At 42.8% G+C, this 288358-nt stretch overlaps 4 protein-coding genes across 7 annotated transcripts; 2 read left to right on the plus strand and 2 right to left on the minus strand.

Annotated features, from left to right (window-relative positions):
* Positions 1-945: 945 nt before the first annotated feature.
* ppm1da (protein phosphatase, Mg2+/Mn2+ dependent, 1Da) lies at positions 946-8342 on the minus strand. The gene is made up of 6 exons (XM_083914656.1): positions 7747-8342; positions 6614-6842; positions 5417-5541; positions 3232-3413; positions 2758-2982; positions 946-1770 (listed from the first exon to the last, which is right to left on the minus strand). The coding sequence occupies exons 1-6, from the start codon at positions 8261-8263 to the stop codon at positions 1381-1383; spliced, it is 1668 nt and encodes a 555-aa protein (XP_083770782.1). The 5' UTR covers positions 8264-8342; the 3' UTR covers positions 946-1380.
* A 1192-nt stretch (positions 8343-9534) lies between these two features.
* On the plus strand, positions 9535-54603 carry appbp2 (amyloid beta precursor protein (cytoplasmic tail) binding protein 2). Of its 2 annotated transcripts, none has more exons than XM_083913855.1 (13): positions 9535-9665; positions 14435-14523; positions 26385-26536; positions 26757-26880; positions 29303-29471; positions 29634-29723; positions 29883-29950; positions 30043-30148; positions 32574-32698; positions 33171-33256; positions 47977-48167; positions 48590-48755; positions 51120-54603. In XM_083913855.1, the coding sequence occupies exons 1-13, from the start codon at positions 9660-9662 to the stop codon at positions 51380-51382; spliced, it is 1635 nt and encodes a 544-aa protein (XP_083769981.1). In that variant the 5' UTR covers positions 9535-9659; the 3' UTR covers positions 51383-54603. The 2 variants fall into 2 exon arrangements, with proteins under 2 accessions (XP_083769981.1, XP_083769980.1); XM_083913854.1 differs by lacking the exon at positions 9535-9665 and adding an exon at positions 9777-10144.
* Positions 54604-112845: 58242 nt separating this feature from the next.
* On the minus strand, positions 112846-121536 carry LOC310947178 (uncharacterized protein). Of its 3 annotated transcripts, none has more exons than XM_083913896.1 (8): positions 121505-121536; positions 120774-121017; positions 120333-120428; positions 116599-116711; positions 116171-116294; positions 115900-116072; positions 113097-114935; positions 112846-112984 (listed from the first exon to the last, which is right to left on the minus strand). In XM_083913896.1, exons 2-7 carry the CDS (start codon positions 120811-120813, stop codon positions 114870-114872), a joined length of 612 nt encoding a protein of 203 aa, XP_083770022.1. In that variant the 5' UTR covers positions 120814-121017; positions 121505-121536; the 3' UTR covers positions 112846-112984; positions 113097-114869. The 3 variants fall into 3 exon arrangements, with proteins under 3 accessions (XP_083770022.1, XP_083770023.1, XP_083770024.1); XM_083913897.1 differs by having other exon boundaries at positions 120774-120882; positions 121505-121532; XM_083913898.1 differs by lacking the exon at positions 120333-120428.
* Positions 121537-121919: 383 nt separating this feature from the next.
* On the plus strand, positions 121920-233546 carry usp32 (ubiquitin specific peptidase 32). The gene is made up of 34 exons (XM_083913803.1): positions 121920-122054; positions 146547-146674; positions 152538-152643; positions 172048-172166; positions 182137-182296; positions 188856-188987; positions 189195-189302; positions 189652-189767; positions 191053-191115; positions 191893-191976; positions 192112-192173; positions 192269-192371; positions 197823-198009; positions 200484-200665; positions 203359-203499; positions 204521-204638; positions 210000-210157; positions 210314-210395; positions 210567-210641; positions 211551-211689; positions 211776-211881; positions 212163-212336; positions 213348-213522; positions 213622-213773; positions 218410-218521; positions 218626-218825; positions 218949-219133; positions 220309-220395; positions 220681-220801; positions 227302-227493; positions 227639-227864; positions 228036-228493; positions 228595-228687; positions 230211-233546. The coding sequence occupies exons 1-34, from the start codon at positions 121997-121999 to the stop codon at positions 230382-230384; spliced, it is 4776 nt and encodes a 1591-aa protein (XP_083769929.1). The 5' UTR covers positions 121920-121996; the 3' UTR covers positions 230385-233546.
* Positions 233547-288358: the final 54812 nt, after the last annotated feature.

The following is a 288358-nucleotide window of genomic DNA, read 5'->3' on the forward strand; positions in this document are numbered from 1 at the left end:
AGAGCAACATGCTTGAGATGGAGCATTTTTCTGTTCCCACAGATGTATGGTCAAACAGACAATGTGACATCAGTGCAGCCACAATGGAAGTCCAGCAACACAAAATAATCAAAAAGATTGATTGTAAACATCAGGAAGTCTCCATTTTACAGCCACCTGGGCATAGCAAACATAGAGGGAGATATCCATCACTGTAGAGACAGACATACATACTTCTGCACAAGCTTTAGCACTGCACAGGACTGCTGAAAGGCATTCTCAGAAACATCGAAAATCACCACCCGATGATGACACAATTGGTGGAGGTGGCTCAGGGTTAGTGATGATGACAATAATGCTCCATTACAAATAACAGTTTAAAAGAGTGGATGTATTCCTTAAGGGGCGGCAGTAGCTCAGTCCATAGGTGACTTGGCTGGTTCAAGTCCCTGTGTGGACCATGAATGGAGCGTGGACTGGTGGCTGGAGAGGTGCCAATTCATCTCCTGGGCACTGCCGAGGTGCTGTTGAGCAAGGCACCGAACCCCCAACTGCTCGGGCGCCGGTCACTGGCAGCCTCCTCGCTCTAACATCTCTCCACTAGTTGCATGTATATAGGTCCTGTCTGTATATGTGTGTGTATTTCGGGCCTGTGTGTGTGTAAAATGAAAATATAGTGTGAAAATTGAATTTCCCCATTGCGGGATGAATAAAGGAAATCTTCTTCTTAAGATGCAATTAAAAACAACTTCCATTATTTGGGGCAGATTTGTTACAGGTATACTCTCAAAGAAAATAAAACAGCTACCCACACTTATTACATATTTATATATCAATATACACAATGTAGTAGCTTACTGGTTTGTGACTGTAGCAGCACCTTCAGTTTATCTTTCAAGAAAAATACCCAGTGATTAAATAAAATTATGAGAATAAAATACATAAATATGTATTAACACAGGGTCTTCACACAACAGTCTATAGAGAGTGAGAAAGGAGATGAAAGGGGTAGTGGAGCTCATCTAAATGTTCATGTTTTATCATTGAACAATTAAAGAATGTATAAAAAAATATATATTTGTTTTAAATGAACAGTTAAACTTACTCAGTACTCAACTACAAAATGCAGATTGAAACAATTATCATTACACCTGTTAGCAGAAAGAGGTGGGTGTAAGACACATTTCATCAGTATTTCATGAACAGCCTGCCCTTTTAGTTGAAAATGAGCACTCCTTAAGTTTTCAAACGAGTATTGTACTGATGCTAGGCAAGAGAATAAATCTTACCACAACCTCTACAGAAGAGCTGGTTTGCACTGTGAGAATGTGCAGGACAACTGCAAACACAAGGAACAGAAATGCCACTGGGGACAAGATTGCCAGTGGGAGGCAGCACGTGTCAGCACACACACACTGTGGTCTTGTTATACTGCTGGAGAAGTAGGGAGACACTATCGGTGTCCTTCTGGTTTTTTTCTGCATTGTGTTGGACCAGCGGCTGCCTGTTTGTAGTCCTGCGTCTGGTTTTCATAGCCGACTGGCCCGATGATGGCGATGATGATTCGTCAATAGTTCGTTTTTTGTTGGGTGTCCTGAAGCTAACTGTCCTGTCAGTGGGACTTGACTGACTGGGCATCTCAGCACTACTGTTTGGACACAATGGAGTCAGGGTGAACGGGTCAGACAAATTCATGTGATACAGGCTGTTGCTTCCTGACAGTCCGTCCCTTCGCTCCAAGGCAGGGAGGAGCTCACACATGGCAGTCGGAGAGTCTTCCTCTAGAGGCCGCTGCAGGAGACCATGTTAAAAAAACAGTGAGGACAGCACTCATAAATGTAGATACATTTTTTGAGCTCTTCAAAACTCACAATACCACAAGACAATTGTCTACTTAAAGGCCGACTCCATCTGTGTTCTTTTCCAAGTCTTTAAAATTGAAACACCCACTCAAAAATCAAAAGCAAAAAGCAGTAATGCAGACTTATCAATAAGTTTATCAAAAATGTGAACACTAGCACTAGCTGAGTTAACTTTAGCTGTGGCAAGCTTGGAAATTACAAGACAGAAGCTAATCAATGTAATGTGAGGGATGGGGACTATATTTAGACAGCGGTAACTTTAAACCAGCAATACCTATCTTCTGCAAGATAAAATGACTGTTTTTATTAAAGGAATTTGGTGGCTTCAAAGAAAGTGATATAACCGCTTAATTTTCCTGTCGGAACGGGCTGTCTGACGGCAAGGTAAAGCTGTGGAAATATTCTTAATATAGAATACACTTAAACTGAAACTGGCCATGCAAGGGACCGGTGCTTCCAGTAGCCGAGAGCCTACAGTTTGCCTCATTTTCCGTAACGAGTGTACCATTAACTCACTATGGAATAAGCAAGCTTATTAACTAACTAGTTAGTCACCTGCTTAATGAGTGAAATGTTACAGTGTAATGTGAAAGCACACTGCTGTCTCCTGATGAGTGACAACTTTATTCTGCACATTTTCTGTAATAAATGAAGCATGAAAGTATGGTGGAATGGGCATGTGAAAAACACATTAATTTTCGCAGCTGTCGCAGTGATCGGATATCCATTTGATTTAGGACCACGTATGAAAATGACCCAGAACTGATTGGGGGGGAAAACAGATTTTTGTGTATACATTACTCTGTGCCACATCTGTGTCACATGAGGGCATAAAACCCCACATTTGCTTGTAATGTAAACATATTCATAGTGACATTGTGTTTTTTCAGTGCATTTGTTGTCATCCTGCCCTCACCTGAAGCAGAGGAGTGTCAGCACGGGATATGGAGGTGGGAGGACACTGTGACACCTTGGCTAGGTCCAGCAGCACCTCCTCATGGTGCAGCATGTCCTGGGGGATCCCAGGCTCCTGTAGGGCAATTACAATGGCACTGGTGTTGTCCGCACGCAACATGCGCTGGCGCCACCGCAGCAGAGCATGACTGACCAGCTGCCGGGCACTTGATACCCCACATGGTGTCTGCAGCATGGAGGAGGTTTTTACACTGACATGGTCTGATATGAGGTGGGCATTACTGTTCGATTATTATTCAAATATCCTTTTGATCATCACCAATTATAGTTTTCTAGCCTTTAGTCAACAACAGATCACAATCCAGGCATGTAGGAAAGGAAGGCATCCATCTATAATGATCCAAAAATGATAACAGCTAAATAGTAACCTACGCTTTACAGAAACAAGTCTTTGCTGATGTAGCTCTCCACTCACCATTTCCTCATCGTTGTTCTGACACATGGAGACAGCCTCTTGAGGTGGCACCATGTTCCACAGACCATCACTGCCCAGGATGATGTAGCGGTGTTTTCTGAGGTCAAGGGTCACCACACTAGTGTCTGGCTCTGGAGAAACCACAAACTCTCCACTGTAGAAGTCATAGCTCCACAGATCACCTGTTGCAGTATGCAGAGAAGAGAAACTTGGATGAAAGCACCACTGGTCTTAACAAACACTCTCCATGATGAGTCTGAGTTTGGCGAAACCCTTTAAACTCTCTCAATCTCTGATAACTTATATATATACAGTATATATATATATATATATATATATATATATATACTGTATATATAAATTATCAGAGATTGAGAGAGTTTAAAGGGTTTCGCCAAACGTATACTTACAAAGTTATATGGGGAGTATATGGGGAGTAACGGATTACTTGTAAAGGCGTTACGCCTTTAAAATACAAAATATGACTAACTGTATTCCGTTATAGTTGCAGTTTAAATTGGTGTATTCAGAATACAGTTATTTTCTTAAAAAAGATGACGTTACAGATAACTTTACTGCACCATGCAGGTAGGACCGTTGAAGCGAGCCGCTACAGAGGTGGTGTGTGTGTGTGTGTGTGTGCGTGTGTTTGTGTGTGTGCATAAACTGCAACCGCCCCCTGTAAAGCTAACTGCTCCGGACAGGAACAGATCTACTTCTCCGGTCCGCACTTATGAGTCAAGCAGCAAATCCGACCGCAGCCTCAGACTTGCATCTGCCCCGGTACTGTAATCAGTGTGAGCTGGTGTTACCCTCCTGTGGTTTCCCTGTTTCCCTTCTCAAACAGCAGCAGCTGTGGTCAGACTCTCTCGTCACATTCACAAACATCATACCAATGATTTTCAGGCCACATCTCATACCTACTCTGGCAGATATGATTGTATAAGTGTGCACTACATTACTGCCACCTTTGAAAATTACATTTGGTAGTAGGGGAGACCAGTGTAACAGGGGACGGTTGTAACACCTTAGATTGCTCCAATCAGAAAACAAGCTACAGTGACATCACTCATCCTTGCTATGAAAAGGAGCCACATCAGGATCTCACACTGTAGGTTATCAACAAAAAGTGTGTTTTTGGATACTGTCCTGATATTAAATATCATAAAAATATACAGAAACATATATTTTTAGAATCACTGTTTTCTAAGCTAGAAATAAAAATGTCTAACATCTGCCAAAGTAGCAGTTAAGCTAGGCCACATGAGGTCAAAACATGGCTGAAGGTCCAGGGACTGTTGTAACACCCTGTCAATCCGGAAGGCTTGGATGAATGGATAGATAGATAGATATAGGTAGATATATGGATGAATGGAGGGATAGATGCTAGATAAACATATTTATGTATGGATGGATGTATGTATGGATGGATGGATGGATGGATATAAAAATATTATTGTTAAATGTAATGAGCAGTAGCTGCTGGTTAGTCACCTGTAATGTGTTTGACTGCAGGATGCCAGATATCAGAATGAGAAAAACAGACAGAGAGCTGGGTTTTATCTCCTTGTTGGGGGGAAGGCTTTTCTCTTTTATGTTTATTGTTGAGGATGTCCACCTCACACCCATGATAAATAGATTTTATAACATTTGATGATGTGTGTTCCACCCATTAAAAAAGATGTCATTATATCGTTGTCACTAAACTAACTTGCATCATGTAATGTGAATAAAAGATAATTATTTGAAAAAAGAAAAGAAATGAATGGTCATAATAATGTGACTGCTACATTTTCTTTTTCATTTGGAGTATTTAAGTGATTATTTATGTTTATTTTAAACATGTTACAACCGTCCTTGTTCCCTAATTTCTGAGCTGTGGAAATGAATGAAGGTAAACCAAATTGAAGAACGTGGACTCTTGGATACCATTTTTCTTTAAATAGTATCAGTTGCAGGACAAAATGTACCACATTTGTATTTTGCATAACCTTTTCTCTGAAGACAGGAAGAACATTGCATTCTCTAATGCAAGTGTGAACTAAAATCAGTGTCCCAGATAAACACGTTCATCTAGAGCATTTTGAAGTAAGCGAAAAGTAATCCAAAAGTATTTGGAATACATTACATTAGTGTCTTGGAAGAGGTTATTTGCTGATATAACTGTGATGGTTACTTCTCCTACCTAGAGCTCGGGCTACTGCCAAGAATGGTATCTGGTCAATGACAGTGCTCCGACGGACTGGGCCATTGTGACTCAGCCTTGGCCTCTTCCAGACAACCCGGTTCACTCCAGATTTCTTGATAACACTGTTAGCAGATAGAAGAGGGGAGAGAAGAGAGAGGCTGTCACTGGCTTCAGACAAAGTATCCACACATTTCAGAAAGCCAGTTTTGGGCAGGCTGCAACAGCAAGGATTACACTAAACTGCCAGTTTATTACGTACACACAGCTAAAGCTGATGCAGTTTAATACATCATACCTACAGTAAATCCTGCCTTCATGAAGGTTACAATGTTCAATTTTGGTTGAAATTGTTTTAGAGAGGCGTTGGTTCAACTTTATAGTTAATCCTGAAGAAAAATCAATTCTGGTTGGTGCAACTCACCCCAAGACATTTTTGATGTTGTGCAAATTGACAATTGACTAATACAAAATATGGAAAAAACATTCTTCAGTTTTAATACATCTTAATATGATTAATGCAGGAAAATGGACAGGGAAGCAGAAAAAAACAGAAGTAGAGATGGGATTACACCAAATCTGAACAGGGGCGTGAAAGGAGATGGGGGGGGGTTCAATGGCCCGTTTCCTTCTTCCCATCGTCCTCCTTCCGGAACCCTTGCTCAGACCAAACACAGTTTTGAACTATGACTTTATTCTGATTTCAATTACACACCTGTAAAGTTTTATGACATGCCAGACATTACAGAGAACATTATTTCTTATATATACAATTTCAATCAGCTATTGTGAAAAAAGAGACGTTTGGTTACAATTGCTTATTTGTTATCGTGACGGTTGTGATAATGAATAAGCTGTTACTAAACTAGCATTTGTCTTGGTCCAAGGAATATCCTCACAATCACCCAGAATTTCAACCATCTCTATCAGTTTGTTTACTTACAACATCAATTTAATGGAAAATTATCATTAGTTTGATTTAATGAGGACCACTGTGGCAGCTAAATCATTTCAAGTTTTGACAGGATTGTCCAGCTGAGAAGTTCTCTCATTTATGCATTTTTCTGAGGCATGATGTGCTGGCCAGGTGGAACAAATACTCTTTTCAATGCAGGAAGAACACTTTGTCAGAGACAACAATTAAAGTTACATGTATTTTTAAACATGAGGCAGGGTGTTTTGTGGTATACGCCTTACCTCCCTCCCAGACCTTCAATACGCTCCCTCTCTCTGGGTAGCTCAGGTTTGTGGTCTTGTGTGACTTCCACAGCTCTGATGTACGGTACTGAGGGGTCATCCTGAACCCCAAGAACCACTGCAGAGTCCCCAACGTGGGCCACATACATGCGGTTTCCTCGGATGACCACTACGCTGGCTGTGGTGCCTGATGTGCTCGGAAGGCCTGTGAGTGTCTTTGGCCATTCCGCTAAAAAGATTAAAGAGAGCAAATTAATATATTTACTGAGCTCTAACATGTTATGCATATAAATTACTGCAAAAGTACCTGCACCGTATTGCTGTGTTACTGATTTAACAGCACAGAAACTAAATGCTCCCAAAACCCACTGTTTATCCATTTCTAATCTCCATCAAAGATGAATTGATGTATTGAGCCTTGTGACAACACGGTGACCTTTAGATTAGTTTATTGAACGCAGTCTGTTCAGGGGCAAGTCTTTCCAACGCAATCAGCGTCAGACGCGTGTGTAGACACTGTGTGAGCAGCTGTGAAACAGCTGACATGCCCAGACATATCTTGGCAGATATGTTCTGGATCTGTACGAGACACGCTGGCTAATTCGCGATTCAATAGGTTTTGTCATGGGTAATAATGAATTATGTAATAGTAACAAGATATGCAAAACATAAACATGAGTCCCACAGAACAATAGCATAAATGACGACCAGATCTCTGAATTGGTAACTGGTTGTCTTTGTTTGGAGTGAACCCGGTGGCTACCGCTAACTTCGTTAGCTTTGTTGCCCTTGGTTGCTAAAACCGTTAGCCCATAAATCATTTCATATTTAAAAGCATAAGTAAGACTAAAGAAAGTGCTAATTGATTTGGTTGTTTTTTTTTTTTTAATGTAGCTAACGTTATATTACAAGCTAACTCCTCAGCCAAAAGAGAATGACTCTTCTGAGTCCATAGTACCTTCTGGTAAATTCGGCTTCACCGTCTCCGAACAAGTGCAAGTGTTGGGATGTGACGCCAGACCACGGTGTTGTTGAGCAGTTTAAACGTGATGTTTAAGCTACTCAAACCGGGAAAGACCGCCTATGGACAGCTAATAACGTGTTATGGCATGGTTGGGTGATGGCAAACTTACGTAGCTTTTTCCACATAGCGTGGTGGCAGGCTACAAATCCTTTTCGTATGGCAGAGCAGACCTCCCGGTCACAGTCTGACCAGAACCCCCGCTGCTTCTTCATGAACTCCCACAAATACTCTCTTGCAAACTGCGCCGCCTCGCGACCCCCATGCCCGTCAAACACAGCGAAGAACGCTACAGAGCGGCGGGAAGGACTGGCGGGGCTAGGCTGAGCTCGCAGCGGGCTCTGACCTCCCGGTATAGATGTTTCCGCTCGTTCTCCCGTTGGCACAGGTTCACACGATGCATCTGGAACCTGCGGAGACACAACAGTTTCACCAGCCCGGCTTGGATGCGTGTCCGCAGCCAAAGAATTGACCGTACAATGTCCCCCACTGTTTTCTTGTGGCTCAACCGAGATAGGCGCATCTTCTCCCGGCTCCGGCTCTACTATGACCTCGGTGACATCTTCCATGTATTTCCTGCCCCCTTGGTCGGTAAACACACTCACACGCATCAATAATGCGTTGTCCATGGCTCCAGAAATAGGTCTCTTTCCAATTGCCCGGTACTGTTAGCATATAAAATACCGGGAGAGTAGAGTTTATTGCGGTGAAGCGTCCTGCCTTTGTTTATGTTCGAGCGTATTAGGCGTGCTCAAGCGCGATGACGTCAACATTTGTCTTCTTCTAGCAAGTGGACGTAGGGCAGCGTCAATGCAGCTGCTGCCCCCTAGAGGCTGGTCCCCGACCCCAAACGGCTGGTCGGGGATACTGGAAATGTGCAGCACAAATGTGTCATATCGAAATTGCCAGAATCTCTCTCCCGGTCTAGATAATTTCCTATCTCAATAACGATAGTATATCACGATATATCACGTGTGAATTTAATGTGAAATATATTGAATATTTTCACATTTTATTAAGAACTCAAGTGCAGTCTACATGTTTAACAAAGTCGTAGATAATGTATTTTTTAAATGTATTCATAACAGCATTAATTTGAATACTACCATAAAAGATATTCCTCATATTTTGGAAAACGATGGTTTGAAAGAAAGCAGGTGATGTATTGCATCATGTTTTATTTGTCTCTGGCTAAAATTGAAACAATTGCATACTAATAACTCAGTATAAATTACAGAATCATGTTGGATTTACATTTTTTATTTGTTCGATAAAATAACAGAGCAAAGGTAAGAGAGTTAATGTGCTTTTTATGAAAAGAAAATGTACATTAGTATAATATATTCTTATGGAGCCTTCGCGTCCTATGGAAAATTGGTAAATGCAAGAATCTACTTTATGACGACAACAACAACAACAACAACACTGTTTTTGAGCTGGTAGGGAAGATTATGTGGTTCAGATAAGGGCAGACCAAGCGAATGTAGCTAAAACAGAAATATTAGCTATCTCTTGTGTCCTTCTATTCATGATCTCTAAAAAATACAGTATTTTTTTTACCGTTTGTGTTTTTATAAGTCCTCTTTTGCTGTAGCTGATGAATTAGGCAGTTTAAAATGGTTTTCCCCACGTAACAGATCAGGATTTGTGGGTCCGCCATGTGTTATTTAACTACGGCAACAAACACACTTGAACACAACGCACTGGTAATTTTCAGTTTACAAGTGGGAAAGACCTTTTTTTCCATAGCCCGTGAAGGCAGCATCGGTTAACCTGTAGCCTATCATACTTTTGGTCTTACCCTCCCCATAGCCTATTAAATTAGCCCACACGAATGTCCTGAAGGGAACTTACAAGTTTAAGAAACAAAATGGGCTAAGTGAACAATTTATATCAAGTCATACATTCAAATTAAGTAACGCTGAACCTCAAAGAAAAACTGAAAATGGTTTTATTTTGTATGCCTTTCTCCTTGTATGTTTATGTTTGTTTTCATCGTGCACAATCCTACTAAATCTTACAAAAATGACTGTGAGTATAAAGTATAAAGTATATATAGTATAGAGTATAAAAGGCCTTTTTGCATCTGCTTCACGATTACGTCATTGCGTCAACGCCACTATTTGCGTCGGCACGGGGGCACGGAACTGCTGTAGGGTCGACGAATAACTGGAGATGACGGAGAAAGATGATCATTAAACAGCGGTTTTAGAATTGTAGCGGTATATCGGCTACAATACATTTATTTGTAGCCAATGGATGATATATGAGGACCCGCGGAGGAAGTGCTTTATTCGCAGTAAGGTATTGAATGTAGGGAGAGTTGTGGAGGGCTGTAGCTGCTCGGGTTTTTTTTGGAGAGGGAAAACAACATGGCTGCGGTGGAGCTCGAATGGATCCCAGAATCACTGTACAACACAGCTATCTCGGCTGTGGTGGACAACTACAGTCGGTCAAGAAGGGACATACGATCGCTCCCAGAAAATATACAGTTCGATGTCTATTATAAGGTACGTTAAGATAACCAGTCAAGAGCTTCGGGTATATCTGACAGCCACCAGACTGCATTAGTTTGTATAGTCAGCCGCTAACATTTCTGCTAACGTCAGCTAACGTAACTTTACGATAACCTTAAATTAGATTTTTTTTTTAGAAGACAATTGTTTTTTGCTTTTTTAAAGGGGGGGGGGGTCTAGCTCACTTACCGTTAGCTGACACCACCTTACATATTCTTAAATACAAGATAGCAAGCTAGGCTATGTGTATGTATAACGTAAATGAACGTTTGTTGACAATGAAGCTATGAATGGCATTGATCCTGATGTTGATTACATCAGTGACCGTGTTCCACGGTCTGTAGCCAGGTTGTCACGTTTTGGTGGATTTGTTGTCTGTTTTGACTTGAAGTTACATTAGCCTTTCTCATTATCAAACATCCTTGTTACGACATATATGAGCTTAAGTTGTTGTCTACGCGCTCGTAGACAACAACCAACGCAAAACGGCACTAAATTATAGCATTGGGGAAAATAAACATTTTGATCCCTATGACATTTAATTAAATGCCATGTTGAAATTAGATGCCAAATCAGTGCGGATTTCTAGTCATAATAAAGACCATAGTATTGAGATGTGGCATGTGTTTCTTTAACCACATGATCACTATACCGGCCTATAAACGCTCGTAATATGTTCATTTATGATGTATAGGTCTACTGGCGCCTAGGGATGTAACAAAACATTGAACTAACAATTCAATACAAATCCCGCCGTTGGGTTCACAATACGATTTTCTTAGCGTTTTTTCATTAGATTGAAGAAGATCCCTTAATTTCTCTGACAAATCTACAAATATGATTTTTCTTTTTTATTTCAGAGGTAGGGTATAAGCTTTGCAAAACAGTGCATATTTTCTTACCTTTTGTTAAAGTGAAACTGAAAATATATTTTGTCTTAAATAACTCAATTGCATTTGAGAAATAATCCTAAATTTAAATAATACAAATAAATAAAATATCTTAAATAAACAATAAGAACAAGTTCCTAGCCTAGTTAGTTAACACAGAGTCAATGGTACAATGAAATGTGTTGAACAAGAGCACAGGTCATCTCAGCAATGAATGTAACAAATCTAGAGTAAATAGTCCTAGCATGTACATTTTTTTTAAAGAATATCAGCATATCTACATTTTAGGGAAAAGCTGAGATCTCTGGACATTTACACTGTCCCCAGCTGTTGAAAAAAACCTTTCACTAGAGGTGGCTGGTATGCAGAGGTATGCTTTTGCTAGGGTGGAAAGCAGTGGATACAGCTGAGCATTTTTTTTCCATCACTTGAGTGCACAGCTTGTGAGGGACATGGATGTTTCACTTATAGAATAGAATAGAATAGACTTTATTGATCCCACAGCGGGGAAATTCACGTGAGCAGTAGCTTACACACACACAGACAGCACAGACCCTCAGTTTACATAAGGTAAACAAAGATAATTAAAAATAAAATAGAAGATAAAAATAAAAAATAAGAATAGAAAATATACTATATACAATATACAACAATTTACACTATGTGTCATAAATATGAAGTGGAAAAACTACAGTGGATGGAAATACTAAGTACAGATGTTACAAATATGCATTACAAAAGTGACTTGTGATGATGTGGAAGTGTAATTGCACATGGGTGGATTGACAAAATAAACATAACAATCATTACAACTTATTATTGTGCAGTCTGACTGCGGTCGGGATGAACGACCTGCGGAAGCGTTCTTTTTTGCATCTCGGATGCAGCAGTCTGTGGCTGAAGGAGCTGCTTAAGGCTCCCACAGTGTCATGGAGTGTTATGTACTTAACCCAATCAGTGTGTTTACATGCAGTTTAAACACCCGATTATATTCGGGTTAAGGGCATACCCAGGTTTTGTAAACCGCATACCCCCGGTAAAAATTGGGAGTTCTCATACGCGGGTTAACACACCTAGATAACTCCTTCAGTTCCCTGATTACCCGCGCATGTAAACATCGTTCTGGGCTTACTATCGTGTTTCTTGTCTGCGCATGCTCCCCAATCTGTGGCAGTGGCTTTTGACCTGGAAATAGAATAAACCAGAAAGCAACGGCTCAGAAAACAACGTGGGAAAAAAAACAATAATTAAATAAGTATTGTACTATTGACCGCACTGACTGATGGATAGTGCTGCTGCTGGTTAAGGGATACTTCCAATGCAGTCTTTTTTTGGAGGAGGTTGTTCCAGCTCAGCTCCGTAAACCTTTGTCTTTTTGGTCACAAGGCTGTTCTATTGCAGCTGTGGGGCCACTGGTACCTGCTCCCTCCTCATCCAGGGTGTCCTTGCATCCTTATAACGTCTTAAAGTCTTAAATTCATGTATCTCAAATTAAGGCCTTAAAATATTTTAAATTCATTAGAAATGCTACATGGTGGTCTTAAATATGTCGGGCAGAAGTATTTAATGGCATATATACTTTTCTTTTTTCTCAATTTTCAAGAAGGAGATGTAAAGAGGCTACTTTCTTACTAGTTGCTGATATAAATGGTTATCTGCATTCTTGCTAGCTAGTTTGCGACAATAAGTAAGTGCAAATTTATTGAGAGTTGGCTGGACTACGTTGGTTTTTGAAGTTGTCTTATGTCTGTTGCCAACCGAGACCCGGCCAGATGCATTCTGTGCAAAACGACCCTCAAGCTCAGGACCATGGGGGAGTATGTATGGGGCACCACGCAGTGCCAAAAGCACAAAACTGCTGCCAGGAGCCATAAACAAGCGCCAGACATTTTACAGTGGTCTGCGCTGCTAGCACCTGAGACCTGAGAGTAGCATTTGGTGCGAGACCAACACTGAAATCGGAGGTTTTGTGGATTTTAAACACAGTGGTCAAGCTCCAAGCTTACAACTCCAATGAGGGGATAGGAGTTCTCTTACGATTGATGTTCCCAACTCACAAATTGCGAGCACGTTTACTTCTCGAAAGGATAAGACTGCCTATATAACTTGTTTTGTACTAGCACCTTTCATCTGAAGCGAGCTAATCTGCAGCATCAACAAGTCTTTTTTATTAATGAACAGACAAAACATAAATTTCAACGAGTCTCATTGATTGACACACATGCAATACAGCAGGATCCCCCACCCATCGCCTATATTTATACTGTTTACGGTCTTGAGTTATATTAAATGTGGCATTAACAAGGTCTTAAAAAGTCTTACATTTGACCTGCTGCAACCTGCAGATACCCTGTCATCTAATTTCTCCACAGTGAAATGGGTCTGTAAATGGCAGGGATAGAAAAAACTAAGGGGCCGTCCACTCCAAGATGTGTTTTTGGCCCATTATCCAGATGGATGTAACATTTTGAGAGTCTGAAAAGCTATCTTCTGAAACTGGGTCCGAGAGTGGATAAATCTCAGTCAATTCAATCTCAATCTCAGTCTCAGTCTGTCAATCTGTGTCAGATTTCTTTATATGACTAGCTAGCTACTGCAGTGTCTACATTTTCCATGCTAATGGCATATAAAACTCTAATCATGGTTGGTTAAGTTGTTAATTTCCCCCTAGTTTTGGATTTCATTCCTGCTGGAACATGTCCAGTTGTGTATTGTTTGGATTAGAAGCCTTTATTTGATTTTTGACAGTATCAAGTGTGAGAATGTGTAGTTGAATGTCTGCTGAGCACCGCAACATTCAGAGGTGCAGCACAGTGCAAGCCTGGCTCTTTGCTATGCTAGCCTTACCTGTGAACATTGAACTCTGATTTTCCAGCTTTTACAGCAGACCTCATTTGAACAACATCAATTTGTCAAGGATAACATGTTATGATCATATCATTGTAACGTGTTGCTACTGAAAGGTTGAAAAAGTAATTATCCAGCTCTAAAGGAGCAGTAAGTGACAACACATCCTCAAGACAATAGTGGCATGTGATACGTCTATACAAAATGAAAAATTAACTATTTACTAATAACACAGGACAAAAACAAAAAATAGTACTAGCAGATGGTTCACCCTCCCAGATACGCTCGTCATTGGCAGTTTAAATGACCATCACAAAAGTAAGTAAAAGTTTGCCATGTCTAATGTTTACCATTTTCATCATCCAGAAAATTAGACGGGTCTCCAGCATAATTGATTTCCTTTTTTAACAAAAGGCAACATTTGGATTTCTGTACCCTCTGTTATTTCCTATAGACTCATCATTGTGCTCCTAATGGAAGAATTCACATCTGTTTTATTGTCGGTGAGTCTCCATGCTCACCTCATCCTTCCCTTTGTGTCTCTCAGCTTTATCAGCAGGGCCGGCTCTGCCAGCTGGGGGGAGAGTTCTGTGAGCTGGAGGTGTTTGCTAAAGTACTGCGGGCTTCAGACAAAAGGTAAGAATATAATGAGACTAAGCTGTGCCTGAAACCTCAAACCATCCACATTGACCCATCAGTTGTCAAAATGGTTTTGGAGATTGGTCCCCTACACAAACTTATCAGAAGAGTTTATGCTCTATGTGCTGAAAACTATAGACTAATCCGGCGAGCCGTTTTTGGGTTTCTCCATCTAGCGGCGCCACCATTACTGCAGTGGCGTCTCCCTCAAGTATGTGTGCGTTTAAATGGGAGCTGTCATAAGTGAGACTTTTCTACTTTTACCTGTACATTTTATGCAGCATTACTTTTGACAACAATGTTAGGAAGTCAGGAAGAACCTGTGCAATTCTCGGCTGCTCCAACAGCAGTGGGAAACTTCAACTTTGGTAAAAAACTGAATGCGAACTTCCCAAACCTTTACCTCATGAAGAGTGCCCCCATCTGAAGCCGCTCGGTCTACATCGATTCCCTGAGCGTGCAGATGTTCTCCAGAAGTGGATCAAGAATATTGACAAAGGGGACTTTGTTCCCAACAGCAACAGACGCTCAGTTTTGGTTCACACTCTTCAATTCAGCTAATACAGCTAGCTCACAGTAGACGCCTCTATCAATGCTGCTGTGGTCGAACAGAGTAAATTAACTGTGCGTGGGTGTGTGTATGAGAGAGAAGGACAAACAAAAACAAAACCCTCCCAAAAACAGTCATTACAATAAACTAAACATATTTAAAGAAAACTGTACAAAGTGAAAAGTAAAGGGTCAAATTTGTTTATTGCCTCAAGGACCCCAAGCTCTACCAGAATATCAACCTTTGGTAAATGCATCCAGACATAATTTCGGATTCGGAATCAATAAAAGGAAAATTATATATTTAGGAATGTTGTATTTAGCAACAAGGGTATGATCCAAAAATGCCATTAATGTAATCACCTATATATATATATATATATATATATATATATATATATATATATATATATATATATCACCTATGTTGCAAATGCCTTTCTGTTTCCAGAGGAGGAGAACGCTATCAGTCAGACCTGGCAAGAAAAATGTTTTTCACATTTTGGAGTGTCTAAGCAGGTTTTTGGAACCTCCAATGTAATGTTTTATCTGCTTCCAGATTCTTATGGTGTTACCAATTACAAACCTGTCATTAAAGTATGTCTTAACAAGTATGTTAACAGCAGTGGGACTGTTAAGGAGAGCGGATAATGAAGTTTTTTTGCAAAGCATCCTTTCTGTACACAACAACGCAGGGCAGGGCTTTGCCACAGAAGGAGGGCCCCTTTTTCACCATGAAAGAGGGGCTAACTGCGCAGCCAAATAATATAACCTAAAATTTGGTAAAGCCACACCTCCCATATCCATTTGCTTTGATAGGTGTTTTTTAGAGATTCTAACAGTTTTATAACTCTAAATGAAAGGTATAATAATCAAGTCTATTTGAAGTATGCACCTCCTAGTGATGTTTTCTCACTGTCTATATCAATATCTTAGCGATTATACAGTGTACAAACGGGATCCATATATTGAGAGACAGCAGACTCCCCTGTTCCATATCCTTTTTACTGCAAGCACATAGGTCACTCACACGGCCAATTAGAAGACAGGAAAGAGCACTCGTGACCAGATTAATTTGCCTCTCAGTGTGTGGTTGCTGGACCGTGGTGTCTGTTACCATTTTCTGTCTAACTAACCAATAGACAGAAAATCACTAAAGACCCACCCACTACCATCAGCAGGTTAGTCTGATCTTTTTACTGCATCCTGACGCTGGCAGCAGAACACAACAGTGGAAAATACAAGCACCGTCCTGGAACTGATTTTGCCAAGCCGCGACGAGGATTACGGTGTTTCTGGGCCAGAGGGTTGATTCCTCCAACCAAGAGAAACAATAGAGATCCATCTGAAGATTAGTAAGTGTTTTTTACTTCACACAAACAAAGCATAATTGTGACCAGATTGGCCAAAGTGTGCTTCTGTGCGCAATGCATAAATTGGTCTGTGTATCAATAGTCATGAAGTTTGTTTGACAAAATTGACTGTCCATTATGAAAGTATTACTCTGTAATTGTTTAGTTTTGTATTATTGATTAGTGAGCTTCACTTACTAATAGTCTAGATCAGGGGTCAAGGTGATTTTTAAAAAATATAGTGTGAAACTAAAATATGCGTGTATGGCTCAGCGCCTTTCCCTGCAGGTGGCTAATCATGAGTTTCTGACGGTGGAACTGGGGGAAAATGGCTCTTTTGATAGTAAAGGGTTCAGACCCTTGGTCTAGATGAATGGATATGTTTAGCCGCTATTTCAGCACACTGTTCTGTGCAGATGAAATTGTCTGTCATATAATTGCATTTCTTTATTTGTATGTGATTTTTATACTGAATGTAACAATAAAATCCTTTTCTCTCTGCCACCAGGAACACATCATCCTGCACCACAGCCATCACCATCTCACCAGCACATGGCACAGCTGAATATATGAAGGAAAAAAAACATACACATTATGTAAATATTGTAAATTGTGTATTTTTTGTATATAATAAATACTTGGTTTGGAAGAGAAACAGTTGTAATGCTATTTTTCTTAATTTGCACACATCCCATGAACCTAGATATGTAGTATGAAGTCCCATTTCATCTCATGGTGAAAATGGTGAGAGACGACACTTTTTTCTCAAAACGCAATATTGACAAAATCCCAATACAGACATTCATTTTACATTTATCTACTATTTTATTCATTTATTACACTACTTCTGTGAACCTAAAGACTTTTGTAAACTAATTTCAAGCACAAAAACAGTACGTCCACACGAGTAAATGCGTGTTTTCATAAGAGATATGAAAAATTTGAAAAAGTGGAATTCAGTTTTCAGCATTTGGGCCACATAATCTCTTTACACATCGCTCTAGGACAAATTTGGGCCTCACTCTACATAAAGCTGAGTTTGTTCTGAACATTTCCATATAAAACACTTGGGTATTTTCTTATATGCAAGTACCCTTAAAAGGGGAATTTACAAAAGTATGTCAAATCGAGGAAAAAATTGCCTTTGAACTTAGAGGGTTAATGAGAGCCAGAGGAGGAGATATTGATACTTGCGGTTGGGAAATGTACAGGAGAATGTTGTCCGCATATAGCGAAAGATAGTGTTTATAGGCAAACATGTTAATGGGGGATATTAAAGAGCTCTGTCTGATACTACGAGCGGCTTGATGATAGTCACGAACAAACATGGGGAGACGCGGCAACCTTGAGGGGTCCCACGGTGTACTGAAAATGTAGGGAAGATATTTTGATTAGTAATAACTGATGCAGTCGGTCGTGTATACATTATTTCAATCTATTTTATCAAGGAGGGTCCAAATCCAAACTTTTTAAACACGGACAAGGCCACTCTACTTGATTGAACCCGTGCTGTGCATTAAGTAAAATGACTGCCTCTCCTGAATGCTTGACATACAATATGTTGAAACGTTTTTTTGCAGATTGAAATACATATTTCGATCAGGTATAAAGCCAGTTTGAGCTGGATGTATGATGGATTTCTTAAGTCTAATGGCCAGAATTTTTCCAAGAATTTTGGTTTTGATGGGTAAAAACAAAATCGGGCGATATGATGACACTATCTGAGGGTCATAGCCTGGCTTTAGAATTAGCGAAATATTCGCTTTGTATAAGGTAGGCGGTAAACCAGAGGTCAGCATCGTATGGTTGAACATCCGTAAGAGCAAAGGGGATAACTGAGACACAAATTTTTAAAACCATCTGGACCTGGTGCCTTGTTATTTGGGAAGAAAGAGATAACCTGCGTGATCTTATCCAAATTGATATCTTTATCTAGCATATCAACCAAGTCCAATGTTAATTTGGTTAGGTTTAAATTCTCAAAAAGTTTAGCAAAAGCTTAAGTCGCCCTGTGACCTGTAAACATTAGCATAGAAATCCTCAAAACATTAATTGATCTTCATCGGGTCTGTGTGCAAAGTACCTCCCTCAGATTTGATGCAATGTATGGCTCTGGAAGCCTTCATTTGCCTCAGCTGACGGGCCAATAGCATATTCGGTTCGTCGCCAAGCTCAAAATATCTCTGTGTGACTCTGTCTAGTAATTTAATACATTTTTTTACAGTATAGAATTATGTTCATGCTGTAGAGCAATTATATTTAGTAAGTACTTCTATTTTACATTCAGTTTAATATGAAGCTTCTAGCTTGTCCAATTGATCATCAATTTCAGTTAATCTTTGCTTCGATTTTTTTTTTTCCTCTGCTATCTCATACAATATTATATGGCCCCTAGAGAGTGCTCTATTTAACAGAAAGATTGGTACAAAATTCTTCATCTTTTAATAGTGCATTACCCAGATGCCAGCTATGTTCACCTCTTGTGGTTCAAGTCGAGACTTGAAGAGACAGGAGCATGATCTGATATTAGTATATTTTGGTGGGTGTCGACTACTGAGTGTAGCAGCTTAGAATCCATCGTGAACGGCATTTTGTTGTTCCTGTCATAGTTACTCCACAGAAAGTCTGACTCAAACTGCTCTAATACAGTGCTCAGCACAGTTTGCTTATGTGTTGGAAATTGTAGTGCCAAAGAAAAAGGCTGTCTGATGGCATGGTAGAGCAGTGAAAATATTCTATTAAAGTGTACTTCAATTGATATTGTTTATTTTAGGTGGGCTTTTTTTAAAGTAACTAAAGTACATTTTGCTGCAGCTGCTGCCCCCGTCTAGAGCAGCTTCTCCTGTCTGTGTCTCCAAACTGATGTGCTCATGCAAAATACTGTAGGTAACACACTGACTATTGATAATACCTCATAAATGAATTGCAATTAATTAGGTTTTGAACCCGTAATTCCCTGCCAGTCGACGTGAGGGTGTGATTGACGCCAGACGTACTTGACACACACGCGGGAACACAAGCAAAGCAGGGCTCTTACGACAACAACAAAACAAACCAGAAGCGGCACATTGACAGGATGAAGAGGGCAAAACGGAGCGCAGTATGGAACCACTTTAAGGTGATTAATGACGACAAATATGCACAATATGTGGAGGTAAGTACAACTCCACAACTCTGTTGAATCACCACCTAGTGACGAGTGACGTCATCCACACCGTCGTCGCGGGCCTTCAGACACGGCACCCAGACGCATTCATTGCAATATCTGGGGACTTCAACCACATCACTCTGGCTGCAACACTGCCCACTTTCAAGCAGTTTGTGGACTTTCCCACCAGGGAAAACAAGACACTGGACCTGCTGTGTGCTAATGTTAAGGAGGCCTACAGCTCCACTGCCCTTCCTCCTCTTGGGAGATCGGACCACAACCTCATTCACCTGCAGCCCCTGTATAAGCCCCAAGTCCAGCGGCTTCCTGTGACCACCAGGACTGTGAGGAGATGGTCACAGGAGACCGATGAAGCTTTACAGGGCTGCTTTGACCTTACAGACTGGGATTTGCTCTGTGATTCACATGGAGAGGACCTTGATGATCTCACAGACTGCATAACAGGGTACATCAATTTCTGTGTGGACAGCGTGGTTCCCACAGTGACTGTACGCTGTTTCCCCAACAACAAGCCGTGGGTCACCAGAGACATCAAGGTCCTGCTGAATGAGAAGAAGAGGGCCTTCGGAGATGGGGACAGAGAGCAGATGAGGCAGGTCCAGAGGGAGCTTAAGGAGAGGATCCAACAGGGCAAAGACACCTACAGGAGGAAGCTGGAGCACAAACTCCAGCAGAACAATTTAAGGGACGTGTGGAGCGGCATGAGGAGCATCACTGGCTACAAACCATCTGGTAGCCAGACAGTAGGTGGTGGTACTGAACGTGCCAATGACCTGAATCTGTTCTTCAACAGATTTGATGAAGGGGCTCTGGACCACCACCCGACGGCTCCTCCACAACCATCCACCTCCAAACCTCCAGCCCTGTTGAGCCCCCCCACTGGACTCCTTGGTGGCGGTGTCTGAGAGGAGGATGCTGTCTAAACTGCACAGCATCCTGGACAACAACTCTCACCCTCTCCACCAGCTGCTGACCTCCAGCAGAAGCACCTTCAGTCATAGACTAATTCTCCCCCGGTGTAACACTGAACGCCGGAGGAAGTCTTTCCTTCCTGTGGCCATCAAACTGTATAATTCATCTCCCCCCGGTCAGGTAAGGAACAGTGGAGACACTGTGTCCTGAGAAAATGTCACTTTGTCACTTTATATCATCACTACATCACTTTATTTAGTTGTACTGTCACTTACTTCAGTAAGAAATGCTGCTACACTTCTCTGTACTTTACTGTAACTAACTTACTTCAGCAAGAAATGCTGCTACACTTCACTGTACTTTACTGTGACTAACTTACTTCAGTAAGAAAGGCTGCTACACTTCACTGTACTTTACTGTAACTAACTTACTTCAGTAAGAAAGGCTGCTACACTTCACTGCACTTTACTGTAACTTAGTTCTGTCAGAAATGCTGCTACATTTTTAACACTGTTTCAATTATCGCTCCTTATCACTTATTTAGTTTGTACCTATTTTATTTCAACATGATGCTAAACTGCGCAGTGCGTATTGGTGTATATTGTATATACCTACGCTTAACCACAATGTCTGTTGCACTCTGTCACACTTAGTTATTACTTCACTAAAGGAAAAAGGTTTGGGAAAGTAGTAGTAGCTCTTTTTCTGATATAAGAGCTCTGTGCAAGAGAACGCACAGTGCTCAATAAAGTACCCTTTGAGGCAACTTCCGTCATGGCGTCATTAGGTCGATGGTCGTCTCGCCCCTCTGTAAAATTCTGATGAATTTCCTACAATAAACTAAACCATCAAACATCGAGAGTAAGTCGAAGAGTTTCTAAAAACCTTGATGGCAGCTAAAGGTCATAGCAAATCTTCACAGCCTAAGATAGAGTTTACTCCGGCAAAACTGAGTGGTGCGGCTTCAGCTGATGCCAGCCCAATGGCAAAGAAGAATGCTAATGTTATCATCGCTGAAGAAGCTACTACCCAGCCAATTCTTGAAGCTATCAGGGACTTAAAAACGGACTTTTGCAGCAGGTTTGATAGAGTCCTGGCAGCAATTGAAGGTGTGAGAAAAGAAGTTGGTGAGTGCTTGGAACGTGTTAAGAGCGCAGAGACTTGCATCTCAGAGACAGAGGATACTGTTAGAAGCCTAGTGACCAGGGTCCGCAGCCTCGAAAAATAAAAACAAAGACATGGAAGAGAAGGTTTACAACCTAGAAGCACGGTCTAGAAGATCTGACCTAAGAATGGTCAACCTCCCAGAGGGTGCAGAGGGCAGTGATGCCTGCTCTTTTCTCGAGACCTCGATCCTGGAGACCCTGGGCTTAACTTCACCTAATACAAAACTAGTCTTGGAGAGAGCCCAACGTGTGGGACAGAGGAACGACCCGTCCGCACCCTCAAGAACACTGATTATGAAGTTTGTGAACGACAGAGACAAGGTGAAAGTTCTGAATGCGGCCCAAACCAAAGAGCAGATCTTCTACAAAGATAGAGCAGTTCGGTTTTACCCTGACCTAGCGGCTGAGATGCACAAGAAACACACCAAAAAAAGTGGTGAAATATGTACTGCTGTGTGTACATTTAATTGACTAATAACGCTAGAAAGCCTTCATCTTTCTAGATCTTTCTATTTACCTTGATCTAACATGCCAGAGGCTGTTCACCTTGGAGACCTGCTGCGGATATGGGTACGGCCTGGCGCGAGATTTACACCTTCTCACCCGGATTTTCAACTTCCTTTTCATTCATCCCCACAGCACCACAGCGCTTTACACAGTCTTAGCTTCTACTGACTTCAATGGGGAAGCGTAGAGCGGGTTGTTCCACTGCTGTGAAACTAGACGGTCATTGGATGAATGCTGGGCTTTGTCCCGCCCATCGGACGCTCAGCGTCTCTGGGGGTCTATGAAACAGTGGGCTGGCCCGGACGCTCGGCTTCTGCATGATGATTGGGTGAGCTGTCTGAGGCGGAATCCTTTTTTGACTGACACCTAAATGAGCGAATCAGCGATCTTGAAGAATAAACAGCCACCGGAGCATTTTCCAAGTTTTTCATTCTCTTAGTCTGAACTGATCTGGAGACTTTACCGATCCCCAGCGACTTTGTCTTTGTTAAAAACAACTAGCGTTGTGTTTTGTGACTCTGTTCTATCACTCTGTGTTGTCTTTCCCCAATGAGCAGCGGCAGCTGCGGAGCTTCTCCCCCTGTCACTCACACCCACACTCGCACTCACAGGCGGTCACACTTCACAGTAGCCTGGCGTAGCAGCTCCAACTGGGCCAAGGCCGTTTAAGCAGCCTAGCTCTGCTGCCATTGAGAGGACACTGGTCAAGTGACATCTGGAGGGATAGAAACCCCAGTGTGGTAGTGTATTCTTCCTTCTCAAAAACTCAACATACATATTCACGTATTGACTACTTTCTAGTCTCAGCTAGTTTAATAGGTAAAGTCAAGGACTGTAATTATGACAGCATTCTAATTTCAGACCACGCCACAAATAACATGGTTTATGTGGATCCAGCACAGCTACGTGATCCCCCCAAATTGACAATTCAACACAAATGGCTCCAGGATCCAGATCTTATCATTTTTCTGGGAAAACAAATAGATGAATATTTCATGATAAATACATACAAGACATCAGCATGCATTACATGGGAGGCTTTCAAACCCTTCCTCAGAGGCCAGATAATACATTTTACTAGCTCTAAATCTCAAAAAGCCAAACAAAAGACTGCTTAATTAGAGGCAAAAATCTAAATTTTGGAGGATATTTACTTTAAAACCCCCTGCTCAACGATTCATCAAGACCTTTTATTACTAAGAGCTCAGTATAATGAAATGTCAGCATCCAAGGCTGCTGCTAACCTTTTAAAACTAAAACGAAGTATCTTTGATCAATGAGAAAAAGCAGGCAAGGTTTTATTTGGCACTTAAAACAACTCCAAGTTGAAAGATCTATTACTAATCTTAAAAATGAGAAGGGGGAGTTCATCACAGACTTGGTGGCCATTAATGATAAATCTAGGGACTTTTTTGAAAGACTTGACAGCTCTGAAGTAAGTGTGGGGGGGGGGGGTCCAGCATTGGGGGCGAGCTTGACAGAGGAACAAATCTCGGCAGCAATAAAATGCTTGAATTCTGGAAAAGTAGCCGTCCCGGATGCCGTGCCCATAGATATTTACAAAAAAATGTAATCAAACACGACAACTCCCCTCTTGTAAATGTTTTTAGAATCCCTTCAAAATGGGGTGCTTCCTTCCTCCCTGAGAGGTGCTCTGATTATTCTTCTCCCGAAACTGGGTAAAGCTAAGGATAGGTGTGAAAATATGAGACCGATCAGCCTTCTGAATTCAGACTTGAAAATTCTATGTAAAATTCTGGCAAAAGACTAGAACCTATTCTACCAGCTCTAATAATGGCAGATCAAAATGGATTTATTATCGGACATCACGGTTTTCATAATGTGAGGAGGGTCTTGAACATCTTACACATCATGAGGGGAGCATCAGACAGGGCTCTCTTAGCTTTAGATGCTGAGAAGGCCTTTGACAGGGTAGAGTGTGCTTATTTATTTGACTTTTTTGGACGCTTTGGCCTGGGGGAGGGCTTTTGTACAATGATCCCTATTCAGAGATTATTACAAACAACAACATTTCTAAACTGATAAAAAAATAAAAATAGGCTATAGACAAGGTTGCCCACTGTCCCCCCTTATTTTTCATAATTGCAATCGAACCGTTTGTCACTGCTGTGAGAGGACGTAGTGCAATCACGGGTATAGGCGTCAGAGATTTTGACCAACAAATAGCTTAAGCATAACTGGGAATTCAGATTGTCCCTAAAATGGAAAATTTAGTGAAAGCTAACTACAGCCCAATGGTGGCAACTACTATATATCCCAATCAATCGCGGGATGGTCCGGTCTTCCTATCTCTCTGATGGTAGAATTAATATACTTAAAATGAACATTCTCCTCAAAATTTTATATTTATTTCAGAATATCCCCCTGCTGCCTCCTTGAGACTTTTTCCCCAGAATGAAAAAAATTTCAATAACTTTATATGGAATAATAAACCTCCATCTGTTTCTTTTATATTTACCCTACGTCAGAGGAGGGTTACAATGCCCTAATTTGCTGTGGTATTTTTTGGCAATACAGCCAAGAATGTTTATGTTTTACTTCACCACAGACTGACCCCTTACATGGAAGGACATTGAATTACATTTCCTAAATCTCCCATTCCCCACTCATCTATACTCAGATGAACCTAAAAAACTCACCATATTCTGCTCCAATCCTATAGTTAAAATATGATTGGAGTCTGGCAAGAAGTTAGGAAATACTTAAATGACCCCCCCCCCCCTCCCTCCCTCCCTTTCATACTTACCTTTTACAACCTTTTCAGAAAAGGGAGAGTCAATGCAGGTTTCAAACTGTGGGCAGATAGAGGGGTAAAACCAGTAAAATATATTTATGGTAGTGATGGGAATATATATTTTTAGAAATACCTCCAGCTAAGGAATTTTATTAAAACCAACAAAACACTTAATATGCTTGTCCCCCACTAACAATACTGGAGAAAATATTTACAAAAAATCCTTTTGGAAAGGGCATCATCTCTAAATGTATGATTTACTGAAAGACTTCTCTCCGGACTCTCTGGAAAACGGATCTACAGGGGGAACTATCATTGGAACATTGGCGCAAAGCATGTAAAACAGCCCAGACAGGGTCAGGTAATAAACGCCTAAGATCTTACAATATAATATGCTAATGAGGGTGTCTATCACTCCAGCTAAATTAAACAAATTTAATTTGAATATCCCAGACATCTGTAATAAATGTGGGGTAAACAAGGGCACTTGATTTCACTGCCTTTGGCAGTGTCCAAGAGTAAGGGAGTTTTGGGAGGAGGTTAGACTGTCTGTACAAGAGATCCTTTCCATTAGATTGGATCTGGAACCTAGGATCTTTTTGCTCTGTCTCTACCAGGAGAGAGTGACAGAATAAATCGTGAAAAAATGTTTATAAACTTGTGCTCTCTACAAGCAAAAAAGACAATAGCCTTATCTTGGAAATACTTTGGTAAACCTGCTACAGCTGTGTTGTTTATTGAACTAACTTCTTGTTTACCCCTTGAAAAAAATTTCTTACACTTAATAACAGGCAGGAGGTATTTCAAAATGTATGGGGTCGTTTAATCAATTATATGAAGGACAATGATTTGGCGCACCTGATGGATGGGCCTGGAACAGTATAAGCACGCCTTTTTCATGACCCAATTTCCTCTTCTCCTACCTTCTGGACTTTATGTTGCTGTATCTTCTTTGGACTCATGACTATGTGCCTTCATTGGGAAGGCCCCGCAGACCGCCATGTTTTTGTTTCAGCTTGTTTGTACGGATATATGGAACAGATGTGTATAATGTGGAAAATTTGCTTCGGACGGTGTTTGTTTGTACACTTCTGTACCATTTACACACTTCTCTGCTGTTATTTGTTCTTGTATTGTTTTTTTGAAAGATATTCTACAGATAAAGTACCCTTTGGGTTAAGGTACATTGACATTCTTTCCACAATGTTATCTGTGGTGTGTGTGTGGTGTTGTTGTTGTTGTTCTCAACCTTCATTGATGGGGTAAATTAGAATACAGTAGCCATCAGCATTGGTATTCAGTTATCAAGATGTTTTGTGATGTCTGATCACTAATGTCTATTTTATTAGTAAAGGCTTTATTTTTACAAACAGTTTGTTAATTATTACCTTATTATGCTGTTATGCCTTCCACTGACACAGTCCACTCCTTTATCTTACCCTCTGCAGACACCTTCTGCACCACTGCTTTCAAGCATTAATGGACCACGGTGTAAAAGTGGCCTCAGTACTGGCAAACTCCTTCAGCCGCCGCTGCTCCTACATCGCAGAGTCTGACGCCCACGTCAAAGAGAAGGCCATCCAGTTCGGCTTTGTGCTGGGTAAATGCTGGGGTGGGGGGAAAAAGGTTTCACACAGACACCCTGTCTTTCACTGTATCTCTGTCTATCACTATCTCAAAGAATGAGTGAACAATCAATCATTCTATGATGATATTACAGATATCCACACATAGTTTGCACTGTAACATTTGTTTTTAATAGAGCATTTGGATACTATTTTTGGAAACAGTTGGATGAATCTGATGTCTTCTGATTCTAGGTGGCTTCCTGTCTGATGCAGGCTGGTATGGAGATGCAGAGAAAGTGTTTCTGTCGTGCCTACAGCTGTGCACGCTCCACAGTGAGGTCCTCCACTGCTATCGGGCTGTGGAATGCTGTGTCAGGTCAGTCTCCAAACCAGTGCTCATATTAACTAAGAATTCTTTGACCCAAGACCCTTTGTGTAGAATATGTGTATAAGTTCATACAGTGTCTTCAACGTTTGGAAAATGCTTAATTTTAAACGTTATGTTTTTCAAGGATAGGAATATGCTAGAATTTAAATATTCTCCTCGATAAATCAATCAATCAATCAGTCAGACTTTATTCATCTCTGAGGGGAAATTATTTTTTACAAAAGAGGGTATGAAGGGGGTACGTCACGTGAGGGTGAGGGGGGTGGGGGGAGGATAAAAAAGGCACTCCCCACACTGTGCTCCTGTGGGAAGCACAGTGCGGGATTTGGAAAAAAAACCTGGCACATAAAACAGAAAACTCCAAACAGTTTGCATATGATTTTCACATCTACACAATCACTGATGTTAATCTATAAAAGGTAATATTTGAAATGAAACAATTCCCAGGTGTGATGAAGACTTTGAGATTCTGGAAGTTTTTGGCTTAGGTACCTTGAAATTAGAGAGTAGCAAACGTACATAACTATATGTCTGTGGGTATAGCAAAGATATGTCTTTTTTTAAACTTCAATGTTTCTTGGAACTGAATAATCACGATCCCATTTGAAGTTTGTAGCGTGATGGGGCTGACATTTCAGTGATTAAGACATCTATTAGGCTATACTTGTATATATTTAGGTGGGTCACATTAGAGCCAGCCAGTCCCTTTGATCTGCAGAAATACCTTTTTATTTGACTGAAATATCTTTTTGGCACCATGACGGAAATGACAGACCTTTTCTTTTGCTTTATTATCGTGTTTGTTTGGACAATCTTTAACCAGGTGCCTGACAACAGTAACCGTAACAACGATAACAATACTGCAGCTGAACCAGAAGGCTGTTATTAAACACAGTTTAAGGAGACTGATCAGTAGGGATGGAAGGATACACTGACTCAACTCACCATTGGATTCCATTCACGATACGAACAAAAAGTGATAAAATCTACAAAATATAAAGGCATTCTAAAGGCTCTTCTCTTTTCTTTTTCAAATGAAAATGATTATTTCTCAGGTATGAACTGCAAAACAGTGCACATTTCCTTTTCTTTGTGAAAGTTAAACTGAACATACACTGTATATTCTTTTAAAAAACAAAAGCAATAATATAATTAAAAAAACAAAGGAACTAAGGCTTGGCCTGTGTTCTCCCGTGCACATGATGAATACCATTCTGTTAGCAGAGGCACTGTTTACAGTAACAAACCAGCATCAGGAAATCTGAAACATTGACTAAAACGTAACAACTTAACAGCTAATTTCTTCTCTGCTCCGACCATCAGCAGCTCCAGATGTCTTGTCTGAGTTGATTCTCTGTCTCTCTTCACCGGCACACACACACACACACACACACACACACACACACACACACGAACACACAGACTAGCCTCTGTAGCGTACTGAGCTATTCTTGAAATAACTTGCTCCGCACCGCTGCCAGTCTGTGTCACAAACAGCTCATAGGACAGGAAACCAGTGGATGAGGATACACAGCTCCTTTCACTTCCAAAAGACAAAACTAAGTTGGAACCTTAGATAAAACAGAGCGGAGCGACCTGCTGCGCTGGCCGCCATCTTTGCACAGATGTTAACAAGGTCAAAAGTAGATAGAGCAATGCTATTCATTTTTAATTTGAATAGATTTGAACTGTCGTTACATCCCTAGCTCAGATTTAAGCACCAACCAGAAGTTAGAGCGAAACTGTGTGCACACACACTGCAGACCGTCAACACACAAGCAGGCTGCAGTGAGGTGCACATCTGTGTGTGTGTGTACGAGAATGACAGGGAGAAAGAGTGCTATGCGGAGATGAATAAACAAAACAATATTTCAAAAGTGCGTTGAAAAATAGCAAAAAACCCAGAATCAATTTGTGGAACTCGGTTAATTGAGTGGCGCAGCGCCACACATTGGTCTGTACGGAAAACACTGCAGTAAATAGCCAAACTACATAGCGAACAGATGCACAACCTACGGAGGAAGGGCAGAGCAAGTTAATGCAGTTGGTTCTATAGGGTTTGGAATCTGCTGCCTCACGTTGCCCTCTGCTACAATGGGATATGCATCCTAATCATTTCAGTAATTTAGAGGGCCGCAGAGAGAGAATAATAGACAAGCTAGGTAAACAAAGCTGAGCTGTGCAGGCCAATGCAGGTGTGTGCAGCTCCCGTGGCCCATGCAGCAGATATAATGGTGTCACTCTTCGGGCATCCCATGCCAGTCGCCTAGTATTTATCAAACAAAACAACAACCAATGTATGATTGATCCTTTAATAGGCTCTCAGTTCCAGTGCAATTCTTATTACATTCTTATTACGTGTGCGTGTGCGTGTGTGTGTGTTTAAGTTTTGCTCTGTTTGTCTGCACAGGCTGCTTCATGTCCGCAATGGTAACTGTAAGTACCACCTGGGGGAGGAGACCTTCAAGCTCGCTCAGTCTTACATGGACAAACTAGCCAAACATGGCCACCAGGCCAACAAGGCAGCGCTGTACGGCGAGCTTTGTGCCTTGCTCTTCGCCAAAAGCCACTATGATGAGGTATATATTTTTGACCCGCAGTGGCTTGTAAAATTATATTTATTATGTTTTATAGACAATAAAGGCAAGTGCTTTTAGTTATAATTATTTGAATTAGTGAGAGATACTCAAGACTGACATGGATTGAGTTTGGGATTCATATCTTTTTCCTGCATTTTCCAGGCATACCGGTGGTGTATAGAGGCTATGAGGGAAATTACTCCAGGGCTGCCTGTCAAAGTAGTTGTTGATGTCCTCCGGCAAGCCTCCAAGGTTAGCAATGTCTACATAACAAACATTATTACAAACATATTATTGGGGGTACAGTTTCCTTGCAGAATGTATCTACAGAACAGAAATCTGGTTTGTCTTATAAGGAAATCCCTTGTTCAGACATAATTGTATGAAATTAAACCTGTCTTTCCGCTACAGGCCTGCGTGGTGAAAAGAGAGTTCAGAAAAGCAGAGCAACTGATCAAACATGCAGTGTTTCTAGCAAGGTAGCCTGATGTGTCTTATAAAGACTCAACATTAGCCTTATTCCTTTTGTTGTCACAGATTCTGATTCAATATTTATTTTTATTTTTTACAGAGAACATTTTGGACATAAGCATCCCAAGTACTCCGACACGCTGCTAGATTATGGATTTTACTTACTAAATGTAGACAACATCTGTCAATCAGTTGCTATTTACCAGGTAAGTAGAGTGGTTTGCAACAGAAGGGTGTACATGTTTTCTCTCCCTGCATTTTCATTAAAAACCTGTGGCATGACTTCCGATTTGGCTGAGATGGAGTAGACACGGGTCATGTCTTTTGATAATGTTAAGTTTTAGGACCCCGAAAGTCACTACAAATAGTAATATTAGTCTTGTTAGACGGCTACACAACCGATATATGCCGTATGCATCCAGACAGACTGTAAAAGACCAGGGGGCGAAGGTTAGCACCGCAGACGAGACAGGCAGCAAGATTAGCATGGCGGCTATTGCTAACCTCTGAGCAGAGCACCGTATACCCTCTCAGCCGAGTTCAAAGCCCTCTCTGCCGATCTCAAAGCCTCCATTTCAACGCTCGAATCAAAGCTGGACCATGTCCACGCCAGTGTCCGACCACGCTCAGAAGATAGGCTCTCTCAAGGTAAATGCAAATCTATAAGACGAGCGTCTGCTTACGCTGGAGGTGCCAAGCTAACAGACAGCAAAGCTCAAATGCTGGCTAAAGTCAGCGACCTGGAATCCCCCAACCGGTGACATTCTCCGTGTAATTGGACTACCTGAATTAGTGGGGGGCTGCGGCCGACAGCCTTCTGCCCATGTAGGTTTTCGGCGAAGGCTTCCTGGACTCACCACCAGAATGTGACCAGGCTCACCGCACGCTAGCTGAGAAGCCGAAGCCAGAGACCACGGCGGGTCATTATCAGGCTGCACAGATACCAGGTGAAGGAGTAAATCATGCTGCAGTACAGAGGCTCCCCCATTGCTATATAGGAGGATTATGCACTGGAGGTGGTTGCGAAGCGCCAAAAATACGAGAGGTGATGTTGGAGCTTTACAACCTGGGCTTCAGACCTGCGCTGCTGTTCCCTGCCAGGCTGGTCATCACGATGAAGGACGGAGGGAGGAAGAGACTCTCTTCGGTCACCGAGGCGAAAACCTTCATGAAATCCGCTCTTACATAGTTTAATGACACCCCTGAGATCAGCAGTGGCACTCTATGGGAAGTGCTTACAGCTACTATTCGGGGACAAATGATATGCTATGTATGTCTCTCTCTCTCTAAGGTGGAATGTTTTCTTTCATGTTACCTGTACAAAGGTTGACGTGACTCACACGGGCCACTTTAATTCAAACTACAACTATTCTGTTTTTCTCACTTTAGAACGGTGTGCCGCTCTATCACTGATCAGCTTATCACCGACCCTACATTCCACATATGGTCAGATAAGGGCCTAAAATCTCCTTATGACCTGTATGACGAAGGTGTTTTTGCGTCCTTTGCATCTATGTCGGACAAATGCAGCCTGCCTAATAGTTACTTTTTTCCTTACCTTCAAATGAGACATTTTATCCAAAAGCAATTCCCACATTTTCCGTACCGCCCCCTGAAGCTGAGATGGACACAAAATACTGATATCTCTCATTTATAATAAGATTGCTCTTCTGAGCCCAGTCCCCACTGTCTAACCTAAAAGTGCATGGGAAAAGGATTTGGGGGTAGACAATACTGAGGTCCAGTGAAGGGACATTCTGAAACCGGTCCACTCATCCTCAATTTGTGCCAGACACGGCCTATTACAGTGGAAGGTGCTTCAAATAGCCCATTTCACCAACGCTAAACTGGTTAAGATATACCCTAGTCACAGTGACGCTTGTAACCGCTGTAAGCTGTCCCCAGCCGACCATGCATAAATGTTCTGAACGTGCCTGAAGATTGCTGAATTTTGGTCCAATATATTTCAAACCCTCAAACAGGCTCTTAACACAAACCTGGAACCAAATACCCTGACTGCTCTTTTTGGGCTCCTTCCGTCTAAAAATCTGCCCGTTACTACACAACGCGTCGTGACCTTCACCACCCTGCTCGCCAGACGTAACATTCTCCTTAAATGGAAACATGTTCCTCCACCGACATATAATAGTTGGATACTTGAAATTTTACAATGTCTAAGGTTAGAGAAGTTAAGCTTCACTGAGGGGATCTTTGACAGCATTCCACCAAACCTGGGACCCACTGCTGGCTCTTATTAGTAAACGTCTTATTGTTATTCCTGATGATGCTGAGGACACTTCCTAGTTTTAAAAAAAAATGTATTTATTTATTTTTGTTGTTTTTTTCTGTCTTGACTTACTTTATTTTTTTTAACCTACCTAATTATGTTCCATGTTATTCAGTTAATTGGTTGGTTATTTTGACCGTGTCTGACGTGGGTTGTTGGGAGGGATAACGGGATTCATGTTGGGGATTTTCTGTTTGTCTTTTTTTGTTTTTCACCTTAAAGCAGATGGACTGTACAACTGTTGTGTACTTGTCTGCATGATTCAATGAACAAATTAAAAAAAAAAACTAAAAAAAAACAGTGGCATATAACTAAATGTCCTTTCTTTCTTGTACAAATTGTAGACAGCGCTGGACATCCGACAGTCTGTGTTCGGGGGAAAGAACATCCACGTTGCCACAGCCCATGAAGACCTAGCCTACTCCTCATATGTGCACCAGTATAGCTCTGGGAAATTTGACAACGCTCTGTGAGTATAATGAATCTTATAAAGTAGGGACTGTTTTTAGACCAGCCAGCTAATTACATTAGACCTGAGCTCTCTTGTAGATATAGCACAAGACCATGACTCATACTGTGCCAGTCTGTTCTGTTACTCACTGCACTGGGATTTATGTTATGTGACTGCATGTTTACCACGAGTGCCAATTAATATATTAAAAAGCATTGCTCATTAAGCCACAGTGATATATGATGGCAAGACTGAAGTGTTTCTTTGTGTTTTGATTTACTCCAGTGACACCCATTGACTATACAAAGGGCCTGATTTAAAATTGGGTAATGCTTTGACCTCTCTAACCTTGATGATGTGAGCTTCAAAACAACTTTCCTCAAGGGAAACACTTGACTTTCTCAGAAGTGTTTATCCTGAGTGTTTATCCTGCAGTTTCCAGTCAGAGTTGCATGACATTTTTTGGACAGCTGCTGTGTTTGTCTCTTAGATTCCATGCAGAACGTGCCATAGACATCATAACTCACATTCTGCCTGAGGACCATCTACTGCTGGCCTCCTCCAAGAGGGTCAAAGGTAAGGCATGCTTATTGGAGATGCTGGGCTTCTGCCCACTGTGTGGAGGGTACAGTGGGGAATATTAGGTGCGCATTTCTTAAAACAATGAAGTTGGGACGTTGTTGGAGCATCCAGCTTCCATCCACCTGCCTGGCCTACTAGCATTCAATTCAATTTTATTTATAGTGCCAAATCATAACAAAAGTTATCTCAGGACACTTTACAGACGAGGTATAGACCACACTCTATGACTTAACAATTCCCCCGTAGAGTACGGTGGCAACGAAAATCTTCCCTATTACAGTCAGGAACGTGGAACAGACCCAGCTCTGTGGAGGACTGCCATCTGTCTTGACCGGTTGGGGAGGAAGAAAAGTAGAGAGAACGAGAGAAAAGACGGACATATGGATAGACACAAAGACAGACAGACTTCCAGAGATGCAAGCAACCAAAAAAACAGTAACTATAATAATATCTATAGTAATGGGAATATGACTTATATGTTATGGCCATTAATACAGCAGAATAGTAGAAACAAGCACAGCTAAGGTTATAGATTATAATAGTAGCAGGAAGCGTCATGCAGGACCACGGCAGCAGGCACCACCATGATCAGCAGAGACCTGCGAGACGACAAAGCACAAACAACTCCGGGGAAGAAGTGAATTAGTAGCATGCATTAATGAGACATGAATGATACAGACAGAGAGGAGAGAAGCTCAGAGTATCAGGAAAAGTATTATCCCCCGGTAAACTAGGCCTATAGTAGCATCATTAAGCAGAACAAAATAATTTTAAAAAATAACAACATTGTTAAGGGATTGTAAGCCCTAGCTGTAAGCTTTATCAAAAAGGAAAGTTTTAAGTTTACTCTTAAATATGGGGACAGTGTCTGTCTTCCGAATAACACTTGGGAGTTGGTTCCACGGGAGAGGAGCTTGGTAGCTGATGGCTCTGCCTAACATTCTATTTTGGAGACTCTAGGAACGACAAGTAGCCCTGCATTCTAAGAGCGCAGCGATCTAGTCAGGTAATACGGTACTATGAGCTCTTTAAGATACGACGGAGCCTGACCAATAACAGCTTTGTAGGTAAGGAGAAGGATTTTAAATTCTATTCTAGATTTTACAGGTAGCCAGTGCAAAGAAGCTAATACAGGAGAAATATGTTCTCTTCGATTTGTTATAGTTAGTACACGAGCTGCAGCATTTTGGACCAACTGGAGACTCTTAACAGACTTATTGGAGCAGCCTGATAATAAGGAGTTGCAGTAGTCCAGCCTAGAAGTAACAAATGCATGGACTAGTTTTTCTGCATCTTTTTGAGACACAATGTTCCTAATTTTTTGCAATATTCCGCAGGTGAAAATATGCATTCCTTGTTGTTAGTTTTATGTGAGAAACGAGGGACATATCCTGATTAAAAAAAAAAACCCAGATTCCCTACTGTGGGGCTGGAGGAGAACACAACATCATCCAGAGTAACAATATCTTTAGCTATTGAGTTTCGGAGGTCTTCGGGGCCAAGTACAATGACTTCAGTTTTATCTGAGTTTAACATCAGAAAATTGCAGGTCCTCCAGCTTTTTATTTCCTTAATGCACATTTGAAGTTCAGCTAACTGATCGGTTTCTTCTGGTTTGATCGACAAATACAATTGTGTATCATCAGCATAACAAAGAAAATTTATGGAGTGCTTCCTTATAATATTTCCTAAGGGAAGCATATATAAGGTGAATAGAATCGGACAGAACCCTGTGGAACTCCGTGACTAACTTTAGTGTGCATGGAGGATTTGTCGTTAACATGTACAAACTGAGATCTATCTGATAAATATGACTTAAACCAGCTTAATTTGGTTCCTTTAATGCCAATTAGATGCTCCAGTCTCTGTAGCAGGATGCGATTGTCAATAGTGTCGAAGGCAGCACTAAGATAGTAGTAAAACAAGTACAGAGACATGTCCTTTGTCTGAAGCTATTAGAAGGTCGTTAGTAATTTTTACCAGTGCTGTCTCAGTGCTATGATTCATTCTAAATCCTGACTGGAAGTCCTCAAATAACTCATTATTTTTTTTTTTTTTTTTTTTTTTTTATAACTTAAATTTTTATTGATTTTTCACATTTATATACACAAAAACAATACAACAAACAGGTTGCAAGTAAACATAACAATAATAAACTAACAAGCTGTCTGGAGATATCACTATTCAGTCCACTTATCTATTCGGAATTCGTTCAGATGGTGTCATGTCTCATATAAATGTTCCATTTTTCCCAGTTCTTTTCAAATACATTCCCCCTGAGTCTCAAGAGATATGTCAGTTTTTCCATAACTAGGATTTCCTGAACAATTTCCAGCCACTGCTCCTGATTTGGAGCGTTCACATTGAGCCAGTTTCTCGTGACCACTTTCTTGCTTGCTGCGAGTAAGACTTTAGTCAAGTACAGATCTTCTTTCATGACAACCTTCTCAATATTCCCAAGATACATCACTGGGCAAGTATTAGGGATTTCATATCCCAACACATTTTTTATAACTGCGTTAACATTTTGCCAATATATCCTTATTTTTGTACAATTCCAGAAGACATGTGCATGATCTGCCTCAACACTCCCACATAATCTCCAGCAGTCTTGTTGTATAGCGAGTTGCCTAGATTTTATCTTTGGTGTTATAAAATAGCGAGTTAGGTTCTTCCAGCAGAACTCCCTCCATATTAATGAATTTGTTGATGTACATTGTGTCTCACACATGTAGTGCCACTCCTCCTCTTGTATTTGGATTTTTAGTTCTGCTTCCCATTTTGCTTTTATATAAAGTGTTGATTCCTTCCTGCTCTCTCCCAAAGCCCGGTAGAAAGCAGAGATGGGCCGAGACTCCTTCTGTTTGTATGATTCGATAATAACTCCAATCACCTTATTTATTGTTTCATTTGACCTTATCTCTTTTGTAAAATAGTCTCTTAACTGCAAGTATCTATAAAAGTCTTTGTTTTCGAGGTTGTATTTTGTCTTCAGATCTTGGAAACTTAGAAAACGTCCACCTTCTGATACTGTGCATATTGCTGTCGCACCCTTTTGCGTCCATTCTTTGAATGCTGGGTCGTACGTCCCTGGCTTAAACGTTGAATCATACGCAAACCACCTCAGTGTGCCTATATCCCTCTTAAGTTTGTATTTTCTTACAACGGTGCTCCAAATTTCAAGTGTTAATGCTACTATTGGGTTCACAGTAAGTCTCAAAGCATCTATCAAATTTTTATCCCCCACCAATATCTGGGTTTGAAAGCCCTGAACTTTTCTTTCTATTTCTTTCCATTTAGACTCATAGTCAGGTCTACACCAACAGGCCAGATACCGAAGTTGTGCTGCATAAAAATATTCTGATAGGTTGGGTACAGCCATCCCCCCCTTGCTTTTAGGTAGTTGAAGTGTCGTGAATTTTATTCTTGGTTTTTTACTGTTCCAAATGAATCTAGAAATCATCTTGTCCCAGGTTATGAATTTGTTTTGGGGGATCATGATTGGAAGAGCTTGAAATAGATATAACAATTTAGGTAAAATATTCATTTTGACTGCCCGTATTCTAGCACTGAAGTCTAATGGGAGGGTAGACCACCTTTCAAAATCTTTTAGGATATTTATTTCAATTTCACTATAATTGTTTTCAAACATGTCAGAAGGGGCTCTACTCAGAGTTACACCAAGATACTTCATTGTTTTAGAGTTCCATTTCAAATTATATGCATCTCTTATTTGTCGGGATGGAGAATAGTTTAACGGGAGAATTTGTGTTTTTGATATATTCAGTTTATACCCTGAGTAGTATTCATACTTTTTCAGAAGAGACATTAGGTTTGGGAAACATATATCTGGTTGTTCAAGGAAAATAATGACATCATCTGCGAAAAGACCAATGCGATGTTCAGTCTCCCCTACAGTGACACCCTGCAGCTCCCCACTCTGTCTTATTGCTTGTGCTAAAGGCTCGACATATAAAGCAAAAAGAGTAGGAGACAAACAACAACCTTGTCTTGTCCCCCTCTCCAACTGAATCGAATTAGACAGGCTACCGTTTACTCTGATCCTAGCTGTGGGCTCTTGATACATAGTTTTAATACACTGGATTACCTTTTCGTTGAAGCCAAATCTCTTTAGTACCTCATACAAGAATAACCAACTAACACTATCAAATGCTTTTTCTGCATCTAAACTAATCAGAATTGTACTTTTACCACATTTTTGGGCATTGTCTAGAATATGGAGGGTTCTTCTAATATTATCGTGTGTTTGACGTCCTTTAATAAAACCCGTTTGATCTTCATCGATCAAATCTGGTATGAAGGCCTCGAGTCTTTTACAGATAATAGATGTAAATAATTTGTAGTCTACATTTAATAGGGAAATCGGCCTATAGTTTTTGCAGTCTTCTTTATCTTTGCCTTCTTTAGGTAGAACTGTGATGATCGCTTCCTTCCACGATGGGGGGCCACCACCCTTTTCAAGGATCCAATTAAAACAGGACAAAAGCAAAGGTGTTAGCTCCTTCTGAAAGGCCTTATACCATTCTGAGGGGTACCCATCGCTACCTGGTGATTTGCTAGTCTTTAGCCTACTAATTGCAGCTTCCAGCTCCTTGGCTGTGAATTGTGACGTAATAGTGTCATTCTGTGTCTCACCAATAGATGGCAGGTCAAGTGTGTCAAGAAAACTTCTTACTGTTTTTTCATCAGCTGATAATGGTTTAGAATAGAGTTTCTTGTAGTATTCTTCAAATATTCTTTCTATTTTGTCCGGTTCGTGTGATAGTTGGTTGGTTTGAGGGTTCCTTATTTTATGGATTGTGTTAATGGCCTGCTGTTTCCGCAATCGTCTAGCTAAGAGCCTTGTTGCTTTTGGGCCTGCTTCGTAGTATGTTTGCTTTACAAATCTTGCCCTCTTTTCTATATCTGTCCTGAGTAACTCATTTATTTCTTCCCTTGCTGTCTTTATTTGTTGTAAAACAGACTGATTTTCTGAATTCTTATGTTTCTTTTCCAATTCTTGCAAATTTTCTACTTTGTGTTTATATATAGCTATCCGAGCCTTTTTTTGTGATGTTGTCAGAGCAATTAATTTCCCTCGAATGACTGCCTTCATACCGTCCCACAGAATTGCAGGGTTTACTTCCCCATTATCGTTCTCTACTATATACCTTTTTATTTCTTCTCTTATCTGTTCCACATTAGTCTGGTTGTTCAAAATGCCCACATTTAGCCTCCATACAGTATTTATTTTCCTATTATTCAAGTGTATTGTCAAGCTAATCCCACAGTGATCTGATATATCTGCCACCCCGATTTTACATTCTGTGACCCTATGAATTTCACCTGCGTTAATCAAAAAGTAATCAATTCTAGAGTAGACAGAGTGAGGCACCGAGTAGTGTGTATAGTCCCTTTCTAGTGGGTGGAGTTCTCTCCACACATCAATTAGTCCCATTTCCTGCACTGATGTATTAATAAACTTGGTTAGATGCTTCTTGCTTCTTTTGGGGCTTGTTGTATCCAGGTTATAGTTCATGACCACATTATAGTCTCCCCCACATATCAAAATACCTTCAGTTTCCATAGCAATAGTATCAAACAGTGTTTTGAAAAAACATTTAGTGCTTTCTGGTGGGGCATAAACATTGATCATCGTCACCATTGTGTGTTCTAGCTTTCCTTTGATTAACACAAATCTCCCTTCTTTGTCCCTAACTTCTTTAAAACATTCAAATTGAACTGCATTTGTGATAAGGATAGCCACTCCCCTCTTCTGACTGGGTCTGTAGCTGCTGTAAAATGTATTCCTATAACCAAAGCGTTTTAACTTTTCATGCTCTTGTTGAGGCAGGTGGGTTTCCTGCAAAAATAGTACTTGAGCTTTTTCTTTTTTCAATTTAGCCAGGACCTTGCTCCTCTTGACTGGATTATTCATCCCATTTACATTAAGTGACACCAGTTTTATATTATTATGTGACATTAATATGATATAATCTCGTGATACATTCTTTGACCTCCAGACAACTTAAAACTGCACAGACCTGAACATCTGGACAACGTGTGCTAACTGAAAAAAACAAAGGAAAAACATTTAACTCCCAAGTTGGGGTGATTCTTCGCCACCCTGGGTCCCCGTTGGTAGGGTGAGGGGAGAGCCTCCTCCTGGAGGGCCCCTCACTAGAAGTGAAACGCGCAATTTCACACATCCTAGCAGTCCAACGTCATCCGATAGCTTGCATTTTGTATTTCACATGAAGTCTTTAACATTAGTCTTATTTTGGCCCCATACACCAGCGTTGAAGAGAAAATATATATATATATATACATACATACACATATACACATATATATATATATATATATGTATGTATATATATACACACATATATATACATCATGCTTATATATATTTGGAAACATCGTAAAATAATAAATCGGCTGCCCTACCAAACCATCCTATTGAATGAAAAGAAGATATCCCTTAAAATTAAAACAATCTCGTGTTGGTTGTCTGTCTCTACTTATAATATGGGTGGATTAGTAATAATAAAAACATATAATAATAAAGAATGACGTGCGGATATATTTTCCCCTTAAAAGTTTAGGGCTCACACTACGGGCAGACGTGATATATCCATCAAAACATTAACTTCTCCCCGCTGGTTCTATAAGGGGCCAACCCAGTTTTACATACCGTGACAAGGTAAGGAACCAAGATTAGTTAGAAGGAGTCCGCTCAAACTCCTGTAATCTTTCCCTGGCACGGCGCTCAGTGTCTGTGCTCCTCTGCCCGGCTCGATGCCACGTCGGGTCCCGAAGGAGCCGCTCCATCTCCCGGCTCGGGTCCGCGGCGCTGCTGCCTGGTATTTCCACTGTGTAACCTCTCTTCTTCAGCTCCTGAGCGGCGTCTGATGCACTCTCGTAAGTACGTGTTCCCGAGTCCCAGTGAATGCGCATCTTGTCCAGGGGAGTCTGGAAACGGATTCCTTTCTCTTTCAGGAGCCTCTTTATCCCCGTGTATGTCTTGCGCTTCTGAACAACTTCCGTGGCATAATCGTGATCAAATGACAGGCGTCGCCCTTCAAGCAGTGTTTTCTTTCCCCAGGCTTTTTTCAATAATGCTTCTTTGGTATTAAACTCCAGAAAATTTACCACGATAGATCTGGGTGGTTGGTTTTCCTCTGGTTTACGAGCTAAAGCTCTATGTGCGCGCTGAATGTGCAGGTCGATGTCCGCTGTCAAAAGTTCCCTTTTCAGAAGTTGCGCCACAAAATCAGGCACGGAGTTGCCTTCTTTTCCTTCGGGTACGCCGTAAATGCGAATGTTATTCCGCCTTGACCTTCCCTCTATATCTGTCAACTTTTCCTGCATTGTTTTCTGTCTTTGCATGGATTTAATGAGCGCCTCCTTCATGGCCATGTTAGCCGACTCGGTCTCATTGATCCGTGCCTCCGCTTCATTCAGCCTAGTTTCGTTAGCCTGGATCTGAGCGGAGTTAGCAGAAAGTTTTTGGTAAATTTCCTGTTTGAGATCCTTGAGTTCATTTTTCATGTCTTCCTTAAGTTCTTCTTTGAGAGTGTGTATATCCACTTTATGCTCCGTTCTAAAGTCGCGTATTTCCTTACTGATACTTTGAAGCACCGAGCACATGTCTTCCACGGGGTTATCGTTAGCATGTTGAGCGTCGTCCATCTCCGCTGTATTTTCCCCTTCTTTAATGTCACGGTTCTTTTGACTTCTAGTTATTACTCCCCTATTCATTCCAAAGTGAAATTATGTATGAATTACTCAACATTCGAGTATTTGAGGGGGCTAATTCTGACTTGCTATCGGGAGCTCAAGCTCATGCAGCCATCTTGTAGTCTTGCTCCACCGGAAGTCAAATAACTCATTATTATGTAAAAAGTCACACAGCTGATTGGCGATTCATTTCTTGAGGATCTTAGAGAGAAAAGGAAGGTTAGATATAGGTCTATAGTTGGCTAGAACCTCTGGATCAAGACTGGGCTTTTTAAGAAGAGGTTTAATTACAGCTACTTTAAAAGACTGTGGTACATAACCTGCTGATAAAGACATGTTAATCATATCTAATATAGAAGTGCTAACTAAAGGTAACACTTCTTTATGTAACCTGGTTGGAATGGAGTCTAGGAGACAAGAAGAAGGCTTTGATGCCGAAATAGTAGAGGTTAATTTGTTATGGTCAACAGTAGAAAAGCAGTCCAAGAATATATCAGGAAGCCGGTCGTACAGCTTAGAAACAACTGTACGACCAGCTAACATCCAGCTTCCGTCCACCTGCCTGGCCTGCTAGCGTCCAGCCTTCTTCCACCTGTCTGGCCTACTAGCATCTACAGTAGCATTAACTGACCTCCACCAGCCCTGTCTTCTGGCGTAATCATGCGCCTTCTCAGTAAATCCCCATTTGCCCTCTGGATTTTACATTTCATCATTCTGCTGCTCACTCAGGCTCATTCCACTGGGCCTACCAGTGTGCACTCAGTCAAGCCTGCTATTCTGCGTCAGGGTAGCTGCCCATTGGACTTCCATCTGTTATCCAGGGATGACCCTTCCTATTGGATTGCTAAATTTGTTGGCCTTTCTAATATGCAGTTTAATCGTACTCATGCTTTTCATCTCTGGCAATGTGCATCCTAATCCAGGACCTTCTGTTGTTATAGCTAATCGTACTAAGGGTGACCCCCAAATAGTCGACTATTCGACGATTCACTCTGAGGAGCCTGATTCGACTGCAAATCGTCGCAAAATGTGGTTATGAAACAATGGATTATTCCCTTCTGGCTCTGGGGGTGCTGAATTTCTGATTTTACATATAGACCCTTGGTTTCTCCCAATAAACCATGATAAATAGCCTATTTGGGTATAAATATAAGCCTATTAATAAATACTGTTGCTAAAAATGTGAAAATAACTTGTGTGCTTTTAATTTATCTCCTTAGTGTGCAGGAACAACCCCCTCCCCCTCGTAGACTAAGTTGTTCTATCCAGGATCAGGTTCGGTCAGAGCGCATCTTGGCTGGGTTTTAAATCAATCTGGGCGCCAGAAATACAACGTCTGCTACTGTTTAATTATCAGCATCATTTCATTTGAATATTAGCCAATTTGTTTTTTTCATTATAGACGTTCAATCTTACAGTCTGACACAGTGCTGTGAAAGTGAAACTACAGTTCTAAATATACTAATATGCTCACGCTTCTCCCTCACTGTTGCTGTCTGCTACAGAAAACCTGATGCCGCAGCTGACACACTAACAACGTTTAGTCAGCTTTTGGTCCCATTAATCTCCTCTGAATTCAGTCTCATGGTTGATTTGAACTGGAATTTGCCAAATCCCTCTGCTGCTGTTATTCAACAATTTGATGCTTTAAACTTTACCCAACTTATAAATGAAATCACTCGACACAACCCTAGATCTCCTTCATCCTGTAGATTGATCGACATCCTAACCAATAATACTTCCAACTACCGTTCTGGACTCTTCAGCAATAGCCTGGCCGACCATTGTGCTATTGCCTGTGTTCGTTTGGGTTTTTCAGTCAAACGCCCCCCAGTACTCGTAACCAAGCGCTGTGGGAAGAAGCTTGACATGCAGGCCTTTTTTAGTGACACTGCTGCCGCAGACCGGGAGCGACTCAACTTGTTCATCTCTATTGAGGATGCTTGGTCTTACTTTAAGCATACTTTCAGCCTTATTATTTATAAACACGCCCCAGATACCTGATTTAAAATCGCCTTATTCCTGATTTTTCTCATTGTCGTCGGACAAATTATCGCTGGCGAGAAGCTCGAACCTCTAAGTCTCTTGGCTTGCCTTCTGGCAAAGCAGGAACAAATCCACCCAGGCCATCGGGTCAGCCAAAATATCTTACTACAAGGAGAAGCTTACAACGTGTGGTACTGATGCAAGGAAATTTTTGAACACAGTCAAGTCAATGGAAAACATTGTCTTCTCCAAGTTTACCTGCATCCATGGTTTTTGATAAGGCTGTAATTGCCGACAAATCTTCCATGGCTTCTCTTATTAATAAATATTTTGTATACTATATATTTTTCTATCTTTACTCCTGCTGAGATTTCTCGGACCAGATCGATATTGTAAATAAGAAACTGCTCTTAATGTTTTATTTCAAAATATACAGGTTAAATAAAATATTCCTGATGATGCTGAGGACACTTCCTAATATTTGGGAATTACTTTATTTATTTTTACTATTATTTACAATTTTTTACTTTATTTTGTCTCATTGTACCTTAATTATCTACTTATGTTATATGTTGTTTAACTACCTATTTGTTTACTATGACTATGCCTGACATGGGTTGTAGGGAGGGATAGTCAGATTGATGTAAGGGTTTTTCTTTTTCACTGACGCAGTATGCAGCTGTTGGATGTTTCTTTACCTGTCTGCAAGAATTCAATTTAAAAAATTGGTGAAAAACACCTGTTTGGAACATTCCACAGGTGAACAGGTTCATTGGAAATAGGTAAGTGTCATGATTGGGTATAAAGGGAGCACCCGTTAAGTGCTCAGTCATTTAGGGCGCACTCACACTGTCCATCCGTACCGTGCCCCGTGCTTTAGGGTACTTGCCCCCCCCTCTCCCCCCGCGGGCCAGGCCCGTTTATACTCACACTACCTGGGCCTCGGCGGAATGCTTCTTGCCTGCCTATGACATCATCACACCGTAACACATCACACGAATTGATTGACGTCATCGCGATGCATTGCTTTGTTTACAAATCTTTCCATAGACCTCAGAGTTTTTGTGCGTCTTGTCCGACTGTTTTTGAATATTTTCATCGACCAAATCTGCAGTAAACACTCCACCTCTGCATCACACCAACGCAAACCTTTCGGCGCCATTGTTTTCAATGTCCGCGCATGGTCCATCCTTCCTTTTTTCTATGTACGAACAGGCGCACTTAAAATGACGTCAGAACCGCCGTAGGGCTCGTGCTCGTACACATGCGCACACTCGTGTTCGTACATGTGCAAACGTGCTTTACAAAAGCGGGACTGCACCGAGAGCGGTAAGCGGAAAGGAGGGGGGCTTGCCGTTCTAGTAAACAGCAGATGGTGTAACCCTGGTCATATCACCATTAAAGAACAGCTCTGTAGCCTGGATGTTGAACTGCTGGCCGTACCATCTGCCTAGAGAGATCCCACATTGCATCACCGTTGTTCTGTACATCCCTCCCTCTGCAAACCCAACATCTGCCTGCAGCATCATACACACCACCATCTCCAGACTCCAGACTTAACACCCCAGTGCCCTCATCATCATGTTGGGAGACTTAAACCACGTCACTTTGGATAGAGTTCTGCCGACCTTCCAACAGTACGTGAGCTGTCCTACCAGAGAGGAGAGGACTCTGGACCTGATGTATGCTAACATTAAGGATGCATACATCTCCTCTTCTCTCCCCCCTCTGGGCAGGTCAGATCATAACCTCGTTCACCTCAAACCCTGCTATGTGTTTCTGGTGAAGAGGAAGCCTACGCCCACAAGGACTGTGAGAAGGTGGTCGGAGGAGGCTTATGAGACACTGCAGGGCTGCTTTGAAGTGACTGACTGGCCTGCACTTTGTGAGCCGCACAGGGAATACATCTATGGGCTCACTGAGTGCATCAAAGACTACATCAATTTTTGTCTTGACTGCAATGTCCCAGCTTTGACTGAAACCTGCTACGCCAAAATAATAATAATTATCCAAATAATAATAATAATCCTTGGATCACCAAGGACATTAAGGCCATCCTGAATTAAAAGAAGAGAGCATTCAGAGATGGCAATCCTGATGAGGTGAGGGGAGTTGCAGGGGGTACTGAAACTGAAAATCAGGGAGGCTAAAGCGAGGGGAGAAAGCTGGAGAATAAACTCCAGCGTAACAACATGAGGAATGTGTGGAGTGGCATGAGAACCACCAGAAGACTGGTAGCACAGGGTTGGAGGACTGTGTGGACCAGGCCAATGAACTGAACCTATTTTTCAATAGGTTTGATACTGCGGCCCATCCCCCACATGACTCTGCTGCTGGCTGCCCTTCAACTACTGCCACTTTACCTCCCCCTACTCCTCCTCCTTACAGACCCCTTACCCTCCCCTCACCTCCTCACTTCACACCTACCTATTCCACCCCTCCCCCTTGCTCTACATCATGTCCTCCACAACCTGACGACCTCAGCCCTCACCCAACGGACACCTCTACACTGTCCTTCACGTCTGACCTGGTAAGAAGACAGTTGACAAGACTCCTCTCTGGCAAAGCTGCAGGCCCTGTATTTCCCAGCGTGCTTAAAGCCTGTGCCCCCCAGCTGCGTGGAGTACTGAGTCAAGTCTTCAACCTGAGTCTGCACTTCCAGAGGGTCCCTGTGCTGTGGAAGACGTCCTGCCTTGTGCCTTTGCCAAAGACGCCGCGTCCCAGTGGCCCTCAGGACTACAGACCGGTGGCCCTGACGTCCCACATCATGAAGACCATGGGGAGACTTGTCCTGGAGCAGCTAAGGCCTATGGTCAGGCCCTTCACTGATCCACTACATTTCGCTTACCAGCCCCGCCTTAGGGTTGAGGACTGCATCACCTATCTGCTGAACAGAGGCTACAGTCATCTGAACAAGCCTGCGAGCACTGTGAGAGTCATGTTCTTTGACTTCTCCAGTGCATTCAACACCATCCGTCCGGCTCTACTGGGTGAGAAGATGGCTGCGATGCAGGTGGAGGCCCCCATCGTGTCCTGGATTGTGGATTACCTGATGGAGGCTGGGGCTGTCTTCTCTTCGCCCTCTTCACCTCAGACTTCAACTATTGAGTCCTGCCACCTTCAGAAGTTTTCTGATGACTCGGCAATAGTTGGCTGCATTGGAAAGTGGGATAAAAGTGAATACAGGACTGTTGTGGGCAACTTTTTCACTTGGAGTGAGCTGAATTATCTGCAGCTCAACGTGACTAAAACAAAGGAGCTCAAAGTGGATCTGAGGAGGGTAAAAACACCTGTGACCCCTGTCTCTATCCAGAGGGTCCCTGTGGACACTGTAGAGGAGTACAAGTACCTGGGGGTGTACTTCAATAAAAAGTTGAACTGGACTGGAAACGCAGAGGCTGTCTACAAAAAGGGCCAAAGTCGACTCTTCTTCCTGAGGAGGCTGAAGTCCTTTAACATCTGCCAGATGATGCTGAGGATGTTTTTTGAGTCTGTTGTGTCGAGTGTGACCTCCGCTGTCACACGCTGGGGCAGTGGGCTGAAGGTCGCAGACACCTACAGACTGAACAAACTGATCAGGAGGGCCGGTGATGTTGTGGGGGAGGAGCTGGACACCCTGACGATCGTGGCAGAGAGGAGGATGCTGTCCAGGCTCCGGTCTATCCTGGACAATGTCTCCCACCCTCTCTACCACACGCTGGCCCAGCAGAGGAGCACCTTCGGCAGGAAATCTTTCCTGCCTGTGGTCATTAAACCATACAGTGCATCCCTTGGAGAGTCTGTCACCCCCTCTCTGTAATATGGACTTACTCATAAACAATCTGTTCTTTGCACATTTTGACGGTACTTTGCACGTTATTACAGTACTTTTTATATGTATATATTACCATTGCAATTTTTATATTTTATATATATAACTATATACTGTTTTATATTGTTGTTGTTGTTGTTAAATATGAAACAAATTCGATTTCTGATTCTGATTTCATCATCTACAGTCCATAATATCATCAAAAGATTAAGAGAATGTGGAGAAATCTCTGCACATAAGCAGCAAGGCTTAAAACAACATTGAATGACTGTGACTTTTGATCCCTCAGGCTGCACTGCATTTAAAACTTGCTTTAATATACCCAACCAGGACACACACCCTTCTAATTCACTTGTTCACATGTGGAATGTTCCAAACAGGCTTTTTTTTTGTCGCTTTCCTCAACTTTCCCAGTCTTTTTAGAGCAATAAAGTTTATCATTTTGAACATTAGATATCTTGTCTTTGTAGTGTATAAAATTGAATATAGCTTGAAAAGGATTTTACAAATCAATGTATTCAAGGCTGTTTCTTGAATGAGATACAGCACTGAATGTCAGGTTAAGAAGATGCATAGTAGTAAATACGCTTTGAGGTGGCCATGAGTCTGTCATTAGCTGTCTTTCCACTACCATGCCACTGAGAGCTAGGGTTATTTTTGATTGCTAGTCGGTGTTGTTGGCCCTGATCCGCCATCTGGGAGCATGAACACCATTCGCCCTTCTATTATCGAGCTGACAACACTGCCCATAACATACCGCCTGCTGTAAACAACACCCATTAATCCTACACAAACACTCCTTAAACTTAAAACAGCCAGACTTGTTACAGTTAACGCCATATAACAACCTATAACACAAGTAAAGTTAAGCTAGCGTTAAGATGTGTTCTGGTGATTCACTTTGACTGTTTAACTAGCGAAATACGTGAATGCCAAAAAACTCACCAACTCTGCTGATATGTTATATAAGTCTGGACAGTTTCGATGTAAACTGCGTCTCGACTGATCAGAGGAGGCATACGTTGCCTATCTACTGAAAATATGTGGCCTCTTTAAGGGATTAAGAAGGTAACAGTGAAGTGATGGTTAATCCTGGTAAATGGAACACTCCAGTGTAAATTAAATCCTTGGCAGAAGTCTTAATATGTGCTTCATCATCCTTTATTTCCTTCAGCTCTGATTTTGGAGGAAATCGCCATCGACTGTCACAATAAGGAGACAGAGGAGCGCCTTCTTCAGGAGGCTCATGACCTTCACCTCTCCTCCCTGCAGCTGGCCAAGAAGGCCTTCGGCGAGTTCAACGTCCAGACAGCCAAACACTATGGCAACCTAGGACGACTCTACCAGTCCATGAGGAAGTTCAAGGTGTGTGTGTGTGTGTGTGTGTGTGTGTGTGTGTGTGTGTGTGTGTGTGTGTGTGTGTGTGTGTGTGTGTGTGTGTGTGTGTGTGTGTGTGTGTGTGTGTGTGTGTGTGTGTGTGTGTGTGTGTGTGTGTGTGTGTGTGTGTGTGTGTGTGTGTGTGTGTGTGTGTGTGTGTGTGTGTGTGTGTGTGTGTGTGTGTGTGTGTGAAGTCGCGTGCGTGCGCTGCTGAGAGATGGCTCTCACCCCATGACCTCCAAGCCCCAAAAATCCTCCTGTCACCTAGACTTATGACTTAACTCAGCAGCTCTGTCTGAACAAGAAAAGAATGATATTGCAATTACCTCACCTTGCAAATAAAAACACACACAACCACAGGTAAAAAATTCCCTTTTTCTTCTTTGTTGTATTTGTGTCCATGTAATCAGGAGGCAGAGGAGATGCACATCAAAGCCATTCAGATTAAGGAGCAGCTCCTGGGCCATGAGGACTACGAGGTGGCTTTGTCTGTGGGTCACCTGGCCTCCCTCTACAACTACGACATGAACCAGTATGACGATGCAGAGAGGCTATACCTGCGTTCCATCGCTATCGGTCAGACACATGTTTGGGATGGATGACTTATGCTGCAGCGTTTTCCACAGGTTTACAGCGTTGTGGGGATGGGGGGGCAAAGACAAAAAAACTTAAAGGTTATTTTATTGGCGTGCCAGCCGGTGTTTAATCAAACAATTTAATGATGAGGTTCGTAATTAAGGTCAATCCCCACATGGATAAATGAATCAGCGTTAACACATCCATGAACACACTTAAACACAAAATCGCTAGGATCACAATTATACAAGCAATAATCAGAGCCACAATGTAAACTCAGTCAAATAATGTTCTCCAACAGAAACAGTCCAAAGTTAAACAAAAACAAAATCACTTTTCGGTTTCAAGCACAACAAAACAAAGAATTTCAGTTTGTGTTAATTCTGTTTTAGTTAAGTTTTTTTTGTAGGAGTGAACCCTCTTCTCAAACTAAATAATAAAGGATCTCTGATAAGTTTTAGTTTCGTTTTCCCCGTTTAACAAACGATCTTTGAACAAGTGAATATCCAAAGCTGTGAATTTTCTGAGAATTGTAAACACGCAGCCATGTTGAGACAGAATTTACATGCTGTCGTACAATAAGATCAATAACATAAGGCTGTTTAGTTTGTTTACTAAAAGGACAAGGTATAGAGCTGTTCTATAGGAAAGAGAGATTCTTAAATTACTTCTGTTGGGATCTGACGCTATTCAGAAAATACAATTAAGTAAAATTAACTTGACTTTCAAGGGGGGCGGGAGGTGCCGATGCGGTGGACGGGGCACCCCCCTGATATAATGGTAGGGTGTTATCTTTGTCTGTTTTTCAACAAAGGAAAAACAGTTCTTACTTTATTGTTAATGGACTACTTTAAATTTAAATTGTACTGTAGAAATGATGGATTAGTTTTTCCAGTGAGTTGCTGAAAAAGCAAGTTTGTAACATGTTGTGATCTGATCCTATGGACTAAACCTGATTCAGACCAGGTTGGCCATTCACTACTACTACCGTTACTGTGTAAGCCTCCTTCTAGATAGCACGACGCCTGGGTTAAACTCATGGATAGCTGGATAGCCCTTTAATCTTGCTTTGTAATACAGGCCTGTGTCTTTTTGACACTAGCCTCTAATGCTTAAAACTAAAGTCAGTAACTTTCTATGAAACATGTGTTGTTGGTTTTTTTCATATTTGCTCAAACTGTCACTATATCATGACAGCACAATGATCTGTGAAAATGTCAAACTATCTGCCTCCATCTCCCAGAGTCCTCTGTTTGCTCGTAATGACATCAGCCAGATTCCACTTCGCCTGACTGACATCAACCACTCAGGGCAGTGGAGATTCCTCTCTGATGCAGTGTCAAAGACTGATCTGAACTCTGATCAAACTGGATAACTAGGCAGGGCTGATCAAATATGAATCAATATTATCTTACTGTATTGCCTGGTTCTAGCTGTAAAATGAATGTCGGGCAGAGAGAGGTAGAGATACTATACTTTTTCACAGATCATTCTTATTATTATTATTCTTTTTCTCCTTCTTCTTCTTCTTCTTCATCATCTATCTTGTGCTGTAGGATATAAAAATGTTTTTTACAGAAGGTAACGACTTCAGCTTTAATGTATGTCCAAGGCTTAATAACCCATGGTGGGGCATTGATTTAGCCATTAGCAGTATAATAAGCTTATAATTAATATGGAGGGCAGCATTAAACACTTTTTTTCATTATTGATTATAAGCCTATACCGGTACATATCTTGATTATTGTTTGATCTCTAAACATCAGAAAACTGTGGAAATGCCTATAAACCTTGCAGGGGTGCACACTGGCAAAAAGAAATGTCAGTTTAAATCCAAAATAGGTCATTTGTGTGAGCCAATTATTTTTTACACCCACATGTCCCCCCCTTTTAGAGACATGCCCAGTTTATGCGAATGCAATGCAGCCTATTGATATATTTCAATATTTCTGAATACAGGAGTACTGTATATCCTAAACAGTCCTGGAGTTGCATAAATTGTGTATGTGGGGTGGAGGGGGCTGAGCAGAAGTCCAGTCACTGAAATATCTAAGGTTTTTCTAACCCTGACCCAACTTTGTCTCCCCTGATGAGTTTGCGCCCCTGAACTGTCTTAGCCTACTAACAGTTCAAACCACAAAGACATCCATTTACTATAATATAAGACATGGAAAGCAGTACATTCTCACATTTGACATGTTGAAACACTGAAATGTTGATTGAAAATGAACTAAAATGATGAATTTATTATCAGAATAGTTGGCAATTAATTTCTGGTTGATAAACCTAACAATTAATGGACTAAAACCTGCAGCTCTAGAATAATTCCAAACATGGTTTGTGACATTTCCGGTGTCTTCCCAGGTAAGAAGCTGTTTGGCGAGGGTTACAGTGGGCTGGAGTACGACTACAGAGGCCTGATCAAACTCTACAACTCAGTGGGGAACTACGAGAAGGTGTTTGAATACCACAATGTACTGTCCAACTGGAACCGGCTGAGGGACCGGCAGTTTGCCGTTGCAGATGCCCTGGAGGACGTCAACACTACGCCCCAGCAGACCCAGGAGGTGGTACAAGCTTTCCTATTGGCTCAGAGTATGGGCTTTACCCGCCCATGTCTCGGCTGATTTTATGAGGGAAGAGGAAAAAAAGACAAGTGGGCTTTAGCCTGGTGAGGACACATGCTGAGCCCAAATGTGATGCTTCAGTTGCACACAGTTAATTAGTAATGCACAGTAAATTCAAGCATCAGTGGCAGTCATTTGGCTTTAAAGTCGCTGCAGCTGCCAGTACATATAAACACACATACACACACATTTAGTTGTGGAATAAAAAAAGTAGAGAAGACACCATTATCAAACCTCATTGACATTCACAGAAACCACCAAGATGCAACTCCAGACTGGACGCAGCCTCACCCCACAGAGCAGACTGTTGCATTTCTCCAAGAGAAAGAGGACACGACTGAGGGGGTGAAGCTCAAAAAAGAAACCTCAACCATAAGGATGACAAATGACCTCTCCTCGTCTTGCTCACCTTTTTCTTTTCAGTTGGGAATGGGAGGGGATTTATGCTTCTTGTATTTGAACCAGTGTAGCTCTGAATGCCATGAGACTCATCACAGATCCAAACCATGTTCTCCAGGGCTATATACACGACAGTGTCTGGACCCCATACATCTGTGAAAAAACTTCTTACCCACATCCATCAACATCATCACTTGGTGGATCAGAGATGGAAAATGTCAGATATTTTTGACACTTGTACAGTAAAGTTATACAGCAGATTGTACACTTCAGTGGATTGGATGAAACTGGACCCTCAGAGAGCTCCGGTTTTGAACTGCTTGTTGGAGAGAGATTACAAACAGTGGAATGTGTTCAACCAGTGGGTATATTGTTACACACAACAGGCTTCACAGGTCTTATTTTCAACATATTTGATCTTTTTTTCCCAGCTTAGTACTGACAATACTTAAAATGCCAATAATTTATATGCAAGTGTATGTTAATGTAGCCCTTGTGTATGCTTTTCTTACTGAGTGAGCCGAGAATTCTGAAGAAATCGCTCAACATTATTACTTTAAAACAAGGGACTTGAAACGGAGTGAAAAGAGAAAGATGCTATATGTACAGAGGCTTAAAGCTGCCCTTTATTTGTCCATCTTAAAGTGTGGCCTCATGTATGAGTGTGTAAGTGTGTTATTATACACAGATAGAACTCTGGGTGCCCAAGTGCTCCGCTGATTTCAGCCTTACACCAGCTTGCAGTTATCTGTCTGTAGACGGACCCATACTTCTAAGTGCTAAATAAACTATTATACCCTTAAGGGCACTACAATGGGGACCAATGTTGTATATTTGTGTGAGTGTATGCAAGCCTGGTTACCTGTGCATCTGCCCTTTCCTCTCCGCTCCTTGTTTGTTTTTGTCAGATATTGTCGATGCAAAATTCCAGATATTTGTTTTTACTGGACCATGTTTTTCCAACGGCCACCACCACACTGACTGTTAATGTCCAAATACCATAAATTCTTTGACCATAGAGCTTAACTCTTGCTTGCCATGGTGCTGGGCTTTAATCATGAAGAACCACTAGGAAAAATAATCCTTAACACATTCAATATTATCTGTTGATCACTTTGTTATAACTCATGTCAGTGAAAATGAATGTCTATCTGGTCTACATGCAGCACTTTTAAAGGATCACATCACTGAAGTTACCCAAAAAGAAGTGTCACGTCCCTGTAGTGCTTCCCAACCGTGTTTGCTTTTGCCTACAGCCTAACCAATAATCAACTTTTAAGGCTGAAACCAATTTTGACATTTGGATTATGGTTTTTGAATATTGATCCAGACCCACAGGTTGGGCATCACTTCTGTTGTGGTATCTGTCTTTGCAGATAGTTTTGGTTGAGTCATTCCACTGGAACTGAACAAAAATGTCCCTAGAAAAACTGAGGTAACGGACACTTTGAAGGAAATGTTACTGTTGTGTTGCTGTGTCATTTGTGAATGCTACAAATGAATCACATTCACTTCCATTATTTTGGAATGCCAGAGATGTCATCTGTGAACCTGGCTAAATCAAACCAAAACTATCCGCATGGCTAAATACGATTGAAAGTAAGTGAGAAATAAAAGTTCTCCTAATTTGGGTGAACTGACCCTTTACAGTAGAGCAGACTGAGTAGTCAGAGTTGTTTGTTGGATAAATTGAGACAAATGTGACATTTGTAGGTCTGTGAAATAACTGATTTTCCCACTGATGGAAAATTAAAATTGTTCAGCTTCAAAGTGAATTTAGTTCTTAATATGTGCAACATTAATGAAAATGTGATGCCTTCAATCAGTACCCCACTGTTGTTTTTTAAGTGAATGAAGAAAATGAGCTTTGCCTTGCTGTTTCAGTGCCGTTGGACGTCTCCCTCTCTAGCTGAGGAGGTCCAGCCTTAGCCCCTTAAAAGGACGCTCAGCTACTCCACCCAACACACCCTCTCTCTGGGAGAGAGAGAGAGAGAGAGAGAGAGAGAGAGAGAGAGAGAGAGTTACTTTCCAGAGCAGGGGGGGGGGGGTGAATGTTGGTCAATTAGCAGAAAACTGTATGTTACAGTAAAGTTGGGCTTGTGACAAATGGTCAATACATAGCTGAGCAAACTTCAAAGTAAAAAATTACAAAAATGAAATGGAAAAAATGATGTTAGATATCATCCTGGTTAAACCATCCCAGGGTTGATTTTCTTCTCTCTTCCAGCTACACTGACTGCTTTTAATCAAAGTTCCCATGTCCACCTGTTGCTGAATTGCATTCTGGTCTATTGAGGCTAGTGTTTTGGAGCCATTAGCAAGTGACTTCCGCATTTTTTGCGATGATTTATTTTGTCTACCAACTGTTATCTACTCCCCCCATTGAGTTCCACACAAACCATTTTCTGTCCAAACTCCAGCTGAGCTGTCAGTATTTTGTCATGATGTCATACTGTGTTTGGCCAATAGAAAATGAAAAAATAGACTCATTAATGTGCTTCTATAAACAGTCATGAAGTGTTTAAGGGTGTTTTCCCTTCATCGGTAACCCTGAGAAACCAGCTGTTTAGTGGAATGTAAGAAACAATGTTTGACTTGACAATACCTACTGGTCATCATTGGGATTTACTGATACCTGAAAGGGAATCCCATAGTTTTGGAGGTGGAGGGTCAGAGGATGTGGGCTTGCTGGGACAGATGGACAAAGTTAAAGATGTTCAATAAAGCTGTGAGCCCTGTTTCTATCTACAAGTCCAGATGACTGACACCAAATGTGATGAGGGGATGTTTCATTGTTGTCCTGTTACTGCTTCACTGTGAGCTGCAAAAACATTAAAACGTATACCATTGCTCACAAAAGCCACATGCATTTTTCTCTTGTGTCCACGTCTTAAACTAGAATTTATTCACATCCCAGTGAAATGAAACAACAGAACAGTTGATGGTACTAAATGTATTTTATATTCCACAGCCCATTCAGTTTCCTTCCGTGAATAATGGATCTTTAGTGACCAAGCTGTGAGTGCAAAGTCTTGTGAATACGACTCAAATTTCTACGAGTACAAAGTCTTCACTGTGAATACGACTCAAATTTCTACGAGTACAAAGTCTTCACTGTGACTACCACTCAAATGCTCTGATCAGAGTAGCACAAAGAAGTTCAAGAGAAGCTATGCGGGGCATTTTTCTTATACGTTGTGAAAGAAATTCTCTGGAGTCCTCAGTGTTTCTCAAATCATGTCTTTACTATATACTGTATGCATCCAGGAGAGAACTGCCTCAAACAGGTTTCAAAACGATCTCTCCCTTTCTCCAAGTCACTTCAGCAGATATACACTCACATCAAACCACCTTACAAACACAAGGACATCAAAGTAACAAAAACACTACCAATGTTTATGACCCCAGTGGATGTTATCAGTGTTTTACGACCACCAAATGTCACCATTTGCAAACCATGTGACTTCTTTCCACAATCCCCCAGCACTCATTCACAGCTTGACTGTTATGTTAATCAACATACAGAAACCAAGGATTTACATCATAGACTAATAAACACTTACAAAGAAAGAAGGAAATCTCTGGTTATTTCCCACAAAGTAAATGCATATTATTTAAAAAGTATGATTTTATTAAATAAATAATGGACATACACTCCAGTTGGGATGAGGCTTTGGGGAAGACCCAGGACCAGGTGGAGAGATTATATCTCCACACTGGCCTGGGAACGCCTCGGGATCCCCCAGTTAGAGCTGGTTAATGTGGCCTGGGAAAAGAAAGTTTGGGGTCCCCTGCTGGAGCTGCTGCCCCTGCAACCCGACCCGGACAAGTGGGTGAAGATGAGTGAGTGAGTGAGTGAGTAAGTGATATACAGTGGGTACGGAAAGTATTCAGACCCCCTTAAATTTTTTACTCTTTGTTAAATTGCAGCCATGTGCTAAAATCATTTAAGTTCATTTTTTTTCCTTTTAATGTACACACAGCACCCCATATTGACAGAAAAACATAGAATTGTAGACATTTTTACAGATTTATTAAAAAAGAAAAACTGAAATATCACATGGACATAAGTATTCAGACCCTTTGCTGTGACACTTGTATATTTACCTCAGGTACTGTCCATTTCTTCTGATCATCCATGAGATGGTTCTACACCTTCATTGGAGTCCAGCTGTGTTTAATTCTAATGATTGGACTTGATTAAGGAAGCCACACACCTGTCTATATAAGACCTTACAGCTCACAGTGCATGTCAGAGCAGATGAGAATCATGAGGTCGAAGGAACTGCCTGAAGAGCTCAGAGACAGAATTGTGGCAAGGCACAGATCTGGCCATGGATACAAAAAAATTTCTGCTGCACTTAAAGTTCCCAAGAGCACAGTGGCCTCCATAATCCTTAAATGGAAGACGTATGGGATGACAAGAACTCTTCCAAGAGCTGGCCGTCCAACCAAACTGAGCAATCGGGGGAGAAGAGCCTTGGTGAGAGAGGTAAAGAAGAACCCAAAGATCACAGTGGCTGAACTCCAGAGATGCAGTGAGGAGATGGGAGAAAGTTCAAGAAAGTCAACCATCACTGCAGCCCTCCACCAGTCAGGGCTTTATGGCAGAGTGGCCCGACGGAAGCCTCTCCTCAGAGTAAGACACATGAAAGCCCGCATAGAATTTGCCAAAAAACACATGAAGGACTCCCAGACTATGATAAATAAGATTCTCTGGTCTGATGAGACAAAGATAGAACTTTTTGGCCTTAATTCTAAGCGGTATGTGTGGAGAAAACCAGGCACCGCTCATCACCTGCCCAACACCATCCCTACAGTCAAGTGTGGTGGTGGGAGCATCATGCTGTGGGGGTGTTTTGCAGCTGCAGGGACAGGACGACTGGTTGCAATTGAAGGAAAGATGAATGCGGCCAAGTACAGAGATATCCTGGACGAAAACCTTTTCCAGAGTGCTATGGACCTCAGACTGGGCCGACGGTTCACCTTCCAACAAGACAATGACCCTAAGCACACAGCTAAAATGACGAAGGAGTGGCTTCGGAACAACTCTGTGACTGTTCTTGAATGGCCCAGCCAGAGCCCTGACTTGAACCCAACTGAGCATCTCTGGAGAGACCTCAAAATGGCTGTCCACCAACGTTCACCATCCAACCTGACAGAACTGGAGAGGATCTGCAAGGAGGAATGGCAGAGGATCCCCAAATCCAGGTGTGAAAAACTAGTTGCATCATTCCCAAGAAGACTCACGGCTGTATTAGCTCAAAAGGGTGCTTCCACTCAATACTGAGCAAAGGGTCTGAATACTTATGTCCATGTGATATTTCAGTTTTTCTTTTTTAATAAATCTGTAAAAATGTCTACAATTGTGTTTTTCTGTCAATATGGGGTGCTGTGTGTACATTAATGAGGAAAAAAATGAACTTAAATGATTTTAGCACATGGCTGCAATTTAACAAAGAGTAAAAAATTTAAGGGGGTCTGAATACTTTCCGTACCCACTGTACATACGTTATTGACTTCACCTGTGAAGTTTCTCCGGTTGGCCGTTTCCCTCCATGTTTGTCTCTGGGGCAGAGGTGGCAAAAGTTCTCATATTCTGTACAGATACATGTGTAAAAAAATACTCTGGTTAAAGTAGGAGTACTGATTCAACTCCTTTACTCAAGTAGAAGTAAGAAAGTACAGGCTCTGAAATGTACCTTCAAAGTAAAAGTAAAAATGCTGTTAATGAAACACAATACATCCTTAAACAATTTTGTCAACTGACCAGAGGTCCTGCATTAACATCTGGCTGTTTTCTTTTTCCACTGCAGCACAAAAAAACTGTGATCAGTAATAGTTATGACCAGTCAGTCAGCCATATTGGATGTTTACACTCTTAATAACAAAAGACCAATGTTATCTTCTACCTTTTTTTTCTCTGTACTGAAAGCGTACTGAACCCCAAAACACACATATGTAACAGGATCAAGCATTACACGCAAAAGGCAATGAACGCATCCAAAGTGGATTTTGACTTTAAAGTCAACAATATTTTTAGTTTAACATGTGACCGATTAATAGGGTTCTCCTGCTCTGCTTTTCACAATAAAACAAATCAACTGCTTCTGTGACATAGCTCTACAACAGATGTTACCATGGTATAAATATGAACCCATGGAACGTATTACACTGTTATCACGCTGTGAAATGTCAGCTTTATATATAAACAAGTGTACATACTGAGCCATGAATTACTTTGGACAGAATGTGTATCTTCTACTACAGATTGTAAGACTAGCAGTTTGATGCCTTACTTTACAGCAATATGCAAACCCAGATTTCCATTTCAGCAACAGAACTTGAAACATTATAATCATGGAAACTTCAAGTCTAATCAAGTCTACTTCTCTTTTGGGAGAAATTCACTCATCTCTACAACACTATCGAAATCTTTTATTTAGCCTCAGTAGAAGCTGAGGTTCTCAGAGTTCTTTAAATCAAGGTGTGCCTTTTTGGGTCTGAAAATCAGCCCTGTAGTGCCTCTCGCGTGCTGCTGAGGCAGGAGGGGGTGTGTTGAGTTTCCAGGACCCATGGTACCATCTGAGCATGCCAGGGAGGAATCTCACTGCTTGGAGTTTTCTTGAACATTTCCCTGTTTGATGGGGAAAAAGAAGTCATCCTCCTCTGAAGAATGGGAAGTGTCCCCTGGATGCACCATAGGTCCCTCCTTTACATGGCTTCTGATGAAGTCCAGGCCTATGGAGCACAAAAACACAGAGGATGTTTTTCATTTTACATGTGGTTAGTCTGACAGAATCATGGTTGTTATATAAATGTTTAACTTTGTCTTTTGTGGGGAGTATTGTGTGTGAAAGACTGACATGCACAGACGTTTTGCTTCAGAACATCAACTGCCTTTTTTTTACTTCAGCCTCATGTCTACATCAATACTTCCTTGTTTATTGTTTTCACATGCTTCACGCCTAACGTAACATCCCATAATACTGACAGTCTCTTAAAGGTCCCTTAACCCCTATTTAGCAACATACAGCAAACCCCATGTATCACAGTGTGACCATGTTATTATAACATTTTCCCTCCCCGCACAAAGAACAAACAGCATACCCCCACAACTGACAACCAACCAAAACATTACTGTTCTGAAGGCTGCATGACAGAGCAGGCGATTTAGCCAGATCCAGCCAATAGGGCCGCTAACGCACTCTAATAATAATAATAATTCATTTATTTTGTATAGCGCTTTTCAGAGACCCAAAGTCGCTTACAGAGTAGGACAGGTAATACATAGACGATAAACAACAGAAGACAAGGATGACAAGGATGACAGGGAAACAAGGCGAAGGGGGCATGGGGTAATGGTGATACAGACAAACAGGCAGAAACAGGTACAACAATAGAGGTGGGGGGATGGATTGAAGAGCAGTGGGGGGGTGGTGGGGGGGGGGGTCAGGGGGAGGGGCTGAATGGGTGAGGAGAGCAGAAGGAGGGGGGGGGGGGTCAGGGGGAGAGGCCAGGAGTGCATGTGGTTATGGTTAGGGGAGGTTGTAGGCTTGTGAGAAAAGGAAGGTTTTTAGACGGGATTTAAATGTTGTGAGTGATGGAGAGTCACGGATGGGCTGGGGGAGAGAGTTCCAGAGTCGGAGTGCAGTTCTAGATGTGGCGGCGCGAGGAGATGATTTTTTAGTTTACAGTAAGGTGTTTAGAATGTCAAATAATTGTTGCCAGACAACGCCACCCTGGGAGTTTCACCCAGGGACTTTAAGTGAACTAACTTGAAATGGGAAGGCATTCAGGTCCGTAACAAAATGAGGCAGAGACAGTAGTTCACCGATACAAAAATATTATTTTATTATTATTCTGTTATTTAAAAGGGTTAAACGAAATCATTCACTATGGGGAAATTAAATTAAACCAATCAGGGCTGAGACCAAAAATCCGCTGCATCAACCGCTGGAAGGTGCTGGGAGCGTTGCAAAGCCCGAAGGGCATGCGGTTCCACTCAAACAGACCAAAGGGGGTACAAAAGGCTGTCTTGGAACGATCAGACTCTCACAGGGACCTGGTTGTACCCGCTAGCCAGCTCCATGGTCGGAAACCAACGAGCGCCGGTTAGGGCATCTAACGACTCGTCAATGCGAGGCAATGGAAAAGCATCCTTCCTGGTTTTACTATTCAGGAGCCGATAGTCAACACACATACGAATACTGCCATCCTTCTTTTTGACCAGGACAATTGGAGAGGCATATGGACTGCTGCTCTCTCTAATGACCTGAGCACCAAGCAACTGATGTATGTGGTCTTTAACGACCTCATACTCAGATGGAGGAATTCGGCGGTAGCGCTGCCTCACAGGGACGTCATCCAAGAGCGGGATCTCGTGGGAGATCAGGTCAGTACAACCTAAATCCCCCTCATGGGCTGAGAAGATGGACCTGAACTGACCCAAAAGAGCTCTCACCTTACCCTGGGCTTCTGCAGGCAAATGACCCAACTCCAAAGCTGCTATCGAATCCTGCACTGGCACTGAAACAGACTGAGAAGACACGGTAGCCACCACAGGTGGCACCTCTGTGACACCAGCAGGCAAACTAACAACACGTACCTCGTCCAAAGTCCCAACAATGGCATGGGGATAAAGCAACACATTTGAAGAACCTACATTTACGATGGGAATATAGGCGGTGCCCCGTACCACTGACACCAAGGCAGGCGAGGCAAGCAGACCGGCAGGCAGCCCAGACTCTGGCGGCTCAAACAGTGCAGTTGTGCCAGCGTACTGCTCTGAGCATGTGGCTGCAATGATCTTCATCACACCACCTGGGATATGACAAGCCTTTTTACCACGTAATTTGACTTTCCCAGCTCCCTGATTAACTGAAACACTGGCTTCATGGCACTTCTGGAGGGCCTGCGTGACAAGCTTGGGGGCCTCAGATACCACTGGCAGGTCAAACAAGGCCAAGCCATGCTGCCCGAAGAGTTCCCCATAGCACCTGCGGATAATATTCATCCCCAGAACACCAGGGACCTGTGACGATACACCACCGGGGGGGTCCTTGACCACCAAAACCCCACAGGCTGGCAACAACTTTCCACAGAGCTCCACATCCAACTCCAGGTAGCCAATATAAGGAATGGCAAGACCATTAGCTGCTCTGAGCTGCAACCAGTGACAAGATTTGAGCCGCTCTTGGCCCCAGGGCTCAAACTGCTGGCGGAAAAGAGACTCGGTGATGGTCGACACCATAGACCCGGTATCTACCAGGCAAGAGACCACGACCCCTCCCATGGTCACACTTAAATGAGGACAAGATGACATGAGCTTGGACACTTCCACGTCACCTGGACCTGAACCCGAGCCAGGAACTGCCCCCTCCGAACTGTGGCTCTGCAGTCCGGCGGGTGCTAGTTTCCCGGCAACTGGGTGGAGTGGGCCGGCCTACTTGACTGCGAGGCTGGCAAAGAAGCCTGAGTGCGGCCAGGGACGCGGACTCCATCACACTCCCTGGCGATGTGACCTGGTTGCTGACATCTCATACAGATAATGGGACCACGAAAAGCTGTTCGGCTAGGTTGCTGAGGGCCCTGCAGACGAGAAATGCTCTGGGTCAGTTGGTTCAACTGTTCCTGCTGCAACCTCAACATTTCCCTCATCTCCCGCAGCTCAGAGGATTGCGGGGAACCAACATTTACCTGACGACTGCCCTGGACCACACACTGAGCACCGAAGACAGAAGGGACAGAATGACTACGACCCCTACTACCTCCAGGTAAGCCCTCTCGTTCCCACCTGATCGCTTCACTCCTAGCCTCCAGTAAGGTAGCAGTGGGCTGCCTGCGCACAAACTGCTTCAGCTCACGACGAAGTGACCCATCCAGCACGTGCTCCACAAACTGGTCGCGTAGCAAAACCTCTGCATTGGGTATGCCACTGGGTGCACGCTGCTTCACAGATGTCATGAGGCCCATCAACGCCAGTGAAAACTCTAGCAGAGTCTCTCCCTCATGCTGCCGCCGGGAGAAAAAGGCCTCTTGTAAAGCTACATATGACTCTGCACACCCATATAGCTCCTGTAGTACCTCAATGATCTTTTCTGGGTCTAAACGTTCCTCACCGGGGCCGTACTTAATTTCCTCACGTGCCTCCCCCTCTAGGTGGTCAAATAAAAAGAATGCCTGATCGGATGTAGACAAGTGGCGTGCTCTTATATAAGCTTGCACCTCCTCCAGCCACTCAGCTAACCCTATACCTGACTTCCCCCTAAATGTGGGACACTTTCTGTCTCGGGGCACAAAAATCAGCCTCTCCGTTGAAGGAGTACTGACAGTGGAGGACGCAGCGGGAGGAAGTTATACTAAGGGGGCTGTACTAGGGCCAGGCACGGCCGCAACCTGTTCCTGTCTCAGCATATCGTTATCCGCTCTTAGCTGAGCAACTAAATCCCTGAGTTCTTGCATTTCTGCCTCCATCGCTAAGCCTCAACAGCTATGACTGTGCCTACCGTGAGGATGAGACCAGGAAAAGGGGAAGTGGGTTTGCTACAGGTCCACAAAACCGGCTGCTGCTTTGCCTCGGAAGAAAGAAAAGAAACACAGGTCAGACACAACAGAAATAACACAGCCACGACATGTATATTTTTCAGAAAAAGAGAAAACAAACCAAAACAGAACACACGTCTCTGCTCTCAAATCGAATCCTGCCGACAACGCCAGATTGTGGCGGCGCGAGGAGATGATTTCTAGTTTACAGTAAGGTGTTTAGAATGTCAAATAATTGTTGCCAGACAACGCCACCCTGGGAGTTTCACCCAGGGACTTTAAGTGAACTAACTTGAAATGGGAAGGCATTCAGGTCCGTAACAAAATGAGGCAGAGACAGTAGTTCACCGATACAAAAATATTATTTTATTATTATTCTGTTATTTAAAAGGGTTAAACGAAATCATTCACTATGGGGAAATTAAATTAAACCAATCAGGGCTGAGACCTACTAGTGAAAGATTGGGTCAACAAAACGGGGATACCAGGAACACCACACGTGCAGCAAAAATAAGGATAAAGTGAATACTCAGCCAGTGAAGACAACACAAAAAAAGGGAAGGGCACCACCACCAGACACCAATCCACCACCGTAGGCTCAGCACCTGAAAGGGGGGGACACCAGAGAAACAGTTTAGGGACAAAGAAAACAATATAATAGCTATTAAGAAAAGAAATGAATAAACTTGGATTTACAATATATACACACACAATAATTAGGCACAATAGCAAATCAAATTGCTTACCCAAAATATACAAAATCACAACCCTCAAAAAGAAATAATGACTAACCAAATCTATGGGTTGCAAAAGAAAAGAAAATTATAATAATGAACATACAGCAAACAACTACTAAACAAACACAAGATAACAGAAACCACCATAAACATTCCCACACTGTTCTCTCATGCACGCACACACACACACACACACACACATACGTTAAGACGTGGCAGAATAAATGAAGCGACAGTGTTGCTGAACCACAGGTACGCCCAGGCAGCGACGGGCAGCACCGAAGACACCCAGCCAGCCCAACAGTCAAAGCCTAACAGAGCAGGCGGGGGCCGAGACGGCCGATGCGGCAATGGGAGCTCGAGCACAGCAGCAAAAGGTGGTACAGCAAGCGATCGATCTGCAGCAATAAGCGGTGTCTAAACGCCAGCAAGGCAAAGCAGCTCCAGCGATGCAAGCAGCTCCAGCCAGGCACACAGCTCAAACCAGGCAAAGCAGCAGTGGTTTAGTGGTCAGATTAGCCGGCGCTAAGCCGCTACATAGACATCTTTAGCCTACAATAATAAACAAACATGAGAAACTTACAAGTGGCTGAAGGAGGAAGCTACTGTCACTCTACTACATACCGGTCAGGCAGTCGCGGACAATGCAGCGTGTAATTCCTACTGTAATTCTTACTATTACTAATGATCAAAAGTATAACTGGCCACTACTATGATTGGGGCATAGAAAGTGGTTTTATGGGAACTGATGCTTGCTTGTTCACACACTAGCTCACCTGTTTCTTCCTCACCACTGGCTCCTGGCTCTGCCTCTGACTCTAAATCATAAAAATGTTCATAAATCTCGTCACAAATCTCCCCTTTTTCAAGTAAAAAATTCAAGTCAGTTTCATTATTGTAGTGCTGAATCCTCTATCATCATCAATTGCAATCTGGGTCCAATCAGCTCTCGTTTACATCTTCATGCAGTTTGGTTTGTTTACAGCCTGCGTGCAACGTGATTCCCGGCCAAACGTTAGCGATTGGTTATGGCAGATCCAGAGTGGCACTGGGCAGATCCAATAGTTTTAAATTTCAACAGACACCTGCCTTCCAAGTTAGTGAAAGTCTATCAATTGAGTAGGTCCAGACTCTCTGTGCAAATGAAATGAAGTACGAGTCTGGTAGGACCAGGCTAGGTCTACACCATACTCTTCATTATATTAATTCTAATAATATTCACTTAATGAGCAATCCTACCTGCACACTCTGGACCTGTGGGCTGATGGCTGGTGCTTGGTGATGCATCTTGTATCTGAGGGGCTACAAATCAAAGTTTGTGGCCAGTTATGTGGCGTTGCATCATAATAATATTTAAATTATGTAACGTTAGGTTAGACAGGCTATAAGAAAATCATTATGGCAATTATTAGTAACATTCAGGGTTGCCGCGGTATGCGGTATTACCAGTGGTTGAGGCCAACACCGAGTTATTTTGTATTATTTTTTTCCAGTAATAAAAAAAAAATCCGGTCTTGTGTGGAACGCGGAAGACCGGTTCCACACAGCAACGCCGGTAAACAAACCCCGCGAAGACCAATCCCTACGAGAGCTCCTCGTGCTACGGCCATCCGGAGGCGCACAGAGCTTTTGGCCGTGATATTATATATAAAATTAAGTTATACTATTATATGATCGTTATAAGACGCTGTCACCAAGTGTGAGAGGAGAGTTGGCTGCGTCTGTCTCCAGGGCTTTTCCCTTTTTAATCCTCGCTTTTTCTGCGCCACCCTTGCTCTTTTGATTTTCCATTATGGGTTATTATTTTCCTTGTACATCTGTGGTTGGAGCTGGGCAAACATCACTGAAGTGTGCGGACTAGTGCACGACACGTACGTTACATCAGGCTGTGTCTGCGTCTGTTTCTTGTCGGTGGGCGCGCCCTTAACCTGCGTCCGCGTCCCAGTTTCATTGGCATGATCTAACAGACCGCCAGCTCCCCGATATGACCAGCGACAGCGGTAACAGCATACACGTGATACCCACTCCACTCAGTGCCATGACTGAACACCGGCACAAAATAAATAAAAATAATAATTGAACACCGGCCCTCGCGGCCCAAAAGTCAGACCGGCCCACCGGGAATTGTCCCGGTCCTCCCGATTAGCCACTCCGGGCCTGGCAGTGCCCTCAAAACCCGACTGGCGCAGCCTTTCGAGGAGGATGGAATGGTTGATAGTATCGAAGGCTGCGCTGAGGTCGAGTAGTAGCAGGATGTTGAGGGCACCGGAGTCTGCAGAGGTGAGGAGGTCATTGACAACTTTGACAAGGGCAGTTTCGGTGCTGTGAAGTGGGCGGAAACCGGATTGGAGGGGTTCATAGAGGTTGTTTGACTGGAGGTGGGTGTGAAGTTGGGCGGCGACAATGCGTTCCAGAGTTTTGGAGAAGAACGGCAGGTTGGAGATAGGACGGTAGTTGGAGAGGTTAGCTGGATCAAGGGTGGGCTTTTTAAGGATGGGGGTGATGGAGGCAAGTTTGTAGGTGGAGGGAACGAGACCAAGGGACAGAGACTGGTTGAAGAGGGTGGTGAGGTGGGGGATGAGGACGGGGAGGCAGGCCTTGGTTAGAGCTGTTGGTAGGGGGTCGAGGGAGCAGGTGGTTGTTTTGGACGCAGAGATGATGTCCAAGATGTAGGAGGGGTCGATGGGGGAGAAGGCAGTGAGAGAAGGGGGGGGCGGGTGGTCAGGGAGGGGGGAGGGGACTGTGATGGTTTTGGTGGAGGAGTTGCCAACAGTGGCAGTCAGGGAGCTGTTGATTTGGGAGATTTTATTGTTAAAGGCGAGGAGGAAAGAGTTGCAGATGTCAGGTGACGAGGGAGGGTTATGGTCTGGCGGCCGGAGCAGTTTGTTGACGTGGAGAACAGGATGCGGGGGTTCCTGTTGGTGCTGTTGATGAGGGTGGAGAAGTGGGCGGATTTGGCAGCTTGGAGAGCATCACGGTAGGAGGAGATGTGGTGTTTGTAGGCTTCAGCGTGAACGGTGAGGTGGGTTCGTTTGAGGAGTCGTTCGATTTGTCGGCCGGTCTGTTTCTCTACTGGGCAGAGTGCCGCTGCTTGAGAGAGAAGAAGAGATTGACGGCAGTGAGACCAGTGTATGACTGGCAGAAGTTGTGTTCGCTACTTTTTATCGGTCAACTTGCCGTTCGTGGTTCAGTGTGCGTCCAGAGAAATGTGAGTTATATTGTTTATTTACTGGATGCATTTCATTGCTGTATATTTTATTTGTTTCATATGTCTGTTAGTTGAAGTTATACTTTGTGCTACAATGTATATTCTAGCAGTGTCAGCTAATGCTTCTGGTGGTTTAAATGGTAATTTATGTTACATTTATGGCACTGACCGTTCTCTCAGTTAATATGGGATATTATGTATATTCCTTTGGTATGTGATGTATATATGTTTCATGCTAATAATAATTATAGTATTATTTCAGATTGTGTGCTATGATCAATCATATTGTGACCTGTTTTATTGATGGCTATTATTGTTCTTGGTTTATTCCAGAACCACACACACAAACACACCACAACTGTGTACACTGCTAATATTGGATTAAAGCACCATAAAGGGATTGACTGTCTCCTGCTTCCTCATTCACTTAAGTCTTGGGGGAACTTTATATAGTGCGTTCTAACCAATGCACACTTTGCGATTACAAATCAGAGTAGCCAGTCTGCATTCTGTAAGACTTCATCACAATTACTTAAGAGACTGAATGTCCAATCAAGATGGCAACAACGTACTACGAAAACCACTAGACTACGCATGGTAATTTGTGACATAGTCCTGCAAGGTAACAGGCCGAGCTCTAGCCCGCACCGGCCTCAGGTTCGGCACCACAGCCTCCTGGCACGGCGCAGGGGAGAGTGGGACAGGGGCGGGGTGTGTCACTGGGGCTGGGGGCGGACCTGGATTAGTGGCCATGTTGTAGGGGAATGGTGATGGCGCTCTTGCCGTGGCCGAGTGCTCAGAGAGGGGTGCTGGGACTTTCCTCAGCCTACTAGCATGCCATCGTCAAGCAGAAATGTGGCGGGGCCAAGAAGGCGACTGATCTGTCTAGGTTGGGACCGGAACGAGGCCATCTTGTTGTGTCTCTGCGGCAGGCGAGCCCTGACCCAGTCGGAGACCTGAAAGAACAGTGGCCTTGCCCTGCGCTTCGTGTCAACCCTGTCCTTTGTGTCCCGCTGCCGTGCAGCAACAGTCTCCCGGACTTGAGTCAGGGAGGGTGTGGGGAAGTCACCATTTGGTGCTCGGAGCCTGTGTAATGGCAGCCCCAATTCTCGTCCAAGCAGCAGAAACGCTGTTGATACCAGTGTGGTGGAGTGATGGCTTGCTCTGTAATGCAGCAAGGTCTGGCTGAGTGCCTCCTCGAATGCGCAGCCTTGGACCAGGTGTGCACGAATTCCATTCTTCAGTGTTGCATTAAAACGCTCTACTCCCCCATTGGCCTGTGGGTGGTAAAAAGCAGTTTGGATGTGCCTGACACCCCTGCTGGCAAGAAAGTCAGAGAACTCCGCAGTTGCCATCTGTGGGCCATTATCTGTCGTCCGGCCATCCAGTATCCGGATCATGACGTGTGATGTCACCGTCCCCACTGGCACAACCTCTGGCCACTTAGAATGGAGGTCATAAACGACCACCAGGAAGCGCTGGTGGTGGGGAACACCACGGCTGTGGATCTCCCCACAGATGTCCAGCTGTACATGTTCCCAGGGGCGGGATGGCCAAGGGAGCGGTTGTAGGGGAGGGGTTGATGGGGGTCCGGTTTTCCCACTGAGGAGGCCCGCTGAGCAGTCTTGGACCAGATGCTCAATATCGCGGTCGATGGCTGGCTACCACACCAATTCCCGGCAGCGCTGCTTCAGTTTCACGATTCCCAGGTGACCCTCATGTGCCATTGACAGGACACGCGCACGCAAAGTGTTTGGGATGACGGTGTCTGCCCAGCAGGAAAGCTCATCTTTCACCCGAGCAAACGGTTTCAACTCTTCTGGGATGCATGGCAGCCAGCCGTTTCTGATGTAAGTGCACAGCTTGGATAGTATCAGGTCTCTTCCTGAATCAGTGTTCAGTTCCTCCAGTGTAACTACTGGCTGTAACGGTCTATAGAGTGCTTGGATGAGAGCCGGTTCTCCGTCATGTGATAGTACAGAGGGCTTTGAGGCTGAGATGGAGCGAGAAAGGAGATCTGCCACTACATTCTCCCTGCCTGGCGTGAAGACAAGGTCATAGTGGTACTGGCGGAGGCGTTCCGCCCAACGATGGAGTTGCAGAGGCTTGTGTCCCGAACCTGACGTGGAGAGCACTGTTGTGAGGGCCTGGTGATCGGTCCTGATGGTGAAATGACGGCAATAGACATATATGTGCCACCGCTCACATGTCCACACACAGGCCAATGCTTCACGTTCACCAACGGAGTACCGCTGCTCAGTGGGTGTCAGGTCCCGAGATGCAAAGGCGATTGCCGCCCCACGGATATATGCAACTGTTGGAATAAATGTGCATAAAGTAATCTCATATTTACTCAAATTGCCTTTACATTTTAACTAACATTACTTGGTGTGTGTGTATAGCCAAGTTGTGCAGAGGTGCTTTGCAGGTCAAGGAAATCAGATAAGCGTGACTGTTGATGAGTCACCAAAAGGGGGTCTGTGAAAACCTGCTCAGACCCTGCTCAACTGATTAATGACAGGACATGTTTTAAAGCTTCTTTAGAGTTGTAAAGTCATAAAGACAATGAATTGTCCATATGTCTTGAGTTGCAGCTATGTGACCCTCACCTTAAGAATGGTAATTCATTGTAAACTTTGTAACCACGAAAAGCCAATAAAACAGGCAGCTCGGCAGTGTGTGCTTCAGATTGGTAGGAGATTTGTAACTGAGCAGAACTCTGTCCGTTCTCCTTGCAAGTAAAATAACTCTTGTCTTTCTCTCTTTTGTTAAGTTTTGGGTGTTTTAGGTTGCTTAAACCTGACAGCAACTCCCGAAATACAATAGTTGCACCCAATAGTTGACCGCATCGGATCACCCACATACAATCTATCAAAAGCACTAGTAGAAATCATCGAACCTATGCTCGGAAAAACAAAACACCACTGCAAGAACTCACAACAACTGGCCAAAGAAATCAAGAACATAACTGTGGAGAAGGATGAAATGTTTATATCACATGACGTAATATCATTATTCACAAAAACACCCGTAGACGTCACTTTACACATAGTTACAGAAAGACTAAAACAGGACAAAACACTGAAGACACGTACAAACCTGACAGTCAAAGACATCACCACCCTACTACAGTTTGTCACCAAATCTACTTATTTCCAATTCAATACATTCATTTACAGACAGAAGGAAGGTTTTGCCATGGGAGACCCGTTGTCCGCTATCATGAGTGGGTTTTTTATGGAGGACCTAGAAATGAAAGCCATTTAGACTGCACTCCTACAAATCAAACTTACACTCTGGAAACGGTATGTAGATGACAAATTAAGACTGGCCACTCACAAGAACTCACAGCCCACTTAAATACGATGACTGCACCGGCAATATACAGTTCACACAAAAAGAAGAAACCAACCGGACCATACCATTCCTGGACATCACACAGAAGACGGCAGCATCAAAATCACAACTTACAGGAAACCCACTCATACAGACCAGTACCTCCTATGGACTTCAGAACATCCCACCGCACACAAACCGTCAGTCGTCAGAACACTATACAACCAAAACAGCATCATAACGGACAATAAAGACAGACAGAAGGAGGAAAAACACATACGACAAGCCCTCACACGCTGCCAATACCTCGGCTGGGCCATAAACAAAGGAAAGAGGCAAGCCAAACAACACGAGCATAAGAAAAAAGAAAAGAAAACGAAACAAAAACAGGAAACCGAAAATAAAAATTGGGACATAATAACACGACCGTACGTCAGAGAAACAAAACAGAATTCAAACAACGTGCCATGAAAAAACAAAAAACTCTGACAACAACTTGTACACCCAAAAGACAAAATAACACTGGACAAGAAATGTGACGTCATCTATGAGATTCCATGCAAATCGTGCAATAAAACATGCATCGGAGAAACCGGACGAGCTTTCAGTACAAGAAAAAAAGAACATCAGACGGAATGTGAGTAAGAGACAGAAGGAACACAGCAGAACAAGAAAACTAAAAAATCAGCCAGAACAGACCATTGCAGAAGAAACAACCACATCATGGACTTGGACAGGGGGAAAATCATCACATCAGAAATAAACAGATACAGAAGATAGATAAAGGAGGCCGTAGAAATAAGGAGGAGTGAGGGCAACACCATGAACAGGGACGAGGGGGCATACTTGCTCCCACACACCTGGGACACCATTCTCTGCCAGCGGCACCAGGGCGAGGAACGAACACAACCGGGTCCGGGAACTTTATGTTGTGATGTGGGGTGTGGTGGGGTGGGGAATGATGTGGAGGTTCATGGTCATACATTAGCTACATAGAGTAAAAATGGGCTGAGAATCAGCAAGTCTAAATTAAACATTACCAGAGTGTTGGCAGAGCAGCACCTTACAGCGGCTACTCGCTACAGTTTTCACAGCACCGACCGAACTTGGAGAGAAAACAAGAAACAAGACACATTCTGCTGCTTCTCATGGCAATCACTGCAACCAGATTCAGCTGCGTGCAGGCCTTTTATTAACCACACCCACTTAACAGGTGTCACAAATTAAATCATCATCAATGGAAACAAAATAAACAATCAATAATTGAGAGCACCATTCAACCCCCACTTGCTCTCACATTATAACAAACAAAAAAACATTACATTTACATTCAGTCAAATATCACCATTCCAGTTTTTTTTTTTTGTTTAATTATCTCCAAACATAAACTTAGCTAATTTTGCCAACTTAAATTTTGTTGCAGGTTTGGTCATCAAATCTGCTACCATCTGGTCAGTTGGACAATACTCCAATAAAACCTTCCCATCCTTCACAATGGACCGAATGAAGTGGTATTTTATATCCACATGTTTACACCTCTGTCTGCTGACAGGATTCTTGGCTAAAGCAATTGTGCCTTGGTTGTCCTCATACAGCCTAGGTAGTGCATATAGATCTTTATCAATACCATCTAAAAGTTGTGTGAGGTACAGACAGTCTTGGATAGTTGCAGCCAGAGCAATATACTCTGCTTCACAAGTGGACAATGCTAAAGTGGGTTGCTTCTTGGTCTTCCATGACACTAAAGGTCCGCTCTTCGTTAGACTTACACAGTACCCACTTGTACTTCTTAAATCACCAACCTCACCAGCCCAATTCACATCACTGTAAGCTTGTATACCCAGGTTCTCATCACATTTCTTGTAACACAGCTTCTTATCCCTTGTGCCTTTTAGATATCTCAACACATGTTTAACTGTACCAAAATGCTGTTCAGTAGGTTCAGTAAAATACTGTGACAGTTTGCTTACAACAAAACTCAAATCTGGTCTTGTACAGACAGTCAAATAAATCAGACTACCCACTGCCTCTCTGTATCTTGAAACATCACTCAACAATACAGCATCATCAGTGTAGTTCCGACCTAGGTTTACAATATTGCATGTTGAACCTTTCCAGGATTTTCCTAACATATTTTGCTCGTAACATTGTCACACAGTCATCACTCTGGTTAAAATCAATGCCAAGAAAATGTTTTAGTTTCCCCAAGTCCTTCATTTTAAACCTTGCTGTAAGCATGTCCTTCGTAACTCTCAGAGCATTCATCACTCGCTGCAATTATTAAATCATCAACCCAAATTACTATGATCACCTTTTCATGTTCTCTTTGCTTTGTGTAAACACAATGGTCGGCCTGGTTTTGTAGAAACTTGTTTTGTGTCAGATACTCATGTAACAATTTGTTCCAATTTCTGCCCAATTGTTTTAGCCCATATAATGACCTCTCAAGCTTGCACACCAACTCTCCGTCTGTGTGAGGTTTCAACTTGTACCCTTCTGGCTGTTCCATGTAAATCTCACAGTCTATGGGTACATTTAAATAGGCAGTTTTCCCATCCATTTGGTGTAAAATCAAATTTTCCTGTGCTGCTTTCTGCATCAAAACCCTGACACTAGTCAGGTTAGCTGTAGGAGAAAATGTGTCCTCATGATCCACACCCATCTTTTGACTGTACCCCTTTGCAACATATCGGGCTTTGTACTTCTCAGAACCATCAACATTGGTTTTAATTGCATGCACCCATCTACCCCCCACTGCTTTCTTACCCTCAGGCAAGTTGGTCAGGGTAAATGTGTTATTTTACCTAAGTGAATGCATTTCCTCATCCATTGCTTTGACCTACTTTCTTGATTAATCTGAGGTTACAGCTTCTGTAAATGAAACCCGTATGTTACACATCACTCGATAACAGTAATCTGTGTTACTCTGGACTTGATCAGTCTCCTCCTCAGACACATATTTAGACACTTGGCAATCTGTGTATCTGTCTGGCCTCCTCCTCTCTCTAGAAGGGTATCTACTAGACTCAGGCTCACACTTTACCACAACTGTTTGTGGTTGGTGGTGGCCCAGTTCAGGTTTTTGTTCTACTTTAACACAGTGATCTGGACATCTGGACCTGTGCCGTGTGAAGTCATCATCCTCAGGTGTAAAATCAGTCTGTGTCTGTTGTTCTACACCTGATTTAGCAACAAACATTACCAGTCTGTGCTTCTGCACTTTCTTACCCTCAGGAAAGTAGACAATGTATGCAGGACTGTTTTTGTCGTACCCGATAAAAACACACTTTTCACACCTTGGATCAAGTTTTCTCTTGTCTTGTTTATAAGCAAAACACTCTGATCCAAACTTTTGCATTCTAGACAAGTTGGGGCGTCTTCCTGTCAACATCTGGATTGATGACTGCTCTGTGCGTTTATTAAAACACCTATTTCTAACCACAGCAGCAGTCTGGACTGCATAAGTCCACAGTTGTTTTGGCAAACCACTTTCTATTAGCATGCACCTTGCCATGTCAAAAAGTGTACGCCAATTGCGCTCAGCAGTCCCATTTTGGTGAGGAGAGTAAGGTGCTGATGTTTAATGTCTGATACCATTTTTAAGTAGTAAAGTCTGGCACGCTTTTCCTGTGAATTCAGTACCATTATCAGATCTGAAGCATTTCACCTTGCCGTATGGTGCTGTATCAGGTAGAAACTTCTCTGTAGCTAGGACTGTGTCACTTTTATTCTTTAAAAAATACACAAACACTGTACTGGAAAAATCATCAGTAAATGAGAGTGCATATCTCTACCCATCTCTAGACTCTGGGTGGATTGGTCCTGCCAGGTCTGTGTGTACTAGCTCTAGAGGGGTTTTAGCCCTCACATCAGGCTCTCTATTTCTCGTCTAATAAAACTTTCCCTGAGTGTACACTTCGCAATGTAGGGGTTTGTTTGTTGAACCTTTAATTTTCATACCGTCCACAACATTGTGTAACCTCATCAGTGCCACTGCCTAATAGCAGCGAGAGGACATACAGGGGCCCAGCACCATCGATCCCTATGTTCACGCGGGGTGACCCCAGAGAGTTCTCCAGACTGAAGCTTGCACTTGACAATATTCTTCCTACCGACGCGACAGAGATGTTCAAGTATCAAGTGCTCTGTGACCGCCTCAAGTTTGAAGAGGCTCTCCTGATAGCTGATTCCTATAGCAACTCCTTATTCCCCTACTCTGACACTATGGCTTCTTTGACCAAACACTATGGTCAACTTCACCAGCTGTCCCTACAGCGCATTGCAGAGCTCATGGAGGAGCCTGCTATCCGAGCTGGCGACACTGCAGCATTCAGGAGGTTTGCTCAAAGGGTCCGAGCTCTAGTCGGGATGTTGGAGCAACTGGGTAAAGATGGGCGCATAGAGCTAAAGTGTGGGTCTCATGTGGCCAGATTGATGAGGAAGCTTCCCCAGGATCTTCGTGCCACCTTCCGACATTATATTCATTCCTGGAAGGCCGGAACCCCGTCTTTGATGGACTTGACTACGAGTTGGAGATCCAGGAGGATGGAGACCGGTTCGACAAGATAGAGGATGTCCAGAGAGGGAGAAGCGGGTGGAGGAAGGAATGTGACAAGGATAAGAGAGCCACTAAGAAAACTATGAACGTGCTGCATGGTACCACCCTTGACGCAATTCTGCAAGCAGGTCAAGCTGAAGTCTCAGATCACCAAGAGGCTCCGGATAAGCCCAAAGCCTACTGCAGCAATACGCAGCACTTCCTGGACCAGTGCTTGAACTTCAAGCAACTAACAAATGAGCAGAAGACGACCTGGGTGAAATCCAACAATCGCTGTTGGCGTTGTGGAAGGCACCATCAGGCCGCCGAGTGCCGGTTGAGAGTCCTATGCAAGACATGCCAGGGGAAGCACCTTGAAGCCTTGCATGAAGTGAACCTCCGACCAGGCAGGAATGAGCGTGCCGCTTGAAATGGCACTGGTGCAGAGGTGAAGTCAACCACAGTTGCAATCAGGTCCTCTTGAAGGTCAGTAAGGTGCTCCTGCGTAATGGCAATAACACCTTGGAGACATATGCCATATTAGATGACGGCTCTAAAAGAACAATCCTTCTACAGGAGGCTGTTCAGAAGCTGCAGCTTCAGGGAACTCCAGAGAGCCTCACCCTGAGAACAGTTCGGCAGGACGCAAGAACACTACATGGTTCATCTGTGATGTTCAAAATTTCTCCAGCTAGTCAGCCAACAAAGACATTCACGATTGAGAGAGCCTTCAGTGCAGACGGACTAGGTCTTGCGGAACACTCTTACCCAGTGAAGGGACTTCAGCGCAAATACAAGCACCTTAAGACGCTCCCCCTACAGCAGTTCACAGACATCCATCCACTTCTTTTGATAGGCTCTGACTGTCCGCACCTGGTGACGCCGATTGAACCTGTACGTCTAGGCCCACCTGGGGGCCCAGCTGCGGTGAAGACCAGGCTTGGCTGGACACTGCAAGGGCAAGTCCAGTCTCTTCAACAGTGTAACCGCCCACAACAGTGTCTGTTCATGTCCACCACCTCCCCTGCAACTGAACTCTTTAATCAAGTCGAGAAGCTCTGGCAATTGGACATCCTGCCGTACAGGAATGAGAAGCTGGTGACTCAGTCACGAAGAGACCAAGAGGCCATAAACCTCCTAGACGTTCCTAGGCCCAACAAATACAGTGCACAAAAAAATAATTGTCATGAGTGAACCATGAATTTGTCATTAAAAGTATGCATGTTTGTTTTCATCCTTTTTTATTTGTTTGGTCTTGAAGGTAAACTTTGACAACTATAAAGCTGTTCTGTCATTTGTGATCAACAACAACCACTGGAGATTGCTGGTTTGTAATTCTTTTGGTTATGTTTTTTATTTCATACTTTTGTATTCTGTTTTATTTGTCTTTTAATGCACACCACTTAATTATTAATGTAAAAAAGATAATTTGTGATTAATAGTAATAGTTCCTCTTTGTTCTGTTACAGTACATTAAGGCAGAAACCAGCACAGTATTTCGGATGGATCCAGCATGATTGTCATAAGAGCTTGAGGGCTCTAAACATGCTGCTAAAAGAATACAGTAAATCATCATTTAAGCTAGTTTTGAAAATTTTAATACAAATGCCTCTTATGTTTAAAGTGAATAACAGTCATTTACATTATTATTCACAAACAACACTGACCTCTACTGTAATTAGAATATGGTAATTGTAGTGTAGAGGTCAGTATTCAGTCATTAACATTTATGATTGATTTGGTCCAGTCCATCAAACATTGGTTATTGACTGGTGGTACCACATGTAACAAAATCACTATTTAAAGTGTATTAAAATTAACCATATTTTGGGAATACTTAAGGATGAGGAGCACACTCCATGGCAAAGCAGACTGGGTGGATATTAGGTGGAAAGGGGGAGTTATGAGCCATCCAATTCAACAGGATGGAAGTAGCTGCGGTGTCATTGTTGTCAAGGTACGCGAAGGAGATTTTGTATTCATGTAAAAAATGTCATGTGTGAAAGATCATCACATTTCAGAACATTTATGCCATTGTAACAGTTGTCTGCGTTGTGTTGTTTATTTGCAAGAAGGACCGACACTCTCTTAGCTTCAGGACCGGACTTTTATTACCTGGACAATGATACAAAAAATGACTGGTCAGCTCACGGTCAAACACAGTACTCGTTCGGCACAGCTTCATGGAGGAAAATTAGCAAGTTAGCTTAGCCTTCAAGCTAAGGTCACTAGTTATAAACATTAAACAAAATAAACCCTCTGTAACACATTCAGTTACATGTAAAACTGTCGCCAGCTTCCTGAATATAATATCATGATAACTGCATTATTACATTACATTGTTTAGACAGTTTCAGTAGGCTATAACGCTGTGCTTAGTGTAACAAACCAACTATGGGCTCAATCCTCGCATACTGGCACTGTGTTTCGTCACAGCCCATATTTATGTGCTGAGGAGAGCCCTGCTAACCAGTGAGCATCCGTGATACATGAATAAAGGTGAATATGATTGGGTGTCACTGTGAAAGTGGATCAACAGCAAAACTCTGTTACACTCCCCCCAGCTGAATCCCACTGACACACAATATTACCCAAAACAAAAAACAAAAGCGAGGAGAAAGAAAATAAACAAACAAACAAACATCTGACCAGGTGAGCGACACATCAGGCACCAAACATAGGCCAGCCCAGAACAACAAAACAACAGAGAACAAAACAAAAACACTATGTGAAAACTACCACAGTAAGGAGAGGGAAAGAAAATGTATGTCAGAGTGAGCACCTCCATGGAGTCACATGCAGCCCAGTCAGGAGACTATTCCTTAAAAGAATTAGAGGAAAAAGAGGCTGGCCAAACCCTGTAAACCACCTCATGTAAACATGCCTGTTACATGTCAATACACAATGTGACCCCACAGACCCACAGCAAAAAAATCCCCAAAACATATATATATGCCGTGGGACACAATCATGGAAAAAAAACTGTCCCATCTTGACTCCACACCTGGGAACCAATCGCAGCCACACAGGAGTGAGTAATAAAGAAATAATAATTAAAAAAAACCTCACATCTCAAGTGAAAAATTTGTCATACGATCAATATATCTAACAACAAGAAAGGCACATCACCCTTTCAATTCATCCAATAGAACAAAATCCATTAACACATAACAGAAAATACATATAAACCCCAGCACACCTCTGTAAATCCAATGGAGCCATCTATCAGTTTGCCTTTATTTTCTGGTCCATCATCTCAATAAGCCTAACCACAGGCCTAAGCAACCTCCCCGTTCTAGACCTAAGACCACCTGATGGTTCCACTGGCGGAACTGGAACATTAGCATTGCTTAGCGTGGGAACATGATCACTTGGCTCAACAACATCAGCCAACGCTGTGCACATAACTCAGAGACTGACGTCTGGGGGTTCTGAGACCGAAGTCCCACTGACACAGGTGAATCATCCTGACAACGAGGCTGGTCAAAGCCATCATCGTGTGACCGAGCCTGAGATGGTTCAACATGTGTAGTGTGCAGTGCATCCTGACAATGGCTATCACCCCTACAACTCTGGTCACTAGATACCTCAGATGGCAACTGAGAAACCCAGACTTTAGTCCTGTATTCCACTGCACCTGTTGACATGGTAAATGGACTTGTACTCATATAGCGCCTTTCTAGTCATCTGACTACTCAAGGCGCTTCACAGTGTCTGTCACATTCACCCATTCACACAGACATTCACACTGATGGCAGTGGACATCTACATACCATCTAATCTGATCTAACCGTTCACACCACATTTACACACCCATGCGCAGCACGGGGAGCAATTCAGGGTTCAGTGTCTTGCCCAAGGACACTTCGACATGTGGACCGGGGGGAGATGGGGATCGAACCACCAATCTCTCGAACAGAGGACGACCCACTCTGCCACCAAGCCACAGCCGCCCGACATGTCATCATCCGTAACAACATCACCCCTCATTGCATGTGGATGGTCAGAAGCAGGAGAGACAGACAACTCCTGATCGTCTTCAGAAACTGTGACAGGTAGGGGCAGAAAGTTGACCGGTGTTATCAGATTGCGATGAAATGTTCTCACATTACCAGTTACATTATGCTGAACCTTAAAGGTGTGACTGTCAACATTCACCCCAATGACAAGGTAAATGGCATCCTCCCAACAGTCAGCAAGCTTGCGCTTACCACGTTCCCCCTTGTTGGCCAACAATACACGATCTCTGACCTCAACTGGAGCTCCCCGGACTCTCCAGTTGTACAGTTCAGCATGTCTCTTTAACTGTTTCGAAGCCGAAGCTTGTGCAACTCCCATAGCTTCCTTCAGAACCTGCTTCAGAAACTGAACATACTCATCATAGCTCACGACCTCAGGGACGTTCAGGACAGAGCTGAAAGCTAGGTCAATGGGCAGCCTAGGTGTCCTCCCAAACATCAAAAGAAACAGAGCGTACCCTGTGGTCTCGTGGATGGTGCAGTTGTAGGAAAATGTGAGAGATTTCAGCGCATGAGGCCATCTGTGCTTTGACCTTGAGGGCAAGGCCTGAATCATGTTCCCTAACGTCCTGTTCATTCTCTCCCATTGCCCATCGGATGATATGGCGTTGTGTTGGATTTCTGAACAACAGCAATCCTCAAAAGATCAGCAATAAGGGCACTCTCGAAGTAAGCCCCCCTATCTGAATGAATGCGCTTCAGAAACCAATAAACACAAAAGAAGTTGTGCCACAGCTGGTGGGCTACAGCTTTGGCAGATTGGTTAGGGCACAGAAAAGCAGTAGCCATTTTTGTAAAATGGTCTGTGACTACGAGCACATCCACTGACCGGTTCTTAGCTTCCTCCGCACACCAAAAATCAGTTTGAGAGGTTCTGACGTCACAATGTTCTCCAGCGGTGCCCTTGCTTCCGGTTTTTGGAATTTTGCTTAGCACACAGTACTTACAGAGTTTTACATGCTCTCTGACGTCCTTCTCAAGGCCCACCCAGAAGAATCATTGTCTAGTAAGGTACAAGGTCAGTTGTTGGCCCTGGTGACCAGCTTCATCATGGACCTCTTCCAACACGATGGCTTTCAGAGAAGAAGGTACCACATACAGGTAACACTTGGTCTTTGTAACAGGACTCTTTAACACACGATACAGCATGTCCTTCTGCATGCAAAGCTTATCCCAACCCCTGAGCAGATGTAAAACACCAGCTGGTTCCACAGCACGCTCCCTCCTAGATGGTCTTTGCCCCCTTTCCACAAAGAGGTTCACTCTGTTTAGTACTGTGTCGGCTCTCTGCTTATCCATCAGCTGGTCATAAGACAGCACGTTAGTTCCAACCAGTTTCTACGGTAACACTGCCTGTGGAAGTTGTGGCAGCAGCAATTCATGGGACGTCACTGAACCTTCCTGCAATTTGTGTGACTGCAGTACAGCTGCCACTTCCTGACCAGACAGAGTTCCAGGCCGGACGACAACAGCACACTGGCCCTTCAACAGAGGTCTTCTCAAATTGTGAGTGAGTAGACCACCCAAAGACATCTTGCACCTGGTCATAATAGCATCAGCTTCGGCCAACAATGTCTTATAGGGCACTCTCGTCAAGCGGTGGAGCGCACTTGAATGAACAAAGGGCTCCCTGCTCAGGGAGTCAATGACAATGTTCTTGGGACCCGGGAGGTATTTGATGCTAAATTGGTATGGCGCCAGCTTGGCGACCCACCTCTGTTCGCACGCATCAAATTTAGCTTTGGACAGGATATATGTTAACGGATTATTATCCGTCCATACAGTAAACTGGTATCCCCTCACCCAATGATGGAATTTATCGCAGACTGCCCATTTCATCGTAAAGAACTCTAGCCTGTGTGCCGGGTAGCTTGATTGTGCATGCGAGAGTGAATTGCTAGCAAAGGCAATCGGCCGTGCTACTGTGTCCCCTTCTGCCACCTGCGACAGGACTGCTCCAAGGCCGTTGCTAGATGCATCCACTGAAAGGAGGAAAGGTTCCCCGAAATTTGGGTGAGCCAAGACAACTTGATCCAGCAGAGCTTGCTTCAACAGACGAAAGGCCTGTCTGCACTCTTCTGCCCAATCAGCAGCAACCAGCGTCTGCTGCAGAGGGCGACACTTCCTTCTCTTTTTATGAGGAGCCTTAGGTCCAGATGTTAGACTAAACAGTGGTTTAGCTATTGAGAAGAAACCCTCAATGAACTGTTGGTAGAAAACCACCATTCCCAGAAAAGATCGTATCTTCCGCTGCGAAGGGACCCCTGTCCCGTCTTCCATGAGGTTCTCTCCAGATAGGGCAGTAATGGGCCGCACCTTTTCGGGATCCGTAGCGATGCCCTCCGCACTCACAATATGGCCAAGGAACCTTACAGATTTTCGCAAAAAATGACATTTCTTTGGGGCAAGTTTCAAGTTAGGCTCCTGAAGACAGGCAAAGATAATTTCTAAATGCTCTAAGGCCAGATCCTCGGTTGGAGCAAACACTAGAACATCATCCAAGTAGCAAAGGAGAAAATTCTGGTCCCCAAAGATAGACAGCATCATCTGTATGAAAGTTGCAGGGCTATTGCACAGACCCCTTTGGTAGGCGGTTATATTCATATAACCCGAATGGTGATGTAAAAGCCGTGTATCTCTTATCATCTTCATGAACCTCAACATTGTAGTAACCAGATGTGAGGTCCATGGTAGAGAAAAAGGCATTGTCACCCAGGTCTACCAGAGCATTAGCCTGATGGGGTAACGGATGAACGTCCTTGATGGTGCGGGCATTGATCCATCAAAAATCAGTCTCAAGTCCCCTGATTTTTTCCAAACAACGAAAACATCGCTACCGGACTTTCTTATGATCTCTCGTCCCTCCATCTCGTTCAACACTTGCCTGAGTTTCTCGTACTGGTTCGGTGCAACGCGTCGGTATGGCAACCGAAGGGGTCTGTCACCACTGAGTCTGATCCGGTGAACTCAGCCCTTAGCCTTTCCACAGTCCAATCTTTGTCTGGAAAAGATGGACTGGTACTGAGCTGACAGCTGGACAGGTTTCTCTTTGCAAGCAGGAGACACATCACAAGAATCTACATCAATATCAGCAAACCCCAGGTCATGTAAAATTGAGTTTGGTCCATCATGAGGTCCGCTGGGACCTCCATCCCCGCCATGACATCCTGGGAGGCTTGAATCATCAGACGTGAGGCGAGAGTCTTTCGCATCGTCAGTCACAGTATCATCTGGGTCGTGCACCTGTTGCTGGACAACACACCGTGCACTGTCAAACATATCCGAGCGGCCAAAGTCTCCCAACTCTACACAAGGATAAACATTGGCAAGCTTAGCATTTCGTTTCAGTAACACAGGCTTAACAGAAGGATTTATCACTTTTAGGGGGAGCCAACCATCACCATGAAGCAATGCCACGGTCCTCCCGACCAACACAGACTGTGGACGTGACCTGGCAGTAGTAGGCTCCATGATGACAGTGCTGCCGACTGAGATGTTGTCATGTCATGTTGACAGTCGGAAGTCAAGCCCAAACCAAATGCTCACTTAAAGAATCAAGAGTCACAGACTTCTTTATCTTTACTGTTTACTGACCAAACCTCCACATTAGCCAACAGGCAAACTGCGTTGCTCATCTTCACTGTGGTCAGATGCAAGTGTGCGGCTTAAAACATCCTTTGATGACTTCAAACGTCCAATCAGGTATTTCAGAAGATTACTCCCCACAATGAGATCTTCATTTTGCGTGATCCACCACAACCAACCAAGACCACATCTGTGGGCGCCAGAGAGGGGCTCTTCATCACTCCCTCGTCGTCGCAATACTCTGGAACTCAAGCTGCATGCCATTGAACCACTGTCGAGCATTGCATCCACCTCCACTTTTTTACCAATCAGAACTTTAGCATGAAAGAGTCCGTCGTGAGGGGCGACCCCGTGTGTTCTGTAATATGACTTTACTCTTTAATTTTAGCTCCTCACATAAACTCTCATACACAGATTCCAAATCACCACTTGTCGTGCTAAGGGGTTTGATTACTGGACAGTAACTGTAGACAGTACAGTAAGTAGACTGGGGATGTATCTTGTGCAAAAAAAAATGTTTTGTTGAAACATAAAGTGTTCAATACTGTGGGGAAAAACAACAACTTGAAAGGGCACATGTGAACAACGCCTGCAGTTAGTGAATAGACGAAGCATAAAATAGCATAAAAGTGGTGTGTCTTATTTGATCACTGTAGTAATACAATGTAAGACGGGTTTGGAGTCACTGGGTCACATGATGTGGAAGCTATTGAAAACATAAGATAATTTCTGCATATTAATATTGATAAAAAATAGAAAAAGCACTGAATAGCATAAAAAGTGGTGTGTCTTATTTGATCATTGTAGTAATACAATGTGAGACTGGTTTGAAATCACTGGGTCACATGATGTGGAAGCTATTGAAAAAATAAGATAATTTCTGCATATTAATTGTTAGAGCCATGCATAACATTAGGCTTATGTTTACATTCTGTGCCTAGTTAGTAAATATATATTTTGCGTTAATTTATTTTGGCTAATCATAAGTAGGGATGCTCGATATTGGCTTTTCTGCCGATATCCGATATTCCGATATTGTCCAACCCTTAATTTCCGATACCGATATCACCCGATACCGATATATGCAGCCTTTTTACACCAAAATTCATCACATATCACCTATTATGGAATTAACACACTATGCCTAATTTTATTGTGATGCCCTACTGGATGCATACATAAATGCAACACGGCTTTTCAAATGTAAACACAGTCTGTACAAAATAAGTTATTGAAAAAAGTGCCATTCATTTATTTGTTTGTGTTTTTAGAGAGAATATTTTGCCTCAAACACACTACAGACAACATCACAACAAGGAAGATGCATAGCTTCAGTCCAGAGTAGTAAACAAACATAGTCCTCTTTTTCCAGACTGAGTAACCGGCTGTAACTTGGCAAATAATACAATCAATAAATTAGCAGTTAAGCTCAACATGCTAACCTGTATTGGATCTAACGGATACAGCACCAGAAATTACCTTCTCGACGTGACTGTAAACAATGCTGTACAGTTCAGGTAAGCACTGGTCTGAGAAATACTTGTGACTGGGCGTTATACAGACATAACGTGGCTCGAGGAACTCCACACGTTTGGTGAATCCGGCATCCTGAACAATAGAAAAAGTTTTTTTCTCGGTGTCGGCTGTTGCTTCTTTCCATCACTGTGCTGCACAGATGTAGCGTATCACTCCCCATGAATCTTCTTGAGGTGGGTAATCAAATTTGATGTTCTAAAGGAAGATGCCTTGTTTCCTCCTCTCATAACTAACGCCTTGCAGTCATTGCAAAGCGCACATTCACTGTTAGTAGGTGACACTTGGAAATACTTCCAAACCACGGACATCTCATGCACCGGGAGAGCTGAAGCTTGTTAGCCACGGTTAGCAACCTACGAGTGAAGCGTGTTGTTGTTGTTATACGTCATCAAGCACGCGCCTGTAAACGGCCCGTGTTGCATTCAGGTACACTCGGAAATGCTGAAGCCTACAGAACTAACATCGGTTGTAAAAAACCCGATACCGATAATTCCCGATATTACATTTTTAACTCAATATCGGCCGATAATATCGGTGGGCCGATATTATCGGACATCCCTAATCATAAGTGATATTTTTGTTTTATTTTTATGTAATTAATGTAATGGGGTAGTTATGATTTTATTACGCTCTTATTTTGGCTTGCTGTTGAGATCTGTAGTAAAATTTGCCATATGGGCGCTGGTCGGGGTTGTTATTAAGTGATCAGGGCAGGACGGGAGCTACACTTTTCTGACCGTAGCTAACGTAATTTTAGGCCTAAGAAACTCTTTTCTGTCAATTAGTTTGAGGTGACAGACTGGATGTTGCTTTTGTTAAACGTGGATTATATGTGCATAATAAACCGAAGCATTTTTTCCCTTTTTACATCGGCTTCGATCGTGTCCTTCTTGGATCTGTTTTGGAGTTCATTGCCTTATGACAAGCACGAGTACAGAAACTTTTATGTCCTGCAAAAGTGTCAGGTAGGCTGCCACTACATAAGTCAGAAAAATCGCTCCGCAAGAAGAGGGATTATTAAGCTAACCACGACGCATGATAATGATTTTGTGTGCGCGGCAGGGATACAAAATGGGATTCAACGGATTCAACACAGAATAACGGAATCCCCACGGATTTTGGACGGCCAATCATATCGAACGTAAGAATCACTTGTATTGAAGGGATGTGCGTGCTTTCTAGAAGAAGGAAAATACTCTGAACATGTCAGTTAAGTGATTGAAGAGCTATTGGAGCGGCTTAGATCATAAGGATTAATTGCATTGAAGAGTTTGTGGCAAAGCAGTTAATATGGAGCCGGTTGAAACTAAGAGGGTATCAAAACCAACTGCCAAAGCGTTTGAAAAGAAGATTAAACAGCTTAAAGGAACAAGGAAAGCTATGTTGACCAAGCTAACTAAAACTATTAAAGAAATTGATGCTCTATTGGAGGACGATGGCAATTTTAAAGAAGTGAATGTGACAATAGCAGCTGATTTCACAGATAAGTACTATGAGTTCTGTGACGCCAATGATGCAGTTAAAAACTATTTGAACGACAAGGAGGTTCTTCATGATCAGACACAGTGGTATGAGCCAAAAGCCCTTGCCTTGAAGAATTTTGTGGAGAAAGTGGAAGGTTGGCTAGAAAGAGTGAAACATCAAGACAATGAGGCTAAGAGAGTTGATGCTGAAATTGAGCCTGAAGACAGTGCCTCAGTAACATCAGGCAGGAAAAAGCAAGCTAGTCGATCTGTTTCGGTTGTGTCTTCTACAGCATCTTCTACCAGGCTAGAAGTAGAAGTAGAAGCTGAACGGGCAGCTCTGTTAGCATATGCAGAGTCACTAAAGCAGTTGCAGCAATTTGAGAGAGAGGAGGCTCTGCTTAAAGCAAAAAAACACGAATTCGAGTTGAGAACAGCCATCACTGCTGCAAGTGCAAAACTGGAGATGCTAACTGTAAACGGGCCACCTCATAACACTTCTGCTGAACCTAAAGATGGCATGGCTGCCTACTTTTATGCTGCAGGGGAGGGTAGTGAGGGCGGCTTTATAGCCGTGCAGTCAGACGTATGTAACAAGTGTATCAGATGATGCGGCACAGAGAACAAGGTTTCCAGTCAACTCACAAAGTAGCCGACTCCATCAGCCAAATGCTAATGTCAGCACCCAGCCCAGCACAGGGTAGAGCAGGTCAACCAATATTCAAGATTTGCTGAGAGTCATGCAGCAACAAAATAAAATAACAGAGCTTTTGGTGAAGCAACAAAAGGTGTCCACACTCCCACAGATGGATATACCAGTTTTCAATGGAGATTCCTTGGAATTTGGGTTTTTCATGAAAGTTTGAGCATGGGATCGAGGATAGGACAGATAGCAACAGGGATAGGCTGTATTTCCTTCAGCAGTTTACCCGTGGCAGACCAAGGGTCCTGGTGCGCAGCTGTTCACATATGCATCCTGACATAGGCTATGTAGAAGCCAAGAAGCTTTTGAACAAACACTTTGGTAATGAGTATAATATCGCTTCCGCCTACATGGAAAAGGCACTGAAATGGCCTATATAGGTCAGATGATGGAGAAGCACTCACAGAGTTTGCTGTGTTCCTCACCGCTTGCTGCAATACAGTTAACAGCATGGAGTACATTGAAGAAATGGATAGCCCTACTAATATGAGGATTGTCATTTCTAAGCTTCCCTTCAAGTTAAGAGAAAGGTGGCGGGGAGTTGCTTGTGACATGCAGGAAAAGACAAGCATGAGAGCAAGGTTCACTGATTTAGTCAGCTTTGTGGACAAGCAGGCAAGGATCGCTTCTCACCCTTTATCTGGCAATTTACAAAAGTCCATGTCATCAAGCCACGGAAACAAGCTAAACGCAGGAGAAAAAGGTCCTCAAAGATTCAAGGAAAGGAAAGACACTTTTGCAACAGATGTAACCCCTGTACCAAGGCACACAGAACAAGGAAATAAGGATAAGGAAAATATTGCTTACCAAACTGGAAAACTATTTATTTTGTGTCACAAAGCTGGATATAACCTGATTCCGATTCTGATAACCTGGAGTTTTGTAAGCTCATCAAACAGAAGCCTCACAAGGAAAAGTTGGATTTCCTTAAATCCAAAGGTGTGTGCTTCGGATGCCTTTCACAGGGTCACTTAAGCAAAGGCTGTCAAAAGACTTACCTGTCAAACATGTTCTCAGAAACACCCCACTATCCTGCACTTCAACAAAGGTGAGTCAGCTCCGTATGCTGGCGAAAGCAGTAATGCTGAGGCATGAGTCTCCAATGCCTCCCCCACAACAGATAGTGAAACATGTGGTTGCACTGGGGCCGGGGAATCGGCCTGTTCACTCTCAATCGTTCCAGTGAAGTCAGATGTTTGAGGAGCAACAGAACAGTTGAGTCATACGCATTCTTAGACCCAGGCAGTATTGGAACTTTCTGCTCAGAGGAGTTGATGAGGGACCTAAAGGTAACAGGGAAAATGGTCAACATTTTGCTCCGCACCATGGGAAAAGAGGAGACAATCAGTACACATATTGTCATGGGGCTTGAGGTCAGCGGTTTGGATGAGCACAACTTTTTGAAGCTTCCACAAGTCTTCTCACAAGCTGAGATTCCTGTAAAAAAAGAGAACATTCCACAACAGAGCGATGTGGACAAGTGGCCTCATTTGCAAGAGGTTCAGCTCAAGCAGGTTGACATAGCAATTGTTTTTTTTAATAGGAACAAACATACCAAAAGCGCTTGAGCCTTGGAAGGTTATCCACAGTGAGGACGGCGGTCCTTATGCTGTAAAAAACTGCTTTAGGCTGGACAATCAATGGTCCTGGAAATACCAGCAAAGATGACACTGAGTGGCCACAGGTAACAGTAAATAGGATCTCAGTGGATAAGCTGGAAGAGCTCACTCAGCAGCAAATGAAGTTTGACTTCCCTGAGCATCAGCTGACTGAGAAGTTGGAAATGTCTAGTGAAGACAGACAGTTCATGGACTCTGTATCACAATCAGTGAAGCTGGATGAAGGCCATTACAGCATCAGTCTTCCCTTAAAGAAAAAGGATGTGACATTCCCAAACAATTGTGCTATTGCAGTGCAGAGGGCGGAGAGCCTAAAACGAAAATTATCAAGAAATCAGGAGTTTTATCAGGATTACACAAAGTTCATGAGAGAAACATTTGAGAAAGGCTATGCTAATGAAGTTCCCATAGAAGAAATGCAAAGGTTGAAGTTGGACAAACAAATGAAAAGCATAAAAGCTTCACTTCCCTTTGTCCCCCTTTCTGTAAGCTATGTTGCAAGGGCAGAGTTGGAAGTAGTACGCTTCAGTCAAAGAGAAAGATTTTGTAGGGGCATGGCCATGCTTCAGGAAGGAAAAGCAGTGCCAAAGGGAAGCCCTTTTTATCGACTATCACCAATCATACAAGATGGCATACTAAGACTTCCGGTGTAGCGACTAATGGAGTAGGCCGTGTCTCTCTGAGCTACTGCAACAACCTTCACAAATTATATTTTTAGGCACACTTTTTGTATCTTTTCCTGTCTTTTCTTTGGTGTGTTTAACGCAAACCTCTTACGGATCAAAATGCCTCCAAAACAAGCTTAACCAGCTATACAACCACCGCGGCCAACTCCGCCCACTGCATCCCCGCCTCGTAGTGGCCCCCCCTGCTACTTTGACGGAGCGCCAGGCGGCACTCCTTGCCCAGACTTTAAGGCCGAGCTGCTCTTGTCTCTTCGCACCGAGATGGCGACTATTTTCAAGACATAGCTTCAAGCGGCCTTGACCGAGAATTTGTCTAACATCAAGACTGAGCTACAGGCAGTGAAGTCTGAGTAATCTGACAGTATTGCAAATATCCAATCAGAGGTGTGCGCTCTGAAGGGCACCGTACGTGAAATGGAAACATCGCTAACCTCTTGCACTGACGACATTACTACCTTACAGGCTAAAGCGGAACATTTGTCAACAGAGCTGATGAGACTGGACAATAAATGCGAGGATTTGGAAGCGAGATCTCGGTGCATAACATACGGTTAGTGGGAATTCCTGAGGATTTTGCCACCTCTTCTACTGCTACAGTTATTTCGTCTCTGCTCAAGGAGGCACTTCAGCTCGAGAAGGAGCTGCTCGTGGACCGCCCCCGCCCCATAGTTGCTCGACTACATTATCATGTGGACTGTGTGGACATATTACGCCGAGCCAGGGCCCATCAACGGATCAAGATTGGAGACATGAGTTTCTTTATCTTCCCCGACCACACTCCGAGGACGGCTTGTGTGCGAGCCGCCTTTAATGATGTCCGACGCCAGCTTCGTGAGATACCGGGGATACGTTTTGGGAATGCGTAACGTAACTAAGATACACAACACTGATGTAGTGACTCGTCACAGTTAATATTGACAGTTACTTTACAATTCACATGGATGTGTCTCACATCTGCACAGGTTGGCCTTCATTTATCAAACGAACGTACGGCAGAAAAACGTGCGTACGACCATTTCCAGGGAAACTTCGGCATTTATCAATTTGGACGTGAGCGGGAGCTACGATCAAATCTCACGTCTGGTCTGAGATCGTGTACGCAAATTTGAGCCTGTGCATTTGCGGTGCAGCACAGCAAAATCTGGCTGAAAAGAATTAACAAACCTCAGCTGTCATTAAGCATAAGCAGTCACATATAAAGAACAGATCAAAACGGATTCTTAAAACGAATAAAAAAAATAAAAATTGTGGTTGGAGCAATTGATTGTACTCATGTGCGTCTGAAGGCACCATCCATGAATGATTACGCATTCATCAATCGCCAAAACTACCACTCGATAAATGTACAGGTGATATGTGATGCCAAGCTATCGCTTTTTAACACTATTCTTTTATATTTCAAAACAGCTCGGCTCCAGCCCCCATACAGGGACAAGCGGTTGAAGATAAATTAATTAATTAATGTGTTGGCGTGCGGCTGCAGGAATGTGCACTGCAGAGCCAAAGTCATCTCCTCGGTTAGTGGCTACCCTCGATAAATTGCATTAATTCAAACAAGGTATCAGATGATTAACATCTTGGTATGGTTCTTCTAGGTGACAACGGTATACCTAATAACTCTGCTGGCAAACCCCGCTACAGAGCAGGAGCGCAGGTTCAGCAGTGCGCACACACGCACATGGGTCACAGTGGAGCGCTGCTTCGGATTGACTGCCTCCGTTGTTCTTTTCCATACAGCGTTTTTATGGGCCCCTTTTATTCCACTCTTAAGACTGCCAAAAAGTACATCTTTATTTTGCTCCATCTCGGATGTCAGGATGCCGATCTCTGTGTCGGAAAAGTTTCTTTTTGTACCAGTGTTTCTTCTCTTCATGTTTGACCCTAGTGGGCGAGGCCTCCGAACCAGGAATATTTAAGTGCGTAACATGTTAATGACGATCGAATTCAGCCGTCGCATTTATCAAGGCCCGCTCATTCGTAGGCTGAGATTGGTCGGATATGAATGTTTCATAAATCACACGTGGGTCCTGTCCTACGACCAATTCTGCGCTCAGATCTGTGCCTGTTTTCACGCAAGATTGATAAATGAGGCCCGTTATGTTTTGTTCTCTTTTTTCCTTTTATTCTTCACTGGTTCTTAGTTTAACTTGGACCTGATTTGTGCCTTGTTGTCAAATGTTGCTGGGGTTCTGCAAGTGTTTTGTGTCCTTTTTTAAAAATTGTATTTATTTATTTATTTTTTCATTTTCTTTTGTTTCTCTTTATCTCCTTTTTCCCTTTTTCTCTCTTTCTTTTTTTCTTTTTTCTTCCTCCTGCGGGGTCCACATTCAGTCTATTTCGCCTAAGAACTTAAGAAATGGCCAATAATCCTACCACTTCTGATATCCCAGGTATTGGGTAGTCTGTGAGATTTTTGAGCTGGAATATTAAAGCACCGATTCTTGAGAGTCGGGACAAAATATGTCCTACATAGAAATGTCAAATTCATATAAAAAATTAACAAATTCATCATGATTTACATACTTACAAAGTTAAATCCAAAGGAATTGTTTATACCGATGTGATTTTTAGAATATACTTGTTTATCTTATTGGGGAAAATGTGTGTAAATGTTTGGTCTGTCCTGAAGGTCCATGTTATTGCACTTGTCCTCAGCAAGAGGTCACAATATTGACCATCCCAAAAAACTTTAAAAAAGCTCTACAATTATGAAAACATATATATGAAATAAAAAAGAAGGGGCATAAATATAAAAAACAATGCATGAAGTAGACATCAAACAATATTTAACATAAAAACTGCGTATGAAAGTTGTGTCCTCAGTTTCTGTCAACTGCGTCAGATTTTTTTACAAGACTCATTAAATCAGGAAATATCATGGTCAGCTATATCCCTGAGGACCCCTTTTCATCTCCCTACCTGTGGTGAATGCATAACTACCACACATGCTCTGGTAAGTTTTACATTTTTTGATATTTTAGACAAACAATGTCAATATTCCGATGGTCACAGCTGGAGCATGTTAACACCATCTTTCTGTCATGGTACTCTTTTAAAACCATAGTGGATTGAATTTAAGCATTTTAGTGAGTGTATTGGGACAGCTAGCAACTGAGGAAAAACTACAGTGCAGTGTACAATACATGCTTTGGCGGGAAAACATGCCCTTACGTCAACTCCGTCAGGTTCTATGTCTGACGGAGTTGACCTGTCAGCTGACGGAGTTGATAATCCACCAATAACCTCTTAATGTGCTAATATTATATTATTTGTGAATATAGTAAAGGGTTAAAATGTTATTTCAGGGGTTTATTTACACATAAATGTACATACATAGTATGCATTACATTATTTAACCATACACATCTGACTTGTAGAGAATGGGCAGGCAGTGGTCTGCTTATTATTGTGTAATGTGTAACTTTCCCAGCACTTCTCACTCACACACACACACATTTATATGTATATATATACACATATATATGTGTATATATATATATATATATATATATATATATATATATATATATATATATATATATATATTAGGGGTGGAACGGTTTATTAAAAAAATCCGTCCTGTTCTGTTCAGGACACGTGTGTACCGTTCGGTTTATGAGGTGAAACGTAACGTAAGCCTTCATGACTGCTGTCCTTTCTCGTGTCCATCTTAGCGCTACCGTCTCAGCGCTACGTCTCAGCGCGTCAAATCCCGGCGCGCTGGGTGACTTGCGGCGACAACGCTACGCACGCTCCCGCTACGCTCTTCTTCGTGGGTTTTTTATTCCTCTTGGCAACAGCTCGCTAAACTCCGCTCTGTTTGTTCGTGTCTGTCTGGTCAAATCCGTGGTTAAATCACCACATCAATGTCTCTTTCTACTCTGAAAAAAAGAAAGGTTGACACAGAAAATTTCACCAGAGAACGGACAGAGAAGTTTTAGTTTCTGTCACTGTGAAGCCTGTGTTTACTCTGCAGCCATATCTGAGTGTAATGAGCTTAAGTTGATAAGGCATTTTCAGAAAAATCATGCTACTCTGCATTTATGTTACGTTCATTTGTGTCAGTCCAGTTTTTGATGAATACACTAATGTTTCATATGTGCTTGTCAGCCTGGTAAAGTAACTAGTAACTGAAGTAATCAGATAAATGTAGTGGAGTAAAAAGTAGAATATTTCCACTGATTTGTAGTGGAGTAGAAGTATAAAGTAGCATGTAAAGAAAATACTCAAGTAAAGTAAAAGAGCCTCAAACTTTACTTTAGTCCAATAATTGAGTGAAAACCTCTGGTTAACAGGTTTGTTCATTCAACAAGTATTGTTTTTGACAAGCTTGTTGCACTTTGAGGCCTATGACATCCTGACACTTACTTTTCTTTTACACTTTATTCTTGTGTTAGGTTAAAATGTTTTTTGTATAATTGCACTGTCGTGATTTGCTGCTCTGTGTGCCTTGAATTGCCCCCCGGGGACAAATAAAGTTTTTTGAATTGAATTGAATTGAATATGACTACAATTTATATTGATAAAATAAAGACAATATACTGTATGTACTCCTATGTCGCTGCATTGTTTTACAATATCCATTAATGTGATGCTCATATTTTTCCGGCCCCTCATTTTGGATCATTTTCGTCAACCGGCCTCAATTCCAAATTACTTGAATAACCGTAGCCTTTATTCAGTCAGTTCAGTGATTGCTGTTTGTGCATATTTTAGTGAAAGAAAACCTATTTTCTTCATTTTTTCTAAGATTTGATAATGTAAAAGTGTTTGTATCCTTACCTAGAAGGCAAACAATTGTTTACCTTTTTGCCAACTAAATATATAAACCTATAAATGCAGCAATGTGTACTGTTTTAAAATCTCACTTCACTTTCATTTAAGATTGTTACAGTAATGCCTAAACAAGCTGCCTTATTATTTCAGTTTTTGCATGATTGCATGACATGTCCTTAAAAATATCAGATTTTTTTTTTAATTATTAGGCCACAGATCTGATACATGGTATTTTTAGGATCTAAAAGAAATAGAAAAAAACAATCGAACCGAGCCGAAAAAGCGTGACCCCAAAACCGTGATATGAACCGAACAGTGGATTTTGTGAACCGTTCCACCCCTAATATATATATATATATATATATATATATATATATATATATATATATATAATAAGCAGTGGTCTGCTTATTATCGTTTAATGTGTAACTTTCCCAGCACTTCTCACACACACACACACACACACATATATATATATATATACAATTAAGAAAACGCGAGATCTACAGCATTGCCCCTGATGTGATAGACTTCATAGAGCGTGAGCATGTCCGACACCTGCTGCTCAAAGCACAAACTCAGATTAGACTCAAGTTAGAAATGAAATCTTAAGGAAGCTAATTGAAATGATTCTCAGCTACATTGTTGTTAAGGAATTTTAATTTTAAATCCCACCCAGTATGAAATGAGCAATGCAAGGAAATCACCCACCCACCCACACACACGCATGCACACACACACACACACACGCGCCACTTTAAAAATTAGATGACTACTGACAATGGAGGAAAGTAAGAGGAGAAGAAATGGATGAGAAAGAGGAGAGCAGGAAGTGGTGTAGGGGAGGTAGATGAAAACATAGAGGGAGGAGGGCCCCTGGTTTCCCTTGTTTTTTTCATAGTTGGAAACGGTGTAATTTATAAATTTTTTGTCAACACCGTCAATTTTTGTCAACACCGTAAGTTCTTCATCAACACTGTCACATGTATGTTTTTGTATATTTTTTTTGGGGGGGGGGGGATCTTCCTTCAGTTTTGTTGTTTTTTGTAATAAAGGACCATCTGATCTACATCTTCGCATGTCTTATTTATTTAAGGAATTTGTTTTTACAATATTGAAATTAAATGTGAAAATACAAATATTTAGAAATCTGGGTTTTCAGAATAGTGTAAAAACACAACTTAAATTTATATATTGTATTTTATTACAAATCAGAGTGACTAAATACTATTAAAACATACTTCAGAACTTTAGATTCTTGTTGGATTGGAATAATTAAAATTGTATACTTTTTAGTGTGTCTGACGGAGTTGACACAAATTCAGTTCTGAAGGGAAACATGTTAATTTGTTAAAAATGTGTTTTTATTTAGAACCTGTTCCTGTACATAGTTAAATAGCTAAGACCTTTCTCTGCAGTAATATATAACTCTACTAAATATAGTGTTGATTTTTCAAAAAAGTTTTTTAAAACGTGTTTTGTCCTGACTCTCAAGAATCAGTGAAAGGCATGGGGAGCCCAATTAAGAGATCTAGGATATTTGCCCACTTGAAACGTCTTAAAGCTGACCTAGTGTTCCTACAGCAGGGATGTCAAAGTCGAATACATCAGAGGGCCAAAAAAACAAATTTGCTACAAGCCGAAGGCCGGACTGGTTCAATGTTTATTAAAACATATTAAAATGATTGCATATAACCTATTGAACCAAGACCAAACACAGTGTACTGTATTTTATTTAATGATTAAATGAATTATCCAATATTTTTGTATGGCTCTGTCAGTAATTTCAAGTGAAAACATTTTTCAACAGACTCACAGACAAAAACAAACTTCCTTCAAAGAGAAAACATATGTCCTGTACATTAAATGAATAATGCAATATTTTCTTATGACTTTAGTTATTTCAAGGAAAATATTTTCTACAGGCAAACAGCAAAAAAGAAAATGTCCTTCAAAAATAAAATGTGTTCCTTAATATCAAGATAAAGACACACAGCTTTGTGAACATGCACTCTGCCTCCCACCGAGCTTCAAACACCCCGTGCTCATCATCCACCTTCGGTTTAGCCATTATTGGGGAGGGGGGGTGCTGAAAGTTGAGGCGGCCCACTTGCTGCGCTGCAGTGAGTTCGCGGGCTACCGTTGCAATGTGGGTAATGTAGTTTTGGTGCGTGAAAAACACCAGCAGGCGGCTGTGGCGTGCGGGCCGGTTCTAATACTAATAATTCATCCGTGGGCCGGATCTGGCCCGCGGGCCTTGACTTTGACACCCATGTCCTACAGGAAACCCACATGCACACCAAAGACCAGATCAGACTTAAATGTCCTTGGGTCTCGGAGGTGTTTCACTCGAACTTCAATTTTAAGCCAGGGCGGTTGCTAATTTAATCCGAAAGTCAATTCAGTTTTCAGCTTCTACGGTTATATCAGACAAAAATGGCAGATACTTAATTATTACAGGTACACTATTCCACGTTCCCATTTTATTAGTTAACATACACGCCCCCAATTTCGATGATCCGCATTTTATGAATAAGCTTTTTGAATGTCCCTCATTGAATAACAATCTTCTTATAATTGGAGGGGGCATGAATTGTGTAATTGATCCCAATTTAGATCGCACTAACCCACAAACTCTGACCCCATCATTAATGTCGAGGTCTCTTTCCGATTTCATGTCCAAAAATGGTTGCATTGACCCTTGGAGATTTTACAACCCTCATGCCAAGGAATATTCCTTTTTTTCACACATACATCGGTCTTTCTCTCGGAATGGTTACTATTTTATTGACGCTAAACTAATTCCTAAAGTACTTACTGTTTATTACCACCCTATTGTCATTTCTGATCATGCCCCTCTCTCTTTGGATATTCAGTTTTCCTCACAACCCCGTTATTCAACACCTTGGAGGTTTAATACATTACTTCTTTCAGATGATAAGTTTAGTACATTTATTGCAGCTAAAATTGACGATTTTATTGCCATAAATAAAAATGACATGGACCCAGTCTCGTGCTCACTGCTCTGGGAATCGTTAAAAGCATACCTACACTTCCGGTGGAGCAAGACTACAAGATGGCTGCATGAGCTTGAGCTCCCGATAGCAAGTCAGAATTAGCCCCCTCAAATACTCGAATGTTGAGTAATTCATACATAATTTCACTTTGGAATGAATAGGGGAGTAATAACTAGAAGTCAAAAGAATCGTGACATTAAAGAAGGGGAAAATACAGCGGAGATGGACGACGCTCAACATGCTAACGATAACCCCGTGGAAGACATGTGCTCGGTGCTTCAAAGTATCAGTAAGGAAATACGCGACTTTAGAACGGAGCATAAAGTGGATATACACACTCTCAAAGAAGAACTTAAGGAAGACATGAAAAATGAACTCAAGGATCTCAAACAGGAAATTTACCAAAAACTTTCTGCTAACTCCGCTCAGATCCAGGCTAACGAAACTAGGCTGAATGAAGCGGAGGCACGGATCAATGAGACCGAGTCGGCTAACATGGCCATGAAGGAGGCGCTCATTAAATCCATACAAAGACAGAAAACAATGCAGGAAAAGTTGACAGATATAGAGGGAAGGTCAAGGCGGAATAACATTCGCATTTACGACGTACCCGAAGGAAAAGAAGGCAACTCCGTGCCTGATTTTGTGGCGCAACTTCTGAAAAGGGAACTTCTGACAGCGGACATCGACCTGCACATTCAGCGCGCACATAGAGCTTTAGCTCGTAAACCAGAGGAGAACCAACCACCCAGATCTATCGTGGTAAATTTTCTGGAGTTTAATACCAAGGAAGCATTATTGAAAAAAGCCTGGGGAAAGAAAATACTGATTGAAGGGCGACGACTGTCATTTGATCACGATTATGCCACGGAAGTTGTTCAGAAGCGCAAGACATACACGGGGATAAAGAGGCTCCTGAAAGAGAAAGGAATCCGTTTCCAGACTCCCCTGGACAAGATGCGCATTCACTGGGACTCGGGAACACGTACTTACGAGAGTGCATCAGACGCAGCTCAGGAGCTGAAGAAGAGAGGTTACACAGTGGAAATACCAGGCAGCAGCGCCGCGGACCCGAGCCGGGAGATGGAGCGGCTCCTTCGGGACCCGACGTGGCATCGAGCCGGGAAGAGGAGCACAGACACTGAGCGCCGTGCCAGGGAAAGATTACAGGAGTTTGAGCGGACTCCTTCTAACTAATCTTGGTTCCTTACCTTGTCACGGTATGTAAAACTAGGTTGGCCCCTTATAGAACTAGCGGGGAGAAGTTAATGTTTTGATGGATATATCACGTCTGCCCGTAGTATGAGCCCTAAACTTTTAAGGGGGAAAATATATCCGCACGTCATTCTTTATTATTATATGTTTTTATTATTATTATTCCACCCATATTATAAGTAGAGACAGACAATCAACACGAGATTGTTTTAATTTTAAGGGATATCTTCTTTTCATTCAATAGGATGGTTTGGTAGGGCAGCTGCTTTATTATTTTTTACGATGTTTCCAAATATATATAAACATAATATATATATATATATATATATATATTTTCTCTTCAACGCTGGTATATGGGGCCAAAATAAGACTAATGTTAAAGACTTCATGTGAAATACAAAATGCAAGCTATCGGATGACGTTGGACTGCTAGGATGTGTGAAATTGCGCGTTTCACTTCTAGTGAGGGGCCCTCCAGGAGGAGGCTCTCCCCTCACCCTACCAACGGGGACCCAGGGTGGCGAAGAATCACCCCAACTTGGGAGTTAAATGTTTTTCCTTTGTTTTTTTCAGTTAGCACACGTTGTCCAGATGTTCAGGTCTGTGCAGTTTTAAGTTGTCTGGAGGTCAAAGAATGTATCACGAGATTATATCATATTAATGTCACATAATAATATAAAACTGGTGTCACTTAATGTAAATGGGATGAATAATCCAGTCAAGAGGAGCAAGGTCCTGGCTAAATTGAAAAAAGAAAAAGCTCAAGTACTATTTTTGCAGGAAACTCACCTGCCTCAACAAGAGCATGAAAAGTTAAAACGCTTTGGTTTTAGGAATACATTTTACAGCAGCTACAGACCCAGTCAGAAGAGGGGAGTGGCTATCCTTATCACAAATGCAGTTAAATTTGAATGTTTTAAAGAAGTTAGGGACAAAGAAGGGAGATTTGTGTTAATCAAAGGAAAGCTAGAACACACAATGGTGACGATGATCAATGTTTATGCCCCACCAGAAAGCACTAAATGTTTTTTCAAAACACTGTTTGATACTATTGCTATGGAAACTGAAGGTATTTTGATATGTGGGGGAGACTATAATGTGGTCATGAACTATAACCTGGATACAACAAGCCCCAAAAGAAGCAAGAAGCATCTAACCAAGTTTATTAATACATCAGTGCAGGAAATGGGACTAATTGATGTGTGGAGAGAACTCCACCCACTAGAAAGGGACTATACACACTACTCGGTGCCTCACTCTGTCTACTCTAGAATTGATTACTTTTTGACTAACGCAGGTGAAATTCATAGGGTAACAGAATGTAAAATCGGGGTGGCAGATATATCAGATCACTGTGGGATCAGCTTGACAATACACTTGAATAATAGGAAAATAAATACTGTATGGAGGCTAAATGTGGGCATTTTGAACAACCAGACTAATGTGGAACAGATAAGAGAAGAAATAAAAAGGTATATAGTAGAGAACGATAATGGGGAAGTAAACCCTGCAATTCTGTGGGACGGTATGAAGGCAGTCATTCGAGGGAAATTAATTGCTCTGACAACATCACAAAAAAAGGCTCGGATAGCTATATATAAACACAAAGTAGAAAATTTGCAAGAATTGGAAAAGAAACATAAGAATTCAGAAAATCAGTCTGTTTTACAACAAATAAAGACAGCAAGGGAAGAAATAAATGAGTTACTCAGGACAGATATAGAAAAGAGGGCAAGATTTGTAAAGCAAACATACTATGAAGCAGGCCCAAAAGCAACAAGGCTCTTAGCTAGACCATTGCGGAAACAGCAGGCCATTAACACAATCCATAAAATAAGGAACCCTCAAACCAACCAACTATCACACGAACCGGACAAAATAGAAAGAATATTTGAAGAATACTACAAGAAACTCTATTCTAAACCATTATCAGCTGATGAAAAAACAGTAAGAAGTTTTCTTGACACACTTGACCTGCCATCTATTGGTGAGACACAGAATGACACTATTACGTCACAATTCACAGCTAAGGAGCTGGAAGCTGCAATTAGTAGGCTAAAGACTAGCAAATCACCAGGTAGCGATGGGTACCCCTCAGAATGGTATAAGGCCTTTCAGAAGGAGCTAACACCTTTGCTTTTGTCCTGTTTTAATTGGATCCTTGAAAAGGGTGGTGGCCCCCCATCGTGGAAGGAAGCGATCATCACAGTTCTACCTAAAGAAGGCAAAGATAAAGAAGACTGCAAAAACTATAGGCCGATTTCCCTATTAAATGTAGACTACAAATTATTTACATCTATTATCTGTAAAAGACTCGAGGCCTTCATACCAGATTTGATCGATGAAGATCAAACGGGTTTTATTAAACAACGTCAAACACACGATAATATTAGAAGAACCCTCCATATTCTAGACAATGCCCAAAAATGTGGTAAAAGTACAATTCTGATTAGTTTAGATGCAGAAAAAGCATTTGATAGTGTTAGTTGGTTATTCTTCAACAAAAAGGTAATCCAGTGCATTAAAACTATGTATCAAGAGCCCACAGCTAGGATCAGAGTAAACGGAAGCCTGTCTAATTCGATTCAGTTGGAGAGGGGGACAAGACAAGGTTGTTGTTTGTCTCCTACTCTTTTTGCTTTATATGTCGAGCCTTTAGCACAGGCAATAAGACAGAGTGGGGAGCTGCAGGATGTCACTGTAGGGGAGACTGAACATCGCATTGGTCTTTTCGCAGATGATGTCATTATTTTCCTTGAACAACCAGATATATGTTTCCCAAACCTAATGTCTCTTCTGGAAAAGTATGAATACTACTCAGGGTATAAACGGAATATATCAAAAACACAAATTCTCCCGTTAAACTATTCTCCATCCCGACAAATAAGAGATGCATATAATTTGAAATGGAATTCTAAAACAATGAAGTATCTTGGTGTAACTCTGAGTAGAGCCCCTTCTGACATGTTTGAAAACAATTATAGTGAAATTGAAATAAATATCCTAAAAGATTTTGAAAGGTGGTCTACCCTCCCATTAGACTTCAGTGCTAGAATACGGGCAGTCAAAATGAATATTTTACCTAAATTGTTATATCTATTTCAAGCTCTTCCAATCATGATCCCCCAAAACAAATTCATAACCTGGGACAAGATGATTTCTAGATTCATTTGGAACAGTAAAAAACCAAGAATAAAATTCACGACACTTCAACTACCTAAAAGCAAGGGGGGGATGGCTGTACCCAACCTATCAGAATATTTTTATGCAGCACAACTTCGGTATCTGGCCTGTTGGTGTAGACCTGACTATGAGTCTAAATGGAAAGAAATAGAAAGAAAAGTTCAGGGCTTTCAAACCCAGATATTGGTGGGGGATAAAAATTTGATAGATGCTTTGAGACTTACTGTGAACCCAATAGTAGCATTAACACTTGAAATTTGGAGCACCGTTGTAAGAAAATACAAACTTAAGAGGGATATAGGCACACTGAGGTGGTTTGCGTATGATTCAACGTTTAAGCCAGGGACGTACGACCCAGCATTCAAAGAATGGACGCAAAAGGGTGCGACAGCAATATGCACAGTATCAGAAGGTGGACGTTTTCTAAGTCTCCAAGATCTGAAGACAAAATACAACCTTGAAAACAAAGACTTTTATAGATACTTGCAGTTAAGAGACTATTTTACAAAAGAGATAAGGTCAAATGAAACAATAAATAAGGTGATTGGAGTTATTATCGAATCATACAAACAGAAGGGGTCTCGGCCCATCTCTGCTTTCTACCGGGCTTTGGGAGAGAGCAGGAAGGAATCAACACTCTATATAAAAGCAAAATGGGAAGCAGAACTAAAAATCCAAATACAAGAGGAGGAGTGGTACTACATGTGTGAGACACAATGTACATCAACAAATTCATTAATATGGAGGGAGTTCTGCTGGAAGAACCTAACTCGCTATTTTATAACACTAAAGATAAAATCTAGGCAACTCGCTATACAACAAGACTGCTGGAGATTATGTGAGAGTGTTGAGGCAGATCACGCACATGTCTTCTGGAATTGTACAAAAATAAGGATATATTGGCAAAATGTTAACGCAGTTATAAAAAATGTGTTGGGATATGAAATCCCTAATACTTGCCCAGTGATGTATCTTGGGAATATTGAGAAGGTCGTCATGAAAGAAGATCTGTACTTGACTAAAGTCTTACTCGCAGCAAGCAAGAAAGTGGTCACAAGAAACTGGCTCAATGTGAACGCTCCAAATCAGGAGCAGTGGCTGGAAATTGTTCAGGAAATCCTAGTTATGGAAAAACTGACATATCTCTTGAGACTCAGGGGGAATGTATTTGAAAAGAACTGGGAAAAATGGAACATTTATATGAGACATGACACCAACTGAACGAATGCCGAATAGATAAGTGGACTGAATAGTGATATCTCCAGACAGCTTGTTAGTTTTATTATTGTTATGTTTACTTGCAACCTGTTTGTTGTATTGTTTTTGTGTATATAAATGTGAAAAATCAATAAAAATTTAAGTTATAAAAAAATAAATAAAAGCATATCTATGTGGACAAATAATCTCCTACTCAGCCCATTTGAACAAGTCCCGTAAAGCCAAATTGCAAGAACTCTCAATTAATATCACTAAATTAGACCAACGACACCCGTCTCCAAGTTTACTTAAACAACGTGTTGACCTACAGAGTGAATTTGATTTTCTCACCACTAATGATGCAGAGCGACTTCTCTTACAGTCACACGCCACATATTACGAACTGAATCTCCACCTGATACTACTGGAATTAACTTGTTCCTAGATAGCCTCAATTTCCCACTGATAAACCCAGACTCTGCAAAAGAACTTGACTCACCATTTACAGTAGAAGAAATCACTCTCGCTACTCTGTAGCTCCTACAGACCTCTCTCACTGATAAATGTGGATGCTAAGATCCTTGCGAAAGCTTTAGCCCATCGGCTGGAAAATATTGTACCAACTATCATTTCATCTGAGCAGACTGGTTTTGTTAAGGGGCGACAGCTGTTTTTTAATGTCCGCACTCTCTTAAATATTATCTACTCTAAAACCACCACCGCAACACCTGAAGTAGTGATCTCGGTTGACGCTAGGGATGGGCGTATCGATCCTGTGGTATCGATATATCGATACTCACACGCTACTCATTTGGCATCGATCTCCTTAAACAAATATCGATATCAAATAACAAATAAGAATTGGGGGTGCATGCATCAATTTCAACTGTTTTGGATAGCTTACTTAAATTACTATGAACTGGGCACCCCCGTACCTGGCGGTGCATTGAGCTGGCCCGTGTCACATGACAAGGAAGCTCTATGAGCAGCCAGCCCGGCCGACGCACACACACACACACACACACTGTTTGTCACACAGCCATCAGCCAGCATGAATACGGGGCTCGGGGAAACAAAATCAAAAACATGAAAACGAAGCGCGGTGTGGTGTTATTTTTCGGCAGTTGACAAAGTTACGGCAAGGTGCCTAGTGTGTGACAAAAAAGTTTCACACAGCAGCAATACTACTAACTTATTCAAACATTTGAAGACCACACATCCTGAGAGCCACAGTGAGCTTGAGAAAAGACAAGCTGCAGAGAATGTCCAGTCTCCTGCACCACCCGCTCTCCGGCAAAAGACCCTGCGAGAGAGTTTGCAAAAAGGCAAAGTTTATCCAGGTACATACAGCACTGTTACCGTTGCCAGCGTAGTGATAAAGACAATGCTTGAGTTGTCTGTTCCCGAATCCTTAAATATTATGATCACAATCTAATTTTTACAGAACACACTTCAGGTGAAGAGGATAATTATATACAGTAAACAGTTATTGATTAAGTAATTATGCAAAATGTATAGCCTATGAGTGAACATGCATATATTTTCATAAGTCTGAACACCTGATTAAGCCAGGTATATAATCCTTATTTTATTATGGTTATATATTATTATTAATGATTATTTTACAGTTTATTTTATAGTTTATTGTAAAGCCCTAATATCTAATCAAATCCTTAATATTGTATATAGAAAATACATTTAATCTTCCCTATTGTGATGTGAAAACTGTATCCTTTTCAGATGAGTCTCAAAGAGCCAGAGAGATCACAAGGAGCCTAGCCCAAATGATCGTGAAAGACTTGCAACCCATTTCAATGGTAGAGGATCAAGGTTTCCGTCATTTTATGAAGGTGGTGGATCCCCAATACCAGATCCCTAGTCGGAAATCCATGATCACAGGTGAAATTCCCAAACTGTATGAGGAAGCACAAAAAACACTGAAAGACTCCATACAGTCAGCAAGCAGTCTGGTTTTAACAAGCGATATGTGGACTGCAAGAACCACTGAAGCTTATTTGACTCTGTCAGGACATTTTATTGACAAGGACTGGCAGATGCAGTCTTGCAATCTTGCAACAATCCATGTAGCTGTGCAGCACACAGCAGACAATATATCTGAACTCCTCACAAAAATAACTGATGAATGGGGCATCACCAGTAAGGTTCATGCAGTTATTACTGACAATGGAGCCAATATGGTCTCTGCTGTGCGTAAAACTTGCTGGAAACATATTCCTTGTTTTTCTCACACACTGAACCTCATTGTGAAAGATTCCATTAAGGCAGACACAAGTCTTGAGTCCATCCTGGAGAAATGCGGTGCTATTGTTCGGTTCTTCCACCACAGCACCAGAGCAACTGACAAACTAAAAGAAGTACAAAGCCAGTTGCACTTGCCACAGCACAGACTAATCCAAGCAGTGGATACTCGATGGAACTCAGCATTGTACATGCTTGACAGACTGTATGAGCAACAACAAGCTGTCACAACAGCACTTTGTCTTCTTGGGAGAAACAACATGTGCCTAAATGATGGAGAATGGTCCCACATTCGCCAGGCCACTGAAGTCCTCAGGCCTTTTGAAGAGGCCACTAAGGAGGTTTCAGCAGAGCAGTACGTAACTATTTCCAAAGTCATACCTCTGGTCTCTCTTCTTCAACAAGTAACCTCATCTGCTGGGCAGAGGAACAACACTCTGGCTTCACAGCTTGCAGCACAATGCAAGCGACGTTTTCAAAACATTGAGCACAACCACACTCTTGCAGTCAGCACCTTTTTGGACATGAGGTTCAAAAACATTGTCTTCTGTGATCCTGGCAATGTGGAAACAATTAAATCACGGATCATCACTGAGATGCAAGCCCTGGCCTGCCCTGAAAGACCGGCAACCAGCCATGAAGCCTCTGCTTCTCCATCAACTGACTCTATGAGAACAGCCTTGTCAGTGACACAAGGGCCACCTGCTGCAAACACTGAGAGGAGTGACACACAGTGTTCAACGTCCAAGGGATTATGGCAGGAGTTTGATAATCGGGTTGTGGCTTTTCAGAGCAATCGCACAGCAAACACAGATGCATATATCGAAATGCGAAGATACATGGAAGAAAAAGTGATCCCAAGGAGTGAGGACCCTTTGCTTTGCTGGAAAACAAATGAAAGCACATTTCCACTGCTGAGCAAAGTTGCAAAAAGATACCTTGGAACTGTTGCAACCTCTGTTCCAGCAGAGAGACTCTTTTCCAAGGCTGGAGAAACAATCAGCCAGAAGCGTAATCGGCTTAAAGCTGAAAATGTTAATATGATACTTTTCCTTAACACCAATCTAAAACTTGAGTAAAGTATGGGTACCCATGTACTGAGGCTTAGTCATTGCTGCAGCGTTTTTTTTTTTTTACTAAGTGAGGATAAGTGCAAATGTACATGTTTTTGTTCATGTTTAATTTATGTTTATATTATTTATTTTACATTTTGTTTGATTATACTATTGCACATAATACATTGGGTAAAATGGCCAGTATTTTGACATGTGATTTGCTTTAAGTGTAAAAATGTTTTGACTCAAAGTGAGGAAAGTGCAAATGTACATGTTTTTGTTCATGTTTAATTTATTTTAATTTATGTTTATATTATTTATTTTACTTTTTGTTTTATTATACTATTGCACATAATACATTGGGCAAAATGGCCAGTATTTTGACATGTGATTTGGTTTAAGTGTAAAAATGTTTTGACTCAAAGTGAGGAAAGTGCAAATGTACATGTTTTTTGTTCATGTTTAATTTATTTTCATATATATTTATATTATTTATTTTACTTTTTGTTTTATTATGTATTGCACATAATAAATTTGGGTTAAATGGCCAGTATTTTGTCATGTGATTTGCTTTAAGTGTAATAATATTTTGACTGAAAGCAGCGCCGTAAGTATGGGTATCGATATCGGCAATACTGACTGGTATCGGATCGATAGCAATTTTTGCGGTATCGCCCACCACTAGTTGACGCCTAAAAAGCATTCGACAGGGTTGAATGGGACTATTTATTCACTGTACTAAAGAAATTTGGGCTGGGAAATGTTTTCATTTCGTGGATACGTCTCCTCTATACATCTCCACAAGCTAGTATCACCACCAATAACACCCAATCCAGTTTTTTCACTCTTGCCCGTGGCACCGGACAGGGGTGTCCTTTATCTCTCCTATTGTTTGCACTAGCTATAGAGCCCTTGTCAATCCTTCTGAGGTCCTCCTCCATTTTTACTGGGATTTCATGATTTGGCACATAATTTAAGCTATCACTTTATGCTGACGATTTATTGCTCTATGTCTCAGATCCTGTCCTTTCCATGCCAACAATTTTATCTATTTTTCAGAGATTTGGATCATTCTCGGGCTATAAAGTAAAAGTGAATGCTACCCGGGCAATGCTTCAGCATCACAGCTCAAACAGTCTGACATCCCTTTTAAATTGAGCCTCCCTGGCTTTAAGTATCTAGGGATCAATGCAACCAGAACGCTAGACTCTCTTTTTTCTGCTAATTTCCTGCCCCTAATGTCTAAAATTCAATTTGTCCTCCAAAGATGGGGAAACCTACCTCTCTCACTAATTGGAAGAATTAATGCAGTCAAAATGAACATTTTTGCCAAAATTTCTATTTCTGTTCCACTGTCTCCCACTTTTCCTGCCAAAGCAGTTCTTTGAAAACAATTGATCAAACTATTTCTCACTCTTATGGTGTGGAAAGGCACCCAGGACCCGCAAATCTATACTTCAGAGATGTAAATTCAATGGCGGATTGTCGTTTCCAAATTTTCAATTGTATTACTGGGCAGCACATATCCACAAGATATCATTTTGGTGCCGATCAGTTGATCTGCCATGGTGTGACTTAGAGGCGTAGTCATGTGTTTCATCCTCCCTACCTGCTTTACTTACCTCTTCTATTCCATCCAACCTCTCTGGCTTTACAAATAACCAAGTGGTATGCTCCACACTAAAAATTTGGTATCAATTTAGGAGGCATTTCAAATTCAAGTCAGCATCTACTTTAGCTCCCTTATTGAGGAAACATTTATTTCGGCCTGCATTTTCAGATTCAACCTTTTCTGCATGGCATAATAAGGGCCTGAAATGTTTTAAAGACCTTTATAAGGATGGTATTTTCCGCAGCTTTACAGATCTCTCAGGAGAATTTCATCTCCCACCCTCCCATTTTCGTTACTTTCAAATTAGACACTGCGCTAATGCTTTGTTCACAGTTTTTCCCTCATTACCACCAAGTCTACAGTGGGAGGAGCTTCTAGGTCACGACCCACTTCAGAAGGCACTCGTCTCTAAAGTTTACAGTGAAATCCTGTCTTTTGATTGCCAGTTACTAAAGTCAAGGCTGCTTGGGAACAAGAACTGGGTCTACATCTGGAGGATGACTGGTGGGACACGGCTCTTAAAGAAAGTTACACTAGGTCAGCCTTCGCTCTTCTCACACTTATACAGTTTAAAGTAATGTTTAGAGCTCATTATTCCAAAACTCGATTGTCACAAATCTACCCAAGTATCATTGACAAGTGTGACAAATGCCATGCTACATCTTGCAATTTAACTCATATGTTTTACTCCTGTTCGTTACTTTCTCACTTCTGGCAGAACTATTTTGATACCATGTCAAAAATACTTTCAAGAAGGATACAGGTCTCAGCTCATGTCGCCATTTTCAGGTTCCCAGAAGACCGTAATAGGTTTACCTCTAACCAATTAGATATTTTAACTTTTTACTTCCTTATAAGCAAGACGCCATCTTCTTCTTCACTGGAAGTCAACTAAAGCACATTCAAGCAGATCAGATATTCAGTGAAAGATGTGTAGGGTTCTCTTAAAATGTGCTAGAACATTCCTTGTTTATTTTACTGGGTTTCTATCATCTTAGTGGTGGTAGGAATATGCAGATTCTCTTTCTATATTAATCATAGAAGACGAAGTAGAGTAGGACTTCATTTCCCAGAATCCTCTGTTTCCTTCTGTTGTTTCTTGTTCTTTTGCTTTTTGCGGGAGATTGGTGATAATGGAGTCTGAGAGATGCGTGCAGCAAGCAAAGCAGAAAAAACTAAAATTAATACCGAGGTGACTGATGCTTGTAGACTTAAATACTGTTAAAGTATTGGCACAAATATCATTTCGCAGTTAACTGTCCTGTGCAACTAGCAGTTTGGGACTTGTCTTTTTCCGTTTTGAGTGAAGTGCGGCCAGGTTAACTGCGTTTGTTGTTTTCACTAGCTTTGAAAAAAAGCGTTAAGTATGAACTGTAAAACATGAAGGTTTAAGTTAGCACTGTCGTGCGGGACAGTCTGCTGTAAACGCCAGCCGCAGCTTTTCATCAAGGACCCGGGAAAGACGAGGACTGTGCTAGTCAGTGTGCAGATCTGTGTTGCAATGCGGACGCTTGCCTGTTGAAACCTCGACTGAAGCTGTTTCACCATCTACTCAGCTCATCGACTCTACCACACTGCTTCTTCTTTGTTACCGTGGATGCGTGAGTACCGAAGGAGTTTTCTCTATCGGACACGGAGCTTGTCGCGTTAATAGAAGGATCTAAGGATTTGTTTTTCATATGTGCACCAACTTATGGGCCCCAATGGTAAAAATGCAAGTGCTTGGTATTGTTGTGAACAATTAAAACCAAAGGTTTAACTGGTTAACCACCCTAAAGGTGTAATTTCATTGACTGTTGACTGTGTTAAAGTGTAATTGTGTCTCATATTTCATGTGGAAGTGCGGTCTAGGGAAGAATATTAGTTAAGCTAAAAAGGTAACTAATTACTAATAACTAAGAGTTAAATAGCCATAACAAAGGGTAAATAATACTTTTGTTTGCATTTATTATTTTCTTTGGGGATCTTATTGGCTATGATTGTTTTAGAACAGTAAAGCAACAGAAGGAAACGGTTTATGTTGACTATCACATGATAATTTGAGAGTGAACCAAATAAGGACAAACAATTTAAATACAACAACAAGAACACTAACTCAGAATTTAAGTAAATAAATATACTTTTGTAATACATTTCATTGGGTTGTCCTGCATATTTCATTTTACTTAGGCTTGTGGATATCTAAAATATTTAACATTTGTTTCTGGGGAAATACCAGTATAACTTACGGACCGTGAGTTAAATTATTCCTCAGTGGAGGCGCCGCACAATTATTTCTTTATTTCATTGTAGTTACAAACCTGTGATACTAACATCTAATGGTAAAAGGGAATTTTGTTAATTCACCATCAACTGCTAAGGGCTCAGGATCCTGTTTGTTAAACCTTTTATTTTAATAACCTTATCTCATACTATACTTCCAGCGCCAGGAAGGAGTTACAGGTAACTCTGATAAATTTTACAACAAGTGGTTTCCCTTTTTAACTTTTTTTCACTCTTTTCAGTCTCTGCCTCCTGACTGATGGACCCCCATCCCCTCTCTTTCATCTTATCTTTATCGTTGTTATTATTATTTAATCTATTTATCTGTTAATACCCTGTAGCTTAAACGCTTATTCACCTATTTTTTTCTTTTTCTTTTCTTTTACATTTATTTATTTTATTTATTATTATTATTATTATTATTTGCGATGCATACATTGTTAGTTTGTCGCCCGATCATGTTTCTATTGGGCCACATGTATAAAATAAAAAAATCATCTTAGGAGGCAGACTGTATATCTTGTTCCTTTTCATTCATCATGGTGCACAGTATTTCCATTGTATCGGTATGTTCATATCTTCAATTGTGATGCGGATGAGATGTGATGCTCAATGTACTTATAAAACTGAATCCTGACCTAATGTGCCTTACCTCCTAATAAAAATCTAAACATCCTGCAATCCTGGCAAAAGACCTGCATATAACCTCTCTCATTCTCAGATCTGCTCATGAGGAACTCGGTCACAGCGGCAGAAATCATGTCTTGTCAAAGGCACGGCAGAAGTATTGGATTACAAAATCACATGCAGCCATCCGCCATGTCCTGTCACAGTGTGTTACCTGCAGACGTCAGCGTGGAAAAAGAGAAAGTCAAGTTATGGCAGACCTTCCCAGTGACAGACTTGTACCTGATGAGTGGCCATTTACAAGCGTTGGCGTGGACTTTTTCAGCCCTTTTGAGATAAAAAGAGGCAGGACCATGATCAAAAGGTATGGCGTGGTTTTTACCTGTCTGACAGTGAGAGCTGTGCACATCGAGGTAGCAAGATCTTTGGACACTGACACCTGCATTTACGCACTGTGCAGGTTCATCTCTAGGAGAGGTCAGGTCCAGCTGATGCGTTCCGACAATGGAACAAACTTTTTGGGCTCAGAGCATGAGCTGCAAGAGGCAGTACAGGCTTTGAATAATGCAAAGATTCAAGACACATTGCAGAGTAAAGGCGTCACATGGATGTTAAACCCACCGGCCGCGTCCTATTTCGGAGGAGTATGGGAACGGCAGATAAGAACAATAAGTAAAGTGCTCAACTCCATTGTGAAGCAGCAAACAATTGATGCGGAGGGGCTGCACACTCTGCTTTGTGAGGTTGAGGCTATTATAAATAGCCGCCCTATCACCAGAGTCTCAAACGATTCAAATGACCTGGAGGCTTTGACCCCGAATCATCTGCTGTTGATGAAGGCCATAACCCTGCTTCCTCCTGGAATATTTGACAGAAATGACGTATACTCCAGACGCAGATGGCGCCAGATCCAATACATAGCGGATCTGTTTTGGAGACGCTGGAACAAGGAGTATCTACCGGACTTACAAGAGAGACAAAAATGGTCCCAAGAACCAGAATGTTGAGCCGGAATGTTAGAGCCATTAGGCTTATGTTTACATTTTGTGCCTAATTAGTAAATATATATTTTGTGTTAATTTATTGTGGCTAATCATAAGTGATATTTTTGTTTTATTTTTATGTAATTGATGTATTTTAGTAGTAATGATTTTATTACGCTCTTATTTTGGCTTTCTAATAAGTTGATGCTGCCGTAAAGCACAGTGTACTGTTGAGATCTGTAGTAAAATTTGCCATGTGGGTGCTGGTCAGGGTTGTTATTAAGTGATCAGGGCAGGACGGGAGCTACACTTTTCTGTCTGTAGCTAACGTCATTTTAGGCCTAAGAAACTCTTTTCTGTCAATTAGTTTGAGGTGACAGACTGGATTTTGCTTTTGTTATATGTGGATAATAAACCGAAGCATTTTTCCCTTTTTGCATTGGCTTCGATCGTGTCCTTCTTGGATCTGTTTTGGAGTTCATTGCCTTATGACAAGCACGAGTACAGAAACTTTTTATGTCCAGATAGGCTGCCACTACATTAATATTCATAAAAAATAGAAAAAGCACTAAAATAGCATAAAAAGTGGTGTGTCTTATTTGATCACTGTAGTAATTCAATGTGAGACTGGTTTGGAGTCACTGGTTAGCATGTTGTGGAAGCTATTGAAAAAAATGATAATTTCTGCATATTAATATTCATTTAAAAAAATGCAGTCGTTTTGTATTCATTTATTTATGGGAAGTAATTTAAGGACGGTCGCTAAATCAGTTTTCAGCGACTTAGCGCGAGGTCCTGGGGCCGTTCTCCTGCTGCCAACACCGGGCAAACCTCAGTGAAGTCGCGGCTGGAACCGGAGTGAATATCTGTTGAATATCCGATATAAAACCAACTTCAATGGGGTCTCAGCCCTATGTTCCCACAGCTCTATGTTTCCACTGGACTCTCTACTTATCTGGTCTTTTACTAAACTTAACCAGCTCCTTTGTTCATTGCCTAAACCCAACCAATGATGGGAAAATAGGGCCTAACGTTAATTTTCTGTGAATAAGTTGGAAATGTGGCGACGTTAGCCTTTTCTGCCAGAAAAAGCCTTTTTTTTTTTTTTTTACCCAAACTGCCATTAAGCCCTAAACCTTTATGGCAACACTAATTACACCTTACCTGTCACGTTATGCGTTTCTTTAGATTCGACGGTGAGTTCGCCAGCAGGTCGTGGTTTTTCGGTTGACACATACACATCGCATACACCACGAGTCCTTTTTGGAGCCGACAACAACGAATAAGTCTTTTAAATAGGGCCATGGATGGGGAATGTCCTGCTTCTCTGAATCTTCTGAAGCGTCGCCGTCCCAATTTCAGCATTTTTTCTACTCGTAGCCTTTCCGTAAACTTGAAGTCGTATTCACAGTGAAGACTTTGTACTCACAGCTTTCTGATTTATACTGATAAAAACAATCCTAAACTACATCCAATTTCACGGACTCACAGATATGACTTTATAGATAGATAATTACTCTATTCATCCCCAAAGGAAAATTATTTTTTTTGCAGCAATCTGGTACAACTGAATATGATACAATACTTTAGAATAAAAACAAGATCAAATAATTAAAAAAAAACTATTTTTTGACACACAAATTAACGCTACTACGCATAGCACTCTAGCATCGCGCTATCTACTTTTGGTAAATGGACTTGTACTTATATAGCGCCTTTCTAGTCATCTGACTACTCAAGGCGCTTCACAGTGTCTGTCACATTCACCCATTCACACAGACATTCACACTGATGGCAGTGGACATCTACATATCATCTAATCTGATCTAACCATTCACACCACATTTACACACCCATGCGCAGCACGGGGAGCAATTCGGGGTTCAGTGTCTTGCCCAAGGACACTTCGGCATGTGGACCAGGGGGAGATGGGGATCGAACCACCAATCTCTCGAACAGAGGACGACCCACTCGGCCACCAAGCCACAGCCGCCCCTTTTGACCTTGTTAACATCTGTTCAAAGATGGCGGCCAGCGCAGCAGGTCGCTCCGCTCTGTTTTATCTGAGGTTCCAACTCAGTTTTGTCTTTTGGAAGTGAAAGAAGTTGTGTATCTGTGTAAGTGTGTGTGTGTTTTTGTGTGTGTCGGTGAGGAGGGACGGAGGATCAACTCAGACAAGACATCTGGAGCTGCTGATGGTCGGAGCAGAGAAGAAATTAGCTGTTAAGTTGTTACGTTTTAGTCAATGTTTCAGATTTCCTGATGCTGGTTTGTTACTGTAAACAGTGCCTCTGCAAACAGAATGGTATTCATCATGTGCACGGGAGAACACAGGCCAAGCCTTAGTTCCTTTGTTTTTTAATTAAATTATTGCTTTTGTTATTTAAAATAATATACAGTGTATGTTCAGTTTAACTTTCACAAAGGAAAGGAAATGTGCACTGTTTTGCAGTTCATACCTCAAAAATAATCATTTTCATTTGAAAAAGAGAAGAGAAGAGCCTTTATATTTTGTAGATTTTATCACTTTTTGTTGAAAACATCGTATCGTGAATGGAATCCAATGGTGAGTTGAGTCAGTGTATCCTTCCATCCCTACTGATCAGTCTCCTTAAACTGTGTTTAATAACAGCCTTCTGGTCCAGCTGCAGTATTATGTTATCATTGTTGTCAGGCACCTGGTTAAAGATTGTCCAAACAAACACGATAATAAAGCAAAAGAAAAGGTCTGTCATTTCCGTCATGGTGCCAAAAAGATATTTCAGTCAAATAAAAAGTTATTTCTGCAGATCAAAAGGGACTGGCTGGCTCTAATGTGACCCACATAAATATATACATGTCATGAACGGTACGGGGATAACACAAAGAGACTGGACCCAAATGCAGAAAAGGACACGGGATAAAAGTACAAACAAAAGTTTATTATAAACCACAAACAAAACACGTAAAACACTACAGGGTAACTAGGGACGAGGCGGTTGAGGGAAAACACGGCAACAACGGACGATCAGGGACACGGACAAGTAAACAGGAACACGGGAAACTACGGAGAAAAACAAAAGACAAGCAATGCTTAATATATTTACCGATGGGGAGTGTGAAAACCACAAACGAGTAAGGAAGTAAGGAATGCCAATCCGGGGGAAATAGTTTACCAAGGCAAGGATAACAACGGTCCGGCGCTGTATGCCTGTCAACTCAGGGTTTAAGTAGTCCACAGGTGATCAGTTTAACAGGCTGCAGCTTGGGGAAAACACGCCTACCGGACCTAGAGGACAAGACACAAGAGGGAGACACATGCAGGGAAAGAATAGTCAGCCCCATCACGCTATAAACTTCAAATGGGATCGTGATTATTCAGTTCCAAGAAACATTGAAGTTTAAAAAAAGACATATCTTTGCTATACCCACAGACATATAGTTATGTGTGTTTGCATATTATGATCCAGATAAAAGCAGTACACATCTGTTGTCAGAGTCTGCACAGGGGAGAGGTCAGAGCCCCTGCCCCTCAAAAGGGCTCTGTACCGCCCTGCAACACACATTTCTACCAGCTCTGTGGGAAACACTACAGTGGGGGGAGTTGGGCTCAGACCAGGGGATGGAGTTACACCTTAATATAAAGCAATACTGTACCCCATAGACAATACATTTTCATAAGACTGCAAAAAAAGCAATGTAGATGACCTTAATGTATAAACCTAATTAAAAACTACTGACTGTATAACAAACATGCACAAAAAACTAATAAAGCCACAGCTTAGTTTTTTTTGACAGTCAACACATCAATAAATATAAAATGATCTTTCAAAGGCGAAAAGCATGGCTAGATGTTCTAAAACCCGATAACAGCCAAGAGGAGGTGCAGAAGTCGCGTTTTCCCTCAGAACAGAATTTCCACATGATGAAAGATTACTGCAGATTTTTTGCCTATGTTGCCAAACAGACCACTTTATTGACACTGAAGCCTTAACAGCAACATTTTGGGTAGTCTCTGAAAAAATCTTTATAAAATGATGTCACTTACAATTTCACTAAAACATTTTTGAAAATGTTACCATGTCCAGCAGGATCCATTATTCAAATTGCAAAACATTATAAATACAGACAAATATTGTTGTTATTGTTTTTTTAGGCTGCACACGGATGATTACAACAGATAGGTAGGCAGACCCCCGACTGTCACGTGGGATTTTTCTCAGACTGTGCCTACGCCATGTTTAAGTCAACTCTCACTAATCAAACATCAAATGGGATTGGTTTCCTGGATTGGATTCCTCGTTCCCTTTCTTGGTGTTTGTGTCTGCATTTGGGTCTTGCTCCTCGGAGTTATTCCCCGCACCAATCTTGACACTTTCTTTCTGTTCAATAGTGGTGTGATCTAGGTGTACAATATGTCTCTCTATTTGGTAGCTGGTGTCATTTAGTCAAGTCAGTTACAGTGTTCACAAACACAAACGGAAATGTTGTTGAGTGCATGTATTTCCCTATTTCAGAAGACTAGACAGGCACTATATAAGTACAAGTCCATTTACCATTACCATTTACCTACTTCTAACTGGTCTCTGAAACAGTTGCAGAGAACGTGAATTGGAAATATGTACGCTATGAATAACAAAATAATATTCATATTCCTGTTAACAGTTCAACAGACCTATGAGGCTTCTTTCCCACAAACATCTGAATGCCCACTGTTATAACACAGTAACAGTTCAAATCTCAGCAACCTTACATCAAATCCCCAATTTTTAAACATAAGTGAGAAAAAGGAAGTGAGAGGTCAAATATTCTTGCTGTCAGAGGATTTCACTCTTTTCTTGGGAGAAAACCAAATGTGACCCGAAGCCATTGTTCATATAAAGGTAAAGAATAACGTGAGCATTGTTGCAGCACAGATAGGACAGTATAATCTGAGTCTGCTGTGGCTTTCACTTCTTTTTCTCCTCCGTCTCATCATTGGTGAGGTATTCGATGTGTGTCCATATGCACCATATCTGCAGATAAACAGACGGGATGTTTGAACAAATATAACATGAAATATGAGCAGAAATGATTTACCGTATTTTTCGGATTATAAGTCGCAGTTTTTTTCATAGTTTGGGTGGAACTTATGCTCTGGAGCGACTTATGTGTGAAATTATTAACACATTACCGTAAAATATCAAATAATAGCCCGGGGTATTATTTATCTCGGCCACGTAAGAGACCAGGCGTATATCAGCAATCGTCACACAAGTCAACCAATCAAAATTCGGCAGGGGCGGGTCATGGCAGAAGTGCATTGTGAAAAAAAAGATGCTACCTGCTACTTCCGTACCTATGAAAATTGATCATTTCAACATTGGCGGTAACTTATAAAAACAACTGAGAAGGGCTGAACAAAAATGGCACCGAAAAGAAAATCATATACTGCAGGTTACAAGCTGGAAGTAGTGAAATATGCAGCAGAAAACGGCAATCGAGCAGAAAGATAGATAGAAGAGGAAGCGGCGCATTGTCTACCTTTAAGAGTTGGCGGAGTTGTTCAGAAGTGACACAGAGGAAGAAGAGTTCATTGGATTTAGTGATTAGGATTGACAGATTGTTTCGTAAACGTAAAGCATATTCTATATGTTATAGTTATTTGAATGACTCTTACCGTAATATGTTACGTTAACATACCAGGCACGTTCTCAAATCGTTGTTTATGCGTCATATAACGTACACTTATTCAGCCTGTTGTTCTCTATTTTATTTTTATTTTAAATTGCCTTTCAAGATGAAATGTCTATTCTTGGTGTTGGATTTTATCAAATAAATTTCCCCAAAAAATGCAACATACATGTTTTTTTCCTTCTTTATTATGCATTTTCGGCTGGTGAGACTAATACTCCGGAGTGACTTTTAATCTGAAAAATACGGTAAATACAACTTAAACTTTTGTCGATTCAATGATTAAGATTATCATGTTATTTCTACCTCCACTGAGAGAGCCAGCAGGCGGCCTGCAGCCAGCAGCAGGGTCCCCAGAGCCTGGATCCAGGGAGGCAGAAACAGCCAGTGGGATAGTAAACCCCACTGATACCCATACAGCCACAGGGGGAGGCAGTGCAGCCCACTCACCACCAATGTGCCAAGTGGTGTCTGAAACCCTGAAACAGCAGAGATACAGTTCGGGTGAACTCATGGAATCTGTGATGCATCTCAAGCCGCACAGTACATCAACTTATTACAGTGACACACTTGGTACCATTTGCCATGATGGCTTGTATGAATCTTGGGCTGCTGATGAAACTGTTCTTCCAGTGTTCACCTCTGGCATTGTGGTTACACACAAACACACACCACTCCAAAGCAGACACCAGCCAACCCCACTGTAATACAATATGACATTCAAAAGCATTTTAACACCATTATTTTCATTGTTGATTAATTTGTTGATTATTTTCTAAAATAATCAATTAGCTGTTTGATTTTTAACTGTCAGAAAATCAGTGTTTCCCAAAAACCTAGTTGACATCCTAAAATGTCTTGTTTTGTCCACTATTCAAAGATATTTGTGTTTACTGTCATAAAGGATGAAAGAAAGCAGAAAATATCCAACTGATTTGGACATTTGCGTTCTCACATCCGTGCATGTGTGAAAGGAAGAATGTTGAATGTTCTGCGCCATCAGACCTCAAACAGCAGGCTCCACAGCATGCCTCTGCCCAGGTTGTCCACCACTACATCCAGCCAGGCTCCGAACCTGGAGCACTGGCCCAGCCTCCTTGCCAGCCAGCCATCCACTCCTGCAGAGAAAACATCATGACATGACAACATCATATAGCACAATGCTCATGTTCTGTGCACTCAACTATTCCTTTTAGCAAGGTGTCTTTGAGTTTTCAAAGTGGATGTAACACAACTGCACTTTAGATTCTGTTCTGCACTCATGTAGTATCATGATACGCATTTCATCAATAATACCTGTTGTCAAATCAGGCTGTCCTTTTTTATAGGATATGATATTTTAGGATAGGTTAGGCTATGATATGATGCTGCTTGCTTAATTACATATTGTTGGCTTAGCCCATTTTCACTTGTAATAGCAGATAAAGTACAGGTGTAATAACATTTAGGATGGCCCTGTTCCATTTAAAGGAGCTGGACTCAACATTCAGAACATTAAAGTGTAATTCTAACGTAATCCTTTTTTCGACTTACATACATCAAATAAGCCATTGAGACACCAATCCATCCATCCACCCATCTTCAACCGCTTGTCCCTATCGGGGTCATGGGGGGCTGGAGCAGGCGTGAGGCGGGATACACTCTGAATAGGACGCCAGTCTATCACAGGGCACATAGAAACAAACAGAGACAGACAACCATTCACACTCACATTCACACCTACAGGCAATTTAGAGTCATCAATGCAACACCTGCACATCTTTGGACTGTGGGACGAAGCCGGAGAACCCGGAGAGAACCCACGCAGACACGAGGAGAACATGCAAACTCCACACAGAAGGGCCCCAGCCCGGATTCAAACCAGGAGCCCTCTTGCTATGAAATAATATTTCACCAAATTGCCACAAACCATGAAGCACCAATGGGCTCGTTCCTTTGGGATTAACTTTGGTAATCAACTTGAATGGACTTAACTTTGGGAGGAGCTGGTACAGGGGCCAGTAGGTAAGTCTTTAAAACACTCTTTGATAAACTCTGGCTTCACTAACTACGTTGTTGGTGCTTTGTTTTCTGTTTAGGGACTCTTCCCATGCTGCTGCAGAGGTTTGCTGTTATTTTGAGCAGTATTAGTGGTTAAAAAAGACATTTGAATGCCTTCACCGTACTGGCCCGAGCTAATCAGTGTTAGCCACTGCGACTGTTAGCGACTCTCAAGGTTTTCTCCGTTAATAGTTGATACACAAAAAAACTGTCTTGATGGCTTAATTGATGCATGTAAGTGTCGAAAAAGACCATGGAATGATTTTGCACCAGAATTCCACTTTAATATAGCAGCAAAAAACGATTATCTATGTAAAGATATCGTGGAGTAGAGAATTACATTTTCACTTGTCATCCAAGATTCTCTGTTGTGTGTTTTGACAGCTGGTCCGGCTGTGTATGAAAGAACGTTGATATTTCATGTACTGGTGAGTGGTCCGTGAAAGCCATGTGGAAGCAATCCCAGCAGACTGACTTGATAACTTCAGAATCAAACTTAAAGCAGACTAACCTGATAACTTCAGAATCAAACTTAAAGCAGACTTACTTGATAACTTCAAAAACAAACTTAAAGCAGACTGACTTGATAACTTCAGAATCAAACTTAAAGCACACTGACTTGATAACTTCAGAATCAAATTTAAAGCAGACTGACTTTATAACTTCAGAATCAAACTTTAAGCAGAATGACTTGATAACTTCTAAATCAAACTTAAAAGCAGACTGACTTGATAACTTCTAAATCAAACTCAAAGCAGACTTACTTGATAACTTCAGAAACAAACTTAAAGCAGACTGACTTGATAACTTCAAAATCTAATTTAAAGCAGACTGACTTGATAACTTCAGAAACAAACTTAAAGCAGACTGACTTGATAACCTCAAAATCCAATTTAAAGCAGACTGACTTGATAACTTCAGAATCAAACTTAAAGCAGACTGACTTGATAACTTCAGAATCAAACTTAAAGCAGTCTGACTTGATAACTTCTAAATCAAACTTAAAGCAGACTGACTTGATAACCTCAGAATCAAATTTAAAGCAGTCTGACTTGATAACTTCACAATCAAACTTAAAGCAGACGGACTTGCCGGTGTTTCAGTTTAACCAGTGGCCCGTTAACCACCCTGGTGTATGTGCTGACCTTTCCTATCCTTAACAGAAACATTAACCTACTCAGTAGACCTGTCCCAACGGGAGTCACACATGACCATTGGCTTTCCTTTCCTTCTCAAACTACCTCACAATTGCATGTTCATCTGCGCAATTTCAAAAATTTCTCAGGGGAGAAACCCCCGAACCCTGTCTGGAAAGGACTCTGACCTCTAGGCTATGTTTTCATTGGCTAGCAACGAGCCTGGCACGTGCTATGCACACTATTTGTCAATATGATAGTACCGGCACAAAATAAAAACTACTTTCACCCCTGCAAGTGGAAAGCCAAATGGAAGTTGGCCATGATTAGTTATGTTGGGAGTACGTTGTGGTAGAAAGTAAAAATACTTTTTATTAATTAATTTATTCATGCATTTATATAGCATCTTTCTAACTGACCACCCATTCACCCATCCACACACACATCCATAGCAATGCAAGGTGACCAATCTGCTCATCAGCAACTAACATTATCTGACCGTTTGGGAGCAATTTGGGGTTCAGTGTCTTGCCCAAGGAAACTTTGACATGCAGGGTCAAACAGCCAATCTTTCAATCAGTAGATGTTTTTTTTTTAAATAATCCAGTATTCATTTGGTGCAAAACATCATCCACCAGCAGCACAAAAAGCCTTTTACATTCTGTTTTAGACAAGACAGTGTGACAGTGAGCCAGCACGCATAATGCCAGGTGCCTGAAACTGAAGCGGCTGAAGGAAATTCAGCCATCATTCATTTTATTTTTTATAGTGAGAGGGAGGGACTCTTTGATAGGAGCCAGATCATATTGCTCCATTTCTTTCCCAGAGCCGTTAAAAAGAGCGGCACATCGTTCTTTTGAAAATACCTTTTTAGAGGTGTAGGGGTTACTATTTATCAATATAAATCGATCAGGCGTTGTGTACACATGCCTGCCTGTCACATATGTTGGAAAAAAGTGTCAATAAAAGCATGTGTGGTGTGTTTTTAATGCAACAGCTGTCTGTCCTTCCTGCAGCCCGCTGCTGCGGTCACTGTCACAACCACAGGGGGAGGCGCCAGGGCTGCAAAGTGCTTGTTCAAGCATCCGGCTCTACGGATAGGGCAGGCACAACGATACAAAGAAAGGCTTGCTTTTGAGCATGACTCAGTTCCCTTCGTTCATACCAAGGAGCCATTCAAAAGATATTTCCTTAGTGAATGTCACATCACTAATTATTTACACCGGTTCTTTTCCTTTTCACTGCAGGTAATGCACATATGTTATTAATAGAATTGATGATGATGCCCCAATGCACACTTAAATGAAAGGCAGGCATTAGGCCTATTAATGTTATTAGTTACATATCCTCTTCAGTTCTTTTTCTGTGAAAAATCTTTATAGGCCTACTGATGACATGTTCAGCTCACACTGGTTTTCTACTGGAATGTATGATGCTAAAACAGACCAGTATGAAGTTAGCATAAAATATGATCTACCGGCAGCATAATTTCAAGACTCGGTGTGAAAATCCAAAGCCTGTCCCCACAGGTCAAGCATGGGAAACAGATACCAGATACTTTACCATCAAGTGCTATGGAGATGGAGTAGAGAGAGAGAAAGACTACTGGTGTCTCACAGGCAGCCCAGGCAGCAAACACAAGGCCAATCCTAATGTATCCTGATAGAGAAAAATACTGAATTTATTAGAACAGCCAAGTGAAGGTACTCTTGAATTAAGTGGCAGACATATAGAGTCCTTAAGGTCAGTTCAGATCAATTACGAGCTTTTTAATCACCACAGTAACATATTTCAGCGTCCCTGTTCTGCCTTAAACCATACAAATGTACATATTATATAGTTATTCAATTGTATTTATTTCAAAAGAAAATAGATATAGTTCTTTAAGGGGGGAATCTTACTACGGTTTACCCTGATGGCCAAGTTACCCGGGTCGTCGTGCCACAGCGAACATATCACAAATACATAATACAATTCAATAAAATTCCAACAAATCTTTCTCACCAATAATATTCGGCCAGAACAGCAGAACTTGGAGTCCCATCTCAGGTCGGTGGTACAGTGTCGCCTCGTCCAGGAAAATAAGATGATGCACCGTGAAGCCGACCTGCAGCTATCAAAACGAGCACAGGCGCATGTGTCTTGATCCAGCCTTTATATTCATGCCTTTATCCCCGCACAGTGTCCTCCAGCTGGATAGTATTGGGTCAGGCCCCTCTGCTTTAAGCTGCCGTCCCCCGGGCTGCAGCTACAGTACACAATGTTGGAGTTGGGTGCGCTCATGTTGGTGATGTAGACGCTGACAAACTGCCGTACGCATGGGGCGGCAGGTCACGCCAAAGCCTACTCTAAAATGTGTCAATTTAACACCGTCCTTAAAGGGAGCTAAGGAGCAGTTAAAGCATATCAAATAACATGTAGGGGTTCGTTTTTGCTACATTTTGGTGGAAGAAAAAAAGGATTTACCGACCGAATTCAATTAATTATTTTAAAATGTATTCAAGTCGTCCGAACATTCCAAAACAAAAACAAAATGCTGTGAGCATGACAAGACAACGTAGACTGGTAGTGGTAGTCGACATAAAACAGAGTGTTCGGAGTAATGCCTCACCGTTAACGTAAGAAGGGCACCCACTGCAGGTATAAGCGTAAAGTAACTACATGTGCATATGAATTAAACTGAAACGTAATATATAATAAAAAGCGATACATTGAAAACTTAAAGTGCGACGTACCTTTTGTTCCTGATCAAGGAGGGTCCTCGTCCACGTGCCACTGGAGGGCGCTGTGGTTGGTGTAATGTTAGACTAGCGTCATTTAGCAGGGTAACCACAAGGTGGTGCTAATCCCACTCATTTGCCTACACACCGCACACAAAAGCACACGTACTGACAGCTTGGTATGACTTCGCATAATAAATCCAAATGCATTTGTGTTATTTGCGAGAAAGGGGGAACACTTTATGGAGTGATCGGGTGGAAAGAAGACGTTTCTCTCTGTGGCGTTGGTTGTGTTTACAAGCGCCTGAAGGAGCTGATCAACTGACCTGTAGAATCAGATCATGTGACAGACTAGAGGCGTCGGTGAAAACATCTACCCGTTCACCACATACACACACACACAGAGCCAGGAACCCATTTCACAATAAACGGATAAGGTGACTAACACTTTGGATCAACTCAGTGCACCACGTTTATTTCCCCACATCGCAATGAAATGAGGGGAGCATGGGGGCTAAAGAGTCGAGGATAGGATTCCTGTCGTATGACGAGGCCGTCAAGAGAGGTGAGTTAAGCTGAAAAGCAACGGACTGAATCCACCTCAGTGGCGCTGTCTGAGCTAACTGTCAGCCTCTGGGCTAGCCCGGTACATGAGAGGAGGACGTCCAGACCGCACATTAAAATCTAGCGGTTTAAGTGGCCTTCGTTATTGGATAAGGTAGATACCTGTCAAAAACCAACACACGGCCTCTATGGATCCGATAGGTCCCATTAGTCAATTCGGCATAGACGAATGTCTGAAAGCCTCGCGGGATTTAATGACATGTTAAGTTTAGCAATAGCTATGCCTATATTTCCTTCAGTAGCCTTCCGTCAACGCACAACACTCTTTGTGGTGCTGTAGGAAGGGTTCACTAGTAATGAAAGCATAAATAATTTTCAACTAAACGTCGTAATATGGATTCTGTCAATCCCGAATTGGGTTATTCGTCCTAGCAATATTGTAACTGAGCTGCCTGGTGTTTTATGAGGCGCGTACCTTCGCTTATAAGCAAGGTCACGTCAAATGGACAGATGTTTGGACTGCTTCTCTCATAGCTACCAGCGCGGTGGTTGTGTGGCTGGTGTTGGCTAACAGGAGGGATGGGCTGACTTCACGGTGTTTGGAAAAACGGTTGTGCAGACAGTCTCGGATGTGTGCTTAGCTTCTGTCTGACACAACAGTGCGCCACTTATGATAGCTCTTATCACCTGAGCTAGCTAATGTCGAGTAATGTCAATGAGAGTGCTGCTTACTTGTCTAACGTTTTAACGTTAGCTAAGCTAGACAGTTGTTTAACTGTTAGACGTTAGTTAGCTAGGTCGCTACAGCTAGCTAAGTTGTCAGAGGGAGATGGCCCCAGGCTGTTTGTTTTAGCCTTCGTTTGGCGGATTTTCAAGCTTAGCCATGTGATATAGTCACTGTTAATCGCAAGTGTTTGTGCTCGGGGACTATCATTCTGCTTCTGTTCTTATGTACATACATACACACACACACACACACACACACACACACACACACACACACACGAGTTAGCTCACGTTAGCTGTATGTCAGTGCGTTTGGCGGAACAACACGCTGCCTCACGTTGCTGTCGCTGCATTAAGTTTGAATTGATGTTAGAGTGTGGACATTTTTAAACGGGGAGGATTGGTCGATCACTGATATACATACATAAATAGATTCTCACAGACCTGTATATACTGTATTTGTGTTGCTATAGGGGTAAAACTGTGTTGGAAGTGATGCATTGTCTGCACGTTGGTGCACTTATGTGAGATGTGGGTGAGCATTTATCAGGAAACGCATATGAGATCTTATCCCTAGTTGCACTTTACTCCCTGGGTTGCCACTAGCTGAACTTTGTTTATCTTGATTTCAGGCTATTAGAGGCAGTTACACCTCCATCCAGGACATTGTCATGTCTAAAATATACCAGGCTTCTGAGGGGAATTTAGACAGAACTGTCCTTTGCATTTATGAGTAAGGTCTCTGAATTATTTTCAGCCAGGATCTTCACTATTTTTTTTCACACAGAAGCCTGTGTTTGAACAAACATTTACCTATGGTTGCTTTTATTGCCTAAATGGTATATTTTTAATACCAGCTCCTTGTGTGGTAGTTTGGACATTCCTTAAGCCATTCTTACTCTGATCGTCACATGTGACCACACATGTACACACAGGGGTGGAATTATCCAGCCATCCAGCCTTATCTGACCAGTCACATGGCAGCGTTCCTAATTCCCACAATAGGCTCGGCTGCCGCAATCATGAGGTCAGTTTTCATGGAAGCTTTCTCTAGTAAGACATTAACATGATAATGGTCAAGGAACAATGCTGTTGGAAAGGTTAGGCTTTGATGTGTTCCTGTAGTAAACCCAGGGTCATTCAGACTTCTTTCAAGACTAATTTTGCTGGGTTGATTATGCATCCTCTGTTCATTTTGTTTACAGTTTCTAACTGCAGCCCGGTGTAATTGCTACCATATGCCCAGAGTAGAACTAGTATTTTTATGAGAGATATTCGTGTCCTACAGACAAAAAATATGTTGCCCAAGCGTCTGAGGCTCAGATATTTGCATCTGCTTTTTCTGTTATATGAGCAAATTCTTAAATAGAACAATCTTACATCAGTGTAAAAAGTTTGTGCATCGTAAGTGCGATGACTTCAATTAAAATAAAGATGTTGAATGGATAAGAGATGAGAACTGTTTCCAATTTGAAGTCATGCAGAGCATAAAGTATGGCTGCTTGAAATATGGGGTATGCTAAAGTCACCATACTGCTGCACTGATTTTAAAAATATTTATTAATTGCCTCAACCTGTAGAGGCATGGAAGACATTTCAGGTCACTGCCGCAACAAAGAAGAGTACAGTTGTCAATTTAAATGATATGCTGCCATGCTCCTAGTGTTAATGTGGACAAGGAATAAATTTTTAAGAGCTTTGTTAAAAGTACAACAAAACAACTTTGTTTATTGGCGCATTACTTCGTAGCATAGGCTATAACAAAACACTTTTGAATGATCTAATTAAATGTGGAAAAGAAACAGATTTTAAATGAAGTAAGCGACAACTGCACTCAATCACAACAACAAAACATAATTTTGATTCAAAGTAATGATTTTTGTTGAAGATCGAAATATTCACATGTTCTGTGGTGATTCTGGTTGTAGTGTGATGACCATGAGGCCTGCTGGGGCATTGATTTCCCGGGATGGCCAGATAGCTAGGATGGCGAGCCTCTGGATTCCTCTTATGTTCTTTCCACCAGTGAATGAGATTTTTTTTTTTTTTCAAGGGATGGGGAGATTTCCCTCAAATACGGTTCTACCTCACACTCCGCCTCTTCCTCCCCATGTGCTGTGTTGGTAGTCCCCTCCCAGATTGTAGCGTCATGGTCCTGCAGGCGGCAGCTGGTTCCTCTGTCTTGGAAGCAGAAGCAGCGGACTCAAGGCAACAGATAGATTCAAAGTGTGTATGTAATCTAACCTACAGACTGTAACCAGTCAGAAATGTTCTCGGATGTTTACTATAACTGATTAACGGTTAACCGCAGACCTAGTTGTGGCGGTCCACTACCCCAGAGTTGGGACTTGGCATCTAGGGTTTTAGAGGTCAAAGTCCACTCAATTTTTAAATGTTGAATGACAATTACTTCTATAGGAAAGAAACTCAGTTCCTGGTTGATCATTGGTATGCAAAAGTAGCATGTGTGATTAGAATAATTTTAAAATCAGTAAAGGGGACATTACAAAGAGAAAGGTCGTCTGATGTCTAAGTATTGAATCAGCTGGGAAGGTAGAGTTAGAGTTAGAGCTGTGTCAAACATGTTAAATACATTTGAATAAGTCTAGTTTTTGCTTTGGATCAGCTCTGGTTTCTTCTGGATTGAGTGGAAAGTCTTGAGGTTTTCATTTCATAGCCATGGGCAGCTGATTGAGTTTATTTTGTCCTTCACTGTACAAATTGATAAAGCAATCATTTGGTCAGGAACAAAGATTGAGGCATTTATAAACTTGTGGTATTGGAAAATGATCCAGCAGCTAGTGATTCTGTGTTGAGTAACATCAATGTTAATGTTTAAAGTAATCTCCTTTTTTAAATGTCAATTTAAAGTAGAGAAAGAATACGTCCGGAAGTAACAGCTGACTGTATATCCCAGCAACAGATAATGGTTGATTCTGTTCAGTCAACACAACTCCTGTCCGTCCTTGCCTTTTAAAGTCCTTACTTGATGGTACTTTTATTCTCAGATTGTAGAGCTGCTGTATTACATTGCATGTTGTAACACCTTCCATTCAAACATGGGCATAGAAACTTTTTTGTGGAGGTGGAAAACTCAAACATAGCCTGATTATGAAGAGGATGTATAAGGTTATATACATTTTTGAAACAGGCTGTATATCCTTTGCGTACATATTAGGGTATCGGATTAGATACTAATTTGCAAAAGTATCAATACTCAACAGTGCCTTCTCCACCTCCTTCGGTTGACGCGTAACGTCACCCAGCAGATCTGCAGACAAAACAAGACAGAAGCTACAGCTCGTCTCTCTGAGCACATGAATGCTGGTTCATCACGTTAACAACTCTGATCTGACTGAACACAGCTGCTGCTGCTGCTGGAGGACCTTCAGACCAGTGTGAAAATGAACAGAGCAAAAGTGCAAACTGGAAGTATTTAGCAAACAACCAGGAAAAAGCTAAGGATGTGAACAAGCCACTAGTGTCTAATCATAAACAGTAATGTTAATGGCGGAGCTAAGCAGCTAATGGCATCAGTCCTGTCCGTCAAGCGTTAATTTAACAAAAAGACACAATAACATGTCTGACAGTCAACGAGACAGAAACAGTGGCAGCTGCTAAACCAACTCTATTTAATCAGCAGTGATAATATGGAGCCAAGTGAGCAGAAACACAGCAGATAAACAGGACTGTAGCTGAATACACTAGCATGGAGCAGATCCCTGTTTACACTGTGGAGAAACCTGACTAACAACAGCATATTCACCAACTGAATCCAAGGTTTAACCTCCTTCATGGAATAATTTAATGTCCACACAAATCCCTGAGCTCTACAAAACAAACAAGAGAGTTTGAACATATTGGTCATACTGTATATAACCGTATATAATACAGTTATGCTTTTTTTTTACTATGTCAGACAACTTTTTAAAAGTGTTTGATTGTGAAAATGTATTTTCTAATTTTTAATCAAAAAAACCCTGCCTTAACCTCCACTGTCTATTTGAACCTTGTGGTTGACCACCACGTAGTTTAGTAATGCAACAACCATGCTCATCACTCATGGACATGACTACTGAAAACTGCTTAGTACGCGTTTCTGCTCGACTTCAGCAGGCCCTATCAGCTTAGGTGACAGACCGCTGCTTTACATTCTTATCTTGTGCTCCCTGCCTGGCTTGTGGATGTAGATTTGCCTAATCCCACAAAGGCTTCCAGTATGGTCTTTGCTATGGAAACATGGGCAGGCTGTTTTTTCAATGAGATGAGACAGAGAGGACCATTCAAATGTTGTGTCAGGACCTATACGGTTAAGTTTTCTGCTCATTTTAAAGTAGTTTTTATTTCACCTTTTTTTTTTTTACTCGCTTTGCAGGAGTCCTTTGTTTGTGGTGTGCCTTATTTACCTCTAGTCTCAAATCTTTTCAGATAAATATATATAAAAAGGTTGATAATTGATTGCATGATGTTTTATGTATGTTAAAGGTCACACTTTTTACTAATGATAACGTAGAAAAAAAGATATTCTACATTCATGTCAGGATGGCCTGGATTGTATTTCAGGAGGGTTCTGGGAGAATGGTGAAAAAAGTCAAGAGCCCTGGGACCCACCCAAAGGACCACCTGTGGGCCCTGGGCACTCACTACATTGAAAATCTGTCAACATCGCTGATGAAAAAACTAAAAACTTTTACAATCTGAGTTAAACGGTAAAACTAACAATCTGAGTTAAACGGTATGACGAAGCTCACTTAAAGTAAAATTCTGGTGTAAAATCATCCTGGGTTCTTTTTAGGCAAATATACTCATTATATAAGCCACTGAGACATTTTTTTTGTGCACGAACAACTGGTGAAATCCGGGACAGACGCCAACAGTTGCTAATAGCCAAATGCGGCTAACACGGATTAGCTCGGGGCGGTAAGTTAAACACATTCAAACGTCTTTTTTAACCACTAATACTGCTCAAAATAACACCAAACAGAAGCATGAGAAGAGTTTCCCTACACAGAAAACAAAGCACCAACAAAATAGTTAGAGAACCCAGGGTCTATTAAACTACATTGTTGGTTATTTGGTTAATGTGTAAGGACTCTTCTCATGCTACTGCAGAGGTTATTTTGAGCAGTATTAGTGGTTAAAAAAACATTTTAATGCAAAACTTCAAACACTTCAAACGCCGCAAACATATTCAGCAATGAGTTGAACACAGGCGCAGACAACACAGCACACCGTATTTTTGCTCAGTGTTTCGGCATCACAAACTGCATGCAAATATGTACCCGTGGCAAAGAATCACAGTGAAACAGACACACTCTTCTTTTTCATTTGACTTCTTTTTGTAGCATTGGCAACATAAGGTCCAACAAGGACGATCCAATAGTGACTACCCTCTGATGAGAACCTGTATCTCTCATCCCTCTTAGCTCTAAGTCTGAGCTGAAAACATCCTCCTGACCAGGTTTGGTTGAAATCATCAGTTACCATGGTGATACAGCGAAGGTAAAAGAGAGCGACTTTGTGTCACAGCTGACCCAGGCTTTGAGGGCAACATACCTGCTAACACACTAATGCAGCTTCAGAGTTCTCCCCACAGATTCTAATTATTATTAAACCTGTGACAAGCTTCAGCTGCTTGATAACAAGCAGATCATTAGACTCAGGTGTGTTAGAGCTGGGAGAAACCTAAAACATGCAGGACAGTGGCCCTCCAAGAGCAGGGTTCCCCACCCCTGCTTTAAACCTTCCTGACATTTCACAGAGGTATACTATGATGGTATTTGTATGAAAAACAAACAAACAAATGTAAAAGCTGTGTTGCTGTCAATAAAATGATGCTGCTCCATCTTAAATGTCAGCCCACCTAAAGTGAGCCTTAAAGGGATAGTTTTGACTATTGAAGTGTGGTTGTATGAGGTACTTATCCATAGTCATTGTACCCAGGGCTTGACACTTCCTTTTTTATCACCAGCCACTGTGGCTATTGGTTTTCTAAAGTTACTAGCCACTCAGCATTCTCACTAGCCACAAATGTGTATACATATTATATTAAGAGAAAAATACCCTATATAAAGGGCAGCTTCTTATCCATATAAAAAAAAAAATGGTGCAGGGATATAGAAGATTAGAGAGTTAACTCTACTGAAAAAAACCTGTCAATATGAATACTGTCTGTTTAAATACAGCATTTATTAACAACATAATTTATCTATAACAACAATAAACACTGAAGTCTAATGCTATTCAAATATTTTTAATTGAAAACCTTAGTAATTACTCTATATATAGGATATCTAAGCAGCAATCATGTACAGGTGCATCTCAAAACATTCCACTTGTTGTTGAAGACTCTTTTCTTTTTCCACCACATATGAATAGTTGCTAATCATGTCTGGATCTACTTCTCGAGTTCTCTACTTTGAGAAGACTACAATTAAATTCAACCAGCCAAAGTGGCTAGTAGGGGGCTACTGTGTTACCCACCACAGCTGAAATTCAACCGCATTTGGTAGGTGGGTGGGTGGGTGTTAATGTCAAGCCCTGATTGTACCTACAGTAGATGATGGTTAACATGCTGGCGGTTTAGAGAAGCAGATGGGAGTACTGGTACAGAAGCAAAGCAATGTACTGCTGTGGACGGGGGCAGCAGCTAAAGAGATAATTAAATGTACGCTATATTTAGAATATTTTCGCATCTTTGCTTTGCTGTCAGTTCTGCTGTAAACTCCGGCTCATAAAGGGATCCTCCTGTCTCTGCAGTGAACACAATTTTGTCGTTGTTATTATGATCACTCATTTTTAATTTCTAGTGTTTGTTTATTCCATAAATCACAAAAAAATCTGACTCAAACAGCTGGTGTGCGGAGTAATACAAATTCAAATTCAATTCAAAAAAACTTTATTTGTCCCCGGGGGGCAATTCAGGGCACACAGAGCAGCAAATAACGACAGTGCAACTATACAAAAACATTTTAACCTAACAACAAGAATAAAGTGTAAAAGAAGAATAAGTGTCAGGATGTTAGTGTGTTTGTACAGGTAGAATAAGTGTCAGGATGTTAGTGTGTTAGTACAGGTTAGATATGGAGAACATCGTCGGCGTGAGATGTAGAAAGACATGCGTGTATCAGATGTAAGCAGACATGTGAACAGGTGTATATGATGTAAACATGCAGTAGACTGTTGAAACAGGTATGAACAGAACTGTAGTGTAGAAAAGATATAAGTGGACAGTGATTGGATTCAGATGAGGTCAGACATGATACATATGTGTAATGAGCAGACGTAAACAGAACTACAGTGCAGTAATAGAGTATAAATATAATATATAACTATAAGCTATGTTCAGATACTAAATAATAAAGTGATAGTGGTGCATGGCAGGAAAACAGCAGTCTAAGTATATGCTAGCTCTGTGTAACCAGATGAATACTGAAAAATAAAGTGACCATAGTGCTATGATGGAGGTGTCCAGGGAGGGGGGGGTGAAGTGTCCAGGGGAGGGTGTCAAGAGTGGGGAGGGGGATGGTAAGAGGGGTCAGGAGTTGAGGAGCTGGACAGCCCTGGGGATGAAGGTTGCTCTTTTCCTCTGTGTCCTGCAGCAGGGACAGCGAAGACGGCGTCCTGAGGGGAGCCACTCAAACGCTGAGAAGAGAGCATGAGAGGGGTCCTGCATGATCCGACCAGCTAACCTGAGTGTCTGCTGCTCATGGATGGTCGACAGAGTTCTAACAGGAAGTCCAATGATCTTAGAGCAGACCGTGGCTATGCTCTGCAGGCGGTTTCTGTTCTGGAGGCTGTTGGAGTAGAACCAGCATGTGATGGAGAATGTGATGATGCTCTCGATGAAGGAGTAGTAAAAGGTCAGGAGGATGTTCTTGCTGACTTCAAAGGAATTGAGCTTCCTAAGGAGGTATTTCCGCTGCTGACATTTCCTGAGAATCTCCTCTGTGTTGGAGGAGAATTTCAGCAGGCTGTCGAAGATGGTGCCCAGGTACCTGTACCCCTCAACTGCTTCAACAGGCTTCCCGTGGATCACATTGTTTGCTGATGCAGCCTGTTCCCTCTGCTTGTTGGAGAAGGTCACCACCATGTCTTTGGTTTTGTTGACATTCAGCTCCAGGCAGGAGCTGTCACACCACTCCACAAACTCCTGAAGAGCTGGTCCGTGGTGCAGAGATGGGCCTGACAGCAGAGACAGGAGGACGGTGTCGTCAGCGTACTTCACCAGATGACAGTTAGGCTGTGTGGTTCTGCAGTCATCGGTGTAGAGGATGAAGAGCAGAGGTGAGAGCACACAGCCCTGAGGGGAGCCGGTTGAGGTGTGTTGGAGGTCGGAGAAGGTGCTGTTGACCAGGACTCTCTGTGAACGGTTGGTCAGGAAGTCCAGTATCCACAGGATTAGCTGTTGGTCCAGATGAAAGAGGGCTGAGAGTTTGTCAGCCAGGATGTGGGGCTGCATGGTGTTAAATGCAGAAGAGAAGTCTTCAAACAGGAGTCTGGCTGAGGTGTTGGGGCGCTCCAGGTGTCTATTATGAATGTTTTTGCATCATCGACGCCCCTGCCAGCTCGATAAGCGAATTGGAGCGGGTCCATCTGGGAGTGGGTTTCCCTGATGATGTGTTGTTTTATGATCCTCTCCATGGCCTTCATCACAAGAGAGGTGAGGGCCACCGGCCGGAGGTCAATCAGACATTTGACGGCGCTCTTCTTGGGGATGGGGATAACTGTTGAGTGTTTCCATTGCTGGGGGACTATGCTGCTGTCCATGGATCTTTGAAACAGGGTCTGAAACACGCCCCCAAGCTGCTCAGCACAGTGCTTCAGGACGCGGCCGCTGATGTTGTCTGGGCCAGGTGAGCTGTTCTCCCTTGTCTTCCTGAGGGCTCTCACCACGTCCTCTACGCTAAAGGTGAAGGCTGCTGAGTCACTGGGCTTGAGCTTGGACATCGCTTCTTCCAGCTGGGTGGTGTTGTCCTGCTCGAACCTTGTGTAGAAAGAGTTAAGGTCGTTGGGGAGAGATGAAGAGCTGCTGCCTGAAACCTGGATGGTTTTTGTGTTTCTGGCAGCAGTTTTCACAGCAGCCATGTTCTTGAGTCCCTGCCAGGCTGAGCGGAGGTTACCCTGCGTGAAGCACTCCTCCACTTTGTTCTTGTACTCCAGCTTGGCAGTTTTTATGGCATGCTTGACCTCTCTGTTGACCTCCTTTTTCTCCGTTTCAGAGCCGGTGAAGAAGACCCTTTTCTTCTTGTTGAGGATCCCCTTGAGCTCTTTGGTGATCCAGGGTTTGTTGTTGGGGTAGATAGTGACCGTTTTGGAGGGGATGATGTTGTCCACACAGAAGGAAATGTACGATGACACAGTGTCCACATGTTCATTAATGTCATCAGAGGGGGCCAGGAGGTTGTCCCAGTCAGTGCATTCAAAGCATCCTTGGAGTGTGATGATGCTTTCGTTGGTCCACTGCTTGATGTTCTTGACAACTTTCTTCACCCTTCTCATGACAGAGATGTAAGCCAGAGCAAGCAGGATGGCATGGTGATCAGCAGAGCCCAGAGGGGGGACGGCGACAGATCTGTATGCGTCATTTACTGAACCATAGCACTTGTCCAGTGTCTTCTCCTGTCGTGTGTGGCATGTGATATACTGTTGATAACCTTTTAATGATTTGTCCAAGGAGCAGTGGTTGAAATCACCCAAGATGAATTTGGGAGAGTCCGGTGAAATGTGGTCCAGTTTGTTTAAAGAGTCTGTGATGTGTTCAGTGGCTGTGACTGCGTTGGCTCTGGGGTGGATGTAAACCAGGATGACAAAGAGCTGAGGAAACTCTCTGGGTAGGTAGAAAGGGCGAAGGGAGACAGCCAGAAGCTCAATGTCCGGGGTGCACAGTTGCTCCCTCACGACGATCGTTGAGCTACCGGTGAGCTCTCTGTCTCGATCAAGTCTTAGAAGGGGGCCGACGCCATCAACGTGCAGGGCATTGTCATCATCGTTCTTATTTAACCACGTCTCAGTGAAAGCAAGAACCGAGGCAGTCCTGTACTCATGCATGTGATTAACGTTAGCTTGTAGCTTGTCCGTTTTATTCTGGAGGGATCTAACATTAGCTAAGAAGATAGATGGAAGCGGCCGTTGTTTACAAGTCTCCCGTTTGAGCCTGGCCCTGATTCCGCTCTTTCTCTTCCCCCTTCTGGTTACCTTATTTTTCTTGTGTGTGGACTTGTCACGGCTGGTTGAGTTACTCCGCAGTAATTCCTTCGGTAGCAAGTCTACGGCGAAGGCGTGTAGAGGATGGAGTCCGAGCTGCAGTAGGGTCTCTCTGGAATACGTGTTCCGCTGGTCGTTGTTTCTGCTCGCCGTCACAAACTCCAGGAGAAACCACAGTTGAAGAATGGCCATGAAAAACACGGGTATATCCATGCCGAATGGAGAATTAAAGTGCCGGGTGAAATTGTAAAAGAAAAACAAGGAGAAGAACTTCCGCGTTGTCCGGCAGTCACGGGGTTAACAGGAAGGTAAACAAAGGAGGGGACGGGCGAGGGAAAAAAAGTCTGCTTCATCTGTGTAACGTAGTTGAAAAGTTAGAAAACACACTCGGCGTGTGTGGCATGCAAAGGGTAAACGGCGGCGGCTGTGGCTTGGTGGCAGAGTGGGTCGATTGAGATTGAGATTGGTGGTTCGATCCCCATCTCCCCCTGGTCCACATGTCGAAGTGTCCTTGGGCAAGGCACTGAACCCTGAATTGCTCCCTGTGCTGCGCATGGGTGTGTAAATGTGGTGTGAATGGTTAGATCAGATTAGATGGTATGTAGATGTCCACTGCCATCAGTGTGAATGTCTGTGTGAATGGGTGAATGTGACAGACACTGTGAAGCGCCTTGAGTAGTCAGATGACTAGAAAGGCGGTATATAAGTACAAGTCCATTTACCATAAACTAAAAATTAACAAATATATACATAAAACAAGTAGAAAAACGTAATAAATGCTAAATAACGCTACAGGTTGCTCTGTGCTCCGACCGGTCGACCACATGAGCAGCGACCCGGACAGTAAGTTGCACAGTTGTGCTAATGCGTAAGAATATGTTGAGAAAATGTAGTGCCAAAGGAAGGAGCTGTTCATATTGTTTATTTTAGCTGGGCTTTGTAAAAGGGATTAAAGTACATTTTGCTGCGGCTGCTGCCCCCGTCTACAGCGTGCTAACACCAACTACTGTAGGTAACGCTCTTACTATTCACTCATGCAACCCCACTTCAAAAAAGCCGAACTATCCCTTCAAGGTGGACTAAGGTAGTGCTGAACAAAACTCAGAAGAGCAGTTTGTCTATTTTCCGTTTACAGCCTGCAGCCAAAGACAAAGCCTATGCCAAACAGAGGGCATTATTGTATCATTATTGATAAACTTACTTATGGACTCAATTCATAATTGGCTCTGAAAATAAAAATAAGATTTTGTTGTTTTATATTTTCTTCCCAATCCCATTAAACAGCAGCCTCATCCTGTATGTTCGGTGTCATGCCGGCAGGTGAAATTAGTTTTTTAAGAACAGCAACTCTGTGTATGTTGATCAGCATTGAATGGTAACCATTGCAGTTGATGCAGCCCACTGTCTAAGTATACACCCATTGCATCAGCATCAACAATACAGTGTTCTCTATAATGTGGACTGCTTTGTTTTCCTTTCCCATTTCTCCATCTAATTGGCACAATTTAGCCATTATCTGTAGTAGAACTATTTTTTCTCTACATTGGCTCTGTAGTACAATAGAACACTTCTTCCAACTTATTCAAAAGCCAGACCTTGTTTTGTCAGAAACAAATTTCATAATTCTTCATTAGGCAAAAATAGATAGTATGTCATAAAAAATTGATCACAGAGGGCCTATTAAATGATCAAACTTACATTTGTTGTTGCTGTGGTTGATAAATACAGTGCCTATAGAAAAGCATGATACCCTTTTGAAATAGTCACTTTTTTTTGTTTTACAGCCTGAAATGATAATACATAAAAAAATACATTTTCCAGCGTGATTTATACATTTTGCCTTACAACATTCAAGTAAAAGTCATTTTTTTTTTCCGAAAATTAAATTAAAAAATTAAAAACTAGAATAGCAGTGTTGGAAAAGTGATGAGTCCCTTAAGAATAACCATAATAAACATTCACAGGTTTAACCAATCACCTTCCAGATTACACACCAAGTTAACTGGCCTCCACCTGACATCAACTGTGGTGACTTTGATTACTTCAGAATAAAATCAGCTGTTCCTTTGATTACATCAGAATAAAATCAGCTGTTCCTTTGATTACATCAGAATATAATCAGCTGTTCCTTTGATTACTTCAGAATAAAATCAGCTGTTCCTTGATGATTCCACTCCTAGTAGTTCATGGTAACACAAAGAATTCACCATGGTTGGAAAGACTTCCAAAAGAGCTCCCGGATAAAGTTGTGGATAGGCACAAGTTAGGAGAAGGATCTAAAACGATTTCAAAGGCTTCAACTATCCCTCTGAGTACCGTTCAGAATTTTGTCCAGAAGTGGAAGGCATATGGATCCACCCAGACCTGGCCTAGATTGGGCCGACCCTCCAAACTAGATGACCGAGCCAAGAAAAGATCGATCAGGGAAGCTACCAAGAGGCCAATGGTGACCTTGAAGGAGTTACAAGTCAGAGGTTGGTCGATCTGTGCATTTGACAACAATTCCGCGAGTTCTACACGTATGGCAGGGTGGCAAGAAAGAAGCCTCTTTTAAAAAAATGTCTGGACTGAGACACAGTTAGGCCCTCTGTCTTTCGTGACATCACTAAGCTGCTTGGCGATGCTTGGCCCAAGCATTTTGAGCTGGAGTTCCAAGTACCGAGCCGGTGCCACAGAACGTGAGAACGTTTCATTACCACAATGCCGTGCAGGAAATTTGAAACTGTAAGTTGGCTAGAAAAGGCTCGTCTATCACGTTAGACTGGGTTGCAGTTGCTGGGGCTGGGCCTGCTGGTGTAAATGCAGGCAGAGGCGGGTGGACAGTCTCCTCGCTCTCAAAAATATTTTTAAAAACAGGTAGCCAGAGGGAGAACTACATTGATTTTCAATCAAGATTTCAGCACGGTGGCAGACAATTTCACCTCAAAATTTTTAATGCAGAGCACCCTGAAGGAATTAACAGCCGACCTGTTGCTGCATGCCGCCCCTTCCCTCTAAAATATAATCTTAGAAAAACAAAAACACAGATTATATGTAAAAACACACATGGGAATAAGATGAATGATTGACCTCCACAAGCCTCAAGTTTTTGGAGCCCCATGACAAAAGATCAGAGGCAAATCAGCGCTATGTCTGAACTGTGCAAAGCCCCCTCACAGACATATTCCAGACATCAAGCAGGCTACCTATCTGGACCTGTTAGGGAGTCTGTTGACGAGCTACAGCCAATGAGAGTGTGAGATACAGGTTGAGGGGAAACCTGTTGATGTGTCGCCTGTAACAAAAGGAACTTTATGCTGTATGTGCTGCATTTGCAACATGGAGCAAAGTTGTTGTTGCTACCGGAGAAAACAGGATATGAATAGTAAAGATGTGTGGAAACGATGTGTGGCTATTTTGTGAACTAGTGTGCCTACAATGATACCCACCTGCTTTTCTTTCTTTGTTTTATCACTGCAATTCAGCACAACAACTTGGAGCTGTTTTCAAACGGCCATTTCCTGTGTCACTTATATAAAAAATAGTGTGTGATGACTTAAAGACAGAATTACTCTGATTGGTCAGAATCCAGGTCAGGTGCCGGGTCCGGCCCAGCGTCAGGTGTCGGGCAGGTAACATGTTGGGGGCCCCTTGGGCGGCCACGCCGGACAGAGGGTTGGTCAGGATGCTGACGATGGAACTCGGAGATGAGAGTCCGATCCACAATCCGTCTGGCAGGCACCCAGGTCCTCTCCTCTGGGCCGTAACCTGCCCAGTCCACCAGGTACTGAATTCCTCGGCCCCGTCGCCTGGACCGAAGCAGTCGCCGGACGGAGTAGACCAGACCTCCGTCTACGAGACGCGGAGGAGGAGGAGGGGGTGCAGCCGGAACCAGCGGGCTCTCGTGAACTGGCTTTATCTTGGAGACATGAAATGTGGGGTGCACTCTCATGGACCTGGGTAGTTGGAGCCGGACAGCAGTTGCACTGATGACCCTCTGGATGGGGAATGGACCAAGGAACCGTGGAGCCAGCTTTCGTGACTCAACTCTGAGTGGCAGGTCCTTGGCCGACAACCACACCTTCTGGCCCACCTGGTAGGTCGGTGCCGGAGTCCTCCGGCGGTTGGCCCCGATGGCGTAGCTGGTGGCCGATCTGAGGAGTGTGGCGCGGGCCTGAGACCAGGTACGGCGACATTGTCGAGCATAGGCCAGGGCTGATGGACAGGTGACCTCCCCCTCCTGGCTGGCGAAGAGAGGAGGTTGGTAGCCATACACACACTGGAAGGGTGACATGCCAGTTGCAGAGCAGGTGAGAGAGTTGTGTGCATACTCCACCCATGTCAGTTGTTTTGCCCAGGCCCGGGGGTTGGAAGATGCCACGCAACGGAGTGCCTTCTCTAGCTCCTGGTTTACTCGCTCCGACTGGCCATTGGACTGGGGATGAAATCCAGAGGATAAACTGACTGTGGCCCCCAGCAGATGGCAGAACTCCTTCCAGAAGGTGGAAGCGAACTGCGCGCCCCGGTCCGAGACGACATCCCCTGGCAACCCGTGTATCCGGAAGGCGTGGTCTAGGACCACCTGGGCGGTCTCCTTGGCAGATGGCAGCTTCTGAAGGGGAACGAAGTGTGCCATCTTGCTAAAACGATCCACTATGGTGAGGATGACAGTCATGCCGTCAGATGGGGGTAGGCCAGTAACAAAGTCCAGAGAGACATGCGACCAAGGTCGTGAGGGCACAGGTAGTGGCTGGAGTAGGCCAGCTGGGGGCTGGTTGGAAGACTTGTTCTGGTTACAGGTGGGACAGGCACGAACAAACTCTCGAACGTCCTTCTTTAGAGACGGCCACCAGAACCGCTGGGTGAGTAGATGGCAGGTCCGAGTGGATCCAGGGTGGCAAGCAAGACGGGAGTTGTGTCCCCACTGTAGGACCTGGGATCTCAACTCTTCGGGGACAAAGAGACGGACTGCAGGACATGAACTGGGGCCAGGGTGGTTGCGGAGAGCCTCCTGTACTTGCTGCTCAACATCCCAGGTTAGGGCAGCAACAACACAGGGACCAGGCAGGATGGGCACGGGTTCCTTGGTGTGCATATCGTCTCTTTGAAACTGACGGGACAGGGCGTCAGGCTTGGTATTGCGTGACCCAGGACGGTAAGACAGTGTAAAGTCGAAGCGGGTGAAGAACAGAGCCCAGCGGGACTATCTGGGGTTCAGCCGTTTGGCGGAGCGGATGTACTCAAGATTCTTATGGTCGGTCCAGACCAGGAATGGAACTATTGAGCCCTCCAGCCAGTGGCGCCAATCCTCCAGAGCGAGCTTGACCGCCAGCAGCTCCCGGTTGCAGATGTCGTAATTTTGTTCTGATGGCGAAAGTCGACGAGAGAAGAATGCACAGGGGTGGAGTTTGCCATCCTCTGCCGCTCGTTGAGAGAGCACAGCGCCAACGCCGACATCAGAGGCATCCACCTCTACAATGAACTGCCGATCTGGGTCAGGCATCTGAAGGATGGGGGCAGAAGTGAAGCGTGACTTTAGGATACTGAAGGCGTCGTCGGCTGCCGAGGTCCAGGAGAATGACACTTTGGGACTAGTCAGGGCGGTGAGAGGGGGGGCAACGGTGCTGTAGTTTCGGATGAACTTGCGGTAGAAATTGGCAAACCCGAGGAACTGCTGAAGCTTCTTCCTGTTTTCTGGTAAAGGCCATGAAGTCACAGCAGAGACCTTGGCTGGATCCATTTGGATGCTCCCCTCTGCCACAATGTATCCCAGGAAGGCCACAGACCGAGCATGGAACTCACACTTCTCTGCCTTGACATATAGGGAGTTCTCCGGGAGGCGATTGAGGACTAGCTGGACATGGCGGGTGTGTTCGGACAGGGTACGGGAGAAGATCAAGATGTCGTCCAGGTACACAAAGACGAACTTGTTCAGCATGTCCCGGAAGACATCATTGACCAGAGTCTGGAACACTGCTGGGGCGTTGGAGAGACCGAATGGCATCACCAGGTACTCGTAATGGCCAGTGGGGGTGTTAAATGCCGTCTTCCACTCATCTCCCTCCCTTATCCGCACGAGGTGGTAAGCATTCCTCAGGTCAAGCTTGGTGAAGACCGTGGCTCCCTGGAGCAGCTCGAAGGCAGAGGTGAGCAGGGGAAGAGGATACCGGTTCTTGATGGTGATGTCGTTTAAGCCCCGGTAGTCGATGCAGGGACGGAGGGACCCATCTTTCTTCCCCACAAAGAAGAAGCCAGCACCAGCAGGGGAAGAAGACGGACGGATGATTCCTGCTGCCAGGGAGTTGTTGATGTAGTCCTCCATGGCTCTTCTTTCGGGGGCAGAAAGAGAGTAGAGGCCACCTTTGGGTGGAGCGGTTCCTGGACGGAGGTCTATGGCACAGTCGTAGGGCCGATCTGGGGGCAGAGAAGTGGCCTTGGCCTTGTTGAATACCTCCCGGAGTCTGTGATAGCATGTGGGGACGTTAGAGAGGTCAGGGACAGAATCGGTGGGTACCGAACAGGAGGGTAGCATGGCAGAGCGCAAACAGGTCCGGTGGCAGTCCTTTCCCCACTCAGTGATTGTCCCAGTCGTCCAGTCAAGGTGGGGGTTATGCTGGCGAAGCCATGGGTAACCCAGGATGAGGGGTTGGCCTGGGGAGCGGAGCAGGTGAAAACGGATAGTTTCATGGTGGTTCCCTGAGAGCAACATTGAGATGGGGGCAGTGACGCTGGTGACTGTGCCAAGGAGATGGCCATCCAGAGCTCGGGCTGGGACAGGACAGGGCAGATGTTGACTCTCCAGCCCCAACTGATGGGCCAGCTCGATGTCCATGATGTTAGCCTCGGCACCGGAGTCCACCAGGGCTGCTAAAGTATGGGTGGTTTCGGAGAGGACAAGTCGAACTTGAAACAGGGGCTTACGGCTGGTGGAGGGTTGGGTGATCATCGAGCTCAACCGGATCCCTCCTACATCCGATGAGCTCCGGCTTTTACTTGGACAGGTGGCGACACGATGACCATTGGCCCCACAATACAGGCAGAGGTTGGACGAGAGGCGACGCTGGCGCTCTGCAGGAGTGAGAGAGGCACGGCCAATCTCCATGGGTTCTGGCGGGTCGAGCTGGCTCTGGGGTGTGACTGAAGAGGGTGGCCGAGCAGCCGAATTACTCAGAGTGCGGACAGACGGCTGGGTGGAGCGTCCCTTCTCCCGTCGACTTGCCTGGATCCGACGGTCGATACGAACGGCAAGGGCGATGGCCTCATCGAGTGTTGGTCATGCGAGACGAGCTCATCCTTCACATAATCCGCCAGGCTGTGAAGGAAGGCATCCACTAGTGCGGCCCCGTTCCATGAGCTGCGCCTTGCCAGGGTTCGGAAATCAATGGAGTAGTCCGCCACAGTCCGGTTCCCTTGGCGGACGGTCATCAGTTCCCTGGACGCCTCCGCTGTTGATGAGCCCAGGTCGAACACCATTAACATCTCCTCGGCGAAGGCATCGAAGGAAGCACAAGCTGGGGTCTGTCGGTCAAACTCAGCGGTTCCCCACAGTCGAGCCCGGCCCGTCAGGTGTGTAATGACGTACCCCAATTTGGCCCCCTCTGTGCCGAAGGTCCTGGGCTGTAGCGAAAACTGGACCCGGCAGCTGGTTAAGAATGCCCGTACATGAGCCGGGGTGCCATCGAAACGTTCTGGGTTGCCGATCCTTGGCTCAGGCGCACAGGGAGCTGGAGCGTTGGGGTCTGGAACAATTGAATGCTGAAGAGGTGCTGGGGCAGAGAGGAGAGAAGGCGCAGACAGAGCGGGTGCAGTTGCAGGTGTAGCTGGGGAGGGGTCATGAGCAGACAGAGAGGTCAGGTTTGTGAGCATTTGCAGGACCTGGGCTAGCTGTTGTTGCTGCTGTTGGATACGCTGTTGTTGTTGGTGACCGAGCTGAATCAACGATGAGATGTCTCCAGCCATCCGTTGCATCGCTCCCTCTGCATGTTCGAGGCGCTGCATGGCAGTCGGTGGTTCAGAGTCGGTGGGTTCCATGCTGGGTGTGTCGTGCGCTGGGTCCATGCTGGTCAGACCGTACTGTCACGGACCAGACAGATGAGGACCACAAGTGCGTCACGTTTTAAGAGTTTTATTGAGGGTTCCAGGGAGGGAAAGGGAGTGCGATGACGATCAGGCAGGTTCAGGGGCGAAGGCAGGTGATCGTAGTCAGTCAGAAAGGCAGGTCGGTTTACCGGGGCAGAAGATCATACAGGTCCAGAGGAGAAGGCAGGTCGGGTTTTCCAGGGCAGACGATCAGGCAGGTTCAGGGGCGAAGGCAGGTCGGGTTTTCCGGGGCAGACGATCAGGCAGGTTCAGGGGCGAAGACAGGTGGGGTTTACCAGGGCAGAAGATCAGGCAGGTTCAGGGGCGAAGGCAGGTCGGGTTTTCCGGGGCAGAAGATCAGGCAGGTTTACAGGCAGGTCCGGGTTGTACAGGAGTCAGGGAGTAAAGCCAGTGAAGCACGATACCGAAGCAACTTCGCAGACGGTCTGACAAGGCCGAGCTGAAAAGCAGGACTCTTTATGCTGGAGGTGGTGAGTGGGAAATGCACTGCAGCTGGGAGGTAAACAGGAGCAGAGCAGAGACAGGTGAAGCTGATGAGTACAATTAGTGAGTTGCCAGGCAGAGAGAGAGAGCTCATGACAAGTTAACTGAAAACAATACCTGAAATCTGAGATAACCGTGTCTTGCCATGTTTCTGGTGAATGAAACTCACAGGACTTGATGTTGACTGGTGTACTGATATTCATCATATGTATTCCGCCGATTCTCTGCTGTGGAGCCGAATCACCGACAAGACGAGACTTGACCGTCCTGTTGTCTGTGGATTTTATCATTGTTTACATCTGTCCAGGGTTGGGGAGTAACAGATTACATGTTACTGCGTTACTTTAAAATACAAAATATGAGTAACTGTATTCCGTTCACCTGCAGACACACAGGCCCTGTCTCTAGTGCTAACTGCTGTAGCTCGGTTAGCAAAATGCAAACGAACTCTGTTTTTCCAGATGTCAAAATGTGCCAGTGAAGTGTGAGAGGGTCAAAGTCCTGAGACTTTAACACAGACAACACCCAAAAACAAGTCACAGCTATTTTAATGTCCACAGTGCTGTGGATACACATACAACTATGTTTACACATATCCTGACTGACAGGTGGCCATGCAGCCCTGCCCTAAAGCATCCGCTGCTTTATGGTCTATTTTACTCTAAATGGGATCATAAGGTACTGAATAATGGCATTCTGTGTTGAAGAAGACTTGAAACTAGAGACTGAGACCATAAACTGAATGAATTAAGGTTTAGGCGCACAGTCAGACCTGGCAGCACGTCTGTCCACTTATTTTATTATAAGTGTATAATTAAATGCTCATAACACATAACATATCCACTATGACATTAGGACTGTGTAATGTGTAAGTTTACTGTAAAAGTCCTGCAGATAATTTAATAGAGTGCTGTGATTCATTCCCAAAGGGTTTTTATCTGTTTCTCTGTCTGTACCATAGACTGTATAACTCATCTGAGCTGCTCACATGTGTCACCTGGTGGACACTGCAGCTACTGCAGCCAGTAAAAATAAAGAGGGGGAAAAAAATCACATTTGACCCCCCTTAATTAAGTCACGCATTTATGGAGAGCTCAAGTCAAATGAGAAGAAGGAACATAAACATTTTATGTGTTATCCCGACATTGTGACTTTATTCTTTGATTTTGTGTTGCACCATCCCTCCAAGATACACTCAAGATCAAATTGGAGAACAAGTTACTAAAACTTGATTTATTCGAAAATACTGTTTGTTTTTTTACTGTTCATAATTTAATAGAATATCAGCGGTGGCTATAACACTGCAGTACTAGTGTGTTTTTTTTAATAACCAAGGCACTTCAACAAAAACCTTTATTTTTTGAGAAAAGCAGTGAGCAAAATTAGAGAAGACTTTCAGATGGGATGTCACGAGAACCGATACTTGCGGTATCGAAAATAAACCTTTCGGTTCTAAAATAAAAAAACACAGACGATGCATGTTTTTTTTGAGGCACTGGAATCACCGAGGCACTCGAAGTTTTGGTGCTGTGTCATTTCCGGAACTAATGGGGGCAGTATAGAGTGTTTCAGTCAGACTTGCATTCAGACGTATGAGGTAATGAAAAAGTGGCTCACATGACATAACAACGCCATGTGGAAGTGAACTACAGTGATTGCTTCGTCTGACTTGTTGATAAAAAAAGGCACCAAGAGTCATAAATGGACGTATTTTACGTGTGAGGCAGAAGCTGGTGGAGTTATCATCCATCCACTGAAGCCACTATGCAAACGATGCTAACAAAACTATAAAGACGTATCTGATAGGTAATGTTATGTTTAACATTGTGATGAAAAACTAAACAAGGAGGCATTCATTAGGACAGCTACGATCCAGCTGCTAATTCAAGGTGATTTTTCATATATAATAATAACATCCAAATGTTTTAATGAGTTAACACTTTCAATTTTAATCTGTCAAACTGAAATACACATTGTTTGGATGCTCATGAACACATCTGTTGCATGCATCTCATGTAGCATACAGTACGTGCTATAGGTTTAACGTTAGCCTGTACCTCGAAGTAACGCAGCCTCGGCTAATCAGTTAACACTCCTCTTTACATTTCAGTCGGTTTTATCAACTAAATACTTTTGCAAACATTTGCACATTTTTACGCTAATTTTTAAACATTAACTACCTGCCACCGCCATGTCTTTATGATGATTTCATCTAGTGTGTGTGTGTGTGTGTGTGTGTGTGTGTGTGTGTGTGTGTGTGTGTGTGTGTGTGTGTGTGTGTGTGTGTGTGTGTGTGTGTGTGTGTGTGTGTGTGTGTGTGTGTGTGTGTGTGTGTGTGTGTGTGTGTGTGTGTGTGTGTGTGTGTGTGTGTGTGTGTGTGTGTGTGTGTGTGTGTTCTCTGTGTAGAAATCTCAATTTTGTCTGTTATAGAAATGGCAGGTTTTTGTTGAAGTGCCTTAGTTATTTAAAGTAAAAATGCTAGTACAGCAGTGGTATAGCAACTGCAGATTTTCCATCAAATTATGAACAATTAAAAAAACCAACACTATTTCAGAAAAAATCATGAATTTATACGTTCTCTTATTTTGTTTTCCAGTTTAGCTGATATGGGATTGTAGGGTAAACACTTGACAGTAATATATTTAGCTTATCTTGAGATTGTGTTGTTGTTTTTTATCGTCTGCAATTAACTGCAGGTCAGTGTGGAGCAGATTAGAGAAAGAACAAAAGGGGTATATTGATATTGAGCTCAGCCTCTCAGCTGACATCATTTCACTGTATTACTATAGTTCCGCAGTAACCTTTCCATCACTATTGATGCAAGGTTTAAAGAGGAATCATGTCCGATGTACCCACAGATGTTTTTCAGTGAGTGGATGAACTGTATATGGTACATTGTTATACTCCAGGCTAGGAAGCTGTAACAAATCTATTTCTTGCTCTGCAGATGGGAGTCAGCCTGCTTACTATCTGTTTTAAGGAGTCTAATGATTTAAGTCCTAAAAGTGCTTGTTTTGTATCATCAACGTCTGAATTTAATCCTCAATGTATTCTCTCTATATTTATATGAAACAGTTAGTAGAGCTGCTTGGCTGTATTTGGAACCATCATATGGTATATATTTGGATATTTTAATAATGTATTAGTTCAGTTATTAATAATTGTCAACTATGTATAGATGTAAGGGGACCTTTTGATGTATCAGCACTATTTGGATGAAAGTGCCAGCTAAATGAATTCTATGTCATGTCATGCAGCGTAATCAAGCACTCGTGTGTCCACCTCTCTACTGGAGCAGTGCTGATGATTGCACACAGCACATTGCATAGTATGCAGCTGTATCTGGAAAACTCTATCAGTGTTTGTTCTGGATGCAGTAACAATATAGCTGCATGTGTTTCATTGCAGCAGCAGATCAAGCAAGGTAATTGTTCAATTCAATTCAATTTCAATTCAATTATTTATAGTGCCAAATCATAACAAAAGTTATCTCAGGACACTTTACAGAGTAGGTAATGACCACACTCTATGACTTATTTATGATTTACATAGACCCAACAATTCCCCTGTAGAGTACAGGGGCAACGAAAACCTTCCCTATAACGGGCAGGAACGTCGGAAAGACCCAGCTCTGTGGAGGAAGGACATCTGTCTGCACCGGTGTAGCACACTGTGACATGGCTCTGACCTGAAGAGGAAGCTTTAAACAGAGGGCAGCAGAGGACGATAGGATGTGTGTTGCTCCTGATGATTACAGCTCTGTACAAACACAAGTCATCACACAGGAAGACTGTGTGTGTGTGACTGTGTGTGTGTGTGTGTGTGTGTGTGTGTGTGTGTGTGTGTGTGTGTGTGTGTGTGTGTGTGTGTGTGTGTGTGTGTGTGTGACTGTGTGTGTGTGACTGTGTGTGTGTGTGTGTGTGTGTGTGTGTGTGTGTGTGTGTGTGTGTGTGTGTGTGTGTGTGTGTGTGTGTGTGTGTGTGTGTGTGTGTGTGTGTGTGTGTGTGTGTGTGTGTGTGTGTGTGTGTGTGTGTGTGTGTGTGTGTGTGAGACATTTTTCTATCATCATATGATACATATCGTCATGTTGCACAGCCCTGTGGACATAACATTAATGTTATACATGTACTAATTTATTGTCAAAAACACAATTAAAATTAACAAACAAGAAAACACTTCATGGTGATGAAGTAATGTACTACGACTGAATACAAATGACTTGGAGCGTTCTGTGCACTCCTGAGCGCATTTTCTAGTTTTCTATTTAGTCAAATTTGTTTTAAAAATGACAGTTAATGTTCTGTCCTCTATTATTCCATGATTTCACCTTTATGTTTTAGGTAAGGTTTAGGTTGCCATTGTTTCAGTATCAACAGTGAAATATTTATTCAGCTATTGTATTGGAGTCATAATTTGGTTTTGTAACAGCACAGTCAGAAGTCACCTAAGTAGTGTTGAGGTGTTGATGACTTTGAAGTTGTTCAGTACAAGGCCATGGTTCATGGTAAACCTCTTATAAACTGTAGCTCAGCTGAGGACGTTAGTTGAATGTTGAAATGGAAGATGTGAATATGTGTGCAAGACTGTCAAATCAGTTACATAGCTGTTCCACAAATGCCCTGTGAGGTTGCATTCTGTCAGGCTATTTCTGGCTTGTTTTGCCCAAAACACAAAAACCAAAACATTCTTCTGCTTTCCCCATTCAAATGCAGTGTTGCCTATAGTTAAGATTTTTTATGCTTGAAATGTTGAGACTTCTTTTGCTAGTAGAATGGAGGGGGAAGGAATCAGATTTACAGTGCTCAAATCATAGAAAATAACATGAGAAAACTGGTTACTCAGGAAGACGCAGATCTGTATTTGTTAGAAAATAGTGAAAGTTTGCCAAAGTTACAGTAGGACTGTAGATCCTCTTAGCTGAGTTTTGTAAATGAAGAAGAAACAAAGTATACCAAGTTTGCTCATAATCACTTTTCTTTCCCTGTCTTTCTCTCTCTAGTCACTGATGTGGAATTGAAGCGGCTGAAAGATGCCTTCAAGAGAACCAGCGGTATTACCTATTACATGACCCAGCAGTGCTTCTACAGGGAAGTGCTGGGAGATGGAGTTCCAAATAAAGTTGCAGAGGTGAGCCATAGTAACGTCTCAGCACGAACCAGTAACCATGATGATAGTTACAGTTAAACGCTGTATGTTGTCCAGGTAGCCATCACAAATAGGTTTGGTTAAGTCAGTTATTATGACGTTTGTGTCTGCAGCTCATCTGGCATACAGCTGGACCGCTTGCAAGCACATTAATTGAAATTATCCGAGCCTCAGCACGATGGCTTCTTGCTTATACGTAATCACACCTCAGATCACACCAACTGTTTTTGAATATTTTCATCTGATTAAATCTGCAGTAAACCCCCCTCCTCCGCATCAAATCAACAAACCCTATAGCGGCATCATTTTAAATGACCGTTGCATGGAACAGACACATATAAATATTCTGGTGCTCGTACACATGCAGGACTAATTGTTGCCTTTGTCATGGCTTGAAAACGTGCGTGCATGTGAAAATCACCAGACAGAAGGATCACAATTATATAATCAATAATCAGAGCCACAATGCAAACTCAGTTTAAATCAGTGTTTTACACAAAGAGACACAATCAGCATCAGAAAATGTCTTTTAAATAATTGTCCAAAAGGTTCAAATAATGTTCTCCAACAAAAACAGAACAAAGTTAAACAAAAAAAATCACTTTTAATAATATTAATAATAATAATATTAATTTTATACAGCGCTTTTCTCAGTACTCAAAGATTCTTTACACATAAAAAAAAATGGCGGCGACGGCAAATGCTCGGCCCCCCAGGGTGTGATATTTGGTTTTGGTGATGGGGGTGAGAAGGTTGGCGTCAGCAGGGCGGAGGCGGCGAGTGGGGGAGTGGTTCTGGAGGACATCTGTCAGGTATGAGGGTTGTTAAGGGCTTTGTAGGTGATGAGGAAGATCTTGAAGTTGTTGTTGTATGGGAAGCCAGTGAAGTTCACGGAGGACGGGAGTGATGTGTCCTCTGGAAGGGGAGTGAGTGAGCATTCGGGCGGTCCAGTTTTGTACATATTGCAGTTTGTGAAGTGCAGTGGAGGGGAGGCCATGGAGGATGCTGTTGCAGTAGTCGAGTCTGGAGGTGATGAAGGCGGGGGCGGGTGTTTCAGCAGCTGAGGAGGAGAGAGAGGAGCTAAGGCATGCAATGTTGCGGAGGTGAAAGAAAGAAGTTTTGGTGACGTGGTTGATGTGTGACTTGAAGGAGAGTGTGGGGTCCATGAGGATGCCGAGGTTTCTGACCAGGGGGGAGGGAGTGACAGAGTGACCATCGATGCAGAGGGAGAAGTTCTGGACGGTGGGGAGAATGGATTTTGGGCCGAAGATGATGATTTCAGTTTTATTGCTGTTGAGTTTCAGAAAGTTGTGGTTCATCCAGTTTTTGATGTCGGTGAGGCAGTCGGTGATCGTAGAGAGAATGGCAGGATTAATGGCTTTGGTGGTGATGTACAGACCATGGTGGCGGATGATGTGACCTAGCGTGAGCATATATAGAATAAAGAGGACTCTGTGTGAGACAGGGATAATGTGGGATTTGTGGTTGTTGATGGAGATGTAGTGGAATCTTTCAGACAAGTAGAAGGTGAACCAGGAGAGGGCAGAGTCAATGATGCCAATGGATTGCAAACGGCTGAGGAGGATGGAGGGATTGACGGTTTCAAAGGCAGCACTGAGGCTGAGGAGGAGGAGAATGGTGAGGGAGTCAGAAGAGAGTAAGAGGTCGTTGGTTACTTTGAGTAGAGCTGTTTCAGTGCTGTGGTGGGTTCGGAAGCCGGATTGGAACGTTTCGTACAGGTTATTAGAGAGGAGGAGTTGTGTTGAGACTGCACTTTCCAGTAGTTTTGAGAGGAATGGAAAGACTTTTCGGTTTCAAGCACAACAAAATAAAGAAATAATTTCAGTTTCTTTAATTCTGTTTTAGTTGTTTTTTTGTAGGAGTGAACCCTCTTCTCAAACTAAATAATAAAGGATCTCTGATAAGTTTCAGTTCCGTTTTTTCCCGTTAGGAGTGAAGCGTCTTCCCAAACAATTTAACAAACAATATTTAAACAAGTGAATGTCCAATGCTGTCAGAGTTTTCTGAGAATTGTAAACACGTTACCATGTAGAGACAGAACTTACATGCTGTCGTGTAAATAAGATCAATAACGTAAGGCTGTTTAGTTTGTTTACTAAAGGGACAAGGTATAGAGATGTTCTATAGGAAAGAGATCCTTAAATGACTTCTGTTGGTATCTGACGCTATTCAGAAAATACAATTAGTAAAATTCACTTGACTTTCAAGGGGGGCAGGGGGTGCCGAAGGGGGGGGGGGGTGCCCCCCTAATATAATGGTAGGGGAAACACTGCATTTACCAATAACCACTGAACCCTACAGCACTTATTCCTATAGGCACATCTGCTTCCTCTTCTCCTTTGTCACCATGGCAGCAGTTACTGAGGTAACAGCGGTCCAAATCTAAGATGTCTCTTCAAGCAGCAACATGGCTGCTGCTCATTCTGACAGTTCAAAGAAAGTCTGAGCTTAATCAGTCAGTCAAAAAATTTTCTTTTTTAATATTCACTAATATCAGCAACACTTATTCAAACACCAAGTCTATCTTGGATTGCACCCAAACCGCAGCAGAACAGATGAGGAGGCAGCAGGAAGAGTTCAATGATTTATTGTACTCAATGGATTACAGGCATTAGTAATGGAATCCCAGGTCAAGACAAGTCAAGTCACAATTGGTTGTGGTATTTTCTGTTCAACCACCTTGAACCACTCCGAAGGTTCTTCGTTAAACAGATTGAGGTTTGTCCATTACCAGCATGTCAAGACAGGACCTGAGCCACTGATCATTGTCCCATAGATCTACACTTTAACACTGCAGTGCAATCTCTAGGCTCTCAATACAGCCAATGGTAAAATTTGTTTATGATGTACTGACCAAGAGTTTTTGAGGTGTGTAGTTAAAGAGGCACGGAAGGGGATCTCTGATGACTGTGAGGGCTAAAGAAGAGCCTGAGCAAAAGGGTCACTTTATCTCCCTGGGCTTTAAGTACTGGACATGACCCCACCACATGATAAAAGGTCCATCTGTATGTCTACCAGAGCCCATTCTATTCATTCTCACTGGGGTGAACAACACTGGCTTGTACAAATGTACAGTGCATCCGGAAAGTATTCACAGCGTTTCACTTTTTCCACATTTTATTACGTTACAGCCTTATTCCAAATTGTATTAAATTAATCTCTGTCCTCAAAATTCTACACATAATGCCCAATTATGACCACGTGAAAAAAGTTTTCTTGAGAGTTTTGAAAATGTATTAAAATTAAAAAACAAAGAAATCATATTTACATAAGTATTCAAAGCCTTTGCTTAATACTTTGTAGAACCACCTTTGGCAGCCTCTACAGCCTCAAGTCTTTTTGAATATGATGCCACAAGCTTGGCACACCTCTCTTTAGGCAGTTTTGCCCATTCTTCTTTGCAGTACCTCTCAAGCTCTATCAGGTTGGATGGGAGACGTCTTTGCACAGCCATTTTCAGATCTCTCCAGAGATGTTCAATCGGATTCGAGTCTGGGCTCTGGCTGGGCCACTCCAGGACATTCACAGAGTGGTCCTGAAGCCACTCCTTTGAGATCTTGGCTGTGTGCTTGGGGTCGTTGTCCTGCTGAAAAATGAACCGTCGCCCTAGTCTGAGGTCAAGAGCACTCTGGAGCAGGTTTTCATCCAGGATGTCTCTGTACATTGCTGCATTCATCTCTCCCTCTATCCTTACTAGTCTGCCAGTTCCTGCTGCTGAAAAACATCCCCATAGCATGATGCTGCCACCACCATGCTTGCCTGTAGGGATGGTATTGGCCTCGTGATGAGCAGTGCCTGGTTTCCTCTAAACATGACGCCCGGCATTCACACCAAAGAGTTCCATCTTTGTCTCATCAGACCAGATAATTTTGTTTCTCATGGTCTGAGGGTCCTTCAGGTGCCTTTTGGCAAATTCCAGACGGGCTGCCTTGTGCCTTTTACTAAGGAGTGTCTTTCGCCTGGCCACTCTGCCATACAGGACTGATTGGTGGATTGCTGCAGAGATGGTTGTCCTTCTGCAAGGTTCTCCTCTCTCCACGGAGGAACGCTGGAGCTCTGACAGAGTGACCATCGGGTTCTTGGTCACTTCCCTGACCAACGCCCTTCTCCCCCGATTGCTCAATTTAGACGGCCGGCCAGCTCTAGGAAGAGTCCTGCTGGTTCCAAACTTCTTCCAATTACGAATGATGGAGGCCATTGTGCTCATTGGGACATTCAAAGCAGCAGATATTTTTCTGTATCCTTCCCCAGATTTGTCCCTCGAGACAATTTTGTCTCTGAGGTCTGCAGACAATTCCTTTGACTTCATGCTTGGTGTTTGCGCTCTGACATGCAGTCAACTGTGGGACCTTATATAGACAGGTGTGTGCCTTTCCAAATCATGTCCAATCAACTGGATTTACCACAGATGGACTCCATTTAAACTGTAGAAAAATCTCAAGGATGATCAGTGGAAACAGGATGGACCTGAGCTCAATTTTGAGCTTCATGGTAAAGGCTGTGAATACTTACGTAAATGTGATTTCTTTGTTTTTTAATTTTAATAAATTTTCAAAACTCTCAAGAAAACTTTTTTCACGTGGTCATACTGGGGCATTATGTGTAGAATTTTGAGGCCAGAGATTAATTTAATACAATTTGGAATAAGGCTGTAACATAATAAAATGTGGAAAAAGTGAAACGCTGTGAATTCTTTCCGGATGCACTGTAGGTTATTATCTACCCTGAGGATCCATCACATCAAATAGTTTTTCAATACTTTTGGACTTCCAGATCTCATTTCTCAGAGGCTTGCTGCCCTGTCTAATCACACCATGAGGATATATCCAACGCGTTGTTTCACTCAGAACCAGCAAGGGATTGAAATATGATCTGCCTCTGTTTTTAATTTGGGGAAAACACAAAATGAAATAAGGGCTAAATTGAGATAGTTTCAGTTGCTGCTTAGCTTTGTTTATTGCTTGCCTTCTCTCTCTCCCCATCCCTAATTTCAGCCAGTATGTGGCTTGGGAGAAGAAATAAAGACAGAAAGAGATTATGCTTGAATCAAAAACAAAATTTTTGAACAAATATGTCTACTTACAAACAAAGTAATCTTATAATGTGACAACTCATTTGCCAGTGTGCCCACTGTTGTGCAGTCAAAGCGTAAATAATGTGTTTGGGAAACCGAACGTGTGCTCACACAAAGCCTCTCACTCTCAGCACATTAAATCATTATGGGCTTCACATTATTTCAACTTCTGCACAGAGGTCATCTTAATTGCTTTATTGGATTGTAGTAGATTTTCCAACCATCCATCTTCATCCGCTTGTCCCTATTGGGGTCGCGGGGGGGCTGGACATCGGGCGTGAGGCGGGGTACACCCTGGACAGGGTGCCAGTCTATCACAGGGCACATAGAGACAAACATCCATTCTCACTCACATTCACACCTATGGGCAATTTAGAGTCATCAATTAACCTTACACGTGCACGTCTTTGAACTGTGGGAGGAATCCAGAGAACATGCAAACTCTACACAGAAGGGCCCCAGCCTGGATTTGAAACAGCAACCCTCTCGCTGTGAGGCAATAGTTCTAACCCCTGTAGTAGATGTTACAGGTGTTAATGATGATGTCTGTGTGAAACACAATTACACTGATGTGGAAATGAGGAAACACTCAGATGCACGGGTTACAGCTGATGATAAAATCTCCTCTGAGCTGAGACACATTTCCCTCATGTCAGTGCTGATAGACTTTTGCTAACGGAAGTGTGAAGATGAGGTAATTATGAGGTGTCCATTTTTTCACATTGTCCTGTGTATTTCATGTGTTTTTAGGTGATTTACACCTCATTTGGAGGCTCGTCTAAAGGGCTGCACTTCAACAATCTGATTGTGGGTCTGGTGCTTCTGACCAGAGGTCGCGATGAGGAGAAGGCCAAGTGTAAGTAGTTTCTTAGTGCTTCTGTCACACTGTTTTTTATGTTTCCAGCCAACAGCAATCTCTGAACTGTCTGACTTGAAATCTTGAAAAAAATAAATCAATGTGTCCAAAAAACACATCCAACCATAAACTGCAAATATCCATATTTTACCATCATTACCAGAGAACAGGTTTACAAAAAAATACTCAGATCTTTTTTTAGTCTTTTATTTTCTGTTAATGTCAGTTTGCATGGTGGATACCATCCGTGAACCTTATCTGCTTTTGCTTTAAAAAAGAAACCAACCTGTAATGACTATCAACCCTATACTTTAGCAACTTCTGGTTGCAGTAGATAGTTTAGATGTTTCAGATGTTGACATTCGAATTCTAAATCAACATTTGAATAGATGGATAAATAGATAGATAAAAACTTTATTGATCCCAAAGGAAATTAGAGTTTCAGCTGTTCCAAATATTACACTCAAGTAGCAAGCAGGAAATTACAAATAACAAAACATCTATTTTGACTCTAACATTACAGTAAACAACTTCAGTTGTTACAGATAAAAGGTCATATTGTTTCTGTTAAATAAAAGGCTAACTCATTTAAATCAATGAACCATTCATTCACTCATCTTCAACCGCTTTTCCCTGTTTGGGGCATGGGGGGGCTGGAGCCGATCCCAGCTGACATCGGCCGTAACGCGGGGTACACCCTGGACAGGACGCCAGTCTATCACAGGGCACATAGAGACAAACAGAGACAGACAACCATTCACACCTACGGGCAATTTAGAGTCATCAATTAACCTAACACCTGCACGTCTTTGGACTGTGGGAGGAAGCCGGAGAACCCGAAGAAAACCCACGCAGACACGGGGAGAACATGCAAATTCCACACAGAAGGGCCGTAGCCGGGATTCGAAACAGGAACCCTCTTGCTGTGAGGCGACAGTGCTAATCACAGGTGTTGCGGATCTGTTCCCCAGTGTCCTGGGGTGACGGATGCCCAGCACAGGCTGCAGATATGATGGCCGTGTGCAAGTCCTGTGTCCCCCACCCTCTCAGAACTGTGGGAGAACGTCTCTGGCCTGAATTCTGACCTCAGGGAGAGGGACAAAATCCTCCTGGATCTCTCCACCGTTGCCACAACCCAGACGAAACTTGTCGCACATCTTAGGGCTTCCGGCGCTGGTGACCGGACCATGACGGCCGCAGACACCACTCTGCCATGGACTGGCTCCATCACCAGGGAGCCGAGCCCAAGTCTTCTGCCCCCCTCACCTCCGGATCTACCACTGGTACCAACAGGTATGACGTCCTAAGCCTGCAGGATTTACCTTCCCTGGGTGTGCGCTCCAGCTCGTCCCCGGGATTCATCCATCCAGCCGGTCGTGGCTCTTGCCGGCCAAGGAGCTGGGGTCCACTCGTCCAACCTGATCTCTCCCCTCTGTCTCAGTTAGGAGCAGCCGCAGGCCGGCGCACCTCCAGGCAGCCCGTGGAACAGCGCATTCCCTCTGTGCTGGTTGTCGGGACCTAGATAGTCAGGTACGGGAGGGTACGGGAGGGTACGCGGCGACCAGTCCATCGAGTTTAGCAAGTTAGCCTAATCTAACGACAAGAACTGCACATTTTTACCTTTGTAATATTGCGAAAATTTGGAACATTGTGTCTCAAAAAGGTGCAGAAAAACGAGTCCATGCATTTATTACTTCTAGGATGGACTACTGCAACTCTTTGATAAAGCTTACAGCCAGTGCTTATGGGCCCATTTTTAGGCGAGGCAGTGGGGACTGGGCTCAGAAGAGCAATCTTATTATAAATGAGAGATATCAGTATTTTGTGTTGTACGTTGAAAATCAGGAATTTGTCCATCTCAGCTTCAGGGGGGCGGTTCGGAAAATGTGGGAATTGCTTTTGGATAAAATGTCTCATTTGAAGGTACAGAAAAAGTGGCTATTAGTCAGGCTGTATTTGTCCGTCATAGATGCAAAGGACGCAAAAACCCCTTTTTCATACAGGTCCTTAAGAGTTTTGTGGCTGACCATATGTGGAATGCAGGAAGGGAGAAACGCATGGTTGTTCAAAACTGGGGCAAGGAACGAAGCCCTTTGCAAGCCGTACTGCTTCCTGAACTGGATCCAAATTTGAATGGCATTGACGACAACTGGATTGGATGAGACCTTATGGGCAGTTATGGGGAGCTGTGAGCAATTCGTAGAGTACAAAGAGCAGGAGGAAGATGTTATCTCAGTATGAGCCCATGGCGGGCAGGCGTCTGCAACTTCACCGCAGAGCCAATATAAAATGTTGCAGGCCCAGAAGTAGTGGCAGAAATTAGGGAGTGCTAGTCCACCTTCAGGTTTAGGGAGTTGAAGAATATGCTTTTTTTATACGGGCTGGTTTATTTTGCCAGATAAAGGCGTTGAGTTGTTGGTCTAGGTTAGTGAAGAACGATTTGTTAAGACAAATTGGGAGGTGTTGATGTACAGAAACTTTGGTAAAATGACCATACTAATAAGATTAACCCGGCCTGCAAGGGACAGGGGGAGGCCTGCCCATCTAGACTGACTTGCATTTATCCAATAGCAGCTGGAAGTTCTTTTGAAAAAGGTCCCTGGAGGAGCTGGTGATAAACACCCCCAAATACCTGAACCCCTCGTCAGCTGTTTTAAAGGGGAATATGGATTGTGAGAGTGATCTCGCCAAGTTGTTGACAAAGAATAACTCATTCATCTGAATATTCAATTCATACCCTGATAGGTGTCCAAACTGATTCAGCCGTTAGTGTTTTCAGATGCAGAGGGGGTTTCGTACAGAAGCTTAACCCAAATAATAAAATTAGAATCAAATTTCTAATGCCAAATTTCTCCAAAATATAAACTAGGAAGCCTGACTCTACCCGGTCGAAGGCTTTTTCCGCATCTAGCGCCACTACGACCTCAGGAGTGTCCGATCAATGTGAGAATATAATGTTGAGCAGCCTTCTGGTGTTGAAGAATGGATGTCCCTTATATGAAGCCTGTCTGGTCTTGTGAAATTATCGATGACATCACACTTTGGAGGCGGAGGGTGAGGACCTTAGCAAGGATCTTACAATCTACGTTTAAAAGTGAGACCGTCCTCACAGACCGCCTCTTTTTCTACCAACATCTCTTATAGTGATGTTGAGAGATTTCTCCTAGAGCGCAAAAATAGAAAACATTTTATAGCATAATTTTGTTCGCTTCTGGGCTCTTCTGTCACTTACCTTTTACCAGACATCTCACATAGATGGGAAAAAGACTTGAACAACGAATATCTAGAAGATGACTGGCTGTCAGCTATACACCTGATCAAGTCTACAACTACCTGTAACCGGTTAAGAGAAACTCAGTACAAGATACTTCACAGGCTGCATATTACTCCTATTATTTTAAATAAAATTGACCACTCCATTTCTCCTCTATGTACCAAGTGCAACTTGGAAAGGGGAACATACTTTCATTATTTTTGGGAATGTAAACTGATCTCCAGATTCTGGTCACTTATCTCAAAGGTACTCAGTGGTATATTTAAGATAAAAATTAAAAAAGATCCAGGGGTTTTCCTCCTAGGCCTGCCCTCTAGGGACCTACATCTCACTGCATCACATTATAAGCTTTTTGAAAAGCTCCTTCTTGCTGCCCGAAAATGTATCCTGCAAAACTGTACCAAACCTCTTCCACCTACTGTCACCTTTTGGTATAGAGAGATCTTTAATACCCTCCCTCATGAAAGGTTGGAAGCTGTTGTGAAGGGCAAAGATGAGTTATTTTTAAAAGTCTGGACACCCTTTTTAGATTATATACCTGTAGATCTGAAAATTCTGCTAATGATGGGCAGACAGTTTTCTGAGTGGAATAGGACTCCCCCTGTGCGGGGACAATAGGCTACTGATGATTGTTTACTCTTAACTCGTAGTTAGGTACTGACTGGAATCAAACCAGAACTGTAATTATTTTTCATTTAAATTTAATTTCATCTAATTTAATTTACATGTATTTTATTTATTTATTTTCCATTATTTATTTATTTATTTTATTTATTTTTTGTATTTCTGATCATTTAATTATATATTTCATTTTATTTAGTTATTTTACTTACTTATTTTAATGTTATGAATATCACAGCACTGGTAAATGTAACTATTTTTTTTTCTTTTTCTCTTTTTTGTTTTTTTTCTTTCTCTCTTCTTGTCTAACTTTGTATTACATTTGCTGTCTGGTGGGTGGGATGGGGGGTTTGTTTCTGTGTTTTGTATTGTTTATGTTTGAAAAACAATAAAATGTGTTTAAAAAAAAAAAATATGCTGAAATAAAATGTATATTTTTTATAAAGTAAAAAAAGAAAAAAAAAAAAAAAAAGTGAGACCGGTCTGTAGCTGCCACATGAAGTAGGATCCTTGTCTTTCTTTAGGAGCAATGAAATAGATGCCTCATACAAGGTCGTTGGCAGTCTGCCTTCAGTAAAGGAGTCATTAAACATTCACACAAGGATGGGAGCTAACAGCATCGAGTATGCCTTAAAGTACTCAACTGTAAAACCATCGGAACCAGGAGATTTCTTGTTCTGCATAGACTTGATCGCTCCTTGCACCTCCAACAGAGAGATGGGTCTACCGAGCTCCCTAGCGATGTTTATATCAATCTGAGGGTACGTTAAGCATTCTCAGGGGTTGGGGGTAGCTGCAGTAATTGGGCTGCATTCAGAAGTATATAATGCGGTGTAAAAATCAGAAAAAGACTTGTTGATCATCACTGGATCAAAAGTGTGACTACCGTCTGGTAGTTGAATTTTAGGGATTAGTCTGAAAGCACTAGATGCGTGGGCCTGCTGCACCAGGAGTCTCTCTGCCTTATCTTCTTGATCAAAAAAGTTTTGTTTGGATTGTCGTAGTTGTCTCACCACTACGCGTGTCATTAAGAGGCTGTGTTCTGAATGTAGTAGTAGCTGTTTCTTATATAGAGGGGGGGATGGAGAGGTGGAAAAATAATGTCAACTGTGGTAGGAGCGTGGTCAGAAGTGACTATTGGGTGATATTCATATGCATTCCCACAGTCCAGGAGATTGTTATCAAGTAAGAAGAAATTTGGGAGAATGTGTGGTGTAGGGAAAAAAGGAGAGAAGCTTTCCCATGGGGATTTCTAAACCTCCAGGGATCAGAAATTCCCAACTGTGATGCATATGATTTTACTGTTTGTGCTGATTTGGATAGCGTAACCTGTATAGGAGAAGATTTATCAAGAGTCACATCCTGCACCAGATTGAAGTCTCTGCCTATATTAATGCGATGACTGTCAGCGCTTGAGATTTTGGCGAATAGCCTTGCAAAAAACTGTTCATCGTTCCAGGTGGGCGTTCTGGAGTGACATAGAGGCCGTCCGTATCTAGGATTACATTTGTCGGCTCAAACAGGACCCTTTTATGAATGATGATAGCTGCCCCTCTAACTCTATCTGTAAATTTGGAGTGGAATAAGTGGCTCATTCATGCCCTCTTAATACGTTTGGTGTCGGCTGTTTTAAGATGTGTTTCCTGCAGAAACATCACATCCCCCTGAAGGTGCTGCAACTGTGTCAGGACCTTACCTATTTTGATCGCTTTGTTTATTCCCTTAGTATTCCAGGAGATCAGACACACTCCAGTACCTGTCTTTACAGCATTAGCCATAGGAACAATAATAAAAAGTTAGAATGACACTGCATGACCTTAAAGTAATCTGAAGTAGTGGAGGAAGAGAATGGGGAGGGAGGGTAAAAAAACAAAAAAAAGGCCCAAACGCACATAAAGCAGAACTAAAACAAGACAGTAACAATGTGACCAATCTGAGGGCTACTCCCATAGAAAAAACACATTCTGAGCTCTCTAGCTTAAACTAACCACTAAACTGAACTCCCGGGGTCTCCTCCCTAAACAAACAGTGTTTGACCTCTTAAAGTCACATGAGAATAATAGTAAGAATAAAACTTAGAAATAGTATTAGTAATTATGCCAGAACAGACATTAAATTAGTCAGCAGAGGGTGCCAAGATGCCCTGGGGCAGACAGGCCATGAGGGTATTTTTCTACCTCAGCTCAGATGAATAGGATGTGTTTATAAAACCCTCCACCCTGCGTTAGAATGCACGCTGTATCGATACAGGTCACCTCTGCACATACTATAAAAATTGTCAGGCTTCAGTAAAGCCCTTTGACCAAACAGATAACAAGAATACTTCAGATAACACTATGGCGGAGGGTGATAAAAAGTATAAATATAATAAAATAAAGCTTTGAAATAAATATATAATAACGATCTCAAATCCACATGCAGACAAGCTTCCAGTGCTTGGCACGAAGACCGACCAAAGACAAACTAAATCCACATAACAGTGTGAGAAGGCACAAAAACAGGATGAAGAAACGGGAATTTAAAAAGCATCAAAAAACACCGGACCTCAAGTCAACATGTCCACAGGGCTTTAAAATGACCACTTAGCGATTTCTGTTCAAAACTTTAACAGACAGAAAGTCTGTAGCCTGCCAGGACTTTAACTGTTAACGTGGCGGTCTAAAAATAATATAAAGTATATAAACTCCGGTCAGTCCGGGGCTGCTATAGCACAGCGACACAGTCAGCACCACACCAACTCACGGTTATCCAGACAACATGACAGCGGCTCGTCTGCGGTGAAATCAACAGCTCTCCGGCGGTCATCAGGGCACCTCTGTGCGGGTGGATGTTATATAGGCATTCTCCTTGGTGACCGTGGTGACCCTTTTCCTGGCTCCGCTCATTGTGATGACCAGTCTCGCAGGGAACAGCAGCGCGGGTCTGAAGCCCAAGTTGTAAATCTTCGACATCACCTCTCTGTATTTCTGGTGCTGTTCCACCACCTCCGGAGTGTAGTTCTCGTAGATGGCGATGGGAGACCCTCTGTATTGTAGCTGGCCTCTCATGGTGCGGGCTTCGCGTATGATTTTCTCCTTTATCTGGTGCCTGTGCAGCCGGATGATGACTGGCTGTGGTCTCTGCCCCGGCCTCCGTTTCTCAGCTAGTGTGCGGTGAGCCCTGTCACACTCCGGCGGTGATTCAAGGAAATCGAAAACCTCCATGAGCAGCTCTGCAAAGAAGGCTGTGGGTCGTGGACCTTCAACAGATTCTGGTAATCCCTCAGCGGATTTTTGTGGTATATACATGTGTGCCTGCTCAAATATATCATGCCAGTAGGTGGCACTGTCACTACTTGTAACTCATGCTTTCTGAGTATACGCTGCACTTGTCCTGACTCCTTAGAAGTAAACACCGTGCCTCTTGATTAGCTTGCCTGCTGGCTTCCTTTTCAGTTTTTTTACAACATAACATATAAGCGCAGAGGATGGCTCTGCTTGGGATTTCGCCATTTCATGCATTTTTACAAAGCATAGGTGAGCCTATGGTGCCTTTCGAAGCATGGATTCACATGTTTGATAGCTATGTACTTGGCCGACTACTTGGAGAATAAGAGAAAGCGTGCTTTGCTAATACCCACAGTCGGCGTAGAGGCTCAGCGAATCTTCTACACGCTGCCAGCAAATGGTGATTGCTACGAAGCTGCATTAAAGGCTTTAAAGACATTTTTGTACATAAATTGAATGTCGTTGCATAGGGGAATAATTTTCGCCAGAGAGCTCAACGAGCTGGTGAGTCCACAGCTCAGTATGCAGCTGCCCTGCGGAAGCTAATTGTTACATGTGAGTTGGGGACAATATCTGAGAACATGTTAAGACACCAAATGGTGGAAAAAACGTCCAATGTACGGTTCAAAGAGCACTTGCTGCTTGAGGATAAACTTACACTCGAAAAGACTTTGACAATTGCTGCTCAGAATGAAAATGCAGTTGCTGAAGCTTAAACGATAGTGTCTTCAAGAGGAGCAGCTAAGGTTGTTGTCAGCATGGTTCGTGGGACTACTCTTTGTGGAGGGAAGCAAAACTAGCAAACCACCCAACTTTCCCAGACCACCCCAAAGACTGTTGCCTTGAACGGCTCAACGGCTGCTGGTAAGACATGCTACAGATATGGCTCTTCAACACACATTTCAAATTACCCCAAGTGCCCAGCCAAATCAGTCACATGCAGACATTGTAATAAGCCTGGACATTTTGCCAGAGTGTGCAGGAGCACACAGGTCTATTAGTTGATGAAGATGATGCAAGTACACTGAGCAGTAAATTAATGTGCAATGTCTCCCTAAAGGCTTCAGGTGGCCCTACAATTACTGCTGATCTGATGGTGGACACCGGGTCTTGTATCTCTTTTCTCCCAGAGCACATGCACAAGACTCACTTCAGCCACAGCCCTCTCCTGAAGCCCAGAAAAACACTGCCCACATACACAAAGAAACCTATACCTGTGCTAGTTTGTCTGGAACTGACGGTGACATACATGACAAAATGCACGTCCCAGTACATATTATTATTCAGTTACTGGATTTGTTCACAAAGTCACTGTGAGACCTGGAATACCGCCTGTGCAGCAAAAGCTACGTCGTCTGCCTTTTGCCATTTGTTATGCAGTGTCTCAGGGGACTAGAAAAGGACGGTGTCATTGAACGCATCAACTCCTCACCATGGGTTTCAAGTGGGGTCCGCTCAGGATATGTCCAGATCTACGTGAGCCCAACAAGGCTGTGGTTGTTGACAGCCATCCACTGCCTCATATTGAGGAGGTGTTTCATGAGCTACAAGGAGCACAAATATTCTCCTCTATTGACCTGCAAAATGCATATCATCAGGTACCTCTGCACCCTGAGAACCGAGACCTTACTGGTTTTATCTCTCGTGATGGACTTTTTCGGTTCACTAAGCTCCCATTCGGTCTTGCATCAGCCCCAAGTGCATTCCAGGAGATGTCACAGATTCTGGCAGGTTTGGATGGTGTACAGTGTTACTTAGACGATATTATTGTGTTTGCTGATACTCCTATGCTGCTTGAGACACAATTCAGAGCTGTACTGCACCGATTGAACGACAGTGGACTGAAACTCAATGTGGAGTGCCTGAAAAATTAACTTATTTCTTAGGCCACATTGTCTCTGCTTCAGGCATCCGTCCCAACCCAGATCATGTCACTGACATAACAGAGGCTCCTCCCACTTGTGATGCCACAGCCCTACAGTCCTTCCTAGGCCTCACAGGGTGGTGTTCAAAGTTAATTCCCTGCTATGCTTCTCTGGTGGAACCCCTTTGTGGTCTGCTGAAGAAAAATGCAGAAATATACTGATGCTGCTCAGGAGGCTCTTCCTCACCTCAAAGATCTGATTGCTCCAAGCCCCTGTGTGCGGTCAACTGGGCGGCACACTTACCTTTGGGGAAAACACTTCACCCTGCGCACAGACCATAGCCCACTTAGGGCGCACTCACACTGTCCTTCCGCACTGCGCCCCGGGCTTTAGGGTACTTGTCCCCCCTCCCTCTCCCCCCGCGCCCAAGGCCCGTTTGTACTTACACTGCCTTGGCCTCGCGCAAATGCTTCTTGCTGTCCATACGTCATCACGCCGCAACACGTCACACGCATTGATTGACGTCATCGCGTTTGTTTACAAATCTTTCCATAGACCTCGCAGTTTTTGTGCGTCTTGTCCGATTGTTTTTAAATATTTTCATCCGACCAAATCTGCTGTAAACACTCCACCTCCGCATCACACCAACGTGAACCTTTCGCCGCCATTGTTGTTGTTGTTAAATGTCCGCGCATGGTCCCCCTTATGTCCGAACAGGCGCACATAAATTACGTCAGAACCGTCGTAGGCCTCGTGCTCGTGCTCGTGCTCGTACACGTGCGCCCGCTCGTGCTTGTACATGTGCGAACGGGCTCTACAAAAGCCCACCTCTCTCAGGCGGGCCGTGGACGGCCCGCTGTCCGCAGTTATGCGCGGAGCGGGTGCACTCACACTGCTAAAAAGCACTAGGCTTTAGCTGAAAAAACGGTTTTGGCTCGGTGCGGAAGGACAGTGTGAGTGCGCCCTTACTGCCCAGCTGTCCACCAAAGGCTTCGGAAAAGCTTCCTTTTCCCTTTTTTTTTTCTTTTTTGTTATGCCTAATTATGCTGCTATAGGCATAGACTACTGGGGGATAATACTGTTCCTGATACTCTGTGCTTTTATCCTGTCTGTCTTATCATTCATGTCTCATCAATGCATGTTACTAATTCAACTTCATATTTACCACTACAATTGTTATTGTCATTATCATATTGTCACCTTGGCTGTGCCTGTTTCTTGCTGTTCTGCTGTATTAACTGTCATAACATATAATTCATATTTACATTACTTTAACTATTATTATAGTCACTTTTGTGGTTGCTTGCATCTCTGGAAGTGTCTGTTTGTCTTTGTCTCTCTTTGTCCATCTGTCCGTCTTTTCTCTCTTTCTCTCTTCTTCCTCCCCAACTGGTGCAGACAGATGGCCGCCCTACACAGAGCTGGGTCTGTCCAACGTTCCTGCCTGTTATAGGGAAGGTTTTCGTTGCTGCTGTACTCAATGGGGGAATTGTTGGGTTTGTGTAAATTAGAAATAAGTCATTAAGTGTGGTTTATACCTACTCTGTAACGTGTCCTGAGATTACTTTTGTTATTATTTGGCACTATAAATAAAATTGAATTTAATTGAATTGAACTGGCCAGCTTCAGCCTGAACAATACACCCCCTAGTGCTCAGGAGAAAAAAATATTTCAACACAAATCCAATATTTAGCTCCTACACAGCCAGTGGGGCAAATTCAGAATACAAAATACTGCACTGTTATTGCTGAACTCGCCCAAACTTTTGAACATTTTTTTTTTTCCAAGCAAATGCTTTTCCTGGTTTTTAACAGGCATGTTACACCCTCTTTAAACAAAGGTTTCAAAGGAGACTGAAACATATAAAGGACACCAATACATTTTATCAGGAGAAAACCAGAAGACTTTATTTTTCATTATCATCTTACTCAAAGAAAATAAACAAAAGGGATTTGAGACCCCAGCCAAAAAGAACAAAAGATGGGGAAGCCACTGAACCAAACACACAGTGAGTTGTGGTACCCAGCTCATCCCCCCTAAACCACTTAAAGAGGAAACTAACCTACAACAAAACCTGATACCTGGACTACCGATGCTCTCCAGCTAACCCTAAACACTAACTAAGAGCTGATTGTTTCCCTCCTGCTCTTTTCTTTCTGTCTTTCTCTGTGAAATAAAGCTTCCTTCAAATGAGCTGGGAAATGTCAAATCATAAGAACGATCTTAGAGAAAAAAATAATTGTGAAAAAATATAAAGTCTACTTGTGCTACATTAGGGGGTAAAAGAAAACAACAGAACTGGCCATTTAAGTGACACTCCCACAAATGCCGGATGTGTGTCTGAATGCAGCCTAAACCATGCTGGGGAAATGTGTTTTATCAGACCATGCTCCTCAGCTCTCTCTGATGGGAACTGACTCCCGGGGGCTGTTGCATGAAACCTAGATAAGGGATTAAGCCGGGATATTCTGGTTATCCTGGATGACTTCATCCATGATCCGGTTGCATGAAAGCCCAGGCACCTAAGTTACCATGGAGATTTATTCTGTGCTGTTAGCCTGGTCCAGACCGGACCTAATTAATCCTGCTGCTTTATCTTTTCAGTCAGCTGTCACTCCCATCACAAATCAGACATGTTTCACAATTATTCCATGATCTTTTAGCCAGATTTTTATTAGCCATGAAAGTATTAAGTACAATTATGAGGTACTTGAACAATTCCATTTGATGCTGCTTTATTCTTCTACTCCACTACATTACAAAGGAAATATTGTGCTTTTTACTCCACTACATTCATTTGGAAACTTTAGTTCTTTTTAATATTCAGATTATTAATACAAAAAATTATCAACAAATTAAATACCATATACTGTTATAGATTAAGCTACACAGCAGTATATAAAGTAAATTCAATTAGCCCACCTATATCAGCTGTAATATTAAAGTGATATTAACATTCATCTATTCATAATTATACAAAATATGAAATGGCCCATTCTGCATAAAGACTACTTTTTGTACTTAAAGTATATTTTGATACTAATACTTTTGTACTTTTACTAAGTTAAATTTTGAGTGTAGGACTTTTACTTACAGAGTATTTCCAGTGTGGTAGTGCTACATTTACTTAAGAAAAGCTCTGAGTACCCTAAAGCCCGGGGCGCGGTGCGGAAGGACAGTGTGAGTGCGCCCTAAGTCCCATTTCTTCAGGTACCTTTAAATACGCAATTTCACTCGTACATATTTTTCATCATTCCTGCACAAACCTCCAGCCTGCCCACTAGTTGAATGTCTGAAGCTTAAGCCCCACATACCAGGCTGTGTGTCTCAGTTGTACAGTATTTTACAAGACATGGGAGGTAACTCTCTTCACCATTTGAAAGAGCAGTTGGGTGAAGACTTGAGCTTGGAGCTTTCTGAGGAAACCTGGCAAAGAGCTATCAAAAGAGTACATACATCCTCAATTTGTGTTAGGCACGGATTGGTTCAATTTAAGATACTCAACCGCCTGCACCTCTGTAGAGTCAGACTGGCCTAGATATACCCTGGCTCAGATCCAAACTGCATTAGGGCGCACTCACACTGTCCATCCGTACCGTGCCCCGTGCTTTAGGGTACCGTCCCCCCCCCTCCCTCTCCCCCGCGGGCCAGGCCCGTTTGTACTCACACTACCTGGGCCTTGGCGAATGCTTCTTGTTGCCTATACGTCATCACGCCGTAACACGTCACACGTCACACGCATTGATGGACGTCATCGCGATGCCTCACTTTGTTTACAAATTCTTCCATAGACCTCAGAGTTTTTGTGCGTCTTGTCCATCTGTTTTCTGAAAAATGTTATCTGACCAAATCTGCAATAAACACTCCACCTCCGCATCACACCAACGTGAACCTTTGGCCGCCATTGTTTTAAAAGCCCCCACATGATCCGTCCTTCTTTTTTCTATGTCCGAACAGGCGCACTCGGGGTGGAACGGTTCACAAAATCCACTGTTCGGTTCATATCACGGTTTTCGGGTCACAGTTTTTCGGTTCGGTTCGGTTGTTTTTTCTATTTCTTTTAGATTCTAAAAATACCATGTATCAGATATGTAGCCTAATAATTAAAAAAAATGTAATCACATATTCTTAAGGACATGTCATGCAATCATGCAAAAACTGAAATAATAAGGCAGCTTGCTTAGGGATTACTGTAACAATCTTAAATGAAACTGAAGTGAGATTTTGAAACAGTAGGAGACACATTGCTACATTTACGCGTTTATACATTTAGTTGGCAAAAAGGTAAACAATTGTTTGCCTTCTAGGTGAGAATATAAACACTTTTACATTATCAAATCTTAGAAAAGATTAAGAAAGGTTTTTTTTCACTAAAATACGCACAAACAGCAATCACTGATATGACTGAATAAAGGCTAAATCAGGGCTATTCAATTAATTTGGAATTTAGGCTGGTTGACGAAAATTATCCAAAATGAGGGGCTGGAAAAATATGAGCATCACATTTATGGATATTGTAAAACAATACAGTTAGATAGGAGTACATACAGTATATTGTCTTTATTTTATTAATGTAAATATTAGTCATGGCCTCAAAGTGCAACAAGCTTGTCAAAAAACAATCCTTGTTGAATGAACAAACCTGTTAACCAGAGGTTTTCACTCAATTATTGGACTAAAGGACAAGTTCGAGGCTCTTGTCCTTTACTTGAGTATTTTATTTACATGCTACTTTATACTTCTACTCCTCTACAAATCAGTGGAAATATTCAACTTTTTACTCCACTACATTTATCTGATTACTTCAGTTACTAGTTACTTTACCAGGCTTACAAGTACATATGAAACATTAGTTTATTCATCAAAAACTGGACTGACACAAATGAACATAACATAAATGCAGAGTAGCATGATTTTTCTGAAAATGCCTAATCAACTTATCCTCTTTACACTCAGATATGGCTGCAGAGTAAACACAGGCTTCACAGTGACAGAAACAAAAACTTCTCTGTCCATTCCCTGGTGAACTGACGGTTTTCTGTGACAACTTTTCCTTTTTCAGAGTAGAAAGAGACATTGATGTGGTGATTTAACCACGGATTTTACCAGACAGAAACGAACAAACAGAGCAGAGCTTAGCGAGCTGTTGGAGCAAGTCTCCCAGCGCGCCGGGATTTGATACACTGAGACGTAGCGCTGAGACGTAGCGCTGAGATAGATACGAGAGAGCACAGCGGTCATGAAGGCCTACGTTGCACCTCATAAACCGAACCGTGACATGCGTACCGAACGGGACGTAATTTTTTAATAAACCGTTCCACCCCTAAAGCGCACATAAAATGACGTCACAACCGCCGTAGGCCTCGTGCTCGTGCTTTACAAAAGCCCACCTCTCCCAAACGGGCCATGGCCGGCATGCGTGCCGTACGGTTGCACTCACACTGGTCAAACAAACTAGACTTAGCTGTGAAACGTGCTTGGGCACGTTACGGATGGACAGTGTTAGTTCGCCCTTAGATGCCATCAGGCCCCAGAGATTTTCAATACATTCTCTTTTTGTAAAAAAAAGAATCGAGCCAGATGCAGTTACCTCAGTATTCGGGGTTACCCCTAGCAACAGCGGGCTATCAAAACATCATTCAGACTTCATAGTGTTCTCAACATTACTTATCCTTTTTGGTTGGAAATCAACCACACCTCCATCCCACGTTGGGTCCGTGAGGTGATGGTGTTTCTTAAGCTAGAAAAAATCAGATGCACAATTCAGGGCTCTGTAAAAAGGTTAAAAAAACTTGGTGCGATTTTTAAGAATACTTAACAAGTGAATTTGATGCAACCACCTTAGATATGCAGCTCTCTACCCCTACCCCCCCACCCTTCTCTTCTCCTCCTGTCTTTTCTCTTGTTGACTTTCCTTTTTACTTATTTTTTTGGCATGTACATGGATGGACTATTGAAAATGTAACAAATTGAAGCAAAATAAAAACTGTCTATAAAGTATTTATGTATATTATAAATGACTCACACTGGAGATGGGATCCATGTATGATGTTCATGCAATTGTGTCTAATAGCTCTCTGTCAGTTTAAACTGTTTTGTTTTTTCTCACGACAGTTCTCTTTTGAAAACTCAATAAAAAACTATTTGAAATAAATAAAATAAGAGCAGCACAGCAGAACCATCAGATTGGACGAACCACTGTGATTAATTATATATCTTTAAACATTTCTTTTTCAACAGTTACGCCTGAAAATTACAAAATAAATCAACAAGTTTGCCAATTTCACATATCTTTACAATGTAAATCAACTGCCAGTTGTCTACCTGGAAGTGATTATTGATTCTGCCAATATCTGTCTCATTCTTGGGACTATTTTTGCCGACCGCGTCTCCGTCTGGACGCAACAATGCGGCGGCTCCATTGTTTACACCTGTGAACAGCTGTTGTCACTAGCACCAACGGCGCTAATGCGGGAGAGGCCTGAAATCCCCACAGAACTGAGGAAAAAGTACAGGGGATGTAAGGCTGGACGTAAACACCGGGAAAAGAAGAGGAGATACAAACCTCTCTCTCTCCCTATCACCATGGGGAACGTGAGGTCGCTGGCTAATAAGATGGACGAGCTGGCGGGCCTGGTGAAGACTCAGTGGATGTATCGTGTGAGCAGTGTGTTGTGTTTCACGGAGACGTGGCTCGACGAGGACATCCCGGACTCTAACGTAACTGTGGACGGCTTTCAGACTGTTCCGGCGGACAGGAGTCACCGTGAGAGTGGCAAGAGAAAAGGTGGGGGACTTGCTATTCTTATTAACAACAAGTGGTGTCATCCTGGACACGTTACTGTAAAGGAGTGTGTGTGCAGCCCGGACATTGAGCTGCTTGCCGTGAGTCTTCGGCCTTACTATCTGCCGAGGGAGTTTTCACACGTGATCGTCCTGGTTGTTTACATTCCTCCGCCTGCAAACGCGGCGCGCACGAGTGACGTCATCCACACCGTCGTTGCATTCATTGCAATATCTGGGGACTTCGACCACATCACTCTGGCTGCAACACTGCCCACTTTCAAGCAGTTTGTGGACTCTCCCACCAGGGAAAACAAGACACTGGACCTGCTGTATGCTAATGTTAAGGAGGCTTACTGCTCCACTGCCCTTCCTCCTCTTGGAAGATCAGACCACAGCCTCATCCACCTGCAGCCCCTGTATAAGCCCCAAGTCCAGCGGCTTCCTGTGACCACCAGGACTGTGAGGAGATGGTCACAGGAGACTGATGAAGCTTTACAGGGCTGCTTTGAACTCACAGACTGGGATTTGCTCTGTGATTCACATGGAGAGGACCTTGATGATCTCACGGACTGCATAACAGGATACATCAATTTCTGTGTGGACAGCGTTGTTCCTACAGTGACTGTACGCTGTTTCTCAAATAACAAGCCGTGGGTCACCAGAGACATCAAGGTCCTGCTGAATGCGAAGAAGAGAGCCTTCAGAGAAGGGGACAGAGAGCAGATGAGGCAGGTCCAGAGGGAGCTTAAGGAGAGGATCCAACAGGGCAAAGACACCTACAGGAGAAAGCTGGAGCACAAACTCCAGCAGAACAATTTGAAGGACGTGTGGAGCGGCATGAGGAGCATCACTGGCTACAAACCATCTGGTAGCCAGACAGAAGGAGGTGGTACTGAACGTGCCAATGAGCTGAATCTGTTCTTCAAGAGATTTGATGAAAGGGCTCTGGACGACCCCCCCCCCCCCCACGGCTCCTCCACAACAATCCACCTCCAAACCTCCAACCCTGCTGACACCTCCCCCTCAATTCCTTCCTGATTTTGCCCTACCTGTCCCCCCCCCCCCCCCGCCATCACCTCTCTCCACCCCCACCAACACACACAGCAGACAGACCTTCACTGGACTCCGCCCAGGCAAGGCAGCAGGTCCCGACGGTCTCAGCCCGAGGGTCCTCAAAACATGTGCGATCCAGCTGTGTGGAGTCCTGCAGTACATCTATAACCTCAGCCTGAGTCTTGAGAAGGTCCCTGTGCTGTGGAAGACATCCTGCCTGGTACCAGTACCAAAGAAGGTGCGTCCCAGCACCTCCGAAGACTACAGACCGGTGGCGCTGACGTCGCACCTGATGAAGTCCCTGGAGAGGCTGGTCCTTTCACTTCTTTGGCCCCTGGTCAGCTCATCACTGGACCCTCTACAGTTTGCCTACCAGTCCGAGACTAGGTGTGGAGGACGCTATCATCTTCCTGCTCCACCGTGCCTTCGCCCACATGGACACACTGGGAACCACATGCAGGTGATGCAGGTGGACCCTCCCCTGGTTTCCTGGATTACGGATTACTTGACGGGTCGACCACAGTATGTCAGACTGCAGGACGGAGTGTCTGACACTGTGGTCAGCAGCACTGGAGCTCCACAGGGTACTGTTCTTTCCCCATTTCTGTTCACCCTGTACACCTCAGACTTTCAGTTCCTCTCTGAATCCTGCCACCTGCAGAAGTTTGCTGACGACAATTGTTGGCTGTGTCAGTGAGGGGAAGGAGGAAGAGGTACAGGGGCGTTGTGGACTCCTTCGTCGACTGGTGTGAAGCTAATCACCTAAACGCCACCAAGACTAAGGAGCTAGTGGTGGATTTCCGCAGGAGTAAATCTGCCCCCACACCCATCTCCATCAACGGCGTGACTGTGGATGTTTTCAGGATTACAAATACCTTGGAATATACCTGGACAACAAACTGGACTGGTCCAAGAACACTGAGGCTGTTTACAAGAAGGGCCAGAGTCGTCTCTATTTCCTGAGGAGGCTCCTGTCATTCAATGTATGTAACACCATGCTGAGGATGTTCTATCGGTGGTAGCCAGTGCCATCTTCTTTGCTGTTGTGTGCTGGGGCAGCAGACTGAGGGCAGCAGACGCCAAGAGGATCAGTAAGATCATCAGGAAGGCTGGCTCCGTCCTGGGGGTTTAACTGGACTCTTTGGTAGCGGTGTCTGAGAGGCGGAAGCTGTCTAAACTGCACAGCATCCTGGACAACAACTCTCACCCTCTCCACCATCTGCTGACCTCCAGCAGAAGCACCTTCAGCCACAGACTCATTCTCCCCCGGTGTAATACTGAACGCCGGAGGAAGTCTTCTTCCGGCGGCCATCAAACTTTATAATTCATCTCCCCCTGGTCATGTAAGGAACAGTGGAGACACTGTATCCTGAAAAAATGTCACTTTGTCACTTTATATCATCACTGCACCACTTTATTCAGTTGTACTGTCACTTACTTCAGTAAGAAATGCTGCTACACTTTACACTGTCACTTTATATTACCATTACATCACTTATTTTGTGGTACTGTAACTTACTGCTGCTACACTTTACACTGTCACTTTATACCACCACTACATCACTTTAATTTGTGTTACTGTAACTATCTGCTGCTACACTTACAGTGCTTTAGGACATGCTGCTATATTTCACTGTGGTTTACTGTAACTTACTGTAACTTACTTCAGTATGAAATGCTGCTACACTTCACTGTGCCATACTGTCACTTAGTTCTGTAGGAAATGCTGCTAAATTTTTAACACTTTTATCACTTATCGCTTTTTATCACTTATTTAGTTTATTTAGTTTGTACTTATTTTATTTCAACATGCTGCTAAACTGCACGCTGCGTATTGTATATTGTATAAACCTACGCTTAACCACAATGTCTGTTGCACTCTGTCACACTTAGTTAATTGCTTGATTTATTTTACGTTAGCTTTATTTTTGATTTGATTTATGTTTTTATGCTTATTGTTACTCTGATCCTTTCCCACCTTTGTATTGAAACTGTTGCACAATAATTTCCCTCGGGATAAATAAAGCTTCTTGAATCTTGAATCTTGAATCAATAGAAAAGAGGTGGGGAGAGTAAGAAAACAAAACACACCCACTTGTGGTGAACAATATACAATACTGCACTTTACCACATGCAGGGCCACACATAACAGTGCACACAACAGAATCTTAAGCACTGTGATTGGATGTTTTGTGCCCAAATGCACCTTGGAAGGGGCTCTTTATGACCTAAAGATGGAACTCATATAACATAACTTCACTGATGTTTAAATTGACCTGAAAGTAAGTAGATACTAACAAAATGTTGCTCCCTTTCTCCATTCCCTTGGTGAATTACTTATTTCATCATTTAACAACCATAATGATATTATAATAGCCCCATCCCTTCCCTGCTATTATTCTCTCTCTCTCTCTCTCTCTCTCTCTCTCTCTCTCTATATATATATATATATATATATATATATATATTTGCAAGAGGCCTGCCTTCCTGTGATAAACTCTGACTCTGTGTTTGTGTGGATGTGTGTACATTCTCACAGACCTCTTCAGCCTGTTTGCCAGTGATCTGGGTGGAAATGCTGCCAGGGAAGATATAGAAGCTGTTCTGCAGGTCTTGGATGGAGAAGTCCCGACCTCCCTCAAGAAGTGCTTCAGTGAGGTAAGCAAAAGGGATACTCCACTAAAGCACCATTCTACCTCATTTCATTTATTGGGGATGTAAGAAAACATATCTTAAAAAATAAATACATTTCAAAACAAACCAAAAACAGATGTGTTTACTGGCTCCAAATAGGAATGAAATGAGGTTAAAGACCACCATGTGTTTTGGGAGTAGTAGTCTGCCCAGTGATGTCATTTAATAAGTAAATGTAAGCCTGTGAATATTCTCATTTGTCCAGGTCATCGTTATCCCCAAAGCAATTTCAGTCAAAAGCAACTGGACTTGGTTATTTGTCTAGGAAGACGTTTCACCTCTCAACCAAGAGGCTTCATAAGTTCACGACAAGATAGTTCTATGGATCATAGTTAGATATTTCATATAGGCTTTCAGCTCATTTTGCAATTGTTCAAGCGGTGGTCCTTTAAAAGGACCTCTTAGCTGCGGTGCTGGCATAGGTCGACCTGTAAGCATTTCATGCGGTGTTAAATGCGTTATCCTATGCGTTTGCATGCGAGAGCTCATTAGTGCTAGTGGCAAAGCATCTACCCAGTTCAGCTTAGTGGCGGCACAAATTTTGTTTAGCTTAGCCTTCAGGGTTCCATTTACTCGCTCAACCATTCCTTGGCTTTGCGGATGATACACTGCTCCTAAACGTTGTTTGATTCTCAACTGTTGTAGGATACCTTTTGCAACTTTCTGCACAAACGCAGACCCATTGTCAGAGCTGATTTCTGATGGAATCCCAAATCGCGGGATTACTTCTCTTATCAGAAACTTGACAACCGTCTCAGCGCTCAAGTCTTTAGATGGTGTAGCTTCAACCCATCTGCTGAATCTGTCGATTACCACAAGCATGTATCTTTTGCCTTGAACTGATTTTATCATATCGACATAGTCCATAACTAGATGTTTAAATGGACCCTCTGGTACTGGAATATGTCCAACAGGTGTTTTCACACCTTTCTTTACATTATTTTGAGCACATACTTCACATTGGTTTAACACTTCGTTCACCATTGCTTGCATATAAGGCGACCAGTAGCCTTGTTGTTGAATTTTCTTCATCACTTCCCCCCTTGCACAGTGATCTAGACTGTGCACTTCAGAAATCAACATGGACAACAACGTCACTGGGGCCACCAACAAACCGTCTTGTGACCTCCATAACCCTTGTTCACTCATTGTCGCCCCTCGCCTTCTCCAAATGTCTCGTTCATCCTCAGCCGCTTCTTTTTGTATCAAAATGATGTCTTCCGGGGTGGCCACAGGCTCCAATGTCACCATTGGGGCCAAAATAGCTATTTGACACTTAGCAGCTGCCTTTGCTGCTTCATCAGCTGCATTGTTTCCGCGGATAACGTCACCGTTCCCTTTCTGGTGTGCCTGGCACTTTATTATTGCTACCTTTAATGGAAGCATCATTGCTGCAATTAACTCTTTAATTTGGCTGCAATGTTGAATTGGGGTCCCATCGGATCTCCGGAACCCTCTTTGTTTCCACACAGACGCAAACAAATAACACACTCCATGCGCATATGCTGAGTCCGTATATATGTTGGCAGTTTTTCCTTTTGCTAATTTGCATGCTTCAGTCAATGCTTTTAGTTCTGCTAGCTGTGCTGAGCATGGCTGCTCACACATTTCCGCTTTCTCTATTATGTGCTCGCTACCCTCCTGTTTGACTACTGCATAGCCCGCATGGGTCCCTACATGGTCTCTGTAACATGAACAGTCAACAAAATATGTAACGTCGGTTTGTAACAATGGTGTAGACTCCATGTCAGGTCTTAGTCTGGTATATTTCATAGTTTCAGCGACACATTCATGGGGCTCCCCCTCTTCCTCTGATGGCATGAAATTAGCTGGGTTTGATGTGTTGCATCTCTTTATGGTCACGTCAGGATACGTCAGCAACGTCATGTACTGTAAGCATCTTGCCTGGGTTATGACAAACTTGCCTTGGTTCACCAACTCGACGATCTTGTGGTGTGTCAGGATGGTAACTGGGTATCCCATGGTAACCGTTGACGCCTTTTCGTATGCATAATGCACTGCAGCTAGGCCTTGATAACATGGAGGCCATCCCTGCACAACATTATCTAACTTTATGCTGTGGTATGCCACTGGTTGTTTTCTCCTACCGTGACATGTCTCTTGCATTAATACTGCTGAAGCATACTTGTTTTGTTTGTTAGCTACATACAAAAAGAACTGTTTTTTATAGTCTGGTGTTGCTAGTATTGGTGCATTTTGCATGTCCATTTTTAGAGTTTCAAAAGCTATATTTGCCTCTGTGGTCCACTTCAGTGGAGCCTTTAAAACCTGGGTATTTGCCTGTTTCATTAGTTCTCGTAGCGGAGCTGTTTTTTCCGCGTAGTCTTCCATCCACTCAGAACTAAATCCTGTCATTCCTAAGAATGTCATCATCTGTCCTACCTACTTACCTTACCTACCGCCTTTGGGGCGGAAGTAGCTCAGTCCATAGGTGACTTGGCTGGGAACCGTAGGGTCGCTGGTTCAAGTCCCCGTGTGGACCATGTATGGAGCGTGGACTGCTGGCTGGAGAGGTGCCAGTTCATCTCCTGGGCACTTCCGAGGTGCTGTTGAGCAAGGCACCGAACCCCCAACTGCTCGGGGCGCTGGTCACTGGCAGCCCCCTCGCTCTAACATCTCTCCACTAATTGCATGTATAGGTCCTGTTTGTGCATGTGTGTATTTCTGGCCTGTGTGTGTAACTTGAATAATAATAAGAGTGAAAAAATCCAATTTCCCCGTGTGGGATAAATAAAGTAATTCTTCTTCTTCTTCTTCTTCTTCAGTACGTGGTTTTGGAGCTCTAGCTATACCCTCCAATTGGGATGGGGAGATTGCTATGGCTCCTTGTGAGATTTTCCGTCCCAAGTACTCAACCTGTGTTTTTCAGTACTGAAGCTTTGATTTTGAAACTCTGTGTCCTCCTTCTACCAATCGCTGGAGGATTTTGATGGAGTCTCTGTGGCAGTCCTCCAATGTCGGTGCGCAGAGCAACAAATCATCCATGTACTGCAACAGTGTGCCACTGAGCTCCAGTCCTTCCAAGTCTTGTCTTAGTATCTGGTTGAAAATGTTCGGCGATTCCCGAAATCCTTGCGGGATTCTGGTGTAAGTGTACTGCTTTCCCCTGTAAGTGAATGCAAATAGGTACTGTGAATCTTCATGTAGGGGAATGCTGAAAAATGCTGAACACAGGTCAATGACCGTGAAAAATTTTGCATCCGGTGGAACATTTGTGAGCAGCCTGTGGGGGTTTGGTACCTCTGCTACTTTGCCCTGTACTAGGTCATTTACAATCCTTAGATCATGCACTAACCTGTATTTGGACTTGTCAGCTTTCAATACTGGAAATATTGGAGTGTTACATGGACTATGTGTTTCTATCAGAACCCCTGCTTTTAGCAGACCAGAAATGGTCTTACTTATTCCTTCGTCCGCTTCCGGCTTCAGCGGATATTGTCGGCGATTGGGGAGGGTTTCCTCTGGTTTAAGATCCACCTTTACTGGCCTGGCAGACTTTACCAGTCCAACATCAAAATCGTTCCTTGGCCACAGGTGATCCGGCACTTGTTTCAACATCTCTCCCAACAGGTTGTTTTCTGTCGCTTCTACATCTGTGTCCCTGTGACTCAGAACTTTTGCCATTATATTTACTTCCTGTGGTTTGGCCAACATCGATGTTCCGCACAGAATCTTGATCATCCTTGAGTCTTGTGTCTGAAGTATCAACAGATTGTCGGTTGCTTTCCATTCTGCTTTTTGCGCAGTTTCCATCATGGGACCCAAATCCCTGGCTTTGGCCTTGTTACTCACCAGCAGAGTGATGTGAGGCGCAGATTCTGGAACATTGTGCCATTTATTGATGAAATCATTGGGTTCCACGCTGAGAGCTGCTCCTTGTTCACCTACAATGATGTACTGTGTGACTAATTCTACTTCTGTTCCTTCCGTTTCTGTTCTCCACTTTCTTTCGAACTCTTCACTTCTAGCCACATCATAGAACATTGTACAGTGATAGTCTAGTGTTGGTGTTTTTGCTTTCGGGAGTTGTACTTTTAAATATTTCCCCCACTTCTGGAGTGCATCCGACACTGGCTTTGTGATGTTCCCCAGCCAATATACTTTAGCCCTTTCTGATTGAACGGCCATTTGACCGTCAATGGTATTTACTACTGAATTTTGCATATTTTTTGACGAGCACAAAATTGTCATGTTTAATTTACACAATGCATCTCTTCCGATCAAATTGACAGGTGTTTGTTTTGAAACCAGAATTGGGATTTTAATTTCGTCGTTTTCTGTGGTTATTTTCACTGGAGCCGTCATTTGAATTAGCTGCTTTTGTCCCGAGAATCCTACTGTTTCAACAAATCTATCTGACATGGGGAGGTGCTTCGCAAACTTTGGACCCACACATGTGTGAGTGGCTCCAGTGTCCGCTAGCATTGGTACTTGTCTACCTTCAATTCGAACCTGCAGCATAGGTTCTTCATCAGCCTCCACTGTTATCAATGGAAACTGACCCTCCCCTTCAGGATTCTCTGGGCAACCCTAGTATCCAAAATTAGGTCTTCCCCAGGGGCCTGCCGAGCCTCTAGCTCCACGTTGCATTGTCCTGCCTCTGCCCCCTCTGAATGTATTGTTCTTTGGACATCGGTCTGCAAAATGTCCCGGCATGCCGCACTCCCAGCATTCACCATTGGTTCGCCGTGGTCCTTGTCCTCTGTAGGGACCTCCCCTTGAACGATATGTGTTTCCATATCCACCCCATGCACCACGGGATTGTTGGTATCCATTGGCAGCTTCTGGTGGCTGTTGCGCTGGTGTTAACGCTTGTGCAGGTGGTTGTGGGATCTGATTTTCTTGTATCTCCTGTACCACCATCACTTGTGACTTTTTGTACTTTCCTTGCAGCTCGTTAAGTTGTAACTGTGTCAGTTTCCGCTGCAAGTTTCTTTCAGCTTCCCCTTCTCTTTTTATGTCTTTACGATGTTTTTCTATCGCGTGTACCACATTGTCCCGAAACTGTTGGTGTGACATTGATACCAGCCCTACCACCTCTTCCAGCTTGCTCTGGACTGGGGCTGGCATGGCCTCCACAATGGCGTTCCTGAACAATGTCATCATCACTGGGCTGTTCTCAATCTCCTCCTCAGTTTCCTGCTTCCACCTTTTCATCTGCCTTGTGATGTACTTGGCTGGGTTCTCAGTCTCTGAGAGCAACTCCCCCTTAAGAGCCTTTGGATCAATTCTCGTGGGGTATTCACTTCGCAGCTCCGTCCACAGTGTGGTGCGATATGCGTTGAACTCGGTTCCATCTGCTCTTGGTTCTAACATCCACCCATTTTGGCCGAGTTTGAAAAGGTTCTCCATTGCTGCCGCTCCAAAACATCTTGCCCATATCGCTTTTATGTCACCGAGGGCCAGCATTTTTCCCACAGTTTCTTCTTCAAATGCTCTTATCCATTTGCTGGCTCCTTCATGAATGTCAGGGAGTCTTGAGACAAGACCTGCAAGGTCGACTGTTTGCCACGGCACATAATGCCCCCGAGTGCCCTTTATTAAAATTGGATACTGGCCTGCCTCATATCTGTCTGGTTTACGTATGTTTGGCCTACATCTAAGGTCAAATTCTCTTGTCTGCGGTCTGTCGATTTTTGGAGGCTGGGGAACCTCTGGCCACTGTCGGAGTTCTCCATTTGTTTGTCTGTCCTGTGCTCCTTCATGGTATGTATCTATGTCTTCCTCCAAGTCTTGTATTTGGGATCGATTCAATTCTCTGTGAAGGTCAGTGCCTGCAGTATCCATGTTCAGCCAGTAGGACTGTCCTGCCTTGCTTGCATCTAGGTCCTTGTAGCAGTCCAATATGGATGTCCTGTTCCCTGTGCTGCAAAACTTTGGCACCAGGCTTGATGTGTAATTAGTTCTTCTCAGAGTTTTGTCCATGTCGTCGCTCACACCCTGTTTCTGTGTTGTCATACTGTCGGGGGTCCTGGTCTGCGAGTTCTGTTTTCCACATATCTCCTCCATCTCCCCTGGCTCGGGTTGGGCATAAGGCGGAGGGGCCTGTGGTGAGGCATCCCTCACAGTGGCCCGTGACGAGGCTGGTGTCTGGGATTGTGTTGCCACTGTTGTTGGTGTTTGTTCCTGTTGCAGGTCAAAATCCCCAGAAAATATGATATTGCCAGCTAGGCTGAGGTAGATTCCTGCAGCCTGCTGTTTGTACGCCTCTTTTTTCATTTGACTTTGATTTATCACGTTCTCTCTGAATTTTTCTCTGTATCTTTCACCTTCTGTCCTGAACAAACTCAAAACCTTTAATTCAAGCTCTCTTTTCGCCTTCCTTTTTGTAGTCCCATCTTTTTGTTTGTAGGTTTTTATTTGCCCTTCCATGTCCTCGCAGGCTCCCGCATCAAATGTACCCTCCTTCGGCCACGGTGCAGGCATTTTTCCCGTGCGCTTTGCCCATTTCTTTGAAAATCTTGGGATATCCTTAGTGTATTCTGGGTATTTGGCCCCCATTATCTCAATTGGCCGTGCAGTCATTGTTGTGTTGCTGTTTATTATGGCGATGCTAATATTTGATAGCACTTTTGCAGAAGTGAATGCTATTTCTATGTTTTACTGGTGGTAAGTCTAGGCCTAGTTTAACTTGGTTATGCTAAGCTTGTTTTTAGTGATTTTTTAAATCAATTGAACCGTTAATTCTTTAGCTTTATTGCTAGCTAGTTTAGCCTTAGCTTATTGGTTATGCTATATTGGTTATGCTAAGCTAGGATATTGAAATACCCAAAGTCTAATTTGATATGCTATTTTTTTAGCTCAATGCTAATTAGCTTTACCTTAGCTATGCTAGTTATGCTAAGCTAAACTATGGCTACACCCAAGGTTTAATTTAATGTGCTAGTTTTTAGCTCAATGCTAATTAGCTTAGCCTTAGCTATGCTAGTTATGCTAAGCTAATCTATGGCTATACCCAAAGTCTAATTCAATATGCTAGGTTTTTAGGTCAATGCTAATTAGCTTAGCCTTAGCTATGCTAGTTATGCTAAGCTAGGCTATGGTAATAGCTGTAATCAATTTTACATGCTTAGATTAGCCTTCCAGGTAGCTATGCTATTTGGGCCTATAGCTAACTGCTATGTCCTCTCAGTTGGTGCTATCAGTTACACCCCCCTCCTGTCTGGCAGTCTGACAAACCACTCCTGGCAAAAAAAAAGAACCAAGAATTGAAATTGCACAACCGTTTGATTCAAAATGGCGATCAGGTTTAAAATGGCGGCCCTCCAAGCCACGCCTAACTCCTAAATTTCAACTGCGCCACAACTCACAAAATGGCGATTGATAACACAACCACACCTCTTTCCGATTTTCTTCTGCGCCACTCTTTCAAAATGGCGATTGGCCTTTATAGCCACACCCAACTTCTGAAATACAACCGTGCCACAACCTAAAAATGACAACGCTCGCAAAACCTCAAAATGACAATGCTCGCAAAACCTAAAAATGACAATGCTTGCAAACCTAAAAATGACAATTATTGCAAACCTAAAAATGACAATTATTGCAAACCTAAAAATGACAACTCTTGCAAACCTAATTTATTTAATTCACAGTATGTGCTCACACAATTCTATTAAGCTGTTTTTCCTCTGATCACAGCTAAGCCACATTAACTTTTCTATTTGGAACCATGAAAGCCAGCTGCTCAACCTGCAGATAGCAGTTTCTCAACACACATGCAGTATCTCAATACTCCACGCTCAGTCAAAACACATCTCACTCACACACGAACATCCTTGTTGAAAAAGAGTCAGTGAGTGATTAACCCGTTCAAAGATTCTCTGGAATCCAGTTTATGGATTTACATATATATTTATAGATTATAGATACATTTTTTACAGATCTATATATAGATTTTATTAATCGATAATTTATTTATTTATTTGCGATGTTAACTTTCCCTTATTAACTGGTGCTTTACATATCATACATGCAAGGTTTATATGAGTTTCTATGTTTCTATGGGAGTTTTCATAAGCAATGTGTTCCTTACCGACTGCATTACTTTATTTGTGAGCCTTTCACTAGATCGTTTGAGACACTTTTTACTGTTTGCTGTGTGTGTGTGTGTTCATATCTTTATATTACAGTGCTCAAACAGATCCTGCTCAGTTTCTTAGTGAATTTCCTTTCACGTATACAGTATATAAATGATTTAGTTGACTCTGTAGTACCACGGTGATCAGCCCGTAGCGGTAGCGGGTCAGCATGTGCGTGTGACCTATATAGACAGACTCTAAAGCGCACGCATCTCCATATTATATTTCCAAACTCTTCGGAAATATCCTCTTAAGCCAATACCAAAAATTCAGTCCGGTTTTTTATTGAAACACTCATCCACTCCCCCTATAAATCACAATCACAATGACCGGTCATCCACACACGCACTATTTCACACTTTTTCTGGCCACTGTTCTTTTCCCTTTTTCCTTCTTTTTTTTTTTTATCACAGCTGCTGACACAGTCCAATGTTTCAAATTCTTGTTATATTATAGCAAATTCTAAAGAATTACAGCAGCTTTCCTGCAGGAACATACAAGACAGCCAGAGGCCTCCCAGCTGACTCAGCCTGTTCAACTTGGAATGCACCTCAAAAACGTTACCCTGAGTCGAGGCTGAGCCTCAACAGGCATACAACTGTGCGAGATAGGATAAAAGTTCCTACCTTTTTGGCGCCTTCTGCACAGCCCCTGCAATGGTGAGCTCAGCCGTCGTCCCAGCAAGCAGGTCCAAACCGATCGAACGTCCGGGGTCACCAATTTATGGTAGAACAATGTATTATAAAAATAGAAAAGTCTACAAGAAGGAGTCAGCAGAGAGGTCTCACAGCAATCAAGGAGAATTTATTGAATCAAGGTTTGATACACTCATCACAGAGTTCCGAGATTCACCATACCAAAATTACAAGTGTCTCTTAACAGAACTTCCCGTCTTATAACAAAGCTGACAACACCTACACGCCCTGTCGGATCTTCCCAATACACACTCAGTACATTTACAATCAGTGGCGCCTACTTTAAAACATTTTCTTCCACACTATCACTGCAATCACTGTCTCCAAAACAGAGACCAACCCTCCAGTTCGAATTGCGGTCAGATTTGACGTTGATTTAGGATAAAAGGGATCTTCCATCTGAAGTTCTGGGTTTTAATTACCCTAGGAGGGTTTGAGGTTGTAAAACCCACTTTATCTCATATTGAAACAAGTATAAAAACGTCTTATCTCCTGCTCCCTTCCTGTGACCCTGAGCAGAAAAGCAGACACAGAGGACTCACATGGAGCACTTCCTATCGGGTCCTACAGTATATAATTGCTGATAAAGACCATGGGATGATTTAATGCCGGAATTACCCACATTACCCACATGTCTTGCTGATGTTACTGTATGATATAAAACGCCAGGTTCACACAGGAGTAGGAAGTGAGACGTCATTTGAGCAGTTGAAAACACAAGCACAAGCAGCAGTTATACTAGGTTATTTCTAATCAGTAGGGGATAAAATTGGGGGAGCTGAAACTCCAGGAGAACAGCAGGGTTAAGGCTAGAGGTGCAAGAAAATCAAAAGGTTGGGCAGCAGGAGAGGCATATGTTATCCTTTTGAATTAAATCATTTCTATCAAAATTAATTGATCCTCTATATCATTTATAACAGATCATCAGTGTGTTTTCTTATAAGATATGCGGCTCACAAAATGAATAGACCAGCTGCCAAGACTTATCATTAAAAAAGCCTGTAGATGTCAAATTAACTTTTAGACAGGAACACATTCAGACGGAAACAGACTTATGATAGATACAGAACATTTGCATGTGATAGACTAACCTGTGTGTGCGTGTGCGTGTGTGTGTGCGTGTGTGTGTGGTGGCAGGGTGACAAGGTGAACTATGAGCGCTTCAAGAGCTGGCTCTTACAGAACAAGGAAGCCTTCACTTTATCCAGATGGCTTCTTTCTGGAGGAGTGTGTGTCACGCTCACAGATGACAGCGACACGCCCACCTTCTACCAGACCCTGGCTGGCGTCACACACTGTAAGTCCCCTAAACACTCTGAATCGAATTATTTGCATAATACTCCACATAGGCAAATGTGTTTAATTGGAGATGTTTATATAGTCATATGAAAAACATACCTTGAGGTCAAAAAGTGGATGATGATATGCCGCTAGTGGTCAGAGATGTGAAGTTAACAGGGCTCTCAAGTTTTAAAGACAGGCAAGAGTATTGTGTAGCCCTTTTCTTTTTTTTTTGATTGGCTGATAAGAAACACGCTTGATTCCTGCTAGTTCCATAGTGAGAGCGGCGCTGTTGTGCCGCTGTCAGATATTTTGGGCGCTGCTGCTTATTATAAATGTTTTTTCTACATGAAAAATACAATGTGTGGTGGGAGTTTATGACCAAAGACAAAAAAGAGTGACTGTCACGCACAATGCCGTAGACTTGAGAGCCCTGAGATAAGACTTTGTAACTTGGACTTGAAGTGACTCAAGTCACTGTTTTGATAACTGTAACTTGACTTGACAGAAACTAAAAGACTTTGGAAGTTAAAGACTTGACTTGAGGCATAATGACTCAAATGACTTGTCTGGTTTCATTTTATGTTTTCAGGTTAAATATTAAAATAAAAATGTTCTATGTTGTCTGTGTTGACATATCAAGTGTGTGTGCATAACGTTCTGCGGTGTCTGTGAGGGTTGATGTTGGCTAACGTTAGCTTTAGACAATCTGTCCTCTCACAACTGTGTAGGTAGCTAACATTAGCCTGATAACCTGTGATTTGGCTTGACTTTCAAAAAATGACTTGATTAACTTGAGACATGTACCAAATGATTCAAGTTACATGTCTGCTAGAGTTACATCTGCATAAGCCGATCCCTGGAGTGGTCTGACGCTTGTGTTCCACCACCACATGCTGTCTGCTTACAGCAAGCGCCACTCGAAAGTGTAGGTTTTGGTATAGTTAGTAGAACAACATTAAAGTAATTTCATATATCCATTCCGATGTAAATTTACCCCAAATTACCCCATAGCCAGTCTGACAACAGAATTTAGCCAACCAAGCAAATGAAAGTGATGTATAACTTTTCATTCTGATATTGGGATACGTGTCATTCTTTTGAATGAAAATAAAGACATTTCATATATCGTCGCCGATATTTATAGTAGAATGTGATCACACATTAGCGTTACATCATCTAAAGCTTGGCAGAGCTGAGGTTTTCAAGCAGGTAAAAGTTAGACTTTGCATCTCATCCAGAACTCAGGTATTGTAATGGTACCAGCTCCAGCAATAACATGTTTTTAGAAGCCACATTAGGTAATTGTTAATTTAGAGATTTTTTTTTTCAATATTTCAATTCAGAAATGAAATCTGTGGTTTTTGACTTGTTTGACTGTGGTATGACATGTAGATTTGAGAAGTTATGTTGTGTAAATGTCAATATTTTGGTCTTTGTAAGACTATTTACTGTGGCGAGTTTCATTTATTTTTTAAAGATGGGACATGTAAAATAAATATACGATGATAGAGTTCTTTAAAGTTTCAGGAGTAAAGTAAATTTAGCCAGGCTTTATTTTGCCAATTAAGGACAGAGGGCTAGAAGGAACCTGTCTTTTCCAGAAATCCTGCCTTTAATCTGCCTGCTCCCAGTTTATCCTCTTAACTTTGTGTCTCCGTATGTGTGTTTGTGTGTGTGTTGGGGAGAGAGAGTGACTGACACAGTCCTGGTTATTAACCCTTTCCAGAACAAGAACGTAAAGATTGACTCATGACAGGGCTTGAATCCTTTGCTAACTTGCTAGCCTGTCGCTGTCAAGATATTCTGAGAGTAGAAATCTGTGGGAACGGCCCTCAGGACAGGAAGACGTATTTTCTGTGAGCTGTCACTTCTGGAACTTGTCAATGGTAGATGCTGGCTGTAGCAGCTCCTCTCTAAGGATGTTCCATGGATAATGGTATGGTATTTCTGCTGTCACTCGGAGAGAGTCGCACCTCTAGGTGGGTACCAGGCCAGACGAGGCGCAGAAGCAGCAAACTGACAAAATAATTCATGGCCAGTACTGCTCTTTAATGTAGATACCTTGTGACTGTTGTTATGGTCACTTCTGGAACAGCCATTATTGGAACGCTTTGTTTGAGATCTGTTGTGTTAACCCTAATAGAAAAGGCCACTTTATCTGATTAAGATTGTGACCTGTTATAGAGATAATTAGAAATTTAGATCTATAGGTAGATTTAGAGTTGTAAATAGGGCTGGATATCAAACCTCGAAACTGTTTTGGTAATAACTAAGACGTCAAGTAGGGCTGCATCTAACGACCATTTTTTATTAGCAACTAATCTGTTGATTATTTCCTTGATTGATTTATTAGCTCTTTGAAAATGGTTAATATGAATCAGTGTTTCCAAGGCCCAAGATGACATCCTCAAATGTATTGTTTTTACTACAACTCAAAGATATCCAGTTTACTGTCATAGAGGAGGAAAGATTACTGACAGCTTGCATCAGATGTCCTGTAAATATTTGTTTACATATGTTTTTCTAATTTTTGATCAGATAGTCCCTGATTATTCCTTGTGAGAAAACCTGTGTTTTTCAGAAAAAATCCATAAGCAGACTTCTATGTTCTGAATTCTGTATCTTAAGGGTGGTTGGAGTGCAAGTCTTTAGGCTAATTTACTATTAATGCATGTAAGATCCTTTAGCATTTGCCAGAGTAAACTGCCAAACTCAAATTTAACAGTCATTTAATCCATCATTACAAAGATTTGAAATCCAATCAAAGAATGACACTGATCGAGCTATACTCATGTGTAGAAGCAGGAGCAACCCTGAGATGGATGGGAGACGTGCAGGAGCAGATCCATAGTCTAGGTAATGAGTTTTATAGATTAGCTGTCAGACAGTAGCACAGCTGTCATGAGGAATGTTCAACAAGATGAACTCAAGTATTTATTTTCCTTTTTGTTTTCCACGATTTATAATTGATGTACTGAAAAAAGCTACAGTTTCGTTCCCTACCATTCACTGATAATCAGAGCTTGAAACATCTACTTTTTAGTCTTAGCTTTGTTGTTTGTGACCACAATGTGTGGGTTAGCATGTGCTTTTGTTGTTATTATTATTATTATTATTATTATTATTATTATTATTATTATTATTATTATTACCAAGAAAATGTTCTTCTCTGTTTTTGTTGAGTAAAGAGTGTCTAATTCAGGTTTGAGAATAAAAGGTAGTCATGAGTCTATGGCGCTCCATGCTTTAATTATATTCAATTTCAATTCAATTTTATTTATAGTGCCAAATAATAACAAAAGTTATCTCAGGGCACTACAGAGTAGGTCCTTAGAGTCCTCAATAGTGTATCAGTCTCATATTATTTCCTCCATGCCATCGCCATAAAAGTCCTCCTCACGTTCTAAATCAAGGGTTTCAAACTGATCCAGGAAAGGGACGTGTGGCTGCAGGTTTTCATTCCAACCAATCAAAAACACCTCTGGTCCAACAAATCAGCTGTGTGAAGGCGGTTCAGCTGATTGAATAAGTCGAGTCAGGTGTGTTCTTGTTGGACTGAAAACCTGCAGCCACACAGCCCTTTACTGGATCAGTTTGACACCCCTGTTCTAAATCATTGATTTGGTACTCAGTGCTCCCTTTAGTTTGTTTAAGTTGAACCATCAGAGCCATACAGCAGAGCTGGACAGTGGCAGTAAAAAGGTGACAGTCAGGCCAAGGTCAACGGTCCTGAGGTTCACTTCTGGACTACAGGGAATCAGACCCTGGGTGGGAGGAACACATGACCTCAACTACAGTGGCATCATCTAATAGGACTCGAAGTGTGACCAATAGCTGCTAAAAACAAGCTTTCTGGAATGTTGTTTTAATAGCCTGACTGGGAAGCCACAGTGCAATTTCTGCCAGGAATTGACTATTTGATTTATGTGTCTGTGTTTGAACACCTTTCATATGTTTTGGCTCCATGCCAAAGGCTAGCTGGCTAGCTGCTGAATCCTATTACATTAAGCTGTGGATTAGCATGTTGAAAGGGGCTGGCTGGTTCATTGACCCTGGCAGAGCTTCATATGCTATATTGGTCTGATCCGTATCACTTTGTTACGAGACAAATGCCATTCCAACCAGGTTTTCTCTAGTCATTTTTTCGATTTTCATACTTGATTTAGTCTTTAAGATATCAGGCCTGGCACTGGAACCTCTCAGTTAATTTGCAAATTCCAAGGAGTGGTATCAGCGATACAGACCAAAATGCGACCTACAACCAATCAAAGCAACAAAACAACGTAGCTTGGTCCATTTTGAAGCAGAGAAAAAATGATGGCCCTGTCACAAACTTACTCAAATGACAGCTAAATAGCTAATCTGAAAATATTTTAGGCAAGCATAGTAAATACAGTAACAGAATCTTGATTAATATGTTTTGTGAGCCTGGTAAGCTACGCTGGACGTAGCCAGTTTTGACTCCGCTCCTCTCTCAGTTATCGTCTTAATACTGGTTCACCTGAGATAAACGCTTGTTGGTGGTCTGTCCGATCTCAGGTTGCTGTAAATGTCTGTCTGAATGGGAGAGGGGCCAGACACACCTGGCGGGAAAAATGTAACATGAGCTCAGCAGGATTGTCTGGTCCCCCGGCCATAAGATAAAGGCAGCACCATGAACACAAGTTTTCAGATTGCTTGTTTTGTCCCACCAACAGTCCAAAACCCAAAGATGTTAAATTAACATGGATCTAAATGGATGTTTGAGATTTATTTGTTGACAAATGACTATAACAATCTGTCAACAGACTAAATGATTAAATAACTTATCCTTTTAGTGCTTCCATCAAACATGTTTGTAGTGGTTGTTTGAATCCCAGTTTGTTTTTGAACATGTCTGAATTTTCCACTGCTCTGGAAAACAAGAGATTCTGACTTATTTGTCATTTTCAGTCTGAATTTAATAACTTCATGCTTTTTGTTCTCATCTGTCTGCACTGTCATAGGGAGGTTTTGTCGAACAAATTCACCATTCCAGAACAGCTGGTAGGACCACAAAACTGTAGTACAACAATGAAGAAAGCTATGATCAATCCATGCTTTTTCCTTAAGCAGAAACGTCATACATTTGCTGGTTCATACTGTCTCTGATTTATATAATTCTAAACTGAATATCTGGGTAATAGACGGTTGGTTGGACATTTAAAGCTATTTGCTCTATGAAGACATCCCCTTTGGCTCTGGAAAATATTTTCCATAATTTTTCTGCCATTTTATAAACTAAACGGTTAAAAACAATCTAAAGAAAAATCATAAATGAAAATAATTGCTGGTTTCACCCCTGATAAACTATACATTAGAGCTGCAGCTATCTAATCTTTTTGTAATCTAGTTTTCTACCCATTATTCCATAGATTAATCGAGTGATCAGATAAAAAAAAATATTTATATAGTTTTGCGTAAAAATGTATTTAAATTTGCCTTATAGATATTATTAGGAAGAATAGCTTTCTCTCTTCTGGTTTACTGTAACAACGAGCACCGAGCAAAACTCCACTGACACATTTACTCAAACAAAACTATAAAGACTGATCAGGGAGGTGACGTTATGTTTGATATTAGAATGAAAAACGAAACAAAGAGGCATTCACGAGGACAGCTAATGTTACGCATTCTCTTCCTGTTTGTCCGTCACTACGGCAACCACCCTCCTTAAACCGAAACAGCGGCGCTCTGTAAAGTGGCGTTAACAACAGACTGCTTTCGGCTTTCCAGATTTAGTGGTGTGCATCCGCAAAAAACGCTCCGTGTGGAACAATGATCCCTGTGCTGAGCAGGCCGCATTACGCGTGAGATAGGACCTAAACGAATCATGGAGGCAGAGATCTTGCCTCAAGGATTTTTTGTAATAGTAGGGCTGAAACAATTACTCGAGTAACTCGAGTTACTCAATATACATTGGTGCATTATACAGTGCAATGTTGTCCCTATCTATTTACCTCATTACTTGCTACAGTTCATCATATTCTACCTACCCTAGCTACATGTATATATTACAACTACCCTTTAATGTTTACAGTGCATTTGTTGTTGAACTCACCTCTGCCTCTACTGTATAGTGTATCATCAGACACACTCATCATCTAGTATGACACTGTTATACCTGCACTGCACACTGACATCTTACATGGATATACTTTTTTGACATCTTATTATTACTTTCCTTTATTGATTACCTCTTGGTTGTGTGTGCTGTCAGTGTGAAACTCTGCTCTTGTGACACCAAGATATTCTTTAGAAATGAACATGTCTTTAAATCTGCCTAAAAGGGAAGCTTTAATAAAGAAAAGGATGTTGACATCTGCAGCTAACAGCTCTTCTGAATAGGTATGAACGTCAGTAGGCCACATTCACCTGCAGTACAAACCTAAAGCTAAACGTGGCTTTAAGCTTAAGTATTGTTTCCAGCAGCTGAACTTCCCTTTTTCTTACATTTCTGAACAACACAGCGAAATTCTGACAACTGAGCCCTCTGAACAATGTTGCACTGCATTTGTTTTTGACTTTGCCTTCCTCTGTTTCCTGTCCTGCAGTGGAGGAGTCAGATATTATAGACTTAGAGAAGCGCTACTGGCTACTGAAAGCCCAGTCCAGAACCGGCCGCTTTGACTTGGAAACCTTTGTCCCACTGGTCTCTCCTCCCATCCATGGCTCACTGAGTGAAGGTAAGATGTATTACCTATTAGATATATATTATAAGATTCAATATTTACCTGTATTTTCAAATGTTTAAGAACATGTAGTACAGGAAAATCTATAAATGACATCATCATTGCCCTATGTAGCTCTTAAAACACGTAAATCCAATCCCTCACCAGTGAATACAACCCTCTTCGACTTGCTCTGTACAAACATTATCTGTGTTATTACAGGCTTATTTCACGCCTTCGATGAGAATCGGGACAATCACATCGACTTTAAAGAGATCTCTTGTGGACTCTCTGCATGCTGCAGGGGGCCGGTTGCTGAAAGGCAGAAATGTAAGCTGTTAGAGATAAATAATCCCAGAAGCTTCACATGTTCACACAAAGGCTTTTTATCATAACAAGTGCATTCTATTTTTTCTTTGTAGCTCTTATCTGGAATTTGAAAGTTGAAAAGCAAAAGCGTTTTGGGAAAGTGTTGATTCGGGCTGGAGCTCATGAGTGCGCAATCATTGGCGTCAGAATTTTCATTGGGGCTTGAAATTATATTTGCACTGTAATAGAAATACAGTATATCGGATTTCCAGCTAACCGACTAAACAGCCTGGTGGTGGGTGTCTGAGCAGAATTGTACTTCATAACCAGGTTTGTATTTCACCACTGCACCGCTCTCTGTCGCTGCCAGTTTGCTTCAAAGTGTTTGACGTGGACCGAGATGGGGTTCTGTCTCGAGATGAACTCCATGAAATGGTGGTGGCCTTGCTGGAGGTGTGGAAGGACAATCGCATAGACACACTCCCCGTAAGTTCGTACTCACACACACACACACACACACACACACACACACACACACACACACACACACACACACACACACGCACACACTGAATGTAGACATGGGTATGAACTGTTTGTAGACAAAAGTCTCTGCTCTAGCCAAGTGATTAAGGTTGTACTAAACATCAACTTCTCTCATTTAGTAAGTTTTCCTGTTGAGTCATGATTCCTTGGGTCTGACACGTGTCACTTCCACCTTTTTGTTGCTTTTTTTTAAGTTAGAATGAAGACATTTTATGTCGTATGATTTCAGAAACATGCTAGGCAATCTTTAAAATCTCCCCTTAGAGATTTCCATTTTTATCATTTCACAAGTGGTAAAAAAATGATTGAATTTTGCACAGATAATGTACACCACTCCTCTGTGGAATATACTGTTGACCTGCTGTCTCCCCCTGAACATCCTCTGTCCCCCACCCTCAACACTCTTCAAAAAGGGGTAGCCATGGAAGGGGTTAAAAAGTACCAATTCTGATTTATCAACGTGTGCAGATGGATCTTGCGAGTGCAGCTGAAGTTGGACACTAGGACTGTCATAAATCAAGTTCAGGAGAATTTGCTCAAGCTTTTATGAAATCTGAATCCTTTAATGTTGACATCCATACCCACGCCTTTTCATATTTGCAAGCCATCCTAAAACAATATACTGATGTGGGTTTGGACAGTTGTAATTGCGTATTGCTTCTGGACAGCTCTTACCCGAGAGAAGGAGAGAGTGTGTGTGAAAGAGAGAGAAGTACAAAATAGAAACACACTTATTTTTAGTCCATGTATCACACTCTTGGTAAAAGAACAGCAATCAGCAACATTTCTGATTAATAATTAAGTAATACCTGTATATCAGTTGGAGCTCATCAGCATAGTTTGATCATAGTCCCTACTAGGAGTAGACCATAATATGACACCTACTAACCATATTGTCGTCCATCATGATGTTAACTGTAATCATTGTTGTATGCCAATTCTGCAGCAATTGCCCAACCTCATCTCAGATCAGAAATATTTATGGCTTGTTTATCTAAAGGTAATGCTGGCAGGTGATGATGCTGGACAGTCTAAAAAGACAGGTCAAGGCAGGGATTGAAACTGAAAATATTCTATTCGTATGGTATTCATGGCATTGCAAACAGATATTGATGATTATTCCAGAATTGTCATGTCTCATGACTGCTGTGATCTTTTTCACAGCAGTAGCTTAGGATAAGGTGCTTGGTATTTGCCCATGTTAATATATGTGGTTGCCTTGCAGGAGCTGCACAGTAGCGTGTCAGAAATAGTAGAGGACATCCTGAAGATGCACGACACAACCAAGGTGAGACACAGAATAATCATTGATGTAGCTGTCAGGAAGATAGTCCTTGGCCTTCTACCCCATTATAGCAAATGCTTTTTTAACCTTGATTCAGAGACAATCAACTCTAACCACATATTGTTACTGGGAGCTGCCCAGTACTAGCCTCGTGAGAACCGATCAGTGTTGGTTTTGAGGTGGCTCGAAGTGTGGCGCAACGAGAAGCTGTTCAGTGCAAACAACGGTGGTTTCGGTGGATTAGATGAGCGCAGCTATGGAGCAAGCCGCTAGCTAACACTTTTTTCTCTTAGAACCTTTTGTTGGAATATAGCTCGGGCACCTGAAATTGTGCCTTTAATCAGTAAATTCACGTTACACAAACGGCAAATATCCTTTACCGATATGTTAAAGTATGTTGCCTCGACGCTCTGTTAGTACATCATATACTTCATTGATCTTATTGGTTGATTTGGCCTGTCTATCACCAACATAGGTGGTGATATACAGATGATTTATCCAATCAGCAAACAGTATTTTCGCCCCTTCCCAAAAGATCTCCAACCGAGAGTTTGCAGATGGATATGTAGAGCAAATGCAAATTATGCAAATCAATCCATCTGGTGGAGTCAGGTTAGCCCAGTACACCCACAGCAACCTTCCAGTCACCTGCCTTCTTGTCTTACCTCTAAGCTATTTTCAGTCTCTTTCCTCAATACTTTCAAGGTCTCAAAGCAGTGTATAATGAGAGAACAGTCAATCTGCATATGCTGACCTTTGTGTTTTTGACTCTTCATCCAGCTGGGTCACCTGAGCCTGGAAGACTACCAGATCTGGAGTGTGAAGAGTGCTTTGGCCAATGAGTTCTTAAATCTGCTTTTCCAAGTGAGTACACCCACATACAGTACAGTAGTTGTACAATTTGTAATAGTTTGACATGGAAAATGCCTTATTTATTCATAATTTACGATGTGTTTCATATATCGTTATATGTATTTGTCTGTATTTGTATTTGTCCAGGTCTGCCACATAGTCCTGGGGCTCAGGCCTGGTAGTCCAGAGGAGGAGGGACAAATCATCAGGTACATGCCTGTCCTCTTTATCTGTCACGTTCTTGTATTTAACTTTGAGGGATGTGTTTTTCTATAGTTGTGTTTTTTTCTCTGTTTGTATGCAGGGGTTGGCTAGAAAGGGAGAGCAGACATGGGCTGCAGCAAGGACAGAACTGGTTCCTCATCTCCATGTTGTGGTGGCAGCAGTGGAAGGACTACGTTAAATATGTAAGTCTGCACATACTGTATATGCACTAGATGACACTATAGTGCACATAGGAACGGGACAATATGAAAATTTCATGACATAATTATCCTGGCCAAAATTGTGGTGATTCACAATGTCATACTGACAATCATTGAAATATACTTGAAACTCTGAGGATGCTGAGGTCACCAGCGCCCCGTCCTTACTGTAAACAGCTCGGATGGTTTCCTATTTTCCCCTCCTGAGGTGTCGAATGCTTTTCCAGAAGCACCTTGGTGCCACACAAAAGTCCTTCTCCATGACTTCTCCGAACTTCTCCAACATCAGCTGCCTTACCTCTGACATGGCAGAGGCTGCGGGCCTTCTGGCCTGTCGGTACCTTAAAACTTCCTCCGCAGACTTCTGGGATAACATATCCCGTAAGGACTCCTTCAGTAGGACAGCTTCCCTGACCACCGGTTTCTACCATGGTGTTCGATAGTTACTGCCCCTTGAGGCACCTAAGACCTTGAGACCACAGCTAACCGCCGCAGCTTTTCCAATGGAAGCTTTGAACATTGCCCACTCCGGTTTAATGCCCCCAACCTCCACAGGGATGCCAGAAAAGCTCCGCCGGAAGTGTGAGTTGAAGATCTCATGGACAGTGGCCTCCTCCAGACGTTCCCAGTTCATCCGCACTACTCGATTGGGCTTATCTGTTCCGTCCAGAATCTTCCCCCATCCTCTGACCCAACTCATCACCAGATGGTGATCAGTTGACAGCTCTGCCCCTCTCTTAACTCGAGTATCCAAAACATACGGCCTCAGATCAAATGATACGATCACAAATTCGATCATCGACCTTTGGCCTAGGGTGCTCTGGTACCACATACACTGATTAGCATCCTTATGTTTGTACATGGTGTTCATTATAGACAATCCGTGACTAGCACAGAAGTCTAATAACAGACGACCGCTCAGATTTAGATCAGGGAGGCCATTCCTCCCAGTCACGCCTCTGCAGGTGTCTCCATCATTGCCCACGTGCGCGTTGAAGTCTCCCAGCAGAGCTATGGAGTCCCCTACTGGAGCCCCATGCAGGACTCCATTCAGGGTCTCCAAGAAGGCCGAATACTCTGAACTGCTGTTCGCTGCATATGCACAAACAACAGTCAGAGTTTTCCCCCTTACCACCCACAGGCGTAAGGAGGCGACCCTCTCGTCCACTGGGGTAAACTCTAACACTGCGGCGCTCAGCCGGGGGTTTGTGAATATCCCCACAATATCCCCGTGGCCAAGGCCTCCATGGTTGGAATACAGGTGAACAACCAACCATGGAGGCCTTGGCCACGGTAAGAGAGCGGCTCACACAGGACATTTCCTTACAAAACCGAACAAATCTCAAACCAGACCACATTTGCCAACTTCTGGATTTGTGCCTGAATACCACATATTTCCAGGTTAATGGCATTTTTTACAGACAGAAACACGGCTGTGCCATGGGTTCACCAGTATCCCCTATTGTGGCAAATCTGTACATGGAGGAGGTAGAGGGCAAGGCGTTGAACTCCTTTAAAGGAATAACCCCAAGCCATTGGTTCAGATATGTGGACGACACATGGGTTAAGATCAAATCCAAAGAGGTGCAAACTTTTACTGAACATATCAACTCAGTGGACAGAAACATCAAGTTCACCAGAGAGGAAGTTAAGGACAACAGCTTGCCCTTCTTGGACTGTGACGTCCATATGGAGAATGACAGGAGCCTCAACATAGGGGTATACAGAAAACCCACTCACACGGATCAATATCTACTTTTCGACTCTCACCACCCTTTGGAACACAAGCTTGGCGTTATCAGAACACTGCAGCACAGAGCTGATAACGTACCCACTAGCTCACAGGCTCAAGGGGAAGAACGCAAGCACCTGAGAGGCGCCCTCACAACTTGTGGCTACCCCAGCTGGACCTTTGTTAAAACGGCAGCTGCCTCCAGAAAGAAAACCAAAGTGGTTGAGAAAGAAAAAGATAACAGGAGAAACAACATAGTCATCCCATATGTGGCTGGGGTATCGGAGAAACTCAGGAGGATTTTCAACAAACACTGCATCCCTGTGTATTTCAAACCCGGTAACACACTCAGACAGAGACTAGTACATCCGAAGGACAGAACACCACACCACCACAAAAGCAACCTGGTTTATGCTGTCCAATGCAACGAGGAATGCAAAGATCTTTACATTGGAGAAACAAAACAACCACTGCATAAACGCATGGCCCAACACAGGAGAGCTAACTCCTCAGGCCTGGACTCGGCTGTCCACTTACACCTCAAGGAGAAAGCCCACTCCTTTGATGACAGCAATGTCCAAATCTTGGACAGAGAGGACAGATGGTTTGAAAGAGGAGTAAAAGAAGCCATCTATGTAAAAGTGGAGAAACCATCGCTAAACAGAGGAGGGGGTCTGAGACACCACTTATCTCCAATTTACAATGCCGCCCTTTCATCCCTTCCCAGGAGATTCAACAATCTAACCTCAAAGGACAACTGTTCACACATGGCCCGGGTGACCCCAACGACTGTCGTTCAGACTCAATAGAGCACTAACGAAGTCGAAACCAACTGCCCACCAACGACTGTCACTCTAACGACGGGCGTGGGCACTTGGAGCACAAAGAGTGTCAGTGACATCATCGGCCTTGTGAGAGGTTAAATACCTGGATCTCCACACCAGTTAGTTGGACCAGTCCCAGCCTGGTCAGATGCGTACATGAACTGATGAAGCCTCTTGGATGAGAGGTGAAACGTCTTCCTAGACAAACAACCAGTCCAGTGGTTTTTGACTGAAATTGCTTTGAGGATAACGATGACCTGGACGAATGAGAACATTCACAGGCTTACAATAAAAAACTTCTACAAGATTATTTTTGGCTTAACCTCTTAAAAAAACAAAATGATGCCAATGTTTCCCTTTTCAGTTTGAGTTTTGTTTTCAATGCCAAACTGTCCTGTCACTGTTGTAGCTCCATAGAAGACAACAACGGTATGTCTCAAAAACTTAAATTGCACCAGCTGATTGACTTCAGAATTGCTTTCGCTACGTCCCAGGTCATTTTGTATGAATTAAAATAATTTTTCCAGCGAGTCCTGTAGCGTGACCTGTGATTACACCCAGGCTACACAGTCATTTTTAAGCATCTTTGTGCTCCAAGTGCCAACGACCGTTGTTAGAGTGGCAGTCGTTTGTGGGAAGTAGGTTTCGACTTTGTTACTGCTCTATTGAGTCTTAACGACAGTCGTTGGAGTCACAGGAGGCCATTTGTGAACAGTTGTTCTTTGAGGAATGCAAAGATCCCTACATTGGAGAAACAAAACAACCACTGCATAAACGCATTGCCCAACACAGGAGAGCTAACTCCTCAGGCCTAGACTCTGCTGTCCACTTACATCTCAAGGAGAAAGCCCACTCCTTTGATGACAACAATGTCCACATCCTGGACAGAGAGGACAGATTTTTGAAAGAGGAGTAAAAGAAGCCATCTATGTCAAAGTAGAGAAACCATCGCTAAACAGAGGAGGAGGTCTGAGACACCACTTATATCCAAATTATAATGCTGCCCTTTCATCCCTTCCCAGGAGATCCAACAATCTAACCTCAAAGAACAACTGTTCACAAATGGCCTCCTGTGACTCTGACTGTTGTTAAGACTCATTAGAGCACTAACAAAGTCAAAACCAATGACTGTCACTCTAACAACGGTCGTTGGCACTTGGAGCACAAGGGGTTCCAGTGACATCATCGGCCTTGTGAGAGGTTAAATACCTGGATCTCCACACCACCACTGGTCAGATGCGTACATGAACTGATGAAGCCTCTTGGATGAGAGGTGAAATGTCCTCCTAGACAAATAATCAAGTCCAGTTGCTTTTGACTGAAATTGCTTTGAGGATAGTAACTTGTACCAAATAAATGTAGTGAAGTGAAACATTTTTACTGAAATGTTGTGGAGTAGAAGTATTAAGTGGCATTAAATGGAATTTCCTAAGAAAAGTACAAGTACCTACTGTACTTGAATAAATGTACTTAGTTACTTGCCACCACTGAATATCCATATATTTGCAGAAATGGCAACAGTGATTATGGATTTCAACAGAACTGTCAGGTTTTAAAAAAATACCATTCTTGAGCCTTCATCTTGGCCATTCATCTTGAATGAGGTTATTGCTTATGTCGGTTTGCCACAAAAAAAAGGCACAGGAGCCAGCCAATTTTATTGTCGTTTTTTAATCTTCTGCTTTTGCCTGTTTATCCAACATTGCTGCAAGTCATTAGGTAATGTGACGTCCCACTTCCGTGACAACAAACTAGTCACGTAATAGCCTACCGGCAAGCAGAGAGGCAAGCATCACGTAGTGTGCCCTGGGTTATGTAGTTTAACTGCCATGAATAATAACTGGGAGACAGCTTTGGAGAGGAAAGGAAAGGGTTCTGGGAGCTTGTGAGAAGACACGGTATGCCAGGGGGTAAAATCTAGAAGTGGGGGTACAGCATACCTTTGTGTACCAGACCATTTAAAGATATAATCATTAAGATTTTCATCTAGTTAACTGTGATTTAAGTTCCTATCTATCAAAGAGTGAGTCAAAACAATGGTGATTGATCATATCATCCACTAATGAAAACACTTGTTGCCTTGAGTATCCACATCTGTGTATGTGGAGACACTCCTTCTCTAAATGCAAATGCCAGTTAGGTTAGTGATGATGTTTACTCAGTCAGCAGTGGTTGGTCTGTCGGCCGAGCTCATCACTAACGGTTATGCTGTGTTTCATTGTAATCTGAATCAGGAACTTCCAACTTCTGAGTCAGGCTTGTAGTAAGTGCAGAAGTGTATGTGTATGAATTTAAGAGGGGAACATATAGGGGACTGCCTGAAGGTGGAGAGATGAATGTGTTTCAATAAGGTTTAAAAAAGAGGAAAAAAGTCACCACACATTGAACGTGACAAGATGGAGGGTTTGAAAGAACAGGCTCACCTGCATTTATATCTTACTGCCACAGAGGCTGCTAGAAACAACATATCTCAAATCTTGCGGAGTACAACTTTAAAGCCTACATGGGAATTATTTATAGTGCCAAATCATAACAAAAGTTATCCCAGGACACTTTACAAACTAGGTAAAGACCACACTCTGACTTATTTATGATAAACATAGACCCAACAAATCTGTCAGCAAGGATTTTTAAAATGGGGTGACCCTCTCTGTGACAAGAGTTACATTTCATTCACCCCACTTTCAAAAGTGCCAAATCTATAGTTTTGGATGATACATACGTATCACTTTATGAGAGCGGGTTTTCACTGCATCTTGCACGATAATATCACACTGGGACAGTAGCAGTGACTGTCATCAAAGCAAACACCACATTAATCACAGGTATCACTTTAAACAATGACAGGGCAGTCCCTGCTGTTGTCTCCCTGTCCAGGAGCATAAGGGCATCGTGGTGGAGCAGCCATCTATCCTGAGCTCACTGCGAACTCCGATGGCCACAGCCACTATAGAGCCCACCCCACCAGACAGACTGGGAGGACTGGGAACCTTCAGCCCTGTCAGCCCCACTGAGGAGAGGTCACCTGATGCTGTGTCCAGCGCCTCGGAGGCCACAGAGACCGGTGAGTCAACACACTTCACATGACAGTAGATAGCAAAAAAAAATTCAACAATCAGGATCAGCAACTTTATCATCCAAGTTGCTCATAGGGATAGTTTGGTTATTTTGAAGTGTGGTTGTTTGAGGTACTTATCTAAAGTCGTAGTGTTATCTACATTAGATGACAGTTAGCACGCCGCTGGTTTGGAGAAACAGGCAGAGTCACAACACGGAAGCCAACTGATATCCTGCTGTGGACGGGGGCTGCAGCTGACTGTATTTTAGACACCTAACAATAAGGTCTACGTAAAAATATCCATTCTAGTTAAAGTGTACACTATATATTTAGTGCCTACCCCGGAGCCTCTCCAGCGTCGGCCTGTTTGGGAGAAATGCACTTCAACTGCCATTGAAGTCAATCCTGTTGGGCTACAGACAGGAGAAGGCGAGGCTCGTCCTAGAGCTGAGAGACTCTGTGCAGAACACCAAAGCCCCAGTCCGAACAGGTCGCAAGTGGAGAGCAGAGCTAGCAGTAGACCAGGCTATCAGCAGGCTGAAACACCAAGAGATTGTCGGCAGGACACAGTCAGGGAAAACTGGCCTGGGGTGGGGGACTGCCCCAAAGATGTGGTCCAAAGCTACAAGGAAGGAGAGGAAAGACCTAGTGATCTCCGAGGTGGTAAGGACAGAGGAGGAGAGCTATCAAATCAAAGCTCTTGGCCAAAGTCAACAAGGACGCTGGACGGCCTGGGAAGGAGTAATACGCAGGACCGTAGGTTGGGCCGACATGTGGAAGATCCCTCAAGCCAGACTGAGTTTCCTCATAAGGTCCACCTACGACACCCTCCCAAGCCCCAGCAACCTCTGTCTTTGGTATGGCTCAGAGGAGAGCTGCCAACTCTGCAATGCTCCAAGTCCGAGCCTGCAGCACATCCTGTCAGGCTACAAAACAGCTCTGACCCAGGGTCGGTACAGGTGGCGTCATGACCGAGTCCTGCGGAAGCTGGCGGAGATCCTGGAGGTACGTAGGGCTGAAGCTGCCAAAGAGCACCGATCACCAACACCAAGGCCGCCGATCCACTTTGTCAGAGAGGGAGGAGGGCCCACCAACATCAAGCAGCCACAGAGATCATCCCTGTCAGGTAGTTGTGAGTGGAACCTGAGAGTGGACCTCGATCGGCAGCTCAGGTTTCCAACAGAGATCACCACATCTAACCTTCGACCGGACATCATTCTCTGGTCTGTCACAGCCCGGACAGTGATCTTGGCTGAGCTCACTGTCCCTTGGGAAGGAGGAATGGAAGCAGCCTTCGAGAGGAAAAAAGGCCGCTACCTCGACCTCACAGCCGAATGTAGAGAGTCTGGGTGGTCAGCTGTCTGCTACCCGGTGGAAGTCGGCTGTAGGGGGTTCGTGGGAGCATCCACCCAGCGCTTCTTGAAAAACATGGGGGTCACCGGCCCCAAACTCAGAAAGGCTCTGAAGGACCTAGCTGATGAGGCTGAGCAGGGAAGCTTCTGGCTTTGGCTAAGAAGGAAGGACCAGGCATGGGGAAAATAAGGGTCCTAGGGTCAGCTGCAGGGGGCGGCAGGGAGACGTCCCTGCCGTTGCTCCACCACCGTGAGATGTCCCGGGATTAATGGAGCGAAACATCAATGAAGGGTGGCTCCCGGCTGATGACCCTGCAGCTACCCGCAATGGCACCGTCGGAGGTGCGACAAGCAGAAATGGTTAGCAGGCAATCACTTGCCTCTGCTACCATCTAGAATATTTTCTGAGCTTTACTTTCCTACTTTGCCGTCAGACATGCTTTCCTTCAAATTTGGATCACTTGCTGGAACATGTAGAGTTGTGTATTGTTTGGATTAGAAGACTTTATTTGGTTTTTTATATATTTTCTCAGCTCTACTTTGCTGTTAGTCAGGCTTTCCTCCAGTTTCCACAGAAGTTTCCTCTCTCTCTATCAGCTGTTCAGTCTCTCTGCAGAAGTTCTCCTTCTCTGGACCTTTTCAAAGATGTAAACATTACAAAACAGTCCTAGTTTATTTCCTGTTGCAGTGTATGTGAATGAATATTTTTTAGGGTGCTCTTTTTTTGAAGGTGATGAAAGTAGGTTTTGCTGCAGCTGCTGCCCCCGTGTGCTAACTGACATCTACTGTAGGTAACACACTGACCTTTTAAAGCTGCAGGGTTAGACTCATTGACTGTGAACCATCATTCAGGTGTACATTAGAAAAATGTATCATCAAACGCTTTTGTATTTAATTTTTTTATTTAAGATACATTCAGGTACAATATTAAGTTTTTTGCTTTACACTGGTAAACTATCCAGCATTTATAGTGACATCTTTACAATGTCCAAACTCATGGAAGACACACAAGTTCACCTGAAAAAAACATCCCAACTTGACAACAGAGTGAAATTGAACACATTCTGTTTCTGTTTTTTTTCTCCCTGTGTGTGGCCTGGTTGATCACTCTCTTCCCTTCTGTCTCAGCAGCCCTGAGCCCCCAGGTAGCTCCCTCTGCTTCAGAGAGCTGTTTTGCCCGTCAGCACAACGTATCAGACAACAACAATCAGTGTTTTTCTGGAGCAAATGGCCACCTCCCCTCCCAGATGGCAGCACAAAGACCTGGAGCCATCGACAACCAGCCTCTGGTCAATACCGACCCAATGAAGGCATGTGTGTGTGTGTGTGCGTGTGTGCGTGTGCGTGCGTGCGTGCGTGCGTGTGTGTGTGTGCGCGCGCGTACAAGCGCTGGTCAGTTAATTTTGTTTATGATTTAAACTACATACAGTAGGTTCACATGTCAAACCCCAGTCTCAGTTTGGTCATGGTTACATCTGTCTTTGATGCAGCTCCAAAACTGTTTTTGAATCCAGTAATCAATGAGTACATTGCGGTGTGCTCAGGCTGAAATTGTAATTGGATGCAGGTCAGGTGCAAACATACAAGATTTGTAAATAATTGCTATATAATTGAAAACAAATCAATAATATACTTTTATTATGTTTTGAAGAAAAAAAATGCAGTCTGCATTAGATCAACTGATGAGTTGAGTATAAATCATTTTTTAAGTAAAAAAGACTATCTAAAAGCATCCAAACTTCTTTATAGTAATAGTTGAGCATTTTGGATTTATTCCTGAGAGTGAGATTATAAAATCCATATCCAAGGGTTCATTTATGTTCAGGATCATATTAACATTAAAATGGTGAAGTTAGTTTATGGAGTATTTTGAACAGGCTGTTATGTTGTGGAAATTTGCAGTGTAGGCTGCTGTTTAGAGCGCTGAAGAACAGTTGATTTCTGGGGAAACTGCCATTTTATCCAAGTCAAAGGACCCCAAAGTTATTTTCTGGGTAAAATGATGTGATATTGGATTGGTGCATATATTTGTGTACTCTAAATCGGAGTATTTCTAAAGTCCTGGTATCAGTATCGAAACAACACCAGCCAAAATTCTGAGCGTGTATCTGGATATTGGGCCACCTCAAAAGCACCCCCTAGTGGCTTTGGTAGCCATTTGTTATGCAAATAAATGAAAGATCAATGAAAACTGCCCTTTTTTAATAATACCAACTGTATGTATTTTATATTGTTGGAAAGCCTGATTAGTCACCTTTACAGCAAGGTACAGTTTGTAAGGATCGTTCATTCATGGAATGAGCAACAGGGCTAAACGTGTGGATAGCGTCCCCCAAAATTGTGCCTCCCCTGTTGGGCGGATTATAAATCACAATAATTGTTTTTTTTTTATAGAAACACAATTTTTTTTGGATGTGTTGGTGGATATGTTTCAAACAAATCTGTATATTAGACCATCACAAATTCGCTCCCTAGTGGCCATAGCAGTCATTGTCTTTGTTAAAATTACTAAAAATATTTAAAAACATAAACTAAATACAAAAATGTAAATAAACATATTAAATTAATAGAAATCCAGTTAGACACTCGTTCAGTTATTTTTCCTGCTACACCACAATCCGGCTAGCCATCGAGCTAGCTAGTAAATGAGCTAGCTAGCAATTGAGCTACCTAGCATTTGCTTCCTGGGACAAGCAGTGCAGTGGAGTGTCCATCAAGGTTTGCCTAAATATTTTATTTCACCTGTTATAATTCTGAATAAAGTATGCTATGAATGTCATAAAGGCTAAAGAGAAAAACAATCACGGGCCTTTGCGGAAAAGTAAATTAGCAAGATAGCAAAAATAGGTACTTAAGCAAGCTAGTTAGCTTGGAATCTGTATCAGTGGCTGTTGGGAGTGAAAGCTTAATATAGGCAGCTGCATATATGAAAAAAACCCACTTGTAAACAAAAGGTTTCTCAGCTGCTTTTTTAATATTAGGTGTCTGTAATAACATATTAAAAGTTTACCAAAGTTTGACCACTAGAAAGGTGCAATTTTCAAGACGGCGTCTAAGATGGGAAAGTAATCTTAGTGTCTAAGCCCGTGTTTTCTGGGTCGATGAATCCTTTGGCCTTGGAATTGCGCTGACATGATTAAATATTTATGGAATACATGATTTTGTTGGATTAGATTATTAGACTGTAAGGTTTTATCTTTGTTGGGATGAACCAGAGATGTAAACCATTTAGCCTATGTCATGGAAGGCAGTGCATGTTTTTAGACACTTACCTTTTTTTTGCTAAAACACAGAGCTGATATTCATTGTAAAAGTTATTGCACCTGAAAGTAACTTTAATTGGAGTTGTATTACTTTTGATCATAAACAACTCTGAATTAGCCAGAACAGAGGCCTGTGTGTGAACCCTCTAAAATGGTCACTCAATTCAATTTGAATACGGTAATACATACGTAATGCATCCACTATAGTTTTTGAGTATAAAGTTGGCATTATACTAAACCATACAAATTCACAAAATTCGGCAATTCAGAAGATGATGGAAGAGAATCCTGACATTTGATATGTCTTGCCTTATTGAAATGTTGTTGGCAGCACAGTGTATAGGCCTACCAATTTTCTCTAACAAAATTCAGTGTGTAAAATAATTTGAAGAGACAAGAATGTTTCATTTTGGCGTGAAGAGTGGGTGTACCAAGCTGTAGTTCTAGCTCTAGCTCTTTCACTCTGTAAAATCCTCTTTTGTGTAGAAAAATGATGTGAGATTCCTCATTAGGAGGTACTCCTCCTCTGCTGGCAAAGGCTCTCAGGGACCAGATGGTGCTTCATTTTTTCCTTTGTCTTATCTCTACATTATACTGTCCTGATAGCAGGCTACCATCCTGCGCATAGTACCAGGATGCTGTCCTCATTATCTGTGATTCGTAAAACAAGAAGTACTGTAGGAAGAATGGTGTCTTTTGTGCATGTATTTAAATGCTGATGTCTGTGCTGTGCCCTGCAGGCCCCTACATTAACCATGGAGGGGGGCAGGCTAAAGCGCTCCTTGCAGCTGGTGTCTGGCAGAGACTTTGAGACAGTGCCAGAGCCGGTGTGGCGGGCACTCTACCATTGGTACGGTGCCAACCTCAGCCTGCCGCGACCGGTGAGTATATACAGTCCGTAATACATCCACTCAACTGCTGATGATAAACCTCGCTATCACTGCAATGCAAGACTGGTCAGTATAGAGCTGGGGAGACTTTGTCATGGCTCTGTGGTGAAGGCTAACAGTGCTCGGTTAGCACGCTTAAAGCATGTCTGAACACATAGCCCAATAAATACATACCGGAGTAAGATGGTTAGCCACCATGCTAACAGCACTAATAACTACGCCAAACTACGTTGTCACTGCTTGATTAGCAGTTTATTAGCAAAAAGATTCTTGATTGTCAGGTCAATGAAAAAACTATTAGAACTCCATTTATGAAGTTGAAGATTCATCTGAGCAGCTGAAAGGCAGCTAAAGTTCACATTAATGTTGGCTGTCTCCTTCTAGCTCACAGCCGAGCTCCTATAATGTTATGACGCAGATAAGACAATAAATTACAAGCAACGGTTACCAACCAAATAAAATATATAATCAACATGTTTTCATATTGTGATGATTGCGCCTACTGTCTTTCAGAGGCTGTATTGGGATCCAAAAGAGAGCAAAGTTGAGCTAAATTTTGGCGAGGGAAAAACTGGCATGGCCATTTTCTCTAGATATATGAGTGAAATGGGTTCTATTGCTACCCACGAGTCTCCTCTTTAAAAAAAATGCCCTTTATGATAATCCAGACAGTTTGGATTATCACTGGGCTCTGGTACCGTATTACTGGTACCACAGTACAGCAACGAAGAATCCCCCTGTGGCCCAAAAAGCATTTTCTCAATAGGCCACCATTGTAAAAAAAATTGTAAAACTTCCCTCAAGCCCCAAAAAGCTATTTAAAAACCTATGATGTCATTTTGATAAAGGTAATAAAGTCTATGAGCGTAGCAGGAACTCACAGGCAGAGCCAGCAGGAGAAACACTACTGCGGCCTTAAATAGAAACCCTAGTCAAAGGTTTCCAAACTGATCACTGCACGCAGTGATTTCAATGCATGAAAAGTATTAAACTTGTCCTTCCACATCTGCAGGTTATCCTAGAAAGCAAGACAAGCCAAGCAGAGCTGGAGCTCTTCCCTCGCTACCTCCTCTTCCTCCGCCAGCAGCCAGCCACACGCTCACCCCAGTCCAACATCTGGGTCAATATGGGTATGACCAGCCTGCGAATGTTCCCACCTTATTTACCCCCAGGTAACGTAAGCCTGCAGCAAGACCAGAGCAAGCCGTCGACAAATGCTTAGTTGAACTTCCCTGCATCCCTCCCTTTTAATCCTCCTCCCCTCGAGTGGGCAGTGGAATGAACCAATGGCCCTTGAAGGGGAAAGACTGCTGATCACTCTAAAAGTTGCATAATTCAAACCTTTTCAATCTCCACAGACCTTGCCACTGTAATTAGTTTTGACAACACTTGTTCCAGTGCTCTACACTCATCTGCAGAAGTATTATAATTCTAACAATCCTACTCAATCATTGTAACTTTTTAAATGTTGAAATGAAAAATAGTCTTGGACACGATAACAACGTCAGGCCTATCTGTATAGTCGCATTAGGGTTTAAACTTTGGAAAATCAGTCACACGTTTGGCTTTTTGAACACCTGAAAACTGACCAAATTTGAATCTGTCTCAGTCTAATGCTGCTGTATTTCCCTACTCAGAACTTCTGATCTGTCAAAAAAATGACAACACACAAAGACAATTCAGGAAAGGAAATCACCATAATTGAGATAAGCAAACTAAGTGAAAGTCCTCTTAATGCCTTCTGTGTACACCTGGTTTGAAATGCAGCAGGAAAAAAATAGGTTAAATATATGATTAGCAAGGGTTTCCGGTTTGACGACTGGTGGAGTAGGTCGCAGACTGGGATTACTGTGTTAACATTCTATCAAATTTCTTTTAAAACCTGTCTAATACCACTCGTTTATTGGTGCAAACGCTGAATTTTGTCGACAACATGAAAAAGCCGAAAGAGGGCAAAAGGATGGGCCAAACGGCAGACCAGCAAGCTGGCCGACCGAGCCATTATCAACCAACACCACAAAGCCATTCAACAGTTTGAAACCTCAGGTAATGAAACTCAGACAAGAATCGAAAAGCTTGAATCCACATGTGCTGCACTATTCCAGAACAATGAAGACCTAAAAGGGAAACTGGATGATTTTGAAAACCGGTCCATGCATAACAATATTTGCATCATAGGACTCCCTGAAAACATTGAGGGCCAACACCCTACAAAATTCACTGACACACTGCTGAGAGAAGCATTTGGAGCGGAAGCTTTCCCTACCTCAGCCATCGCTGACAGAGCTCACCGGATAGCCATTGTGAAGAGGAATCCATTTGACTCCAGGCCACGTCACCTCATCATGCGAATTCACCACTTTCAAACCAAGGAGCGCATCGTGAAGCTGGCAAGAGAGGCCAGCTCCATCACCTTTCGGAGATCTGTGATCCATTTTTCCCCAGATTTCAGCGCTGAAATCTCCAGGAAGAAAGCCGCTTTTGTTCCAGTGAAAGCACAGCTGAAGAATGCTGGACTGAACTATAGGATGCTGTTCCCTGCCAAGCTCCAGGTCACCAACAAAGACGGAGGCCTCCTTCCGGTTCGGGAAAAGGCATACAGGCGAACAGGGTCTGGATGACTCCAGCACACAGGAAGAATCGTAGTGCAGACAGGCTGCGCTGGTGAGTAGTGTCTGGATGGGCCCTGTTATTATGTGAACTCTGATCATAGCCTACTATAATTGAAACGGACATTAGCTTATTTTTTATTTCCACTAAGGGGACGTAACGTAAAAGGCCCTGGTGGACTGAATAGAAAACAAGAGGAAAAGATCGTTCTAGATCCAGATTATCTGCTATGTTGTAATAAGTTTGGTTGCCTGTCAATCTGACAGCATGTTGGTTAACTCATCCTGTTTTTCTCATTGAAGCCCGAATTGTGCCTGTCTCTATTTTGTGTGTGTGTGTGTCAGAAAGAGACAGAACACAGTATCTTATCTCCAACAACTGAAGGCAGATATAACATTTTTACAGGAAACTCATCTTAAATCTGACTCTGTCAATTACCTGAAAAGATGGTGGGTTGGTCAGTTGTACCACTCGCGGTTTAGTGCCAAGTCTTAAGTGATAGCAATTCTTGTGCACAAAGATATTCGATTTGTAGCTGAAGAGGTGATCTCAGATTCCATTGGAAGATATGTCATTGTCGCTGGGCAGCTAGTCTCTCTCCCTGTTATTCACAATCTTGTCTGTCGAGTATTTGGATATTTCAAAATCCAAATTTTTTTCATTGACGCTAACAGTACCCCAGAGGTCTCACACTCAACAATATGGGAGACGCTTAGAGCCTTCCTGAGGAGGTATATAATTGAATACACCTAGAATGAAAAAAGTAAGAGAGGCCAAGCTTGAGAACATCTCCCTAACTCTAGCTGATACTGATGAACAACACTCCTCATCTCCCTCCAGACCTTTCTAAAGAAAGGCTTCACCTGCAAACAGAATATGATACATTGACCAAAGACAAAGCCGCATATCTACTCATAAAGGCTCGTCACTATTTATAAATCTGGTGATAAAACTCCTGGTCCAGACGGCTTCACCTTAGACTTTTATAAAAAGTTTGCATCTGAATTGTCCCCATTACTCCAAGCTATGTTTAATGAAACCCTGTCTTCAGGACGGCTTCCTCCTACTCTTCGGCAAGCTGCGATTACACTCATCCCTAAAAAAGAGGTAAAGACCCACTCCACTGCGCTTCATATCGTCCTATCTCTTTACTTAATGTTGACTATCAAATTCTATCTAAAATCTTAGCTACTAGACTGGAAAAGTTAGTGTCACAAATTATATCTACAGATCAAACAGGTTTTATTTTAAATAGACACTCTAGCTCTAATTTACGAAGACTGCTTAATGAATGTACTCCCCTTCAGCCCCTAAAATGGTGATCTCTCTTGATGCCAAAAAGGCATTCGATCGAGTTGAGTAAACGTACCTGTTTTCGACATTCAGACAATTTGGATTTGACAAAGCCTTTATTTCCTGGATAAAACTTTTATACGCCCAACCCTTGGCTGGTATAATCACCAATGGCCAGCAGTCCCAATACTTTACCTTAGGTAGAGGCACCTGCCAAGGCTGCCCTCTGTCTCCCCTCCTCTTCAAATTGCGATAGAGACGTTAGCCATTGCCCTGAGGCAGTCAGATGATTTCTCTGTGATAATGAGAGGTGGACAAACTCACAAATTATCTCTCTATGCCGACAACTTATTATTGTACACTTCTAACCTAATTACCTCAGTCCCCTCAATTGTGCACACTCTTTAATAAGTTTGGTAAAATATCTTGCTACAAAATTAATCTCAAAAAGAGTGAAAATTTTCCCCTCAACCAAGCCGCCTCACAAATGGCTACATCACACTTTCCATTCAACGTTGTTAAGAAAGGATTTAAATATCTTGGAGTCGAAATCCCTCCTGCATTCTCTCTTCATAAAGAACTTTGGTGTGCTTTTAGAAAAATGTAAAAAAAATATGGCAAGATGGTCTGGCTTACCTCTCTCCCTGGCTGGTCGCGTCAACCTTATTAATCAATCAATCAATCAATCAATAAATCAATCAATCACTCTTTATTTATATGGCACTTTTCATACGTTTTACAGTAGCACAAAGTGCCTTACAGCAAACCCCCAAAAATAGAAATGTGTTGAATTTGTGGTACGAACATTACAAACAGCTACAACTGTGCAAAATGCAAGCGGCATCATTAAATAGCCTCACTGATTCAACACAGTCGGTGAAATTTCACTTTATTCGCCGTTTCTCATTGACATGTTTACTAAGTGGTGGAGCATGGTGCAACGTTTGATATGAAAACAGAGTTTAAGGGGGTTTCTACACCCATTTTTAGGGAACAGTGGGGGAGTAAATAAGGCCTGTGCACATGCAGCCAGCTCTACTATGGTTGATTGAGATTTCTAAAACAAAAGCAGGCATACATTTTAAGGCTTTATAAATCTGACGAAAAGATTACATGTGAATATTTCTGATACTCTACACACAGTTTTACTCTTGAATCTACACAGGTGGCCCAAGGTGTGTCCGATTAAGGAGTACAGTACTCATTTCAATGTGTGATACTCTGTTTCAGCAGATACCCAATATTTTAAGGACAGGGATTGGGATGGTTATTAAAGGATCTGGACATCCCTAGTTGTCCTCCTTTACATTGTATTTATGTATGTGTGCTTGGGACTTGCTCTATGCCGCCTTACAGGGGATGCACTGACAAAAAAAGGTTATTGAAATATATATATACAGTATATATTTACATGAAATATGAAACATCAATGTGTGTGTAACCTCTTGATGATGGCAGCAGAATGGATGGAGATATGACGTATGCAATATTTAAACATAGCAGTTAGTTGGTATCATTTTACCAACTATAAAGGAAGCTTTTCTGTTAATAAGGCTTCCTGTCCTGTCACTGTGGTATACATTATGTAGTTGGACGGCTTACATTGCTGTACCACATCAAGTCATTTTAGATTGTTATTTTCAGTCAGTCCAGGTCCAAAGGAAATCCTGTATACAGAGACAGTCACTCAGTCACAATAACTGAGGCTGGATTTCACTCCGCTGTTGATATCTTTGAATGATGTCTAAATGGATAACTTGGACAAGTATAAACTGAAAATGCCTCACTGCGAAAATAAAGCAGATACTAAAGCATAAAGTGGAGATGTACACAGTTACTCCTGGGTAATCAGGTTTGGAATGGCATCAGCATCCAGCATGAGAGCACTGGTCCAAGTATCAGGTTTCAGGCTGCAGCGCAGACCTGAGTCCCCTGTGGAGCTTTGGCCCCGATCATGACTCATAAACTGCCTTAGCAGCGGCTTGGCTTTGATGGGCATTAAGACTCTCTCTCAGGCATGTGACTAAATATCTCCAATTGATCTCATTATGCATCATATTCCACATCATGTCTTTCTGACAGCCTGAGGCAACAGTAGAGCACTTGAACAGGTGTGGCAGATGGTTCATTTAGTGGTACAATTGATTAGCAAAGCTGTGTAGATAGAAATTAATCAGCTATTAAAATCACTAGTTTTATTAATCAATTTGAAGTCAATATCAGTTATGCAAAGCTTTTAAATCTCTTTATTTGAATAAACAGGACTGATATTGATCGGTTTGTATTTGATTGAATCCAATCTGAGTCCACTAAATCCACTGAGTTGATTGACCAATCAAGTCTGCGCTGATTGACAAAAAAGCCCTTTCTTGCTGCTTCCTTACAACTAATCCTCAGTCACCTGAATGCTGTTGTTGGAATACATCAGTTTTTTGCATCTGTGAGCTTCTATAGGCAACATTTCAGTTGAGTTTTAAACATGCAAGAACTTTTAAAATCACAGTTGAAGTCCTTCCAACTAAGAAAACGTCAAATAAACACACTAAACTTGTGTGTAAATGTTCCTGTCCTCTTTGTTTACGCCTTAGCAGGTAACGTGCCCTCCCCCAGCACTCCTCTGAAGAGGGTGTTGGCCTACACAGGCTGCTTCAGCCGCATGGCCACCATCAAAGACATCCACCTCTACCTGTCCCAGAGGCTCCGCATCAAGGAGGAGGACATGAGACTGTGGCTCTACAACAGTGAGGTGGGCCGCAAAGCTGTCACAAGAGCCACCATTATTATTCCTTCAGTGTTCTGCTATCTAGTTATTTATTTCAATTCAAGACCAGGTAGAATTCCAGCAAGGAAAAAGGACACACCTGGTGGTTTGAGCATGTTTTTTCCGCTCTCTGTCCTTCAGAACTATCTCACCCTCCTGGATGATGAGGATCACACTCTGGAAAACCTGAAGATTTATGATGAGCAGCAGCTAGTTATTGAAGGTCTGAAACATCTCCCCAACTGTTACATTTTTCCCGGAAAACTCTCTTCTGTTCTGACTCATAATAGGGTTTTTTCAACAGATCATTGATAACAGGTCATACTAAATAATGTCACATGAAAGTGTGATTGGAGTGGTTTAACAACAGAGATCTCTTTCTCTTCTTCCACAGTCAGGAACAAAGACATGAGTTGGCCTGAGGAAATGTCTTTCATTGCCAACAGCAGTAAAATGGATAGACACAAAGGTAAGCTGGGATACACTGGATGATCTTATTGTACATTTGTAAACAGGGACATTGGTAGTTTTAGTCTGTATTGTCTTGAAAAAACAGGCTTGTTGATACTGTAACTGTGCTCTATTACAGACAAATATTACATTCAGTGACCGCACATATACTCTTTGTAGCAGTGGGAGGCAATTATTGTCAATAAATAAGAGCCTACAACAAATTATAACACTCTCCAAATAGTATGTGGGAAGTAAGAGCAGTGATATTCTTATTAAGGGGGAAAATGATAGGAAGAGGGAGACATTTGAGCACACAGGGATACTTGATACACACCTCTCCTGATCTCCTGACCTCTCATGATACAGTACAACACTCAACATGGCTAATATGCTGCACACGGACATCTTCAAAAACCCTTTATGGACATGTTATGTTCCTCTGAGTATGTCCTCTTTTTCACTTTTATATCATCCTCTAATATTTTATAGCAGCTGTTTCAACAGTTAACAGGTATCCCTATTAGCATTGGGTTAAACCTGAAATATTGCCAAACATGCACTTTTTCTTTTCGCTTTGATACTGAATCCTCCGCCATGGTCTTGTCAGTAAACTCTCCTAAACCCTGCGACTCTGCTGCTGCTGCTGTACGGAGCAGACACTTTTAGTTTAACTCAACGGGGGTGAATTAAAATGAGCACCACCTTCAGTGTTCTAATCTGTCAAAATGATGGGAGCCTTGAGAGTAATAACTGTTGCATTCAGCTGTCACGCTGTAGCAGTAATTCTAACAGTTTCTCACGTGCAATAGTAAACGATATTACAGCCCTTCATGCTGGTCAGTAAAGAAAGCTTGCTAGCTCATGTTTTTCCTTCAGTTAAACGTTGCTTTAAGTCTGACCAGTATGTGCTTGTTTTGCATCCCAGTTCCAACAGAGAAAGGAGCCACTGGCCTGAGTAACCTTGGCAACACTTGCTTCATGAATTCCAGTATCCAGTGTGTGAGCAACACCAAGCCTCTCACAGACTACTTCATCTCAGGGAGACACCTCTATGAGCTCAACAGGTGCAGTGTATTACTTTGGTGTAAATATTTTCACCGTTACATTCTCAACTTGTTATTTTAACTGGCCTATGTTGGTGCATTTACAGAACCAACCCCATTGGGATGCGTGGTCACATGGCCAAGTGTTACGGTGATCTTGTGATGGAGCTATGGAGCGGAACACAGAAGAACGTGGCTCCACTCAAACTCAGGGTGAGCGGTCTCCTCACTGTCTTACACATGACATGTTACAGACGTTTGTGTGTTGTTTTTTTAACAGTCTGCAATACAAACTGAGAAGTTTTAGTGTAGCAGCTGTTTTAAAGTTTACTTGGTCCGGTTTTCAGGTCCGGTCAGGCATTGTCATTTACAATCCTTAACTCTATTTTTCTGCAAGTTAAATCACAACTTTTGCGTTTATGTTGCTGTGTCTAAACGTGTTAGTGCTATAGGAGTACTTTACTAAGTTTATCATGTCATTACTTCCTCTCCAGTGGACGATAGCAAAGTATGCCCCACGCTTTAATGGCTTCCAGCAGCAGGACTCCCAGGAGCTGTTAGCCTTCCTGCTGGATGGTCTCCATGAGGATCTCAACAGGGTCCATGAGAAACCCTATGTGGAGCTGAAGGACAGTGATGGACGGCCTGACTGGGAGGTCGCCTCTGAGGTCAGAGATCACACTGCTGATCAGACACTGTTGTCAACAAATTAAATTCATACTACTCGTCTCTCTCTGGCATAATGGTCTAGGACAGATACAAATGAATCTGCTTAGAAATCATAGAAAACTATGATTTCTGCTGTCTCATAGTTTACGCTTTTAGTTCAATCAACTATATTTACTTTTACCCAACCCCCTCCATGTTAGTGGATGGTAAGTACAAAAGTACATTTCATTTTTTGTACAGTCATTTTAGGTAGTTTTTATCACATTGTTCATTTTTCTAGTCAGTTTGGTTTTAATAAGTGATATGATGCTATAAATAGGGATGAATCTTCTTGATTGACCGCTTTGAGCCACTCTGACTTCGATGCCGCCTGATCACTACTGCACAGAAAATAACAGGAATGCCGGCGCCAGTACCCGGGATGCTTGGGCTTCACTCTTGTACAGTGTGCGGAAGTGGAGACACGTCGTCCATCTTTAAATACAGTCTTTGGTTATAGGCAAAAAAGTGAATCACAGGAGTGAGGAATGCATAATGTCATCAACATCAGAAAAAATATTCATTGATTTCGTCCATTTGACTTGAATTAATTACAATGTTAAGTTCAGACATTGCTTGATATTATAATAATTTGCCCTACAGATCATTAAATAGTGTAAATGCCTAAGAGGGAGAAATAGGCCAGTTATGACTGGAGCATCAGGCCTCTCTGAACTCTTAATGGTGCAGTGTCCACTGAGAGCTGAGACAAAGGATGAGGAGAGTCAATACCAGTCAGTCCATCAGCTATGTAGCATAACTGATGTTCTGTTTGTTTTCTGCTTATCCTGAGGGAAGGAAGTGCTGGAGTAGTGGGGTGTGATCTCACCTTTCTTGTGTGTGTGTGTGTGTGTGTGTGTGTGTGTGTGTGTGTGTGTGTGTGTGTGTGTGTGTGCGTGTGTGTGTGTGTGCGTGTGCGTGTGCGTGTGCGTGTGCGCGTGTGCGTGTGTGCGCGCTCCTCCACCCTAAAGGCATGGGAGAACCACCTGCGTAGGAACCGCTCCATTGTGGTGGATCTGTTCCATGGTCAGCTCAAGTCCCAGGTGAAGTGTAAAACCTGCGGACACATCAGTGCTCGCTTTGACCCCTTCAATTTCCTGTCTCTGCCCCTGCCCATGGACAGCTCCATGCATCTGGAGATCACTGGTGAGGAGGCTGGAGGAAAGATCACATTTGAAATGTATAAATGTAGATTTTTGAAACAACAAAAACTGTATCCCTTTTAATGTTCTGGTGTGTTTGTAGTCATCAAACTGGATGGCTCCACACCCGTGCGCTACGGCCTGCGGTTGAATATGGATGAAAAGTACACAGGGCTGAAGAAACAGCTGAGTGAACTGTGCAGTCTGAAGTCTGAGCAGATCCTTCTTGCTGAGGTCCATAACTCCAACATCAAGGTACTGAGAGTGTTCACTAATCAGGCAGGCCTCATCTCACACAAAGTGTAGCCACTAACACAGAGAGCAAGAGGCAACATCATTCTGTGTTATACAACACAGTTAGATTTTAAATTAAAGGCTCAGTTTATTCAAATTACAAAAATTTGTAATTTTAGAGACTGATAACCTCACATTCTAATGTGCATATGTGTGATGCTCCTGGTATGAGTCCTGAACCTTGGAAATGAGTTCACATTGTTGCACTTACAATTCCCTCGTCTCAAAGTCACTGTTTTTTTTTTTATAGGTTTTTGATGAGATGCCTTAAATAAGGTCTTTGGTTCACACAAGCTTAAGAGATTTTAATGTTTTGTTTTTTGACATGACATATGTCGGTAAATACCCTGCTTGTGAATGTTGATGCTTGCACGTGTCTTGAAAGAGGAGGTTTCTAACAAGTGGTTAAATGAGACTACAAAGGTCATCACACAAGAGCAAGTGAAATCAGTTGGAAGCTAGTGGGTGGTGTAGTAAAAATTGGTGTTAATTTGTTACCTTGCTGAGCAAAAAGTATCGTAAACAAGTTTATTTTCCGCAATAATCTAAAATCCAGTGCAAAAACCCCACTGACTTTTTGTTGAGGGAACCAGGCCTACAAAACTACGACATCCCTGCAACACTCTATTACGTAACAAAGAAAGATAAAGTCAAAGTTAAAGCCGCAAGTGGCAATGAATGGGCTCTTGCACCCAGCTTGTCCAATCAAGCTGACTTCCTGTTGCCAGTAGGTGGCACTGTGGCTGTTGGTAAATATTGGCATGTGTTTGTCTGTAGGCCTTGACTCTCATCATGTATAGGAAATTTGGTGCAGTTTGGACAATGTATGTTAAAGTTTGTGCGACTTTCTGTTTCATGACAAGAAGCACAAAAAAGCAGCCATGCCATTACCCAACATGCACAAAACATGCCTTATGTGTCCACAATGGAAATTTAATGTAAATCGGATGGTGTTTGTCATTTTACATCCTGCCAATAGAGGGCGATTTCACTGTGAGTCCATATTGAGATGTAGGTGTGTTCAGGATATGACTCTTGTCATGCATGAGAAATTTGGTGCAGTTTGGACAATGTATGCTAAAATTACAGCTACTTCCTGTTTGAAGGTGAAAGGCCAAACTTTGCGCCATGCCACGGCGAGTGCCATGCCAGGGCAAGTGCCATGCCACTGAGCAATAAAAGGAAATTTGCAGAGTATCGTTTGATCAGACATGTCTTAAGCTGAAACTGGCTGATTTTGAAGTCAATCGTGTTAAATCCGTAGGAGAAGTTAGTACGACACGTGCAAATGTGCGAAAATTGGCATAAAATTCAAAATGGCTTTTTTGTTTGTCTCGAGTTATATATATTCCTACCAGTTTTCAGAATATCACATCAATCCTGGGGGAGGGGCTGTAATTTAGTGGTCGCCAATAGGTATCGCTATCATTATGAGGCAATATTATTATTTAGGTGTGTCCAGGCCGGGACTTTGGTCATGTATGAGAAATTTGGTGAAAATTGAATGTATGGTCAGGTTAAAACAACTTTTTCTTGTTTTGCGATAGGGCTGACTGTGGCGCCACCCCCACATGGTGCAGTTAAAACATAAATGCAGAGTATCGTTTTGGTCACACATGTCTTAAGTTGGTACTAACCAATTTTGAAGTCGATCGTGTTAAATCTAGTAGGAGTTTGTTTAAGTATAAAGACATGTAAAAACATGTGACTTCCTGTCACCAGCAGAGGGTGCTATGACTGTGAGTCAATTTTAAGACGTGGTTGTGTTCAGGACGGGACTCTTATGAATCATGAGAAGTTTGAAAGAGAATAGACAATGTATGGTGAAGTTACAACAACTTCGTGTTTTCATGGCCAGAGGCGTAACTTTGGTGGCATGCATCATCCACACGGTAAAGTTAAAATGCAAACGCTGAGAGTATTGTTGATCAGACATGTGTTTAGATGGTACTGACTGATTTTGAAGTTGATCGTGTTAAATCTCTAGGAGGAGTTTGTTAAAGTACGAAAAAGTGGAAAAATGGCCATAAAATTAAAAATGGCCAACTTCCTGTTGAGGATATTGCTCCAAGACTCTTTTTTTTTGCGTATGGATGAGTTATACATGCCTACAGATTTTCATAAATTTTTGCCAAGCCACTCGGGGCTGTTTTCTAGGGGGCGCTAGTGAGTCAATTTGCCGTGCCCATTTCGGAAAACCATGAAATACCTAAGTTTCACCACGACTGAATTATTTGTGAAGTTGGGTGTGTTTTACAATATAAGAAAACCTCCAAAAAGGCGATTCATCTGGGGGAAAAAAAAAATAATTCCCACAATTTCTACAGGACCTTCGCTGGCCCGACATTTGTCGGTGCTCGGGCCCTAACTAAGCCAACTGACGCTAATCATTAGCTGATATTACTATTCAAAGGGCTACCATTTAATCATGCAAACAAAACACTGGAATAAACAGTGAGAAGATAAAACCAAGTGAAATTATCAAGTTAATTTATTTTCAACCAAAACAAATGAACAGAGTTTCCCAGGCAAACAATGGGAATTAGTGATTGGTTGTCTGAAACACCAGTTCGCATATTCACACTTTAAAGCCACAGAGGGGCTGTGTAGACGGGCTAAATAATTTACACGCTCATCGTAGCACAGCTGTGTAGTTTTGATGGATTATTTATTGCCACATATGGTCTTCTTGATCCTCAGTCTGGGAACACCTGCTCCCCAGTGTGAAAGTTCCTGCCTAAATTAACTAAAGTGACTCAGCACAAAAGTGACACCTACATCCTCCTGCAAACATTTACCTTGAAATGACTGCGTCACTGCTTATTCATGTTTCTGGTTCATCCCACTCTCTGAACACGGTCAGTCTAGAGTCCCAGCCACAGTGAGTAGGGTGAGTGCACATTCACTAGAACTCTCTTAAAGGTACTGTATCTTTGACTTTCCACAAAGTCATTAGATTTGTCACTAGGCTCTTTATGAAAAAAAATGTTTTAGAGGTGTAAATATCAAGCAAAAAAAAAGTATCTAAATTAGCAACATATTATTATGGCTTTGATTTATATAGCGCCTTTCTCAGTGCTCAAGGCGCTTTACAGAGTCCAGGTTCCATTCATTTACACAGACATACATGGTGGTGGTAAACTACGTAGTAGTCACATCTGCCTTGGGGCAGAATGACGGAAGCGTGGCAGCTAATCAGCGCCTACGGCCACTCCGACCACCTCCTCAAACATACAGCAGTCATACACATTCACACGAGGCAAGGTAGGTGAAGTGTCTTGCCCAAGGACACAACGACCATGACACAAGTAGGGCAGGGCGGGGATCGAATCGCTGACCCTTCGGACATTGGAGGACTCCCCCTACCAACTGAACCACATTAGCTTCAGCTGGCAATCTTAAAGTATCAACATTTGTAAAGTTGAAAATAAAAACAACAGACATATTTTCTGTTGTCATTTTTGCTGAAATGACTTGACCACGGTGCAGGCAGCTTCATATAAAACGAATGATTTCCACTTACTAAAAGGTAGCTGCATAGTATTTAACAAAAAATGCAATTTTGTGCCTGGGCTTTGCTGGCTAGAACAGGAGCCCAGTGGAGTAGTGTTAACATCAAGAAATGTAATTGCTCTGCAGGAAAACATATCCTGTCTATTTTTGTTCAAATGGCTGAAAAATTGCTTCTATGGTATAAGCTTCCCTCAGCCTTACCAGTCCTTCACTGCAGCTAATATTTTTTATTATTATTATAATTATTATCTTTTTTTTATTAAAACAGATACATACATACCCACACAAACATATTTAAAATAATAGTACTATAAAGAGAAAAAAACAACAAGAAAACAATCAAATACAAAATGAAAGCAAAACACAAGTAAACAAATAGCACACTTCCAGTCCCTTCCAAACCCATTTTTTCATCATCAAACATCAAATTGATTCAGAGTTGAATACTATGATATAACTGTATTTTAATTTGTAAAGTTATGACTATAAAGAGCCTATATCTGATCAGATAGATATCAGTTTTCTCTCTAGTACCTTTCCTACCTTTAGTACCTCTCTAGTACCGTAACCTTTTTGCCATTTTCAGTTGACCTGTTAATCAGTGTGCCATATCAACATTAAGCCTGCCATCATCTACCAAGTCTGCTGCAGCTGTGTTATTATATTTCTGACCTGGCATTCTGTGAAGAAGGCAACAAGTACTAGCCAATCAGAGGCAGAATAGGGGGGGATCTGGGCAGAATGAATATGGGGAAAAGTCAATCAAACTATCGTAAATAACAGGCTATACACCTGTGCCTGATGTTTCTGACCCCTGATCTAGTATCAAAAGAAATAATAATTGTCTAAGAAAGGGTACAAGGTTTCATATAGATGGTCTGTATTGTCAGGTTCATCTTTTCCACCACTTTCTTCTAGTTTCATTGCCTCAAAGCACTTTCCCAACAGCACTTTCCCTACAGCTTGTTTTCCCTTGTATCTTTATACCTACATAATGCCAGTTGCTCCATTCCACATGCAGTGCTGTGTGTTACTGTACCACTGCGAAGTGCTGCAGTCTGATGTCCAAATTCTTTGTGTTTAGAACTTTCCTCAGGACAACCACAAGGTCAGGCTGTCTGTTAACGGCTTCCTGTGTGCATTTGAGATCCCGGTGCCAGGTTCACCCACGTCTCTGAGCTCACCTACACTGACGGGTGAGCCTGTTCATTCACACTTTGTCTTTGTACTCTTATCAGCATGCAGCTGACTGAATCCACAGTTCTTCATCTTCTCATGTCCTCGTTCTACCCTTCATTAGACATCACCCCGATAGCCAACGGCTCAGCTCTTAATGGAAACCTTGGCAATAAGCCTGTCCTCATCCCAAACGGTGGGCCCAGCACCATAGTGCCCTGTACCCCAGAAATGCCCCTGGAAAAAGGGGTCGCCAACGGACACATCACGCCTGTGCAGGAGAGCCCCTTCATTGGATACATCATCGCCATGCACAGAAAGATGGTTAGAACTAACGTGCAATATGTATTATTTGTATTATACAAAAATACAGAAATCAAATGATTTCTGTACATCATGTAACCTCCATCATCTAACTCATCTATCTATTTGTGTCGTTCCCCTCAGATGCGTACAGAGCTGTACTTCCTGTCCGCTCAGAAGAACCGGCCCAGTCTGTTCGGCATGCCACTAATAGTTCCCTGCACTGTCCACACCAGTAAGAAGGATCTGTACGATGCCGTCTGGATCCAAGTGTCTCGACTGGCCAGCCCACTGCCCCCACAGGAAGCAAGCAACCACGCCCAGGACTGGTAGGCTGATGGTCTCCTCCTTTCTCCCATATTTTTGTGCATTTTTTCACTTTCGACGCAGCTACCTGTAGTTTAGAAGCTCCCCCTGCTCGCACTCTTTGTGCTAAGCCAAGCTAAGCAAATCACAGTGCTATGTTAGTATCTTTGAAATAGAGATGATTAGGAATAGCCTGAGCAGATCAGGATAAGGGCTTATCAGTATCAGCTATCTGAAGCCTGATCCATTTTAACTTTAGAGCACAGGTTTTTTGGAGTCGGAGGGGATCTAAAGAATTTCAGGGGAGGTGTAGTGAATGGAAGCAAAACATATTGCATAAGTAATTATTACATTAGTTATCAAAAGAAGATCCCTTAGAATAGCCTAAATGTGTGTGATTTGGTTAAGGGATACAGTCATTTTGCTTTAGGATTGATCTTTTTTTATGTATTTGATGTAGTCTGAAGTTATTTCTGCAATATTTTCTTCAATCATGGCTCAATTGTAAGCGTCTATGGGATCAAACAGCACAATCATGATAACATGGGAATCCAGGAATTGAGTGAAAATGAGCAAGTAAACTAAGCACCCACACACACCAACCCGACTTTAAAGAACTAGTGCTGTCAATGGTTGACTGTTGTTTCTCCAAAAAAGTTGCACTTGAACACTACGGCCAAAAGCCAACTACCACTAACACTCTGCGCCCGCGTGAGAGGAAATAATTCCCCATACCAGCAGGTGGTGGTAGTCTCTATTCAATATTCAAAAAGGGAAACCTGAAGACGGATTCAAAATGCTAGTTAGCCAGTTAGCATATTAACAACACAACCTGATGTTTGAAAGAGAAACAATAACACAAACTATTACAAACCACTAAAGAACTCAATGGCTAAAAAAAAAAAAAATCTTACCTGATATAACAAGTCTGTTTTCCATCTCACAGCCTCACGACTTTAGTAATTTCTTGACTTTCTTCACTTCCGTTTCTCTTCTTGTGCACTGACTGAACTGCCGATCAGCTCCAACACCGATTTCACATGCTGAAAAAATCAGCAACCATTGCAAAAACTAGGGCAACAGATGCTCACCAGCCTTAAGGGGGGCCCTGTTGCAAGAATAAAAGAGTGAATTGTTTGTAGGTTGTAGCAGCAAGCAATTTCAAATGAATAAATGTTTTTCTTCTTTTGATGTGCAGTGATGACAGTATGGGCTACCAGTACCCCTTTACCTTAAGAGTTGTGGGTAAGGATGGCAACTCCTGTGCCTGGTGTCATTGGTACAGGTAAGACATAAGTACAGTAGGAGTAATGTATCCAGATTAAGATATAGATATAAGATTATTGTATTTGATTTGGTTAGCGCATGTATGTAATGTAAACATTTACGATCAAAATATTATATGTAACATAAAAACAAAGACACTAAAACCAGAGGGGAGCTCTTCTTGTTGACCTCAGAAACAAATTAAGAAAACGAGTAATGCATATTTGTTTTCCTCTGTTTTTTTTAAAAACTATGCATATTAATCATTTCTTGGTTGGTACTGTGTCCGTCTGTGTGTTTCCAGGTTCTGCCGAGGCTGTACAATAGAGTGTTCAGAGGACAGAGCCTCTGTAGGAAATGCTTATATAGCTGTGGACTGGGACCCCACCGCCCTGCATCTCCGCTACCAGACCTCACAGGAGAGGGTAAAACACACACACTGACACTTTCTCTGGCTGGGGCTCCCAGTATAATAAAGAGCAGTCAAAGGATTTTTAGTGAAAAAAAAGATACAACATTTAATGTTCATGGTATTTTTTTCCTTTATTTTCTCTCTGGACATACGACATATATGAGTGTGTAGTTCTTTTTTGCCATAGGTTACACTGTGTAGGAAATGGTTACATCCTTAAAACAATATTTAACTTGGGCCAGTTTTTATGTCACCAGCAGCATTTTTATGCCTCTGCGTCTACGACAGCCGTGACTCAAGGCATTATGTTTTCAGGTTTTCATACCTCTGTCCCATTCTCATAAACACGATAGCTCATGTACGTCTTGAGGGAATGTCTTCAGATTTGACACAATCGTCCTCTTGGACTCAAGGATGACCTGATTAGATTTTGGAGGTCAAAGGTCACTGAATTAGATTAATTCTGACAAGGTTTCACACAAATGTCTAACAGGATAAAACGATGAAGTGATGACATTTTATAACCAAAAGGTCAACTTCACTGTCATAAATCAGGAACATTTGGTCAGATAATGAATTGGTGACACTAATCTTCAAACTGTACTGATTGTAGAGATCTGAAGTGTGAAGCACCCAGGTTATACAAAAAAATACACTTAATACCTTTTTAATTAATTGCTACATATATAATGTAAGTCTGGACAGTTGGATGTAAACTGCAACTTGACTGGTTGGTGGAGGCATACATATGTTCGTGTCCTCTGTACTGTAATTGATCATTGCAGCCTAATGAGACAATGTTGTCAATATGTAAGAAGTGAGAGTGATTTCTCAGTGAGGCTTGCTGAGTCAGTAACATGGCTGCTGTCCCACTGCCCTGCGTCCTGCTGATAGACATTTTAGGTCCTACTTTGTTTACAGACTTTCCCAGCAGTTTATGAATTTATTGCTGTGGTTCACAGTGAGTTTTAGCACAGAGTCACCAGTGAGCTGCTTAATGCAAAGTTCATTAAATGACAGAGTGCAATCCAATAAAGGATCCAGTAAGGACCTGTAAGCTGTGCCATTAAGGGTGCTACTTCTGATTTGTGATAGTGTTCTTAATTAAAGATACATACTTTAAGTATCATGGCACATGTCACTGGGGCACTTTTTTGGTATACAGGTTAGTTAGCAGTAAAATCTGATTTAAAAACAGTACTCAAATAACATCAGTTAAGCCTCGTTTCCACCAAACAGTTCAGTCCAGTTCAGTTTGTAACACATTGGAATGGTTTTTTTTGGGGTTTCATTCCAAGCAAAGATGAAGTGCTCGGTCGCACAGGCGCCCAACCTGGTGAGTCGCAGGAGGAGCCAGGCCCGGAGTCACCCCACAGTGCCCGGAACCTCCAAGTGTTGACGATCAATTCCCTGAGCATGAAGTCGGACAGGAGGCGGATCAAATGGCCCGCAGCTACCATGTCGACACTATGGAGTTAGTTCGATGACGATGTCGACCAAATCCTGGAGGCACTGGCTAAGGGAGAGGCCGGTCAGAAACTTCAGGCCATGACAACGATCATTGTCAACATCGCTGAACGTTTTGGTGAGGAGGAGAAGAAAATCTCTGGCAGCCGTACTCCATGAACCAGAGAGCTGTGGAGATTCACAACATCAGAAAGGAGATGAAAGTCCTAAAATCCCAGCACAAGGTGGCAGGAGATGAGGAACGCATTGGCTTGGCCCAGTTAATGTGCATCTTACGTAAAAAGATCATAGTCCTCCGCCGTGCAGAGTGGCAACGAAGGCACCGACGAGAGAGGGCAAGCAAACGAGCTGCTTTCATCGCCAACCCCTTCAATTTCACCAAAGCTCTGCTGGGGAAGAAGCGCAATGGGAGACTTGCCGCCTCGCAGGAAGACATAGACCAACATCTTGCACAGACGTACAGTGACCCCGAGAGGGATCAGGAGATGGGAGAGTATAACATCCTTATAGATCCTCCTGAACCGGAAGTGCAGTTTGACATGTCAGAGCTGCAACTGAAGGAAATCAGAGAGGTCATCCACAAAGCAAGGGTTGGCTCTGCCCCAGGACCCAGTGGCACAAGGTGTATAAGAACTGCCTTACAAGGTGTATAAGAACTGCCCCAAGCTCCTAATACGTCTATGGAAAATCCTATGAGTCTTCTGGAGGAAAGGGAAAATTCCTGACCAATGGCGAGTGGAAGAAGGAGTCTGGATCCCAAAGGAGGAAAATTCCACCCAGCTAGACCAGTTCCGCATCATCTCTTCGTTGTGCATCGAGGCAAAGATCTTCTTCAGTGCCATATCCAGCCGACTGTGCACCTACCTGACAAAGAACACCTACATTGACACATCGGTCCAGAAGCATTTCTGGAATGCCGGGCTGTTTGGAACATACAGGTGTGGTGACACAGTTAATCCGGGAGGCCAGAGAGAACAATGGCAACCTGGCCAATGCATTTGGCTCCATTCTGCACCAACTAGTCCAGCTCACTCTGTTAAAACACCATGTCCCCAGCAGATGTAGAGACCTCATCGCTGACTATTACAGCAACTTCAGGATGAGGGTCTCATCAGGAGCAGCATCATCATGCTGGCACAAGGTGGAGATTGGCATCATCGCAGGCTGCACCATCTCTGTGACACTCTTCTCCTTGGCAATGAATATGCTCACTAAGTCTGCTGAGCCAGAGTGTAGAGGACCTCGAATGAATTCCGGGCAACGCCAGCCACCTATCAGGGCATTTATGGATGACCTCACAGTCACCACCGAATCAGTACCAGGCTGCCGGTGGATTCTGAAAGGCCTTGAAAAGCTGGTTAAGTGGGCCTGGATGCGATTTAAACCTGCCAAATCAAGATCCATGGTGCTGAGGAAAGGAAAGGTGGAGGACAAATTCCGGTTTTACATCACAGGCACGGCTATTCCATCAATCTCAGAGAAGCCAGTCAAGAGCTAGGGCAAGGCTTTTGACAGCTCTCTGAGAGACACAACTTCGATCCAGGCAACTTGCACTCAGTTGGATGGCTGGCTGAAAGCTGTGGACAAATCTGGCCTGCCAGGAAAATTCAAAGCCTGGATCTACCAACACGGCATTCTTCCCGGGATCCTGTGGCCCCTCCTGGTTTACGCCTTCCCAATCTCTACAGTTGAGTGCTTGGAGAGGAGTGTCAGCAGCCACCTTCGGAGATGGCTAGGACTACCAAAGAGCCTTAGTAGCATTGCCCTTTATGGGCGCAGCAACAAACTGCAGTTGCCCTTTAAATCCTTGGAGGAGGAGTTCAAGGTGTCGAGAGCTAGAGAGGTGGTGCAGTATAGGGACTCAAGTGACCCGATGGTGGCCCAAGCTGGGATCCAAGTTAGGACTGGCAGAAAGTGGAGGGCGGTGGACACTGTCCAAGAGGCAGAGGCAAGGGTGCAATGGTCACTCGTGGACGTGCAGGGTTGGGATCTTTTCCATCCCAACAGCTGAACACCGGTCTGATGTCCAAATTCTTTGTGTTTAGAACTTTCCTCAGGACAACCACAAGGTCAGGCTGTCTGTTAACGGCTTCCTGTGTGCATTTGAGATCCCGGTGCCAGGTTCACCCACGTCTCTGAGCTCACCCACACTGACGGGTTAGCCTGTTCATTCACACTTTGTCTTTGTACTCTTATCAGCATGCAGCTGTCTGAATCCACAGTTCTTCATCTTCTCATGTCCTCGTTCTTCCCTTCATTAGACATCACCCCGATGTCTGGCAATAAGCCTGTCCTCATCCCAAAACGGTGGGCCCAGCACCATAGTGCCCTGTACCCCAGAAATGCCCCTGGAAAAAGGGGTCGCCAACGGACACATCACGCCTGTGCAGGAGAGCCCCTTCATTGGATACATCATCGCCATGCACAGAAAGATGGTTAGAACTAACGTAGTGGGAGAATGCCACTGAGAGGAAGGTGACCTGGGCTGAGATCTGGAGAGCTGAGCCTCTGCGCATTAAATTCCTCATCCAAGCAGTCTATGATGTGCTCTCAAGCCCATCTAACCTGCACACATGGGGCCTAGCAGAGTCACCAGCTTGCCCAATGTGTTTGAAGCGAGGAACCCTTGAACACATCCTCAGCTGCTGCACTGTGGCACTTGGACAAGGACGGTACCGCTGGAGGCACGACCAGGTCCTTAAGGCCATCGCTGAAGCCATCAGCACTGGACTAGAGTGGGCTAAGCAGTTCCGTCCCTCCAGGGAAATGATTGCCTTTGTCAGAGGTGAGGAGCGAGTGACCCCAGCTAGAAGATCTCCCGCAGGCATCCTGACTTCCGCAAGGGACTGGCGACTGCTCAGGGATCTTGAGTAGCAGCTGAAGTTTCCTAGCCACATCACTGCCACTACCCTACGGCCAGACTTGGTTCTGATGTCTGAGTCCACAAAGCAGGTCGTGCTGCTGGAGCTGACAGTCCCGTGGGAAGACCGCCTGGAAGACGCCTTTGAGAGGAAGCTTTCCAGGTATGCAGGACTGGTCAGTAACTGCCAGCAGGCAGGATGGAGGACTAGGTGCCTCCCAATAGAGGTGGGGTGCAGAGGTTTTGTGGCCCGTTCTCTAACCAGAGCCTTCAGCATTCAAGGCATCGAAGGAGAGAGAAGGAAGAGAGCCATCCGCAGAGCCACCGAAGCGGCAGAGAGAGCCTCAAGATGGCTATGGCTCAAGAGAGGAGAACCATGGAGGCATGGTAGCTAGTTTGCCATCTGGTCACAAGCCGGGGATTGATCAACCCCGGCTGGGTCACCTGGATGAGGGGTATGATGTTGAAAGACCCGAAACCTCCAATGACTCCAGGAACATCACTGAGGATGTGACCAGAGGCATCAGTAGATGTATTTTAACACTTGTCAAAAGCTGTGGATGGTACCAGAATAATTAATAATTAATTAATGTGGAGCTAGAAACAGTCTGATTGGTGCAGACGTTCATCTTAGTAATGATCGGTCATCTTGTCACCCAGCTCTTTCCCCCGGCTCCTAAAAATAAGCCAAGAATCATGGATCTTTAGTGACCATTTACTCCAGTCAGTGGAGTTATCACAAATGTACCACTATTAAATGAGAAATTGCATTAAACACAAACCTCTTAAAATGTTTACAACCCAACAACAACATATACTGTAGAACTCTATATGTGCTGCCAGTACACTCTATATGCTCTGTTATAGAACCTGCAGCAACAAGTTAATTTGTATCATCAAACGTCACCTGGGGGACTGAGCGAACCAAAGTCAGTCTGAGTCACAGATCAGGATACATCCGGGTACATCCGAAAATCATGAGAGAGACTTTGAATCTGTGAATCGGCTGTTTGATGAGTCTGAGTCTGAGATTGCAGATCAGAATACATTTGGGTACATGGTGAACATGTGAGAGACGAAATTAAGAAATGACCCACATTTCCTCAAGTTATTAGCCAACGACTCATGTCACTGACTTATAGCAATATCTGACTGTGCTTTGGGTAGAAGGATACTACAAATGTTTAAAATCCATTCCCTGTTGCACTCATCTATTTAATTGCCTTTTAAGTTCCTGTCCATCACAGAGTGAGTTAAAACAATGGTGATTGATCATATGACCCACTAATGAAAGCTCTTGTTGCCTTTTTTGCTGAGTAGTCACATCTGTGTGTCTGTGGAGACATTCCCTCTCTAAATGTAAATAAACCACCATGTTAGTGGCGGTGCTGACAGCCAGATCGTCACCAACAGTTATGCTGCGTTCACTTTTAATCGGAAATGCCAACTTCTGAGTCAGGCTTGTTATAAGGGCAGAAGTATAATAGGAGCATGTGTGTGCATAGATTAAAACGAGGAACATATAGGGAACAGACTGGATGTAGAAGTGAATGTGTTTCAATAAAGTTTCCAAAGAACAAAAAAGGACAATTGTCAACACCCATAGTAAACATGAACGTGACAAGATGGAGGCTCTGAAAGAACAGACTCACCTGCTGTTACATCTTACTGTCAAAGAGGCCGCTAGAAACAACATATCTCAAACCTGATGGAGTACAATTTTAAATCCTCAAATTTATGTACCCTGTGCATTTGGTCATTCACTTTCTTTAGTGAGTAGGTGCATTGACTGTTGATTACATCGTAGGAACAAGTTTCATTAGCCATCTGGTGAATTTGACTCAAGTGACTCGCACAACCCGGATCATATTAATGAGTGACTCAGAATAACCCTAATCCTTAAAATGATCAGGGTTGACCATCACTAGTTCCTCTGCAAGGTCCGTGAAGAAGTAGCAGCCCAAAGGTTAGAGGCGGAGGCTCAGTGGTTAGAGCAGGCGCCGCATGTAATGAGGCTGAAGGTCCGGGTTTGACTCCGACCTGCTCCCACTTTCTCTCTCACCTCATTTTCTGTCTGTACTACTGAATAATGGCTTGAAAACTGCCAAAAAAAATCTTTAGCGGTTGCTGGTTGTGAAATTATCCTCACCCCGTTCAGTATCATCACCACCATGGTCTCTATGCAGATTGTGGAGGAGCACTGCAGTGTGGAGCAGTCCCGTCGGGCCCAAGCTGAGCCCATCAGCCTGGACAGCTGCCTGAAGGCCTTCACCAGCGAGGAAGAGCTGGGTGAGGACGAGCTCTACTACTGCTCCAAGTGCAAGACGCATCGGCTGGCCACTAAGAAGCTAGACCTCTGGAGGCTGCCGCCCATGCTGGTCAGTGCAACACTTCTCAGTCTGTGTCAGACCTGAGCTCTGGTCTCACAGGGATAGACGAGAACTCTACATGTGGTTTTCAGTAGTATTCACTGTTTGCATTGAAAGGACAACACAGTATTTGCAATACGTGTCTCTTCTTCAGATTGTCCACCTGAAGCGCTTCCAGTTTGTAAATGGCCGTTGGATCAAATCCCAGAAGATTGTAAAGTTTCCTAGGCAGAACTTTGACCCCAGCGCTTTCCTGGCTCCCAGAGACCTGGAGCAGCATTGCCTTCACTCCCGCAGTAAAAGCGAGGATCTGCTGAGGGTTGGAGAAGACAACCTGTCCTCCATCTCTGCCCCTGCTGGCTTCTGCAACCTCCCCAAAGGTACCACACTCACTCATGCACTGAGATGACTCACATTTTTAAAGATACATCATGTTTGATGTTTAAGAGCATGAGAGCGTCTTAAATAAAATCGACTGAAGTATAAATGAGCAGAGCAGTTAATGGCCCAGTGGCAGTGGACATACATTTAACTCTGTCCTTTCCCAACAGCTTCCCCTGCCTCTAGCAGGAAGTCTGCACCTTCTCTCAGCCGGACCAGCAGCCCCTCTGGCAGCCCAAAGACCGGCAGCGGAGGCCGCAGGCCAGGCCGGCTACGCCTGCCCCAGCTGAGCAGCAGACACCGCCTCTCTAACAGCAAGGAGAGTCTGGATGGGGCCGCTAGTTCTGAGGCTGAACCACAGGACGGTGAACCACAGCCAGACACAGAGGAGAGCAAAGCGGGAGCCGCAGCATCAAGCCTCCCTGGATCAGGAGAGGAGGTGGCGTCAGATGAAACGTACGGTACTGAGGCGTCCAGCAGCCACTGTGATGTAGTCCTGGTAAATGGTAACAGCAACGGGCTGGGCTCAGACTGCAGCACAGAGAGCAGCATGGACCCTGACAACTCACTGCTCCCACACAGAGACAACATGTGTCTGGATGCCATCTACAACCTCTATGCAATATCAGTAAGTGTCACACATCAACAGCACTGTCATACATGCAGTTTTAGGCTTTTTTTTCTGCTTTGAAACAAGTCTTAAAATATTTTCCTGTCTTACCTCCTCAGTGTCATTCAGGAATCATGGGAGGAGGCCACTATGTGACATATGCCAAAAACCCCAAGGAGAAATGGTACTGTTACAATGACAGCAGCTGTAAGGTAAGGCATAAGAAATCTTTATATTCCACAAATAATAGAATACCTTTCATTACTGTATTTTGATTATTGCAACGGATAACTGGCCAAACATATAGTATCACATCCATCCACCTGTAGATAGAAGAGCTTTTCTATTTTCAGTCCAACTGTAAAGCAAGGAATCTGTATTGTGTTAGTAAAATTTGAACACACAGAGGCAGGGCTGCAGAGCTCTGCAGTTTGACTTTGCTCCATGAGAGCGGGCGGTCAAAAAATAAACTGGGTCCTGGGATTTAGCTAGGAGAAGTCTTGTTCTGAAATCTGGCATGGTGAAACTAGGGGCGACTCAATACCCCTGTTTCATGGCTGATTCCGCAACCTTGAGTGTCTGCTAATATTGTCTTTTTTTTTCTCTCTCAAACAACTAAGACCTTAATAATTTATTTATGGATGCACTTTGCTTATCCAGCCATCTAAAACACGATGCTCAAACTGTGAAACAAACATTCTACTCCCAATATTCTACTCCCATTCTATGTCCAGCAAGAGCTCATTTAGATTACACAGAAAACACAGTTTAGCAAGGTGACCCAGTTCAACTCAAACACCTCTTAACGTTAGTCTCTAAAGGAAATCATTAATCATCCAGCTCTCCAGTCCGAAGTGGTGTCATGAGCTTGCAGCGGTTTTACCGATGTTTAATCTCACTCGACTGCATTCATATATTGCTCTAGGCAGGCCATATAGAGAACCAAACTTTTCTTTTGATAGTGATGATGCTAGCCAATGTCATTTAAAATGCCACCTGGCAGTTGGCAGCTGCATCCACAGCTCTGATGGAACATAGCTTTTCACAGTTTTATAGTATGGACTGATGACGTGACATCAAATCAACAGTTTAGGCCAATGGATCGTATCGGATGCTATATTTTTTCCACTCAAATATATCCAAATAAAAAATATATATCACTGATTTTGGCCAGTATTGGTCTGATACTGATACTGAGCATTGGTTTGGTGCACCCCTTTGTGGAAACATGAGTTGGGGAGAGTAGTGCTGGGTATGGTTCGCTGTGTTTGAGTGCAGAAAGTGTAGTGTAGTGTTCTGGAAAAGATTGTCAATGTCATGGCTGGATATTTAGCACAATTCGACAATGTGGAAGAGGCCACACAGGATTTCAGAACAAGACTTCCCCTTGAGCGAGACTTGGTTAGACACAATAACAAACAGACCGGATCAAGACATTTATAATGATATAATTATAATCTGAGCCTGTCATTGTCAAAAACAAGCCCTTTTAGTGGTTTCACATGGCCGTTGTTTAGCAGGAAAAAGCCTGGTCCTAAATAGCTAGCTGTTAGCAAATGATGCGTTTACTCTAGCATTGCTACGGGACACAAAAGCAGGTGTATTGCTACGGACTCACAAGGTCAGAAACACTGAAGAACAAGTAATCGGTTCGTTCCTAACACATAACAAGTTAATTGACATGTAGCTTGAAAAGAGCAATCACATCCCCTCTGTGTATAAAATGTCCTTTCAGGAAGTGCACTCTGAGGAGATCGACACCGACTCGGCCTACATCCTCTTCTATGAGCAGCAGGGAGTGGACTACTCCCAGTTCCTGCCAAAGATTGATGGCAAGAAGATGGCAGACACCAGTAGCATGGATGAAGACTTTGAGTCCGACTACAAGAAATACTGTGTCCTCCAGTGACCACACCCTGTCTTCCATCAGCAGGCACTACACCCGCTCTCTGAGCAGGAGGCACCAAACGTTTAGATCATTCTGAAGAATTCTCACAAACTGCTAATGACTAGAGTCCAACTGTGGTCTTTGTCTTTAGGGATGCGTCGCAGCACTTTCTACACTTGATCGCAAACATATTTCAGTGCAAAGGTTTGCCAAGACAACCATGAAGCCCTGGTGAAAGCACTGGTGCACTTTGCTGAGCCAGACGGAACAAAACCCCACTCCTCCCCTCATGTGAACAACCCTCGCCATAACTTACATGTAACATATACCTGCATACTAACGCATCTCTGAATGTATGCCAGTATGGCCAAGTCATGAATTGATGTTGCTAAGTTATTGTGCATTTATGATATAGGAATATACCGAGGCCACATAATGAAGTCCAGGTGCAACTGCAAACAACAACAAACAATTGGATATAGGGGAAGTTTTAAATGCCAAGTGTCAACTGGTTCCCAGAGTTAAAGAACCTGAGTTGATGTCATATTTGATGCCACAGATCAACATGATGTTGTCATTCAGTATCGGAGTTTATTGGATACTGTGACAAGAATCATTTTTTAAAAAATGGTTCTACATATGTTTTATTTGTGATAGCTTCATTAGGGAAATATGATTCACATGCTACCTCATCGCTTCCTTCAGTCTGTCGGCCAACTCTGCCCTAAAGGTTTGTGACAGTATTAATAATAATAAATTAAATGCTTCCTTCTAGTCATGTAGGAGTTATGGTACCCCCCCGGGGTCTGATGCTGACATATATAATCAGGCATTTTTTGCCAAAAGTGTGTTTCATTCTAAAGCTGCCAAATAGTGATGATTTGTGCAATGTTGACCTGTGTGTACCCATAACTTCTTCTAACTAAAAAAGTTAGCTTTAGGACAGGTGCCATGATTTCAAAAGAGACACACTTCAAGAATAATATACCGATTCTGCAGATGTGTTGTCTTATTGTATTGTTCTTTTTTCCTTAAGTAGCCACTTCAGGTTAGAGATAGGAATATATCTAAAGCTCCACCAGAGGCATCAGGCTTGTCTTCATAGCACTGTCACAACATGGACCTTTCACCTGCTGCAATTCTCAACTGTTGACATTCAGACTCTTCTGTAATAATAATGCTCACATGCTCCCCAATAAGAAACCAGAAAAGATTGGGGCATTGGGGATCACTTTATTGTAGTTACAAAATTATTTTACCTGTCATTTTAACATTATATTATTTAAAGAGTAACTGAAAAGATTACTCCACTGATTTAGCATTGCACTGCTATTAATGTCAGGAAGGCCAGTAAAAAGAAAAGGATCAAAACTGATGCGGTTGCACGTGAAATATTCTCTTTTTTTATTCCACTCATTCATCTATACCTGGTGCCTACATTACCCACAGTGCAACCTGGCACGAACGGTTCAATCAGACATTCGGGGGTGTCATGGTGGTTAAACAGCCAGCTCCACTCCCTCTAAAGACACAAAAGACTATTTTCACACATGCAGTCGTCCTCCACAGCACCTGGATACATGATTTGTTAACTTGTGGTTTCCTGTTTAACAGCAGGCTGAGAGGCTGAGTTTTAGTGCCCTCTCTGGTTGAAAGTTTAAAGGCAGTGACACACCAACCAAGCTTTAAAGAAGTTTAGTGGCGATGAAGGCCGATTGATGCGTCGCCTCACGTTGCCTGTGTCTCGGCAGAACAGCCATTAAGGCCTGATTACCGGCCCAACTTTGAACGACATCCTACTGTCAGTTTGGTATGTCTCCACCTTATAAGACGTCATCGCCATTGCCATAGATAAAGCACTCCCACGCACCCCTGCACCTTGTGGTTCAGTTTTCAAAATGGCATCCTGCTAAATATCTTCATAAACCCACTAATATCGGATGGTTTCGGGTTAGTGTTCATTAATTCTTCAAAAGTAACATCCTGTGGAATCCGTTGAGAGCTGCAGTATGTGTTTGTAATGTCGTCAGACCTGTAAAAACCCAACTTTATCAGTAGTTTTCTTTGTGCTGAGTCTAAATATCAGTTCCATGTAAATTCCAAATTCTGTTCCTCCTTTTATCTGAGTTTTTGGCTACTTTATGTGACTGTTGCGGTTAGTTGAAAATGAATAAGCACGTGTGTTGCAGAGCTTGGTGTAGCAGCATGTGTGGAGCTCCTCCTGCGCGGGGCTCGGTCTAATCACTGTGAACAGACAGCAGACAGTCAGTGGCTCCCCACTTTGTCTTCTAGATCACAGGAGATGAATCTCTGTGCTCGCCCCTTTTTTAGCTGCTGTATTTTATGAGGATGTATGGATGTATTTGGAGAGATATGCCACTAAATTAAACTTTATTTTCCTTTGCAGAGTACGTTTGTTGATCAAATGGAAATGTACAGATGAGTGCTATTTGTGTTTGCTTGCTCAGCTCTTTTTGTCCTCCGCCCTCCTGCCTTTGCATCGAGCTGTAGACAACGTCCAGTTTGTGTCAGAGTTTGAAAGGTCATCACACGTCTCAAAGGTAACTTTTTTCCTAAGGATTAGTCTCTTGAGAACACAGTTTGTAATGATCACTTCATTTAAAGCGATCAACTGTTTTTTGTGGCTGTGAATGTTCCCTCAAATGACTACTTGTGTGTTGCCAAGTTTACCAAACCTGTAGGTTAAACTGTATTTGCAAAAACACAATTAACAGATAATTTTAGCACAATTTCCGTAATCCAAGAACAAAGATTTTTTGCCTAAAAGGACTGAACTTTGACACAGAAATTGGGCAACCACTGATCTTGTTATCTTAAGCCCCTCCCCATCTCCAGAAGCTCCGCCCACCGGTCCCACCCCCAGAAGAGTAGTTCGAAATGTCGGCAGGCAGTGCAATCTACTACTGAGCTGTCTGTCAGTGTCTGTAGCCTCTTTATATAAGTTTGTTTCTGTTAGATCTGAACCACACGTGTTAATTTAAAGAACTTTTTTGTAAGGTGTTTGTTGAAAAAAAGTGACGTTGCACTGACATGAAAACATGTACATAAAAAAATGTGTTTTGTAAATAAGCCAATGAAAACTATGTATTTGAATATGGACTGTACAAAATACTGTACTTGTAGTTGTATATGGAGTGATACCGTTGATCTGTAACAAAATACCCAAGCAACAAATTAAATTCTGCAGAGGAAACACCAGATGTGTGGGGTTTTTGTGTGTTCTGAATTATGCAGATTTGGATTGTAACGGAGGTTGACTCCAACAATTTGGTCCAGACGAAATATTTTGACAACTTCATGCTCCACAGGATAAATTGTGACAAGGTTGGTTTTCTTTTTTAAAATCTCTTCTCTCTGCTGCTGTCGCTGACACGTATGGGATCCTCCTCCACTCCTTCACCTCCAGTCTACATCACATTCAACACAGTCCTGCTCCACACCCATCATCCAGGTCTTCAGTAACCCTCTTCCCCACCACCAGAGTCTAGACCCCGGGGGGGTCAAATAAGAAAGAAAATTGGAATAGATACATCTAAAAATAAGTATTAACCAATGGAATTGCCTTCTGGACTTAGGGGTGAGCCAGTTTAATGACTCAAACATTAAACAGTGATGGGTTCTAAAAGGACAACTGAGCATAAGTGTACAGACTAGTATACAGTTCATCAAGAGGATGGAGATTTGTTTCAGAGGTGTTACCATAGATAACATAAGCATAATCTAATATTTTTTTTCTGGACTTCTTGGTCCACTATCCCAGAGGTGGGCCTATAAAACACAATTACTCATTTCATTAATCTCCACAAAGCTGGACTCTCTAATTGCTCCTCAACACAATTGAAGTATACTTTCAACAGGTCAGTAACTCCCCCCACCTACCCCTCAAATAAATCAAACAAACATTAAATTATCTACAACAAAATAAACCCCCTCGATTGGATTTGTCCAGTGATGTCAGCGATTACATCAACACCATAAAAACCCCAGAAATGCTTGACGGATCCTTCCCAAACATTCCTGCATGATGGACCAGAGAAAGCGACAAAGAAATGGTGAATATAAAGGAAACAAACAATTTACAATTCAAACTTGCAACTTAATAAAAAATAATTGAAATTAAACTATAGTTGTGTGATTGCTTTAAATTAAACTAGTACTTCATGTAAAAATGGTTGATGTAAAAACAGTTTGAACACAAACAAACTCGGGATAGTAAGTGTTCAAATGTTACACAAAGTGATGGTAAAACTATAGCAAACTGAAAATAAATACACTATGAAAATAACTGGAGCAATGTGGACAGATCAATACGTGTATGGAAAAAGTGGTGAGTACAATAATATCACCCACTTTGTCACAGAGAGGACCTAAAGATGAGCCTTGTGGAACACCTTTATCTATAATCTTAAAATCTGATTGACTATCCTGAAAGGAGATACACTGACTTCTGTAATGAAGAAATTAGTTAAAAAATAATAGTAGAAAGACCACTAGCATACAACTTGTCTAAAAGAAGATAATTGTCAGGTTTAAACAACCTAGAACATCCAAAAAATAACAAAAGAGAGAAAGACAAGAGTTATACTACTTGCAAGGAGAACGGATAGAGATGTGTTCAGTTACAATCTCCTACTGCTCTGAAGCACCCTCTGCCAAGCCCTTTCTTTTTATTTCCTTAAGGTGGTCCCTAGTTACAATATGAGTTATAGCTGTAAGGGAGAGGGGGCACACAACTGCAACTCTTCACATGTTGCTCAATTCATTATCTTCATGAGTTACATCCTGTACGGGAGAGGGGGCACATGTTGCTCGTCCTTGAAACGTGTTCTGTCTTTAAACAGATGAGCAGTTTCTGTTTTTGCACAGATACCTCTTTGTTGACTCATCAGCAGTCATGCTTATCTGATTTCTTCTACCTGCAAAACAACTCTGCACAAATTAGCTGTACACACACACCAAGTAAGGTTAGTTCATATGTAAAGGTAATTGGAGTTAATATGAGATTATTTTATGTACAATTATTCTAACATTTCCCTCCTGTTTATCACATATTTGCTCAAATTCTCACATCACTTTTAGTCAGCCACTTTTTGTTTGATTGTCAGCTGTAAGATTATTTTCATGAGCACAAAATACATTAACACTGTTTGTTGCATGTATTTCGAATATTGCTCCCAAAAAAAAAAAAAAATTTTTTTTTTTACACACGTGTACATACACATAAATGCACATACATATCTACAACAGTAATCGCATTCATCATGAAATAAATATTCGAAAAGGAGTGAGAAGAAGTTAAACTTATAAACTCCCACCCCTGATCCTTCTTTATAACTTACAACAAAAATAGCAATGAGCTTCCTAGCCCATGAGATTTCTTATATATAAAAAAAAAAGAATAATAATAAATAAAACAGAAAACGCTTTGCTGGGTGCTAAGCCAGAAAAAAGTCCTCAACGCACAATAAAGTAACACACATATAGCTATACGTGTGTTTACCAAAAAAAAATAATAATAATTCAGATACACACAGAAAGATATATAGAAAAAAATATCCACCCCCATACTTTACAGTACACCCCATCACACCCTTGTGCCCATTATACCACTTAGTGGTCCTGAGTAACTTCATCCCTGTACCTTGTAAAGATCACATCTTTATACCTTAGTTTAAACTGTTTTACGTTTGGACATTCCTTTAATTCTTTATGAAATCTGTTCCAAAGCCTCACCCCGCTGACTGAAACACAAAAACCTTTCCTGATCGTACGCACTAGTGGAATATTGAAATTAGTTGTCCCTCTCAAATAGTAACCCCCTTTCATATATGCTGAATAATTTCTGTATGTTTGTAGGTAATAAATTACATTTAGCTTTTAACATAATTTGAGCTGTTTGATAATTGACCATATCTGTAAATTTGAGTAGGCGTGATTGCAGGAATAACGAGTTAGTGTGTTCCCGGTTGTCGGCGTTATGAATGACACGTATGGCTCTTTTTTGAATGATGGTTAGTGGCTGTAGTGAGGTCTTGTAATTGTTGCCCCAAATCTCAGCACAGTATTGCAAATACGGTGAGTGTGGAGGGATTTGTAATCTAAAACCTTTTTTGTTTTATTTATTATTGCGATGCTTCTTGAAACTTTGGTTTGTACATGTTTAATATGTGCTTTCCAACTCATTTTATCATCTATGGTTACCCCCAGGAATTTTATTTCATGTACTCTTTCAATTACAGTTCCCTCTATTTTTAATGTTACCTGTTTATTTGTTCTACAATTTCCAAACATCATCATTTTTGTCTTACCAAGGTTGAGTGATAACCTATTTGTGTCAAACCAGATTTTAAGTTTATTCAATTCTATATTGATCTCCTCCTGTAGTTTTTGTAAATCGTCCCCTGAACAAAAAATATTCGTGTCATCTGCAAACAATACAAAGTGCAATATCTTAGAAACATAACATATGTCATTGATATACAAAAGAAAAAATTTGGGACCCAGCACTGACCCCTGGGGAACCCAACAAACAATGTCCAAACAAGATGAAACACAGTCACCCAGGCTCACAAATTGCTGTCTCCCACTTAAGTAACTTGTCACCCACTGAAGTACTATTCCCCTAATACCATATCTTTCCAATTTATTGAGCAGTATGTTGTGATTGATTGTGTCGAATGCCTTTTTTAAATCAATGAATATGCCAACAGCAAATTTCTTGTGATCTATTGCATTTGTTATTTCTTCCATTGCCTCAATTATTGCCAGTGATGTTGATCTATTAGTCCTAAATCCGTACTGACTATCTGCAAGTATTTTGTGTTTTTCTAAGAATGTGTCCAATCTGCTATTAAATAATTTTTCAAGTATTTTGGAAAACTGCGGTAGCAATGACACAGGTCTATAATTTGTGAAATGGTGCTTGTTTCCAGTCTTATATAGAGGTAATACTTTAGCTATTTTCATATTGTTTGGGAATGAAACAGTTTGAAATGATAAGTTAGATATGTAGAGAAAGATATATAGAAAAAAATATCCACCCCCATACTTTACAGTACACCCCATCACACCCTTGTGCCCATTATACCACTTAGTGGTCCTGAGTAACTTCATCCCTGTACCTTGTAAAGATCACATCTTTATACCTTAGTTTAAACTGTTTTACGTTTGGACATTCCTTTAATTCTTTATGAAATCTGTTCCAAAGCCTCACCCCGCTGACTGAAACACAAAAACCTTTCCTGATCGTACGCACTAGTGGAATATTGAAATTAGTTGTCCCTCTCAAATAGTAACCCCCTTTCATATATGCTGAATAATTTCTGTATGTTTGTAGGTAATAAATTACATTTAGCTTTTAACATAATTTGAGCTGTTTGATAATTGACCATATCTGTAAATTTGAGTAGGCGTGATTGCAGGAATAACGAGTTAGTGTGTTCCCGGTTGTCGGCGTTATGAATGACACGTATGGCTCTTTTTTGAATGATGGTTAGTGGCTGTAGTGAGGTCTTGTAATTGTTGCCCCAAATCTCAGCACAGTATTGCAAATACGGTGAGTGTGGAGGGATTTGTAATCTAAAACCTTTTTTGCTTTATTTATTATTGCGATGCTTCTTGAAACTTTGGTTTGTACATGTTTAATATGTGCTTTCCAACTCATTTTATCATCTATGGTTACCCCCAGGAATTTTATTTCATGTACTCTTTCAATTACAGTTCCCTCTATTTTTAATGTTACCTGTTTATTTGTTCTACAATTTCCAAACATCATCATTTTTGTCTTACCAAGGTTGAGTGATAACCTATTTGTGTCAAACCAGATTTTAAGTTTATTCAATTCTATATTGATCTCCTCCTGTAGTTTTTGTAAATCATCCCCTGAACAAAAAATATTCGTGTCATCTGCAAACAATACAAAGTGCAATATCTTAGAAACATAACATATGTCATTGATATACAAAAGAAAAAATTTGGGACCCAGCACTGACCCCTGGGGAACCCCACAAACAATGTCCAAACAAGATGAAACACAGTCACCCAGGCTCACAAATTGCTGTCTCCCACTTAAGTAACTTGTCACCCACTGAAGTACTATTCCCCTAATACCATATCTTTCCAATTTATTGAGCAGTATGTTGTGATTGATTGTGTCGAATGCCTTTTTTAAATCAATGAATATGACAACAGCAAATTTCTTGTGATCTATTGCATTTGTTATTTCTTCCATTGCCCCAATTATTGCCAGTGATGTTGATCTATTAGTCCTAAATCCGTACTGACTATCTGCAAGTATTTTGTGTTTTTCTAAGAATGTGTCCAATCTGCTATTAAATAATTTTTCTAGTATTTTGGAAAACTGCGGTAGCAATGACACAGGTCTATAATTTGTGAAATGGTGCTTGTTTCCAGTCTTATATAGAGGTAATACTTTAGCTATTTTCATATTGTTTGGGAATGAAACAGTTTGAAATGATAAGTTAGATATGTAGGTTAATGGCTTGGAAATACCCTGAAGTACTTTTTTTACCAAGGTCATATTGACATCATTAAAGTCAGTTGAGTGTTTGTTTGTGCATGCATTTACTATATTGATAATTTCATTTTCAGTCACTGCTTTAAGAAACAATGAACAGGGATTTCTCTCAAACCTATGTTCGTCATGTTTTCCTGTGTCACTGATTTTCTTTGCAAGGTCTGGTCCTACATTTACAAAGAATTTATTAAAACTGTTTACCACTCATGACATGGCTAACCACATTAGCCATGTCATGATTTTCAACACCCATATCAATGAAATAGTTAGGCAGATTATTATGTCTAGACCCATTTCTTATAATATTATTTAGTACCTTCCATATACCTTTAATATTGTCTTTGTTTTCATCTAATCTTCTTTTATAATAATCGTTTTTGCTTTGTCTTAAAATATTAGTTAACTTATTTTTATATTTTTTGTACTTGCATTCAGCTTCTTTGGTTTTCAGTTTTATGAAATCTTCGTAAAGTTTATTTTTCTTTTTACAAGCATTTTGCAGCCCTTTTATAATCCATGGACAATGATCATATGAAGTTCTTCTGTTACATTTTCTTACTGGACAGTGTGATTCATATAATGAAGAGAATATTCTTAGGAATTCGTCATAAGCCCTGTTAACATCGTTTTCTCCATATATTGCATTCCAGTTATACTCCAATAATTAATTTCTAAGGTTAATTATTGATTCCTCTGTCCTAACTCTTCTATAATGTATTTGTTTGTTTAAATTTTCCCTTATATTGATGTCATAGACTGTGAACACTGGCAAGTGGTCGCTGATGTCATTAATCAATATACCGCTTATTGTATTATTGTCAATGTCATTGGTGAATATATTATCGATAAGAGTAGCACAGTGGGTTGTAATTCTGGTTGGTCTAGTGATTCGTGGGAACAGGCTCATACCGTATATTGCATTTACAAAATCATCTGTAGCATTTGGATTTTTGGGGTTCAACATATCAATGTTAAAGTCCCCGCAAACAAATATACAAAGTTTCCATCCATGAGCCGAATGTATTAATGCATGACCCAGGTGCTCTATAAATACAACTAACAATAATATTCTTAGTCTTCTCCATACAGACTTCAATTGTCAAACATTCAAATAAATGATCCACAGCTGTTGTCATCCCCTCTATAACCCTAAAGTCAAGAGATTTATGAATGTACAGAGCAACTCCTCCACCACTTTTGTTAAGTCTATTATTGTACCTGAATTCATAGCCGTCCAGTTCAAAATCTATACCTTTTTCATTGGTGATCCATGTTTCAGATATAGCTATAATACTAAATGGCTGTGAAAATGTATGAAGGTAGTCCTTGATGTGATTGAAGTTAGCATACAAGCTTCTGCTGTTGAAGTGAATGACAGAGAATTTCCCCTTAGAGTTTATGCTCTGGTTGTATTGTTCATCTGTGTAATAGTAGCAGTTGTTATTTATAGATGAAAGAAAGTTGTTGTCTGGGTCTATATCCTGTTCCATGCCCCTACTGTAGTCAGTGTATTCAAAAACTCCCAGTTCCAATTTCTGATATTCCTCTGAACCAATCATCTGTGTTATTTGACTGATGTCCTCCCCGGATTCAGAGCAAGACCTAGTGTGGGTCATAGTTGATTTGTAGTTTGATTGCTTATTTTACTTCTTACCTCTTACGGATTCACCCAGGTGGTCCTTATTCCCTTGACGGTAATCCCATTCACCCTCCTTGGAATTTGTCCAGATCACTGATATGCTTGACACAGATGACTTTGGCTTCCTCCGGGGTTCCATTCAATTTAGTGTAAACTTTTCAGTTGGAAGTCCAAGTGTTTTGTATTTTACTTTGTTTCCTTAGGATGCGTGCTTTTCTGGCTATTTCAGCATTGCGTTTGGCCAAGTGCTCGTTTATGTAGACATCGGTCCCCTTTAACTTCCTTCCTTGTTTCAGCAGCATGATCTTATGTTTTCTACTCATCAATTTCATTATTACGATGGGCCTATCACTGGCGCTTTTCATTGGCAGTGAATGGCAGGCTTCGATGTTTTGGAAGTCCAGCTGTATCCCTTTGGACTGTAGAAAGGTAACCACTTGTTGCTCCACGGAATCAACTTCCAATTCACCGGGATCTCCGTCGTCTCTGGCCACTGTTCGAGCATAAGAACGGGGCTTTATCTTAATTCCGGAGATGATCACATCGTTTGCCCGAGTGTGCTGCTCCAGGTCTGCAACTTTGTCTTCCAAATCGGCGATTCTCTTGTCTTTTTCAGCATTCAGTAGCCGTAGTGCTTTAATTTCCTTAACCAAGTCCATCATGGTTTTCCGAACAGCGGAAACTTCCTCTGAGATGAAGTCGAGCGATTTTTTAATATCCTCAACTTCTTCGTTTGTCGCGTTTTTCCTCGTTGGAGGCATTATGTGCTCCTTTTTTCTCTCTTTTAACAATCGACCATATCGCTGTCGCTCTCTCGCTCTCGCTCTCTCGCTCTCGCTCTCGCTCTCGCTCTCGCTCTCTCGCTCTCTCGCTCTCTCGCTCTCTCGCTCTCGCTCTCGCTCTCTCGCTGACACTCAGAAGTTTCTTAATACTTGTCAGAGACATAGTCTGTTGGATCAGGATACAGTTCCGGCAAATCAAAAGGAGTTTCCTTGTCGTCATCGTTGCTTTCATCATCACTTTAGGGATCGCTGCCAAGCAAAGGATACATTTGCTCCACTTTGTTCTCCATGGGTGAAATAGCTGTAGTAATGAGACGGTTAAGCAAGGCACGCAGACAGGGCACACAACAGCATCCACACAAGGTTAAAATTGCAGCAAATACTGCTATGGAGACTAGGACAGAGGACGCCAAAGTTCTATACTTCCCAAAAGCATCCATCCAGAAGTCCCACATAGTGGCATCGTCTCCAGGGTGTTCTTTCATCTTACCGTTGAGAGTACGGAGCCCTTCTATGGCCTTAGTGAGGCTGCAATCAGCAGGAGTGTTGTTAGGGATGAAAGTACAGCACTGTTCACCGAACATTGCACATACCCCTCCTTTCTCGGCCAATAGCATGTCCAGGGCTATTCAGTTTTGGAATGCCATGAGAGATGTTGCAGCTAATTGATCCTGAACTGCTTTGAAACCACTTTGTGTCCAATTTCCTTGCTTTTGCGCGTTGTAGTGGATGTAATTGATTCTGTCGACGTTCTTGTTAACTGTACACCACAAGCAAAAAAATGGATTCAAAACCTGCAGATATCTGGTTGGCTACTTTATATTCATCTGGCAGCCCTCATGGAACTCCTATAGCATCAGTGTATGTTGGATCTTTTACATCTATCCATTTCGCAGATCTTTTCGCATGTTGCCACTGTTCAGGCATTACACTGGATCGATTAGCTGCTAAATCTGCAGCAGACATAGGATGAATAGATATTGGTAAGAGCAATGTTATGAGAGCACTGTATCCCGTCACATCTCTCGGTAATTTATCAAACAATCTCTCGTCCCCACACCACCACCATATGTTGCTTTGTGACACGGGTTTGAATTGTCCGTCTACGGACACAATTACTTGACACCATTCTTTTGAGAGCCTGCCTAGTCGTTTTTCTCCTTCAGTCATGTTTCTACATGTAAAGTTGCCTGTTGCTACTTTTTTAGAAAACATTGGTTTCTTAAGGTTGACCACAGTGATTGGGAAAATAGTATCCCAGCAACTACAATTTGTCCTACGATTCGTGTTATATCAGCTACACATGTATGGGGAATTATAGCTGGGATTATTTGTAAGAGGGGTCTAGGACCCATACACTACACAATCCTGTTTATTCATGTTAGTAGGTTGTTCAACCATTAATAACCAATTGTTATAATCTTCCGGTTCCGGCTCTGTGTCGAGCGGCAGCCAGCAACAGTTGCTCTCTCTCTGCACTTAGCTATTTTATCTTATTTACTGTCTTTTTTATTAGTGCTTTTTTCCTGTAAGTCATCGTGCTAACCTTAGCCAAGTATGTTTGTGAAGTTTCTTACATGTTTTATGTCCGTTTGTCACATTCTTGGGACTATTTTTGCTGACCGCGTCTCCGTCTGGACGCAACAATGCGGAGGGTCCATTGTTTACACCCGTGAACAGCTGTTGTCGCTTACACCAACGGCGCTGATGCGGGAGAGGCCTGAAATCCCCACAGAACTGAGGAGAAAGTACAGGGGATGTAAGGCTGGACGTAAACACAGAGAAAAGAAGAGGAGAAATAAACCATCTCTCCCTTCCAGCACCATGGGGAACGTAAGGTCGCTGGCTAATAAGATGGACGAGCTGGCGGGCCTGGTGAGGACTCAGTGTATGTATCGTGTGAGCAGTGTGCTTTGTGCTGTGACATCCCCGGACTCTAACGTAACTGTTGACGGCTTTCAGACTGTTCGAGCGGACAGGAGTCACCGTGTGAGTGGCAAGAGGAAAAGGTGGGGGACTTGCTATTCTTATTAACATCAAGTGGTGTCATCCTGGACACATTACTGTAAAGGAGCCTGTGTGCAGCCCGGACATTGAGATGCTTGCCGTGAATCTGCGGCCATACTATCTGCAGAGGGAGGCCTGTTTGTTTACATTCCTCCGACTGCAAACGCAGCGCGTGCGAGTGACGTCATCCACACTGTCATCGCTGGCCTCCAGACACGGCACCCAGACGCATTCATTGCAATATCTGGGGACTTCAACCACATCACTCTGGCTGCAACACTTCCCACTTACAAGCAGTTTGTGGACTGTCCCACCAGGGAAAACAAGACACTGGACCTGCTGTATGCTAATGTAAAGGAGGCCAACAGCTCCACTGCCCTTCCTCCTCTTGGAAGATCGGGCCACAATCTCATCCACCTGCAGCCCCTGTATAAGCCCCAAGTCCAGCGGCTTCCTGTGACCACCAGGACTGTGAGGTGGTCACAGGAGACCGATGAAGCTTTACAGGGCTGCTTCGAACTTACAGACTGGGATTTGCTCTGTGATTCACATGGAGAGGACCTTGATGATCTCACAGACTGCATAACAGGGTACATCAATTTCTGTGTGGACAGCGTTGTTCCTACAGTGACTGTACGCTGTGTCCACAATAACAAGCCGTGGGTCACCAGAGACATCAAGGTCCTGCTGAATGAGAAGAAGAGGGCCTCCAGAGATGGGGGCAGAGACGAGATGAGGCAGGTCCAGACGGAGCGTAAGGAGAGGATTCAACAAGGCAAAGACAGCTACAGGAGGAAGCTGGAGCACAAACCCCAGCAGAACAATTTAAAGGACGTGTGGAGCAACATGAGGAGCATCACTGGCTACAAACCATCTGGTAGCCAGACAGAAGGAGGTGGTACTGAACGTGCCAATGAGCTGAAACTGTTCTTCAACAGATTTGATGAAAGGGCTCTGTAACACCCCCCCACGGCTCCTCCACAACCATCCACATCCAAACCTCCGCCCCTGCTGACAACCCCCCCTCCCCCTCAATTCCTTCCTGATTTTGCCCTACCTGTCCCCTCCCCCCCGCCATCACCTCTCTCCAACCCTACCAAACAGACAAGCAGACAGACCTTCACTGCAGAGCACGTGAGGAAGGAGCTGTGCAGACTCCGCCCAGGCAAGGCAGCAGGTCCCGATGGTGTCAGCCCGAGGGTCCTCAAAGCATGTGCGACCCAGCTGACTGGAGTCCTGCAGTACATCTTCAACCTCAGCCTTGAGTCTTGAGAAGGTCCCTGTGCTGTGGAAGACATCCTGCCTGGTACCAGTACCGAAGAAGGTGCGTCCAGCACCTCCAAAGACTGCAGACCGGTGGCGCTGCTGTCGCACCTGATGAAGTCCCTGGAGAGGCTGGTCCTGTCACTTCTCCGGCCCCTGGTCAGCTCATCACTGGACCCTCTACAGTTTGCCTACCAGCCGAGACTAGGTGTGGAGGACGCTATCATCTTCCTGCTCCACCGTGCCTGCACCACTGTGAGAATCTTGTTCATGGACTTCTCCAGTCCATTCAATACCATCCGGCCTGCTCTGCTGGGAAGTAAGCTGACGGCGATGCAGGTGGACCCTCCCTAGTTTCCTGGATTACGGATTACTTGATGGGTTGACCACAGTATGTCAGACTGCACGACGGAGTGTCTGACACTGTGGTCAGCAGCACTGGAGGTCCACAGGGTACTGTTCTTTCCCCCTTTCTGTTCACCCTGTACACATCAGACTTTCAGCTCCTCTCTGAGTCCTGCCACCTGCAGAAGTTTGCTGACGATTCTGCAATTGTTGGCTGTGTCAGTGAGGGGAAGGAGGAGGAGTACAGGGGCGTACTCTTCAGCTAATCACCTGATTCTAAACCCCACCAAGACTAAGGAGCTAGTGGTGGATTTCCGCAGGAGTAATTCTGCCCCCACACCCATCTCCATCAACGGCGTGACTGTGGATGTTGTCCAGGATTACAAATGCCTTGGAGTATACTTGGATAACAAACTGGACTGGTCCAAGAACACTGAGGCTGTTTACAAGAAGGGCCAGAGTCGTCTCTATTTCCTGAGTCATTCAATGTATGTAACACCATGCTGAGGATGTTCTACCAGTCGGTGGTAGCCAGTGCTATCTTCTTTGCTGTTGTGTGCTGGGGCAGCAGACTAAGGGCAGCAGACGCCAAGAGGATCAGTAAGATCATCAGGAAGGCTGACTCCGTCTAAACTGCACAGCACCCTGGACAACAACACTCACCCTCTCCACCAGCTGCTGACCTCCAGCAGAAGCACCTTCAGCCACAGACTCATTCACCCCCGGTGTAACACTGAACGCCAGAGGAAGTCTTTTCTTCCGGTGGCCATCAAACTGTATAATTCATCTCCCCCCGGTCAGGTAAGGAACAGTAGAGACACTTGGCCTCATTTATCAATCTTGCGTGAAAACGGGTGCAGATCTGAGCGCAGAATGGGTCGTAGGAAAGGACCCACGTGTGATTTATGAAACATTCGTATCTGACCAATCTCAGCGTACGAATGAGCGGGCCTTGATAAATGCGGCGGCTGAATTCGATCGTCTTTAACATGTTATGCCCCTAAATATTCCTGTTTCGGAGGCCTCGCCCACTGAGGTCAAACACGGAGAGAAGGAACGCAGTTTAGAAAAGAAACTTTTCCGACACACAGATCGGCATCCTGACATCCGAGATGGAGCAAAATAAAGATGTGCTTTTTGTCAGTCTTAAGAGTGGAAAAAAAGAGGCCCATAAAAATGCTGTATGGAAAAGAATAACGGAGGCAGTCAACCAGAAGCAGCACTCCACTGAGTCCCGTGTGCGCCTGTGCGCACTGTTGGACAGGTGTTGCGCAGTATTCAGCACCCCTACCGTGAAATGCAACCCCTCGCATTATAGGTGATATTCTGGTTCAGAAGGCTGTTGTTTCCACCTAAAGGAGAAGTTTATATACAGGTAACCCAATTTAAAGCACACACCTTTGAACATATGAATTGCAAGAAAAACTGGGATTATATTTAGGAAACGCTGAGTCAAATACATTCAACTTGCTCAAAAGATCCATTTCATTCATTGAGTAATTATGGCTGCAGTATATTTCCACAGAACATACAAAAAGGTGTTGTTTTGTCTTCGCTAATATCCAAGTTTGTGATTTTAAACTCTTTAAAATAGTTTAAAGACTGTAAGTAACCAATGTTCTGACCGTTGTGGGTTAGCTGTATATAAACTACTCCTATAGGTGGAAACAACAGCCTTCTGATCCAGAATATCACCTATAATGCGAGGGGGTGCATTTCACGGCAGGGGTGCTGAATACGGCACAAAACCGGCGCTCTTGCTCTGTAGCGGGGTTTGCCAGCGGGGTTATTAGGTATTCAGTAAGAGAATACCTTTGTCACCTAGAACCATACAAGATGTTAATCATCTGATACCTGTTATATTTAATGCAATTTATCGAGGGTAGCCACCAACCGAGGAGATGACTTTGGCTCTGCAGTGCGTCTTGCTGCAGCCGCGCACCAACACATTCATTCATTAATTCAATGTCGGGGTCGCGGGGGGCTGGAGCCGAGCTGTTTTGAAATATAAAAGAATCGTGTGTCCCCACCTGGCCACCATGTTTAAAGCAATAGTTTGGCATCACAAATCACCTGTACATTTATCGAGTAGTAGTTTTTGCGATTGATGATTGCGTAATCATTCATGGACGGTGCCTTCAGACGCACATGAGTACAATCAATTGCTCCAACCACAATTTTAATTTTTTTTATTCGTTTTCAGAATCCGTTTTGATCTGTTCTTAATATGTGACTGCTTATGCTTAATGACAGCTGAGGTTTGTTATTTCTTCTCAGCCAGATTTTGCTGCACCGCAATTACACAGGCTCAAATGTGCGTATACGATCTCAGACCAGACGTGAGATTTGGTGTCACGTCTGGTCTCCAACTTGGTGTTTTGTTTTATTACTTTTTTTGAATGTTCTGTTGGACTTTTGCACTGCAGCCAGATGCTAGGCTACGTAAACAACCGCACAGTCCAGCATTACCAAGCCTCTTCATCTCCAACGCCAGATCCATCACCCATAAAATGGATGAACTGGAGCTACAGATGGCAACAACCAGTTTTGTGCGAAACTGCAGTGTTATTATCATCACGGAGACGTGGCTTCACCCGCTGATTCCCGACGCTGCAGTTGAGCTAGCAGACCGCGCGCTACACCGGCAGGACAGAAACGGAGACTCGGGTAAGAGCAGAGGAGGGGGGCTTTGCGTTTACGTACATAACGAGTGGTGCTGTGACAGCAGAATCATTGACACACACTGTTCTCCTGATCTAGAGGTTCTGGCAGTCTCGTGCAGACCTTTTTATCTACCGAGAGAGTTCACTGTAGCCATTGTGATAGCTGTTTACATCCTACCGGATGCTAACATTAGCACGGCCCTCAGCCTCCTGCTTGCTACCATAAACAAACAGCAGCTCGCCCACCCGGATGGGGTCTTTACCGTTGCCGGTGACTTCAATCAAGCGTGTTTAAGGACTGTGCTCCCAAAATTCGTACAATACGTGAATTTTGCCACCAGAGGGGAAAATACTTTGGACCATGTTTACTCCAACATCAAACATGCCTACAGAGCGACACCCCTCCCCCACCTTGCTGGATCTGACCATCTCAGCATGTCCCTCACCCCCACCTACACCACCCTGCTGAGGAATACAAAGACAATAAAAACGTGGCCTGAGCGAGCCCTCTCTCAGCTGCAGGACTGTTTCTCAAGGACAGTATGGGATTTATTCTTTAGCCATAACCTCCAGGAGCACACTGACACTGTCCGTCGAAAAAAGGGTCAGGGTCTTTCCGAACCAGAAGCCCTGGATGAACAGTGAAGTCCAGTCCCTCCTAAAAAACCGCAACACCGCCTTCAAGTCAGGGGACAGGGCCCCGTACAGTGCGGCCAGGTCAGACCTGAAAAGAGGCATCAGGGAGGCCAAGGCGGCTTTTAAGAGGAAGATTGAAGACCACTTCGCTGTGAATGACCCCAGAAAGATGTGGCAGGGAATAAATCACATAACAAACTACAGAAGCAACAACCAGGGGACTGCTAGGACTGACGCCTCGCTGGCAGAGGAGCTTAATCTCTTCTTTGCCCGCTTCGAGAAAGACAGGTCCTCAGCAGCCACACCACTCCCACCTCCCTCCAGCACCGCCACACTGTCATTTCAGGAACATGAAGTGGGACGAGTGCTGAGGACAGTGAACCCCAGGAAGGTGGCCGGCCCCGACGGAGTACCTGGCAAGGTGCTCAGAGCGTGCGCTGACCAACTGACTGGAGTCTTCACAAGGATTTTTAACCAGTCCCTGGCACAGGCCACCATACCACCCTGCCTCAAAGCCTCCACAATCATCCCAGTCCCCAAGAAGACAGCAGTGGACAGCCCCCATGACTACAGATCCATTGCACTCACGCCTGTAGTCATGAAGTGCTTTGAAAGACTGGTCTCTCAGCACATCAGGGCCTGTCTGCCTCCCACTCTGGATCCCCATCAGTTTGCCTACAGGGCAAACAGATCCACTGAGGACGCCATCACCACAGCACTCCACACCGCGCTGAGCCACCTGGAGCACAGGGGGTGCTACGTGAGGATGCTCTTCCTGGACTTCAGCTCAGCATTCAACCACATCATTCCAGAGATCCTGGTGCAGAAACTCTCTCACCTGGGCCTCTCCACCCCCATCTGCCACTGGATTAAAGACTTCCTGACAAACCGACCACAGTCTGTCAGACTTGGCCCTCACATCTCCACCGCGATCACCCTCAGCACAGGCTCTCCACAGGGATGTGTATTGAGTCCCCTTCTATTCACCCTATACACACACGACTGCTCCCCGACCCATCTCTCAAACACCTTCATCAAGTTTGCCGACGACACCACAGTGGTCGGGCTCATCTCAGGGGGAGACGAGTCCGACTACAGGGACGAGGTAAACAGACTGACGACGTGGTGTTCAGTAAACAACCTCCAACTGAACACCACAAAAACAAAAGAACTGGTACTGGACTTCAGGAAGGGCAGAGCGGACCCAGCCCCCCTTTACATCCACGGGGACTGTGTGGAAAGGGTCCACTCCATCAGGTTCCTGGCTGCGCAGATGGCCGATGACCCCCCCATGGACTGCAATCACCACGGCGGTGGTTAAGAAAGCCCAGCAGCGTCTCCACTTCCTGAGGGTGCTCAGGAGAAATAACCTGGAGGAGAAGCTGCTGGTGATGTTCTACAGAGCCGCCATAGAGAGCATCCTGACGTACTGCATTACAGCGTGGTACGCAGGGTGCTCAGCCGCAGACAGGAAGGCGCTGCAGAGGGTCATCAACACAGCCAAGAAAATCACTGGGTGCCCTCTGCCCAGCCTGGAGGACATTGCCAGCTCTCGCTACCTCAGCAGAGCTGAAAACATTATCAAGGACTCCTTTCACCCCAGCAACCACCTGTTTGTCCTGTTACCCTCAGGCCGACGCTACAGGTCACAAAAATCACGGACAAACAGACTCAGAGATAGCTTCTTTTCTAGAGCTATCACTGCAGTCAATAACAAAAAATAGAACAACGTAACAAACTACCTCAATGTTACATATATTGATCACATTGATCAGATTAAAAATTTAGAATCTAAATAACTTAACAAAGCCACTTTAAACTGAAAAAGCCACTTTAAAACTCTTGTGCAATAACATGCTCCACCATAAATATACATATTTTATTTTATCAAATCAAATCAAATCAAACTTTATTTATATGGCGCTTTTCATACAGAAAAGTATCGCAAAGTGCCTCACAGAGATGTACAGAAAAAGAGAAACATCAAATAAAATCAGGAGAAGAAAGTTAAAAGAACCCAACCCTCCCACAGTCATGCACAGAGACATACACAAATGTATATACCTTCATTCACACATTCACATAGACACACACAGCCATGCAGGCACACAGATACACAGACTCACACCTACACCAACGCTAGCTGTCACTACAGAGACATGGCCGGGCAGCGAGACCTGAGGTACAGAGGAGTCTAGAGGAAGCTACGTTTTGGGGGGCCAACCACACCGGGAGAGATCCCAGTCCAAGGTCACAGGGAGCACCGCCACAGAGACCACCCCAACCCGAGCAGACAGGAGCCTCCGCACCAAGGTGCAGAGCCCTCTAGCCGCCCGGGCCGGAACCGTCCACGGGACAGCACCCCCCGCGGCCAAGATCAGAGACAACTCCCAAACTGGCAGGCCCCCTGAGGAAACACTGGAGATTAAAAACTGCTGCCTAACAGTAAAGGGTTAAAATATGGAGGCTAAAAACGAGGGACTAAAACATAGAAGCATAAAAGCATAGAGGCTAAAACGGGAAATAGAAGATAAAAGCATAAGAGCATAAGACATGTAAATAAAAGCATGAAGGCTAAAACACAGAGATTAAAACAGTAAAAAAAGGATAAAACGTGCTCTGATTAGCACTGCCTAAAAGAAATCAATTAACTAAAAGCCTGGTTAAAAAGATGGGTCTTAAGCCTCTTTTTAAAAACCTCAGCAGTCTCCGCGACCCTGAGGCTCTCCGGCAGGCTGTTCCACAGTCGGGGCCCATAATAACTGAAAGCCGCCTCCCCGTGCTTTTTTGAACTAACCTGTGGTATGGTTAAAAGGCCGGTGCCGGAGGACCTCAGCGTCCGCGTTGGCCGATAAGGTAAAAGCAAATCAGATAGGTAAGAGGGCCCAAGACCGTTAAGACACTTAAAAACTAGTAGAAGAACTTTAAAATCAATCCTGAAACGGACGGGGAGCCAATGCAGCAACTTTAAAACTGGTGTTATGTGCTCCCGCCCTCTGGTCCTTGTCAGCACTCGTGCAGCTGAGTTTTGTAATAATTGTAGATTCGAAATGCTCTTTTTGGGAAGGCCAGAGAGCAGGGCATTACAGTAGTCTATACGACAAGAGATAAAAGCATGCATCAGCACCTCCGTGCTGGCCTGAGAGAGAAACGGAAAGGAAAGGAAAGGAACATGAAGTGGGACGAGTGCTGAGGACAGTGAACCCCAGGAAGGCGGCCGGCCCCACGACGGAGTACCTGGCAAGGTGCTCAGAGCGTGCGCTGACCAACTGACTGGAGTCTTCACAAGGATTTTTAACCAGTCCCTGGCACAGGCCACCATACCACCCTGCCTCAAAGCCTCCACAATCATCCCCGTCCCCAAGAAGACAGCAGTGGACAGCCCCAATGACTACAGATCCATTGCACTCACGCCTGTAGTCATGAAGTGCTTTGAAAGACTGGTCTCTCAGCACATCAGGGCCTGTCTGCCTCCCACTCTGGATCCCCATCAGTTTGCCTACAGGGCAAACAGATCCACTGAGGACGCCATCACCACAGCACTCCACACCGCGCTGAGCCACCTGGAGCACAGGGGGTGCTACGTGAGGATGCTCTTCCTGGACTTCAGCTCAGCATTCAACCACATCATTCCAGAGATCCTGGTGCAGAAACTCTCTCACCTGGGCCTCTCCACCCCCATCTGCCACTGGATTAAAGACTTCCTGACAAACCGACCACAGTCTGTCAGACTTGGCCCTCACATCTCCACCGCGATCACCCTCAGCACAGGCTCTCCACAGGGATGTGTATTGAGTCCCCTTCTATTCACCCTATACACACACGACTGCTCCCCGACCCATCTCTCAAACACCTTCATCAAGTTTGCCGACGACACCACAGTGGTCGGGCTCATCTCAGGGGGAGACGAGTCCGACTACAGGGACGAGGTAAACAGACTGACGACGTGGTGTTCAGTAAACAACCTCCAACTGAACACCACAAAAACAAAAGAACTGGTACTGGACTTCAGGAAGGGCAGAGCGGACCCAGCCCCCCTTTACATCCACGGGGACTGTGTGGAAAGGGTCCACTCCATCAGGTTCCTGGCTGCGCAGATGGCCGATGACCCCCCCATGGACTGCAATCACCACGGCGGTGGTTAAGAAAGCCCAGCAGCGTCTCCACTTCCTGAGGGTGCTCAGGAGAAATAACCTGGAGGAGAAGCTGCTGGTGATGTTCTACAGAGCCGCCATAGAGAGCATCCTGACGTACTGCATTACAGCGTGGTACGCAGGGTGCTCAGCCGCAGACAGGAAGGCGCTGCAGAGGGTCATCAACACAGCCAAGAAAATCACTGGGTGCCCTCTGCCCAGCCTGGAGGACATTGCCAGCTCTCGCTACCTCAGCAGAGCTGAAAACATTATCAAGGACTCCTTTCACCCCAGCAACCACCTGTTTGTCCTGTTACCCTCAGGCCGACGCTACAGGTCACAAAAATCACGGACAAACAGACTCAGAGATAGCTTCTTTTCTAGAGCTATCACTGCAGTCAATAACAAAAAATAGAACAACGTAACAAACTACCTCAATGTTACATATATTGATCACATTGATCAGATTAAAAATTTAGAATCTAAATAACTTAACAAAGCCACTTTAAACTGAAAAAGCCACTTTAAAACTCTTGTGCAATAACATGCTCCACCATAAATATACATATTTTATTTTAGTATAGTTTCTGTTCTCCACCCATCTGTTTATACTGTTCCCCATCTGTTTATACTGTTCCCCATCTGTTTATACCGTTGACATTATTATATTGTTTATACTATATTGTGTGTTTATTGCTTATATTATACTTTGCATATTGTTTTATTATATACTATTTTTCTAAAAATGTACCAAGGGGGAGGAGCACTCCAATTTCGTTGTATGCAAATGCAATGACAATAAAGTCTATTCTATTCTTCTATTCTATTCTAGCTCCCGCTCACGTCCAAATTGATAAATGCCGACGTTTGCCAGGAAATGGTCGTACGCACGTTTTTTTGCCGTACGTTCGTTTGATAAATGAGGGCCACTGTGTCCTGAGCAAATGTCACTTGTCACTTTATATCACTTTATATCATCACTACATCCCTTTATTTAGTTGTACTGTAACTTACTTCAGTAAGAAATGCTGCTACACTTTACTGTACACTTTATTATACTTTACTGTAACTTAGTTCTGTAAGAAATGCTGCTACATTTTTAACACTGTAAACTGATCACTTATCGCTCCTTATCACTTATCGCTCCTTATCACTTATTTAGTTTGTACTCATCTTATTTCAATATGCTGCTAAACTGCACGGTGCGTATTGTTGTATAACCAAAATGTCCATTGCACTCTGTCACATTACTTATTGTTTGATTTATATTATGTTAGCTTTATTTTGATTTGATTTATGTTAGCTTATTGTCACTCTGATACTTTCCCACCTTTGTATTGAAACTGTTGCACAATAATTTCCCTCGGGATGAATAAAGGTTCTTGAATCTTGAATCTTGAATCTTGAATCTTGAATTATGTCCTGATACTCTTGTTGCCGCCTGGAACCATTCATCTGGAGTATAAGCTGCTCTAGGTTCTCCAAATGCAAAAATCTCCTTTCCGTTTTCCTGCTGGAGAGACCTGTGGTTCAGTTGGTGCACTTTCATGTTCGTGTTATTAGACAGATAGATGTCGACCATCAACGGATGGCATCTCCTACCCATCTTTAGGTCATTTTGGCTAAATGTATCTCCTCTACTTGGTTTGGTCTTGATGTTTGGTTGGAAAAAGTTTAATCCATTTTGAAAATGCATCTAGGGCGCACTCACACTGTCCTTCCGCACCGCGACACGGGCTTTAGGGTACTTGTCCCCCCTCCCTCTCCCCCCGCGCCCCAGCCCTGTTTGTACTCACACTGCCTGGGCCTCGGCCAATGCTTAATGCTGTCCATACGCCATCACGCCGTAACACGTCACACGCATTGATCGCGTGTGTGGCTTTGTTTACAAATCTTTCCACAGACCTCTGAGTTTTTGTGCGTCTTGTCGACTGTTTTTGAATATTTTCATCCGACCAAATCTGCAGTAAACACTCCATCTCCGCATCACATCAACGTGAACCTTTCACCGCCATTGTTGTTGTTGTTAAATGTCCGCGCATGGTCCGTCCTTCTATTTTCTATGTCCGAACAGGCGCACATAACGCTACTGCCGTACATGTACGCTCGTGCTCGTACATGTGCAAACGGCTCCGCTAAAGCCCACCTCTTTCAAGCGGGCCGTGGGCGGCGCTGTCGGCTGTTATGCGTGGGGCGGGTGCACTCACACTGCTCAAAAGCACTAGGCTTTAGCTGAAAAAACGTTTTTGGCTCGGTGCGGAAGGACAGTGTGAGTGCGCCCTTACTGCCCAGCTGTCCACCAAAGGCTTCGGAAAAGCTTCCTTTTCCCTTTTTTTTTGTCTTTTTTGTTATGCCTAATTATGCTGCTATAGGCATAGACTACTGGGGGATAATACTGTTCCTGATACTAATATGACTAGACAACACTTTCCCCCTTCACTTTGGTTTAATTCTATAAAATCAATGTGGATTATTTGGAATGGATATTTAGGCGTGGGGAACTTTCCTCTACGCGGTCTTAGATTACCTTGTGGATTGTGCCTGGCACACGTCAGATATGCTCTACAGAAATGTTTTGAACAAGAGTTGAATCCATAGGCAGTAAAACATTTTGAATAAAAGTTGAATCCATAGGTAGTATAATATTAATCCATAGGTAGTATAATATTGGTGTATCAATAGGTAGTATAATATTGGTGCATCTGTCCTACCATCCCTCCTGCCAATATTGCCGCCCATTTATACAGGTTTCTTGGTAAGATAGGTTTGTTGTCTAGTCATATGAATATGTTGTCTTGTAATTTTGCTCCGTTTTTTATCCAAACTTCTCTTTCAGTTTGTGGACTTTGTTCTTGCATTTCTTTTGAGGTAGTTTGATCTAGAGTTGTGCACTTTTGCACTGTCAACACAGTTGTGTGAACTGTTGCTGCTGCTTTTGCTGTTTCGTCTGCAAATGCATTTCCTAGGGAAACAGTATCTGTGCTGGACGTATGTGCTGCACATTTACATATTGCTAATGCTTTTGGCAGTTGCACTGCTTGCAATAGATCTGTTAAAAGTTCAACATGCGTTACTAGTTTCCCTGTTGAGGTTATCATGAATCTGTTCTTCCAATATTGTGCAAAAGTATGAACTGTAGCATATGCATATTGACTATCAGTATAGATAGTTACTTCTTTGTTTTTCATTAATTTATATGCTTCAGTTAGTGTTATTAATTCAGCAGCCTGTGCTGAATAATGTGATGGCAGTTGTTCTGCTTTTGTGAGAACAACTTCCGTCGTGGGAGTTACAACTGCATCTCCTGTCAGGGTTTTACCTAGTTTTCATTCTTTTTAGAGTAACCATCTACAAATATCACTTCTCCTTTTTGTAATGGTTGGTCTCTCAGACCGGCTCTGCTCTCACACAATGAGGCAGTGCACATGCTACACTGTCTAGTTTAGATGAAAAATATGCTATAGGTTTCAATTTGTCTCCATGTTGTTGTTCTAATACAGATGTCATAAAATATCCTTTGCAATCTACCATTTGAACAAAAGGTTTACTATAATCTGGTAATGCTAGTGCTGTGCTAGATACCAAAACTGTTGTTTTTTTTACAGAATGCTTCTTCAGCCTCTGCATTCCAGCATAATGGGGATGTCATTTTTAGATCTTCTTCATACATTAACTTACTCAAAGGTGCTGTTATTTCTGCATAGTTAGGCACCCACGTTCTACAGTAATTTGTCAATCCTAAAAATGACATCATCTGTTTTTAGTCACAGGTTTGGGAGCTTGGAGGATTGCAGTTTTCCTATCTTCCACTATTGTTCGTCCTCCTGCACTAAGATTGTGTCCCAAATATTTGATCTGTTCTTTGCACATCTGAAGCTTGTTTTTGCTTGCTTTATGACCTTCTTCTGAATATTTTAGGGGGGCTATTGTGTCATGTCTCCATATCAGGGGAGGCTAGTAAAATAGCATCTACATACAGGAGCACTTGGCTTCCCCCTGGAGGATGGAATTTAGACATACTTGCTCTCATCACTTGAGAGTAAATAGTTGGACTCTCATAATAGCCTTGGGGTAGTCTGGTATATGTCTATCTTTTCCCCCCCAAAGGTGAAGGCGAACCAGAACTGACTATTTTTGTCTACTGGCACCGAAAAGAATGCGTTACTGATATCTACTACAGTGAACACCTTTGCATCTGGTCTTAAAGTAATTAGCACCGTATGAGAGTCAGGAACACACGGAGCTCTTTGAACTACAGCATTATTTACTGCTTGTAAATCTTGCACCATGCGCCATCCTTCAGATTGGATCTTTAGACAATAATTTATCTGGAAAACTTTTTAGCAGTTCTTCCTTATTCCATTAACATAATGTTTCACTGAGCTCTCTGGTCCAGATGAGTACCTCCCTGCACTTGGACTGTCCAAAATAATGCTTTTCTGGTCATACCTGTATTTTAGCTGTACCACGTGTTCACTGATGTGGCAACCCAGTCTGTTGCACTCTCCCCCATTTGCACTATTTTACCCAGATCTTTCCATTGTCGATTTTTACTTTTATACAGGGAGATGTGAGGTGGAGTCCACATCCGATACAGCTTGGAGGTTTCACCAGATATGGTTACACCCGCTACTGCTGTACTTTCTGTATCTCCATACAAATAAGTTACAGTGATTTTAGCGTGGCTTTCTCTAGCTTAGCTTCATATTCTCTATCTGGTCCAGGTGTAGGTATTAGTGCTAGTCCTAACAACAACAAGCGTCTCTGCCCAAAAGGTTGACTGGACATTCTGGAAACATTAAGATGGACAGCTGACAAGACAGTCCAGATGGATCTGGGTCTCTTATCCACACGGGTTCTGTCTCTGGCACCTGAGTCAGCTTTCCACTGGCAGATCTCACAGTGACACTTGTTTGATTCGGTTTAAACCCTGGTATTGGTTCTCTGCAGGTAGTCCTGCAGGCACCTATGTCACATGAAAAGGTAATGGGTTTACCGTTCACGTACAAAATGACCTCTGGTTTTATACTATCCATATAGAGCAGGTCCTGATAATTTAACTTTAACTAGGACTTCCCCTGTGTCCCAGTCTGTTTTGCTCTCTAGTTCTGCTTTGTGGGGAGTTACCTCAGCTGGTGTCTGTGTTATTCATGCTGAAAAAATTTCTTTTCTGGGCAGTCTCTGGCTATGTGCCCCATCTTTCCACATGACTAACAGCCTGAGGAATTTTGTCTGAAACCTCCTCTTCCTACTCCCCCTCCTCTTTGTCCTCTACGGTTTTGACCACGCCCTCTGAAACCTCCTCTACCCCTACCTCCTTGGTAGTAAATTTCCTCTTCCTTGTCCTGAAAGAAAGTACTAACATAATCCCTTCACTATGACCTTTTGGCCCTGCAGCAACCACTGGCTTTCTTTTTGGTCTTTGTTTTTTATTGCATCTTATAGTGCAGTTACTTTTTGTGTGTTCAGACGGCCTTCAAATTTGTACATGTTTTATCCATTCATTGAGATGTTTAATTTTTATCAGGATCCGGTTTTTCTATAAACTTCCAATCTTTACTTAACAGTTCATCTTTTGGCTTGATTTTGCTTCCCCCTTTTCCCATTTTTGAGGTTTTTGTCCAGGCCTGTTAACACTTAGGGTATTCTAAAAACTGGTTTTAATCAGTAGGGTAGCGATTAAACTACCTTTTGTGGTAACTCTCACTTCAACTCTTTCGAGTGAAGAATTCTTGCATTTGCATCCACAATAGGGCCGCTACTTGTAGTCCTTAATGTTTTGCATGAGGTAAAATACCTAGAGGTATTTTAATCTCCAATCATACTCACAATTACACTTTCATTCATACGATTTTACCGGTTTTTATTTCTGAACTTTTACAAGGTCTTTACCGGAACCCACTTGTCCTTTTACACAGAGCTTTCGGGTCTCTGTCTCCCAGTGGGTTTAACGTCACAGGACCCCGCCGTCCTTTACAGAGAGTTTTTCTTTTTTTTTTCTTTTTTGGACCTCCGTTGCCTCTACGGGATTTAAGTGATCGCTTTTACCTGATAGTGTCTAGAATTGTCAGGGTTTTCTACACGTAATGACCCTCAGTCATTTGTCATCTTTTTAAGTGAAACTTCACTCACCACTGTTGTCTTTCCCCTTTACGGAATAGCGTCAGCCGTTGGATCCCAGCGGGTGGACTGATTTCCAGTCCTGGAAAAAGGATCTTAAAAGACTCACTTTATGGAGTCTGCCATGGCCATGGTCTTTCCTGGAGTCCCCCACACCCGCCAGAATCCTACAGGCGTGTTGGTATCCGGCTCGAAGGACCAAGTAAATGTCAGGTTCAAACAACCTAGAACATCCAAACATAACAAAAGAGAGAAAGACAAGAGTTATATTACTTGCAAGGAGAACGGACAGAGATGCGTTCAGTTACAATCTCCTACCGCTCTGAAGCACCCTCTGCCAAGCCCTTTCTTTCTTTTTATTTCCTTAAGGTGGTCCCTAGTTACAATATAAGTTACATGCTGTATGGGAGAGGGGGCACATGTTGCTCGTCCTTGAAACATCTCATCTCATCTCATCTTCATCCGCTTATCCGGGGTCGGGTCGCGGGGGCAGCAGCTTTAGCAGGGGACCCCAAACTTCCCTTTCCCGGGCCACATTAACCAGCTCTAACTGGGGGATCCCGAGCCGTTCCCAGGCCAGTGTGGAGATATAATCTCTCCACCTAGTCCTGGGTCTTCCCCGAGGCCCCCTCCCAGCTGGACCCGCCTGGAACACCTCCCTAGGGAGGCGCCCAGGGGGCATCCTTACTAGATGCCCGAACCACCTCAACTGGCTCCTTTCAACGCTAAGGAGCAGCGGCTCTACTCCGAGTTCCTCACGGATGGCTGAACTTCTCACCCTATCTCTAAGGGAGACTCCAGCCACCCTCCTGAGAAAACCCATTTCGGCCGCTTGTACCCGCGCCCTCGTTCTTTCGGTCATGACCCAGCTTTCATGACCATAGGTGAGGGTAGGAACGAAGATTGACCGGTAGATCCAGAGCTTTGCCTTCTGGCTCAGCTCTCTTTTCGTCACAACGGTGCGGTAGAGCGACTGCAACACCGCCCCCGCTGCTCCGATTCTCCGGCCAAAGTCACGCTCCATCGTCCCCTCACTCGTGAACATGATCCTGAGGTACTTGAACTCCTAAATTTGGGGTAAGGACTCATTCCCTACCTGGAGTAAGCAATCCACCGGTTTCCTCCTAAGAGCCATGGCCTCAGATTTAGAGATGCTGATCCTCATCCCAGCCGCTTCACACTCGGCTGCGAACCGATTCAGTGAGTGCTGAAGGTCACTGACCGACGATGCCATCAGGACCACATCATCTGCGAAAAGCAGAGACGAGATCCTCAGCCCACCGAACTGCAACCCCTCCCCACCACGACTACGCCTTGATATCCTGTCCATGAAAATCACGAACAGGATTGGTGACAAAGCGCACCCCTGGCGGAGGCCAACCCCCACCGGAAACGAATCCGACTTACTCCCGAGGATCCGGACACAGCTCTCGCTTTGGGTGTACAGATTGGATGGCCCACAGAAGTGACCCCCTCACCCCATACTCCCGCAGCACCTCCCACAGTATCTCCCAAGGAACCCGGTCATATGCCTTCTCCAGATCCACAAAACACATGTAAACTGGATGAGCATACTCCCAGGCCCCCTCCAGGATCCTTGCGAGAATGAAGAGCTAGTCCGTTGTTCCACGTCCAGGACGGAATCCACATTGTTCCTCTTCAATCTGAGGTTCGACTATAGGACGAACCCTCCTTTCCAGCACCTTGGAGTAGACTTTACCAGGGAGGCTGAGTAGTGTGATACCCCTGTAATTGGCACACACCCTCTGGTCCCCCTTTTTAAAAAGAGGAACCACCACCCCGGTCTGCCACTCCCTTGGCACTGTCCCAGACTTCCACGCAATGTTGAAGAGGCGTGTCAACCAAGACAGCCCCTCCCAACCAAAAGCTTTCAGCATTTCTGGACGAATCTCATCAACCCCTGGGGCTTTGCCACTGTCGAGTTGTTTGACTACCTCAGTGACTTCCGCCAGGGATATTGACAATGATTTCTCATCAGCCTCCAGCTCTGCCTCTACAAAAGAGGGCGTGTTAGTCGAATTAAGGAGTTCCTCAAAGTGCTCCTTCCACCGCCCGATTACCTCATCGGCTGAGGTCACCAGCGTCCCGTCTTTACTGTAAACAGCTTGGACGGTTCCCCGTTTCCCCCTCCTGAGATGTTGAATGGTTTTCCAGAAGCACCTTGGTGCCGCCCGAAAGTCCTTCTCCATGGCTTCTCCAAACTCCTCCCACACCCGCTGCTTTGCCTCTGAGACAGCAGAGGCTGCAGCCCTTCTGGCCTGTCGGTACCTTGCAACTGCCTCCGGAGTCTTCTGGGATAGCATTTCCCAGAAGGCCTCCTTCTTCAGTCGGACAGCTTCCCTGACCACCGGTGTCCACCACGGTGTTCGAGGGCAGTGTTGTATAAAGTACTTAACAATCACACTCAAGTAAAAGTATCGGTAGCTCTCCAAAAAATGACTTTGGTAAAAGTCAAAGTCACTGACTGAAATATTACTTGAGTTAAAGTCTTAAAGTATCTGAAATTTCTTGCACTTAAGTATTACAAGTACTGTAAAAATAAATGTACTCAAGTAATTAAAAGTACAAGTAAAAGTAAATAACAAGCAAAGGCAGTCTGAAGTTCCTTTTTTTTTTATTATGATTTACTTGGTCAAGTACACTATGAGGCTACCAGTTAGGACCAGTTGATCCGTGTAAACCATTTCTCACATGTCAGCCCAGAACATTGCACAACAGTGCGAATCACACCATTAATAGAAAGGTGGCAAGTGCAGATTTTTTTTTTCCTTCTACAAACATGACCAATGGCATCACATCAATACAAGTCAAATAGGGAGAAAACTGAAGCTTATCTGGCTTGTGAAGGAGACCAGTTTGAAAGCCCTTTTTGTAAACCTTTTAAAAATAAAAAAAAGTCAGCATTGAAAGTGAGGCGAATCACCAAGCAAGGAAAAGCTGCCATTACTGCACTTTAAAACTAGACAAAACCAATTGGCATTATTTTTACAAAAACACAAATTGGCAGAAGAGAGGAGATCAGTTTGAAACCCCCTGTAAACTCTTAAAAAAGTGCTGGAAATGAGGTCACAGAAAACACTATTGCTACCCTTCTTGCACTTTTGAGCCAAAATCTTAACATTTTACATAGAACCAACTTTTGCAAAGTCAAGCCCCTCATCCCAACCCCCACACACCTTTGCCCTTGGCCTTTACTTTTCTCCCTCTTCAACTTAAACCTTATTTGAGGGCGTCCTTGCTCATAACCCCATGATCACTTGAAACTGTAAAACTTTTTGTTCCTCTTCAAAAGCAGCTGGCTTTCAAAATGCCTAGAATTTAGCCGTACTCTTCGTGGGCTGAAAACAAGGCCTGCTATGCTGAAGAGCCTTTCGCATGCTGCCGATGCTGGGAGGGGCGTGTTGAGTTTGACAGACAACTTGCAGACAGAAGGAAAGGACTTAAGCAGGTCCATGTGGTCAGCGGAGCAGGAGAGGTAGGCATCAAATTGCTTGACGCCATCTTGGGTCTTTGATGATGCTTGCAGAGAAGAGAAGAAGTCATCCTCGTCTGATGAACTCGACCTGATCACATCACCTGGCTGCATAGAGGGATCCTCGATATGCTGCTTGACGTAATTGATTCCTGAAATGTAAAAACAATGAAGGGTTATACCCAGGGATATAAGTCAACTTCTCATCACTAGCTAAATTTGGCTCTTTGATGTTAATTGCACTAGTCAGACATCCACTCACTACCAGTGAAAGTGGCTACTAAGCTTCATTTTCTACCAGCCAAACTGAATTTACCAGAATTTGGCCGGTCGGCGGGTGTTAATTTAGAGCCCTAGTTATAGCACTTATTAATGCAACTCTACCATGTCATCTCTGCCTAAACAAGTGAAACATTAAAGCATTTGATTCTCTCCCCATGTTCCTTTTCATGCACCAACCAATATGCAAACCCAATATGTTGATACTAACTGTCAAGGCATAGACAAACTCAAGTACAGTATATGTATGCCTTACCCATTTTAATGGTAGCATCATACTTCGTCCATGTCGTCCGGAATTTTGGAAGAAGAATTGCAGCTGCAACCAGCTCGGCATCCATGAACATGTGCCCGAAGCGGTTCTGAATTCCAGACTGTAAAGCATCAACAAGAGGCGTGCAGTAATTCAGTTTCTGCTTTCAATATGTTGGTTGCCTGGGCGACAGGGCTCATTACAGCAGCATATTCTGTCAGAAATGCGAGTTCGGCTGGGTTGAACCTGCGCACACACAAACACACACAAAGAATTATGCATAATAGGAAGTGAACAGCGTCTGTGATGCATTAAACCTCTATTATATGGAGCAGTCATTCCACTTTTATCTCATCATTTTTAAATCTTCGGCCTACTTACATTGGGACCTTCAGGTCAGTGGCAATGGCTCTCAATGCTGCTTCTCCCTTCTCTTTAGAAATCCTGAGCAGGCGTTCAACGGCCATGAACAAGGAATTCCACCTCGTTTTATTTGGTCTTAGAAGGCCTCCTGCTCTGGTACGTGCTGACGTGTTACGGTGACGTATTACGTTATTTCCGGTGCTTGTGTGTTGGTCACTCGTTGTTTTTTCACTGTTAGCTGCTCTCGCTAAATTCAACTGTTTTTGCTATAATATTCACCACAGCGGCTAACTACCGCTTAACATTTAAACATCCACTAGTTCTACTCAAGCACTCACAGCTCTCCTTCTTTCAGCCGCTTTCTGGCTAATTAATCGTTACACGCTGTTAGCCACTTTAGCTTAGCAGTTAGCTTCACGGCTGGTGATGGCTTCCCCCGCTCTCTCTCCTGCTCTCTCTTGCTCGGAGTGTCGTATGTTTAGCTACTCCTCTGCCTCCTTTAGTGATAATGGTAAGTGTAATAGGTGTAGTGTATTTGTAGCGCTGGAGGCGAGGCTCAGTGAGTTAGAGGCACGGCTCCGCACCATGGAAGCTCAGTCTTACGCTACAGTAGCTAGCCAGCCACCTACAACTTTAGCCGGTGCGAAGCCACATAGTGTAGCGTTAGCTCCTGTTAGCCCTCCCCCGGCAATCCCTGAGCAGCCAGGGTCCTCCTGGGTGACTGTGAGAGGAAAGCATAGTTCTAAATCGAAGCCCATGGTTAACCATCCGCACGTTCACGTTTCAAACAAGTTTTCTCCACTTAGTGACACGCCTGCTGAGAAAACAACACTGGTTATTGGCAGCTCCATTTTGAGAAACGTGAACTTAGTGACACCAGGGACAATAGTAAAATGCATCCCAGGGGCCAGAGCGGGCGACATTGAATCCTATTTGAAACTTCTGGCTAGGGATAAACGTAAATATGGTAGGATTGTTATTCACGTCGGCGGTAATGACACCCCATTACGTCAAGCGGAGGTCACTAAAATTAATGTGGAGTCGGTGTGTTCTTATGCAAAAACTATGTCGGACTCCGTAATTTTCTCTGGTCCCCTGCCCAACTTGACTTGCGATGACATGTATAGCCGCATGTCATCATTCCGTCGCTGGCTGTCTGGATGGTGCCCGGTAAATAATGTGGGCTTCGTAGATAATTGGCAGTCTTTCTGGGGAAAACCTGGTCTTATTAGGAGAGATGGTATTCATCCTACTTTGGAGGGTGCTGCTCTCATATCTAAGAACCTGGACGCAGTTGTTAGCGGTCTAAAACCATGACAACCCAGTGTTGGGATCAGGAAGCAGAGTCGCAGTTTAATACACCTCTCTGCGCTGCCCTTATCGCAGGTGCCCAGGAAGCAGAGTGGCAGTCTTACACACCTCTCTGCGCTCCCTGTGGAGCATTTTCCAGCTCAGTTTAGTATACAAACACTGTCTGCCCCACGATCATTTAAATTAAACAGATCAAAAATGAACAGAATAGGAGCTATAAAGAAAAACTTGATACAAATCAATGCAAAATCTGCGACAATGCAACAATATCAGAAAATAAAATGTGGACTTTTAAACATTAGATCTCTCTCATCTAAAGCTGTATTAGTAAACGATCTGATATCAGACAACCATATTGATTTACTCTGTCTGACCGAAACCTGGCTGCGTCCCGAAGAATATGTTAGCCTAAATGAATCCACTCCTCCCAGTCATATTAATACTCATATTTCTCGAGGCAGTGGTCGAGGAGGAGGCGTTGCAGCTATTTATAATTCAGGCCTATTAATAAACCCTAAACCTAAACTAAATTATAATTCATTTGAAAGTCTTGTTCTTAGTCTTTCACATTCAACCTGGAAAACTGTGCAGCCAATTATATTTGTTATAGTGTACCGTGCTCCTGGTCCGTACTCTGAATTTCTGTCCGAATTCTCAGAGTTTCTGCCAAATTTAGTCCTTAAATCCGACAAAGTAATAATTGTAGGTGATTTTAATATTCATGTGGACAGCGATAATAATAGTCTCAGTATCGCGTTTATCTCTCTATTAGATTCGATTGGTTTTAGTCAGAGTGTACATAAACCTACTCACTGTTTTAATCACACCCTTGACCTTGTTTTGGTTTATGGTGTGGAAATCAATGACTTAATAGTCTTTCCACAGAATCCTATTTTATCAGACCATTATTTAATAACTTTTGAATTCATATTACAGGACTACTCACCACTGGGGAAAAGTTTCTACACTAGATGTTTATCTGATAGTGCTATAACTAAATTTAAGGAAGCGATTCCATCTGCATTTACTTTAATGCCTCATCCTAATATTCAAGACTCCTGCACTAACGTTAGTTTCTCTGAAATTGATCACCTTGTTGAAAGTGTTGCAGGCTCTCTAAGAACAACACTTGACTCTGTTGCTCCTTTAAAAAAGAAGATCATAAAACAGAGGAAGTTAGCTCTGTGGTATAACTCACAAACCCGTGAATTAAAACAAATATCGCGAAAGTTGGAAAGTAAATGGCGCTCCACTAAACTGGAGGAATCTCACTTAGTTTGGCAAGAAAGTCTTAAAACCTATAGGAAGGACCTCCGTAATGCCAGAGCAGCCTATTACTCATCTTTAATAGAGGAGAATAAGAACAATCCTAGATTTCTTTTCAGCACTGTAGCCAGGCTGACAGAGAGCCACAGCTCTATTGAGCCATGTATTCCTATAACCCTCAGTAGTAACGACTTCATGACCTTCTTTAATGACAAAATTATAACTATTAGAGACAAAATCAACTCGCTTGGCACTATTTGTTCATCAAACCCAGGAACCTTACAAACTGTACGACCTGATATATTCTTGGACTGCTTTTCTACAGTCGACCTTAACAAATTAACCTCTACTATTTCAGCATCAAAACCTTCTACTTGTCTTCTAGACTCTATTCCAACTAGGTTACTTAAAGAAGTGTTATCTTTAATTAGCACTCCTGTATTAGATATGATTAACATGTCTTTATCAGCAGGTTATGTACCACAGTCTTTTAAAGTAGCTGTAATTAAACCTCTTCTTAAAAAGCCCAGTCTTGATCCTGAGGTACTAGCCAACTATAGACCTATATCTAACCTTCCTTTTCTCTCTAAGATCCTCGAGAAATTAGTTGCCAATCAGTTGTGTGACTTTTTACATAATAATGAGTTATTTGAGGATTTCCAGTCAGGATTTAGAGCAAATCATAGCACTGAGACAGCACTGGTGAAAATTACTAACGACCTTCTAATAGCTTCAGACAAAGGACTTGTCTCTGTACTTGTCTTACTAGATCTTAGTGCTGCCTTCGACACTATTGACCATCACATCCTGCTACACAGACTAGAGCATCTGATCGGCATTAAAGGAACCGCACTGAGCTGGTTTAAGTCATATTTATCAGATAGATCTCAGTTTGTACATGTTAATGACAAATCCTCCATGCACACTAAAGTTAGTCACGGAGTCCCACAGGGTTCTGTCCTTGGACCGATTCTTTTCACCTTATATATGCTTCCCTTAGGAAATATTATAAGGAAGCACTCCATAAATTTTCATTGTTATGCTGATGATACACAATTATATTTGTCGATCACACCAGAAGAAACCCATCAGTTAGATAAACTTCAAATGTGCATTAAGGAAATAAAAAGCTGGATGACCTGCAATTTCCTGATGTTAAACTCAGACAAAACTAAAATTATTGTACTTGGCCCCAAAGGCCTCCGAAACTCAATAGCTAAAGACATTGTTATTCTGGATGATGTTGTGTTGTCCTCCAGCACCACAGTAAGGAATCTGGGTGTTATTTTTGATCAGGATATGTCCTTCGATTCTCACATAAAACTAACAACAAGGACTGCATATTTTCACCTGCGTAATATTGCAAAAATTAGGAACATTGTGTCTCAGAAAGATGCAGAGAAACTTGTTCATGCATTTGTTACTTCTAGGCTGGACTATTGCAACTCCTTATTATCAGGCTGCTCCAATAAGTCTGTTAAGAGTCTCCAGTTGGTTCAAAATGCTGCAGCTCGTGTACTAACTAAAACAAATAGAAGAGAACATATTTCTCCTGTATTAGCTTCTCTGCACTGGCTACCTGTAAAATCTAGAATAGAATTTAAAATCCTTCTCCTTACGTACAAAGCTCTTATTGGTCAGGCTCCGTCGTATCTTAAAGAGCTCATAGTACCGTATCACCCAACTAGATCTCTGCGCTCTGAGAATGCAGGGCTACTCGTCGTTCCTAGAGTCTCCAAAAGTAGAATGGGAGGCAGAGCCTTCAGCTACCAAGCTCCCCTCCTGTGGAACAAACTCCCAAATGTTATTCGGGAGGCAGACACTGTCCCCTTATTTAAAAGTAAACTTAAAACTTTCCTTTTTGATAAAGCTTACAGCTAGGGCTTACGATGAGACTTTATTCTGCTTAATGATGCTGCTATAGGCCTAGTCTGCCGGGGGATAATACTTTTCCTGATACTCTGAGCTTCTCTCCTCTCTGTCTGAATCATTCATGTCCCATCAATGCATGTTACTGATTCAGCTTCTTCCCCGGAGCTGTTTGTGCTTTGTCGTCTCGCAGGTCTCTGCTGATCGTGGTGGTGCTTGCTGCCGTGGTCCTACATGACGCTTCCTGCTGCTATTGTCACTGTTCACACTCATATATACTATCACTAGTTTAATAAACTATACAATTTGTAGCTGTATCGTAGCTGCTATTGCCACTACTCATCATTGATCATGTTTGCCACCATAATTATTATCATTTTCATATTCTGTCACCTTAGCTGTGCTTGTTTCTACTATTCTGTTGTATTAACTGCCTTAACATATACGTTATATTCACATTACTATAAATATTATAGTTACTGTTAGGCTTTGCTTGCATCTCTGGAAGTGTGTCTGTCTCTCTCTGTCCATCTGTGTGTCTTTTCTCTCTTTCTCTCTCCTTTTCTTCCTCCCCAACCGGTCAAGACAGATGGCCGTCCTCCACAGAGCTGGGTCTGTCTGACGTTCCTGCCTGTTATAGGGAAGGTTTTCGTTGCCACTGTACTCTACAGAGGAATTGTTGGGTCTATGTAAATCATAAATAAGTCATTGAGTGTGGTCTTTACCTACTCTGTAAAGTGTCCTGAGATAACTTTTGTTATGATTTGACACTATAAATAAAATTGAATTGAATTGAATTAGAAGCTGAAGGGAACAGACATCTTCAATCAGCTCAGCTGCAAGTGTGGATCTTCCACATTTGTTCCAAAGGCCATAACACTTTCCAAATGTTGCATGGTGCAGCTTCTTGTATGCGTTGCTGGAGGTTGCAGTAGAGGAATCTTCACTGGCGATAAGATTCAGGAGATGGCATGCACAGCGTTGGTGTCTCGGTAGCTGAAATTCGAACCCATCATCTTCATTCAGAAGAGCTGCTGTGTCAATGTACTCCACATCTTCCTCCTCATCTGCTCCATCCCCTTCCTCTTCAGACTGTGCAGACTCTTCACAAACTTCTTCATTGTTGTTTTCGTCTTCCCCAAACACACGAAAGGCCTTCAGAAAATTTGAACCGTTGTCAGTGGTTGTTCGCACTATCTTGCCTCTAATATCAAATTCTGCATGAATGTCATTCAAAGCATTGGCCAATCGGTCGAACGTGTGGGATCCTCTCAGCTGCCGGCACGCCAAGGCTGCTGAACATCGCTCGAGATTCTCCGGGTCAATCCAGTGTGCCGTAACCCCAATGAACCCTCGCCTTCTGACTGACCAACAGTCAGTAGTAGTAGCGATGTATTCGACCCCCTTCATTGCCTCAATCAGAGCTGCTTTCATTTTGTTGAAGACATCTTCAATCTTGGAGGTGAGAGTCAGTGACGTGCAGTGAGGGTTGGGGTTGGGGAGGCACTGACTCACAAGTCAGATTTACAAACATACAGTAGAATGCTAATAGGATAGGATGAGAGAATAGGAGAGAATGGGATGCTGAAAACCATTTTAAAACACCAGTGCCACTGTATATTGCAGTATATCTTACCTTTACTTGTACATGACTTCTTGCTTTGACTGAAAGTCCAGCTTTGGAAAATGTCTTAGTATATTTTTTATTTTCAGGGCAAGTGACAGCTTGTCGCTAAGCTCTACAGCTTCGCACAGCACACCTCATGTGTTTACTTTTTGCCCACGGGTCAGAGTTCACCGTGACCTGGCTGACCTGGCTGGCTATCAGGGCTGCTCACTATCGCCACCCTCCTTGAGGCAGAGGTACTGCCTGCCTCAAGGCAAGCATTTTCCCTGTCGATTTATGTCATATCAATAAGATGTAAATATTACACACATACGTAAAATACATCACTGAACACCATGGAAAAGAAGACGTATGCTTTTATTACATAAAAGGGTCCTAAACCATTATATTGGAAACATACACAGAAATGGGAACAAGCACGCGCCGTTTGCACGCGCTCAATCCAGTTTGTGAGTGATTGCGCAATCTGGAGGGAGGCTCGTCTGTCCGTGCCTCACCTCTCGTCTCCGAAGAGACTCCGTTTATTTAAGCAGGAAATACAGAATTTTCTGCCATTTTTACTATAAAAACGGTCAAAATACATTAAGAACCACACCAAAATCATAGTCCAGAGGACAAATATTAATACTTGTGTTATTTTATTATTTTGTTTCTTTTTCCTCTCATGATGACAGGGGAGGCGCAGCCTCACCTGCCTCCCCTGACTGCACGTCACTGGTGAGAGTCACCCGGGACATCATTTTGGCATTAGGGACGAGGTCACTGACAAATTCTCTGAAGGGTTCCTGCTCAACTATTGAGAAAGGTCGAAGCCCATGTACAACATAATTCACAATGGCCTTGTCAACGGTCTTCTGAGGGGTCATGGACACGGTCTGGGTTAATGTGGTCTGCTTGCTGCTGGGGGTGGGTGGTCCACTGGCCCTTTTTCGTTTTGCTGTGGTCAACTCAACATATTTTTGAAGATGGTGCGGATGCTTTCTCTAAAAGAGACAAGAAAATGAAATTAAATGTCAACCTGGAAACAAATTGCCTCACCCAGTTACAAAGAGGGGGGGGGGCTAATGGCTTTAAAGTTTAAAATAAATAAAATCATAGTATTATTTTGTTTAAAATTACTGCGGCTGTACAATTAAGATAATTGACACGGTATAAGTTGTTTGACGCATCTGGGATTTACAACGAAAGTTTAAACTAGAACTTGCCGGTTCAATTAAACACACACACAGACACACACACACACACACGTTGGCGGGACAGGTCGCACTAGACGACAAAGACAAATGGATAAATAATACGCTAATACGCAAAATGTAAAAGTAGTACACGTTAAATGTTTTGTTTTTAACATGCATGCCTATCGCTATCGTTTCACTTGGCCTATAGCACGCTTCTTCCTTCCCTAGACCCAAAAGGCTAGCCTGCTACAGCCATGTGGAAACGAAACGCTGCCGCACACGAAGTTAATTCCTTCAGGTTATGCTCAGAATTCCACATAAGTCCATGTAATGTCCATCATATACATACTGGACTGCATAAACTTCATGAAACCCACTTACCTCAATATGTTTCTTCAGGTTGGACGGAGAGTTCCTGTATGATAGGATCTCCACATTTCTTGGAAGGCATAGCAGGCACTTCATCCGGTACGATGAATCCCTGACATCGGAAAATGAAAACAAACGGCTCAAATAAGGCCACGGGTGCTCGTCGGGTTGTGGTTCCCCTTCATTTGTAGTCGACGTTGTCACTGTCGCTGTGTCTGGCGTCTCCTCTTCTTCTTCCATTGTTGACTGCGAGACTCGCAGGTGTTGTCAATGTCGTAGGCTAAGCAAAGGCAATTGCCAACAAGCCCGGGCATGCACTAACTTCGCTGCGTCAGACAGTGAGGGTGGGGCGGAGCCAAAACCCTGTTTCCTTTTATTTCTTTGTTTTGTTTCATTTTCTTTTTTTTTTTTTTTTTTGTAACGAGTAACGAAATGGGACTTCGAAAATATATCGGAGTAAAAGTATGCAATTAAGCTCGGAAATATAGTGAAGTAAAAGTGAAAGTTGTAAAAAAAAAATCAACTCCAGAAAAGTACAAAGTATCCCAAAATATACTTAAGTACAGTAGTGAAGTATTTTTACTTCGTTACTATACAACACTGCATAATGCACTCGCTAAAGAGGCTCTGTCAGATGCCCAGTCCGTGATGAAGCGTCAGTATGATCGCTCTGCTGTTTCCAGATAGGAGACAAAGTTTTGGCTTTGCTGCCAGTTGTCGGCTCTGCTCTTTTGCCAAGTTCTCTGGTTCTTATGATGTTCGGGAGCGCCTTAGTGATACAGATTATGTAATCGGCACCCCCTGAAAGAAGGCGGAAAAACAGAGTTTGTCATGTTAATATGCTGAAGTATATGCCGGTAAATAATGTGGGCTTCGTAGATAATTGGCAGTCTTTCTGGGGAAAACCTGGTCTTATTAGGAGAGATGGTATTCATCCTACTTTGGAGGGTGCTGCTCTCATATCTAAGAACCTGGACGCAGTTGTTAGCGGTCTAAAACCATGACAACCCAGTGTTGGGATCAGGAAGCAGAGTCGCAGTTTAATACACCTCTCTGCGCTGCCCTTATCGCAGGTGCCCAGGAAGCAGAGTGGCAGTCTTACACACCTCTCTGCGCTCCCTGTGGAGCATTTTCCAGCTCAGTTTAGTATACAAACACGGTCTGCCCCACGATCATTTAAATTAAACAGATCAAAAATGAACAGAAGAGGAGCTATAAAGAAAAACTTGATACAAATCAATGCAAAATCTGCAACAATGCAACAATATCAGAAAATAAAATGTGGACTTTTAAACATTAGATCTCTCTCATCTAAAGCTGTATTAGTAAACGATCTGATATCAGACAACCATATTGATTTACTCTGTCTGACCGAAACCTGGCTGCGTCCCGAAGAATATGTTAGCCTAAATGAATCAACTCCTCCCAGTCATATTAATACTCATATTTCTCGAGGCAGTGGTCGAGGAGGAGGCGTTGCAGCTATTTATAATTCAGGCCTATTAATAAACCCTAAACCTAAACTAAATTATAATTCATTTGAAAGTCTTGTTCTTAGTCTTTCACATTCAACCTGGAAAACTGTGCAGCCAATTATATTTGTTATAGTGTACCGTGCTCCTGGTCCGTACTCTGAATTTCTGTCCGAATTCTCAGAGTTTCTGTCAAATTTAGTCCTTAAATCCGACAAAGTAATAATTGTAGGTGATTTTAATATTCATGTGGACAGCGATAATAATAGTCTCAGTATCGCGTTTATCGCTCTATTAGATTCGATTGGTTTTAGTCAAAGTATACATAGACCTACTCACTGTTTTAATCACACCCTCGACCTTGTTTTGGTTTATGGTGTGGAAATTGATGACTTAATAGTCTTTCCACAGAATCCTATTTTATCAGACCATTATTTAATAACTTTTGAATTCATATTACAGGACTACTCACCACTGGGTAAAAGTGTCTACACTAGATGTTTATCTGATTGTGCTGTAACTAAATTTAAGGAAGCGATTCCATCTGCATTTACTTTAATGCCTCATCCTAATATTCAAGACTCCTGCACTAACGTTAGTTTCTCTGAAATTGATCACCTTGTTGAAAGTGTTGCAGGCTCTCTAAGAACAACACTTGACTCTGTTGCTCCTTTAAAAAAGAAGATAATAAAACAGAGGAAGTTAGCTCCGTGGTATAACTCACAAACCCGTGAATTAAAACAAATATCGCGAAAGTTGGAAAGTAAATGGCGCTCCACTAAACTGGAGGAATCTCACTTAGTTTGGCAAGAAAGTCTTAAAACCTAAAGGAAGGACCTCCGTAATGCCAGAGCAGCCTATTACTCATCTTTAATAGAGGAGAATAAGAACAATCCTAGATTTCTTTTTAGCAATGTAGCCAGGCTGACAGAGAGCCACAGCTCTATTGAGCCATGTATTCCTATAACCCTCAGTAGTAACGACTTCATGACCTTCTTTAATGACAAAATTATAACTATTAGAGACAAAATCAACTCGCTTGGCACTATTTGTTCATCAAACCCAGGAACCTTACAAACTGTACGACCTGAAATATTCTTGGACTGCTTTTCTACAGTCGACCTTAACAAATTAAACTCTACTATTTCAGCATCAAAACCTTCTACTTGTCTTCTAGACTCTATTCCAACTAGGTTACTTAAAGAAGTGTTACCTTTAATTAGCACTCCTGTATTAGATATGATTAACATGTCTTTATCAGCAGGTTATGTACCAATGTCTTTTAAAGTAGCTGTAATTAAACCTCTTCTTAAAAAGCCCAGTCTTGATCCTGAGGTACTAGCCAACTATAGACCTATATCTAACCTTCCTTTTCTCTCTAAGATCCTCGAGAAATTAGTTGCCAATCAGTTGTGTGACTTTTTACATAATAATGAGTTATTTGAGGATTTCCAGTCAGGATTTAGAGCAAATCATAGCACTGAGACAGCACTGGTGAAAATTACTAACGACCTTCTAATAGCTTCAGACAAAGGACTTGTCTCTGTACTTGTCTTACTAGATCTTAGTGCTGCCTTCGACACTATTGACGATCACATCCTGCTACACAGACTAGAGCATCTGATCGGCATTAAAGGAACCGCACTGAGCTGGTTTAAGTCATATTTATCAGATAGATCTCAGTTTGTACATGTTAATGACAAATCCTCCATGCACACTAAAGTTAGTCACGGAGTCCCACAGGGTTCTGTCCTTGGACCGATTCTTTTCACCTTATATATGCTTCCCTTAGGAAATATTATAAGGAAGCACTCCATAAATTTTCATTGTTATGCTGATGATACACAATTATATTTGTCGATCAAACCAGAAGAAACCCATCAGTTAGATAAACTTCAAATGTGCATTAAGGAAATAAAAAGCTGGATGACCTGCAATTTCCTGATGTTAAACTCAGACAAAACTGAAATTATTGTACTTGGCCCCAAAGGCCTCCGAAATTCAATAGCTAAAGACATTGTTACTCTGGATGATGTTGTGTTGTCCTCCAGCACCACAGTAAGGAATCTGGGTGTTATTTTTGATCAGGATATGTCCTTCGATTCTCACATAAAACTAACAACAAGGACTGCATATTTTCACCTGCGTAATATTGCAAAAATTAGGAACATTGTGTCTCAGAAAGATGCAGAGAAACTTGTTCATGCATTTGTTACTTCTAGGCTGGACTATTGAAATTCCTTATTATCAGGCTGCTCCAATAAGTCTGTTAAGAGTCTCCAGTTGGTCCAAAATGCTGCAGCTCGTGTACTAACTAAAACAAATAGAAGAGAACATATTTCTCCTGTATTAGCTTCTCTGCACTGGCTACCTGTAAAATCTAGAATAGAATTTAAAATCCTTCTCCTTACGTACAAAGCTCTTATTGGTCAGGCTCCGTCGTATCTTAAAGAGCTCATAGTACCGTATCACCCAACTAGATCTCTGCGCTCTGAGAATGCAGGGCTACTCGTCATTCCTAGAGTCTCCAAAAGTAGAATGGGAGGCAGAGCCTTCAGCTACCAAGCTCCTCTCCTGTGGAACAAACTCCCAAATGTTATTCGGGAGGCAGACACTGTCCCCTTATTTAAAAGTAAACTTAAAACTTTCCTTTTTGATAAAGCTTACAGCTAGGGCTTACGATGAGACTTTATTCTGCTTAATGATGCTGCTATAGGCCTAGTCTGCCGGGGGATAATACTTTTCCTGATACTCTGAGCTTCTCTCCTCTCTGTCTGAATCATTCATGTCCCATCAATGCATGTTACTGATTCAGCTTCTTCCCCGGAGCTGTTTGTGCTTTGTCGTCTCGCAGGTCTCTGCTGATCGTGGTGGTGCTTGCTGCCGTGGTCCTACATGACGCTTCCTGCTGCTATTGTCACTGTTACTCATATATACTATCACTAGTTTAATAAACTATACAATTTGTAGCTGTATCGTAGCTGCTATTGCCACTACTCATCATTGATCATGTTTGCCACCATAATTATTATCATTTTCATATTCTGTCACCTTAGCTGTGCTTGTTTCTACTATTCTGTTGTATTAACTGCCTTAACATATACGTCATATTCACATTACTATGTAGGTACTTTGGGTTTAATTGGATCAATAGTGTGACTATCAAATGAAATATTTGATAAAGAAAATTAATAAAGAAAAATTACTAAAAATTAATAACTTCAATTTATTAAAAACGTCACACGGAGAACCAATCAAATATAGTGCCTTGACTCACGTTCAGATTATGAGATTGAGTATTCTCAATAAACTTACCGTTAACCAAGGAAATATTAGTTATCACCAATAATTATCAAAGATAATAATAAAAATGACTCTAGTTAAACCAGAGTTCCTCGGGGCACCACCGTCATAGACGGAGTGATAACTAATATTAAAGTCTCATAAAATATATTAAACTACTAATTAAGGGTTAAACACCGATAAATATAATAGTTTAATTAGTTGAAGGATTTAAAAGTTCTTTTCTTAGTAGAAGCTGGCTCATTCATCTTTGTGTAACATTAAATAATCAGACATATGGTAAACACAAACATTTATTAACAGATTAATAAATGCAACAAACAAAACACAATAAACTAACTAAAGCTAACAGCAAACGTATGTTTGTGTGTATGTATGTGTGTGTGTGTGCGTGTGTGTGTGAGAGAGAGAGACAAAGAGAAGAGGTGGGGGCTCGGAGAAGGTGTGAACATTCTCTTTGTTACACAAAGGCCGGAAGCCTGATCTCTCAGTTCTTATGACAAAGTTACAATGGTTTCTAGCCGTTCATACAGTCCTATAACATATAGTAATGCCCAGTTGGTGATTAGTTACCAGTCCATGAGATGGGAGATGTTGCGCATTGCTTGATGCCAGCAGCTGGGTTGAAGAAAGAAAGCTCCGTGGTAGTTCTTGTCTGATTGTGGCTCTTAGGCAAAAGAGGATTCGGATCGCTCTGTGCTGGGCTCAGTTGAGGATAACCGGTTGGTTAACCTTTGTGGTGATCCCACGCCATAGGCCAGGTCCAGGGCCGAGGGGACAGTGGGCAGCTGGTCTCCTGGATCAGGATCGCGTAGAGTTGGAGAAGAGCAGGAGGAAGATCCAGTAGAAAGTTCCAGTAGAAAGATTCAGTAGAAAGAGGGCGAGAGATTGTGTGCTTCACTTTATATAGGCCCGGATGATGTCATCACCTGGGGGTCAATTCAGCCAATGAACAGTTTGGGTGCCTTGGAGGATTCACACCTGGGTGTGACCTGTTGTGGGGGTGAAGGCATTTTGAGGTCTTTGTTCCAGCAGGCTGTGGGTTCTACGTTTAATCAAACTGACAGTTCGAGTTAATCCAGAAAATGAACAATCATCTTTGGGCGCTGGTTGCACCTACAACTATAAATATTATAGTTACTGTTTTGGCTTTGCTTGCATCTCTGGAAGTGTGTCTGTCTGTCTCTCTCTGTCCATCTGTGTGTCTTTTCTCTCTTTCTCTCTCCTTTTCTTCCTCCCCAACCGGTCAAGACAGATGGCCGTCCTCCACAGAGCTGGGTCTGTCTGACGTTCCTGCCTGTTATAGGGAAGGTTTTCGTTGCCACTGTACTCTACAGAGGAATTGTTGGGTCTATGTAAATCATAAATAAGTCATTGAGTGTGGTCTTTACCTACTCTGTAAAGTGTCCTAAGTTAACTTTTGTTATGATTTGACACTATAAATAAAATTGAATTGAATTGAATTGAATTGAAGTTGTATCATGCAAGGGAGACCAAAACTAGTCCAGTTGATTCCCTGCCTTCCCAGACCACTGTTCTGGGAAATAATTCAGGCATCTCTGCACTGATCGTAACCGATCAGCCTGATCTATCTGTCAGTGACGATTTGGAGCTTAGAATTAGAACTTTTATCCCACACAGGGAAATTCAATTTTTCACTCTTATTATTATACATGTTACACACACAGGCCCGAAATACACACATGCACAACCAGGACCTATACATGCAATTAAGGAGAGATGTTAGAGCGAGGGGGCTGCCAGTGACCAGCGCCCCGAGCAGTTGGGGGTTCGGTGCCTTGCTCAACAGCACCTCAGCAGTGCCCAGGAGATGAACTGGCACCTCTACAGCCACCAGTCCACGCTCCATACATGGTCCACACAGGGACTTGAAACAGCGACCCTACGGTTCCCAGCCAAGTCACCTATGGACTGAGCTACTGCCGCCCCAATGTGCCCCTCTGTGCACCAGGGGGTGCGACTTCGGAACTCTCAGGCATTGCAAGCGTTACTATCCGAACTACAGCATCTTTCCGCTGAACAGCAACAAGATGTTGTCCCCTGTCTTTTCAGACACAGACCAATGTCCTCCAGCATCACATCGTGGTAACTAATCCGCGGCCTCTTAAGCAGCATCTGTATCGCGTTAATCAGATGAAGTGTGAGCTGATGAAGGGAGAAACGGAGTTCTCCCTGTCTCTTAGAGGCTAAGTCCGATGGCTCTCCCAGGTTCATAACTGACTTTCGGAAAGTAAATAGTGTTACACGTGATTGCTACCCCCTACCTAGAATGGAGGACTGCATTGATAACTTAGGAACCGCCAAGTATATCAGTAAATTGGATTTGCTAAAGGGCTATTGGCAAGTTCCCCTGACAGAGCGCGCCTCTAAAATATCTGCATTCGTTACCCCCGATCACTTCCTACAATATACTGTTATGGCGTTTGGAATGTGTAATGCTCTGGCCACCTTTCAAAGGTTGGTGAATACCGTGTTGGCTGGATAACCTAACTGTAATGCTTACTTGGCTGATTTGATCATCTATACAGAGACCTGGAAGGAGCATGTGCGAGTCCTGGAGCAGGTGTTTTCCTGACTTGCACAGGCAACACTCACCATAAATCTAGCAAAATGGGATTTTGGTAAGACCACTGTCATATACTTGGGGAGACAGGTTGGACAGGGTCAGGTGCGACCTGTTGAGGCTAAGGTCACCGTCATAACAGAATTCCCCATTCCGACCACATGTAAAGCTCTACGACGGTTTCTCGGAATGGCCGGCTATTACAGAAGCTTTTGCCGTAACTTTTCTGCTGTTGTACAGCCATTGACCGACCTACTCAGCCCCAAGGTAGATTTTGCCTGGTCTCCAGAGTGCCAGCACGTATTTGAAAGTGTAAAAATACTCTTAAGTCATGCCCCTGTGCTCGCGGCCCCAGACTTCACTAAACCTTTTAAACTGGAAGTAGATGCCAGTGCGGTTGGAGCTGGTGCAGTCCTATTGCAGGAGGATGGTAATGGTGTGGATCATCCAGAGTGTTATTTTCCCCGTAAATTTAACAAGCACCAAACTAAGTAAGCCCTTGCTTTGCTGTTGGCCCTACAGCATTTTGAGGTATATGTTGGTTCCAGTTCTCTGCCAGTCGTGACTTTCACTGACCATAACCCCCTTGTGTTTCTTTCCTGCATGTATAACCACAACCAGCGACTCATGCGGTGGGCCTTGGTTGTGCAAGATTACAACCTGGATGTACGTCATAAGAAAGGATCTGAGAATGTGTTAGCTGATGCTCTTTCAAGAGTATAGAAATAGTGTTCATTGTAGAGTGGTGATTTGTTGTAAACTTATTGTTTGCATCTTAAGGGAAGGGGTGTTACGGCCTCCTCCAGTATCTGTGTATCTGTGTTGTGCATCTATGCTAAGCAGGATGTGGGATCCCTTGCAGAGGATTGGCTGGCATGAGACCGGCCTACTTCCTGGTTCTGCCGGTGATTTGATTGGTGCGGCATCTGGCAATCTCCTCCAACCACCTACCCTCCTACTTCCTGGTTCTGCTGGTGATTTGATTGGTGCGGCGTCTGGCAATCTCCGCCAACCACCTACCACCTTCCAGACGGTCCCTCTGCTTAAATAGTTGCCCTCACTGTGATTTGGGCCCTTTGTCTTTGACCAACTGGCCTGGTGTGTGTTTGTAGTGCTCTTTGAGTTTCTTTGTGTTAGCTCTGAAATTGCGGCAAGGAAATTGGGCAAGGTTTTAGTGGGGTTTACAGATACCAACCTGACACCTGTAGCATTTTGTTGTTAGAGACACTAGGTTTGATAGGGTGCTGCTTATTTTGTATTTTCTGATTATTGTTGACATTGGGTAATTATTTTTGGAAGTGGCTAATAGTTATCTCTCAGTTTGGAGAGACCTTTTTAAGTTATATTTATTTCTTTGATTTGAGCAGCATCCAACATGCCCTTTTCCCTGTTCTTTTTTTTATTCTGCAAATAAATAAGTTGCTATTTTACCAAAAGATGAGTGCAGCTATGGAGCAAGCCGCTCACTAACTCTTTTTTCTCTGGATCCCTCTGTTGAATATGGGCCGGGCACCTGAAATTGGGCCTTTGAGCCATAAATTCACGTTACCAAACGGAAAATATCCTTTACCCACATGTTTACTTTCTGAACTTTGCCTCCACGCTGTTAGTACGTCATACGTTGATCTGATTGGTTGATTTGGCCCGTATGTTGGTGATAGACAGATGGTTTATCCAATTAGTAACCAATATTTTTGGCTATTCCCAAAAGATCTCCAAACGAGAGATCCCAGATGGATATGCTGAGCAAATGAGAATCATGCGAATCAATACATCTGGAGGAGTCAGGTTAACACGTACCCCCAGTGTGATTTGGTGTGTTTCAAAGTCAAACAGTCCCATTACATATTAAAACCGAGCTATAAATAGACATGCAATGATAAATACTCTGAAAAGTCCAGTCACAGTGCCCAAAAAACACGTATTCGCATCATAGCCTTTAGTGTTCAAACATGGTTCAACATGGCCAAAAAAAACCCAACAGGTTAAGGGACACGTGCTGACCTTGTGGTCTGGATGTTAGTCTGAAATACGAAAGGCAGCATTTCTAGTGACAAACTTTTGTGTGAGTTTGTCTCCCTCTGTCTGTTTCTCCCTGCATGTGTCTTTCTCTGTGTGTTTGTCTGTTGGAGCTGGTAGGCGTGGTTCCACCCAGCTGTGGCTCGCCTGCTCATCAGCTCAACGGATAAAGAGCCGGATGTGACCCACGTCCGGTGCCAGCCCGTATTGCTATTTGGGGGTGCGTGTCCTTCGTTTGGTAGGCTACCTCCTTTGGTGATCGTGTTACTTTTCTGTGTTGTTTTGGTTTATGTTAATTGTTTCTTTGTTTCTTTTGTTAAAGTTTCCCGAGTTTCTGTTTCTCACCATCCGTTCGTGTTTCGTCTCCTGATCCCTGTGTTTGGTTTTCTCCTTGTCTTCACCCAGACCGTGCACCTGTTTTCCCGTTCTCTGGTTTTTGTTTCTTCTTTTTGTTGATTATATATATATATATCTGTTTAAATCTTACTCGTTGTCCGTGTCCGCATTTGGGTCCTGCTCCTCGGAGTTATTCCCCGCACCGTTCATGACAGTGTCTCTAGTATATCAAACTTTGCCCTTAACTCACTGAATGACAGCGTATAATCCTCATATACATCCTGCATTTCTACTATGCCCTTGTTCAGCCATGTTTTAAAGCCCATGTCATTCTTTGCCGGGGTGAAGTGATCATTACCCCAGATAGGGGCGAAACAGGATAACCCTGGAGAGTCACCCAGCAATTTTTGTACTACATGCCAAACAACAATAGTGTTTTTTACTAACGGATTAGTACCTTTCTTTAATGTTTTAAAAGATGCTGAGTTTAGATAGCTCTTCAATGACAAACCTTTGGGGGACCGTTTTTCAATTTCTAACCAGGGACGATAACATCTTTAGAAAACCAGATTGTGGCCATCAACTGAGCAGCCCAATAATGCCATTCTAGATTTGGCAGCTTCTAGATTGGCAGAGCTAAGATTACCGTATTTTCTGCACTATAAGGCGCACCACATTATAAGGCGCACCTTCAATGAATGGCTTATTAAAAAAAAAAAAATCATATATAAGGCGCACCGCATTATAAGGCGCATAGAATAGACGCTACAGTCGAAGCTGGGGTTACGTTATGCATCCATTAGATGAAGCTGCGGGGAATGTCAACAAAACAGTCAGATGGGCCAGTCAAACTTTATTAATAGATTACAAACCAGCGTTCTGATGACTCCGTTCGCTCCCAAAATGTAAACAGCTGTTTTATTATTTTCCCGAGGTAAAGTCAGTATTTTGGAGGGGAACTTTTCCTCGATTCAGTAAACACGTAAAAAACAGTCTGATACTGTTACAGTAAATCTAACTTTCGTGCAATCACAATATAGTAACACTCGAAATAGTGCAAAGCAATAACAATATAACAATAACTCAACGTTGTTCAAACGTTAATGTTCATATTCACAATATGACTAACCTTGTTCAGCTGTAAACACAAAAAATAAGCATGTAAAGCTCACTTTATTAATTTATTCCTCATTCACGAATCCCTTGAATTCTTCGTCTTCAGGGTCCGACTTAAACAGTTGGGCGAATACGGCATCCAACATGCCCGGCTCCTTCTCGTCAAAGTCGCCATTAATCTGTGCTGCTGTCGTCTGGCAGTTCAGTGACAATTCCTGCCTTCCTGAAAGCTTGGACCACAGTTGAGACTGATATATCAGGACAGGCATTTAAGATCCACTGGCAGATAGTGGCGTATGTCGCCCGGCGCTGTCTCCCCGTCTTGGTGAACATGTGTTCGCCTTCTGTCATACACTGTTCCCACGCATTTCGCAGTCTAGCTTTGAATGCCCTGTTGACACTGATATCTAGCGGCTGGAGTTCTTTTGTCAATCCACCCGGAATGACGGCGAGTATTGAATTAGTGTTCTTCACTTGTTTTTTGAGGGACGGAGCTGTGTGAAAAAAGCCACCCGGTCTCGTCACGTAAATTTCTCTCAACCACTCACTAATCTTTTCTTCATCCATCCATCCCTTTGAGTTAGCTTTGATGACGACGCCGTTTGGAAAGTTTTCTTTTGGCAAGGTCTTCCTCTTGAAAATAACCATGGGTGGAAGTTTCTGGCCATTAGCCTGGCAGGCGTGAACTACAGAGAAGGATGACTTCATTCCCTATGGTGCGAACATTTACCGTACTTGCTCCCGTTTTATCCACAGTGCGGTTCACAGGAATATCAAAGGTGAGTGGAACCTCGTCCATGTTGATGTGCGCTGGCCGGATCTTTTTTTCAGTAATGTTTTTGCAGTTTGCGCGGAAAATGGCCAGCTTTTCTTGGTAGTCTTTTGGCAGTTGCTGTGAAACAGTAGTCCGTGTGCGGATGGAGAGATTACGTCTTTTCATAAACTGAAAGCACCAAGAAGGACCGCCCCTAAATGAATTGATGTTAAGTTTGCGTGCTAGCGCTGTTGCCTTCAGTCGAATAGTGATTGTACTGACACTTCTACTTGCTGCTCTGTTCAACAACCCACTGTTCGAGTTTGTCCTCCAACTGTAGCCATCTCGCTCTGTTCCCTCGGAAACTGTTTAGTTTTCTTTACTTGGCGCAGGTCATCTTGTTGCTTCCTCAACTTCCGCATCATTGATTTGTTAATGTTAAACTCTCTCGCTGCTGCTCTATTCCCCTGTTCTACTGCGTGACTAATCGCCTTGAGTTTAAACTCTGCGTCGTAAGCGTGTCTCTTAATAGGAGCCATTTTGGGGTCTTTACACAAACAAACGGAAATGAAATGGCACGCTTCGCGCTGTCATATCTCAACATGCACCGCGCGTTACTTCTACGGGGGAAAATAGAGTCGGCGGCTGCTTACCGTAGTTGCGAGACCTGTTGTGGCTCAATATTGGTCCATATATAAGGCGCACCGGATTATAAGGCGCACTGACGGCTTTTGAGAAATTTGAAGGTTTTTAGGTGCGCCTTATAGAGCGGAAAATACGGTACTTATCTTTGGGGTTATTTTGATGCCCAAGTACTTAAATCCCTCTGTGGCCTTTACAAATGGATGAGATACTAATGTTTGTTTTCTCTCTCAGATCCATTTAAAAACATAATAGTTTTTTCTTTGTTCACTTTAAACCCAGAGATACTGTTGCGGGCCTACTGACAGCTGGACCCTAAAGCAGAGGCAGGCAGGTTAGATAGTTGCGTCAAAAATGTTTATTTTAACAAAGGGGCTCCACAAGTAAAAGCAACAAGTGGCTGGCAAGGCATGTGGGGGAACTCAACCGCCAGAAGACGCTCAGGCACAGGGGAAAAAAATCAGGAACTCAGGCAACGAGGCAGCTCAGGGCAAACTTAGGAACTCAAGCAACGAGGCAACTCAGGGCAAACTCAGGAACTCAGGCAACGAGGCAACTCAGGAACTCAGGCAACGAGGCAGCTCAGGGCAAACTCAGGAACTCAGGCCACGAGGCAGCTCAGGGCAAACTCAGGAACTCAGGCACAATGCGGCAAGGTACGAAGAACTGAGAAAGCACACAAAGAAAAACATCAGCACTAGTTGGCAAGACTGCAGCAAAAACTCACTAGGAGAGGAAGGTCAGCTCTACCGACAAGACAGAATTATCTGGCAGGGGAGAAGGGCGAAGACCAGGTGTATATATAGAGGTGGTACTGATTGGATAGCTGCAGGTGTGCCTCGTCAGCCCCGTCAGCCAAGCCCTGCAGAGGGGGAGGAATAAACAGGCAGGGCAAAAACACCAAGACACAGAACCCTCACAGATACTCCCAAATTGATTAAACAACTCTAAGAGAGATGGTATCAATTCTGTAAGTTGTGATAAGAACACAATAGCGTTCATTGCTGTATATTGTTCCAAGTCCCCAATCTTAATACCATGAATTGAGGGGTATGATCTGATCACTATTGCTAATGGTTTTATGGCTATTACAAAAAGAAGAAGTGAAATTGGTGACCCCTGCCCCGTGCCTTGAAATAACTCAAAAGGTTGAGAGATGAGATTATTAGATACCATTGCAGAAGAATCAAAAAATAAAATTTCGACCCATCTACGAAAGTAATGACCAAATCCAAACCGTCGAGTGGATAGGGCCATTTAACTTTTCGGCGTCGAGTGATAGTATTGCAGTGTCAGGGGACTCTTCACACTTGTGAATTATGTTAAGAACTCTCCTCACATTGTGGAACCCCAGCTGCTTTTGCACAAAACCATTCTGGTCTCTATGTATAATGACTGGTAGAATCTTCTCAAGTCTCATGGCTAGAACCTGAGCTATAATCTTTGAATCTGAATCATCTGAATTTAAAAGTGATATGGGTCTATAACAGGGTTGTCAAACTCATTTTGGTCTTGGGGCCGCATACAACTTAATCGGATCTCAAGGGGGCCAGACCAGTAAAGTCATTCCAAAACTACATAGAACTAACAATAAGTCCTTTTTTTTCTTTGTATTAGTGCAAAGAAGAAGTAAATTATAAAAATCTTTATATGAAATGAATTGTCCCTTTTACTAAATATATTATGAACAACCTAAGAGTTTTTAAGAAGTGCATTATGCATAAAAACTGATCAGTGATTGTACAATGTTGCAAAACATTTATTCACAGTTTTGTGGAACTTAAACACACTGTCCTGCATGTTTAAATACATCAAACACATACAAATTCAGAAATGATTTAAAATCCATTTTCCACATCTGGGAAGCAATTCTGAACACATGAACTGACTCCACACACTTGAAATCTTAAGTGGCAGCTGTTTTAAACAGACATTTGATAAAGTAAATTTGTCCCCTTCCTTGTTAATGCATAAAATGTATACATGTAAAAAAAAACTCACATACATAACATATATGGCATGCATAAGAAATAATATTTTACTCAACAAAACTCTTCTGTTGTAAATCTGTTACTGACTAGCACTGACTTTCACAGCAATTACAACAGAAAATATTCAATGCTGTTTATTTTTATAGTGCAATGTCGAAAGCAGCATTCCATAGGATTTAGTCTTGCTCAGTATTTGCCCCTGAAACTTGGCATCTTTTAGCCTGCACAAGTGCATCAATATCAAGCATCATGTCCTGAGAAGCAGCCAGTTTCAGAATCTCATTTAAGTGCTTATGTGTGAGCTTTGTTTTATAAATGTTCATCACTGAGAAGACCTGCTCACAAAGGTAGGTAGTCCCAAACATGGACAACATTTTTGCAGCCAGTGCTGTCAATTTAGGATAGCCTGGTAGGAGATACTTGTAAAATGTGTCCAAGCCCACAGAAGCAAATTTGTCCTTCAATTCTACATCACACAGCAAATCAATAATTTCACGTTGCATGTCAACGGGCACATCAGAAGCTCTGACTGTGAATGGTGAGCAAAAAACTGCAAATTCTGTCTCAAGTTCGCTAATCGCTTCTTAAACTCCCTCAGCAACCCTGAAATCTTGTCTTTGTACTGTTTCACGTCAGGATTAACGCTTGCTGCGCACACATCTCTGAGACGCACGTATGCTGTCATAATACTGTTACAATTCTTTTGCGTCCTTGCAACATTTTGTTCAGATTATTCAAGTGCTCGGTAATATCAACCATAAATGCAAGGTCCTGCAGCCAAAGTGGGCACTGTAATTCCTTAACAGGTTTTCCTTTTTTCTCCATGAATTGTCCGATTTCCCCACGTAAATCAAAGAAGCACCTCAGCACAGCACCTCTGCTTAACCATCTTACTTCAGTGTGGTATGGCAGACCATGGGTAATGTTACAGTCACTGAGAAAGCTGTCAAACTGACGATTATTGAGACCTCTGGCTCGGATGAAATTAGCAGTTTGGACAACCACCTCCATGACGTGATCCATTTTTAGCGACTTGCAACATAATGCCTCCTAATGCAAAATGCAACGAAATGTCCAAAAATCACCTCCTCCATTTGCGGCTTGCTCTTTCCCTCTGAACTTTGTCACAACACCTGCCTTTTTACCGATTATTGACGGCGCACCATCAGTAGCCAGGCTTACGGTGCAGGACCAGTCTGCCCCGACTCTGTCCAGCGCTCCAACAACGGAGCGGAAAATGTCCTCAGCTGAAAAAAAGCTGCAAAAAAGTGGGTAAAGCGATGGAACTGACTAAAACACAGCGCCCCTAGCGAACAATATAGGAACTTCAAATTTGAAAGAAAATGAAGTTTATTCTTCTTTAATAATGCAGATTTATCCCGCGGGCCGGACTGAACCCACTGGCGGGCTGGTTCCGGCCCGCAGGCCGTACGTTTGACACCCGTGGTCTAAAAGAACCACGTTCGGTTGACACTTTGCCTGGTTTTAAGATAGTAACAATCAGAGCACTGTGCAACGAAACGGGGAGGCAACCTGTTTTAAAGGATTCCATATATACATCTAATAATGGGGCTATTCATTTTGCTTTAGAAAATTTGTAAATATCTATCGGAAGCCCATCTGGACCCGAAGCTTTACCTCCTTTCATGCTTGTAATGGCGGAGACGTCATTCAAATTGAATTCTCTGTCCAGTTTAGTTTTTGTACTCTCAGAAATACAGGGAATGACCAATCCATCCAGGAAATTGTTTTGATTTACCAGGTCTTGCAGGCTGTCAGAATTATAAAGAGTTTTATAATAAGAGACAAAGGTGGTATTCATTTCTGTTTACTCTCCCTGTTCGTTCCTAATTATATTTATGGCTCTGTCGGATTTCAAGTTTCTTTATCTGCCAAGCAAGCAGTTTACCCGGCTTTTTGCCTTGATCATAAAAAGTTTGTTTCAGTCTTATTATACCATCCTCAGCCTTAAGCCTGGAGAGCCCCTCGTATCTTGCTTTAAGGGTCAGTAACTCCTGTCTTGTGTGTGTCAAATCATCTATGCTAACCTATCTCTCTAATTCTCTAATTTTAGAGTCTAGTTCATTCATAGTCTGTTTGAATTTGTTAAATTAAGAGCTGGTGAAGCTTATCATTTGTCCTCTAATATATGCTTTAAAAGCTTCCCATCTAATGGCTGCAGTTGTTCCATTCACATTTATAGAAAGTAGAGATCAATATGTTCTCCTACAAATTTTATAAAGTCAGAATCTTGTAACCATTTACGATGCAATTGCCAATTGTTCGACGAGGTCGCGGGTACAAGCGGCCGAAATGGGTTTTCTCAGGAGGGTGGCTGGAGTCTCCCTAAGCGATAGGGTGAGAAGTTCAACCATCTGTGAGGAACTCGGAGTAGAGCCGCTGCTCCTTTGCGTTGAAAGGAGCCAGTTGAGGTGGTTCGGGCATCTAGTAAGGATCCCCCCTGGGCGCCTCACTAGGGAAGTGTTCCAGGCACGTCCAGCTGGGAGGAGGCCTCGGGGAAGAACCAGGACCAGGTGGAGAGATTATATATCCACACTGGCCTGGGAACGCCTCGGGACCCCCCAGTTAGAGCTGGTTAATGTGGCCCGGGAAAGGGGAATTTCGGGTCCCCTGCTAAAGCTGCTTCCCACGTGACCCGACCCCAGATAAGCGGTTGAAGGTGAGATCTTAAATTTGACTGCAGGATTATTAGTCATATTGATTTATATATTACATATAAAGTCATATTAACAAACACGATTTCTACACCTTTTTTCAGGATTATGTGGATGTTGAGAGTCCATAGCTTTTGGTGAAAGATGAGGCTGAATATCATCAAGCTAGATTTCTACAGGCAGCCAGTGTCACCTTGGAAGATACAAATCCCATCTAAATACCATATCAAGGCATCAGATAAGGACAGATTCTGAACAGTTATATATACCGTACATTTAACTTTTTAGGCTACATTTACATATCTGCTGGGGGGGGGGGGGGCATTTCAAGATCTGTCTAAAATATAATATAAATAGCAAGAGTAAGATGATCACACCCATAAACACCTCAACAGAGAGGTAAAAATGATGTACTGTATGCTCTTAAGCACTGTAAAAATGTTTTATAATTTGTAAAATATATGTTTTGCTTCTACGTCTAACCAGGTTTATCTTTTTTTTTATTCCATCCTATTACATATTACATCCTATTATTAGGCTACCAGCAAGTACATAAACAGAAATCATACTGAGGAAAAGGAATAACGTACTTAATTACCTTGAAAAAACATGAGGTAGTTTGGAGCTACCATGGAGTCGTATTTTTGCGCAAAGCGATTGATAGGAGTAATTCCGACATTTAGTAGGAACACCTGAAGCAGCATGCCTCTGCCTTCTCCTGTCCAATAGTATCCAGCTGCAGACCCGGAGCACAAGCCCCTCACTTGAGGGACTTGTGTCAAGTGAGGGGCTTGTGCTCCGGGTCTGCAGCTGGATGCTAAGTGAGGGGCTTGTGCTCCGGGTCTGCAGCTGGATGCTAAGTGAGGGGCTTGTGCTCCAGGTCTGCAGCTGGATGCTACTCCTCCTGTGTGGAATGATGCGTTCAAGAACGCCCCCACCTCCCTCTACGA

The sequence above is a fragment of the Echiichthys vipera genome (genome assembly GCF_963691815.1).
Source record: "Echiichthys vipera genome assembly, chromosome: 5".
Lineage (NCBI taxonomy): Eukaryota > Metazoa > Chordata > Actinopteri > Perciformes > Trachinidae > Echiichthys > Echiichthys vipera.

Excerpts from the sequence above, each read along its gene's own strand:
- usp32 (XM_083913803.1), top strand. The coding sequence starts at position 121,997 with ATGGGGGCTAAAGAGTCGAGGATAGGATTCCTGTCGTATGACGAGGCC. Across the intron at positions 220,802-227,301 it reads ACCAGACCTCACAGGAGAGG|ATTGTGGAGGAGCACTGCAG; the intron begins GTAAAACACACA and ends GTCTCTATGCAG. Across the intron at positions 227,494-227,638 it reads GGAGGCTGCCGCCCATGCTG|ATTGTCCACCTGAAGCGCTT; the intron begins GTCAGTGCAACA and ends TCTCTTCTTCAG.
- LOC310947178 (XM_083913896.1), bottom strand. The coding sequence starts at position 120,813 with ATGGGACTCCAAGTTCTGCTGTTCTGGCCGAATATTATTG. Across the intron at positions 116,295-116,598 it reads TGTGGAGCCTGCTGTTTGAG|TGGGGTTGGCTGGTGTCTGC; the intron begins GTCTGATGGCGC and ends ATTGTATTACAG. Across the intron at positions 114,936-115,899 it reads TGCTGGCTCTCTCAGTGGAG|ATATGGTGCATATGGACACA; the intron begins GTAGAAATAACA and ends GTTTATCTGCAG.
- appbp2 (XM_083913854.1), top strand. The coding sequence starts at position 10,007 with ATGGCTGCGGTGGAGCTCGAATGGATCCCAGAATCACTGTACAACACA. Across the intron at positions 29,951-30,042 it reads CATGCAGTGTTTCTAGCAAG|AGAACATTTTGGACATAAGC; the intron begins GTAGCCTGATGT and ends TATTTTTTACAG. Across the intron at positions 48,756-51,119 it reads CCTGCGTTCCATCGCTATCG|GTAAGAAGCTGTTTGGCGAG; the intron begins GTCAGACACATG and ends GTGTCTTCCCAG.
- ppm1da (XM_083914656.1), bottom strand. The coding sequence starts at position 8,263 with ATGGACAACGCATTATTGATGCGTGTGAGTGTGTTTACCGACCAAGGG. Across the intron at positions 2,983-3,231 it reads AGAACAACGATGAGGAAATG|ACACCATGTGGGGTATCAAG; the intron begins GTGAGTGGAGAG and ends TCCATGCTGCAG. Across the intron at positions 1,771-2,757 it reads CTGACACTCCTCTGCTTCAG|CGGCCTCTAGAGGAAGACTC; the intron begins GTGAGGGCAGGA and ends GGTCTCCTGCAG.